Source organism: Pyrgilauda ruficollis, unplaced genomic scaffold (genome assembly GCF_017590135.1).
Source record: "Pyrgilauda ruficollis isolate IOZ18807 unplaced genomic scaffold, ASM1759013v1 scaffold3, whole genome shotgun sequence".
NCBI lineage: Eukaryota > Metazoa > Chordata > Aves > Passeriformes > Passeridae > Pyrgilauda > Pyrgilauda ruficollis.
Genome location: NW_024524377.1, coordinates 86,319 through 374,676, shown reverse-complemented (window position 1 = coordinate 374,676; position 288,358 = coordinate 86,319). Strand labels below are relative to the sequence as shown.

Genomic DNA, 288,358 nt, shown 5'->3' with positions numbered 1-288,358 from the left:
CAGCTGGGAACAGGCACTGACATCCAGCAAAGGACCAAGGGACCCTGCCACTGTGCCCAGGCTTGTGAGGCACCTCTGGCTGCTGTGTCCAGCTCTGGCTCCTCGGCACAGCAGGGACAGGAGCTCCGTGAGCTGAGCAAGGGCCTGGAGCAGCTCCGTGCCCAGGAAAGGCTGAGGGAGCTGGGGCTGCTCCGCCTGGAGAGGAGCCCCAGTGAGAGGGGCTCAGCCCTGGGTGTCCCTGAGTGTCCCCGGGTATCCCTGGATGTCCCTGGGTGCAGGAGGGGCAGAGCAGGGCCAGGCTCTGCTCCAGGCCCAGCAATGGCACCAGAGGAACAGGCAGGGACTGAGCCCAGCAATTTCCCTGCACAGGAGGCACAACTTCTGCCCTGGACAGGGACTGAGCTGGAACAGAGACCAGGGAGGCTGTGGGGTCTCCCTCCCTGGGGATGTCCCAGAGCTGTCTGGACACAATCCCAAGCCACTGTGGTCCCTTCCAGCCTGGCCAATCCCGGGATTCTGTGACCCAGAAGCTCAGAGGGCAGCCCCAAAGATGGTCAGAGTGAAGCTGCTCCATGAGTGAAATATCCTGGGGAAAGGGCTGGAGAGGAGCTGGATTCCCAGGGAGGTGTCCGGGTGAGGAGCACAGGATGTCCAGGAGAGGCTAGGCTGGGAGCAGAGCCCCTCCAGCAGCACCTGGAGTTCCCAAAAGCAGGAGGGGTGTGCAGTGCCCAGAGCCAACAACCCCTCTGGGATTATGGGATAATGGGACAGGGAATTGCTTCCCAGGTCAGGGATGGTTACAGGGGCAGGGAGCACTGACAGCAAACTCTTCTCTAGTTCAGGAATGACCATCAGCCCTTGGTTCTGAGCAAACTGAACCCAGCCTTTCTCTGCCTATGAAACACTGGAGGGTTTTTTCCCCCATCTGTTTTAATTAATCTCATTAGATATGAATTAACAGAATATTGCTGAAGGAATTTTTTATTCTTAATTCCAATAAAACCTTTCCATGGATGAAATGTTAAATATTTCCAAGCCAAATATTTGGTGGGGGAAGACACCTAACCCCCCCCCTCCCATTCCAATTGTCAATACAAACACTCCTTTTTCCTAGAGTTAATGGAATTAATGTCACTTGCTCAGTCAAGGGGCATTGCAAGGCCTGGGTCTTATCTGTGACGTGCACAGATAAACAGATTTACAAGGCAGGAGCTCCCATGGCACCTTGTCTTTCAAGGTCACAAGTTAAACTGCAGAGAGCCCATTCCAAGACACCCTCACAAATGTACCTAAATCAAAGCTAACAGAACAGATTGATCTATATATTCACAAAACCTATGGACATGCCCAAAATATCAGCTGGGATAATTTTATTTTAAATTGCATTTAAATCCTGCCTGTTTTACCACACCTCTGTCTACCAGAAAGCACATCAAACAATCAAACAATTCCTTGGTCTAAAGTTATCATCACTTCTTTTTCTAGAATTCAAATGAAAATCCAAGCAGAACAAAATTAAACCTAATACTCATTCTGCTGGTTAAATTAGACTGCATCTAAAGCATGAAACCAATTGTTCATATATCTGACTTGTTCCTGCAGTGAAAAAAAAAGAATGATTTCTTTCAGGGAGCAAAAAGATCCTATAAGAAATACAAGTGTGCAACAGCAGAAGCACTGTCAGGCTCTGCTCTGCCTCAGAAACCCTTGTCCTTCCCTCAGTGAGCTGCTTACTAGACACAAAAAAATGAGATTAACAAATAACTGAGAGATAATGCCAGGAAGGCATCCTGGAAGACTTTTCCATCATTTGTATGATAATGAACACCTGCCTGTGGAGCTGTATTTCTCCTGGACATTTGCAGCAACTTCAACCAACAGAAAGAAAAAGAAACCAATTTTGTGGCCATCTATGTAGAGTGCCTTAGACTGAGGAGCTACAACTCAATTTTCTAAACCAGTTTAAAAACCCTATTACGACAAATTTCCTTGTTAAAAATAAATAAATAACCCAGCATATATAAGCTGAAGGCCTTTTACAAGCTCTTAAAAACTGTGCTATGGGCTAGATCTTAGATTAATGTTTGTGATGCACACTGAAAACCTGTAAAGCATTTATGTAATTGCTGAGCATTATTATTTTTATTACTGCAACAGATGGAACCAATCCATCTTCGTAGATAATATCTCATAAATGATTCATTATTATTCCTTTAACCTAAAGTCTTTTATATTTTGCAGATCCATGAGAAATAACTGTTAGGAGGCTCCATGCATAAAATAGTACATAAACTACCTAATGTCTTGCAAATGTAGTGGCCTTGCTGATATTCAGGCCTTTTAATGTTCACATGGCTGCTGTTCCTCTCCCAATCTGCTGCCCCCCCTCATTTTCCAGCACTGCTTCCCAGGTGATGGACAATATCACAGCAAACCAGGGCTAAATGGCAAATGTGGGCCAGAAAAATACAAATGTGTCCCAAAAAAAAAAGCACAGAAGAAGTTTATAATGTGGCACTCTGGGCTTTGATTGCTGAAGGACCAGAGTTCTGTGATCACACTGCCCATTCTCCCTTGGCCCAGTAACTTTTGGGCCAATTTTAATCCAATCAGAAAGCCAGGTAGAGATCTCCCAGATATCATCTCCCATCAGCCTAATGAAGACTGATGGCTGGCAAAGGGCACAAATTGGTGCTGTCACTGGGAAAAAGGCTCAAATGGGAGCCCATCAGTCTCCCCCAGGCCACGCAGACACTCTCAGACAGAGCAGATGCCACCTCCTGCCCACCCCAGAGCTGACAGACAGGCCACTGGTGATGCTCTGGATGGGGAAAAGCTTGTCTAGAAATGTATTAAAGCTTGGCACAAGCAAAATAATCGGAATGAAACCAGTGAGTGATGAGCCCAACATTTTAAATATGAAAAAAGCTGATTTATGCATCAAAAAGCATGTCTTGGATTGTTAAAAAAAACACAGAGAGGGAAGTCAAATCCATCACATCTAAGTCATTGTTTTGATACTGACCTTGGAAGAATCAACTGCCTAAACAATTCCCAGACCCCAGTGTGAAGCACTGGGCCAAATAATCCATGGGATGGTTTGGGTTACTCACTCTGCTCCTTACACACAGAACAATTATCCAGTGTACTGGGAAAAGCTCATTGCAAGTGATGAGCCCTGGTGTGATATCTGAAATATTTATGGGCTTTATCAATGAAAAAAAAAATTAATGTTTTTCATGTCTGTGTAATACAGACATTTTGGATGGGAACTAAAAGTTATTCTGCTTACTTTTACCCCATGAAAGAAAGATCCTGGAGACCTTTTCCAACCCAAACAATTCCATGATTCTACAGCCCAGCTCTTCCCAACTCCTTGACTCATTCCACGATGAAGAGCCACAGCACCAGGAGCTTTCACCTGCTCCTCTATCTGTTAATTCTTCCCACCATCACTAAGAGAAGGGAAATAATTTTCAGTTCCATTAAACTGACAACCTTTACAGCCTCCTGCTCAACCCACTTCTTACAGAGGAGTTTTATGCATCATTAACACATATTTACTTTTGCTGGAGAGATGAGTTTGGAGGCTGAAACAGTGGAACTTTGCCACCAGGCACTTTGACATTTGCTGTCTTGTAAAAATGTTGTAAGGAGTTACTATTTCCCTTGGAAACCACATGAAAGCATCTCTTGAACAAGTGGAGCTATCTTTGACTTGAAAAGTCCCATGTGATCCCAGCCATTCCACTGCCAACCAGTTTCCAACCCATTCTGACGCCAAAAAAAATAGTGAGCTGCCTTGAAAGCTCGCCTCTAAAAATCTAAATTCATCTCCAATTTTCATGAAAATTCATGCAAAAACACAGCTTTCAATCCCCCCAAAAAGGAAAGTCAAATGTAGAATAATGTGTTTTCTAATCTAAGCAACTTCAAATTCCAGGTTGGAATGAGGGAGTGTGGAGCCAGATCCTCCTTTGGTCAAAGTCTTGGGATGACAGTGTCCTCCTAAAAATCCTTCCCTAAGAGGAATCCTACAAAGTGCAGGGTTGAGGCAACCCAGTAAAAATCAAATCCTCAAATCCTTCATCTCTAATTGAGCTGTTCAATATTCCACCAGAAGACTGGCTTTTATCAACTGACCTCTTCAAAATAATTCCTTTCTCATTCCTCTTTTCACATAAAAGATGCATTCCGTACAAACCCAGCTCCAGATTTGCTCTTTTTGTGAATACCTCAGTTAAACACCACGAGCTCCATTTCACTCCAGACCCTTAAATTAAATGACTTTGCTGTAAGCAGAACAAAATTTCCTCTAATTCCAGACAATCCCTCTCATGAAGGGAAATTTAAAAAATCTCTTACAACTGGCACCAGGTGACTTTCAACAACGTGGGTTTGATGAGTTATTAAACCAAACCTGCCTAGGAGGAAAATATGCCAGCAGAACTCCACTTTTCCCAGTGTTTTCCATGTTTTCCGTATTTTCCATGTTTTCCTTGTGCCCAGCTATCCCTGCAAAGACTTAAGTGGCTCTGTTACCACTCTGGTCTGAGTGTGTGCATTTTAATTTTTTTACTTAGATAATTCTTTTCTTTTAAAGTGAGGGGTTTTAAACACAACTCCCAGCTGCTTGACATAACGAGGTTTCATTTACAAACTTCTAACGAGCATGAGGGCAGAGAGAAAAGAAAAATCTCAGCTTTAAAACACACATTATTTTACAGCAAGGGAGAGAACAGCAAGCACTCATCTGAGGTGATTGGTTAGGATGACAGCTCTGCAGTGAAATATATTTTCATTTCAGGAGCCCCACAGCTATTTTGAATTTAATTGCATGGAAGACCACCAGGATTTCTTTCTCAAACACAAACCCAAAGCCTATCAGGAAAGAAACAATTCTTACGTGCAGGAAACCAATCTTTCTGAAGCCTACTACCAAAGAAACAATTATTACGTGCAGGAAACCAATCTGAGATGTTGAAATGGGTTAAAAGGAACCAAAAAGGCAAAATAATGAAGGGAAGTGTGACTTTCAAGCGTGCACCAAACTGGGGTAAAAGGAGAAGTTTTAAATTAATTTATTAGCAGGGAGACAGTTGTACAGGAATAATGTTCCCACATGGTCAGGGAGAGGTGGAACGATGGGAAAGGAGGGGTCTTCCCTGCTTTTTGTATCCATGAGGAGCAGAAATAAGATTTAAAACACCTCTGAAGGTGCCCAGCGTTGTCTTACCTTGCTGGAGGTGGGCTCAGGGACGTGGAGGGCGCCAGGTTCAGAGAAACTTGCAGCTGCCAAGAGAGAGAAAATGGGAATTACATTTTCCAGGTAAATTGGGGCACGTTTCAAAGCAGAATAATGTAAAAAATATATAAGATTGTAAATTAATTCTGCAATGTCTAATGCAGAAGATGTTCCCCCTGATGGGTCACCTTACAGGACACTGAATATTTGATAATTTGGGAGCAGGGAATGGCTGGAGAAATGGGAAAGAGTGGGATAAAGGTAGGTAATGAAGGGTGGGTCTGCAGATTACCCACTCCAGAGAAAACGTGTGAAATTAGAATTGCTGAACTAGGGGGAAGGAAACACAAGTTACTAAATTGTGCTACTCTGACACTTCCCATTCTCAGAGAGCACATGAATCACGGAGAAGGCTGAATATTTGTCACAGCTGTGATTTCAGCATCAAAAAGAAATAATTTTAGCTCCGATTTTAGGGGAGTTTCCAGAAAATTTGTCAGTTCAGCCAACCGGATCCTGAACTTCTCCACGATCTTCTGCAAGGGCAGCTTTCTTTGGGGTTGGACCCGCAAAGGGAACTCTTGAAACCACTGAGGCGACCTCCCATGGTCAAAGGCCTTGGTGGCTTCATGGACCACCCTGAGGTGTCACAAGCTGCATTTTGATGGCTTTGGGTGCTTTTAAATGGATGTGTGAGCTGAACATTTTCAATTTCAAAGACGAAGAACCGCCAGCAATACAAAATTATCAAAATGCTGAACCACGGCTTTTTGGTTTGGATGATAAAAATGATGCCCTTAAGTTTTCTGCTCTCCAAAGCAGTGGGGTTTTATTCTTGGCAGTGACAAAACTCCAGTTCCACCCGCAGTCCTGACTCACTGGGAGTGTTTGGGAGGGGAAGTGGCCTAGCTCCACGAGCCTGCACTAAGAGCTATAGCTGGCAGCAAAAAGGAATGGTTTATATTCCAAAAAAAAAAAAAAAATAGGATTCTGGAGTAAACAAACTATTTGCAAGTTCAGATTGGATTTTATAGCAGAAGAGATATGAAACTTGGAAAGTATTTAAAAGCTCAAAGCAAAATATTTTATGTGAAACAAAATGTTGCATTCAATTCAAAGTTAATAGTTTCTGCTAGGAAAAAAAATGCCAACAATTCTGATTTTATTTTGCAAAGATAATTTCTCTGTATTGTTCTTACAAACTCTGCCAAAAACAGGCACACACATGAGTATATCCAAATTTTAACCCCCATGAGTCCAGGCTGACTTCCCACACTTATTGAACCATGAGCTGATGTGAACACTTGTATTTTCCAAGATTCCTGCTACCGCCCAAAACTGAAAAATGGTTTTAAGTCACTCTAAAATGTCAAGAAGGAGATTTTGATGGGGGTTAAATCAACCCAAGGTGAGCTGCAGTGGAAGGGAGGTGTCCTGCTGGCTCCCTCCTTTGCTGGGCTGCCCACACTCCGCTTCTCCTCTCCTACCTTTGGCTCACTTTGTGAATCTGTCTCACTTTGTGGTGAATCAGTGCAGCAAACGAGGCAGCAAAGAACCAACTCTCCCAAAAAAAGCGAGTTGTTTGCTGCCAGTTGAGCTCCCTGAATCAGCTCCTCACAGGGCAAACGAGCTCTGGGATCACATGGCTTGGGCAGCAGGAGGAAAAGAGATGATTCTGTGATATCTATGTAATGTTTTTACATCAGCTGAGTTTGGAGTTGTCTCTAATCTAAGACCTTCCAGCACCCCTCTGTTTCAGATATGTCCTTTCAGGTACAAATCATCTGTTTTTATGCCCATTGAGAGAAGGAAAAAATCCCCAAACCTATCCACAATTCGAAAATTTCTCAAAAGCAATTACAAGGCAATTCATGCAGTTGTTTCTGAAATACAAAGGAGGCTAAGACTATTCTCAAATGTCTTTTTTGCAACAGCTCGTACGTTTTCCTTTTTTCTCTGTGAACCTTTATTATTGGAGCTCTCCTTCTCAGGCCCTGTGCACTCAGTGTTTTATGGATAAAGCCTCAGATTTTTGCTGCAGGCTCATGTTCTAGCCCCACTGGAGGCTCAGCTGGCAATGCAAGACATCCTCAGCTCTCATTCCCACATCAAACTGCTCAGGGAACGGGATTAAAACTCCTAATATCCCCCAGGATGACTCTCAGGCACATCCCTGGGGACTGATCCGTCAGCTGCTTCACAGCTTGTGTTTAGCAAATACATTTTTTCCTGTGGAAATCCTGCCTAACAGGTTAAAAGGGGATTTTCCTTCTTTTTTTTTCACTCTATAACCCACAGCAAAAACTGAAGTGTGATGGTAGAAATAGCTAAAGCTGACCTGAGACCCCCCCAGTCCTCCTTTTCATCCCCAGCACCTTCCCTGCAGCACAGAGAACTCGGGATCAGACCAAGAGCTCCGCTTTGGAAAGCTCAGCCTGAAGGGAGGCGAGAAAATCCCTGCTCAGCCTCATCCCTGAGCTGATCCACTGGATCCCCATCCCAGGGGAGGTGTGGGAGCGTGGGAGGAGGTGGGAGGACAGGTCTGGCCCCTTCCACACTTTCAGGAGCTGCAGGGAAGAGCTGGTCCGAGACAAGAACGTTCACAGGAAACCTTCCGCCTAAAATAGGCGTTGTTCTTCTACACCTCCCACTGAACAGTGGGTACAAGCCAGGAATACAGACTTTGGAAGCGGATTCCGAAGAGCTCTGAGGAATGCATCAAAAAGTCCATATGGTTTTGCCAAATCAAGTGTGCAGAGAAACTGGGTAAATTTAGCCGAGCGCTGAGGAGCTAAAATTTGTCTCGTTTGACCCGAGTGGAAGGAACAGAGTCATGAGGCTCTTAGACACAAATCCATCTGACTGAATCAGCTCGGGGAGGGCAAAAATTGATGAGTAACACGTTGTTTCATGTGTGGAAACAAAAGGACACCTCGTCTCCCAGAGGAGCGCCGAGGAACAGGAAAGCAATTCCCAGACAGGTCTAAATAATGTGACTTTCTCCAACATATTTAGGTGGTGAAATTCCGAGTGACAAGCGCTTGGCGCTCCGACAGCTGGGCCCACGGCTCCCAAGTTTTCCTCCTGTAGTTCCAAAGAGTGAAAGCTTTGTTTGAAATGAAGGTGGAAATTCTTACAATGAGACAGGAGGTGAAAGCTCTGAGGAGAGTGACGCGTTGCTTGTTGTAAAAATCGCCGGTGCTCTGAAAAGTGAGGTGCCAAGAAAAGAAGGAAAGGCTTCCCAAGCCTCCCAACACCATCCTGTTTCCATCTGCACTGGGATAGCTCAGCCTGGCACTGTTCATGCCCCTGGAGCGCCCTTCAGATTTCCCAGTCACATCCCAAGAACACCTCTCTGGAGCCTTTGGAAGCTGTGCTCGAGGTCAGGCTCAACTCCACAAAGTTCCAGTGGCCAAACCTTCCCATGCACAAACTTACAGGAGTAAATCCTGACCAGGAGCTTCTCCCTCACCTCAAATCCTCGGCTCGGCTTTAGGCCTCTTATGACAAGAAGGACATTGAGGGGCTGGAGCGTGTCCAGGGAAGGGAACGGAGCTGGGAAGGGGCTGGAGCCCCGGGAGCAGCTGAGGGAGCTGGGAAGGGCTCAGGGTGGAAAAAAGCAGGATCATGAAGGGAAAACTCTGCATCAAAGCCTTCCTCAGACCCCCACACACACTTTTTTTTCCCCTCACATTTTCTCCCACTTTTTGATTTTCCCCTCATGGCAGGAGAGACCCTGAAGGGAACAGAGCTGGGAAGGGGCTGGAGAATCCCTGAGGGAGCTGGGAAGGGACTGGAGAATCCCTGAGGGAGCTGGGAAGGGGCTGGAGAATCCCTGAGGGAGCTGGGAAGGGGCTCAGCCTGGAGAAAAGGAGGATCCAGAAGGGAAAAGCTCTGCAGCAGAGCCCTCCCCAAACTTCCTGCACTTTTTTTTCCCTTCACGTTTTCTCCCACTTTTTGATATTCCACTCACAGCACGGGAGACCCTGAGGGGCTAGACCAGGGACCGGGAAGGGAACGGAGCTGGGAAGGGGCTGGAGAATCCCTGAGGGAGCTGGGAAGGGGCTGGAGAATCCCTGAGGGAGCTGGGAAGGGGCTGGAGAATCCCTGAGGGAGCTGGGAAGGGGCTGGAGAATCCCTGAGGGAGCTGGGAAGGGGCTGGAGAATCCCTGAGGGAGCTGGGAAGGGGCTGGAGAATCCCTGAGGGAGCTGGGAAGGGGCTGGAGAATCCCTGAGGGAGCTGGGAAGGGGCTCAGCCTGGAGCACAGGAGGATCCCCAGGGATCTTTTCCCTCTCTGGAATTCCCTGCCAGGAGGGCACAGCCGGGGGGGTCGGGCTCTGCTCCAGGGAACAGGGACAGGAGCAGAGGGAACGGCCTCAGGCTGGCCCAGGGCAGCTCAGGGGGGATTTTGGGGAAATTCCTTCATGGAAAAGGTGCTCAGGTGGAGTGCCCATCCTGGCAGGGATTTCACAGCCCTGTGGATGTGGCACTTGGGGACAGGGACAGTGCTGGCCTTGGCAGTGCTGGGGAATGGTTGGACTTGATGTTTGAGGGTTTGTCCAATATTTATGCTTCTTTTATTCTCTGATTTCTGAACACTTCCTCCCTCCTTCCTCATCTGCCCTCTGTGACCAGAAGCTTCAGCAATATTTCCCTGAAGTCCCCCTGGGAAACAGGCAGATTAGGATCCTACCAAAACCTCTATTTCTGACATTGTTGCCAGGTCAAAAGAGTGGAGAATAATCAACCACCACACACAACAAAGTCCCCCAAATTCACACAACGAGAAAAAGTGTAACTAGAAAAGGAAGGGCAATGATAATTTCAATATAAGGCAATTATTTATAAAGCTGAATACAAAACTGTGAAGGGCAATGTTTTTGTAATGGGAAATACAGGTGTGAACACATCTACAAGAAACACATAAAAGTCCTTTGGTGATTGAACTTGTAGAGTTATCTAGAAAAAAATTAAATATTTAAAGCTCATTTATTTTAAAGCCAACCCTTTCCATACACAAAGAAATGTAGGAACCTGGTGATGGAACCCCCAGGATGCTGTTCTGAAAACAGTGAAATCCAAGAATCCAGGAGCTGCAGGTGAATCTTGGCACTGAACAAGTTTTCCCATCCAGACTTGCACTTTTACAAATCCTCATATATTAAAAAACATTATTATGTTCTTGAAAAACATCAGCCCATGGTTCTACAACTTCCACTATCCTCTCTTCCCCCTCAAACCTTTAATTAAGTTTCCACTCTGCTTCCAAGCAGCAGCAGCAGCAGACTAATGGCTTCAGAATATTTCCTTACAAACTTCAAAACACCCAGACTTGCTGTGAGTTGCTGGCTTTGAACACGAGCTGCTTAAATAATCCCTTTTATTTTTATTTATTCTTGAAAATATCAGATTCTAATCCTCTCTAACCACTGCAAAAAAAAAAAAAATGTATAGCTCTTTGGAATATTTTCCTTTTTTGCCACTTTAGTGATGAATCTGTGTGTAACTATGCAGGATTTCTTACTTGAAAATTGTTCACAGCTGCAAAAAAAAGAAGTATAAAAATGGTTTTCATCAGCAGATCTTAAGGAACTTTTACAAAGCACTGTTTCTAACAGATGGGGAACCTGAGACTTAGGCAGGAACTTCCCTAAGTCACCAACAAGGTATTGCAAGCTGAGTTTCTGCTGCGTGAGCACTTTGCTCTCATGGCTCTTTGGGATACCCAGAATAAACTGTGTGAGACCTTCAGGAATGGTTTGAAAATAAAACCAGGTTTTATGGCATCAGATTGGGAGTTTTCTTTGATGGGAGGGAAACACACCCTCAAAAATGGCACCTTGGGAAGACGAGGGGAGGAGAGAGCCTGAGGTAGCGTGAAAGTAAATCTGCCACTATGAGTTTTGAACTGTGTGTTTTGCACAATAAAACATTGAATTCCACACTGGTTTGGGGTGGAAGGACCTTAAAACTCATCCCATCCCACCCCTGTCATGGACAGGGACACCTTCCACTATCCCAGGCTGCTCCAACATGGCCTTGGACATTCCGGGGATATGGTGGCCATGGACAGACAACTGAATACAAAACAGGAATTTCTACAGCTGTAGGAATTGTCCTGTATTTTACTGCTAAACAAAAATGCAGATCAAGTGAGCTTGGTCTTTCACAGCACCACAAGCAAACATCACCTTCCAGTCTGAGGTAAACTGAAGGTTAATACATAAATCTGTATCTTCATTTACTGTTGTAGAACATTCATGGCAGTTTTCTAAAAACCTTCACTTATCCTGCCTGTAGTGCTGTGCTCCCCTCAGATTCCTCTGATGGATTAATAGAGCAGAGCTGCTGTGAATGCAAGACACATTTCCTCACAGATTTGTTTGAAATATAAACTCAGGGCTTAGTTTGCTAAACATTTGTTTTCTTCCCATTTTGATATTTGGAAAGAAAATAGATAGCTCATAATTAGTCAAACATTCACTGGAGAATGAAATAACCACCAGTCCCTTTAATCTGTTGTTCAGAATTCTGCAGGATCTGGAGCTCTATAAATAAATCCTTGCTTGCTCTTTTTTATATTTTTACCAGTGGAAAGAAATCCTTGACTCTGACTCGCTAACAAAGACTTTAGCACTGCATTCTGAGGTGTGAACCAAGAAGGAAAGTTATTATTTTTTATGACTTGCCCGTTTAAACAAAAGGAGGCAAAGTCTAAGACATTCAGATTTGTGACATCAAAGGCAGCGCTGCTCCTTGGCAGATATTTAACAAGGGATCCCAAGGCATTGACCAGCATTTCTTGGTGGTCTGAGGTCACAGTTTCATATTTCAAAGGCTGGGATTGAGGAGATTTCCATCTGCACGTGTCCCCTGGCCTGAAAGGGATCTTTAACAGCTCTGCAAGTGGCAACTCCAACGTCCTGCCCACGGGAGAACCGGAACATTTGCAATGGGATTTCAGATGGGAATAACCCAACACTTCCAGGCTGAGCACACAACCACTCAGCTGCACCATTCTTTTTATACATCTTGGTGGGATTTGTCCAGCTGGAAGTGTGCAGGAATTACAAGGCAGCTCCCAGCAGTTGCTAACTTGCAGCAGTGAAAATGGAAGGTTTGAAATAATTGCCCACTTTCCTTTGACACAAACCAATTCAGATGTTTTCAAAGTCCCAGTGACAGGCTGGAGTGCAACACTTCAAAATTGGTTCAAAATCGGTCTTCCAGCAAGTGGGAAGCTGTTTTAATAAAATTTAGGGAACAATTGTGAGTTCAACAGAATAATCTTCTACTCTAGACCTCCTTGAACACCTGAGAGGGAGAATAAATATTGAACCAACAGATCTGGGAACTGACTTGCTGGTACTTCATGTTCTGGGGGATGGGAAAGCTTGATGTTGTTCAGCTTTTTCTGTCCTCGATTCAAACACACTGAAGCAAAATTGTTAAACTCTAATGAAGTTGATTATTTTTCAGCCCCTCTCAAGTTTGTAACTTCAGGGTGCCAAGAGGGTAAGCTGTGGTGATTAAATTCCTGTGTTACACAAATACTGCAGGGCAGGAGAGAGGGGTGGGAGATTAGGCTGAGCTAAATCATCTATCACACAATCCCAGAATGGTTTAGGTTGGAAGAAAACTCCAAGACCATCCCAATCCACCCCTGCCATGGCAGGGACACCTTCCACTGTCCCAGGCTGCTCCAAGCACTATCCAACCTGACCTTGGACATTTCCAGGGATCCAGCAGCCACAGCTGCTCTGGGCACCCTGTGCCAGGGCCTCACCTCCCTTCCAGGGAAGAATTTCTCACCAATATCTAAATAAAATATCTTTTTTTGCTTAAAACCATTCCTCCTTGTCCCATGCACATGATGAGGAGCTGGAACCATGAGAGGGCAACACATGGGAACAAAAACCACAGTGTGGACAGCAGGGAGCAGGAGTAAACATCCATACCCATCTCTGCGTGATCAGGATCTCCACTTGTACCCAAGGTATCTTTACAGGGCACCCTGAGAGCTGATTTCATCTCCAATCAGTTTAAAACAGAGACAAACTGGAAAACATAGACACTGTGACACCTCCATCTCTTTTTGCATCCTGGTCTCACCTGCTGAGACACCCTGAGCCAGGCTGGCTCTGTGGCTCAGGACAGAACCCCCTGCCAGGACTAAAGCATCCTGAAATTATTATTTCCCTGAGCTGAACCAACATTTATCAACCTTAAAGATGTTTCCCTGACAGAGCACTGGATCTACCTGGTCATGAAGCTGGGATACAGTGGGAATATCAAATGTAGCAGCACGAGAATATTTCACAGTTGGATTTGGAATGGATTTGGGGTGTTCATCTGCAACACCAGGCAAGGAAGTGACAGCAAACACCCCAAAAAGCAGAACACAAAGCACAGGGCAAGGGGTTATGCCCACCTGCAGCTTTAGGCCATACTTTAGGTTCTACAGAAACTCCCAGGGGAAAAGCTACAGCCATCTAATTCCTACAGCACTTCCACTCGGTTTTCAAGAGAAAACTGAAGTGGGAGTAGCAGTAGTTTCACACATACAAAAAGAACCCTATTTTTAAGAGAAAAAAAAAAAAAAAGGAAAAAAAAAAGAAAAGGCTAAAGAAGCAGGAAGCGGAGGAGTAAATGACAGTGGTAGGGAGAAGAGATGTCTCCTTCCATTTAGACAAGCAGACATACTCTTGCAATTTAATGGATTAGAAGGACTCAGAGATATTTACTGTCTAGCCACGTAAGTACATTCCAGCTCTTGATTTGCTTTTAGCATCAAAACCAGTCATATATTACATCAGTGGGATTCTTGTTTGTTGAAATAAGTGAATAATTTGGGGAGTATATTCAATTCACTCTTTTTACATTCCCTTGTTTCATCTGGTCTCAATTTCCACAAGATGCTGTTTGGGAAACTGCAGCTGGGAGCACGTGGCCAGCGAGACAGGTTGGTCAAGGGCTGACATCTCCACTCATTTGCTGGGCTGCATGTTAAATTAATAATGTTAATGTTAAATTAATAACATGCAGGCTGAGCTGTAATGAGCTTGACATGCATCACTTTGGGGGGTTTGGTGTGTAGAGTTCAGGGACACAACTCAGCTGAGCCAATTTCATGGCTCATCTTTCATCCCCTCTTTCTCAGCCTCCCCCATGTCCCAATTCCCCTCCTTCAAGATGAGCCAGTTGGGGGGACTAAAATGGCACAAAAAACCTATTTTTTTTTTCTTTGGCAGTGTGGATTTTCTGCTGGTTTAGGGCTCTCAACTGGCTCCCAGAAAGGTCAAGAAGTCAGCACAGAAAATAAAACCCAAACCAGGAAAAGAGAAAGGAACAGATTGCTGTACCATCAACCCCACCATCAAAGTACCTGGCAACAGCTTCACACTTGTTCTTCTCATGGAAAAAAAAAAAAAAAAGTAACAGTTCTGAAATAGGTAGGATCTTGTTTCTATTGCTAAAGCCTGCGTCTTCTGAAGTGACAACCTTCTGATGTTCTGTGGAGCAACCACCACGGCAACTTCCCCTAAAAAAATCTTAACCCATCGTTCTTTTTTTCTGTTGGAGGGCTGAAAATTCAGCCAGTCAGAGATAGCCAGTAAAAACAGAAACATCAGCCATCTAAATTCCCATAATATTGACTTGAAACAAAATACACCAGTGTTTACTCTATTGCTTTGGCGTGGGTTGGTTTGTTTGCAGTCAAACCGTAATTTATACTGGCTCCTCACATATTGATATGTTGAGGAAATAAACAGTAAATACTATTTCCAATCCATCTGTTTAACTTGTTAGAAAAACAACAGTCAGAGGCTTTTGAGAATTGTAGTTTTTCTGTACAAACCCAAATTGGGAACTGGAGTTTTGTTTCGCTCCGAGTGCTCTGTGTGGGTTTGGATGAAGTGTGGCTCCAGCCTGAATTCCCAGCTCTCGCTCCAGGTCCTGGCAGAGCTGTGGGGAGTTTGCAGGGATTGTCTGGAGGGGACCCACCACATCTGTGAGCCTGGCTGGAGCCATCCCACTCCTCCCTGCTTCTCTTTGTCTGACACATGGCTGGGACTTTTAGGGAAAACCTCACCCACCAACAGGGAGCTTTCCATGAACTTGGCTCCTTCCTTGTTCTCCTGCTGGCTCTGGAGTGGAGACTCATCTGGGGCATGAAAAATGGTTTTAATCTTCAGTTCTTCACAGAAAGATGAAGGTATTGGTGTGACGTTTGTTCTTGAAACTCACCAAGCATTGAGCAGCTTTTGTGGGCTGCTCTGTCCTAGGGGCAGCACTGCTCCGAGGGCTTCAGCTGGACAGGGACACAGGGACACTGCTGGACAAGGGAGTTTGGGAATTCATCCCACTCCAGCCTCGTGGTGTTTAGAGAAGCCAGGGTGGACAGGGCTGGTCTAGTGGAAAGTGTCAGGTTGGAAATAGAGGGGGTTTAAGGCTCCTTCCCACCCAAACCCACCTGGGATTCTGGGTTTCTCTGAAAAGTGGAGCAAAGCAGCCCCACAGTGCCCTGCCTTGGAATTTAAGTGTTAAATGCTTTAGCAAGCTGTCCAGCAGGGCACAGACACAAAACACAGGACTTTGTTGTCCTGTCAAGCTAATCTTTTTCACAGCATAGAATAGAAGACAGCTCTCTCTTTCCACCTATTCTTAAAAAGGAAATAACACAAATATCAATAACAAAAGCAATAATAACTATAGTAATAACAATAATTAAGTAATAATAACAACAAAAAAGGGAAGGAAGGAAGGAAGGAAGGAAGGAAGGAAGGAAGGAAGGAAGGAAGGAAGGAAGGAAGGAAGGAAGGAAGGAAGGAAGGAAGGAAGGAAGGAAGGAAGGAAGGAAGGAAGGAAGGAAGGAAGGAAGGAAGGAAGGAAAAAGAAAGAAAGAACGGAAAATAAAGGAGAAAAGAAAAGAAAAGAAAAGAAAAGAAAAGAAAAGAAAAGAAAAGAAAAGAAAAGAAAAGAAAAGAAAAGAAAAGAAAAGAAAAGAAAAGAAAAGAAAAGAAAAGAAAAGAAAAGAAAAGAAAAGAAAAGAAAAGAAAAGAAGGAGGAAAACAAGAACAAGGAGAATAAGGAGAATGAGGAGAAGAAAAAAAGGGAAAAAGAAGGCAATCACCAGAGCTAGTTGGAAGTAGCAGCTGGTTACCAGTAAGTGAAGGTGGGATGGCTTTGTGGTGGGATGGATAAGAAAGGGTGGGAATTAAGGAAGAAGTTTTCCACAGTGAGAGTGGGAAAACACTGGCACAGGATCCCAGAGCAGCTGTGGCTGCCCCTGGATCCCTGGCAGTGCCCAAGGCCAGGCTGGATGGGGCTTGGAGCAGCCTGGGACAGTGGAAGATGTCCCTGCCCATGCAGGGGTGGCACAGGATGAGCTTTCAGGTCCCTTCCAACCCAAAGCAGGCTGGGATCCCCGCTCTGGCTTCAGCCACCAAGCAAACAAGGCAGTGGAGTCCAGCTGCTTCCATCAGGATTCATGTTCTGCTGAAAGGTGGGGAACAAAACTCCTTCCCTTCAGCCTCTCGTAGCCTGAGTGTGAGTAAAGCCCTGCCAGGGAACAGGAGAGAGAAAAGTGTTTGTTGACTCATGTACAACAAGAGAGAACTATCAGCTTTTAAAGGCTCAATTAAGCTGCTTTCAAGATCTAGGCCAGCAAGTTAGTACTGTGCTTTAAATATTAAAGCTGTGGAGATGGATCTGAGCCTCACACTCCAACCTCGAGGTAGGTAATTTAAACCATCTGCACTGCAGAGCTGCTGCTGGAGCCAATAAAAATATTTCATAATTACTTCTTGCTTCCTTTTTTCACCAGAATCAAATATCATCATTGTTAAAGGTCAGAAACATTCCACTTTTCAACACTTGGAGAAAAAATTCTTCTCTAGGTAGCCAGGAAAGGGTTTTCATAGCAGGAATATCCTCAGCTGTAGGTTATGAGCTTTGGAGGAGCAGGTTCCAGACACTCATCAGATTTCTGATACCAGGAGATACCCAAATCATTTCATTTTCTTTCTGTGATTTCGAGTGCTTTCCCCACAACACCCACTCAGAAGAAACTTTCAATGTATTTTAGGTTCATTCCATGTAAGCCAAAAACTCTTGATAAATTTTGCATTTCTTTTTGTAGCCTGCCATGGTCAACTGCAGATCTTTTCTAAGAAAACAGCATTTAAATGCCCTTAGCTTTTTGTGTAGTCTCCAGCTCTCTAACAATGGATTAAAATGCATAAACAGGCTACAGCTGTTCAGCCTTCCAAATTCTGACACCTCCTCCTTCCATTTGGGACTCCAGTCTCAATTTCTTTTTGTCTTTGACTTTTTGTGGACGGAAATCCAATCCTTTTGTCTGCATCTGCTGCTAAAAGCCCAGCCCCAGCCCCGTCCCCTTGTGTCTCATCAAGCACATTTACATTTGGCTCAGAAAATCCCAACCAGAGCATTTCATGCCCAGCCACAGAGCACTGATGAGAGGAGCTCTCTGCTCGGGCCTTCTGGAATGACACGTGGTGCTACCCCTTTATTTGGGGGGAATCAAACAGAATCTTCTTTAAAAATAAGGGAACTGCCCTTTTGAAGACTTTAAAAATATATATTAGTGGTTTTCTAAAGTAGGCAAAAGTTAAACTGCATTAGAATGCATATCAAAAGTGAAATTTTGCATTTATCCAGTGGGTTGGACATCTCTGGGAAGCTGCTAAAGCCCAGCAGGAAGGATTATCTCCTCAGGAAGATTTTACCAAGGAGTGGCAGCCATTTGGTGCCATCAGCCTTCCCAAGGTGCCACGATCCTACTGGGAGCAGCAGGAATTCTGGCTCACCACCATGTGATGCAATGCCATCCATCAGCTCTGGAGCAATCCCTTCCAGAAGTGCCCAGGGAACCTGCTCAGGTGGCAGGAGTGCCAGGAGCAGCAGTGGAAGCCATTCCAGACTGGCTCCTACAAGTTCTGCTACCTCCAGTTCAAGGTCCCTGTTGATCATTCCTGTGGCAGCACGGGATAAACACAAAAAAAACAAACCAAGAGGGAAGGGAGCTCTCAGGAGCCCAGCCCTGAGGATTTCACCGGGACAAATGGGATCTTGGGATGCCAAACCAACAGGAGGAACGAGCTGTAGGGCACAGGTGCAGGATGCTCATCCCAAGGAGCAGTTTCCATCACCTGAACTGAGTATCCAGCTATATTCCAGCAGCTTCCATCACCTGAACTGTGTATCCCAGCTATATTCCAGCAGCTTCCATCACCTGAACTGTGTATCCCAGCTATATTCCAGCAGCTCCCACATGAGGCTCCAGGAAAAATGAGCAGCATCAGACTAATGTGGAGCTAATGAAGGAAGTCAGAGCTGTCCCCAGAGTGAATTGTCACTTTTACCTTCGCAGGAGCAGATGGGAGAAGCAGGCTCCTGGAAGCTTCCGTGGGATTTTCCAGCCAACAGCTCAAGGACTTGGAGACCTTGAGCTTTCAAAACGTGGCAAAGAAAGGACAGCTCTGGGTGTCTCCAGCTGACAGCACTGAACAGGCTCTGATTCCTGCACAGAACCTGCCAGCAGTGTCACTTTGAGCTGCAGCAGGCCCCGGGGCATTGTCACCACAGCCAGACACAGCGTCAGCCACACCAGGGGTCACAAAGGCACCACGGAGGGCTCTCCCCTGGAACAGGGGTGGGGTGAGGATGGGCTCCAAGGCTTGGGAATATCCCTAATCCAGCAGCATTGGTGCTGATCCAGCTCCTGAGGCAGAATAAAATCAACGAATGATTCACAGAATCACAGACTGGATAGGAAAGGACCTCAAAAGTCATCTAGAGAAACTTCTCTGCCATGGCCAGGGACAGTTCCCACTACCTCTGGGTGCCCCATCCAGCCTGACCTTGGACACTTCCAGGGATTCTGGGACAGCCCCAGCTTCTCTGGACACCTGTGCCAGGACCTCACTGTCCTCATGGTAAAAAACTCCTTACTGATATCTAATCTGAACTTGCCTAAATCCTTCAGTTTAAGTCCATTAACCCTTGTCCTGTGGCCTTTAACAGGTCCTGATAAAATTCCTGCCACCTGAGCAGGTTCCCTGGGCACTTCTGGAAGGGATTGCTCCAGAGCTGATGAATGGCATTGCATCACATGGTGGTGAGCCAGAATTCCTGCTGCTCCCAGTAGGATCGTGGCACCTTGGGAAGGCTGATGGCACCAAATGGCTGCCACTCCTTGGTAAAATCTTCCTGAGGAGACAATCCTTCCTGCTGGGCTTTAGCAGCTTCCCAGAGATGTCCAACCCACTGGATAAATGCAAAATTTCACTTTTGATATGCATTCTAATGCAGTTTAACTTTTGCCTACTTTAGAAAACCACTAATATATATTTTTAAAGTCTTCAAAAGGGCAGTTCCCTTATTTTTAAAGAAGATTCTGTTTGATTCCCCCCAAATAAAGGGGTAGCACCACGTGTCACTCCAGAAGGCCCAAGCAGAGAGCTCCTCTCACCAGTGCTCTGTGGCTGGGCATGAAATGCTCTGGTTGGGATTTTCTGAGCCAAATGTAAATGTGCTTGATGAGACACAAGGGGATGGTCTCTTCCTTGCAGGCCTTCTTGAAGAACTGAGAGGCTTCAGTGAGCCCCTCCCAGAGCCTCCTCCTCTCCTAATAACATTCATGCTGCTTACACTGAACCAACCCTCCAACAAACATGATCCGATGTAAAAAACATCATTAAAAACCAGAGACTTTAAATGAACGTGGTCTCAAGCACATGTGGCTCAGGAACATCTGCCAGCCCCACCAAGGTCCTTCCAAGCCAGCAGGCACCAGCACAGCGTGGCACAGCCTCCTCCCTGCCCAGCTCCGCAGCTGGAGGAAGGCTCAGCTCAGCCCTTGGAGACATTCTTCTCCACCCACGGGAGCTGCACATTTCATCCCAGGCATTGTTCCTGTGGCACAGGCAGCAAATTCCTCAGCTGGGAACAAAGGAGCAGAGCTGGCATGCAGCAGGGGTGGGAGAGGAGCTCCCTGCCCCCAGCCAGCCAGGAGCTCCTGTTGGTGCTGCCATCAGCAGCCACCAACACACAGCCCTGGCTCTCTGCTGGGGCCAACCCTTCCTCTGGCCAGAAGGAAAACCAGGCATTCTTTTCCTTCGTTTTCCCCTTTCCCACCTTTACACAGAAGATAAGAACTCAGAAATAATAAATATTCAGAGAAGGCCAAATGCAAGATCCCCCAACTCCTGTTTCTTTTAAACCCTTATTCCAATTTCCTTTGTTTCCACTGTCCCCCTTTGCCATCACCAATGCAGAGTCCCTAATCTGAAGACATTGTCTGTCACAGAAATCACCTGATAATCAATCTTATCCACCTTTATTTCCTGTGGCAGACAAAAGTTGGAAGCACCAGCGCCTTTTTCTGGAGATCTTTGGAATCTCCTCTTCTAAAAAACAACCTGTAACCTTCATCACAAGCATTCATACAACTCTCAGGTAAAAGAAATTAATCTGTCCACACTATTTAAATCAATGAAAACACTGCAATACAGTATTTCCAGAAGGAGAAGGAAAACTCTTCCTTCCCCTCTTTGTCCCAGACAGGCCTGGAACTAAAACAGGTATTTGAGTCTGAGTTCCACTTCCTGAGCAGATCCTCCAGCTGGGCCTGACTGATGTGAGTAAGAGTGTCTGGGAGAGGGTTTGAGTCCTTTTTCCTTCAAATGGCTTCATCTCTGAACTGAAAAATTGAGAGAAGCAAAGTGCTCTTAGGTCTGGCTTACTGCAGAGAACTGAGCAGCACCAACCTCAGAGCCCAGCTCTGCTCAAATCCCTTCTCCACATTTGTTTCTTCTGCTGGCACATACAAAAGTAAAAGGCTCCAAAAGACTCCAAAATCAGTAAAAGGCAGAAGACTCCAAAATCTTCTAAGTTTGAAGTTGTGTTTGACCCTGCCTGGTGCAAATGTGGCCCAGGAGTTCTGATGTGGCACAGAGAGATCAAAATTCAGAGTAAATTCTCTGCCTGTAAAGTTCTCTTGGATAACCAAAAATATCACAAAGAATTTATAAACTTCCTCAGTTATTCCAGATTTTTCAATGTTCACAAAGGTGTTGAATATTCAGCTCCCCTGGTGGGGGCTTCATAGAAATGGAGGTAATTTATTTCAATTTCATACCCAATTATCCTCTAACATCTATAGGTGCTTGAGAAACAGAACTCTTTCAGAAAGTTCAGAGGAGAAAAACTAAAGCTCCATGTCTAAAGCAGGACTAAATATTGCAATCACCTTTCATGCATTTTTTAAATGTTAATTTTGTTTGAAGTCCTTATACCATCTCCCCACACCTATGAATAAATAATCCCATGCCTGGGCATATTTTATTTGTGTGCACATGAAAAAATACAGCAATGAATCCTAATTCTTCCCTTCATCCTCCAGCAGGCTGCAAACACCCAGCAGACAGGAGCTAAAGGATGTGGAGTGGAATAAAGTTTACTCCTGAGAAAGAGGATTTTGGAAAATCCAGGTGAGAGCTCACTGATGGCACCATTTTTAGAGGCTGCTCCCAAGTGGAATTTTTTCTCTCCTGGGGGAGCTGATTAAACTTGTGAGAAAGTTACTGAAATCTTCCTTTCAGAGACTTTCAGAAGAAGAAGAAGAAGCAAAAAGCTTCTCAAGGCAAGCAAAATGAACCTGGTAAAAGTCTCAGCAAGAAAAATAGGAACCCTGTGGTCTCAATATTATATAAAAATGAGGAAAAGGAACAGGGAACACTTTTCCTACTGGCTCTGGTGATCAAAGAGGATTAGAAGCTATTTAAGATCCATTGAGTGCTCTCTGTAATGGTGCTCCTTTTGCCCAAAGCCAAACACTGAAAATTAAAGTCCAAGGCCTTGAAGGAGAAAAGACTGAGGAAGAAATTGGTAGACCAAATAAAAATCCAAGTGCCATTCTGTGCAAGCTGGGCCAGGGGAAGTGTCCCTGCCCATGGCAGGGTGGGATGAGGTGAGCTTTAGTCCCTCCCAGCCCAAACCAGCCTGGGATTCTCAGATTCCATGATTCCATGATTTCTCCTAAATGCCAGGTTTCAGAAACAGAACAAACATTTAATCTCCCAGCTTTGTAAACACATCCTGAAACTCCTGCTCTCCCCAGAAATGGAGACTGAGCAATTCCCAGTGATGAGGCTCTGCTGCAGCCACTGGGGACTCTCCTCCCGGCTTTAATGGGTGCCAAGTGTCACCTCCTGTCCCATCACTTCAGCCCTGCCTCATGCCAGCCCAGCACAGGTAAGAACCAGAGTGCATTAAAACAGAGCAGGGGGAAAAAATAGATTCTGAGCTGTCTGGGGGACAGATTAAATTTAGTACATGAGGCAAGCAAGGGAGAGAAACTGTTCCAGTTGGACTGCTGATGTCTCTGCTCAGTCTCTCTCATGCTGACCATTTCTGCCTTATTCTTCCTGCAGGCATTGTTGGGAAAAGAACGAGTGACAATATTTATAAAAGGCTGAGGGGGAGGATGAGGGAAGCACCAAATGTTGATTTACTGGGGGTGGAAGAGGCAGTCCTCACACCAGCACTGATTTCAGACTGGGAGAGAGCAGTTTTAGATTGGATATTGGGAAGAAAATCCTCCTTGTGAGGATGGGGAGGCCCTTGCACAGGGTGCCCAGGGAAGCTGGGGCTGTCCCTGGATCCCTGGAATGTCCAAGGCCAGGTTGGATGGGGCTTGGAGCACCCTGGGGTAGTGGGAGGTGTCCCTGCCCATGGCAGCATTGGGACAAAATGAGCTGTAATGTCCTTTCTAACACAAACCATTCTGAAATTCTATTTTATTATCATCTCCCAGTGCTTCACCTGTCACAGGACACAGTCCCAGGCCCCACCACCACTCAGAAAGCAGCACCTATTAAAAAATGTCCTGAATATGCAGCAGAGACTGGCTTGAAATGAACAAGTCAGACTGACATCAAGGACATGTTGCTACTGTTTCCAGTCCAGGAAGCCAGGTCATTTTGGGTTCCCATAAATAGAAAGTGGCAAGCCAGGAAAAAAAAAAAAAAAAAAGAAAAAAAAGAAAAGACACTCAAGATTCTTATTGCAAAATTATTCTCCTCCTGTTCTTGACTTAATGCCAATGTAACCAAAGATTGACCTACAAGAGCTCAGATTTCCTTCCTGTTCCTTCCCTCCCATGCCCAAGTTTCAAACTCCTAGCTGTGCTATCTGCAAACCCTACTGGAGTTCCCTGCAACAGAGCTGAACATTCTGGGGGTGAATTCTGGTAATTTCAGCACTTCCAGTCTGAGCCAGCCCCATCCCAACACCAGCAGAGGTTCCATCAGCACAGCCTTGGCTTTCCTGCCAGCTCTCCAAAGGAAATAAGGTTTGTGGGGACTCAAACCCTTGGCCACTTTCAACCATATTTAAGGAAAGGACAGAAATCTCTATGTCCTTAGGGAGGGTGGAAGGCAAAGCAGAGATTCCCAAAGCTCCAGCTCTGGGCATCAGATTCAGGATTGGGGTGCTGAGATTCTTACATCTCATCTGGAATCAGTTTTGACTCCATTTGTTTCAGAGCAAGTCACAAGTTTGACCTTATCCTGGAAAGGATCAAAATGACTCAACAAGTGCTTGCTTGGTTTATCTCTGAAATGGAGTGGATTTAGGGTGGATGTTAGGAAGGAATTTCTGGATTGGATATATTAGGATATTGGATATTTCTGGTTGGATACTATGGAGGAAACCTCTGGCTGGAAGGGTGGGGAGCTCCAGAGCAGCTGTGGCTGCCCCTGGATCCCTGGAAGTGTCCAAGGCCAGGCTGGACAGGGCTTGGAGCAGCCTGGGACAGTGGAAGGAGTCCCTGCCCATGGCAGGGGTGGCACTGGATGGGCTTTAAGGTCCCTTCCAACCCAAACCATTCCAGGATTCTGTGATTCTGGGATTCACTCAAGCTCCACAGCTCCTCGTACAGAGCATTAACAGGACTCCAGTCCTCGAGCAAAGACTCCAGGGTGACCCTGCTGTGACATGTCCTGGAGGAAGAGCTTCACCTGGAAATCCACACTGAGGTTCCTGACCAAGCCTGAGCTCCCAAATCAAGACCCCAAATCCTGATGCTCAGAGAGCTCCTTTACCCTGACACCCCAAAGCCTCCTCCTGATTTAATTGTGGACAAAACAGAATCCTTGAGTGTTTCCTCGTCAGAACCATGTCTGTGATCACACCCTTCGCAGGGGCAGAGCCCACCCTGGCAGCCCAGAGCCGTGATAATTCTGCTTTCTGACTCCTTCCCAAAGGCTGGAGAGAGATTTGATTTTATCATTAACTACTAATGGCCAGCCCACCCTGCAAATCCTTTATTATTCCTATTAGAGCCAGCACAACAAGCTGAGGCGACAGACAAGGACTGGAAAAAATAGCTAAAAGGTATCAAAAAACATACATATGCTCCAAGTTGCTGAAAAACACGTTATGGGCAGGCAGATATTTTTAGGCTGCCATAAACCGACAGGTGCCTACATTATGCTACAAGTCTTTAATCTATAAAATTGGATTTACAGCCAGTGCTTGCAGAAGAATGAATGTGCCTAACAGCCACAAAGACCCACATTCTCTGAGCACAAATTTAGGGCTCCCTCAGAACTGTAAAGAAGCGTGCACGTGCTCTCTTTACATTTTCTCCAGGTTTTAATGGGCTCAGAGCATTAGCTGGGGGGGGTGTTGGATTTTTTTATTATTGTTTTGGGTTCAGCTTTCACTTCATCAAAGCTATAACAGCAGGTAACTTTTTCCTTGGAAAGCTGGCCTGGAATCAGGCTCTTTAAATAGCAAACAGTTTACTATTAACAGAATTTCCCACTAATGACTCCAGCACGGGTTAAAGCCAGCCATTCCCAAAGGCTGCCCCAGCCAGTGCATCTGTTTTGACTGCAAAAACAAAAACTCACCAGCTGTACAGAAAGGATTTTTGCTCCAGTCTGCAAACAGAGCAGCTTATTTCACCACAAATGCTGTCAAGTCTTTGTCTGGCGGGCAGAAATCCGTCCCTGGTCGGATCTCTTCACCACTAACGAAGACACTGGGGAGGTTTGATTTATTACAGATAATATTTTGCTGTATTAAATGACTTTAAATAATTATTGAGTTCGTACAACCCTGAACACTCGATTAGTGCTTCAGGATGAGCCTCAAAACCAAGTCTGGAGTGGAGCTCAGGGTTTCATACCCAGTTTCCTCTGTATTCCAGACTAGCCAGCATCCTTTATTGTATGGATTTCTTTTTCCACACGTGTATAAACATCCACATACAGCCTCCTTCAGACCCCAAACACACTCTTTCAACAGAGTCCTGAGCTTGGTTACTGCCTGGTTGTGTATCTGTAAATATTTCAAAGCCCAAAAGAGCAGATCCCTTGTACTGACTGCAAAACAAGAGTTACTACAAGGGCTGGGTATTCTGCACACCTCTGATCAACCTCAGCAATCCTCATGGGACAAAACACTTTAATCCACGTGGCTGCACCGATTCAATTCCTTGATTTATTTCACACTCCCAAAGAGCTTCTCCCAGTTAAAATTAACTCGTGGCCTTTCAACTCCAGCTGATGCTTCCACACATGGAATGTGCTGCAGGAAAACCTCGTTCCCTTCCCTGTCTCTGCAGGCACTGGCATGGCAGAGGGTCACACCTCCAGCTGCCCACGGTGATCTCTGAGGATCTTGTGCTCCTCAGAGATCCTGGATGAACTATTTTGCCATTTTTCCTTGGATCAGCACATTCCATCATTCTTATTTTCTATAAGCACCACTTTGTCCTTTATCAATTTGATTTTGGTTGTAATCAAGGCCATTTTTACGGCCTCACAAGTTACTGGAAGTGAGAAAATCGTTATATTTAAAGCAGGATATGAAGCATTTCTTTTATACCTTCAGCAGTGTAACTTGATTTCCCATTAATAACATCTAGATTTAATGTCTTACTGGTAAGTCTGCTTCAAAATAGGGAAGCTGAGTCACTCCAAAGTTGAATAGCTTGCCTGGATAAATTCATCAAATTAGATTCCCAGCCCAGATTCCAACCACTACAATGTCCTGTCCTCCAAATGTTTCTCCAGGAAGATTCTCTCACTGCTATTGATTAATTAACTCTGCAGGTCCTGCTCCTCAAATGCCAATGGGGAACAAAAGAAGAAATTACAAGTTCTATGATAAACTTGACAAACTTCTCCATGGAATCTGTGTCTCCTGTCTGACCTTACTGTTCCTGAACTTGAAGAACAGCAGGATTTAGTAATTTAAAAAATAAATATTTATGCTTTAAAGTTAATCCTGCAAAGGCATTCATCTTTTCTGTCCTTTTAGGGACTGGTTACTTATCCTCCCTGAGGAACTGAGCAATAAATATCAATTGTGCAGTTCTAAGCAGTGAAAAGGAAATGTTGGTTTGGTTTTAGTGGGAGGCAGGAATAACTCTAAGAGCAAATCATTAAGAAAAATCAGCTTCTTATTCCATATCTGTGGAATGAAAGGGATGCATCCTTCAGCAGATTCATCTGAACACTGAAAAGAGGGAAAATAAAAACCCACAGAGCCAAGGAGGTCTCAAATCTCAGCGACAGAAAAAGATTCCAGTGAGAGCAGTGAGAACCAATATCCCAATAAAGGCCGTTCAGATCCTTTAAAATCCTACTCCTTTATTTTGAAATCCTACAGGACAACAAATGGCAAAGAGAGAAAGTAATTCCTGAAATCCAAGAGGTTTCTGGCAGCGTGGCTCCTCCCAGGAGCCCAAGGCAGCATTCCCAAACACCAGGACACGGCTCCCAGTGTGGAGTCAGAGGTCAGCCCCAAGGAGGAGCAGGAATTCCCTGCAGGAACAGTGATGTCAGCCCCAAACAGGAGATGGAAAGGATCCAGGAAACTTGTGAGCACTGCAGGCACTCAGGAACAAACATTCCATGTGGGCACTGGCAAGGGGAGCAGCGTGGGACGGGCAGGGCATCTCTGTGCAGGGGCAGAAGGATGGCATCAGGAACTCAGGGAGCAGGTCCTGCCCTGCTCGTTCCTCCCGCTGTTCCACCCCGCCCACAGCATTTGCATCCATCACAAATCTGGATTTGGCATCCCCTTTGGAGGCTGGAGGCATCCACACTCCCTCACCCAGTGGCTGAGATGCCTGGAGCACAGAGAACTGGTGGGTGAAACAAGGACTTCCATGGAATTCCTGCTCCCTGGAACACAGAACTCACCTGGTTCTGAGCCTGCCATGGTCTGGTGCTCCCTTTGCTGCAGTGCCAGGCGGAAAGAACCGGTTTTGGATGTCCACTGATTTCCACCTGCTGCTTTTGGAATTTTTAATGCCCACAAGAGCAGGGCTGAAGGGCTCTCCTGTGAGCAGGGAACAGCTGATCCTCAGTTCATGAAACCACAGCTCCAGCTTCCTTCACACTACGAAAATCCCAGCTCCCTCAGTCTCATTTCTCTCCTGTGCAATAATTTCACAGCTGCCTTAGCAATTGTTCTTTTCTGGAATTTCTGCATCAACAACTATAAATCCCTTTTTTTATTAAAATACCTGGATATTTACAAAATATTTCTTCCTTCCCTGAAGTTCAAAGTAAAAAATCTGACATTTTAGAGCCTGCAGGCCCTTGTCCATGGCTGGCCCAAGGTACAGGAGCCATCCCAGCTGGTTTGGAGAGAATGAGCTAAAGTAAATCACAGAATCATGGAATCACAGGAGGGACTGGGTTGGAAGGGACCTTAAAACTCATCCAGTTCCATGAGCAGGGACAATTCCCACTATCCCAGCGTGCTCCAAGCCCTGTCCAAACTGGCCTTGGGCTCTTCCAGGGATCCAGGGGCAGGCACAGCTTCTCTGGGCATTCTGTGTGTAGGCCTCTCCACCTGTACAGCCAAGAATTTTTCCATAAGAAATGTCCTCCTATGCAATAGAATTCAGATGGAGAACAGGATTTGAGCCCTGATTTACAGAGCTGAAAATCAGAACAGGAAGGCACCACGCTGGTCTGGGAAGTCCAGAGCTGCTGCTGCTGCCACCACAGCCAGAAAAGCTGGGAACTCACAGGATGCCACCAACTTTCCCTACAACATTCTCACCTGCTATTCCCTGCCAGTCACTTCCTCTTCCCTCTCCTTGATTCTGTGCTTTGCTGTTTGTTCTGCTGCCAATTATTTCCATATTTTCCTTCTGTGGGTTACTTCTCCCCCAGATATCTTGATGTCTGTGGAGCCACAAGGTTTTGCTATCCCAGATGAACCTTTCAGATAATTCCAGGTTTCCAGTAGCATTCCCCACTCCCAAATGTGTTCAGTGTGCATCAGGTTAGCTCTGGGAGATTATTCCTACTGATGTGGTGTTTATGTCCATGTGCAAGCACAGGGGTGCGTGTGCACACCTATCCCAAATAAATCCTGGAGCTGTGTCCTGTGGGTGCAGCCAGATTCCAGGGACTGGAATACAGGGATATCCAGAAGAAAGTGCTCTGGTTTTCAGGGATAATGAAGTTTTCTTCCTTACTCTTCAGAATTCAATGAGTCTGTGTGGCAACACAAGCTCTTTGTGTTAAGAAAAACCATTTCTATATTTTTAGAAGACTGGCCTTCAATAGAGTGCATTATCTCCATTGCAACGATTTTCTAACCAGAAAACCTTTCCTGAGTCATAATAAAGCACATTTATGCAGCACTCAGAGCAAATTGGCCCAAAACTCCCTGAACAATGAGCACCAATCTTGTATTTAAGGAGGGAAGAGGACCTGGTAACAAGTTCCATCCTGCTCAAGAGCAAACTGAATATAAAACTCATGTCTTTGCAATTTCAGGGGAAGTGTTGCCCTTCTGCAGGGCTGAGAGCTTCACACTGTGCTGAGAATAAACTTGCAGACAGCAATGACAGCTGTGGGAAGGATGCCATGGAGGAAAATGTTCCAACCTTCCTCACAGCTGACAACAGGAGCAGTCACCCCCCAGAGCATCGCCCTGCTCAGGTACAGGGCCTCAGGCAAGGCTGGGCTTAGAAGCAAAACAAAGCCAAGGTTTTTAAAGAGAAGCCAAAGGAAGGGTGCTCAAAAATCAGACTGAACTGAGAAATTGTCAAATTCTACATTGAGGTAATTTGGTGAATCCACAGCAGGCTTGTATCTCACCAGGGAGAATGGGGAGATTCAAAGTGATCTCTGGGAATGATGGAAAAAATCAAGAGGAGGGGAATAAATGTATTTCAGGCATCTCCTGTCCCCATCATTGATAAATGGCAAATATCTGCACTGAGTCATGGTGTTGGAACTAAAAAAATAAAAATTAGCATCTAGGATCCATAATTGTTGGTGCCTCTTGCCTGGAAGTGTTCCAGGCCAGGCTGGATGGGGTTTGGATCAGCCTCATTTAGTGCCCATGGGAAGGGGTGGAATGGGATGGGCTTTAAGCTCCAAGTTCCATCCCAAACCATTCCAGAATTCTGTGATAAACTTTTTACTAATTTCCTTAAAATCATGTAATAGATACTGCCCTGTGACAGCCCCTGGGACTCCTTCTCACCACCCAGTATGGAAATTTCTGGGTTTTAATAAGATCAGAGACAGAAAGGGGAGAAACCTCAGTTTGGAATTCCTGGTTTGTGTATCATTATTTGGATGGAAGTGCTTGGAGTCTCAGCCAGGCACAGAGGCAGAAAACACCCCAGAAGGTGTGGCAGGAAGTTGTGGCCTGCTGCAGGAGAAAGTTCCTTGTCAAACCCTGAGTCTTTGGAGATTCCCAGATAAAAGCACTGGAACCCAAGCCCCATCCATGAGAACAGGAGTTCTCTGTCATGGAAGTGCAGACATTTTGGAGTGAAGCCACACAACCTGGGGAGAACCTTCCCCTCTCTCCTGGCTCTGGGATCTCCTGGACAGCTGCAAGCCTCCTGCAGGATCCCACCTCTCTCCATGGAAGCAATCCAAGCAGGAAAGCTGTTGTTCTACCCCAAATCACACCGCAGCCCCCTCTGCCTACACCTCATCCAAGAGCAGAGCAGGGTTTGCATACAGAGCAAGGAATTCCTTCTCCCATCCTGGATCCAGCCCCTGCAGCCCTTCTGGGCCTGGAGGCTGCTCCAGAGGTGTTGGATTAAGCCTTTTGCTGACCCAGAGATGGGACAGCTGAGAGGTGTTTTAAAAACATTTATTCTATTTTCAGTCTCACGTGAAGGGTGACACCATATAGATGTTTTAATTCACACCATCACAATCAGAAGCTGACTATGTAAACCTTTATCAGACTTTAAGAATTCTCTACAAATCCATTTCCCACACAGAGGCTCCTTTAGGATCTGGGGATAAACATCCTAGGCTTTGCAGAACCACACCAGTGCAGGTGTAATGGTGCCCTGGGTGCCTTTGTTTACTTTCCATGGGGTGATGTCAACTTCCCTGGCACTTTCCCTTCCCCTGGCTCCCCTCAGCTCCCAGGAGGAGCATGGTGGGTGAAGGAATGGCTGGAATGTGTTTGGTGGAGCAGAGTTTTCTGCTCTGCAACCACTTGCTGCTTCCTGTCAGACTGCAGAGAGGGAAACAAAAAACCCAAAAAAAACCCAAACCCAAGCTTCTTTTAATATCCCTCGCTCAAAATCTAACTCAGGCTCCATTTTCTTGGGATAAAAGGATGTTTTCTTAATGGGAATTATGCAAATAGAAATACTCCTAATTCATTTTTCCCCTTCATTTGCTCCCTTCTGCACTCCAGCGTGTAGGTCTCCATATCTCCTCCATTATCTATTCCTGTGTGCCTGCTTTGCAGAACAAAGACATGGAAATTGTGGAGCCAGTTCTCCAAGCCCAGCGCTGCCACAGCCACATGAAGAGGCACCACCAGAGCCAGCAGAACGGGATCCACCAGGAGCAACCCCAGGATGAGGGAGTTCCCTCACCGAGCTGTCACTGAGCCAAAGGAGCAGCTCTGCAAAGCTTCTCCCTTGGAACCAGGGCAAGAGGAGCTTGAAGATATTCCTGCTCTTTCCAGAGGCAGGAATCAACCCTTCTGGCTCCCACAGCTGTGCACCCTCTGCCTGAAACAGATCCAAAATCCAACGGAATCATGGAATGGTTTGGCTTGGAAAGGACCTTCTGAGACCTTCAGTTGGACCTTCAGAGGTCCAACTACAATTTCCAGGTTGGAGGCATCTCTTCTCCTCACTGGATAAGCAAAACAAGCCCAGCCTGGACTCTGTTGGTGCCACCAAAAGCCTCACAAAAAATCAGAATGTTTCATTCAAAGTTGGGATTGTTGTTCCTCAAAAAGAAGAAGCATATTTTGTAGGGTAAAAAAGCCTTCTGTCTCCTTTCCCCTCCTTTTCCCCTCTCTCTGTCAACAAAATCTGTTTTCTGTTGTGTTTGCTGATCCCTAATTACAATTAATACAAGATATTTTCATTGTGGTAGCAGCTAAATCTTTGTATCTGGTGCAATCCAAGAGCAGCTGCCCTCAGCTGTTTAACCCTTCTGGCTCCCACAGCTCTGCACCCTCTGCCTGAAAGAGATCCAAAATCCAACAGAATCATGGAATGGTTTGGCTTGGGAAGGACCTTCAGATGTCCAGCTCCAATTTCCAGGTTGGAGGCATCTCTTCTCCTCACTGGATAAACAGAACAAACCCAGTTTGGGCTCTGTTGGTGCCACACAAAAAAATCAGAGTATTTCAAAGTTGGGATTGCTGTTCCTCAAAAAGAAGGAGCATATTTTGTAGGGTAAAAAAGCCTTCTGTCCTGCTAGAATTAATAGAGGGTTTTTTCACTGTGGTAGCAGCTAAATCTTTGTATCTGGTGCAATCCAAGAGCAGCTGCCCTCAGCTGTTTAACTTTAAACCCCAGTTTCTCATTGCAAGCTTTCCAGTTGCTCCATATCCAGCATTTTCCTCCCTTAGCTGACATCTGAAATTCGTCCCTGGTTTACAAGGCTCCAGCAGGAATTTTTAGATGTATTCCTTAAATGTCATTTACAGAGGTTACTGCCTTGGAATATCTAAAAGCAACTGCAGCTGTATCTCCCTAAAAAAAGAAAACGAGTTCCATTTATATTGTATTCACGACACCAGAACCAAAAGCATCCATGGATTCCAAATTATTGAAGGATGTGCCTATTTTTGCTCCCACTATAATTGTGAGGAAAATAACCAACCCCCCCCCCCCAATAAAAAAGAGGGGGGGGGAAAGTAGTGACATATTTCATAACAAGCAGTAGGGTTTTAAACCCCCATCCTGTTTCTTCTTGATATTTCAGCAGGATTTTTCAAAACACAAAGATACTGGAGAATCATGGAATGATTGAGGTAGGAAAAGACCTCCAAGATCATCCAGTCCAAGTTGTGCCCAATCCCCACCTTGTCCCCCGCCCAGAGCACTGAATGCCACATCCAGGAATTCCTTGGACACCTCCAGGGATCCCTCAGAGTTTTTACATCCACTCACTGTCTCTTTATAAATTTGGATTATTTTGGAAATTAATCTCAATGATAAAACTCCAATTTAAATCTCAACCTGTTGGGCACTCAGTTTCCCTCAAATTCAGTGTAAAGAGAAAATAATTCTTATTCTACAGCCACCACTTGGGATTTAGATCAACATTTATCTCTTCTATCCTTGATGGAACCTCATCTATTTCAAACCAAGTTGGTCCAAAAGATTGGATTTTTTTATTTTTTTTCTACATTCCACAACGATCTGCAGCGATTTTACTGTTTGGATTCTAAGGCTGACTTCAGCAATGTTTAATCTGTTTTATTCATTTTTGCCACTATTATATTTCAAGAAAAGGACCATTTATAGACAGAAAACCAATTTTTCCCAAGATCATGTGTGATTTCCACGTCCAAGGATTTTTCTCATGCCAGTATTTGTCCAGTCAAGTGTTGAAATATAATTTTAAACCCAGTACCATACCCAGCTCCCATGGTGGTAACAACCACAGTGCTTGGCCCAGGAAAGCAGGAAAAATGGGAAACTTCCAAACTGAAAATGAGAGAAAGTCCTGGGAGAGGAGTGGAACAAAAGCATTTCCAGTGAGTCACCAAGGCTCTGGAAGCACCCAGCAAAGGCACACAGAGGTACAGAGAAAAGGAATGTTAAATAATGGGAATATCAAAGCTTTGCTGGGCTGAGGGAGAGGATTCCAGGATGTTTGGGACGGTCCTAAGGGCAGAACCTGGCCTTGACATGGGACGTGGCTTTGGGATGCCTGCTGGATATTCCTGTTACACATCCTGGAGGAAATCTGTGGGATTTTCACTGACCTCCTGGTTAATGCTGAATTGTTGATTAGATTTTTTTTTCTGACTTAGAGGTGGGGTAACACAGGTGTTTTAAAAACGTTCATTCCATTTTCAGTCTCCTGAGAAGTGTGAGACAACACAGATGTTAGAATTCACGCCATCACAATCAGAAGCCAAATATTTCCTAATTACAATGCATTATAAGTGTTTCTTGGCCTATCAGCTTTTGCCACACCATGCTATAGATGCCTTAAAGCCAATAATCTAAAATTATCCCCTGTGGGTCCCACTACGATGCATCTTTCATAATTCTGTTTCTCTAAAGTATGTAGTCCTATTCACATTTGTAGAATTTGAGGAATTTGTAGAATTTGTACGATTTGTAGAATCTGTAGAATTCTCTACAAATCCATTTCCCACTTTGAATGAATAAGCTCTAATTGGAGCTAATTCTGGGATGATGCAGGAGGTGAAGTCTGATCTCGCTGAGAATTTTGCTGCAGACAGGGATGGGAAATAAGGAAAGGAGCGGAGGGACCGCAGAATTAGGGATTAACAAACTACCCAACGTTGCACCTACAACACACAGGAGGCCCTGGCATCTCCTCAGCACCAGGATCAGGGGAAAACCCAAGCTGGGAGGAGAATTCCAGTCCAACCTTCCTCTCCAAAATCCACCCCAACTTCTTCAGAGTTAAAACCTGAAAACCTCCAAGGCACCACCCCAACATTTCTGAGCAACTCTTCCCCAGCTTGGCTGTCTAAGGAGGCAAGAGGATATTTTTAAATGCCCATGACACCATTAGCCAAGTTTAGCTTGGCTTTGGGTAAATAAACAGAACAAGCAAATCATTTGCGATGAGTTAATAGACAGATCCCCGAGCGCACGGGAACACCACCTACGGATCCATACAGCATATGGAACTTGTTGGGAGAGGAGATTGCATCTCCATCCTCCACAACAACAGTCAATACCAGCTATAAATACCCCAGGGTTTGTCACATATTTGGGTTTTTTGTCGTTTGCAAGGTGGGAGAGCCCAAACAAGTGTGGCTGCAGTGGGGAAGTCGCTGCTCGCCGAGCGCGCCGCGATTTCCAGGCACGGTTATGCAGATTTGTTCACACAGCCTGCACACATTTCTCACTGCTGCCCCTGACCCCAGCTCGGATAATCTATATTTTAGTGCTGCAAACCAGACTGGGAGGCTTTTTCTTGCTGACTGTGCTGAAAATCCAGCTCCAGGCTGCTCACAAACAGCTTTTAATTGCTGTGAAGTCCCCCCCAGTCTTCCATAAAGACAACAACCAACAAACTCCCTGGTCTGGGAGAAGCAGAAGACACAGATTTCTCCACTGGACACTGAAACAGTAGAATAAGGGTGGCAATAATCTGTCAGCAACTACAAGCCAGATAAATAAAGAGGCTTTAATTTTCCTCTTGCAGCTCCAGCTCCCAGCCCAAGCAGGTGGCAGCTCCTACTCGCAGCTCTTTGCACACATGAGCAGCTGCTCAAAGGTTCGGCTCCCCGTGGAATTCTCTTTACTCCGGCCTTTAATGTCCTTTCTGTACCTGCACTCACCCCCACCGCACACTTGACAACCTCATTCCTTCTTTTGATATTTATTTTTCAATATATTTCCTCCCACAGTTCTACAGAGCAGGCCCCAGGCTCTGTTCATCAGAAGCTTGGTTTACAAACAACAATTTTTGCTACAAATAATGAGAAAAAAGGGGAAAGCCAGGTAGATTTGGTGGGAATATTTTTGGCAATGCTTCTGCAGTGATCACATTCCACAACACAGCACTTACACGAACCTAGCCAGAAAGTCCTGCAGGGTATTTTCCTCCATAAATCCAATTAGTATTAATTGGAGCCACATCCACGTTTTGAAAGAGAAACACACGCTAAGAAGTGCCTGATCAGAGTGGGATTAGTTACCTACCTCAGCCACCAAAATGTGATAAACACCAGGCAGAATTCCACACTGAGATTATTCCCTGCTCAATTCCCTGTGCTCCAGGATGAGAGCCATCAGAAGTTGCTCTTGCCCTTGAAATGATCTCTTTACAGAAAAACTTTCTTCAGTCATCATCAGATTTTCTTGTCATTTCTCTAATCAGCACATGCTGCTGGAAAACTAATTTGGGGGAAAATACATATATATATCCACAGACATTAAAATCCACCTGCTGACTATATATAGATATACTTAACATTTCAAAGTAAATGATACAGCCACACAGAAGAATCTCTTCATGGCTTTCAGACCCTTTTTGCTAATAAATCACTAATTCCCAAACTTTATTCATGAAAAACAGAAGGGGAGAGAAAATGAGTCTGGTTTATTTTAGGAAATGCAAAGGGAAGGATGTAACAATGGCTCTGGGATGTCTCCCTGTATTTCCAGAAGGATTTAATTCAGGATTTGTTGGAAAACATTCCAGTACAGTTTGAAACTGGGCTTTGTGGCAGTGCCTGGTGTGAACTAATATTAATTTTGGACTTTTTAAAGTTGATTGTTGTTAGAAAACTCTTCATAAGGCAGGTAAACCAAGCATCCAAAACACTGGATGTTTATTTTTAAACACTGAAAGGACAAAACAATATGAAAAAAAAAATTACCTACATTGATGTCCTTCTTAAAAAAGACATGCAGAAATTAGTCCAGAGACCTTAAGTGAAGTTAGAATTTAAGGAAAGTAACAGAAACTGGGAGTGGGACATAACATCAGTTAATTGTGATTGTATTTTATACCTATATATATAAAATATAGGATAAAGATATGATAAAGATGGAGAACAGAAAATTTTTCACAAACCATAAAACAAGAACAGAAAATCTATGAAAAAAACAAAACCCTGGAAAAAATCAATTCCAACTACAACCTACTGATGGGGAATTCCTGAGCAGCAGAAAGCTCAAGATGGCAAATACTGAATTTTAAGGAATTTCTTGCTCAGCCTTCACAGAGAAAACCCAAAAAGGCCCTAAATGTAAGTGCTGAATGCAGAGTCACCCTGACATTGTCAGGGTCTGCAATAAATAGATTTTCACACCTGTTTTAACTCCCACATCCAAAGGTTCTGTGACAATAACAAAACCCTGGAAAATGCCCCCTCCTTCCAAGTGATGCCACAAACAAAAGGGAGACAAAGAATTCTGGGAAGAAACATAACAGCATTTTTATTTCTCATGGGAAAGATGAAAGCTGACTCTAAACTCATTTTAACTGAGTTTTTCAAGGCACAGGACTCTTCCCTAAACTTTCTGTCCAGCTAGAATCAGTAATTCCTCCTAGCAAAGAAATACTCGACCAAAAATCCTTTCTCAAGGAATATTTAAGGGGGATGTGAACAGAGACAAATTTATTTTTTAAACTAAAACATGCTCCTAAACACAGAGAGTGCTTCAGACACAGATTTTATAGCAGAGTTAAACTGAAAATTCTGGAAGTTTTTAATGGAAATGCTGACAGACCCTAAAATGCAGTGATACCAGTGTGTGTCACTATAATAAAGTGGCATTTAGGACTTTTTTCTTTTTTCTTTCTAGACTTTGATTCCTGCAAAGGTCACATTTGAATAAAACTATCAGTAAACCTCATTAAAAGTATCAGCTCTGCCAGAAAGGCCTTCTTTTTTTTTTTTTTTTTTTTTTTTTTTAACCTAACTCTCAGAGTTTTAAAGAATAAATTGTTTTTTCTCCAATTTTTTCTCCTGCATCACTCTGGATGGAGACCCACAAAGGGCAGAGGAGGATGCAGGATTTCCCTGGAGCTGAATTCCCAGAGGATGGAGCGTGGGGATGGGACACAGAGCCAGGCAAACCCTCTTGGCTCTGGCCCAAGCTTCTTTTCTCCCTGATTATATCCCCATGGGGTGCTTAGGGAGCTTAAACTCTACATGGGATTTTCCAGCAGAAGAAAGGAGTGCCAGAGGTCCCACAGCCAAAATTCACCATCAGCTTTGCACTAAAAGGAAGCAGATTTCAGGGCACACCTGCCTTTCTTTGCTTTGCTGCCTTCCCACCAGAATCTGGTCATTTCTCATGGAAAAATCAAGAGTTTGTTTTAACCATTGGAAGGACTGCCTAAAATTCAGTTTGTTGAGCTCTCTCAGCTGGAAAATTCAGCAGAATTTATGATTTAGAATTTAAAATTCAGAATTTAGGATTTGAAATTTAGGATTCAGAATTGCAAATGCAGGCATTAGGGCACCAGCAGGGCTGCTTTTCCCAACAGGCTTTCAATACTTGGAGATTTAACACAGAGAGATTTAAACGTGGTAATGTGGGGCTGCTGAAATGAACACCTGGTTTAGGATGTTCAGGGATAAATCCACAGCCCTCAGCTCCCTCACCAGCTAAAGGAGGACACAAATAGCAGGGAATCATTCCCAGGAGCTGGATGGAATATCCCAGGGCTTCAGAGGAGTTAAAAATCAAACCAAACAAAAAAAAATCACACATATAAAACTACTACTACAAATTCTGGTGATTGTTTGGCTTCTTCTTCTAAGATTTAATATCTATACCGGTTTAAAATATCCTATTTTCATACTGGGAATTATGGAAACTGAAGTGAGGAAAAGCACAAAATGCATCTCCTTTGACCACTGCTCCATGTGCCACTTCCACAGTGCATTCTCCAAGTGGGAATGCTGGAATTCACAAATGCAAAAGGAGAGGATTTATGGGTCAGGGGTGGAAAAAAATTTACCTATGTATGCTGAACTCAAATTTGCTGTGCACAACATTTTTAGAAAGTGGAGTAATTTTTAACTTTGTATAAATTACCTGAATCCAAAAGGAAAAGTCTGTCCTTATCTGGCTCATCCCAGGGCAGTTTTCAGCAATTCCCACCCCTGGCAGTGCCCAAGGCCAGGCTGGACAGGGCTTGGAGCAGCCTGGGACAGGGAAAGGTGTCCCTGCCATGGCAGGGGTGGGATTGGGTGATCTTTAAGGTCCCTTCCAACCCAAACCATTCCAGGATTGTGGGATTCCATTTTCCCATGATTCTGCCCCTTCCTGAAGTGTCATAAAAGATCATTTTAGACTTTGCACATGGCAGCTCAGGCTGAGCCCCACTGGCTGTGCAAATCCTTGGCTCTGTGGGGTGTGAAGGGCTCAGGAAAGCCTCCCAAAAAGAGAAACGAGAAATCACAAGTCTCCAAGACAAACCCAAAGTCATGGGACGATCCATTTGATTAATGAAGGAACACATGGAAGCTCTGCCTCCCACATTAGTGGCTGCTGCTGGTTTTGCAGATTTTGCAGGGTCCGAGTGATTTTTAATGTTGTATAAATTACCTGAATCCAAAAGGAAATGTCTGTCCTTATCTGGCTCATCCCAGGGCAGTTTTCAGCAATTCCCACCCCTGGCAGTGCCCAAGGCCAGGCTGGACAGGGCTTGGAGCAGCCTGGGACAGGGAAAGGTGTCCCTGCCATGGCAGGGGTGGGATTGGGTGATCTTTAAGGTCCCTTCCAACCCAAACCATTCCAGGATTGTGGGATTCCATTTTCCCACGATTTCCCCCTTCCTGAAGTGTCATAAAAGATCATTTTAGACTTTGCACATGGCAGCTCAGACTGAGCACCACTCGCTGTGCAGATCCTTGGCTCTGTGGGGTGTGAAGGGCTCAGGAAAGCCTCCCAAGAAGAGAAACAAGAAATCACAAGTCTCCAAGACAAACCCAAAGTCATGGGACGATCCATTTGATTAATGAAGGAACACATGGAACCTCTGCCTCCCACATTAGTGGCTGCTGCTGGTTTTGCAGATTTTGCAGGGTCCTTTTGTCCTTCTCTGCTGTCCCCAGGCAGGGATTGCTCTGTGCTGGACCCACCCAGCAGCACTGGGCTCTCACCCACATCCTCTGCCACGGGGAGCTGCTTTCTCCATGCTCCCCAAGGGAATCCTGCTGACCAAATCAAAGGGACAACTTCCTCCTCCTGCCTCTCTCAGCCCTCTGCCATCGCCACACGGGGTGAGAGGTGGAGGCACTGCAGGCTAAGGACCAGTGGTTCTTGATGGTATCAAACAGCCCCAGACAGCTCCGTGGTCAGAGCCAGGAGACTCCTGTAACTGGGAAATCAGGAGGAGACGCCTGTGGTGACTGGGAAGTCAGGATCTCACTGGTGATACTCAGACTCTGTTAAAATGAGAGTCACAAATCACCAACTGTCCACAAGCCCCATATGGACAATTCTCCTCCACTGTGGTTCAGCTGGGAAAAGAGGAGGATGCTGCATCCCTGGCAGTGGCCAAGGCCGGGCTGGGGCTTGCAGCAGCCTGGGACAGTGGAAGGTGTCCCTGCCCATGGCAGGGGTGGAATGGGATGGGCTTTAAGGTCCCTTCCTAAAGCCTCAGGTTTAGCTTGTCTATGTTTCAGACTCTGTGCTGCTTCAGTGTGCAGTTCTGAGCTTCACATTAAGGGTTGCTGAGCTCTCTGCACAGAGCAGGGACACAAAACAATTCCTGCTCCAGCTGGGCACCAAGGACAAATGATCCAAATCTCAGCCCAGGAGCACAAAGCCCGTGGGCTGCAGAGAGAAAAACAAGCAGGATGGGAGTGCAGGGGCTGAGCTGGAATTGGACACTGAACTGCAATGTGCACATGGAGCAGAGCTGATCCCAGGGAGAGACCCCGGGAGCGCTCGTGCATTTTGGGACCATTTGGGTTCATCCTGGGTGCAGCCCTGGCTGGGCTCTTGTGCTGCCCAAGGTGCATCCATGGAGGAGATCCTTGAATCAATCCCTGCTTTATTCTGGAACTCTGCTGTAGGATAGCCTTCTCAAGGCATCATTCCAACCCAAAGCAGTCTGGGATTTTGAGATCTTATCTCATTCCCTTCAGTAGCTACAGTCAACCTAGTAATGGTGGGGTTTTTTAACCCCCCACATTTATGTTTAAGTTCAGCATTATTTCTAAATTACATCTGCAGGATCTGTAAGTCATTTCAAGATAAAGGTGATTAACAGTTCTCCCAGAACATGTATCCTTTGCTTCACATAAACTTTCTGCACATATTTTTTCCCCTAATATCTCTCTTAAAAGTTCTCTTTCACATCTACATTGCATCTACATTTCCACCTACATTAGGCTATTTTTTCTTTAATATTTTAAATTAATAAACACTTGTCCACAAGCTGAATGTCCTCATTTTATTATTTCTTGCTTTTCTTTTAATCTGTACAACTTCCTGCTCACTTTCTGCCTCTCCCATGCTAATTACTGAGAGCTGGTAATCATCAACTTTGGGATTGGTTCTGGTCAAGACAGAGGGAGCAGAGTCAGCATTCCAGACCAGGAGCCATCAGTAAATCTGGGAGAGGAGGCAGCTGATACCAGCTCGGGGCTTCCAGATAAGTTGTCCCACATTGCACTGGGATGAGATGCAGAAATCCCACAGTGACACATCCCAGAAAGAGCCACCAGGATTCCTCTGTGGAGTTCCACACGTGCCATGCCAGGACAGAGTGCTCCTCACTGGGACACTCCTGGAGAACCAGGGAATTTTGGAATGGTTTAGTTTGGAAAGTGCCTTAAAGATTTTGTTGTTCCACCTCTCCCATGGGCAGGGACACCTTCCCCTATCCCAGGGTGCTCCAAGCCTTGTCCAACTGGCCTTGGGCACTTCCAGGGATCCAGAGGCAACCCCAGCTGCTCTGGGCATTCCATCTCAGCCAGGAATTCCTTCCCAATATCCCACCTAAACCTCCTCTCTCAGTTTGCCTCTCTTCCCCATGTCCTGGCACTCCACATCCCACATTTCCAGCACACGTGCTTTGGGTTTCCCTGCTTTTCCAAGTGCAGATAATCACTGACATCCCATAATCCCTCCCACTCCCCCAAGTGGAACTCAGTTATTCCATTAAAAGTGCACATCCTTGTAAATGTTTCCGGATTGCTGCTGCAAGGGAGCTTTTAATAAATCCACTCCCAATAGCTGTGAATGCTAATAGAAATAATCAATTCAGCACTTAACACTTCAATCACAAGACATATTTTTAGCCTATTACTGATAGCCATGTTATAAAAACAGAAGTCTGTTCTGTTCCGTGCTTTTCTGGTGGAAACAGTGCCAGAAACAAGCAAAGAATATTTAAGCTTTTTCCTCTTATTTACTTGCTGTATCTCAGACTAAAATAATAACACAGAAGCTCCACTTTGGCTCCACTGTTGTCTTGGTGAGTGTTTAGAATGTCAGGCTGGCAACAAGGTAAATATTTAGTGAGTATTTGGATTCTCTTCAGCAGTGATATCCTCTGAATTTAATTCTTTGGGTGATATTTGAAACCATTGCAAATTCAGATTGAAGTTTTATTCCATCACGTCTAACTATTTTTTTGTTTGTTTTGCTTTCCTTCTTGGAAACTGTTATGAAAAAGCCACAAGCTTTTGTTTTCTGGAGGTTCCTTGACTTATTTTTTTCGCACATAAATACATATGTGAATATGTCATTTTAATTAGGAGAGCTTAACATTCAGGGCAGCTCAATTGCCTTGCTCAAGGAAATGACTCTTGCAGCAATCATTGATTCTCTCTGCAGCCCCATCTACATCTTGATTCCAGCCATTAATTAATGACAAACATGTGCCTGGTTGCACTGGAGTCAGGGAGATCTGGACAACCCACAGCTTGTCCAAGCAGAGCTCAAGGCAATCTGGGGTGTTCAAGTTTCATGTAAGGATTTTAAATATATTTGGCAGTGCCTGGAATGAGTTCCCACTGATTTGAGATGTCTTTATGCCAAACTAATGGTCCAGGCACAGTCCAGCTGAGCAAGGCACACCCAGCCCCCAGAGCAGAGTGGAAACTCAGAAGCTCAGGGAGGAAAACCTCTTCAGGAAGAAGCAAATCCTACAGTCAGAACTGCAGTTCCAATGAAGCCCAGCTGTCCAAGCAAGAAGCCTTTGGATGAAAAGCAATTCAAACTTTTTGGTTCGAAATTTGTCACCAGAAAAATGCAAACAATCACGTTTATTCAAATTTGGATTTTCTTGAAGGGGACTTAAAAAGAGATGGAGAAGGACTTTTTACATGGGCAGATAGAGACAGGACAAGGGGGAATGGATTCAAATTGAGGGGAAGTTTAGCTTGGATATTGGGAAGGAATTTTTGGCTGCGAGGGTGCTGAGCAGCTGGGATGGAATTCCCAGAGCAGCTGTGGCTGCCCTGGATCCCTGGCAGTGCCCAAGGCCAGGCTGGGATGTGGAAGGTGTCCCTGCCATGGCAGGGGTGGGATGGGATGGGATTTAAGGTCCCTGCAGACCCAGCCTTGTCTGTGGCTCCATGAATGGATCGGAAGTTCCATGGCATCACTTTTGTCACGTTCCCTTTGCACAGGGAGCCCAGCCCCTAAAGCAGGGACACACTCCACGTGCACCAGGATGGAGGCCAAAACCCAGGGCCTTTGGAGAAAGATCCAAGATTAATTATTCCAGGGATGCTGCCTTCCTCATCTCTGATGCATTTTTATTGATTACTGTAAGTGAACATCTACAAACAACCGATAGCAAGATTTTAACCACCAACAAATACAACTGCAGGGGGAAATAAATTTAAACAACCTCCAGCTAGAAAAGCCCTTTTTTTTTTTTTTTTTTTAAATTTGTGCTGAAGCAATAACTCTGAGTGCACCAGAAGGCCCAGAGCTTGTGAGTCTGAATTACACCCAAGGCATAAATGCATTGCCACTCTCCCTGTGCCTGGTGGCGTCAGGAGTCTGACTCAGAGCCCTTAAGTGCAGCAAGGTCAATGCCAGCCCTCACCAGAACGTTCAGCCACTCTCCCAGACATTTTAATGTATCTATTAAATTTCTGCTTTATTAACCTTAGCTAAAACCTACAGTAATAACCCCACATCAATTAAAGCGGTTCCACAATTCCTAGACAAAGCTGAGAAGGAGGAAAGAAGGGGAGGGGGGAAAAAAATTTAAAAAAAAATAAAAAGGAATGCATTTGCTTCTTTTCTGGTCTGAGCAAAGAATGAGGAGAGTGGGATTGACATCTCTTCCATGGGATTTCCAGGATTTGGGAATGCAGGGATTCAGGCTGCAGGGTGATGTTTGCCCTGTCCCACACCCAGCAAACATCACCTGAGGAAACACCTCAGAAAATATCCTTTATTTCTGTCCCAGCCAGCCCCACTCCAGCAGGGCAATAAACCCAAACACCACAGTTCCTGAGCAAGTCATGGAGTGAGGGACAAGGAAGGGACAAGGAAGGGACAAGGAAGGGACAAGGAAGGGACAAGGAAGGGACAAGGAAGGGACAAGGAAGGGACATTTCCTGTGGTTAAACCCTGGAAAACTCTGCCTGGCCCTGATTTGTCCCTTTGGCTCACAGGAGGGGTTGCACCATTGCCCTTTTCCCAACCTGGAGATGATTTTAGAAGGAGGAAACAGAAAAGGGAATTTTTGTTTGGAGGCCTTCAAGGGCAGTGATGGAAAAAATGTCCACGAAAGCCCCCGAAGGCGTCCAAACAAAAATCCTCTTTTTTATTTCCCCCTTACTAAAATCATCTCCAGTTTCATCTCCAGGTTGGGAAAAAGGCAACAGCCCAAGCCAGGTATTGATCAGCAGCACTGATCTGGTATTGATCAGCAGTATTGATCAGCAGCACTGATCTGGTATTGGTCTGGTATTGATCAGCAGCACTGATCTGGGCACTGATCAGGTATTGATCAGCAGTATTGATCAGCAGCATTGATCTGGGCACTGATCAGGTATTGACCAGCAGCACTGATCTGGGCACTGATCAGGTATTGATCAGCAGCACTGATTGGGCACTGGGTCTCTGCTCATTGGAGTTTTCCCCTCTCCTGTTCCCACACCACGAGCAGCTCCAGCCTAACTCTGGGAGATTTTTACCCATGAAACCCTAATTCCCCACTTTTCCATGCCCTAATTCCACACTTTTGCTGCTGGTTGGAGCTAAGGCTCAGCCCAGGGCAGAAGCTCTGCCCCATGGCTAAAGGGCTGAGCTGGGCACAGGCACATTCCCAGCTTTTCCCAGGAAAACAGAGCTGCTGGAGGATCTCAGCCTGCTTAACCCCTTTACCTGCACTAGGGAAAAACTTTCACAAAGGGCAAAATGTCAGGAAAATGAACATTTTCTTCTCGTCTTAGGCTGATCAAAATGCCATCCCAAATTTAAAATTATCAGGTATGGGGAATTGATGAGGGTCAAACTCCCATTTGACACAAAAGTCTGGGGATGTTTCTTCTCCTCTCCACCTTTTTCCATGGAAATATCACCTTTTGCAATTGCTGCTCTGGCTAAAATAGAATTTGGACTTTATCAAAGGATTATAAAGAATTTGTCCTGTCATATTATTATAATAATCCTTTGAGCATGAGATTTACTCAACAGAATGTTGAAAAAAAAATCACTCTGCTCCTGAGTATTTTCTTCCCAGAATCACAGAACCAGAGAATTCTTGACTAATTTGGGTTGGAAGGGATCTTAAAGCTCAGCCTATTCCAACCCCTGCCATGGAGCACACGAAGGGAAAAAGGGATTAAAGGACAAGGGTTTGATATGGACAATATTCCATCCATAAACTTGCAGAGAGGCCCTGAGATGTTGAAATGTTGCCCTTTCCAATGGAATTGCAGTTTAATATCTGGACCATCTGGAATTATTTATTTAGGCATCGTATTTGTTGCTGTTGCTATTTAAAGAACCTCTCTGTAAATTCAGGAAATGCTGTGCATATGCAAAGGTCCCCTAAAAATATAAGGAAATCACTTTCCAGGTTTCTGGGAAGCTTTCCTGCAGATTTTCCAGTCCCAGAGGAGCACTGGATTTCTGTTTCACCCAATTCCTTTGCCAACAGTCAATATTCCATTCTCTGTAACTTGTCCAATAATTCCAGTGTGGTTTCATAAGTGATTTACAAACTGCAAGAGGCAGTGCAAGGAAGATTTGGGTTTACTTGGAATTATTGCATAACCAAGTCTGAAAAATCAAGAGCTTTTCATTAATTTCATGTAAAGGAGCTATTTCCAAGAATAAACATGAAAAATCAGAAATGTGGTAGGTGGTGGTAACTCTGGGGGCCTCTTTCAGCTCTGAGAAGGACTTTATGGGTCATTTAAATGCATCTGTTTGCTGGGCAAGCACTCAAAGAAAGAGTAAAAAATACTAAAAAATAGAAAATTCCTGAAGTAAATGCAAAAATAAATTATGCCTTGCGTGACACAAAAACTTGGCTAAAACATTTCTTAATATTCCTCTGGTCAAACTCCTTCTCCCTCTCACACACTGAATTTAATTGTGAGTTTAAAAAAAAGATATGGAGATTCTCAAGCTACAATTTTATTTTTTTTTTTTTTTTTGAACATTGAGACAAAGAACTCTGATTTAAGAGGCAACAGAGTTCTTGTGTTCCACTTCATGGTCAGCAGGAACTCGGGCTCTGTGCAGTAGAAAACAATTCCTGACCTTAGAGAGATGCATTAAAACCACAAACTCCTCCAGAGAATGCTCAGCCAAAGACAAAACCCTAATTTGAGGAGCTATTAAAAACTAAATAAAAAAAATCCTAGTGCTATCACTACATACCTGAGCCAAAAGTACAGATGACAAAAAAACCCCACCAGTTTTTTTTTTTCTTAAATTAACAAGTGAATCAGAAACAGTCAGACTCAGCACTCTAATTTCCTCATTTCCTATAATTAACTGAGCTTTCAACACCTCTTCTAATTTACTGATGATTATCTTTTTATTCACCAATCTAGATTAGAACATAACTGACATTCTTTGCTACCCACTGGCTCAGATGTTCTCATCTTTCTGCCTCAAAAGATAACAAGGGGTTGTTCCTTGGTGCATTTATTTTCCTTCCCTTCTCCCATTCCAGATGTCCACACATGTCCTGGAAACCAGAAATCCTCCAAAACCCCCAGAGTTGCTTTTCTCTGATCACTACACTTTAATTTTTCCCAGAATCAGCTCTTTCCTCATCTCCATCTAAATCAGATTTAATTTTGCAGAGGGGTTTGATCAACCTGTTGATCTCCTGCACTGGAGAGAGCTTTGACTAATGGAGCTTTGACACAGCAATTTATAAATCTACTAAAAAATCTAAAAAAAAAATGAGTCATGGCACCAGGACTGGAGTTATCCAGGTAATTCCCACAGCTCTTATGAATGGGAAGAATGGGAAAAAGAATAACAACACTGTGGGAATCAGAAAAATAGAAATCTTCACAAACACAAAAAAGTTTAATTTACAGCTTTAGAAGAAACCTAGATTAATATAAAAACAAAATACACAAACTAAACAAAAAAATAATAAACTTACATTTTGATAATTATAAGTAAAAATATACCTTAAGAAACTGTATTAGATAAAAAGGTAAAGAATTTTATAGCATAATAATATAGTAATGCAATTGTATGGAATAAACTAAGAGTTTAAATGTTATAATAAAAGTATATGTGTGATTGTCCAGGGACAACACATTAGACAAAAATATCTACATTACAGAAAAAAATAAATAGAATAAGTAAAAAAAAAAACAAAATAAACTCTGTAACATCAACCTATTAAGTCAGAAAGTTATATATTACTTATATTATATATTACAATTACACAATACAAGAAAATCATACTAAATCTGGAAAACAAAACACTTCTTAGAATTAGTCAGATGTTTTGCTGTGTTTTTCAAGCATAACAGATATTATCTGATTTTTTTTATCTCTGTTTGAAAACCCCCACAGGACTTTCTTTATCCCCATTTTCCAGTGACACTACCCAGAACCCCCCAGACTGGGAATGGTTTTTTTTCCTGCCTGCCCAGCAGCATTTCTGACCTGCAGCATCAGCTCCCTCAGCTGCTGCTAATCTCCCAGGACAATCAATTGCAAACCTGAAAGAAGAAAATCTGGTCTCACAAGGTCCTGCCCAGCCCACTCCAAAAGGAGAATTCCCACCTCTGCTTTTCCCCCTGCTATTTTTACACTGCTGGTCCTGCAGGATGGCTTGCAAGCATCGTTCCCCAAAATGTTTTTTAGGCAGCAGAAACCACCTGAGAATACTGGATGAGATCCCCAGTTTTGTGTAATCCCGGATTTAATTCTGAGGATTTACAAGCAGCTTTAATCAGGAATTTCTGGGAGTAAAAGCAGGAAGTTTTCCAAGATTTAGGGACAATCTTCCAAGCACTTTGCCAAAACTGAAGGGTGAATAGATGAGCAGTATTGTATTGGCAGGGTGCCCTGGTGAAGGGAGGAATGATGGATCTGACTCCATCTTCTCAGAAGGCTAATTTATTATTTTGTGACACTATATTATATTAAAGGATACTAAACTAAAGAACACAGAAAGGATACTTACAGGAGGCTAAAAAGATACTAATGAGAACTGGTCACTCTCTCCAGAACCTCAACACAGCTTGGCCCTGATTGGCCAATGAGTCAAAATAATTCACATAAACCAATGAAACAATCTCCAACCACATTCCAAAGCAGCAAAACACAGGAGAAGCAATGAGATAAATTTTTCTCTCAGGTTTCTCAGCTTCCCAGAAGACAAATCCTGGGTGAGGAGATTTTTCAGAGAATGTGAATGTCACATGAGCAGGTGTGACATTCCTGGAGAACAGACCTGCAGGGCTTTTGGCAAGGCTCAGATTTCTCCTGTCCATCCCCACAGCAGGGACCACGAGGACTCTGGAGCATATGGAACCTGCCCAAGTCCCTGCTCCACCCAGGGAATATCTAAACCTGATCTCAGTCCTATCTCCAGCCCCATCTGCAGGCACTCACCTGACTCCTTATGAATCAGACCATTTCCTGGGGTTTCTCACCTGATTTCACCCATTCTGCTCTCCAGGCTGTAATTACTGCTTTATTACCACACACACATTCCCTGAACAATCCACGTGCTTTGCAGGAATTCCTGACAACCCGGGGAAGAGCTCTGGAGACCCCTCTGCCCTCTCTCCACAGCGCTGGACTGGCTGATGTGTCCACACACCATTGTGGTGTGTTATTGGTGTATTAATGACTCACAGATTGATTTATTTCCCAGCTCACCAATCCCAGAATTCAGCCTCTCTTCCCCCAGATCTCCTTGGGAACAGAGAGAAGCAAATTCCAGGTGCTTTACGTGAGGGATGAACGCTCCACAGGCTCTGCACTCTCTGCCACAGCCAGTATCAAAGCTTCTAATGGATGGCATCATTAATATTAATCACTTTTAAAGCCTTCACACCCAGTCTGTGTTGAGGAGCTCTTTTTGCATAAAACCCCTGCAGCTGTGGATCCCTGGGGCTTTGCTCAGCTCCTTCCCATGGCCATCCTCACCCATCACCTCCACTGCCACGCATTCCTCCTAAATGGAAACAAATTTTTCTCAGAGTAACCCAGCATCTCCCTCTGCCCCCAAACCTCCCTCTTGCTGTCTCCAAGACTGATTTCCACCTCAGCACAGCCCATGAGCCACACTCTATCTGCCTTTCCATTGTTCAAATACGTATTTTATATTTCCTCTGCTGCTGCTCCTCACACGTGGAAATTATTTCCTGCACAAAGTACCCAGGTGCCTTTTTTCAAACCCTACTTGGAGATTTTCCTTTGAGTGTTGCCTGTTTCAAAAATGATGTTTTGCTGAAGCCCCTGCCTGCCAGGTGGATCCATTTCACCCCAGTGCTGCCAGGGGCTTCCCTTTCTTAGTGGCTTTGTACTTAAATCATCTCTTAAAACTGAATTGCCATATCTAGGGGACAGTTTTAATTCAAAATCTGAACAAAACATTGCAGAGCAGCCCATGTTCTGTAACTTCAATTCCCAAGCACTGCAATTATAGAAACAGTAACAGTGAACAGTAAAAAATGTGTTTGGGGTGGGGAGGGGGGTGTTGGCAGTTTTCTAAGCAGAAATACAAATTTAACAAATTCAAATTATTTTCAGTACCAGAAACAGATTAAAACTAAAGCAGTGCAATGTGCCAGAGAGTTCAATTTGTAATTCTTGATATTCATGGAATGGTTTGGGTTAGAAGGGACACTACAGCTCATCCTGTGCCACCCCTGCCATGGCAGGAACACCTCCCCCTGTCCCAGTGGGTTCCAGCCTGGCCTTGGGCACTGCCAGGGATCCAGGGGCAGCCACAGCTGCTCTGGGAATTCCAGCCCAGCCAGGAATTCCCAATTCCCAATCTCCCATCCATCCCTGCCCTCTGGCAGTGGGAGCCATTCCCTGGGTCCTGTCCCTCCATGCCTTGTCCCCAGTCCCTCTCCAGCTCTCCTGGAGCCCCTTCAGGCCCTGCCAGGGGCTCTGAGCTCTGCCTGGAGCCTTCCCTTCTCCAGGGGAACATTCCCAGCTCTCCCAGCCTGGCTCCAGAGGGGCTCCAGCCCTGCAGCAGCTCCATGACCTCTTCTGGGTTCTCTCCAGCAGCTCCAGGGTTTCCTTACATTGATGTGCTTGTGTTTCCCCAGCTTTTAACAGATTTATTCCTAGCACAGCTACAGCATCTCCTTCCTGACACCTGACTTAGAGTGATCTGGCTTGGATGCTCCTTCCCCACCAACTCTGGAGTGAATCTCTCCAGTCTGTAAATCACAACAATAAAAGCAAAATTGGGAATATCCAATATTCCATTGTCCTTCCATGCAAATCCCAGAGTGAATAATGGCCTTGGTGTGGAACCCAGAGCCCCAGCCCAGAGCTGGGTTTGCCAGTGCCCTCCTGTGGGGGTATTTTCATATTTGGGGAGCTGTGGTGCAGGTCCAGCTCTGCTTTGGGTGATTTGCAATCCCAGCCCCTGGGGTGTGTGCAAACTCCAGGAACAATAACCAAACAATGTCTCTCCGTTTATGACTAAAGGAAATTCTTGGCACTGGCAGCTCTCTGCTGTATTTACTGATTTTACAGTGTAAACACATATGTTGCAAGACAGATGGACCTTTCCCCCCAGCTTTCAGCAATGGGTGTCTCATCAGGGAAGGGATTAAGAAGATCTTAAAATCTTTAAACAAGGTTTCACAGCCCTGGCCACGGGCAGCCCTGCACAAAGGCCAGGATTATGGGACACAAAGGGCTGTGCTCCCAGGGAGCAGCCAGGCCACACTAAACAGATCATTCAGCAGTGTTTTAATTATATTACAGAAAAGGGGTTAACAATAGATTTGACCATCAACTGCAGCCAGGTGGCTTTGCAAGACAAAATTTTGGCTTTTCGGTCCAGGTCCATGCTCTGAACAATGTTGGGTTCTGATTTTACAGACAACAGCTCTCATCTGAAACTTCCTGTGCAACACAGCCACGCTATCAAATTGTCTTAGACACATTTTCTAGGAAAATACAGTGGATTTTGTAAAAACACAGTCTGTGGGTTTGGGGGTGAAACAAAATCCACATCAAGGCACTTAGAAATTTGACAGAAAATAAAGTTTTTAGCCTCAGTCTTTGTTTGATCAAAGGTCTATTGTGATATTTGTCAAAATCCACCTTATAAAAATCAACTTTCTTTTTTAACTGAAGAGATCTCTGATGGGGCAGAACAAACTCACTCTCTGAACAAGAGGCTGATAAACCTCTGAACCTTGTCTGGGATCAGTTTTTCCTCCAAAGATTTGCAGGAATCGTCATAGTTCTTATTTCTTCTTGAAGTTTTTTAACCTGCAAGAACATACTTTTCTGTGTTTAGCTAAAAAAGGCTCCACAGAACCTCACCATCACCAGATCCCTCTCATGATTGCTGGCTCTGGGAGAGAATTACACTCAGAATTTTTATTCCTGTTTTGTGTTTTATTTTGAGGGGTGTTTTTGTTACTTTCAGAGGCAGAGGCTTTAAAATTACATATGGCAGAACTAAAAAAGCCTCTGTTTTAATGAAGTTACAAAGATTTGCCTCAAGTAGCTACAATCTTTCCAAAGCAAAAAAAAAAAACACCAGCAGCAAAGTAAAGCTGTGTAATGACTGAAGAGGGGAAGGGCTTAAGACTTTTGACTCATATTTGAGAAGTAATTAATTAATTTTTTTTCTGCAAGGCTGGGTTAGGGAAGGAGTAAGAATGGGTGTGGAAATAGGGGGGAGCGAAAGGAAGCGAGGAGGCAAAGAGGAAGAGAGAAGCATGAAAGGCAATACAAAAAAAATCTCTTTTTCTAGCAAAAAAGCTAGCTGCCAATATGAAGGAATGGGTGATTTCCTGCAGGAAAACCAGCTGTTCTGCTCAGTTTGGGAGGAGGGATCAGCTCAAGCTCTGCTAGCAGGGATGCTGCACATCGCTCCCGTGACCTTGCACGACAATTGCAGCGTCTGCAGTCACTCCCAGCTCCCATCCCAACCCCAAACCTGTCTGGAAATCCCTGTGGAGAGGCTGGGCTGCCACAGAAGCAGGCAGCTCTGCCCCATCCCATCTCCTTTTCCTCCCTGATTCACCCCACTGCCAGCACTCCTCTCCTCCAAGCCACAACAACCTTTGCCAGCAGAGCCCTCCAGGAATCAAATCTCATTTTTCAGCACAGGAACCTGCAAAGCAGCAAGCCTTGTGGAGCAGGGGGTGCTCAGAACTGACTGGAATTCTCATATGTTATGGATGAGCACACTCCCTAATGCTACTTAAAAGATTTAACGTCTGATATTCTCCTAATGAGATTAAGGGGACAAAGAATTGAAAACAAGGGATGTTTACAATTACTGGCACCTGAGGAGCAGTGATGTCACATGGAAAAATAAAGTTTCCACCAGAGGTGCATTTCCTGGGCAACCTGAGCGTGTTCAGCTCTTGTTTGTCTGCTTGTTTCAATGCTGGAGTGGAGAACAGAAATTAATTCAACAGCAGGGTCAATCATCAGCAATTAGAAGATAAGCATATTTAAATGACAGCAGAAATCCAAGTGTAGCTGGGAAGCAAAAGAAGGAAATTATCATCAGGAACATCCCATGCTCACCCTTCTCACCCCTGAAGCACATCACAGCTCACAGAATGACATTTTCTGTGCCTCTGGACTGCACTGCTGCTCCCTGACACACCAAAACCTCCTGTCCCCACTGGAGCCAGCAAATCTGCCAGTTCAGAGTCCCCATTTCCCACCTACCTCCTTCAAACCCCCTCTTTTCTTTTACTGTGTTATTTTCAAAACACAAACTTTGAAAAGGGATGACATTTCAAGTTTCCTAAGTGACAGGAAAAGAGCAATAAAGTTAAAAAAAATATAGCCACTTGCCTGAGTAAGCATTATAAAACTCAAGAGAAAAGCTGGACAAATATTTTTATGTTATTTCTGTTCACTCAGTCATGTTCTACAAATGTGTCTCTGAGTTTTACTCAGAGGTGAAGCCAGCTTTTTGAGAGCATGAAAATGGGCCCTGCATCTGAAAGCTGTAAATTAATTTAATTTTTTTAACATTTCAAGAGCTGGATGTGGGTAACACCACAAGTGGAGCTTGGATCCCCAATCTGAGCATTCCAGCTCCGAGGCTGAGAAACCAAATCATGGAATCATGGAACAGTTTGGGTTGGAAGGGACTTGAAAGCTCTTCTTGTCCCACCCCCTTCCATGGGCAGGGACATCTTCCACTATCCCAGGCTGCTCCAAGACTCCTTGTGCCCATCCTTTGGGATCAGCTTCCCGGCTCTGCCTGGGTTTCAGCAGCTCAGCACATCCCGGCCTCACAGCTCCGTCCAGGGGTTGTGTTTGAGGTCCTGCAGATCTTTCAGGAGGGATGAGCATCCCAAGAAATCCCTTCAGGGGAGTGCTCTGTTAGGCTCTCACCAAAAAAAAATCCAGTTTTTCCACTGTTTCAAGAAGAGGAATCCATGGCCTCCAGTTGAGTCTGCTGGTGATCCCAAGTGATGGAGCCTGAGATAGGCACCAACTTCCAGAGGAGCATTTCCCTTCTCTGTCTCCAGGGATTTCCCCAAAGCTCCCAGGTGAGTCCTGGCAGCAGCAGATCCTCCCCAGGTGAGCCCAAACCCCCAGATGGAACCCTGGAGTCCCTCCCCAAAGCTGCACACCTGCATTCACACCCTGCTGTGCCCACCCCTACCCCAGCAGCCCTCACATCCCAGGGATTTTCGGGATCTCTGTCATTCCAGCACAGGGATTTGTTTCTGCTCTGGCCATTGAAAGCTCAGACCTCAAATTACAGAGTTAGGAAAGAACCCCATCAAACAAATCCCTTATTTATTTGTGGAGCTTTGATCCATACAGTGCTTATTCTTGAAAACCTCTTATCAGCTTCGAGGAGGTAAAATACTATGATAAGATATGCAGATCTCATTAAACTAATTTTTATCTAATGCCATCTATGCTTTTAATAGGGAATGCAGTAAAAATACTGAAGGAGAGGCATCTCCTTTCCTTTCTTGTAGACTTTTTTTAAGTCAGGGAGCTTTGAGGTCATATTTGGAGGCTTCTCTGGAGTTCTGTTTGCACAGCAAACAGCAGTGTTTTATTCTTCAGAGTTTAAGACAGGCTGCCAAAGTAAAATTTACTTCTGAACCTGGTTTTTCATAAAAATATTGCACTAGAGATACAGAGCTTGGCAAGTGTGACAAACAGAAACAAACACACAAGAAAATTACAACTTTCCCAAAGGGCCAAACTAGAACAGAATCTCCTGAAAATACAGAAATTGCTCTCAAAAGCAGTTTTCCAGCTGCTCCCTAAACCAGCCTTTCAGTGTCTTAATACACATTTTACCTGCCATGTTTAAATATCTGCTCCACTGATTATATGGAAATGAAAGAGATCAAGCCTTTAAATGAGTCATACCAAGCTTCCACCTGTTAGGGATGTGTCACAGCACAATTCCCTCAAACTGAAATCATGGGGTGGTTTGGGTTGGGAGGGACCTGAAAGATCTACCCCTTTGCCATGGGAGGGATACTTCCCCCTGTCCCAGGGGATTCCAGCCTGGCCTTCTCCAGCAGCTCCAGGTGCTGCTGCTGGTGAACCCCAGGGCTGGGGCAGCTCTGCAGGTGGGCTCTCACCTGCAGGGGCAGAGGGGCACCATCCCAATCCCTTTCCTGCTGCCCAAGCCGTGGGACCAGCCCAGGGCACTGGAGGACACAGGGAACACAGCTGGGACAGGTCCAGCTCCTCCTCATCCAGCATCCCCAGAAGTGCTCTCCATCCCCTCTCCACCCAGCCTGGCTTTGTGCTGGGATCCCTGGCCAGGTGCAGGAGCAGCCCTTGGCCCTGTAGGACCTCACAAGGATCCCTGGTCCCACCTCTCAGCCCGCCCAGGTCCCTCTGGATGCCCCATCCCCTCCCTCTGGCCTCACACAGCGGGGGTTTTGGCTCTCTGGGTCTGGGCTGTGGCCACCAAGTCCCCCTCATTCTCACAGTGGTTTTGTGCAGCACCTGGGCACTCCTTCACTGCAAGGGCTGGGCACAAAAACGTCCTTCCAAAAGGCACAGAGCTCCCAGCTGCAAACATAAAATGGGAGATGCTGTTCAAAGTTCAGAGCTGCCATCCCACCACTTGCCCTTTCCCTGCTCCAGTGCAGTCAGGACCTCTCACTGCGTTAATGTTTTCTCTCCAGAATCATTATAATGAACAACCTTTATAAATAATGCATTTCCTCTACTCCCTTTTGTTCTGTGGGGACAATTCCTCCTCATAAAACATCACAGATGACAGAAGAGAATCAGGATTTGAAAAGATTTAGAAGCGTTCAAGCATCAGATAGAAGTTTTTTCATCTAATAATGTTTTGGGTTTTTTTGTATTTAGTTTAAATACTTAGTATAATGCTATTTTGTTATAAAACACCCGTGCTGTACATATTAAAAAATTATTGGTCTCGAGCTCATCTCTTATGTTCTTTCTGTCAACAACCAGACACATTCTGCCTCTTCTTTCACAAAGCCATTTCAAGAAATGTCATTATTCTCCAGTCATAGCCCACAACTTCATTATCATTGTCAGCCTTGAATATTTATCTCTGGAATTTTCTTTCACTTCAGTGGTACAGAGGGACTTGGAGGGGTGAAGATGAAATACAGACCTTTCTGTCACCTTTTTTTTATATTGTGAGGGGTTCATTTATAGATACCCCAAGTGCACAGAGACACAAATAGTCCTTTAAAGATTTAAAATTATCCAAGTCCATATTTACTGAAGTTTATGAATCATTATTTCTGCCCCAGTTACTTGAAAAGACACCGTGCCTGTTTACAGCTTGTTTGAAACACACTGATCTATGTCCAAGATTTTTTCCTCAAAACAAAACCCCATAAATTCCAGCAGCAGGAATGGAGCTGTATTTATTGGGAATAAACACACAGACAGGGGGCTGTGCTCCTTGCAAGGGGGAGAGGATGTCACTGTCACCATCACAAATAAGGACAGTGCCAGAAACTGAGACAAGAAGCCTTTCCACGTGGAAATTCCAGTAGGGAAAATATCTTAAAAATTGAGATTCCTGGTCAAGAGAACAAAGTGCAACAAGTTACTGGTGAATATTTAAGTTACAGAACACCAAACATGCACTTTCAGCCATTCATGGTCTTGTCTGATATCTCTAAACCACGTCTGTATTCCCACTTGGATTTTGACAGAATTAAGAGAAATAAAAGTGAAAAAATCGCTACAAATGGAACTGATGACTAGGGAAGCTGTGGCTGCCCCTGGATCCCTGGAAGGGTCCAAGACCAAGTTGGATGGAGCTTGGAGCAGCCTGGGATAGTGAAAGGTGTCCCATGGCAGGGCTGGAATGGGATGAGATCTAAGGTCCCTTCCATCCCAAACATTCTGGGATTCTCTGCTCCCATGAACTGCAATAAATACAGATATTCCCATTCCAGCTTCACCCCACTCAGGTTAACAACTGCAAACCAGGCTGCAGCAGAGTGATTTAATAATATATTTAGTAATTGGTGACAAATAAAACTTATTCCTAAATAGAGTTATGTGTACGTTTTCTAGAGCCATCTGCCATATATAAAGAGCTGGGTGTGTTTGGAGCATTTTCCCAGAGCAATCTCATCTGTCTTGTTGTCTGCAGCCTTAAAGACTTGGATGACTAAAACTGAAATCTATAAATAAAGATTTTGTACAGTTTTTAAATTTATACTCTGGAGCTTTTCATATAATACAGCTTTTCTGCATTCTGCAGCTTCCTACATTCTGCTCTCATACTCCACACGAATCCTATCACACAGCTTCTCTGGAATCTGAATCCCTTTCGGGCAGAAATGAGAATAAGAGGAGAATCATGGAAACACAGAGTCCCAGGATTGGTTGGAAGGGAGCTGAAAGCTCATCAATTCCACCGTGCCATGGGCAGGGACACCTTCCCCATCCCAGTGCATGGAAATCCCGCTGTGAAAAGCCAGTGTCCAAAAAGGACACAGAAGAGTCCTGTGACTTTATGAATAAAAGGAGAGTCCAGAGGGCACAGCCCAGGGGGTTCTCTCTCTCTAGGTTCCTTTAATCCCAATTCCCAGCCACTCACTGCCCTCTTCCCTCCCCATTGCTGAGACACCAGGAAGGTGCAGCCTTCCCGAACCTCCCACCCCACATCCCCCCTCGAACCTGGCCTTTTACCCCCAAGTCCAGAAGCTCAGCCTTGTGCAGACCCAACACGTCTGTTTCAGGAGCCAAACTGTCTGGGCTCTGCCACCCCAGAGACATCGAGACCCATCCCAGAGTCGGTAACACCCATCCCTTCACCCATCCAATTGTGTCCTACACAGGGGATCCTGACACCCTAACAATCCCTTCCTAACATGCTCTTCTTTTACAAAAGGCACATTCCTTCCTCCCAGTCGCTGTCCTGGCCCCACAGCCCCAGCTCGGTCACGCATTCTGCGCCCAGCCTCAGCATCCTCACCACAGAGAAACCCCAAAATCCTGCACACAAACCCAAATCCTCCACCCTGGCTCCCTAATGGCCCGGGTGGGGGTGTAGGAACAATACTTCCCTGGTTTCCCTCTTCTGGAAGCAGGGAATACAAAAGATTTGCAGCCAGCGCTGAATTAGACTGCAGATTTTGAAGATAAGGCAGAGAACTTCCCAGTCCTCCCTGTTTCTCTTTTCTTTCCTTGTTCCTATTTGCTTTAACCGTATTCCTCCACAACCCCTTCCCAAACCACACCATATTGCCCAAATCCCTTCCCAAACCACACCATATAGCCCACTCTGGGCCTGCATTGCCGAGACCCTTTCTGGGTGCCTCTTATTGCCCCTTCCAGGTGTCCAGGTCCTGAATTACCTCTAGGAGAATGTACAAACCATCCCACACTCCCCTTCAGCCATCCTTCCCCCTTATTGTCCCCTCTGGCCACCCATGTCCTTAACTACCCCTGGGAGAACGTGCAAACCATCTCAGCGCTCTCCCAAAGGATCCTTCAAAGGGATTTTGGGATCGCCATCCCTGTAGTTGTGGCCCTTTTCCGAATTTCCTTTGCTGCCCACACTGGGCGTGCTGCCACGTTTTACTCCCTGGAGTAGGATCAGTTTTATTCCCCAGAGCTGTACTCACCAGAGATTTGATGGGATCCTTCTCCACTTTCCCTTCCTGCCCTCTCCGGCTGTCCATGTCCAGTGGTCCTTTCCTTCCCTCTGTGTCCTGGGCAGTTTCGGGTGCCCAATCAGTCCCCTGGTGCCACAGGAGAGGGTCACCCAAAAACCGGCTGTGGCACCTCCAGCTGCTCCTGCAGTGTGCAGGACCCCAATGGTGGGAGGATCCCGGGCAGTCTCCATTCACACGGAAAATCCCAATGTGTCCAAAAAGGAGCAGCCCTGGAACTTTATGCCAATAAAGGAACAGAGTCCACCAGGACACAGCCTGCGGGGTTTTCTCACTCTCTCCAAATTTCGGGTGGCACAGCCTCCTTTAATCCCGAGCTCCCGGCCGCTTGTTGCCCTCTCCCCTTCCCCACTGGCTGAGGCTCGGGGAAGGTGCAGCATCCCAAAGTGCCGGTCACACATCTCCCCAAGGTTTTACCCCAAAGTTCAGCAGTTCAGGCTGCTGCAGACCAAACATATCTGTTTCAGGAGCCGAGGGGCCTGGGCTGTGTGACAAACCTGCAGCCCAAAGCTGGTGCAGACATCGAACCCCATTCCAAAGCCGTTAACAGCCATCTCCTCATCCATGGAATTCTTTGTAAGGACATCAGCGCATCCTCCCTCTCACCAGGCTGCTCCAAGCCCTGTCCAGCCCGGCCTGGGACACTTCCAGGGATCCAGGGGCAGCCACAGCTGCTCTGGGAATTCCATTCCACGGCCTCACACCTTCCCAGGCAGGAATTCCCGATTCCCAATGTCCCATCCATTCCTGGCAGTGGGAGCCGTTCCCGGTGTCCTCATGGAGCATCAGGGGCTGCAGCTTCTCTGGGATTCTCCTCTCAAACGCTGCCCTGGCCGCAGTTCCTGATGGATTCCTCTGCTCACACCATTCCAAGGAGCCTGGGATTGGTTTTCTAAACCAATATAAAAGAATATATTATTATATATGAATATATAATATATAAATGAGGCTTTTTTCCAAGAACACTAAAGAAAGGCTTTTATTCAGATGCCAGCATTAGGGATGATCGCAGAAAAACTAACCAAAATTATTCATCAACAATCAATTTGATTGATTGATCAAATCAATATTGATATTATTCATTACAGACAATGGATTGCACAGAATCTGTGTGTGGAATCACACCAGAAAAACACAGAAGTATCATCCACAACAAACCTGGAGTGGCTGCAGTTTTCTCTGTTTATTTATTTATTCCTTCTCTGAATAGCGGGTATTTTGGGAACACCTCTGGAGTTAATGCATCCTGGAATGAAATGAAGTTTTCCTCTCAGATTTCATACACAGGCTCAACCTACTTCCATAATAACTCCAGGAGTCTGTCTGCTCACTTTCTGCTAGATCAAAGCAGAAAGGCAGGATTCAAAGGCAGGATTTTGTTTCGTTTTTTCCAAGAGCTCCATTAAAATTGCCAAAGAAACAACACCCAATAACAAATAACAAAATGCCAAAGAAATAACACAGATAACATCCCTTTTTTCCCCCTCAAATCCTGAAATTAGTCCATAATTAAAGAAATATGTGAGAATAAGCACTCAATACTTTTATTTTATAATTACAGTGTGTTTGCTTTCTGTCCCTTTGGCTACAACTGAAGCTCATGTAAAGCTCTATTTTTGGAATGGTGGGAAAACTTATCATTGTTTTAGTGATAAAACACTAATATATCAATATAATATTATTGTTAAGTTCCTATAACTTCCTCTGCATACAGCCTGTTGGCACAGAGTAATTGAAACATAATATTTGATTTTTAAAAGGCAACTCCCAGGAAAACAAACAAGACCAACCTTGTACTGTTTAGAAAGGTCATGGATGAGAGCACTAAAATTGCCAGGAGTAATTCTGGGGCTTGGGAGGAGGAAAATTATCATCCTTCCTTTGCATATGAATAATAATGGTTCATTTTTTACATAAAACATAAGAGTAAAGGCATCACAACAATCACTTGAAGCTGCTCTGGAATTCCACAGCAGCACCGCTTCTCACCACTCTGCAGCGACTTTCCTGAGCTTAAAAGTAATCTCTAATTTTGTGTATTGCAGTGTAACACAAAACTCTCTATCTCACCTATGTGAGGCTGAGTAAAAAAAACCTCAGTCACATCTGGTAGGTATTTTTTGATACAGCAAAATTCTACAAATCCTGACACCACCCCCACCAGCACATCCCATTTTCCATCCTTGTTTTGTAAAACCTTTCCAAGACACAGCAACAAAAATTTTGTGCATAATTCCTCAATTGTAAAAAAATGAATTTTTTATGAAATTTCTATTTCATAGAAATAGAAAATTGAAATAGAAATGTAAAAAAACAGGAATTGTCACTGATTATTTTCCAAAAAATCTGTGGTGCTTTGAAAACTTTATTGTGGATTGTAGTCCTTAATGATTCCTTCCCTTGGCAGTGAAACTCTGCTAGAGAAATATTAAAAGTTTTTCCTACTAAAAGGGGCATGAACAGAAGAAAGCAACAAATTTTAGTGTGAACAAATTTTCTTTGTTTCGTATGAAAAAATATAACTAAAATCTGTCTCTGGACCTGCTGTCCAGGAAAATTATCCACCCTGTGAATTGAATCTGATTTAAACCCCCTATCCAGCATCAGTAAAATATTCAGAATTACCATTATTTAACAAACAAAAATCCTTAATTTCCAACTGCAAACCAAATATCACAATTCCACACCAGCTTTCTGAACAGATTTATTCCAAAATAAACCTTAAAAGCATGACTGAAAATTTTTAGTCAGTAACTTGTATTAGGGATGGGAATTCATAACTTAAAAAAATAGTGGCAAAAAATAGGAAGTTCAGTAATCTGAGTTTAGCCAAATTAAGAATATATTCCAGATGTTGATGAGATACTCATTAAGAACTTCCCAAATACAGCTTTAAATAACTTTATTATTTATTATGTATTTAATAATAAATAATGATTTTATTGTTTATTAATATATATAATAATTTTACTATATTAGTTTATTATTATTGCCATTATTAATATTATTATCAATATATTAATTCTATCCAAAACCATCCAAAATTTCTTGCTGGAAAATCCTTCATATGTTCAATTCTGGCTGCTCAATAAATAATTCTTGGGAAAACTGATGCTCCTTGGGCTCCGAGCAGCCCTAAATTTGCTGCTGCTTCTGTGACTACTCAGCTATGATAAATATGCTGCAATTAAAGCCAAGAACGTCCTGAGACCTTCTCTGATATTTTTAATTGTAGGCACCAGAAAAAGGCAGTTTTAGTGCATGATTCTCATTAACAGGACATAGTGAGCTCTCAAATGTCACTGACAGCTTGTGCTGTTTTTATTTGGGCTCCCTGGGGATGGCCAGGGATATATTTATTATTATTATTATTATTGTAAAATATCTATATTAAAACCTACTATCCTGGGGATGCCCAGGGATATATTTATTATTATTTATTATTATTATTATTATTATTATTAATATTAATATTATTATTATTATTATTATTATTGTAAAATATCTATATTAAAACCTACTAAACAAACAAGGGTTTGGGGTTTTTTCCCTTTTTTTATCAGGCCATGAAATGGAGAGTAACTTGTGGCTAGGGGTGGACTTTATTGTCCAAGTTAGGAGTTCAGGTGAAACAAGTAAAGAATAAATTTGCACAGCTGCTGGAATTTCGTTTGACCAAGAAAATGAACTCGGCCATGGTGCCCAAAATGAAAGGGGTTCAGAGAATCAAGAGGGAAAAATGTGGGAAACAAACTTCATCCATCCCTCAGGTCACTCCAGAACTGATTTATTTTTGAAACTCAGGCTGAAACACTTCTCAGTTTGAAAGCAAAACCATTAACAACGACTTTATTCGATATTTCCAAGGTTTAAAAGTGTTTATTTCACCAAAACCATTTGTTCTAATTTCATAAGTGAAGTTTCAAGCAGTGCCAATGAGCCCAATTCTTCTCTTTAAAGTTTCAGTACAAACACACACCCAGGTTTGTATCTTTTTAATGAATTTACAGGATTTTATGAGGAGTCTTTGAGCCTCCTTAGTTCAGGGACAAAACTTCAGCTGAGTGCAGTGAAAGCAAATCATGGGCAGGAAAACTCCCACCTCTCCTAAGGACCTGCTTTTCCTGGGATTACTGGGAGAAACAGAAACAAGACTGAGAAAAATTATTCCTCCCTCTGTCAAGAACTCAGTGCTTCGTTTACAACTATTCAAAACTACTTTTTCCATGTGGATTTTCCTGCTTTCTCACCTTGCTTTGGAGGCTCCCAGCCCTGGCTCCCAGTGGCCCCAGCTGTGGCAAGCTGGGCTTGCTGTTTAATCCCAGTTGGTCAAGCTTTAGCCTAAACCCCCCTGGAAAACCGCTGTGCCCGACTTAGAGCCCAGACAAACTGTTTGAACGGGGTCTAAGAGGATTCTGCTCTAATGCCCAAGGCTCTTTAATGCACAAAAAGCCTCCTAATGGGCTCTGGGGGTCACTCCTCAGTCCCCAGCAGCACCCAGAGCTACCTGGGCACGTTCTCACCCCTCCAGCCTGCACCTGCTGCCCTCTCAGTGCTCATTAACCACCTCAATTATTCTCTCTTAGTCAGTAAAGTGCCAGACAGAAACATCCAAATTGGAAATGTTCCTTTCCAGCTTCCCAGTTTCCCCCAGAAGTGTTGGCTCCTGAAATTTGGATTTCAAGGCTGTTTGATGGCTCGGAGGCTCCTGTGCTACAGGTTCCCAAAATCACACATTTTATTTAATGCCTGACTATTTGGTAATTGCTCCTATTCAGTCTCACACCAGCTTGAATGATTTCAGCTTTTAATGTGCCTCATCTCATTCTGAGGCACATCAATCCAGGAGGAGATCGCAGCACCTTGAAATACTAATGCTTGTCACACTCTTTAATCTCCTCTAAAAGGTCTTGTTCCTCCTGTGCTTAAATCTCTTAATAGCTTTTCCCTCTCCTTAGGTTTTTACTTTTGTGCAACCCATTCTAGTTAGGCTGGAGTTTGTTTAAGTTTCATTTCAGTGAAGAGCAGGAGCAATAATCTAAAAGCCTGGATTATTGCTGTATCAGTAAAAAAGGCAAAATTGCTTTTTCTAAAAAAAAAAAATTACTTTTTTTACCTCCCCAAGCATGAAACTCTCTTAAAAATGCATCTGTAGGAATAAAATAAACTTTTTAAAATGTAAAAAACCTGCAAGAACTTACACTTGGTTATATCTGAGGATCACTTGGAGCACAGTTGGATCTCACAGCTAAATTTCCAACATTATGGAACAGTGGGAATGATTGACACTGTGCTGCTAAACACATCTTACAATAATGAGATTATTCTTTTATTCCAGACTCCTTTTTATTCTATTGCCCATTTAGAAATGCTTACCTGGTGCTGTTTTATCTCCTTGCACCAGTCCAGCTCTGGCCAGGCTGCTGAGGTTTCTACAATGCACTCACAGTGGGAGGGGATCCTTACCAATTAAACTACAGCAGAACTGATTTTTGCCATTTCCCTTCCAACATTCCAGAAAAAAATCTAATTCAAAAGGATTGCTCCATGGAATAAACCTGCAGGACTTCCCAAACCCCCTTGGAGACCAGCCACACTCCTTGGGACAGAATTTTAAGGCTAAATTAACACCACCTGCACAAGAGCAACAGTTGTTAAAATTCTGTTTCTCTGGAAAGTTAAAATCATGTTTCTCTGGAAAGCTGCTGCTGTCACACACAGACTTTTAAAATCTCCTTGCTCAATCCACTGATGTGTTTCAGATCCATCAGTGTTCACTCAGACCTTCAAGAATCTCCAGGATACACAGAAACACCTGTGCCACTCAGTATTAGGCACCTGCTCTGTGATACATAAAAAGACTCAAAAATTTAATTAAAAATACATAAAATACACTAAAATATATAAAATACATTGTATCCCCAATGTGAAAATCTTACACAATCTTTGAAGTTTGGGGCTTTTTTTCCTCTCATTGTTATCCAAAATGCTTAATGATAATTGCCCCCAATTTTTGAGACAACTACACTTCAGGCTTTATTTGAAGGGAGTGATGCTTGGTGCCTTGAAGAGCTCTCACAGAATTTTAGCAGCAGACAGGGACAGGGCAGGGTTAAAATATTGTCTTGTTTTAGCCTGTCAAAATACTCCTGGAAAGGGACATGTCTGACCTATGACAATATTGCTGTGAGGTGTCTGCTGAGCACTCAGGCACAGAACTGATCAGACTCTGCCCAGGGGTGAATGGAGCCGTTCAGTTCAAGAGCAGGGATCCAGGAGCATTCCTGCTGGGTTTGGGTTCTGCCAAAGAGATGTTATGCCCTAAAACCTGCATCTTGCTCTATATACATTACTGTATTCTAAACCCTTAAACTCTGAGTTTCCCAGCCTGTGATATCACACACTTCTATCCAAACTCCACACCCACAATCCCAGTTCCCTCATTCCATTTTGGAAGCTTCTCCAGGGCCTCAGGTCAGTGCAGTGTTCTCCTGGGGGTCAGTGCCTGGCAGCACAGAAAGTCTGAAATTCCCAGCAGCCAGAACTCCAACACATTCCCACTTTGCAGTCCAGGAAAACGTGCTCCTTGTCCCTCCAAAACACAGCACAGGGCTGGCCCTGCACTTCTGAACAGTTCTTCCTATTTTCTTTCAAAGCTCTGAGGCAAAGGAGATTAAAATCAATACCTGGGGTGTTTATGAAATGTCACCTGGGCAGTGCAGGAATCCCACTCCGTTCATCAAAGGTGAGACTCAATTTCTCTGTCAAAATATTTACCCAAAAAGATCCTCTGCCAAGGTGTTGGTGTCCCATTTTGTGAGAATTTCCAAGCAGTTTTTCAGTTGGGACAGAGGGGTTTTTCCAAAGAATTCCAGACTGCTTTGGATTGGAAGGGACCTTAAATCCCATCCTGGAAGGCAGGGACACCTTGCACTGTCCCAGGCTGCTCCAAGCTCTGTCCAGCCTGGCCTTGGATATTCCAGGGATCCAGAGGCAGCCACAGCTTCTCTGTCCACCTGTGCCATGACCTGCCCACCCTCCCAGCCAGGAATTCCTTCCCAATATCCCATCCATCCCTGCCCTCTGGCAGTGGAAGCCATTCCCTGTGTCCTGTCACTGCCTGCCTGTGTAAAAAATCACTCTCCCACTTTTCTACAAGCCCCCTTTAAGTCCTGAAAGACAAAGACAAGGTCTCCCAGAGCCTTCTCCGCCTGTTTGACCTCTGCACACAACTCCTGTAATTAAGACCTCACCAAACAATCGAGTGCAGCTCAACAACCACCTCGATGCTGAGGCTGAGCTCAGGTAACACCTGAACTCCCACATACTTCTTCCCAAAAAAAAGAAACTCAGTTCTGGAGCAAAACTTCTGTTTTCTGTCGAAATTTCCCAGATTTTGTGGGAAGGAAGGGAAGTTCTGAGTGTCTATTCCACCACTCTGACTAACCCAGGGTCTCTTTTCTCCTCTCACTGTTCCAGCAGGAGCAGGGGCAATTCCAGAGCCTCGGAAAGAAGCTGTCAGTGCCCACCCCTGGCAGGGGATAGGACTGTTTATTCCCCCCTGAGTGTGTGGGATTTCAGCAGAGCCACACTCAGGGGACCAGAGCAGTGTCACGTGCGTCCCCATGCAGGGCTGGCTGCCAGGACCTGAACCTGTGGTTCCAGAGAGTCTACATGTCCGTCTGGGAAACCCAACCTGCTGCCTGGAGCATGAAACCATGCCCAGTTTAAAACTCCCAGCCTTATTCCTCTGGAATGTCCCTCTGGATGAGTGGAATAGCCAACCCTGCTGGATGAGCACATGAACTGGATGCTTTGCCTAAAATGATCAGAAGTAAAATAACTCTGCTGGCATTTAAATCACCAGAATTCCCTGCAAAGGCAGCACTGGAGATGAGCAGGAGCATTGGTTATTCCATGTGCTCCCACACCCAATCCCATTGCAGAGGTCACCTCTGGCAGTTCAGTGAAAAATCTGTCACATGGATGTTGTCACATGGCCATGATAAACATGGATGGGATTCCACATGTCCTGTAACAATTAATTGGGAATGTTGCACCCACGGAGCTGCCTGAGCAGAAAAGGAACAATCCCAAACAGTTTTTAACAACTACCAAGTGTTGATTTTTATGAAGACCATTGAAGACTGCTATGATCAATTGTCATTGACAATATTTTATTCATTTTCCCAACTACCAACTGCTGGTTCCTTTGTTGGTTTTTGGTTTTTTGGGTTTTTTTGTTTGTTTGTTCGGGGTTTTGTTTTGTTGTTGTTTTTTTTTTTTTTTTTGGTTTTTTTTTTTTTTTTTTTGCTTGGGTCAGGGTTGGGATTGAAAGTGTTCAAGATGGTATTTCATGTTCAGATTTAGATGTTTATTATTTCTTATCTATGCCACAGTCTTACGAGCTGTGAGTTCTACAGCATTTCATTAACAAGCTACAAAATGGCCCTGTCTTTACCTCTACAAGGTCTTTTGAGGAAAAACTATTTCATTAAGAAATGACACCTAAATTATTTTTACTTCTAATCTAATAACTAATTATGTGTGTCTTGTAATATGGACTTTTCTGTTTAATTACAAAATACTGCCTAAACTCATGAAGAAGGACTAGCTACACTTCTAAAACCTCAATCTTAGTTTTATATATATTACTACATTTTAAAACCTTAAACTCTTAAGTTTTCTATTATGTGATATTACACACTTTTATTTAAACTACACACTTATAATCTCAGTTCTATTATTTAATTTTGGAAGCCTTCTCTGTGGCTTCAGGTCAAATGTAGTGTTTTCTTGAAGATCTGTGCCTTTCAGCATAGAAAGTTCAAAACTCTTTGTATTTAGAGTTCTAACTGCCTTTAAATATCTTTCAATCACTGGTGATTAACAGCTGCAATAACTATAATTGGGTCACTGCAGCTTTAATTCCCACTTTCACACCTAAACCTAAACAACTGAAAAATCAAATCAGAAACAAAGCAGCAAAACACACCTTTAATTTCTGCAGCAGTAGCACTGCTCTAACCCTCCAGAGGTAATTATCATCCTTAATAACTCCAGATATGATTGAGGCTTTTAACAAAAGGAATGCTGCCTTGGAAGCCTCTGCCACGACTCAGAATGTGACTGCTGTGAAAAGTTGTCAGCTGAGGAAGAAATGTGCTTTACTAATGATGGGTACGTGAGAGGATGTGCAAACTCTGCCCAGATAGAGCTGGGAAAGGTGACATTTTTTGGCTTTCACAGAGAGGAAGTTGCACAAGAGGCCCCAGGCAAGGCTGAAGGGAAGGACTTGGAACCATGACCTCAAAATCAACAGGTTTGGCAGAGGAGGGTTTGGGTCGGGCTTATTTGTGGGTAGGAATGGATTTCCTAAATATCGAGCAGCAATGTTTCTAAATATTATTGTTTAAACAACAGCTCTTTCCACATCCAGTGTTGTTGGATGCTGCAACCAACAATCAAATTATTAACCCACAGTTTTGAGATTGAAACGAGTCAAATCAGGCCCAGGTTATCAGATAAGGCAATTTCATTTTTTGGACACTATAAATTCTCACATTTTCGATTGAATAACTCATGAAACCATTTTTATTTCAGCCCTGGGAAGGGCACTGGTGGTGTTGAGTTTGAAGAAATCAGGGATGTTAATAAATGCCAAAATAAAGGAGCTGTTCTTTGTGAGTTTTTCCCAAAGGATTTAGTGTAACTCAGCACCAGGCTGCTCTTTTGTGTTTAAGACATGGAGCAATCCAAAATCACCCACTCAGAAATGAAACAGTATTGCAAAAATTTACACCAAATTTTGTTATCTCCAGACAGTAGCACAGAACACCTGTAAGGATGTGATCAAAAATTAGGAACATCCACATATCCAAGTAACAGTCCCAAAAAGAAAATTCACCTGATCCTGAGAGATGCTCTGCAGATTGCTTTGTATTTGGAATTTCTAAAGCAAATACCAAAGCAGTGATTATGATCTGCTAATGACTTTTCCACCTACTCCTTGAAACTGTTTAACAACCTCGAGGTAAAAGTTTGAACAGAAACCATTCCTTTAGCTGGGATACTGTCTCTGGAATTTTTTAAGACTTTTTTTTTTTCCTTTTTAGGAGGAAGATTATAACGAATAATAAAAACTCTGAAAATTAACCTTGCAAAACGTTCCTGCTGGAAACTCCTCCCGTTAGGATGAGGCTGTGCCAAGCCCAGCAGTGGGGATTGCTCCCAGGGGAGCCATCAGCTGCAGGGCTGGAGCTCTACAAGCTGCCCTTGCCCTGGAATGGTGTTCACATGTGTGCAACATGCAGGGAGAACACTGATGGATTTATGGAGGATGAAGGAACACTGTGCTGTGCAATTATTTATGATGCTACAATGTTTTTCACTTTTTTGTAATATTCATTCCAGTGTGCTCACTGGAATGAGAGCTGAGCCGTGGCTTCTACCCACCCTTGCCTTCCTGACATTTACATATTTGCAATAATTGTTCCTAAATACTACAACAGGTACTATAGAAAACCCTTTCTATTTCTCTCTCTTGTATAGTGAAAGCCATAAAACCTTTTTTTTTTTTTAGTGATAAATGAAGCCTGGGACAAACTGGGAAAGGAAGAGGTATTTCCTGAATCTGTCAAGCACTGATGGCTTCCAGAAATGATCCCAAATTCACCTTTTCCATAAGAAGAAAGGAAAGCTGTTTGACACAAAAAATACGGGATCACAGAATCCTGGAATGATTTGGATTGGAAAGGACCTTAAAGCCCATCCTGCTGTGTGCAGGGACACCTTCCATTGTGCCAGGGTGCTGTCCTAGCCTGGCCTGGAACACTGCCAGGGATGGGAAAAATCTCAGAAATATCAGATGGATCAATATCAGAAGTCACCATCCACCAGAAAAAGGGATTGTAAGAATGTGAGGACAGAAGAAAATTAGAGAAGGTGGGGCAGAACATGCAGAAACGGCAGCAAAGTTGTGCAAGAAGTGAAAACAAAGGACCTCAATGCAGCATTGACTGAGGTGAGAATTCCTCTGGGAATGATCATCACATTATTAAGGAAAGGAAATTCTGACAGAGCTGACTGAATCCATATCCCAGACAATTTGTATTGTACATACACCAGGTGTAGCAGCACAACTCACAATTATGCTCTTCACCAACAGAATGGGGTAAAACTCCATGAAACAAAATCTAATTTTTATATTTAAAATCCACAAACCTCAGTGATTGTTGTGCCTTGAACAAGTGGTCAGTGTGAATTCTCAGTAATTCTCCCAGTCTCACTCTTCCAGCACTCTCTGCTCCACCACAAATTGTGTGATTGTAAAAAGTGAGCTCAGAAGTTTTCTATCGAGGGGGTTTTTCTTCCAGCAGGGAAACACCAGCAATCACCAAGCTTTTCCACAAAGAATTCATCTCAAATCAAGACAGATCTCAACTTTGACACTAAAAAAGTGCAGAGAAACAGATTAGCTGGCAGCTTTTTAAGCAGCTGGCAGGGAATAACTATAAATTCACTTCTCCCACTGGCTCCCAAGGAAATTTGCTTTCCTGATTACTGGAAAGAGACTCATGGGGGAGGCTGGTGCAATCAGAACATTCTGTGGTGCAGCAGCACTTCAGAGCTTCAGAAATCCTTGCACTGAGGTTTAAACCATGTGGACACAACTTTATTGTCTAATTGTCCCTTTGAAACTTCGGATGGAGTTGTTTCAAAAGAAATAAACTTAGGTCTCCACGTTTATTTGGTCCCACATTTGTGGTTTTTAGTAAAATCTTTTTCCCCATTCTCTGTAGCAGCCACATACGTGGAGGTTTGCAGTTCCTGGCTGCAAGACACGACAACAAATTGTTTCATTTTAACTGACGGCTCATCATTTTAAATTTTGTTTCATTTTCATTTCACATCCCAGCTATTTCCAAAGAAATAAACAAGGCAGGGAGACGCTGCCACTCCTAATCCCCCTGCTGGTACCAAGGTCACGGAGGGAAGGCCGGGTCAGTGCATTAAGTCCTGAGTGCCAGTAATAGCTGCTCTTGCTTGGAGATGTCACTTTGCATTTGTCTGGAGAAGTCAGCAGAGGAGTTCAAGCTGCCCTGATGGAGGTGATGAGCAGAGTGTGCCGTTTTTAATCAGTAAATTGGTTTACAGGAGCAAACTTTCTGTTCAGTTGGCTCGCAGCATTAGAGCAATGTGCAAGGAATTTCATTTGACATCAGAATTATTCTGTTCACAAAGAATTTGCCACATGCAGGTTCTTTTTTGTATATTCCTAATTCAAATCCAGGTTCTGGGCTTTATCTCAGATGTGAGGTGATAAGAAAGCACCCCAATTAAACAGGGGAGGTAAGAGCCAGGCTAATCTGTCCCTTCTCCAGATTTCCAAGAAGGGCAGTGCTTATACCTCCTTTTCCTATGAATATCCAATATAATTCAGATATTCAAATGTCTTGGGCTCCTTTAAATCACAGCATTATTAGAAGGCTTCAAAATATGTCTTAATAAAGTAAAATTTTTGTCTGTTTGGGTTTGTTGGGGATTTTTTTAATCATCCTTATTGTGCAATGTGGCGAATCATCTGAATTCCCAGCATTTCTTCTGGAGTATTTTCTTCCTGGGAAGGAACATAGGAGGTGAAAAAATGGGAGCTGTAGGATCTCTGCTCACTGTGTGCTCTGAAGGCCTCAGGAGTGCACATGTTGACTATAACCAGATGGCTGCAGGCTGCTAAAATATTCCCATCTCCAGCACTGCCAATATTGCAGTGACTCCTGCTTTTCTCAGCAGTGTCACTGACTGCTCCATGCCCCTGCTTTTGTCAAGTGTCCCATACAAAGCTGCACAGTGACTTCCAACCTTTCCAAACCTTTCTGTCCTTCACACCTCACCCCCACATGCCCAGCTCTGCACCAATTCCAGCTTTTCCCACACTTGGTTATAAACCTTTTCATGGACACAGTTTTGCTGGTAGGAAAGGGTTTAATTAAGTCATCCTCTTAATGAGCAAATGCAGCACAACAATGTCAGGGCTCAAAAATGTTCTGCACAGCTTTAAACACAGAATCTTTTATAACTCAGAGCACAGCCAGGGATGTTAGGAGAGTTCTAACAGATTCAATGTATTTAATAATTTCACTAACATATGGATTTAATGAATAACTGTTTCAGTTGAAAGGTGTAGCTGGGTGTGTATCCTATCACCATCTGTCAGAGGTGGGGCAATTCTCCCCTGTTCATTGGGCAGCTTTCTTTATCTCTCCCACACCAATCCTCCCTCCAGGAGATCTCTGCTGTCCATGGGCCATTAATTATTAATTATCTTCTGTCCATGGCCAGTGAGTGTCCCTGCAGGGCTGATCAAATTCCACCATCCCATGGGGAGATGCTCTGCCCAGGGGAGGAGCCAAGCATTCCTACCTGGATACAATCTGAGCCTGGAACAGCACAGCAGCCTTTGCCCACTGCATTCCCAGAGGAGCAGCTTTCTCCTGCCCTGCATTCCCAGAGGAAGAGCAGGCCCATCTCCTGTAGGAAATGAAAGGGTTGTGATGTCCAACGTGCAAGGTCAGACCTACAAAGAAACCCCGTTGTCTCAGTGCCCCATCCCCCTCCATTGCACCCAAATTCCTGCTTCCCACCCCTCCTGCACCCCCAGCCCCACTCCTGTTCACCTGAGCACCTCTGGATCCACCTCCGCAGCTCTGGTTCTCAGATCCTTCTCCCACTTCCCCTCCTCATTTCCCATCTATTTCAAATTCTTTCCATGCTCCCAGGACTCCACTGGGCAGAAGTTTCCTGGGAGTTTGGTCAATTTTGGAGTACAATCATTCTGATAAATAGAAGTTTGCAAGATCACATCAGTTTATCACATCCTGGCTGATTGAATTATTCATTGCAGAGGACAAATTCTGTGTGAGATCCTCGATTATCCAACACCAGTTCCATGGGGCAAACCATGACAGGACTCAGCCTCCTCTGGAAGGTGGAAATCATCCCATTCCAGCCAGCTGAAAGGGAGTGAATAATTTCTCTGGTTCCCCACATCTCCCACAGAAAATAGTGGGCAGAAAAGATGATTAGCATTCCAGTTAACAGAGCCCAAAGCTATTAGTAATAAATCCATTAGAACTTTTAATTAAAACCCCGAAACTCGTCAGGCAAAATCCACCCCATACAATAAAATAAATTTATAATATCAGTAATAATTAGCAATGCATCCTGTAGGATTAAAAATCATTAAAATAATTACATTTTGAAGTATTTTTAAATAGGTAATAGACTGCTTCAAAGACAGTAATAAAATTATACTCAGAATCTGTAGGCTACTGTCCAGGCAGGATATACTCTGAGCGTAGTCTAAAATAATGAACTTTCAAGTAATTAACAAGTAGCAGGCACTGGATAATTATTTTTAATGATTTTGCCTTCCTTCTTGAAGATAACAAAGATTTTGGGCCCCTTTGAGCAAAATTTGGAGACAGTTACACTTTGTGTGTACAGCATCCGAAAAGAAACAAGCTCTAGGTATTCCAAGATTACAGGGGCACACAAATAGTATGGAGCCCAAAATTCCTATTGAGGAAAATCAAAAGTCAATTCAAATATCAGCTGTCCAGGGTGATAAGAACTGGTTTTACCTACAATTGCCAAAAATTCAAGTTGTATTATAAAAAGGCTCAATGGACTTGATCAATATTAATCTAAAACCACAGGGAAAATGAGTCTGCAGGATGAATTCCTAGGCTGGTTGGAAGTTTAGGGGATTTTCCTTGTTTTCTGCTTCCAGAATTTTTGCAGAAAATATCCAAAAGCCTGAAGGACGGGAAGAGAATGATACAGCTTCCATGAAATGAAAGGTTAGGGGACAGAGCTCCACATTTCCAAAGCAGTTCCACTCTACTCTGGCTCCTTCCCAGCCCTGAGCTGAGCAGGATTTCTGGAAACTCCCGGGATCTCAAGTGCTCCACCCAGCCCCAATCTGCCAAACTGGTTCATAAACAACCCCAGGCAAAGATGGATGGAGCTGCAGGACAGCTCCAGCCTGAAAACCTTCCAGTAGGAAACAACTTCCTGGGAAAATGATCAGGTGCAGAGGAGTGGAAGTAGCTTATCAAAATTAAAGCTTAATTAAAATATGAGGAACAGACCAACATTAAATGGACAAGCTGGACCTTTAGTACAAGCTTAGATTAATGATACCACTTTAAAAAGCTCTTTGTACAGCACAAAATCTCCAAAATTCAAAGCCCAGAAGTATTACTTTGCTCAAAATAAAGATTTGTCGCAAGATTCAATTTGGGGTTGAAAGGGAGCTACTAATTTTTAAATTTCCATTAAGAATTTCAGAATAATGCAACACTACTGCCAAAGCAGCATGGTCAAGCATTCTCAGGTGTTTATCAACATCCCCTTATCATTTAGATTATCTGCAAGCCGAACACCAGGTGAGATTAGCAGATGTTTGGGGCTGAGGTGCTGACAACAGCTCAAAAATGCACAGCCAGAATTGTCCTTAACAAGGAGAATTTGGATAATAAAGCACCTGAAAGGCATCAGCAGGTGGCTCCTCCTTCCCTGTTTAATGTGATCAATGGGAATTGGCCTGTTCCTGAAGACATTTGTCTGATTTAAACATTTTTTGTCATTCCAGAATCATGGAATGGTTGGGACTCCTTCCACTGTCCCAGGCTGCTCTAAGCCCCATCCAACCTGGCCTTGGACATTTCCAGGGATCCAGGAGTAGCCCCAGCTTCTCTGGGAACCTGTGCATCACCACCCTTCCAGCCAGGAATTCCTTCCCAAGAGCTAAACTATATTCCAATCAACAACTGGGCCAAAAATTAAATTTTTTCCACACCATCCACTGGTGTTTCCACTGGTGTTTCCATCCAGTACCAAGGCTGCACATCCACACAGAGAGTGAAAATCAACAGTGCTAATAAGCAGAATGTAAAACAGTCATTAAAGGCAAATGTAATGAACTGTTAAGTCTAGACTATTCCACAAAGACTGGCAATAGGCTGGATTTTGAGCTCTTTTATGATGTGTTCTGGAAGAAAAAGTAACCAACATGAAAATGAAGTCTAAGAAAAAAAAAAAATCCCTCAGAAGATGTTGCAGTTTTAAGGAAGAATGATAAAAAGTCTTATAAAGAGGAATAAGAGAGAAAGCAAACTGACAGAACAGGATGAAAAAAAAAATCTAAAAAGAAATTTATCTGAAATGTTTCTTCATGAGAAAAGTAAAATAAATAAAACCCAGTCATCAAGGTAGTGGTGAAGAGCAGCTCTGTGAGTGAGAACTGAGCTTGGCAGGAAAATAAAACTGAAGTGATACAAACTTGCATATGCAGAGACTCCAACTGAGAATTGTCATTACCACAAAGATTCAAATTAATGACAGGAAATTCTTGGAAGAATAATAAAAAATTTAAGTAAGCAGGGACGAATGAGAAATCATTAAAACTTTGAAAAAAAACTCAGATGTAGACAGCATAGCTTAACAGAACTCTGAAAAATTGAGGAATTTTGAGGGAAAATGAGTCCTGCCTATTCATTTTCAATGGGATAAATATTAGTGCTGCAATTGTATTTCACTCCCTGGAGTTCTGTCATTGGCTTTATGGGGCAATGACTTGACTTAGAAGCAGGAAGGCAGAAATTTAAGTTACAATCAGAAAGCAGCTTCAAGTTTGACTTGTTAAATCAGTTGGCAGTGGGGTATTTTGACCTGAAAAGGCCATGTAAAGGAAATTGTGGAGTTCAGCATGTGATGCTTGCAACAGCCTGGAAAACAGCCTGGCAAAGCCATGGCAGGTGCAGTCCTGCCCTGTTAGCTGGGCTCAGTGCTCTCAGCAAACCCCTGGAGCTGGGAAATTCTCCAGTTCTCTGCAATAAAGTTCAATGGATTGAACTTGAATAGATTGAATAGATTCAATTTTTTCTGCAAAGTTCAATAGATTGTCCAGAGCCAAAGCTGGTACCCACCAGCACTAATTCTAAAAATGATCCCAGCCCATCACAGCCTCTGTGCCCGTGTCCTTCCCTGCTCTGTACTCCTCTGGCTCTCAGCCACCACCAGGTTCAGTTTCCATCTCCTCCTGCTTTGCATGGATGGGATTGAGCTGGAATGAGACAGCAACACTCTTATTCAAAATACACACTTGTAATCTCAGTGCTGTTTATCAATTTTGGAAGCTTTCTCTACAGCCTCAGGTCAAATATAGTATTCTCTTTTGGGACCGTGCCTTTCAGAAGAGAAAGTGGAAAATTCTCAGCATCCAGGGTTCCAACACCTGGGAGAAACTGATGGAAACTTGTGGGTCCTGCACAGAGCTCTGTAAGATCCCAGCCTTTTGTTGGGACATCACAGCAGAGAATCACAGAATCATTGGAAAAGAATTCCAAAATCATTGAGTCAAACCTGTGACAATCCCCACCTTGTCACCCAGCCCAGAGTACTGGCTGCCAAATCCAGTCATTCCTTTAGAACTCATGGTGCACAGGCTTGCAAGGGAATAATGATCCAATTCCTGTCCCTAATTACTCCTTTTCAACAGAGAAGCTCATTTAGAAAGTGAGATATCTGTGATGGTGTTGGGTATGAATGTGCTGTCACCCCAAAATGAGCAGCACAGCCCTCCTCAAACAGCAATCCCTGATAATGGAAAGCCTCCCCCGGCTCTCAGAGGATGTGAGCAGAGGGAAAGCAGCACTGCAGAGGCAAACTGGGCACAAGTGGGAGCTTTGGAGGAGCCTCAAGAACTTGCCAGGAGTCAGGCCCAAAGCTGGAAGGGTTCCCCTGACAAACACACCCAGAGCTCAGCCCTGCAGTGCTGTCACTGTGTGCAGAGCTCCAGGATGTTTTCTGAAGCACAATAATTCCTGTGTCCAGCCACTCCTGTCATTGGATCAAGTCTGGCCACTTGAGGGACTGGAGAAAAACAGGCAGTAATCGAGCTCAGGGTGGGATTTTTGCACTTAAAGCAGAATTATATGGACTTACATCACCTCTCCACCTGAAGCAGGCTCATATTTACCAGGGTGGTGTGAAAGACCCCTGGCCATCTGGGATTTTTATTGAAAGAAAAGACCAAGCCTAAGAAGCAGCTAATACTCACTGCAGCAGCTGTGCACTGTCTCCAAGGAGAATTATGGGACAGGCATTGCATGCGTGGCATTGCTCTGGGAGGATCTGATTAGACACACTTTGGTGAGGAGAAAAATGTTCTCCATCAAATAAACACTTGGAGAAGGGAATTCTGGATGCATCCTCACACGTTTTCCTCTGTTGGAAATACAGGGTGATTCCAGAAACTCCTTTGTTGGTTTTTGTACAAATAATTAATTCTGGCTATAGAATAGGCAGCGGAGCTAATTACAGATGGAAAGTATCTATAAAATGAATTAAAATTCACAAGCAAACATTGCTGAAGGAGCTGACCATTTATTTTTAATGCTTTTAGGAGCTTCTACACTTGCAATGAGGAGCATAACAGCATCCAGCAAAAATTTCTCTTTTGAAGAATATAATTTTTAAAAAGTGAAATACTCAGTGTGAGTGCATTTAAGATGTTATCTTACATGTTCTCAAGCTACTCCTGACACATATGGTACAAATTCTGTTGTCTTTGAAGTCATAAGCTGACTGTGACACTGGAAATATACTGAAGATTTAGTTAAATTCTACCTCTACCTACATAAAGTTGTAGAAAATACCAATTACTTCTGAATTTTGTTAATTATTTATATCTATCTAAGCTGTCTGAACTGAAAATAAATACATTCTGTTGCTGGAATACAATTCTCAATTTCTGCAGGCACCACAAATATTGCAGCTGTAAAATTTTGTTACACCCCTTGTGATACAGCTGAAAACCCCAATTATTTAATGTCTGCCACAGTCCCCACATTCGGAATTTCTCTAGTGCACAAAACCTTTTTCTGATGTAATATTTTAAACACCTGTAAAACTTAATGAACGGACCCCATATATTGTATAAATGTATTGCATAAATGCACATTCCGTTCTGTTAACAGAAGGAAAAGAATTTTCTGTGGGATTGATTCTCCAAGTTTTTGAGAACTGCTCTAACAGACAGATCCCAGCGTGGAAGAATTAAGGATGCCACAGTTTGCCGTTTTAATCCCAACAAAAATGAGAAAAATAATAGCAATTCTCATTTCTATAATTCTTTTGTACATGAGGGTGCCTGATGCTTACAGATTATCTTGGATGGTTGTTTTTGTTCACGTGGCACTTTTCTAAAATTGAAGAATGAGCAAATGGGAACAAACAACCTGCAATAAACAACTGGTCGTTCTTTTCTTCCAAAGATTTTATACATCAGTGGCTTGAAATAATATGGATGCTATTTCCAGCCTCTTAAAAATAACTCCTAGTGCAGTATTTTCTTGTTACTATTGAGGGTGGGAGCAAGAATAGCTTTCCAAAAGAATATTTGGCATAGGAGCAGTGTGCTGGTTTTTTTTTTTTTTAATAAAAGGTCTCATGACACAAAGGCATCTGCGACTCAAGGACATGGAAATTCAGCTGGAGTCCTCACATGAAAAATGCACCTTATATCCCCCAAAATTCTTTATTGGTAAAGAACCATTATAAATAATGATGTGGGATTGGAAATATTATATGGACTGCAGCAAGTTGATTTATGGTAGCAAATACAAACATACTCACAGGCTATTAACACACTACTCAGTGGAGTGTTTACTACACGAGTGTAAATAAATTTCTTCCAGTAGATCTTTATTGGGACCTGCCAGTCTATTTCCACTTGAGACTCAGCTGGTTAGATCCTGACCTGGTGCAAAATAAAGTAATTGACAGGATTTCTTTATAGTGAACTTAGAGAATTAAAAATAAAACAAACTACACTGGCATTAATTCCCTTGTTGATGATTAATTAAGAAGTGCTTTCTGCCACTCTTCATTCTTAGGCAGCACTGGATTCTTCCCAAGAATGTCAGCAAGTCCCTGCTGAGCCCTCTGATCCCCCAGAAAGCTAAAAGTGTTGTGCAGGGTTACCAGGATGCCTGCAGGGACCCTGGGCACACAGCACCCGGCAGTGACTCCGTAAGGACAGCCCGGCTTAAAAAAGAGCCCGAAAGAAATAGGAAACTGCAGCAAACCCCAAAAGGCTGCAATGACCTCACCCTGCATTTCAGGAGTCTCTGGAGCAGCAGGAAAGAGAATATTGGGACTATTTTGGCCCCAGCTATGCATGGGGGATTGGTTTGCTGTCTGCAGGGAAATCTGGGCTGTGGGAATGGCTTTGGAGTGACCCAGTGCCACGAGGAGCAGCTAGAGCTCCCAGTGGGCTCAGGGAGCTGAGACAGGAGCAGGAGCACCTCCCAAAATCTCACCTGGAGATCACTGCAATGGTGCAGAGATCTCACGGGAGCACCTCCCAAAATCTCACCTGGAGATCACTGCAATGGTGCAGAGATCTCACGGGAGCACCTCCCAAAATCTCACCTGGAGATCACTGCAATGGTTCAGAGATCTCACGGGAGCACCTCCCAAAATCTGACCTGGAGATCACTGCAATGGTTCAGAGATCTCACGGGAGCACCTCCCAAAATCTCACCTGGAGATCACTGCAATGGTGCAGAGATCTCACGGGAGCACCTCCCAAAATCTCACCTGGAGATCACTGCAATGGTTCAGAGATCCCACAGGAGCACCTCCCAAAATCTCACCTGGAGATCACTGCAATGGTGCAGAGATCCCACAGGAGCACCTCCCAAAATCTGACCTGGAGATCACTGCATGAAACCACTGAAAGGTTTAAAAAGTGCAACAAAGCAGCTCTGGCAGCAGTTCAGTCTGGCTGCAGTTCCCCACTCTGTCCCATACACACCCCTTTGTCATTTCAGTACATCACCAGGTACCATTTCTCACTGAATTCCTGCATTCTCCAGCTACATTTCAGTACAAAAACTGTGCAATGTTTAATTTGTACCTGTGCTAGGAACCAGTTAAGTGGGACTGGTGGAGCTGAGCAGGATGGAGACAGGAAAGAAACACTTCCATTACTCTGTCAAGGTGAATCCCACTGGAACTCTGACTCAGGGGGGTCTAAGGTGGAATCATGGAATTTTTAAGGTTATGTAACACCTTACGAGTGAGATCAACTCCAACCATCACCAGTGTCCACCACAATCCATATCCTCAAGTGCCACATCCACACATTTTCTGAACGCTTCCAGGGATGAGGACTCCACCACTTCCCTGAGCTGTTCCAATGTTTTACAACCCTTTCCTTGAAGGAATTTTTCCTAATATCCAATTTAAACCTTCCCTGGCACAACTTAAAGCCATTTCTTCAATTGTTCCCTTTGGAAAAATTTACTTTGGAAAAAACCTGCTTTGGAAACACAAAACTGATGCTGGGGACTTTGATTTTCTTGTATCAAAAGACAGCTCTTGGCTTCATATTCCATTCTTAACCCTCATTTAATAATCCAGAATATTTATATTATTAAACAGTAATTCATAACAATCATCCTGACTCTCAATAATTCAAAGATATTTTCCTATTTAACCATTTGCATTCTGTATCTAATAATATCAATTTTAGTGATCCTAAATACCTCATTAAAAAACAACTGGACAGAAATTGCACGGAAGAGAACATTAATTACATCAGCTGATAGAATTCAGACAGAAGAGCCAGATTTTAGGGCCCTTCCTCAGGAGCAAAAGTGCCACAGAACTTTTTGTATTGCTACAAGTGTGTTTTTCTGATTTATGGTATTTAAGATGAGATTTTGAAATGCAAATGTTGATATTTCACTTGTCAGGTATGACAATATCTGCTATAAAGATATAAAAGGGGAGGGCAAACCTGGGATCTCACTGTGATTAGTAAAGTAGCAACCCCCAAGGAGTGCACACTGCCAGCAGATGGAAAAGTTCCTGTGCTAAGATGTTTGGAAGTAACAAAAAACGTGGACAGGCAGGAGAATTGAAATTCAGATCTCCCAGCTCTGAATTCAAAATTGTATCAATGGACCTGGATTGATTATTCAGACACAGCAGCCAAAAATCACTTAGCAGGGAACAGATTCTACTGCAAGATTCCTGCAGCAGCCTTTGGAATCTTTTCTCCATGGACCAAAAAAACTTCCCATTTCAAGAGCTCGTGAGAAAGACAGTAGGCCTCCATTCTATTTTCTTAAGTTTTAGAATAATGAGACTTAATTTCTTGTCTAGAAGCAAAGAAAGGGCATTTTTATGGCAAATCATTTTATGAATTCTGTGTGAAAAAACAGGTTTTTCATTGAATTCAGATTGCCAGCAAAAGCCCAGGGATATATCAAAACCTCTCCTCAAAAGCAGGGATTTTAATCCTGATTTATAGGATTTCTGGAGGCACAAAGCCTTGATGATTTCTTTTAATATCACAAAAAACAGAGAATTCTTGTGAAATACATGTGATAGAGTGTATGGACACAGCAAACACCAGTTCAGCCACCACCCTTAACCTACAAGACTCAGCCACAAGAAAGAAATTAAGACATGAAGCAAATGTTTCTGTCAATCCATGCCCAGGATGGATCCTGAAGGATGTTGATGTCAGCAACAGAAGTGCATAAAGCAACAGAAGAATACGGAATTTACCACAAATTTTAAACAAAACTTGAATTTTTGTGCAATTATTAATAATCAGGGGGTGTAGAGAGTTATGGATTACTAAACTCTCACCAGCCAAGCATTGGCAGATTTCAGCATTAATGGATGGAGAGAATGGATTCCCCAGTAATTTCAAGGGCAGCAGAACCTCAGCTTGAACTGTTACCCAACCTCTGCTCTCAGTGCCAAAGGTGGTGAACTTCAGCATCCCCAGAGTGAGTCAGAGTTTGCACAATCAGGAAAACTCTTGGGATGAAAAGGACTGGACAAGTCATTCCCAGCACCACGAGTGCTCCAGGGCTGGAACTGCATGGAAAAATTCCCTCTTACTGAAAAAACAAAGGATGCCTGTGGAACATTTGGCTCCACATCCCAGCTCTCCCTCCACCTGTTATCTGTTATTTTTGGCAGCAGTGATGGGGGAGTCCAGTTGAAGTGTGGATTTCACTGCTCAACCTGTTGGCAAATTCCATCAAGGGGGGTTTCTCTGTGCCTGGTGTCATGGGCAGGGAAGTGCAATCCATAAGAAAACAGGAAAATCAGAGGTGTGAGCCTCTGTGGTGGTGTTCCCTCCCGGGATAATGTGGAACTGGGAGAAGGAAGCCACAGGATGAATTCTGCAGTGCTGTTTGTGTCTCTGGTCTCTTGCCGTTTGCTGCTGCTGCTTTGGGGTCATTTCCCCTGAGCTGAAGACCAAGGCAGATTTTTTGCACTATGGACTGATATCAACAAAATTCCATTTCTAAATGGTTCTAGTGATGCCAGCAAAGGGAAACCATGAAGAGAATATGGCCCTGACAAAATCCCTAATTGGGGCTGAATAATGTTCATCACCTCATTCTCCTGGCTGGGGATGTCACCAAGGCCTGTAACACCTCCAGCTCCTGCAATCAGCCCTTTAGGATCTTCCTGAACAGGAGTCTGTACCCTGAGCAGTGGTTTTGTGTGTGTTTTTAGGGTTTTTGTTTCACTTCAATAGCCACTGATGGTGATTTAAAAATCTATTCATGCTTTTGGCCTCCGCAATCTCCTGCGACAGCGCATTCCAAAATTTAATTCCATGCTATTTAAGAACACTCCACGTTTGCATACTGCCTGTTTCTTGTATATGAAAAAGGATGAAAAATGATGTTCTGTGCACCTTTCCCACACTATTCATGAATTCAGAGGCTCCCCCATAACTCTGCATTTCGTGTTCTCATTGCAGAGTGGAAAAATCCTAAAGAATTCAATCTCTCCTCACAGAGCAGTTGCTCCATAATTTTGATCACTGTGTGTGCTCACTGTGACATCTCAAGTTACTGTCTAAGCTTTGCAAGACCACGGGGCTGGTTTAAATAAACCACAGCTTTGCTGAAAATTAGAGGTACAGTTAAAAAGCAAATTATAATCACGTAAAAACACAGTTAAAAGTTGTCCCTTTTATAAATACAGGGGAAAAGCAACACCCATGAGTGACTAACAGTGCTGTCATGTGAGCTGTTGGTCCAAAGGTCTTTCATAGAAAATCTGAGTTATAAAAAGACATTTTATGATATAGAAAGTTATAAAAAGATTCTCTCTCACACATGAGAAGGATGCTGCCCTTACCTGCAACTAGGGAAAAGCAGCAACTCCACACAGGTAAACTCCAGGCAGTGGGAGGGTACAAATTCTCAGTGGAGAAATACCCAAGGGAGCACATGGGGCAGTAAATCAGCCCCTGGGCCCAAGGAGATCTCAGACAGGCAAAAAGCAGCAAGCTGGAACAGCTGTGCCCCAGGAAATGCAGAACAAATGGATTTGCCATCTCCTGACTCCAGGGATCCCAATACCTCTGCAGAGAACAGCAGGGCCAAGCAGGGAAATTGGGAATTGTAATTGGATGTGCTAAACAAGTTAGAAACATCCAAAATGCTTCGTTTTAGTACTAAATGTGTTTTGCTCAGAGAGTGGAGATGACTGAAATTAACAGAAATTAACAGAACTCTGAACTAGGCTGCGTTTCACACAGGTGTCCCAGACCTGGCACTGACCATTGCCAGCAAAACCCACAGGATCTGCCTTTCCATACATTTATTTACCCCAAACCACAGAGTGCAGCTCAGAGCGACAGCCCAGACTCTGATGGGGTCCTGGTTTTGTGTGACACAGAGAGCAGGGCAGGTCCTTAACGCTGTGCAGCTGCTCAGAGGAACCCAAGCAGCCCCAGAGAAACACCAGGACCCCGGTGCAGCCACAGAAATGTGCCCAGGCACTGGGAGGGACTGGGAAGTGGGGAATCACCATCTCTGGATGAGCAAGGAATGATGAGCAGGTGGCACTCGCTGAAAATGGGGTTGATGCCAGGCTGGACTCGATGCTCTGGGAGGTCTTTTCCAAGCTGGATGTTCTGGGATGCTGCTGCCAGGGCTGGAGTGTGGGTCTGGGCAGCTCAGAGTGGCACTGCAGTGCCTGCCACCAGACATCCTCTGTTCCCAGGGGTCTCTGGGAATAAAATAGGTAGGATGGGTCTTTAAAAAAAAATAAAATAGGGTCTTTAGCATGGAGTTGGAAGGGGAGAGGTGCTGAGCAGAACAATTCCTACAGGGATGATGAGCTGACCATGGCCAGTGCACATCCTGCAGCACCCAGGACAAATTCCACTGGAACTGTGCTGGGAGCAGAACAGGGTGAGAATTCAGATTGCCCAAATTACAGCCCATAATAAGGCATATTTTGGGTTCAGCTGACTGAGTGGATTAAAATATCACTGCCTGGCTGGAGGTGTCTGCATTGCCACCTTTATTGTCCCTAAAACCTGTCACAACCTGTCACACAACTTCCTAGGTAAATGCTCTCTGATCCATCCCTAGCACAAAGATTCAAGTTCCCATATCAATGGGAATGATATCAATTGTATTTCTGGGAATTATATCAATGATATAATCAATCAATACACTTCCAATATGTCAGTAATTCACTTTAACCTCAGCCATTTGAGAGAACTGAATTAAGAAACTCTATGTGAAGCTTTATTATGAGTTTTTCAGTTATTAATGTCTCCTGTATAACTCAAGGCCAAAACTGGCAAAATTTTTTGTTAAATTAGAACTTATTTTCATTCCAAAGAAGATTTTTCTCGAAAAATTACTTGAAAATGAAAAGCTTTCTTAGATTTTGAAAAAAAAAATAAATTGTGTTATTAAATCATGACATGAAAAACTTAAAAATTCCTGAAGAGTTCAAATTCATAAACTGAAGTAAACTTTGAAAACGCACAGAGGGGTTTGTTCCAGATTGGCACAAATGTTAGAGGAAATTAAGATTTATTTATGATAATGAAATTAGTAAAAAAAATAAGCAAGAAAAAAGAGAAGGAAATCAGTAATAAATTTACTGACATTTGACTAAGATCTTTTTCAAAGTGTTCTCACAGAAATATCCAGTTTCAATCAATTTTACTGCAACTGCTTTCATGAATGATGTTTGATGAGTGTAAGTACATTTAGACACCAAAATTATTTATTTTCATGATTATCAAAACCAATATTCAGAATTTAACAAGTGTCCAAAATAGTAGAGTCAGTTAAGTAATAAAATTGATCATAAAAGTTTATTAATTTGCAGTTGTGATCAGGAAATGTGATTTAAATGAACCAGCTTAAATTAATTTCAAAATCTTCTCTTGCCCAACCATTAAATAAATTTTTAATATGTCTAAAAGACTGTAAGTATTAAGATATGGCAAAAAAAACCCCCATGCTGAGCATTTCTGTCTACCAGCAGTACATATTTTAGAACTGAAATCCTCCTTTCCTCTTCTATTCACCCATTTTAAGCAGAAATCACAGCTGAAAACAGCTGAGTCAAATATATTTTATTTGGTCTGTAATGAGCATTTTTAAATGCTTCCCTGACTGTTCCCAATAAATTACTTTGTAATTAGACCACTGAATTTGGAGTTGATTTGCCAATATCTGTGCGGATCACGGGACATTGTGTTTTTTATCAAAATTGCCTGAGATAAGGAGCACAGCAGGTTTCTGTTGCTGTGTCTTCTGAATTCAGGTGAGGTGGAATCCTTAAACGTTATCAAAGCACTCACAGTTTGCTTTGAAATCCAAGCAACCTAAAAATAGGCTGAGTTTCTGGAAGAATGGAAGTGTGGAGTAAACTTATTTCAAAACAGAGTTTTCCCAGCAGAACAAATAATCTCTAAGGCAGGAGATGAGTGATGTGAAAAAGGATGATGTGCCATTAAAAAATCTTTATTTTATACTAAACAAGGTGTCTTGTAAAAATATCCTTTTTCTCTTATAAAAGACACAGGGATTAAAAATAATCAGTTCTGCCAATGCTAACCTATTCTTAAATTCTATTTACTTGCTATTGTTGTGTATGCTATCATTGTTTACTTTAAGTGGCTTATAAAGCTGCCTAACAAAAAATAGCATTATAATATTAAATTAGTAATTGACCAGCAGATTCAGTAATTGAGAAGCAGATTTTCTTCTCCTCAGATTACCACTGACTTCGGACCAGATGAAGTTGTGCTGGATTTATTACAGGAAAGACTGTGAGAACTCTGAGGTTCCAGAAAACTCCCAATATGGGGAGTTCTGTGTCCCATGTCCCAGAACCTGCTGGGTGCATCAGTTTTGTGCTTCCAAAGGATCCATTCTCCTCCACGTCAGTTCAGTGGGATACTGAGATGACCCCATCACCTTAATTCCACTTGCTCTTCCTCACTTTTGGGGTGAGGATGATAGCTGTGCTTCCCAGGCAGTGCTAATAGTCCCTTCCTAAATTATCCCACGGAGGCAGACGAGGAGAAGAGAAGCAGCATTAATCAGAGGGAGCTGAAATGAGTAGAATTAGCACAAAATAGTCCAAAATAGAAAAGCTCTAGACCACAAGATGAGACTTGTTTCATTAGCTATAAGTAGCACCATGTGTAGGAGCATATAAAGTGTGGCTACATTTCAAATATAAAAATATTACCATGAGGCTTCTCCCTCCCACTCTATTATACTCTCCAAGAGAAAAGAGAGTAGGTAGACAATGAAATTCTTAGTTCACTGCCAAGAATTCCAGTGCAAACAAATTATCAAGAGAATCAGGTAAGAATAATGATGTGATATTGATAGAGAAAGCAGGAGCTCCGTATAAATTAAAGTTTAAAATAAACTGTAGGAGTGACAGAAGGAAAAGGCAAAAAGGCAGGCAGAGAGAAAGCTCAGTATTCTGACAGAGGAAAGGGATGGACACAGCAGGAATACACAGTGCAGGCTCTCTCCTCCTTGGATAACAGGAGCAGCAGCAACACAAGCCTCTCCTCATGGAAATAAGCAGGAATTTTAGCAGAAAGCAGCTCCTGATTGCCAAAATTAGCCTTTTGGAAAAAAGACTCTACTATTATCTTCACTAAGCAGTGGAGAGCAGAGGTGACTGTGCTGTTTCCAAGGAAGTTTGGGAATTGAGCAGCTCAGTCCATTTCCCGTGGCTCCTGGGAATATTCCTGTTGGCTCCTGAGCTGAACACACCAGCAGAGGTATTTTTACCCTGCCTGGCTTACTTTCCTTCCCAAGGTTATCCAGTGTGAAGTGATCAGGGCTGAAATCCCAATTCTGCTCCTTGAGCAGTCTCAGGAATCGTTGGCATTGACCTACTTTTCCTCCTCCTGGATGCTCCTGTGCCTTCCTCGGCTGGATGGGATCTAAATCCCCAGGGAATTGCCAGGAAATGCAGCTCCTCTCACATACCAAAATTTCCTTCTTCTGCTGGAAACCTACCTAGGAAGAAGCTTGATCCTTCCCACAGAGACAACGGCAAAATCTGCCAAATTATAAATTATGGGATGATTTTGTTCGGTCACAAATTCAAATTTCATCAGTTCCCTGAATTTGTAAAAGTGTTGGACAGAATCTCATAAAATCCATTTAATGCCAACTGGATAAGGAGACCCAAGGAATTCCAAAGAATCACTGTTGAAAGTGAAAATAATTACAAGAAAATTAAGAAATTAAGGAAGAATATGTTTACCAAGACACTGAATGTGCTCCCACTTAAAGATGCTCCAAGAAGAAAAGTCAAGCACTTGAATAAAAAATTTCACCCAAACTCTTGAAGATGTGAACAGAACTGATGCAAATCTTTTACGTTATTTTCTCACACAAAAGAAAAGTCTGCCTGTAGAAATGTTCTGCTTTCCAGCTCTACAGATGGCTTTTCATACAGAGAAAAGTAAAATTGTAAAATAAAAGTAAAATTTTAAAAAGTGAAAGTTTAGCACTGGCCTTCATTCTTATCAAGAGGAATGACTGGAGGTGAAGTTGAGCCATTAACGTGGATAATTCTTAAAGGAAAAAAAAAAGAAAAATTTAAGAAAAATACTTTGTGTATTTGTAATGTATGGGTCTATATGCACATGAAATTAATTACATGTAAATTAAAGGAAAAAAAACACACTTTATAACCAGAGGAAAAAAAGTTCTAAAATTCTGATGACTTCCACATTTTACACACCTTAACATGACTACATAGAAATTGGTAGCTCACAAAACCAAAATTTCTGTTATTCAAAGAAGACCTGAACTAGATTTCATAAAATCAGGAGGGTTTTTGTTAAGATTTCTCCCCTCTGTTTTATTTTGCATATGTTATTTTATTGTATACTGAGGCAGCATAACTGCTTCTCAAATAAAACAAAAGTAAAGATTAAAATGCCTTAATCTCCTGCGTCAGCAGTCAAAAACATCAATAATTTTGATAGAAATGTCTTTGAACTCATAGAAATTAATGACATAAAGAGTATAAACAAACAAATAAATAAATATAAAGAGTATATACATCTATATAAGAATGTGAAGCAGAGGCTGCACAATAATAAAGTTACATAGATTTGTCTAAATGGATTCCTGAGCATTTAGCATGTAATTACCCTTTTCCAAATAAAAATGTCCCATATTATTAATGGTTTACACCTCTCTCCTCCCATGCAATTAGAGAGCACTGCAAGGCTGCACAAGGTTTATTGAACAGCCCCAGAAATGGTTTTTGGGAGTGTCCTCCTGCCAGGGAGGGATGTCCAGGTGAAGTTTCCTCCCGTGCCCAGGGTTTGTTTTGGAGGAGTTACACTTCTGTGATTCTTTAAGCTCTTTACAACTCCCTCATCTCATTTGCACTGCTGGAGATCTTTAAACCCACTCTCTTCATAGTTAAAAACAACATAACAAGATTAGGCTGGGAGCCAAGGAAATCAACCCTGTGCCAACCAGGCCTGGAATTCTAATTAGAGCATCGTTTGTATTAACCTCCATTTCCCACCAGAAGGACAATATGATCACTGCTGGGACTGCAGCAGGGCAGGAATTACTGATTCCAGCAAGGCATTGCAAGAGAGGAACCTGAAAATGTCATCTGAACAGTCCAGCTTAGGATTAATAGGGAGGTCATTCAGACAAAAAAAAAAAATTAATTATATATATTCATTAATAAGGGGGTTATTATTCATAAAAATATATATTAATTTATTATTATTCAGAAAAAGAAATATATATTAATTAATAGGGAGGTTATTCAGACAAAAATATATTAATTAATTTTAAATATCAATTAATAAGGAGTTTATTATTTAGACAAAAATATATATAAATTAATTAAATACATATATTAATTAGTAGGGAGGTTATTCAGACAAAAATGTATATTAATCTAAAAATGCTTCATAGAAACCATAAAATGTAATCCTAACAGCACAATTTGGGGGAGGTTTTTAGAGAAAAATATTAATTAATTAATTAAAATATATATTAATTAATAGGGAGGCTATTCAGACAAAAATATTAGTTAACTAAAATATATTTTAATTAGTAGGGAGGTTATTCACACAAATGTATACATATTAATCTAAAAATGCTACACAGAAACCATAAAATGTGATCCTAACAGCACAGCTTGGAGGAGGTTATTCAGACAAAAATATGTAGTAATTAATTAATTTAAAAGATATATTCATTAGTATGGAGGTTCTTCGGACAAAATATATATTAATTAATTAATTAATTGGCAGGTTATTCAGATAAAAATATATATTATTCTAAAAATGCTTCATAGAAACCATAAAATGTAATCCTAACAGAACAGCTTGGAGGAGGTTATTCAGACAAAAATATATATTAATTAATTTTTTAAATATATTAATTAATAGGGAGGTTATTCAGACAAAAATACATATTAATCTAAAAATGCTTCATAGAAACCATAAAATGTAATCCTAACAGCACAGCTTGGGGAAAGTTATTCAGACAAAAATATTAATTAATTAATTAATTTTAAATATTTATTAATTATTCAGCCTAAAATATATATTAATCTAAAAATGCTTCATAGAAAAGGAAAAGGGAGAGTGCCGTTTAGCAAGAAGGATTTGATAAACAGGACTGTGCACAAAGGTATTTATGTTTCTAATCTGGTAAAAAGTCTTTCGATGGGTTTGGAATTTGGCATTTGGTGAAATTTTCAGGTTTAAATTTCACACCTTTATGTGAGCCACAACTGTGAGACATTAAGTAAAGGAATTTTTAGGAAAAGGGAATTTTGTAGAAGGATGTTATTTGGTGAGTGATCTCTCCAAAGTCCTACAAGATACCAGCCAGAATATTTAATTATATAAAAGAATACATTTTAAAGCCAAATTTTTATGAGAATTTGAATACTCTCATGAACTTACAAGACAATTCTGTGACTTAAATCACAGGAACTGTATCACTGCCTTGCACTGGAGAGTCTGAAAAACATGCACTGAAATAAATATTAAAAATACACTTACAGCACTAATTCAAGCAGCTACAACCAGTGAAATTAAAATAACATTCATATTTCAAACAGAAAATTGCCTAAATATCAGTATTATCAATGCCTGGGTATCCTCACTGAAACCTTTGTCATTCTTTGCAAAATAAACTTAATACAAACCCAACAAAAACTGGGGATGTGTGGAATGAATGTGTTTATCCCAAGCTATTTACCACAGCAGAATCATATATGAACATGAATCTCCAAGTGTGAAAACACTTATGGTGCATGTTCTAGCAGTTGTTTTGCAATGGAGATGCTATTTTTGTTTCCATATAGAGACAAACACAAAAAATGAAATTATAAAAACTCTTTGAATTTCACTATCCTAGAAAAAAATCAGCTAAGCTTCAAAACTTTCATGAGATTATTAACTGTGCTTTGAGTGATGGGTGTGGAGTTCAAATCATATTTATATGCGACAAAAACTGCCTGAAAAACCAATTCAGTTTGTCATAGGATATCTTGAAATTATTTCTCATCTGTGAGAATTTAAGAATACTTATTCTCTGTGACAGAGCAGGTTAAAAAAGTTTATGCAAGGAAGAAGGTTCCTATAAAAACAGCCATGAAAATATTGTTGAATATTTTAAGAACTTATTTGTGTCCCAGGCCAGGCTGGATGGGGTTTGGAGCAGCCTGGAAAGCGTCCTTACCCCTGGCAGGAAATGGGGATGGGAATAAGATGGGGATGGAATGGGAATGGGGATGGAAAAGGGAATGGGGATGGGAAAAGAGATGGGGATGGAATGGAATGGAATGGAATGGAATGGAATGGAATGGAATGGAATGGAATGGAATGAGCTGGAATGGAATGGAATGGAATGATGGAATGGAATGGAATGGAATGGAATGGAATGGAATGGAATGGAATGGAATGGAATGGAATGGAATGGAATGGAATGGAATGGAATGGAATGGAATGAGCTTTAAGGTCTCTCTTTTTTCAGGTTCCTGTGCAGAACTTCCCAAGTTCTGGCAGCCAAGTGGGAAATGCAGATGGGAACTTGTTGCTTTAGGCTTAAATCAAGCTCAGCTGTAACAAAACCTTTTTCAAATATTTTTCAAGCCTTTCAGAATTTATAAAGCTTTGGTTGGTGTTTTACAAGTGACTGGGCTCAGTTTCATTTAAGAAGTTAATTTCTATTTTGGAATAATCTGGAAGAAAACCATCTGAGAGGAACTTGATTCTCCCCAGAAGTTTCTTGCCTCTGCAGCTCTTGTGAACATGAGCAGAGCAATCTTACATTTTAATGCCTTCAGAACTAGGAAAGTTCCTTCCCCAGGAAAATATGATTGATTGTTACAATGACAGTAATTGCATTTTAGTAAAAGTAACCATTATGGTAATTTTCCTCCAGAAAGAGACATTTAACTAACTTAAGTAACTTGTTACTTTTCAACACATTAACTTTGACAAATTTAACATTACAAACGTACAGAGTTCACAGCCACAACAACGTGCATCACTTAGGGAGTGTGCACACTTTTTATTTCTATATATCAAGCAGTGTTTCCAAATAGGAGATGCTAAAAAAACTGTGCATACATAACACAGCATTAATTAAACTGTTAAGAGCAGCTCTAGCACATCCAGTGCCAAGTCTCCTGTTGAAAAATCCCGCTTTCCAAGCAGCAAATTTCTATCAGAATTTCATTCCAGGGATGCTTCCCGAGCACCTCTTGAATCCCAACCTCACCCCCTGAACTCTCTGCACCATCAGAGAGCTCCTGCATTTTCTCCAGCCTGTTATTTATAAACATTTCATGCCGCTCAGGTTGTGGTAACTTATTAAAAGTGCAGTTCTATAATTTAAACACCCAGAGTTTTCTTCATACAACTTCACATGAGTTAAAATAAAAATGCTCTGCCTTTGCTTTAAAGATATTAATCATTCCTTCTGCTTTAAAGGGATTCTAAACTGGAGCTCAGTAAATTTCCATACTACTGAACATTTTTACACTAGAAAAGAACTGAAATTAATCTGGATTCAAACTTTGTTTTTAAGAAATTTCCTTTAAATGGAAACAGCAGAAATTTGAATTTCAATCCAACAGATTTAAAATTTTCACTTTTCTAACTTCTTTGAAGGAACAGATTAAGTATTTAGCTGGAACAGTCAATGGGTTTACCTTCCTCTTATTTAAAAATCCCAGTCACATTTTTAAGGAAAATAACATAGGTGCTATAAAATGGAAGAGAGACCAGAGAAAATTACAGATGGGTAAGAAATAAAAAGAATATTAATCTGTATTGTCTCAATGTCTGCTGAATTGCTTTTTCAGCAGCAGCCTTCCACATAATTAAAAAAAAAAAAAACCTTAGTTTTTCTTTTTTATTATTTTTTAACTTTATTTTTAACTTTTAAGAACTTAGATGTGTAAATTGGTCAATTATTTTCTCGGCTCTTATAACCAAAAGCAACTCTTAGTTGCAAACTCTTACTGAAAAAACAGGCAGAACAGCTGAATAGTGAGAATGGATTGGAAATTCACACAGTTGAAGGAACATTTAATTCCAATGTTTTCAGAATGTGCTGGAGTCACATCCCTGGAAGGAGTCAAGAGCTGTGTGGTTGTGACACTTGGGGACATGGGGCAGTGCTGGCCCTGGCAGGGATGGACTCCATGACCTTGGAGGTTATTCCAGCTTAAACAATTCCGTGATTTTCTAAGATTAAAACCTTTCCACTCCTGCTCATCATCTACTCCGTGACAGAATATTTGAGAAAACCCCAAAATTCCTTTGGTTGTTCAAATCTGAAGTGAAATCAGGGATAACTCAGTGGAACAGCCAGAACCCAGGACACACATTAGGAGCTATCATCCCACCATGGAATTTTGTGAGATTATTTTTGTAACACAGTGTCCTAGTTACGGTTGAGAAGAGGAGGAAACTTCCAGTTTAGACAGAATTGGCAGGTGACCTCTATAATTAGTCCTTTATCTTTCCCATGTCTCCTAAATGACACGAGGCAAACTCCACACCTGAATTTTGCTTGGCAGGGTGCAGAGTTAATTCTGCAATATTAGCTAGGAAATGGAGGTTTGGTGGTGTCCTTGCAGGTGCAGAGGTGATGTTTTACTCAGTACAACTCCAAATAATGGCTCCATCTTTGACCTAAGATTTAAAAAACCCCACAAACAAACCCATCAGCCAGGGGTGCAGTGTCACTGTTCCTGCCCATGCCCACAAACTGCCTGTTCCCTGTAAAGTTCTGTGCTTCTGTGTCTAACAACAAAATAAATGTAATTTGGGGTGAACAAACCTCTGTAAATCCTCATAATCCAAGGATAAACCACTTGTGAAACTCGCAGATTAATTTAGCAGAGTTTTGGAGCAAATGAGCTGCTCCAAGTGTCAGATTTTAACACTGATAAGACACACAAGCCCTGTATTTTCCTTCCATTGTTTTGTTGCATACATACTGACTGAAACTACCTAATACAGAAAGTATCTGTTGTCAGAGGATAGAAAAATATTTCAGAGGGTGTGGGAATGTGTTTTGCTTAGAGACAATTTGGATCACAGAAGATACAACTTGATGTTTTTAAGAGAAAATTAGTTAAAGGCAGGCAGGTGATGGAGACAAAATGAGTCCAGGGTCACACCCTGGGTTCTCTCCAAGGTGTGCCTTGGGAGTCAGTGCATAAAAACAAGACCATTAATCCTCTTGTAGAATATCTGGCTGTTTAACAAGGAGCCATAGTTTAAACTGCAATTCCTCAAACCCTTTAAAAACCAGCTCTTGCAACAAAACAGCAGCTCCTGGTTTTCTGCACACACTTGTTGTGGTCTCAGCCTTGGGAAGGTGCAGACCTTCAAGCCAGCATAAATATTGGAGAGGCTGGGGAGGAGCTGAGTTCAGAAAGGAGTTTAAGGCTGATGTTTTTGGCTTCTTGGCTGGGCTGGTTTTAACCCAAATCAGTTCCCCAATCAATTAAATGTGCAGCTGCAAGAACATTTGTGCAGGGCAGGGCAGCATCTCTGGCTTATGCTGGCTTAAAGTGTTTGTGGAAGTGCAGCAGGAGTGTAACTGAAGAGCTGCTATAGTCTAACATTGCCAATAATCCACAAATGCCATTCCACAACACAGGAATAGTTAAAGCACATAAATGGCCCGGCCATGTGCTTGGCAGTGGGGCCTGACAGAGGAGAGCTTGGAAATGGCTGTAACAGCTTGAGAAATATCTGAGTTTGGAGGTAACTGCTTGTTCCAAGAGCAAGGACAAAACTCTGCTTCCCAGAGTGCATCACAGGGTGCTGGATGAGAAATGTGCTCAGCAGAAGGCACAGAGCAGCTCCTGGGAGGCAGCTGGGACCCACCTGGGCCACTGTCCCCACCTCTCTCAGCCCAGCCTGCGCTGCCATCACAGGATCCTCTCACAGCCCGGCTCTGCCACTTGCCTTCTCTTCATCAGCCACTTTGAAACCTTTCTGCTTAAAATTCCCAGTCATGATCCAAAAGGAGCAGAGAATCCTGCTGAGGGAACAGCAGAAGCACCAGGAGAATCCATCTGGAAATGACACTCCCATTTTTCCATTGCTACTTTATTATAATATCAACACAAGCCATGGACACTCTGGTTGCTGTTTTTGTGTAATTTCACAAAAAGCTGGGCTGGACAAATGTAGATCCATATTTGTTTTCTTAACCTGGCCTTGGTATATCCTACATTTTCTACTCCATCTGAACACTATCATCATTTCTATATTAAAATCCTACCATAAGTATTATTCCAAATATTTGAAGCTATTTATAATGGAAAATAATGCAATTACATTCCAGTTAAATTAAAAAAAAAAAAAAAAGCTTCAGTAGAAAAGCACATCTTTATCTGGTACAAATATCAAGTAGAATTTAACTAAACCAATAATGGAGAAGAAATATCACCTGTTAACATATGACAGACATATGTTATATATTGAGCTCATCCCACTGAGTTTTTCTCAGATAATAGCTTTTATAGATAACAGCATGCTGGGATTTTAAAATAATAGTTTTTTTAAAATGGTATTTCAGTATTTTGAAGCTTGTTTGTTAATCATTTGGCAATAAATTTGCAATGCAGACAGGATTCTTCCAGATAATGCCAGGTAATATGGATGGAACATCCAGCCACATCTTAGTCCTCCCCTCCAGCAGCACAAAACACACATGGCTCAGGGAATTCCTCATATTTTAGTGATAATAAAACTTGGAAACCAATCTAGATTGGGATTAGTGGCTGTAAGAGGTCATTAAAATAGAAATATTAACTAAAAAGGAAAAACCTGCCTGTTCCCTTTCACTTGCCTTGGCCTGAGAACTCCCACGGCAGTGTCCATTAAACCTGGCAAGGATCTTGTCTGAGCTTTCCCAAATCTGAAAACTCAGCAGGGCCTGAGCAGTCAAACTTGGAGCATCCTTAACAAAAACAACAACAAAAGTCAAACTAAGTAGTGCCATGCACAATTCCAGAAGAAAACCTGATCTTTCAACCCAAATTGCAGCCAAGCAACTGTTCCAGAGGAATAAGCCTCCAAACCCATGGGAATGTCTCTCCTGGGAGCTGTTTAAGCTTCCTTAATGCTCTTAATCCACCTTGATATTGAGCTGCCAGACACTCTGGCACCCACCTTCCCACTTCCAAATAGCTGCTCAAGTGCTGGAGCATTTCTTTGCCCTCAGTGGAGATCCTGACACCTCTAGGACACAAATTAACCAAGTTTTCCCCCACTGTGTTTGTGGCCTTCCACCTCAGTGGAGTGAAAACCTCTGGTGAGCTTTGAGAAAAAACAAAGCATGTTTTAGGGCAGGTTAAAAACTCCAGGATCCATGCGTGTGTCCTTCAGCTTCCCTAACTCTCCACATGAAACAAAAATACTTTTCCCCTTGCAGTTTCATGAAAGTTAATTAGTTGATATTACTAAAACTGGGTGCATGCACTATGTATCACTACAAAATTAGAAGTACGTTTTCGTTGCCTAAAGAATTTCAAGGCAAAAAAAAAGAGCTTTTATATCAGAAAGGTCGATGCTGTGTACAAAATTTTCTAAGTAAATGGAAAAAATGGTTACATTTTGTTCATTTAAAAGAGCCTGAACTGAAAAAATTTCTCACTTTAGGAGGTAAACAGAATTTTACCATCTCACATATTAACATTATCTGTTCAATGTCTGAATTGGAATTATTATAAAATTACTTGCAGTTGAATTAACTCCAAAACTATTCAGCAGTAGAAGCTGGAGGAGGATTTAGCTCCCCAGTGGCCTGAACAATGGGTAAGAGCACCAGGCTGGGATGTTCTGCTGGTTGCAGAAGAAAGATTCTGGGTTTGAATTTACAGGATTTCAAATCCCTGGAATGGCTCAGCCCATCCATCTTGTCAGAGCACAATCACCAGAGAGAAATGTTCCAGCTGGATTGTGCTCATGAAAAAAGAAGTGGGCAGCTCTTAGGGGTTCCCTGAGAGACTTCCAAGCCTAGAAACTTGTCCTTCTTAAAATCTGAAATAAGTAAAATTTGGGAATCTTCCACTCTTTTTCCTATGAAACCTGTAACATGCCAGATTTTCAAGAATTACAGCACTTGGAGAGAGGAATTATTTCTGTCACAGTGAACAGGAACAAAGGGGTGCCTGAGCTGCTGTTGGCAGGATTATTTTAATGCTATTTAAATTCTGTGCAGAAATTATGAAATCCCTAAATCAGGGATTATGGGCTGCAACCAAAACACATTGACTTAGAGCAATTCACAGCCATTGTCCGAGAGTCACACCTGTGATTTCATCAGGATTCCTGCTCCATTCCCAGATAACTCCTCTAACAAAGGGTTCAGATAACAGCAGCAGCTGCATTTCTCTTACGGGAATGGGCCTCAAACATAGTTCAGTCATTTTCCTTTGCAGAAAGGCTTTATTAGCCTAAACCTGCTGCCTCTGGAAGCAGGATAACTGCTTGTGCCATGTCATGTGTTTGTAAGGGTTAATTCTGCACTCCCCAGTTATCAGCAATAAAAACTATAAAAACATTAGCAGTTTATCCATTACCACGGATCTTTACTTTCCTCTTGTAAAATTCCAAAAGGCAATTTGTCAACTGCAACACCCATGGATGATTTGATAAACACTCCAACCCCTGTTCCCATTCCTTTCTGAAGCCAATTACTCACAATCTGAATCCTCAACTTAGTTTTTAGCAAAATCAGTAACTAATATTTGAGTCCCAGTATCTTCCAACCCATCTGAACCTTCCAGAATTCCACTTCCCATTACCATTCTACATCAACACTGCAGGAAATTTTATTATTTTCTGTTGGAGCAAAAACTGTCATTCATTTGTCTTCCCCAGCACTCATCTTCTCTGACATCGATCTGAACCAAAAAAATATTTCCAGGAACGTTCTCCTTACTGAGGTTTTAAATTACCAAAGTATCAGCCAGCTCTCCTGATCCCACCCTCCAGAAAGCTTCTAGGATATTTTGAATGACACCATAAGTAATTACAGCTATTCATGTATTTGTATTCCAAAACAACCAGAAGTCATATTGACACAATAATTCTGAAGAGCACACAATTGAATACTCTGAAGATCTGACAATCTCTCCACACTTGGCCACTTCACACTCCTACTTCTTATGACTATTTAATTACAAATTGTTGGCCTAAAATATTTAAATCTTTATCAACAAATATATGTATCAAGCCTTTCAAAGGCAGTGCAAAAGATCTTTAAAATCTGCTATCACTGTCAGGACGCTGTAGCAAAAAAACAACAAACACTTGTCACATATTTTAAGAATCTTTCAAAAATAACGTTGAAAACATGACAATGTTGCAGAACTTTTGCATTCTGTGATGAACACAGAGTCAGTTTATAACTGAATATATAAATTATGGTGTATTTTGAGAAGGGAGATCTCTACATAGACCTGGAGAACCTCCTTTTCATAGCACAGACTGGGATTTCAGGAATTCAGCTTGGACTCTTCATGGCACTCACAAAAAAAGGATTCTACAGTGCAAATGAGGACTAGAGAAAAATACCCAGAAAATGCAACTTTGCTGTGAAATATGGATGAAATCATAGCTGATAAATGCCACAGTGATAAAACCCTGTGACACAACAAAGTGCCCCTAAGAGACAAGGGAGTGTCTGAAAGCAGCCAGAAGCTCCAGTGGGATGATCTCTTCTGACAAGACTCTGGAAATCCTAGAAAGAAACATCCCTACCTCCTCCAGGAAAACAGATTAGGTAGTTTGGAATCCTTGCTTTAAGGAAACAAAAGTCTGGGAAACAGGTTATAATGGAAAAATAATCCTTGATTAAGATGTAGCTTTTGTGGAAACAACTTGATGAAGCTTGTATCAAAGTTAATTTCTGTAATATTTTGTATCTTTCTTTTTAAACCTGAGGCAGGGAAAAATCCCTGGTGGTGTGGGGTCTACAGGCTCCAGGTGTTTAACTGAAAAGGGAATTTGTTACCCACACAAAGTCACTACAAAAACAGCTTTACAGAACATGATCCAGGCCAAGTCCTGTCACTGCTCACACGGATAAAATGATCCCACTTCAGCCCTACACCAAAGCAGGGCTGTGATTTCAGCCTGTATTTGAATCTGTGGATACTCACCTGGATTCCACAACTGCTCTTAAAATTTATAAGTTTGATTTAAAACATTAAAGGAGAACATTTTGACGGTCACCTATACTGCCCCAAACCAAAAGCATTGCAGAGGCAAGCTTTGGATTTTATTTCAGTTCAGCAGCAGCATTTAAAAGGTTGATTAATTCCACATTCTCTCATGTTTTCAAGTTGTGCTACTCATATAACTGTAAAGTATCTCAATAGTTTTGGAACAGAGTAAAAAGTGCAAAATAATTAATAATTTGTAGGAATTTTATTATCTGTCCACAGCAACAGAAGTGAACATTTGTATTGAAACTCTTTTAGAATATGATGAGTTTCACATAAATCACACATATGAAAGTAAAAATATTTTAAGGTAGTTATTTACCTTTTCTAAAATAAAATAATTTAGGCTGCCATCCAGCACTGTTTCCCAAAGGAAAGTGAAGCTGGCTGGTAAAGAGGGCAACCCTGGGAGAGATTAATTTCTTGCCATTTTGGTCTTTTTTTTTTTTTTTGTTTGGTTATATAAGGACAGTGCCTGAATGGGGTCTTCTCTTCTTCCAGAGTTTCAAAGGGGGAATGACTTAGACCACAAGGAAAGATGAAAGAGATAATGACAAGGAATCTCTCTGTTGGTGTCACTCCTGATGTTATAAACCCCATGGTTCCCATTTTGCATTCAGAAATGCTACTCTAGGTGTTGTGAATGAGTTCTGCACAAAAACTCCCTTCCTACCACGTTGGGTTTTGTGTTGATTCACTGCTAAGAGAGGGAATAGCAAAGGCACAGCTGAAATCCTCAATTCCTAGCAGTGCTCCAGAGAGAAAAATGAGACATTGCTGGGTTTTAACTCTCCTCATTATTCCCTAGAAGGAAAAGTTATATTTGTGCTGCCTCTAGGCAAAGTCCCATCCCACATGAACAAAAGACTGAAGCTAAGTTCACATCCATTTCATCTCCTCCTGCTCTCCACAGTTGCTTAAGTCCCTGACACTGTGTCTTCAGTGCTCATATGTCACAGTAAATGATTCATTAAAAATGCAGAGACAGATTGATCTTGGAAGGGGGGAAAAAAGGACCTGGAGTTTAAGGCGAAAGGAAAATAGAAATGAGGAGCCAAAAGGTGAAAAAGGGAAACACCCCCAAAATTCACATGAGAAAGACATTTAAAAATAAAGAGGAGACAGCAACTGTGCTGACATTTCATGTGTCTGCTTGGGATAAAACTCATCCTTTTACTAGCAATAAAACAACAGCCTAGCCCAAAGCCCTTGAAGCATTTTGCATCAAGTACCTCATAAAAATGGTTGGCAATTTCTCCTAAGGTCTGTACAATATCTACACCAAACTATTCTTTTTTTAGTGTAATTAAATGGGAGCAAATCCCCAGTGCGGGCAGGGAGAGCTCTCTGATCCCAGCCACCAACACTCATCCTCATTCCCAGACCCCTGGCCATGCCCAAAAGTGGGAAGGAAAAGGCAGGAATGAGCCCTGCTTGTGATTGCTGTGGTGCTGATACCCAGGTGATTGTCAAGAGCAACCCCACAGAATGATTGTGTTTGTAATATTTCCTGGATGGTCAGAAGGATTTGCTCTGCCAGAGGAATCCTGCAAGCAAAAAGCAACCCCTGCCTAAGGACAATAAGCTCCTTGAGTAAGAGACACCTCCTTGCCATGACATCCGTGCAAATTCTCTTATATAGGTGACACATTTCTTCTATTTTTATCAAAAACAACTTGTAAAATAGAAATATGCACCATAATTTACATTCTTTCAGCAAAAAAACAAAACAAAAAAAACAAAAATAACCCAACTTCTGACAACTAAGCTAAATCCCTGCAATGGGAAGTACATATATAAATATATATTCACACACACACCAGCAATATTTTTAGCTATGATTTCCTACTCATGTGGCAACATGACCAGTGTTCTGAAGAAGCTGAGCCAAGTGAAAACACAACCTGCAGAACAGGTCACGTTTAAATATTCTGCTATTGAAGAATATTAAAAACTACAGATTAAGTAGGAGTGTTGTAACACTTAACATTAATTAAGGCTTGTAAATCATTCTGAAATACTTGGATAAAAGATGGCATAAAAGGTGTTGCCATATGTCTTGATGCTTCTAGATGTGCACAAGCCCTGACATCTTATTTTGCGTTTGGGATGTTTCAAATCATAAAAAAAATTATGGTCACTGGATGATTTTAATGTCGGGAAGTGTTGGGACACGACAGAGACACACCAAGGGTGCCTGATTAAGAACTCAAGCAGACATCTCAGTGTAAAAAAACTGAAATAGATCCATTTTTTGGATCCTGGTGGGTCACTAGGTCTAGTTACTGATCTGTGAGTTAGAGCTTGGCAGTGTTGCTAAGCCTTGATTTGGCTGCATATTCATATATGTGAAATACAGATAATTTTCCTTCCAGTCTAGTACCACCAACTATTCACATGCCAAAAATAATCCCCTTAGCCCATGCCACCAAACAGTTTGAAAAGGAACCTGGAAGCATTTAATACCTATCTGGGCTTGGTGAACAGCATAACCAGTTCTCAGAGAACTTGGCACTTGTTGCTTGTGCAACTACAGGTCTTTATAGAATACAGAGATTAAGGCTCTTGTGCTTTCCCACATGGATCTCCAGATCTAAGAGCCACGTCTTCCTTTTTATCCAGAGACAAGAGATGTATTTTATGGCATCCATTAAAAAAAAAAAAAAGAAAAATAAAAAAAAGGGGCAAGGAGTGACACCAAACTCATGAAGGAGCAGAGCCAATTAATTACCTGGACAGGACAGGCTGTAAATGGCACATCTCACCTGGAGCTGAGGCCACAAACACACTCCAGGTGCCTTCCAGCACCTCCGGGGAGCCCACCACAAACACAGAGAGAACAGCTTAGAGTCACAGGGCCACTGGAATGGATTCCAACTTAAAAAAGGGCAGCTTTCAATTAGATGGGATACTGGGAAGGGATTGTTTCCTGTGAGGGTGGGGAGGCCCTGGCAGAGAAGCTGGGGCTGTCCATGGATCCCTGGAAGTGTCCAAGGCCAGGCTGGATGGGGCTTGGAGCAGCCTGTGATGGTGAAAGGTGTCCCTGCCCAGGGCAGGGGATTGGAAATGAATGACTTTTAAAGGTCCTTTTAAACTCAAACTCTTCTGTGACTCTGATTCCATGCTGTAGCAGCAGCGATGCTCCGGAGCAATGTGCCCACAGCAAGGACCACCACAGCCATAGCTCTCACCTGGACTACCCGTAGGACATTTTCAGGGACGTTTTCAGGCTGGGCTGGGGATGAGGCGGAAGACCAGGCCAACATGTGACCCCAATGGCAGCGCCCCCAGCCCCACACCGTCGTGTACACGTTACACCCTTATGACCCCTCCCAGCCAGGTCCCACCGCGTGGCTGCCGGCAGCGTTTTGCCTCCATCACCCGAGCCAGGGAGCACGGCACAGCCCCCCAACACCCCGAAGGAGCCCCGCGAAGGTGAATTACCGACACCGGGGGGTCGGGGCGGAGCGGGGCGAGGGCGCCTGAGGGGCCGCGCCCTGAGGGGCGGGAAGGGCGGGCAGGAGCGCGCCCGTGAGGCGGCGCGCGCGGGTCGCGAGGGGCGGGGCTAGCGTGGGGGAGCGCGCTCCGCCCCGCCGCCGATAGGAGGGGCGAGCAGAGGTAGGCGGGGCTAAACGGCCAATCCCCGGTTGTGATTGGGTGGTGTGGCTGTCAATCCGAGGCGGCCGCCTCGGCCGTGGGGAAGGAGGGGGAGGTGGAGAGGAAACAAAAACAATCGCCCGGGCGCCGCCATCTTGGGCCGGTTCTCCACACGCCACACGGGTGAATGGGTAGATATGAGATTACCACGGGGGAGCAGCGGCAGCAGGGCACCGAGGGCTGTTCCGCGCTGCCAGCGACACTCGGCGGGCTCTAGGCACGGCCGCCGCCGCCCGGAGAGAATCCCCCGGCTCGGCCTTTTCGCCTCGCCAGCCCCTAAGCTGCACTGCTGGAGGGACAAAGTTGGGCTGAGCCGCGCTGCCTCCGCCGCCCGGGAGACCGGAGAGTTGAGCCGGGGTCAGAGTTAGGGGAGAGGGTGACGAGGGGATCGCTCCCCGCTCCGCCGTGTGGGAGGCGCGGGGAGAAGGCTCTGCCTCCCCGCCCCTGCCGTCTCCTGCTGCTCGCTCCTAGGAGGAAAAGAAAAAAGAGGAGAAAAAAAAAAAAAAAAAAAGGCAAGAACTGGATTGAGCTCGGAGGAGTGGATTTTGTGGAGTCTCCGTGTGAGGAGCGGCGGCGGGGCGGCGAGGAGGAGATGTGTCCGTGAGGAGGGAGAGGAGCGTGGATCCATCCAGGACCCGTGAGGAGCCAGAGGAGCCTGGATCCATCCAGCCCCAGCCCGCCGTGAGGCACAGCCGCCTCCCTTCCAAAGAAGCCCATTTCTCCTGGAAGCACGGCACCCGGCAAGGATTTGCCACAAAGAATATACCACCCTCCTTCCCAGCGCCTGGATACTGCATTTTAATTTTTAATTTTTTTTTTTTAAATTTTTTTTTTTTTGGTACCCCCTCCCCAGCCACTCTTGTGTGTTTAAATACCAAATATAGCCTCTCGCGGGGGGAGGGGATTGGAAATCTCCTAGAAGAATTGGAAATCTTGCTGGGATTCGGGAGTGCTGGTGCTGGAGAAGGGCGGCGAAGACGGGGGGATGCACTGCTCTCGCTGCCTGGCCAAGGACTAGAGATTTGCCACTTCCCGGGGAGCCCGAAGGTTTGTTTGTTCCCAGACTGTTGTTTCCCCCCTTTCCCTCTCCTGGGCTACGCTAAATCCCTCAGCATTTATTAAAGAAAACCCACGTGTAGCTAGCTGGTGGCTCGTTTTTAAGGTAGTTTTTCATCGACAAACTGACAGAAAACTTCCTCTCTTCGCCCCGAGGTTTGGAACTGGAATGGAGCTGCTTTTCTCCCAAACACTACACGGGGTGTGAAGGGGGAGCCAGGACGAAAACACCGCCTTGGACTGATCCCGATCCGACCCCCCGACACTCGCACCCACAAGGGATGATCCTTCACGGCGCCTGATGTGGAAAACACTTGGAGACTCAGAGACTTCGTCGTGCTCAGCAGCTTAATCGTTGACTTATTTTGTTTTGGTTTTTTTTTTTTTTTTTTAAGTGGATTCATAGCATTACTTTTATGAATTGAATTTTGCCACCGTTTGTATAGAAGCCAAATGACACGTGTGTTTTGAAACACGGTTCCAAATATATTTATCCCTCCCTCAACCTGGATTCTCTGTAGAAAGAGCCGCGGGGAGGTCGTCAGTGTCTAAACAAACCTGATTTTTAGTGTTTTATGAACACTACCTGCTGCAGAAATGTTGCTGTAAATTGCTTTATAACGGTTCAGCAAGAAAAGAGATTCTTCCAGCTTGCAGGACCCAGAAAACTGGATACTTAGTCACTTAAATGTTTTAACAGCATTGGAAAATGGGAGCTGCTACTAAGTTGGCGTTCGCTGTTTTTCTTATCTCTTGTTCATCAGGTAAGTGAATGTTCCTGGGTTTGTCACTTTAAACTGAGGGCTTTGGGGTCAGCACTTGGGAAACTTGGGCTGGCACTGTATGAATGGGAAGAAATATTTTCTTTTTTTCAGGTGGATGTTTGTGGATGGCAGCGACTGTAAAGGCAGAAGCTGTTTCGTGTTTAGTCTTAAAATATATATATATTAAGTGAGCAATTTAAACGCTCCCAACTCTTGGATTTCAGATCAATTGTGTGGAATAAATGTGGAGACATAACCACCTAGTGTCACATAAGTAACCTGGCAGCGCAGTTATCGGTGTTGGATGCTGCTTTTAAATAAGAATTACTCGGCTGAAATGCTCTTTCCTCCAGTTTCATCTCTCTTACCCCGGACTAGTCACTGGTGAATAGCGACCTTCGTTAATGCTTCATTAATTTAGAATAGGGGCCGTTCTGAAAGGCTGAGCTCGTCCTTTGGTGATAGCGAGGGGTGTGTGCGTGTAGATATGTACCAACAGAGTTGGGGTGAAAAGCCAGGCTTTCAGTGTCTAAAGAATCATTTGTAACCCTTTGTGTTTTGTTATTCGTTATGTCACTGCCTTTTAGTGCAGAAAGAAAACCCAAAAAACCTACTGATTTTCACTTTAAAACAGCAGAATTTGAGGTTCAAACCAGCTCTGAGTCCTGGGAAGCGAGTGGGGTGTGAGGACTTCCCCACGCTTCTCCAGGAGGAAAATTGTTATGGCAGCAACCAGTGGTTGGGCAACTGTTGGTCCATTTGTGCTTGGAGCTACATCAGTCTCACAAAAAGCCCTTTTGCGAGCTGGGCGAGGATCTCATGCGAGTTTACAAGCCAGCCTGGCGCTCTGTGCCCGCATTTGGAACGTGTATTTAGTGCTCTGCGTAGGTTTTTAGCATCCTTGCAGGGTGTGCAAAGCTACACTTGTTTATCAGGCTAAAAGCTCCCAGACAAGTGCTCAGCCTCCCCGTGTGACCGGGAGAAGGGAGTAATGAGATCCCTGTAAGGATGCCTTTTACATTTCCAGCCTTAGGAGCCGGAGGATTTTGCTGAAGAGGCCGTTTTGCTGTGGTTAGTAAATGGATAAGTCTCGTCTTGTGTCTGTAGTGCTATCGATCCGCGCTGTGTGCGCTAAATGTGCTGTGAAATGGCGAGCGCTGCCAGGAGAAACCCAAAAACCCTGCCTGTGCTACCCAGGGAAACGGGTTAAGGACAGCCAGAAGGTTGTTCGGGATGTTTAATTTTTATTCTTCTTTTGAAACCAGACATGATTTCTGACAGCTTTTGCCTTGCAGTAAAGGCGAGTGTGTAGTCTTTTCCTAACGCCTGATTTTTCAGCTCAGCAGCGTTCCTCTTAATTCAGCAATATGTTTTGTAGGGAAACTTTTTTTCCCCCCCTCTCTCTTAACAGTTTCTGAAAGACTTGCTGCCATCTGCTCTCCGTGTCTGTCTCTCTTCCACGTCCACCTCTAAGATCCTTTTGCCTAGAGCACAGAATAGTGGTTTTTGTTGACATTACCTATCAGACTTAATAAAAAAGAACACCTAAGCAATAAAGAACGTCTTTTCTTTAACGTTTCTCGCTCGGGTTGTCCTTGGTAAGGTGAAAAGAATGTTCCTCTTGCCTGTGAAGAATTAATCTTGGCTAAATGAGCAGGAAACTGCCTGCAATCCGGGCTGCTTCTCATGTTAATGACATTGTTTTGGTGGTTATTCCAGTATTACACATTAAGTGTTCCGGTACTTAACAATTATACTATTTTCTACTCACACCAGGACTGCAGACACTGTACAATTTTAGGCAAGTCTAAAAATAAATAAATTCAACAGTAAACTGTGGGGTTTATGATCAGAACTACAAGATTATGTAAGATTTTAAGCTTGAAGTGCAGGCGTTTTTATGAGTAGTGTTACTGAAGTGACTTATTTCAGTTTAAAACCCTACCTGATGGATTGGTTCTAACATCATTATCACCAGAATTTTTTTTCAATCTTTAGTGTGAAAATCAGTCTACCCAGGTCCTGTATTTTGAAATATTGGCAATGGTTGAGAAAATCCTGGAGTTCAGGTGTGGAGGTGGCTCTCTCTGGTGTGCAGCTCCAGCTCCTCTCAGGCTCTTTCAGCAATTGGGGGTTTGGTTTGCTGTATTTGTTCATTTATTTTTAAATACAGCTATTTTCTGCAGATGTTTACACGGCCAATTAATACCGGGGTTCTTTTAATAGGTGAAAATGTTGTGGTTTTTTTCTGCGTGGTGGGTGTGGAAATGCTATTTAGGTTCAAAGCGATTTATTTTATTATCTGTAAACTGCACTATGAAATCCTGTAAATGTACTGCAAATGGACAGGAATTTCCAGTGAGTTTAATCATCTTCGTTAAGAGAGTGAAAATATTTCCCTGTTCTGACTAAGATATTTGAGAAAGAGCATCTGTGTTGTTATTAGGCTTTAAAATATTTGTAGATGCCTGGATAAAAGTGGGTGTAGCTTTGCACCCATCTGTAGGAACTCCAGAGGCTGAGATGAATGCACATTAACTAAACAAGAAAACAAAGTGCCCGGGTCAAGGTTCTCCATGTGCCCTCTAATATACTTCTTAGATAAACCTGTGGGCATGTTTGATTTCAGAAGGAGCAGAAGATCCTGAAGTAATAATAAAATACTTCAGAACAAGCTTCCTGTGCCTCTGCTGTAGGTGAGGCGAGATTGGAGGGGAGCTTCACAGGAAACTTGTGACTGAAACAGCTTGTTCATCAAAGAAGGCTCTCTGCAGATATTATCTGGGTGCTCCCCTCCCCAGGGAAGTGTGGTTGTGTTCTGGTGGTTTTGTGATTGCTGAGCTGCACTTCAGAGCATTTCAGGAACAGAGAATGGGCACTTCCATAATTTTCTGAGATTTTTGAAACATGCACCCCGTGCAGCTGAAAGTGTGGGAGATGCTGAAGGAGTGGATTTTCCTCACCCATAATCTTAGTTTAAAATCTCATAGTTCCTTTTGTTACTTATAAACTCCTCATTTCCCAACCCATCATCTCTTCTGAGATAGCTGCCCTGCCTTTGGTACCTGGGTGGTCCCAAATCAGAGTAGCTCTGCAGTCTCCTACAGGCAACAAGACCTGGATTTTTTAGAGCAAGCTAAAAATCCCCTAAGCAGAAAGAACCATTTCAGAAAAGTGTTGGTCCTCTCTATTTCTCCTAGTGCCAAATCATTCCCAAGCCACTCAGAAGGTCTTGAGTAATTTAGCTGGCATGTCAAAGACACCATTGTAGTTAAAGTAGTATTTTTACTTCATGGAGGATGTTTTATTCTCTGATTTTTAATCTGTTGTTCTCCTGTCTCACAGTGATTATTATCGGAGAAATTATTTTTTAAATTGTACCTCCCCCCCCACCAAAAAAAAAAAAAAAAAAAAAACCAAAAAAACTATTGAGAGCTGTAAAGCCTGCTTTCCATGATATGACTTTACAAGCTGAATGGTTGGGTGTCCTGAAGGAATTGAGGGGGAACATAAGACTTTTTCTTTGATTTTACTTGTGTAATGTCTCTTTTTTTACTATCCTTTTATTATTAACTTGAAATAACCCTTGAAAATCCTGCCACAGGTTTGGGAACGTTTGTGGAATTGTTTCTGCTGGTGTGTTCCCTGTGAGCTGTCCATGATTGTGGTTGGACTCTAATCACTTTATTCACTTTATTGTGGGGTAATAAACTACTTCAGAATTAGTGCTGCTTTTAAAGTGAAGATTCCTTTATTTTATGTGTACAAGTTCTTATATTAAATGTATTACCACTGGGCACTCCTAACGTTGCTGTTAAGAGCAGGATTTGTTTCATTAAATAAAACCATTTAATACTGTTTTCCAGCATGGACTGAGTTATGGAGAGCTTGATGTTATAAATGACTCCAGCTCAAAAATCTGTTAACTATTTCTAAGTGATCTGTTAATACTTAACAGTTATAAACCCTAAATCTTCTGGGCTCTGAAAAGAGCTGTAATTGTGCTAATGCAACATCAGAACATGTGAGCATCGTTCTGGTGGAACTCTGCTTTCCAAACATTTCCGGAGAGATGCTGCTGTCATGAAGTTTATTTGCATCTCCACCCTTCACACACACGAGGCTTTGCTGAAGAAAAAGCTCCAATAAGTTTGTTTGCATGTGCTGGGTGTAAGTTGAGGGGCAGGTGTTCTCTGTGAGGGAAAAGCTCTTTTCTGCAAGAAGAGAATCACTGTTAGCATGAATAATAGTTTTCAGCTGGGTTTCATGGAGAGTATTTGAATGGTTTTCTTATTTTTCCCATTCCCACCTTTCTGGAATTTGAGGGTAAAATCCCTTAAGTGATGAGTTTGGCTCATGAGCAAATGAGGACAGACAAATATTTTTTTCTTCTCTGTTTAACCATAGACAATAATTTTTGTCATATCATTAGTTCTAGGGAAGGAGAAAAATAACAGCACCTCCAATATTTTCATTCCTGTTCATTCCACCTTTTCTTCTGACCTTCTCCACTTGTACTTTTTCCAGGCTGTAAAAAGAGAGAGGTTGACAAAGAATCTGGTTGTGGAAGAGGTTTCTTGGTGTAGGAGAGATGCATTTCCACCACTTAATTACTGAAAGCAGCTTAATGCAAATGCTTGCTTGAGCTGGTTGGTAGCATCCATGAGCTGTTAGCTCTCTGATGTTCCTGAAAATGAAAACTCCCTAAAAAGATCAAGAAAATTACGGATTTTACAGCCAAGTTCTTGTGTGATGAAATCTTAATGTGTTTTTGTTGCCTTGGTGCTTAAAATTCGGCACATCTTATTTCCTGTTATTTCCATATGGAATTGAAGTGATATTGGATGCCAGTGACTTTGTGTGGCATCTCTTGTCTTCTCTCCCTGCACTGTCTGTGTGGTGGTGGAGGGGTTTTTTCTTAGAAACAGTTTGTGACTACGGTGCCAAACAGCAGAGCATATTTAGGCTTAATCCCACAGAAAATGAATATTTACTGCCATGTTGTTTACGTTGCATATCTCTGTGGCCAGGAATCCCAAATGTAGATTAGATACATCAAATCCTTCAGTTGTTGGTGCAAAGAGAGCAGGGAAGGGTTTTTCCATTGCATAATTATCATCATGGTTTCACAATAATTTAATTCTTTATGAGGAAAGACAACATTTATGTTTTCTTTTTAAATTCCCTAGTTAAAGCTGTAACTGGAAACAAGAAAAATAGACAATTCATGCACTAACTGGAGCCATAAATCTTTGGTTATGTGGTTAGAGGTGTTAAGAAAAACCCTTGGAAAGGAGGGAAGCTTTTGTGGGAGCACTGCTTGTTCCTGCAGCCAGGAGCAGCTGGAGGCAGCGCTGGTGGTGTTGGCTGGGATCAGCTCAGCCTGGGAGGTGTGAGGTCCTGCTGGTGACAGCACCTCAGCACAGCTGGCTGCAGCAGACTGGGCTCTTTCTGCAGGAGTTCAGTGCTAATGTGCCTCTCTTTCCCAGCTCCTGTTCCCCAACTCTCCCAGATGAATGAATCCCCTTTGCAGGCACGCAGTCAAAGGAGGATGAGCAGGATGGAGCCTTCACCTCTGCGCTGGTGGGACTTTTTGTGAGGCTCTCCTCCTGAGCTGTGCTGCGATTCCTTCATGGAGCAGCTTCTTTAGGGTCAGAGTGAGCAAGGGAAACGCTGGTGTTGTCTTGGTGCCAGCAAAGGTCTGAGGGGTGGCTGTGTCACCCCAGATCCTGGGGACTTCACAGCGAGGCCCTGCAGCAACAGCAGCTCTTGTGGGGTTGGCAGCTCCGTGTTTTGTTTGGTTTGGACGGGAAATTAAGTGTTTCCAAGTTCTAAAATCACCTTGTGAAAGGCTTGGTCATTTTGTGTTCTGCTGGTGTTTCTGGTTAAAGTGGTGCAGGATAATCTGTTTCACTCAGGATGTAAAATTGTAATTAATTTCCATGTTATTGTTGAGTTACCGCGGTGGTTGGTTGGGAACTGTTAAACTTCACTTGGCCTTGATGGCATGTTGGGGACTGTTAGTTGGCAAGAGGGCTACAAGTTCTTCATTAATTTAAATGGCTACATATCACCTTTGGAGATTCTTTACTTTGTTAAAGCATAACTTCTTTTTTTAAGGATTTCTATGGATCTGTAATTAGGTGGTAATTTGATACAAAATGCTGAAATGACAATGTAATTAAAAGCAAACCCCTATGTACTCTTAACTGTGATGGGCATGTAAGAAATGCCAAGATGCATTTCTCTGCTTTTATAACTCTCTAATTACATGAGGGAAACATTGTCTATAGCTAGTGAATAGATAATGAAGATGAATGCTATATCTTGGCTAAAAAGAGTATTTCTCAAATTCTTTTCCTTTCTGAACTTTGAGATATTGATCTGCCTCATTAAAACTAAGAATTAAGATTGTATTTTGCATTTGCAGCAAAACTGTATATTGTAATTACAATACAATTTAGGCATTGCTGGCTGGTCTGATTTTGGTTTTTGCCTAAACGAGGCTGTTGTCGCACTTGGGAAGATTTCCACTTTGTTTAATGATGGCAGGAAACAAGTTAAGTTTTGCTGGTTTAATTCTGAAAATTAACACTGTTAAAACTGATACCTGAGAAGTTACTGAAGGCATTTAATCTGAAGATTCTGTTAGAAAGTATCTGTGTAATTATTTTGAAATGCTAAGAATCTGTATAGCTCAGAATTGTGTTACTGTTTTAATAGCTTTGCCTCTTTGTGTGTCTTTTACACCTAACTGGGATACAATGGGATAAGAAAACAAATTCATTTTTCTAACAAATTGCAGAGGCTCTTGTGGCAGATTGACTTTTAAAGTTGGATGCTACATCCATCCTTTTTAGAAATGCAGGAGGGAGACAGTGCTCGAAACCATTTAGCATATGACTTGTGTATTTTCTGAAAGATACCAAAGTTTTTATCAGGGGAAAACATCAGTTTTCATTTTGTTTCTGCTTGTTTAGTTTGGGATTTTCTTGTTTGTTTGCTTTTTCTGGGGGAAAAAAAAAAAAAAAAAAGAAATGGGTAAAGTAACTCAGTGATTGCTGTTTAATTTTTTTTTCGTATGATTGACTGTAGATACGAAGAATGTTTTAGAGAGATCCGTGGCTGGTCTCTTTTGCCTGTTTCTGGAATTCCCAGTGAAATGAGGCTGCGGGGGGAGCACAAGCCCTGCTCAGCTCCCAGCGCAGCCCTGATAGTGTTGTAGCTGGTGCCAAGTGGTGTCTAATGAGATGACACAAAGCACGGTCTGAGGGCAGTGCCAGGAGGCAGCACAGGCAGGGCTGAACCAGAATTCCTGCAGCTTCAGCACTTCAGAGTTCCCTCATGAGCGTGGAGTGTGTGCCATTAGTGTGCTGTGAAAACATTGGCATCATTTACTGCCTCCCAGCTCAGCCCTGTGTTCAACTGGGAGCTGTCCCACTTAGAGAGCAGCCAGCCCACAGCAGCAGCACCTGCTCTGGGACAGGGCAGCATTCCATGGAGCCCTGGGCAGGGAGCTGTGCTCCAGGGGATGGTGGTCTGAGGGGAGACAACAGTCCTTGGGCCAGCTGGGATCTGAGCTGTACATGGATAAATGGCTTTTCTTCAATTATTTATTCATTTTTTTTCTTCAAGTTGTCTATTTCATATTTAAAGGTGATTCCTGTTTGAGGTGAGCATTGGCCCTTTGGATGCAGGCCACGTGCAGTTGATTTCTGTAATCTGCTGCCTGCCTGGTTTTAATGTCACTTCATCCTAACAGCTCTGAGTAGCAATGGTCATTTCCTCTTTGAAGTTGCTTTTTAGTGTGGTGCCCACCAAACCTCAAGGTTGTTTTCAGCAGAGCTGGCACCCATCCTGGCAGTCCCCACTTGTACTGGTGCAGTGTCCCAGGGCCCAGGACTCCACATTTGTCCTTGCGCAATTCCATGAAATTCCCGTGTGCCCACCCCAGAGTCTGCCTGGAGTGCTATCCCTGCCCCTGGCAGTGCCTGCAGACCCCCTGAGCTGTTCCCCCACCTCCAGAAAGGTCTGAACCAGGGTGGGTCCCAGGGAAGCCTTGAGGGTCCCTGTGGTGCTCCTCATCCTCCTCCAGGCCGTTCCCCGCAGGAGCAGCTCTGGCCCATCCCAGGCTGGCCCTATCTCCAGATCTCTGCTGCTCACAGAGCTGGTTTCAGCTGGGTTTCAGCAGCTTCCTGCCTTTTGGTGCCTCACCAACTTGTGATTTAGAGGTGGCTTTTATTTGTAACTGAAGCCCGACCTTATTTTTTCAGGTTGAGAGCTCTTATCTCACCTAGATAACACTAATCTCCATTCCTTAAATGCTGCCTAAAGATTGGAGTGGTCTTCATTCTTTCAGCTGGATTTTGAATTCTTAGATTTCAATATCAGCACATAAGTTGAAATTTGATCTGTTTTTGAAAGCTATTTTTAAATATGACCAATCATTTTATCAAGCCTTCTAGCATGAAAAACTGTTTCCTTCTAGGAATTTCCACATAAACAGGGAAGTGGTTTAATTTTGTTGTTGAGTTACAGTGTTGAGTGTACAAGACAAAATTAAACTTTGCAGTAACTGTTAATTTTAGAAATTTTTGCTGGTGTTTGTCAGTAGAGGGTACAGATAGTTCTCTTTAGCTCACAGCAATTACATGATGGAAGAGTTTTCTTTAAATATTTCCGTGTTTCAGGGTTGAAAAACATTTAGGCTGTGAAAGTTGCAAAATGGCACACAATTGTTTGAATTACTGTACTTTTTGTAAAGAATTAGGTGATTTATTTGTCATCATTTGTTTATAAAGCTGCTTTAAAAGTAGCATAGAAAACACCACTGGTTAAATATTTTCATTTTAACTCTTTATCTTAAATCTTGGAAAGGGTCTGTTTTGCAAGTCGTCCCTGGGGATAATTGGGTTTTATTAAATTTAACACAAAACCCGTTAAAAAGAAAAATTGTACCAGCTTGGTTACATTTTATTTAATTTCATCTTGTGTCACTGGGACAGACCCCAACACATGACGGCTCATGTGACCTCGCCCATTTGGGGTGATAGAGATCAGCAGAGCTCTTGATGGGTTTTATGTGCCGTGCTTGTACTAAAACCCAGCTGTTGAACCCTGATTAATTTGTGAGAAGAAGGTGATTTCAAACCACAAGATACTTTTGCTTCCATTCCTCCCCCAAACTCAGCACTTAGCACATCTCTGGGAAAGCACCCATGAAAACAGAGCTTTCAGGTGAAAGTTTTCTTTTCCCGTTCAGCTGACAAAGTTCTGACTCACATCCCTTTGGGTCAGAGGCTTCCAGGAAAGCCAGGAGAGCAGAGATCGCACTTCCCACTCCAATGGAAATGGAGTGGATCCCTTCTGAAAAATCCTGATGCTCCAGAGTGCAGCTGGACTTTTCCTGTGGCTTAAAAGTATTCAGATGGATGACAAATCAGGCAAAATTAATTTCCTAGAATCCTGTTTGCAAAAATACTGCTCTGAAATGTAATAATCCCAGGATTTTTCCTCTCGAAGTTACAAATACTTCGGTGTTGGAAGCTCTTTCATTCAAAGTGAAGATGGGAGAGAGGAGGTAAATGATGAGTTCCCATTTATCTCATGTGTAAGAGTAAAAAATTGTTGGAATTTGTTTTTTATGAAGCTGGGATATTTACATGCTGACAAAATGTGTTCTGGGGGAGCTTCTGTTGCCCATCTGAACTCTTCTCCCCATTGTCTTCCTTCTTTCTGAACCAGAGGTTCAGTAATGCAAAAATTTGAGAAGAAAGCCACAACATCCACGATTTTTAGTTGTTCAGCCAGCTTCAAAAACCTGTTAATCACCTTCTACTTGTCCAAAAAGGTTGGTTTAGTAGGATATTTAAGAAAAACTGCTGGGAGAACAGTGAGACAGAGTTCCTCTTCTTTGTATCTGATTCCTCCCCCACATCCCTGTTTTGTGCTGCATTCACTGCTCACTCCGGGTCAGCCCTGGTGGCTGCTGGGTTTGGGCTGGGCTGATCCAATCTGCCACAGCAGCAGAAATGACTGGAAAAACAGCACAAAGCTCCTACACTCAGGATCTGTTGGATTAGGGTTTTTTTTTTTTTTTTTGACTTGGAGATGGGGTAACAGAGGTGTTTGAACCACTTTTATTCTATTTTCAGTCTCATGAGAAGGGTGGGACCGATGTTAGAATTCACACCATCACAATCAGAAGCCAACTATCTCCTAATTGCATTATAAGTGTTTCTTGGCCTATCAGCTTTTGCCACACCATGCTGTGAATGCCTTAAAGCCAATCCTCTAAAATTATCCCTCATGGGTCCCATTACAATGCATCTTTCATAATTCTATTCCTCAAAGTATCCAGTCTTTTTTACAAGACCATCCTTTAAAACTTATTTCTAGTTCCATTTCTTCCTCAACAATGTCTGCCCTATTCCATGGCATTTCTAAGTCAGCATTTCTTATCTCAAAGTTTGCATACAGATGCACACTGGGTGAGCCTTCTGTCAAGCTTCAAGAATTTTCTACAAATCCACTTCCCACAAGGATCAAAGGCACGACCTGGGTGAAAGATGATGGAGCAAGGAGAGGGATGGATGGAATAAGGGCTGCCAGGGAGGCTGCCTGCATTGTCCTAGGAAGGGAATTGTCAAGGGAAAGCACCTCAGTGTTGGTAAATGTTCTGTGCATGTATTGGGTGAGAAAGGGAAAACAGCACAATTCAGTATCATTTTTAATAGCCTCCATCTTCAGAAAGAATTTGCTTCTCTTTTTCAACATTCTTCTGAGGATCTCAGTGCAGGCCTGTTGTCACAGGGTTTTTTTCCTCTTCCCTTGCTTTTTAAATATCTCCATATCACATTTTTCTCTAGTGGTCCTAGACTCAAGATTTCCAGGCAGAACAGCAGAGGGGTCTGGCACAGGCTCCCAGAGAAGCTGTGGCTGCCCCTGGATCCCTGCAAGTGTCCAAGGCCAGGTTTGAGCAGCCTGGGATAGTGGAAGGTGTCCCTGCCTGTGGCAGGGGCATGGAATGAGATGAGCTTTAAAGTCCCTTCCAACTCAAACTGTTCTGTGATTCCATCATTCCAAGGAATAGGTGATAAAATTCACTCTTATCTTGCAAGTTCTCTGGTAACAATGAGGTGGGAAGTAAGTAAAAGGTTCAGACTGACACAATCACAGAAGGGCTGATACAGTGGTCAGTAAAATCCAGTTACAACCCAGCTTTAAGGAAACTGTCTGGAAAGACTCTTTTCAATATAAACTTAGCAGTATCTAATTTGTGTTACTCGGATTTTGGCTGCAGATGTCCTCAGAATTTTATTCTGAGCAGGTGGGCATAAAACTTTGTGCTAAAATCGGGTCCAGGAAGAGAAGAGACAGCACTAACAGGTCTGGAAATGATGAGGGGAGAATGTAGGGGATGTCCTTTAAATGTAGACCCCTAACTGATGCTGCCTGAATGTACTGAATCAAAACAACACAGCATCAGGAATCCCATTTACAAACAGGGGCTGGTGAATTTTGCAGCTCAGCTGAACAGCCATGAGACCTGAGGTCTTAGTCCCAGGAGCATCTTCAGTGGCCAGGGGAGTGTGTAAGAACCAGGGGCTGTCAGGAGTTTGTCACTCATGAATTGACAAAAACCATATAGCAGGAGTGTCTTCCAGTCAGCAGGGCACACTTGTGGAAAGAAAAGCTCTGGATGAGCTTGTGGTGCTGAGAGTTCAGCTGTGAACCAAGTCTTTGGGACAGCACCTGAACTCGTCCCCTTTGTTACACTGCAGGGTGAAGTCAGCCTCGGGCTCTTGTTGGGCTGTCTGCAGACATGGTGTTACTGTTAATCTTCCCTGAAATTCTACATGAGGACAACTTCTATGCTGAGATCCAAGCATGGGCACTGAAATGGAGATAAATTGGTCTCTAGTAGCTGTGGTTTGAAATGCTGCATAAAGCGTGACTGGAAGTCAAATCAGTTTAAAAACACAGGGGAATCTTACCTGAGGTATTATCCCAACCGTGGTCTCTTCCAGCTCAGCCTCCCTTGTAGGGAAGAGAGAAGCCAGTGTTCCATGGCCCATGCTGCTATTTCCATCATCCTCTTCCTTTTCCAGTTAGCTGTGATATTCAAGTTGCTTTTTACTTAAAGCAGAATTTTTAAACTTTTCTTTGAGATGTTAGCTTCTGTGAAGGTACAGTGCCACCACTGGGGAGCAGAGGCCTAAATGTACATTTGTTTCTTTTGTGCCCACTTTCCCTCCAGCAAGGCTGATCATTCTTGGCATCCATGTCCTGGGAGTATAGTGTTAAAGTTTTTCTATGGAATTTCCAGTTGGTGCCTTTTCCTGGAGAGCACATATATGGATTCCTTAAAAACGTTACTGATGATCTGAGGAGATGGTCTCAGTCCTGGGAGGGGGTTGTTGTAGATAAGTAATGTAGTAGTTGGCTCTCACAATTAAGAGATATTATACAGATGTATAGTAATGTTACTCTAATATGTCATTCCATAGTCCCCTTTCCTTCCCCCTTGTAACAGCCTTAGTAGCCAAGACTTTAGAGGAGGCTGGCTTACCAGGAGGCACAGCAGAGCAACACCTGGCCTCCACTCAAGATGTCAAAGTGATCTTCACAAATGGATGGCAGAGAAAGAGTTGTCTGGCAAAACTTTCAGAGGGGCTAGGAATGTAAAAGGCAGAGCATCCATTTTGTAGATGAGCCACCTGGCTGGTAGTCACAGGGGACTCCCAGCACTGTAATTTTTCTTTATTTAGTCCTTTGTTGTAGTTTTGTTAAAGTTTAATAAAATTAAACTTTAACAGTTTAGCTTAAACTGTTAAACTTAAACTTTAGCAGTCATTTCTCACAGGGTGGCTGGATGGAGGCATGGGGTCCAGAGGTGTAATGGCTGTGGGCTGTTGATGTGTGTGCTTTGTTCCGAGGTGCCCAGGGCAGCTGCACATTCTGTGGTCAGGAGTGCTGGATTCCTTCTGTGACTGTACAGGGAAGTGGGATGCCAGAGTTCAGGGCATTACCTGCCTTGGTATCTCTGCATAAGTAATGCTGTGCTTAAATAAACATCCGAAGAGGAGCAGCTAGGGCAGCTGGAATGTGACATCCACCTGAGCTGTGGGACACACTGCTGACTGGATCCAGGGTGGAGGGAGGTGGCAGGCTCTGCCTCAGCTGGGTTTTCAAGGAAGGGAGCTCAGGAAAGCCTGACATTCCTGGTGTGGGCTCCATAACACAGCCTTGTTCCTGATAGGACAGAACAAACCACTCCTGAGGCTGCTGCACCGAAAGTTGAGTCATTGTTGCTGTTTGGCCAGTGATTTATTAAATATCTGTTCCTGTGCTGGCTGTCTGGAGGTAATCATTGTCCTGGGGGAAAAAACCAAACAACAAAAGGCAGCCAACCGAACAACAAAAAAATCCAAATGAAAATACAGACAATTTTTCTTCTCTTTTGCAAAGGGAAATTCTCCTTATTGATCTTAGTGATAGAACTGTTTGTGTTCATGTTCAAACACTCATCGACTACCACAGGATAAACACCTGGAGCAGGCAACACATAAGAATTCTCCCATAAATTTTTTTGTTGCGTTTCTGAAGCCTTGGTGTTCTTCTGGCCTGCCAGGAGGATTTATTCTTGAGTGAATTCCTCAGCTGTGACAAGAGGAACACCTGTTTCTGTGTGAGCACAAGCACTTCTCCATCAAACACAACATCTGGCAGTAGAAGCCCTTAAATTTACGTTTATGACTACTTTGGGTAAGAGACTCCAAATACAACTTGGGAATTTCTCTGGGGATAGTCAGCAATCCCCGTGACACCAATGCTTCCTATCTTAAGGAAAATAAAGCTGTAAAAATATATCATTATTCTGTCCCTTAATACCTGAAAAGTTTTCATTTTGCTACTAATGAAATGCATTCTTTTGGAGGTAGATATTTCTTTATCCCCAATAGCTAAGAATAAAGGTTCCATATGAGCACATATATAACTTAACTAAATATAAACAACTTGAAATCTGCTTAGTTATTTTCTGTTCTAAAAATTCTCAGCATCTAACTTGAAGGATTTCCTTTTAAGCATCATTCTGGTTTAAATCAGGTTGGAAATTGGAAGTGAATAACCCAGATACTACTAAATACCTGTAATTTCTCCATCCCAATCCATGCCAACATCCTACCTTTGTGTGATAACCATGGAAATGTATTTCAGGATGCTTTTGGGGCTGAGTACCTTGCTAACTTGTCTTTTCTTCCTGCTCAGCCTGCTGGCCAGCTGCTTCACATCAAATTCACCCAAATGATTGATGAAGGTACTTTAAACAGAAAAAGTACATCTACTAATGATGGGTAATTAAACTGTAGAACTCAGTGTTTCAGAACATGTGGAAATAAAAAATGATCTCACAGATGGACAAATTCAGGGAGGAATAGTTTGTTCAGAGGTGATTAAACTTGGGTCTGGATGGAACTTCCAGATCAAATAATTTCTGAACGCTGCTGCCAAAAGCCTTTAGTTCACCCTACAGTTCATATTGTCGGAGGCTTTCAAAATTCTCCTCAAAAGGAAAATTCAGATGAAAATTAGGCCAACCTTCTGTTTGTGCTTCACAACACTTCATGTGTTTGGACACATTTGTTTCCTCATCTCTTCCAAGCAGTTGTAGCCTCAGAATTTGAGCTGAGGAGCTTTCCAGAGCCAGCATTGAACCAGTGTCCCTTGCCCTGGAGATTCCCTGCTCCCTGTCCCTGGATTTCTCTGGAAGGGAGTGGTCCTTCCCCTCCCCAGGCCGGCTTTTCCTCGGGCTGGACCCGGTGTGGCAGGAGGCAGGGAGGGGGTGGATCAGCCCTGGTGTGCAAAGTTCACTCGGCTCGGTCACCGTCTGTTTTTGTAGCGTTCGGTTGTAGCTGTGCTCGTGGTTCCCTGCTGCTTCCCGTGGCGTAGTCCTGGGGAGGATCCTGCAGGGCACGCAGGGTGAGCAGTGCAGTCTGTGTGGGGTTAGGGAGTCAGTCTGTCCCTGGCAGTTTGTGTGATCCACGCCAGGCTGGGCTCATGGCTGAATTCTCCTCACACTCAGCGAGCCCCAAACGTCCCTGTCAGCAGATTCAGTGCTGCTGGCTCCTCTGGGTGACTTTAGGCACAGTGAGACATTGCAGTGATATGGGCTAATCCAAAGTGAGTGTCCTGGGCTCTGCTCACTCGCTTTCATCCCTTGAGTCCTCTGCTTCTGCTTCTTTATCAGCAGTGCTGCTTGGCAAAGCAACATCAAAATTAGTTTATGTGATTTGTACTCCTGGACTCAAGTACAGATTTTTTTTATTTCCCCTGGTATTAAGACTCGTGCATTGATAACTTTGAAGTTAAAATTCTGAATTTCTAGTTCCCACATCCTGGCCTGAAAAGCTTCTTCATCTTTTTCCTTATTCAAGAACTCCTTGAATAGCTGCTTTCTCAAGCCTTGCTTAACACAGGCTATTCCAGGCTGGTCTGATCTTCCAAAATGCTGTGAAATCCAAAATTCATCATATTTAGTGAGTGTTAGCCCATGGGAGATTCCATGAAGAGATCTTCTTTGCCTCTTACTCACCTGCCTCCACGTGCAGTGGGTGGAATGCTATTTCTAGGGAATCCTGCATATTGCAAGCAGCCACTTCACTTCTGGGGAATTCATACTTCTCAGAGAATGGCATTAATAGACAGAATTGTAGCTTAAATGTCTTTTTTGTAATCTTTCATGCAGCATAGCTTAAAAATTGTCATTTTCCTCTCTCACTGATGTTCTGGTAATTTCCTAGGAGTGTTTTTGGAGATGTGTTAGCAGCTCACCTGCCTGGCAAGTCCCTTCCAAATAAACTAGTGCAATATATCCACCGTCATCTTTGTCCTCTTATCTTTGAGAGGCAGGAGGCATTCACCCATTGCCTCTGGGCACGGGGAGTACCTGTGGAAAACGTGTTTAGGAAACCTCTTGAGCCTTTTATTGCCGTGGAACTTGGAGTTTTAATCATCAGATTTAAGGCTGTTACTTTGTCAGTGTCAAGAGGCTTTTAAATAGAGTAACAGCATTCATATTCTGGCTTCAAATGTGTTCTTGAATAAGAACTAGAAGGTCAAAACCATATCCTAAAGTGCCTTCCAGATTTCAGGTCACTAGATAACATTTTCTTAATTGTTATCTAAATTTAGAAGACAAATTATCTTGTAGTAGCAAGTGCAGTGCTTTTGCCCTAAAGCTTTTGTTTGTGGTGTTGTTTTCTTGGGTCACGTAACCAAGATTCCCTGATTCATCCTTGGACTTTGGAATTCTGGTTTCCTCTGAGAGTTCAGTGAGAACTGTCAGAACCTGCCTTGTCTTTAAATAGCCACAGTGTTATTTCTCCTAGGCCACGTGGTTCATTCCATGAGATGAGATAATAAAAACTGAAGTTCATGTAGCTGGAGTTAGGATTGAAACTAATTTTTATTTGCTATTTTAAAAGCAGCTGTCTAGTTCTAGTTATTCTATCAAATTTACCTCATTAAAATTTTGCAGCCCAAACCAATCCCAGGGTTTTGAAGACAAATAGCCAAGCTCTGAGAAAGCCTCTGCATTATCCTACAGCACTTTAAAATTTCCAGCTCTACCTAAATACTTGTAATTTGTTTTAATGTAAAGAATTGTGGTGGAATTGATCAGATAAGCAAATTGAAAATAGACTGCCTTGCTGTGGTTCTATGAGATGCCCAGTTAAATAAGAAAATAACACCAAGAAATGAACTTAAATCATAGTGTATGAGGGTATTTCTCCAAGCATTCCAATTTCCACAGGTGTAGGAGTCTCAGAAGGTGTGCAGAGTCTCCCTTTGTTCAACTGCTTTTTGTGGGAGGTTAAAGTTACATTAAAAAATAAAAAAAGTGTTGTCAGTAGGCCTAAAGATAGGAAATTCTTTAAATAGCTCAGGCAGATGAACTCCAGCACTCCAGGAACGCTGCAGAGCTTCAGGAGGATGCTGCAGCCTGAGCAGAGAGAATAAACCAGGTGCTTTTCCACAGAAATCCAATGAAATCTCCACTCTTCAGCGTGGGATGAGTGACTGGGGCTTTGCTGCTGCAAAACCTCTGTTCTGCAGCTGAGAGCTGCAACAGCACAGTGGACAGATTTGGGAGGATTTTGAGAAAAAGGCATTCAGGAATTATCTTTTTGTCTGTACATTTGTGGAGAGACTCAGAAATCTCACTCAGGAGCAGCAGGATGGCCAGCAGTGCCTGCAAAGAGATCTCCAGAAGGGATCTGCAAAGGGATCTCCAAATGAAAGGTATCAGTAGAAATCCTAAAAACCCCTATTTTCAGTGAATTCTGCTGCAGGGGAGGCTGCACACTCTGTCTGTTCTGAACTGAGGAATTTAACACCCAGATTTTTGAGTAAGACTCATAAATTTTGGATTTGCTGCTGCATTTCACCAGCTCTCCTGTGGGATGTGGGGCTGCTGGAGAAGCTGAGTTTAGTGCAGAAATTCCCAGTTTTGTTCTTTGCCTCTGTGGGTTTATAATGTTGTAAATTGTCGCAGCTGTTGCCTCAGGGTTGTAAGATGATGGATTTTTTTTGAGGATTTGTCTCTGCCAGGCTCTTGTTGAAGGGTAGATTGTATGAAAACCTTGGCAGAAGGGAAAACTTTAATGCAAGACACTTTTAATAAAATAAATGAAATGATTGCTAGTGAGTAGGCAAAATCATAAGGGAGAATGGACCAGAATATAAGCAAAATAAACCAAGGTAAACAAGGAATAAATTGCTTTTTTATAGAAAGATGTGTATTACCACATAAATACTCTATATGTAGACATGCACCATCTCTCAATTTTTAACTCCCCTCTAAAATGCAGGAGCGAGATAAATTTTTTTATAGAAAGAAAATTGAAAGAAAGCTGATTATTTATATTCTCAAGTTATTTTCCAAAGCTAAAGAAAACTGTACAGAAAATCTTTCACTTTATTGCTGCCTGCTGAGTTATGGTCTGAAATGCAGAGGAGCAAATCAGAATTTAATTCAATATTTTGAGAATTCCCACTCTGTACCTGGGATGTAAAATAATTGTTACTGTTCACCAGGCTTTCTTACCAGTACTTCATTCCATTCTTTGTCCAGGCAGCTCTGCAAGTGTATTTCAAATTACATCTGCTTATTTCAAAGTGAACAGAACAGCTTTGTAATCAGTGATAAATATCTAATTTAAAGATAATTAAAAATGCTTGTCACATAGAAGCATATGACTTTTAAGTAAAAGTTGTTTCTGCTTGCTTGGGAGGTGATAAGATTGTGGACTAAATGTGATTAATGTTCTTTGCAGATGTTGCTTTATATGCTTAGGCTTTCAAAGTAAAGCAGTCTAGACTGTCTGTCTGCATTCTCCTGCAGCTTTGATCTTGATTAAAACTGGTTGTATTACATTTATCATCTTCCTTTCTTCAATGCCAGAAACTCTCTTAACTGGTTTTTTGTATCTGTATTTGTTTGTAGAGAAAGGCACTCAGTATCATCTCTAACTGCTAGAAAAATGACACATTTGGACACATTCAGCAAGTGGCAAAAATGGGTATTTTGTATCTAGAAAGACTTTAACGAGTCCTTTGGGTTATTTCAGATGCAGCAAATGGGATTCTGAACATTAAACTGGCAGGGAGTGAGCCAGGTGAGCCCTGAGTGGGTTTTTCCCTGCTGCTGGATGCAGATCTGAGGGAAGCTGGAGGAAGCTTTGATCTGGATCTGTGGCACTCTGATACTGGTGATCTGGTGATAGCCGCGGCTTGCTGCTCCTGCCAGATTTTTCTGCCCGAATTTCCACCCTCCCAGCTTTGGGGGTGTGGAGCTGGATTGCTTCAGGCTCTTGGAAAGGGTTAAATGCAGCAAAGTACTCAAATCAAGCACATTTTATTGGGTTACAATTTCAATTTTGTGTGGCAGCAGAAGAACTGAAGGAGGAAAGTTCCTCAAATCTCTGTTCAGGGGTTAAATCTGTGCCTGCTTAGGGACATGAGCTGCTCCTCATTTGTGTGCACCAAGGACAACTGAAGTCATTTCTCCAAGATCTGAAATATTCACATTTGGTGTTTATTCTCTTCTTTATTCCTTTAGGTTGTTTAGGGCCAATTTGAGAACTTGATGTGTTTTATGGGGAAGTTTGAAATGAAGGTAAACCTTTAATACTCAAACAATTTGCTGGTCAGTCAATAAAACATTTTGGGTAGTTCTGTTAAATAAATATTCAAATTGGATGGGGTTTGTTTTCTATTCCAATTTTTGTTGGTGCCTCTACTGAGTGCTTTATTCCAGTCTGTTGGTTAGATTTTAAAAAATATTTGCAGCTTCTAGACCACAGTGGTGTCTTAAATGGGAGTTTGGGAACATGAGCTCATCCAATACACAAAACGATGGAGAAGTAACCAGACAATAAGTTCAATAATATTTAGCTGTCAAAAACCACTTGGAAATCCATTATAGGAGGCAGTGAGTTGTGCATTGCTCCGTATTTGGTCATTACTTAATTTTTTTCCCTGCTCTTTATGAATTCTAAAACTGTTCTGGCTTTGTTGTGACTTAGCTGTGATGTGTGGGGTTTTTTTTTAATTTATTTTTCTTTAGTTCTATAGCAAAACCCAATATTTTTATGTTACAACAGGGTTATCATTCTGGAGATCTGTAATCTTGCCTGAGTGTTGATGCAGCATGGGGGGGAAATGAATTAAAAGGAAATATTTTAATGCAAGTCTCAGCCAGCAGATCTGGATTGCCCCTGATTTAAAAGCAGCACCCAGTGCAGAACTGATGGACTGGTTGAACAGGAGCTGCTGTTCTAAATATAGATCCTGGTGTGTGGGATCTGTGCAGGGACTCCTGAGAGTTCCTAACAAAATTCCTGTAAATTATCTTAATATTCCAAATCAGCACACTGGGGAGTTAACACTGCAGGTTTGGTACAAGGTTTTTGTAACAAATGGGTTTTTAAGGCTTTCTTGCCAAGTGAAACGAAGCAAAACTGGCTCAGCTGAACACTTGAAAGCAGTTTTTTCATTGAAACTGAAATAGTTTGGGATTATTGTGCTGTGTCAGGTGTGGCTGTAGGATCAGGGGTGTTTTACCAAAATTCAAATATCCAGTAGCACTTTTTAGTTTTTGGTTTTGGATATTTTTCCTAACAGTGATGCTCCTGTTGACTTGCATTCCCCATAGCTTGTGTGAATGGTTCCTAAATGAGATTTAATTAAATTAATTATTTTTTAAATGTTTAGATGCTTTAAAACATTTTAATTTTTTTCATACTTAGAGATAATTTCAGCAATAACCTTGAGTTTCTAAAAGGTATTTTTGTGCTGTTAAATGAGATGGTGGAGATTGACATCAAATTTTTTGTTATTCATCCAGAACCAGAAATAATAATATTTTGGTCTTTTTTTTTTCTTAGTTGAATTTTTTCCTGAATTATTTGGTGTTGGTAGGTTATATATATATCCTCCAAATTTTTATTTTAAGGAATAGGGAGATCCTATCCTTCACAATGCTAGAATTGAACTGCAATTCTTTCTGATAAGGTGTTTTCTTAAGAAGAACACCCAACGTGGAAATTTAAGCAATTTTTAAGTGCTTTAGGCAGGTAAGAGAAACAAAGCCCACTATCCTGGATTACTTTTGTATTGATTTGATTCTCATGTTCGATCAGAGCTGATTTGTCTAAAGCAGCTGTTGCAGAAGTGGCTGAATTTAATGTTTTAATGACAATAAATGTGCTGGGTGGCCAATATGTACCATATTTTAAAGTTCTTACTACAGAGTTATGCTCTGAAAAGAGTTTTAAAATGGTAATTTTAAATTGTTCCCTTTTCCAGTCAGTTGTTCTAAAAGTTCTGATGAAAAATACAAAAAGAATTAAGTTTTAATATGTATTATGCTGACTTTAATAACCTCCTTTTGATCTTGAAATACTTCTTATTTGGATTTGTTCTTTTGGGTGATAATCTTGGTTTTCTGGATACAATTAGTATTAGTAGTAACATTAGTATTTGTAGTAACATTTTTAAGAAGAGGACGAGTGGATAGCAAAATCAGCTTCATTAGAATCCATAAGGACTAGAAAAATTGAACAGAAAAATAGTTTTTAATTAAGGTGCATGGGGAAGTTGCTTTGCTGTTCCATTGCTGTTTTCTTCTTCTTAAATAAATGATATTTTTTTATAGTGTACTGGTAACTTAGATCCAAATTTGTTCACTTTAAAACCAGTCCTAATAGTGACTTTTGTCAGTTCCCTCAGTTCTTATTCCTGAGGAAAAGCTCACTTGGAGTGGTTTTGGAGCATGGTAAGCTGATGATGGGGCTTAAAAATGCTGAATATTTAAATTATGAGTGAAAACATTTACTTAATGAGGACTCCATAAGGTAGTTGCACTGGATTTCCCTTAACCCATTGAAAACAAGTCCAGAATAAGAAACTTGAGACAAAAAAAAGTCTTAGTCCTCTTTTCTTCCCTCCCTCAGAGGTGCCAGGATCTGCTCCCTGGGGCTGAGCTGCAGCTGAGCCCTGGAATTGTCGTTGGAGCTGGGGCCTGGCAGAGCTGGCTCTGGAGAGGATGTGCTGGCCATGGCAGCAGTGCTGCTGGCTGTAAACACGGTTGTTTCCAGCTCTAGAAATGGGATTTTTCACTTAATCTTCAGATTACAGTCTGGCACAGGGAGCAAAATGAGGCAGCCTGAGAGGGGACAAAGAAAATCCATTTCAAGTGACAGCCACTTTAGCTGGAGGTAAAGAGGCAGTTGTGCTGGATTCTTAAATATAATCAACACTGATTTCAGAGCATGAGGACACAAATTTTAAAACTCTTCCAGTGCAGACAGGGTTTAGAATTTGATCTCAACAGGAGAGGACAGTAGAAATGGAATGAAACAGACCCAGCAAAGTTTGAGGTTATGTAGATGCTTTGCTTTAGGAAGAGTTCAGCAGTCACAAACTTATTAGCATTTTTATGCTGATAGGTATTTACTCAGATGTGTAGTGCTGCAGCCTGACATTTATTTAAGTTTAGTGGCTGAAGGAAGGAATTGCTTCCACTCGTTTGTGCCACTTCAGCTGTTTGAGGCTGCACAGCTCAGTCGGATTTGGATTGTGCTACAGCTCCAAAATGCTTTTCAAACTGGGCTCCTGCATCAGAGCAGATGCCACGAGCTGCCAGTGTCATCCTTTGGTGATGCAGCTGACCCCAAAATGCTTCTGTGGGAGTATTTCCTAGCAAACAAACCCAATATCCATCCTGGAATCCTTGGGAATGGCTGAAGTCCTGGCTGGAGTTCTGACCAAGTGTGTGAGCAGGATGAACTTGGGAAGTCCTGGTGGGATGAGGTGGGGAAATGAAAATGGAAACACAGAACCTCAGGATCATGGGCTGTGTGGAATCAAGACTGAAGCTCAGTGGGACAATTCTCCATAAATCAGTTGGAGAGTTGGAAGAGGGAGGGGTAAGGAAGGTCCCAGCTCAGTGGGGTAGGAACATTGAAAGGGTTGAATTTCCCAGCGCTGGGTTCTGCCTTTTCCCCTCCACTTATCCTGTTTGCCTGCAGCTCCCAGGTAATCCCTGTGTGTGTTTACACAAATGTGGGACCTGTCTCTCCTCCTTTGAGCTGCCATCTGGACAAGGGCAGCTGGAGCTTGTCTGGGTGTGCACTGACCGTCCAGCTCCTGGCCATGAGCTCAGCACTTGGGAATTTTGCTGGACCAGCTAGAAGGAAAAAGATACAGCTGATGCTTTAAAAATTAAAGAAAAACCCCAAACCCAAAAACAAACAACAAAAGTGGTTGTAAGTATGTTTAGGCTGGGGTTTTGGTTGTAACCACAGAAAAAAAAAGAGAAGTATAGCGATGGCTAAAGAATTAGAATGTAAATAAGAAGCTTGATCAGCACATGTAGGAGAACTGGGTGGTGTTTTTGCTTGCAATAGCACCGAGTGGGACACAACACCCACAGAGAGATTTGTTGGAGAGCTGAGTTGAAGGCAGAATCACAGTGGTCCTGTTGTCTTTTAAATAGTTACATAAGGTCCTGTAAGACAGAAAAAGAAGTGGGGGTTGGATATATCATGTGGAGGAAACATCAAATGTGGAGTTGGATGCTTGCCTCTTAGATGTCTTGACTGTGTTTTTGTTTGACTTGGTGTGTGGTTCTGTTTGCTTTGCAGTCAAACTGTTACATTTGCATTGTGCTTGACTGATTTGGGAGGCAAAAGGAAGAATATTTTCTTGTAATTAGCCTGAATTAACTCTCCTGGGTGTGTTTTTGAGGGGTCAGGAGGGAGTCTGTGAAAAGGAGACTCCTTCTTTGTCTTTATAAATGCAGGTGAAATATTGACACTGATCCTATTGAACACCCTGGAAGGTGTGTGAAACAAACAGTACAGGAGGAGGACTGGAGAAAATGTCATTTCCTGATCCCTTCTTACAGCCTAACCAGAGAAGGAAATTTGAAGACAGCTAAAATTGACAGCTAAAATGAAGCTTTCCCAATGCTATTTAATGAAGTGATTGATATGTTCCAATTTCCCATCTCCAAGAGGCTGCAGGAATTTCAACTCTCCATTGGAGAAAATTCTAAATGTTTCATGGCTCACTACTGGGAAGTTCTCAGGAAGTTTTGTAGCTCAGAGAAGAGCCTCCACAAACACCAACCCCCAAAAGGATCATTTTGATCCAAAATCCTTTGGGATTCACAGCTGGGTGTCACTGGGAGGAGCTCCTGTATCTGATGAGCTGCAGGATTGTGCTGGTTTGGGATTCTCAGATCAGAGAACAGCTCTGACAGGTATCTGAGATCATTCCTGGGAAACTCCCTGGCAGGGACCAAAATAGAAATGCTGCTGGTTGCCACCACCAGCATGAGACTCACCCCTGAGAAGGATTCATCATTCCTGATCCAGTCTGTGTGTCCTTAGGTGGTTTATTTAGGTGCTTAATTGGTGCCTTTAATGCTGAAGGGCCTCTTTTTGAGTTTAATAACAGCATTCCAAGACTCTGGGTGGGAATGGTGTCACTCCTGTGTGCACTGGGAGAGAATCCTTGGCTCCTTCCTGGGCAGCTGCTTCCCTGAGCTTCAACCAGAGGCAGGAGGAGGTGATTCCTCCTGGATAATCAGGGTGCAAGTTTTAATGTCAAATTAATTAAGGTTTCTCCTTATCATTATTCTTTGTGTTTGGGGTTTTGCACTGGGGAGAGAAGGGTAATCCAAACTGGGAACTGAGTATTTCTACCCAGTGCCTGTTGTTGGATTATTCTTAGTTTTTTAGAGATGGGGCAACTGAGAGGCGTTTTAAAAGATTTTATTCTATTATCAGATGAAGAGTGAGACATAAGAGATGTAAAACTCAACACCATTCTATCAGAAGCCAACTTATTTATTGGTTTCTGTTTGGCCCTGTTCTGTTTTTTCCAACATCTGAATCATGTAGAATTTAAACTTTTCAGTTTTGAGCCCTGTGTTACTACATTGGAATATTTTAACCATCTGGTAATCGTGCCAGGAAGGGGACATTGGACCAGCAATGACTAAAAGCCACCAGCACCTGAGATGAGTGCAGCCCCAAGGCTGTGCCTCAAACCAAACCATTTCTAGGATCTTTGGAGCTTTTTTCCCCTACAAAAATCACCAGGCAGTGGCTGGGAGGTGTTTGTGCTGTGTGCTGCTCACACCTCGCAGTGACAGCAGTGGCATGTTTGAACTTGAAAACATCAGCCTGTGTTTTACTGTGTTCCCTTGAAGTCAGGCAGTGTGAAAAATAACACTTAACTCCAAGTCTCTGGAGATTCCCAAAGGATGACAATCTTTATCTCAGGGCTAACAGCTCTTTGTGGCACTTTAATTTCTACCTAAAGAACAGAGATGGCCACTGAGCCTTTTTCTCCTTTTGCTGCCACGTGCTTTGCTCTGAAAGCATTCTGGAAAACTTGGCCACCAGAGATCTGGGGGTTTTCCCACTTCCTGAAATCTAGGATTAAATAAGTATTTGGAAGTAGAAGGCAAAAAATGGAAGTTCTCTACAAAATCCCATTATAGCATTATTAATTTCTTCTATCAATGGCACAAACTGCTGGGAGGGACTGAGGGAACACATTGGAAAAATAATCCCAGCTTTTTTTTTCCTTCAGCAAAAGCACCATGCAAATAAACCCAAGATATATCTATATATGTAAAATAACATCATCAAGTGGTTAGAGCAGCTGATTTATTTCCATACTGTAAGTCCAGAAGACTCAGAGTAAAAAAAAGGGTGGTTTTTTTTTTGGTGTTTTTTTTTTTTTTTTTTTAAAAAAAAAAGGTTGTTTTTTTTCTTTTTTGTTACTGTCCACCAAGCAAACCAGGGGCTGCAAGGGGTTTTTTAACAATACAGATATTATTCCTCTCACCTTCCCCCTCTTCACTCTCAGCTCTATTCCCTGTTTTAGGTGACATCATCCTCCATAGTTTCCATTCTACTGTAGAGCCTTTGGCTTGATCATCCTTCAGTTTTCCAGCACTGGATTCTTCTCTCCTTCTTTTTCAGAAGTGTTATCTCAGCTACAGAATTTCATACTTCCATGGCAGGCTCATCCCTACAAATTTTCCATTTTGAAAAGGTGTGAACTGCAAAAAAATTGAAATATTTTCCAAGTATATGATGAGATATCTTAGCAAATACAGATTTCCTGTTGCTCCCCCCACTCCAATCCTAGAGAAAAATGCAGCTCTTGCTATACAAAACTACACTAAAGCTTACCAAGTTTACCCCTGTTCAAGTTGCAAACTCATTTATTTTTAAAGACTATTTTAGAAAAATAAAGCAGCTTTCTGGACCATCATGTTAATCTTTAAATTTTGAATATTCGCAGGGCAGGATGGCAGCAGTGCAGGTGATTTGTTACTTCACTGCCTTGTTTATCTTTTTTGCAGTTCTTGCCTTGCCTGAGTTAATTGCTGCTGTGTTTGGATTTAATGAATGTACTTTGGCTCAGCTCATCTGAAGTACAGTCCTTGTTTGACCTGGGAGCATTGAGAACAGTGATAATAGCACTAATATTAGTCTAAAAATCAACAAAATAAGTTTGGGGACATCGTGGCATGTAAAAGGAGGACAGAATCCTTTCTCTTGGAACTCAGTTTGCTTTATTAGGTTGGAAATAACTTCTTTCTTCTTCCTTTGAGAAACATTCCCCTGGGTGTTATCAGAAAAAATAGAGAATGATAAAACCCTGCTTCCTGCTCGCAGGAACATCAAAGCTAGGCTTTTTTAGTCTATATTTGTAGTCTGTTCTTAGATATATTTGTAGGGCTAGGAAGTGTTGGAGATCACTGTGGAAACAAATAGAATAACACACATGGGCAAGTACTTGAAAAAGGTACCTGTGCAGCAACTGAAGGTTTTTTGTCTAAGGTGTTAATTCTATTTATGCTGCATTTTCTGTTCTTTTCTGCTCCTCTAGAACAGTGTGTTACAATTCTGGTATTTTGGTGAATGGGCCATTCTATCTATAAATTACTCAGTCCCTGTGGTGCTTCTCTGCTCTGCTGGTTTATTCTAATAAACTGCTCCATTCCTTATATTTTAGTACTTAAAGAGTTCAAATTCATCTCAAATATAACACTATTTAAGTAACCTTTCTGTTACAGGCAGAGGTATCTGCCAGACTGAACCTCACCCTTCAGTTCTTTTCTATATTGTAAGTTTTCTAGGGAATAGCAAAAAAACCTGTCCTTGGCACCATTAAACTAATCTTTGCAGGCTTTTCATCAATTTTCATGACTTCAGCTAGAAAATGTTGTTACATTTCGTAAAGCAGTGAGAGATCACAGATTCAGTTCCCTTTGCCCTTTGTGTCTTTCCATGGTGTCACCAACTAATCACGCAGCAAGAGCAGGGTTTGGAATGAGGGTAGGACGTGGGAAGTGTTGAAGTCTTCCCTGGAAGGGGAGGGACGTGATCATTATCACATCTCAGATAAAGTATCAGGAAACCATTCCTGCAGTACAGACCCATGGGCTTGTATTGCTCTGTGTTAGGTTTGGTGCAAGAAGTTGGATGATGAACTCCCAGGAGTCTGTCCTGGTTTTTTTTTAGTGATACCTGTAAGAGACAATTCCTATTCCATCCAGCACCTTTTCCCAGTGATCCATCCTGAACTAAGGCCATGTTAGTCCTTAGGAGCTGTACACTGTTTGCCCCTTTTTAATTAAAAAACTGGTAGATTTTTTCAGTCATTCAGTCTCACTGTTTGAGAAATGGCAGGCAGTGCTTCCAGCTCCTCCTGAGGTGAGGTTTTCCAGGCTGCACTTGAACTGTCTGATGGAATTGCTCCCAGTTCTGCTGTTTCCTGCATTAAGAGTGGTTCAGAAGTTCAAATGTTGGTTTTGTTCCCCCAGTGCAGCTGTGGTGGAGGGACAGGAGTGTGAGGGATAGAGCAGCGCTGAGATGGGAATACACAGGTATCCAATGGGATCTGGCTTAATGTGCCCAAACTAAACTCAGTTCTGTACTTAATGCCCTTTGCTTTCCCAACGTGTTTTCCCCCCAAGTTTTCAGACCTCATGTTCCATCCACAGGACACTGCTGGAGTTGGTTCGTGGCTTCTTTCAGCAGCACCATTTTGCTTTTTGAGATTCAGGAATTTGTTTCTGAGGACCTGACAATTCCCTGTGCACTCAGAATGGGTACAGCAGTTCCATTAGAGACCTGCTCTGCCTAATAAATTCACTTTATTGTAAATGCCAGCTGCCCTTGTCCCCTGGGAGCTCCATCCCTGTGGAGGGGGTGGCAGAGCTGCTTGGAAGCAGATGGGCTCAGGGCTATCTTCTTTGTGTGGTTCCCCTTCTCCTCTTGCCTTGCTTCCACCACGTTCCTGCTTTTCTGTTTTGAAGGATTAATCCAGGATTGTGCTGCTCTGCCCAAGCCTGGGTTAGTCTGGCCAGACCCATTGCAGGTGCCCGCTCAGGTGAGAAGCCCCAGCCAGATCCAAGGTCATTGAACCAAACTGCTGCCAGTCACTGATTGGAGCATTAATGGATTCAAAAATAGATGGATAAGAAAACCCGACTAAAAAGAAGACAGGAACAAGGAGAATATTTATTCAAAGTTAGTTTTACTGCAGTCGCTGAATTTTATAAATTTCAGCTTGTCTGTGGTCCTTCAAAGCCGGGCTTGGCAGCAGGAGAAAAGCAATGGCACGTGTGAGAAAAATCCAGGACTTCTGCTTTATTGCACTGACAGAACCAAATTGTTCAATCTGTTGCCTCATCTGTTTCTTGCCATAGCTGAGAGCTGTAAAGGTCAGGCCGTGGCAGCACAAGGAATTTAATGGTTCCCAGGCTGCCCCTCACAGCGTTCCCAGCTGGCTCCTGCCCCTCTCCCATTGATCCTCCAGCTCCTGCCTATTTTGGGAACACAGGCAGAACTTTGGGCAGAGCAAGGTGGGATGCTCAGGATGGGCAGTGCTGGGCTCTTCTCTGTCTTCCTGTGCTGCTCTCCCAAGGCTCAGGTGGGAATAATCCTCATTCTCCTCAGGAATGGCTGCTGGGTCACATTTGTTGTGGATAAAGGAGGTAGTGAGTGATGCAAATAAATACGTCAAAAACTGCCGTGGGAAACCTTTTCTCTTCCAGTCTGGTCTTCAGCGTGCTGGGCAATGTAATGTCTTAAAAATTCTGAATGTATAGATAAATACAGGCAAAGTGCTTTGGCATCCTCCTGAGCCTTCCTCAGTGGATCCTCTGGTTCTCCAGCTCCTCCATCTCCATTCTCCCATGGTTTTAATATATGTTAAAGGTTGGAGCTCCCATGGAGATTAATGGCACGCTCTGGGCAGTGTCTGACAAGAGCAAAAACAGAAATAAAAGGCAGTTCTTGCTCCCTCCCTGTCTTCTGTTAACAGTCTTGCTTCCCAACAGCCCTTCACCTTTGCAGGAGCCAGGCTGGTGCTTTACATCCCATTAACTCTGAAGGGATCTCCACCAGAATCCCAGAAAGGTTTCCTAGATGGTCCCTAAATGGTCTTTAAGGTCCTTTCCAACCCACACCATTCTGGGACTCTCTAACACTTGCCCCATAGCACTTCTTGGCTTTTGGGGGGTTTCTGAGATGAACTCCCTGCTCTTTTGGCTCCTGTAACAAGATAAGAAGCACAAATGCCTTTTGGTGAATTTTCCTGGCTAAAGCTCCTGGTTTGGCGAATATTTTAATTAAATCTTCCCTGCTCAGCATTCTAAATTTTCTCTGCTATTGCTATTCATGGAGAAGTATTGCCATGACTTGTTCTTCATTTCTGCAAATCTTGCTAAGTTATGCAAGTCACTGTTTGACTTCACAGAAGATCTTTGTTTTATGTTTCAACACTTGGAATGCTGCTGAACTTTCCGTGTTTTCTCTCTTTATTAAAAAGAGGGGAGAGAGGGCACATTGGTACGTGCAGTAAATGATATTTTGTACAACCTGCATTTATTCATATGCCTGATCCTGCAGAATTCCATTGAATTGTGCTTCCCATCCCTCCCAGGTGCCATCCTGGGCAGATCAGAAACACAGGAGTGCATCTACTACAACGCTAACTGGGAGAAGGATAAAACCAACCGCAGTGGGATCGAGCCCTGCTATGGTGATAAAGATAAAAGGAGACACTGCTTTGCTACATGGAAGAATATTTCTGGATCAATTGAAATTGTGAAGCAAGGCTGCTGGCTGGATGACATCAATTGTTATGACAGGTGAGTTTTCCTAGGAATTTTTGAAATTGATTGGTCACTGTAGACTCTTTTGCCTCTCCATAATTTCTACATCATCAACTCCACAACCAGTGAGTCTGTGAGTAATTATCTTATTTTCAGATGCTCTCTTGCATTTAGGGACCAGATTCCATGTGAGTACATTGTCTTGTTTGCAGAATAACATGTTTTAAATGAACCCAGGTATTTAATTTATTCTTTTTTAGTCCATTAATAATAGATTCTGTAGTGCCTTGTTATTGCCAAAAAGTGCAAATATAATTCTTGCAACCAGGATGTAAAATTCTCTCGTTGATTTTTCCGAAGTCTTTAGAGTTGGAAAGTCAGCACTTTGTGTCTGCAATTTACCAGATCATGGAAGTATTTTGGCAGTTTATTAATAAGCTCAATGGCAGCTCTAAGAATATTCTAAATTTCCAGTTATTTTGTTGATAACAGATGGTCCAGAAAGAACCCACAAGCAGTAACAGCAGGACTTGGGGTTTGTTAGATGCTGACTGAATAAAGGTCATGACTCTCTTAAGCAATGGTGTTGCAGCTTTTTAAATACTGTACTGGGTTTTATTGGCCCAAAACATTTATTATTTGGGAAGGCAGAGAATTAAGAAATAGATCCACAGTGGATCATCATTAAAAAGTATTGAGGAATTACTTCAGTAATTTTTACAGAAGTCTTCCTTTGTATTTCTTTAAAGTTGAATTTTTAGAAGAAAGCCTTGCATTTCTTTCTCCCAAATCAAGTTGTCTCCCAGCCCAGACTGTTTTCTGCTTTAATGGCAGTTTAAAGCTCAGTCCCACAATTTAAAAAAAATCCTGAAATCATGAGATTAAATTCTTCCTTGAGCAAAGAAAAGAAATTGGAAGAAGAAATGAAATGCAAGAAGGACAGTAAGGAAGGAGTAGGAAACTAAGTAACTGTAAGTCCTCATTAAGTGACTTGTGCTAATCACAGCCAGTGCTGTGTTTGTCCAAAATCTTATCTCTGGAGCGTGGGGTGCTTCTGCTGCTCTGGGAGCTGCGGGGGTGACTCCAAACACAGCAGATTCAGGACATCAAAGAGAAAATGTCCCCTGGAAGTCACAGGACAGGGTGACAGCCAGAGCTGGCTCTAGGGAATAACCCCAAGTTTTGAAGTTGAGCCCAAAACCTCCTTGACAATCTTCAGCTGTGTTTAAAATCTTGCAATTTTTCTTCAGCCTTTTCCAGTTCTGCTGTCAGGTTGGCTCCTGATTGCTGCTTTTTCTTTCCTGATGGAATAGTTTCAGCTTATTTGTTAGCAGAATATTAATAAAAAATCCATTCCTGCAGTTAATTCAGGGAATGAAATAAGCCCTGTCCCTGAGCATAATGTAGGCAGAGGAGATTGTAGAAATTTTGTCATTTCTTTCTACAAGTACAATAAAATTTAAAAATTCTCCTTCTCACTTATCTCCAGCTTTGTTTGATCACTTGCTTGTCCTGTTTAAATCTAGCTTGTGAACTGTTCCTCATTCTGGTGGTGGTTTTCTTTAACTTTGTCTTAAAAATGACAAAAATGTGTTTCTGTTGTAATAACTCTCCATTGCAATATAAAATACCAAAATTTATTTTATTTCATTAAGTTTAGCTGTTATTTTGGTCACGGTCAATTTAACAAAGTTCACCTTGGAAATCTGAAAGCTGGGCACATATTTTTTCCTGAACAAAGACAACCCAGCTCAAGATGAATGAACTTTTTCCCCTTCTCTCTTGCAGGAACGATTGCATAGAGAAGAAGGACAGCCCTGAGGTGTTTTTCTGTTGCTGTGAGGGCAACATGTGCAACGAGCGCTTCTTCTACTTCCCGGAGATGGAGGTCACGCAGCGTAAGTTCCTCCTGACAGCAGTGTTCCACATCCTGCTTTTTCAGCAGGTCACACTTGCCCAAAAGTCCTGCCTTTCCTGCCACAGGGTTCTGGTAGAGCTCTGTGCAGTGCTAGTTCATTTATTCCACTTGGAAAAGTGCTTTCCTGTAAAATTAATAAAAGGTACTTCAGCTCTTTCCAAGGGTGGGAAGGAAGGGTAACCTGAAATAATTGCCTGGTTTAAGATACAGAAGTTACTGTCAAATCTTACCTTCATTACATGGTTAAGCTCCTCTAAGGATGTAAATTTTTGGGCCAAAAGCTTTCTCATCCCTCTATCCCTGTGCCAGCCTGGGGATGTTCCTTTTCTTCAAAAAAGCAGAAAAGAAACAGAAAAGGTTCCTTTTCTTTCTTCTCTTTATCCCACCTGGACCTTTAGAATTTCTCTGTAAATGCACACAGTAACATCCTCTAAAAAGGGGAAAAGAATTTACTCCCAGATCACAAGGTCCTTGTGGGTTCTTCCAGTACGCATATTCTGTGTTTCTGAAAGACAATTAAATTAGCCAGAATTAACAAATAATTATTTAAAAAAAAACTAGCTGAAAGGTGATTTGATTTTCCTTGCCTATCTTCTTCCAGTCAGGAATCTGCTGGAAAACCAAGTGATGTTAATAACTGAGCTGAAACCAGCAAATGTCTCATGTAGCAAGTAGCCAGAGGAAGTTGTTCGTGAAATGAAAGAACATTTTCTGCAAGATTAAAATAGCTTTTGTTGACCCAGGAGATATTGTTGTCATTTTTGTCAGTGATGCTGCTAAGGCAATAATTGACATTCTTCCCTCTCCTGAGCCCTCTCTTGCCCCAGGGGGCTGCCTTGCAAGCAGCTCCTGCTTCTGCAGAGCCTTTTCTGAGGTCATGTGGAAATGTCCTCACCTGGAGAACTCCTCCTTCCAGCCAGGCACAGAAGTGCTGGCAGGTTGTTGCCAAATCTCTGTATTGATTGGTTTTAGTTCATTAGGTGATGAATTCTTGCAATCCCCTGGGAGTACAAACACCCCCTGTAGGCTGCTGGGGGTTGGAGGCCCAGAATTCCACCATGCTGAGCGTGGCTCTGGGATCTGAGTTATTGCCCTGCTTTCCAAAGTGCTGCCTTTTACCCAGGTGTTAGTTTGTGCTGGCTAATCAGGTACTGGGAGCCTGCTGTGATGATGGCAGCAGCTGTTAGAAAATCAGACTGCTGCACATTTCAAACACTGCCTGGTTTTGTTGCTTAAAAGCTGTGTCTTTTTTCTTTTCCCTTCAGCAACTTCCAATCCTGTTACACCGAAGCCACCTCTGTTCAACACCTTGCTCTACTCCTTGGTGCCTATCATGGGAATTGCAGTCATCGTGCTCTTCTCCTTCTGGATGTACAGACATCACAAGCTGGCCTATCCTCCCGTGCTTGTTCCCACCCAGGTGAGCCCCTGCTGCAGGATTTGGGGTTTTTTAAGGGCCAAACCATTCCTGAAGGGGATCTGTCTCATGGCTGGTCTCTCTGTTCCCCTCCTGATTTCGAGGTCCTAACGCTTGCTGTCCCCTAAAGCAGAGAATTAAGCTTTACTTAAACAGCCTTATTAATTATTCTTTGATGAATAGATGAACAACTACTTCATGTTTTTATGCATCTCTTTGTTTGGGAGGAAAAAAACTGAACACAGAGGGCAAGGACACAGCGAAGGCATGCTGAAGGCTGAGCTGTAATGCTTAGCTGGAAACAAAAAAAGAGTTGCCACTTCAACTTGGCCATTTGAGGGGTTCAGAAAATAGCAGCTAAGAGAGGATGAGCTGTTTATAAGGAAGCCTGAAACTGGGATACAGGTGTAGGGAATGTTAAAATCTTCATAGCTCAGCTCATGCCTTGTGATTCTTGTCATCTTTTTCCTCTTGTTTACGTATTTTCTGTTTTGTCGTGAAACATTTCAGTTTTAGGGGTGTTTGTGTCTTATGTCAAAAGGATGAGGTTGTGGGCTCCACACCTGAATGTAACCTGGCCATTGTGCACCCAGAAAAACCTTCTGGGGCTCTTGTGTGTGGAATTCCTGCTGTTGGGAGGCTCCAGCTGATCCAGGAGCTGTAATTGGTGCTAACACAGAATTCCTCTTCCTTCAGTTACGTCTGGAGATCCAACTGAGATTAGGAGGCTTTTATGGAAAGGGTTTAAGCAGGAAATTCTAGAGACCAAAGCAGTAAAAGATGAAGAAAATGTGGTTGTGGAAACAAAGAGAGAAATGATTTGGATTTTTACAGTAGGAATTAACTTGGGCTTCTCACCCAGTGCAGTGACCAGAATACATGACCTGTCCTGCAGTGATGTTATTTATGATTAAAATGAAAACTCTAGTTATTTTGGGTAGGATTGCCAAGGATTGATCTCTGTGTGCTCCAGCTCCTGGGATATTTCCAGTGCTGCTGCTTGACAGGAGGGTGCTGCAGGAAGCAGCATTGCCTGGGGTTGATAGCTCAAGTGTTTTGGTTTCAGTTTCTCAGTAATAGATAAGAGGAATTTGGGGAGAGGCAGTGGCCATATGTTGTTGCCAAATGAAAAGAACATAATTTAGAGGAAAAAAGTCTGTTTGCTGTCCTTGCAGAGAGGATTGCAGCTCCTCAGACTCCCTGCAATCTGTCAGCATAATTAGTTCATCCAGCTCCCATTTTATGGATTTGGGACTTTACATCAACCCAGTGGTCTTTGCTGGGAGATCAAATTCATAACTGCTAATTGTGGGGATAATTCCAGCCTGGGTTTGACTTCCTGAAGAAATTAACTCTTGGATAAAGCCATGGATAATCAAGTGACTGTTAAATACGCGTGAGGTATCAAGAACTTGAATTCTGATTCTCCCTCCTTTTGCTGCAGTTTTGTCCTTGGATTGTGTTTGGGACAGGATTGACACCTAAATTTTTAATAAATAGGATAATCAGCTGTTGTGTTTATGCTGAGATTGTATCTTTGGGATAAATGCACCTTGGTGCTTGTGGGGCAACAACATTTTCCTATCTTGTGGTGAACAGGCATTAAGGCTCATGTGGAAAGTCAGGAAAAGCCACTTGTGCCTGAAAAACTACCCAGAATTATTATGTAAATCCAATGTATAAACACTCTCCCTTATGCAGCAGAGCAGTGGTTCCCACTTGAAATTTAATTACAGCTGGTTGGAACAGGAGACAGGGGAAGCAGGAAGGGAGGGAAAGCATTGGGAACTTTATAACCACGAATAAACTCTGAAATATTTGTGCAATTAATCTGTTAATAGTATATTTAATAACTGGGGCATGAGTGGAGTTTGTAGGCAAGTGGATTTGGTTTATTTCTTTGTGTAGCAGTGGTAGAATGAACGGGTTGGATGTACAGCAGGAAAAACAGAGATTCTCCATGTGAGAGCCAGATAAAAGTTATCCCTTTTTCCTTGGTTTATTCCCAGAAACAGTGAGAATACTGAGCTGGTACCAAAGTTCCAGGAAAAAATGAAAGGATGGATGAGGAATAAGCAAAAGATAAAAATGAAGAAAAATAAGCAAAAGATAAAAATGAAGAGTGAGAAATGGTGAAAGAATTTGGTGATAAGTAAAAGATTAGAAAGCAAAGGGAAAGAAATAGTTTGGAATATTTAAAAAGAAAAAAAAGCAGGACATACACTGTAAGAAATGCTTGAACCTGTAAAGAGACATAAAGGACAATTAGTCTTGGCTTGTTTGTGCTGCTCGCTGTGCCTCACTGCTGTGTGGGGAAGTATCCAGTGAAAGCTGTCAAATTCCATCAGATCTGTCACTTTCTGTGCTCTGCAGTGAGTTATTAACAAATCCATGTTTGCTGAATACATCTGTGTGTATGGAAAACACTTAGGAGCTGTTCTGTCTCCTTATTTCTGTTTGCTTTAGCAAACATAAATCCATCATCTGATAAAATTCACCCAAAGAATCAGATTGATATTTTTAATATTTGAATGCGTGCAGTTTTCTGCAGAAGGAGGTGCTGGCACCTGGTTCCTTTTCACTGGGGGACACTGGGTCTGGAGTTAGGTGTGACCCAGGTTTCTCCCCAAACATTCCCAGTAAATCTGCAGTGAGGATGGCAGGGAGCTGCTCTCTTGTTCTCCCTTGCTCCTGACAAGCCTTGAGCTGGGGCCAGAGCTGTCAGTGCACGTTCCAAGGGGCTGTCCTCACCCTGGCAGCTGATGGGTGCCACTGTTACCCTCCCACAGAGCTGCCACCAGCCCCACTCGGCTTTGGCAGCTCCCCCCATGTCCCAGCCCCCTGAGCAGGGAATCCTTCACCCCTTGCACTTCCCTGGGTGCCCAGCTTGGCAGGATTTCACTGCACCACAGCTGCTTTTTTGGCTTTGGGTTGGTTTGGAAGTAATGATTGTGTTGAGAGGCTTGAGAAAAGGCTTTGCAGATTCACTCCATGTCTTTGTGACCTGCTTTGGGGATTTCTTCTGAAGTGGTTGAACTCTCTGGGGTCAAAGATGCATCAGGGTTTGAATTTCTGACCACAGGAATTCCTAAATCTACCTGACGCACTTGAAATTTCTGGGATGATCTTTCCACCTTCGGAAAACCCCAATTTCCTGCTGAAGAATGAACTAAATCAGCTGTTCAGGTTTTTCCCATTTTGGTCTTCCAAAAACCACTTTTTTTTTTTTTTCTTGTTGTTAGAGATAATTTAATAGAAACATTTCAACACTAGAAAAATGCAAGGCAGAGGTGATTTTTTTTCAAGGATTGAATCCAAACCTGGGAAGATTAATGGCTACTTGAAAAACACACACAGGGAGAAGCCAGGTGCTTATAGGAAATGGGAAAAGGAATTGGAAAGTTACTGCAAATCAGGATCCCTGAATGTGCAGTGGCTGAGGAACTTGGAACTGGCTTTTTTTTTTTTCTTTTTTTTCTTAATAGAATGCATGGGCTGGTGCAAGTTAAAATCTGTAACAGAGGGAAGAATCTGTGTGAAAACACCCAAAAGCCAAGAGCAGCTTTTACAGATCAGAAAATGGTTGTGGGTAACCCAAATTTTGGGAAAAACCCACACTGCTTAGGGTTTTATTGGTTTAATTGGTTCCAAATATTGTAACAGACCCATTAGAGTTGGTTTTCAGGCAGCATAAACAGCAGTGAGTGTGTTTATGTACATTTGTGTGGGTGACAGGGGTTCTGAGGGGGGTTAACTGCTCCCAGTTTTTGTTTATCAGAGGTAATTCCTGACATAAATCTCAGATTTGCATTTCTTTTGTAGCCTGATACCCTTTAACTCTTGGTGCCTCTTGGATTTCTGCTGGGAGCCTGAGGTGATGCTCTGTGGGCTGAAGGGGAGGACACTGGTTTATAATCCAGAGGTGTTAATGAGCATAAATACATCCTTGTAAAGTTTCCATGTGTGTGGAATTTATCAGAGTTTGGGGGAAGCTGATCCCTCGAGGGAGGAGTGAGAGGTTTGGGACAGGGCTCATTTCTCAGAGCTTCATGTTTGCAGTTTCTCATTATGGTCAGAGCACAAAGGTTGAATTCATACATATTTCTGCTTATTGCTGAGGAATTTCCATAATTCTCCAGAGCTGGAGAACTTTAATAATGAATAGGCCTGGAAAAAAAAATACTTTCAGGCCCTTGGGGTGGGTTTTGCTCTGCTCTGGAGCTGCCCTGAACAGTGGTGGAGGAGAATTCTGCCGGATCCCAGTGCTCTGAGTTCTCTTACAGGTTTATGGAATAAATCCTCCTGGATTAATTCTTGCTATTAATCTGGTATGAATTATTTGGAGAAAGGGGAGTGTGTGCTCAGCACTCTCCAGGCACAGGGAAAGGCTCCTGTTGGCCCCATGCTCCAGGGGTGTGAAGGCAGAGGGGGAGAGGAGAATGGCAGCTGGAGACAGGGGCTTGGATTCCCTCTCTTCCAACATCCATCCCATTATAAAGGACAAAGGAGATGGATCAGGTGAAAGAGTCACAGAATTCTGGAATAGTTTGGGTTGGATGGAAACTCAAAACTCATCCCATCCCACCCCTGTCCTGGGCAGAGAGACCTTCCAGTGCCCCGGGGACACCTTCCACTATTCCAAGGAACCTTCCACTATTCCAGGGACACCTTCCACCACCCCAGGGACACCTTCCACCATTCCAGGCTTGTCCAGCCTGGCCTGGGACACTCCCAAGGATGCAGGGGCAGCCCCAGCTTCTCTGGGAATGCTGTGCCGGGGCCTCCAGTCCAAAGTGGAGGAGGAGGAATGGAGCCATCTCCGCTGAGGTTGTTCAGGGAGAGGGATGAAAGCAGCACAGACAAGGGGGTCACTGCAATCCTGGGACGTGGCTTTGTCCTGGATTTTGTTCCACACTGTGAACTACTCCTGGGATTGTTTGGAGGAATCTTCAATACTGGGATTTATCAGTATCTGCTGGGTGCAGAGGGTTGGAGTTCCCCGCTCTTTGTGGATGTATTGATCAGGTTCAGTGCTGGAGCCCAGGTCCAAGGTGCCATTCACTGATCGGGTTCGGTGCCGTCCATCGATCAGGCTCGGTGCCGCTCATTGATCGGGCTCGGTGCCGCTCATTGATCGGGCTTGGTGCCGCTCATTGATCGGGCTTGGTGCCGCTCATCGATCAGGCTTGGTGCCGCTCACTGATCGGGCTCGGTGCCGTTCACTGATCAGGCTCGGTGCTGCTCATTGATCAGGCTCGGTGCCATCGATTGATCAGGTTCGGTGCCGTTCACTGATTGGGTTCGGTGCCGTCCCTCGATCAGGCTCGGTGCCGTCCATCGATCAGGCTCGGTGCTGCCCATCGATCAGGCTCGGTGCCATTCACTGATCAGGTTCGGTGCCGCCCATCGATCAGGCTCGGTGCCGCTCACTGATCAGGCTCGGTGCCGTTCATTGATCAGGCTCGGTGCCGCCCATCGATCAGGCTCGGTGCCATTCACTGATCAGGCTCGGTGCCGCCCATCGATCAGGCTCGGTTCCAGGCGGGCCCTTGGCGGTTCCATTCCCGGGCTCGGGATTTCCCTGGTGCGGCGCCGCCCCCTGGCGGGCAGCGGGGGCGCTGCAGGGAAGGGTCTCATCCCGGGGCTCTGGAATTTCACCTTCGGAAGTTCCACGTTCCTCGTGTCTCTGTGCTGGTTGCAGTAGCACGGCTCTATACACCTGCAATGGACGCTTCTCGCTGTAATTAGAAAACAATTCCGTTAATTTTCTATAGAATAATCCTGTTTTCCTCATTTTCCTGTACTAACAACGCTGGATTTCTTTGCTGCTTTAAATTATGTGTTTCTGCTGTGGGAAAGTTTTGCTGTCCCCGTGAATATTCCTGTCATTAACTCACAAATAATTGACTTTGTCTCCTGTAAGCTGTTTTTGCATCCCATTCCTGGTGTAAATAGTAATTTCTCTTGCCTGTGTTTTTTCCCTCTCTGCAAGCACGCCTTTCATATAATGATTGAGGTAAGAGGATGTTTGTTCCTGGCTCTGGGGCTTTCTGGGCATGTGGGAGACGTTGTTTGCTCTAAATTGTGATTTCTCAGTATTTTGAGCAAGCCATCTTGTCAGCATGTGTGGTTTAAAAATGCAGTTTTAGCCTGTGGTTTGTGGATCTCCTAAAATTCCCTGGAGTTCCTGAGGGGTGGGGTCAGATGTGCAGTCTGGGATGGATCCTGGAACACAGGGCCAGGGAATCCCTCAGCCCAGCACTGGGGTTCCCTGGAAGCAAAGGGGACATCCCACCCACTGTGCCCTGTCCTTGGCTCTCCCTTCCCACCTCCCCCTGTGACAAATCCACTGCAGCTCCGGGGTCTCCACGTGCTCATCTGGGGTTTCGTGTGGTGCAGGAACTCCCAAAAATGGATCATCTGGAGAAAAATAAAAGTATTCCTTCACCACTCAGTCTCTTCATTCTCCCCACTTTTCTCAGGAGATATTTATATTTATATTTATATTTATATTTATATTTATATTTATATTTATATTTAAACTCCAAGTCACTGGGACCCCTTAATTCACAAATTGGGTCATTCCTGCTCAGCTTTTCAATGGAATATTGAAAACATCGAGATTTGAGGCGTAATAAAAATGCTCAATTTCTGACATCATTACAGTTCTCTAATTAATACCTGAAATACCTTGGAAATGCAGTTTAGAAGAAAACCTAATGGTTTCAGTGTATTAAAAATTTAAATATTTGAATATTTTCCTGACTATACCTCTGTAAAGAGTTCCCAGAGTTCCTTGGATCCCTGTCCATGTTTGGCCTCCTTGTCCCAGTCAGGGACCCAGGGAGCTGCTGGATTTGGATTTGGGTTCCACAACTGCTGAGCTGCTCTCTGATCTCCAGACCCATTTTTGAGGGCACTTAAGGAACTCCATTCCTGGAAGTCACCCTTGCTTAAGGAATATTTCCCCCCTGTGACTCAGTCCAAGGGAAGGGGCAGGAAAAGGGAGTTGGGCCCTGGATTTTTGGACAGCTGGGAAATCTGGGAGCCCAGTGTATCCCCCTGCCATCCCTGCTGGCCCTGTGACCTTGGCACCACAGAGATCAGCCCCAAAGCCACACAGGAATAATGGGGAACATTTCTGGAACGTCAAACAATTTTTCTTGGAGTGCAGCGAGTTGGAAATATTGTCAGGGAATGTTTCTGTGTAAAAACAGTCCCTGGAGCTGCAGAGTTTGAAGTTAGATTTTAACCAAGATGCTTAGAAAAAATCAGAGTGGGGGGGAAAGGAAAGCTTTTCTTTCCAGTTGTGTTAACAGCAGGAATTCTGCTTCCTACATGGAAAGGCTTTGGCAGGTGCTGGGAATGTGGTGAGGAGAGCCAGGGATTTCCAGGAAATGGAGAATTTGGTGTAAGGGAAGTGTTGTGGTCTAATGGGGAATTAGGAAAGCACCAGGTTTCCCTGCCACTTTCACTTCCAGCTCTTGGCAGAGATGCTGGAACTGGAATCAGCAAATCTTGGAGGTGTTTGGTTTTCCTGGTGGTTGGGGAAGAATTCAGGCACCAAGTGCTTCCAAATCCCAGCAGTTTATTGGGAGGAGGGTGTGGGAAGGAAGGGGAATCCAAGCCACCAGAGCAAAGGGGGATTTGGGATTATTTTCCACAAATTTCTCTGCTTCAGACAGAGGCAGGAGGTTCTGAACTTGAACAGTTCATTAAATCAGGGCTGCCTTTGGGGGATAAATTTGAGCATCTTGTTCCCACTTCCTCTTCTAACAACAACAAACTGGATTTACAAATATTTATTTAGTACAGTTTGTATTTTACAAATTGAGGGCACTGCTTTCTTTCCCTGGTGCCTGGAATATTCCAAGAGGGCTCTGGCATGGAATGAAAGGCACCAGGGGAGGGAAGTCTTCACTCTCAAACTTGGTTTTCTGTGCTGCAAACGTTGATGTCACACTGACAAAAGGATTTCCTCCTTTTTGGGAACAGTGTTGCAGTTTGTCTCTATTTTGAACCTCAAATGCTGTTTATTCTTTGTCTACTTATTAATTTGTGCAGTGAGGTTACTCAGCTCTGAATCTTTCTCTGGAACTTGCTCTTTTTAATTTATTTGTTGTATAAGAAAGCAGAGAGTGGATGCTGATTCCTGCACTGAAACTACTCATGATTTGTATTCTCAGCACTTGTCTCCATTCTCCCCATAGTAAAGGGTCCTTAACCCCACAGTTGGTCACAAAATGTGTCTTTAACCTGCACAGGATTTTATGGTTTTGATGGAAGTGCTCAAGCATTTAACTCTTTATTGAGCACTCTCCTCTCTCTTGTAGAAGCAACTCCTCTGGTGGTTTTCATTCTCTTGAAAACTACTTTTCTCTTTGGGGAAAATAGAGGAAAAAGGGGGTGTTTTGGAGGTTTTTTGCAAACTTTGGGGTTGGCTGTTGGGGTTTTTATAGAGGAACAGCTACTCCCACCTGGAGGGAAAGGGCCAGCCCAGAAGGAAGCAGAGCTTTGGCAATAAAATTGAGAATCTGCTTGTTCTGTTCAGATGATGTGATACAGCCAAGCAGAGAATCCAGGCTGTGCAATAAACTGCCCCCTCCCTTTTCCCAGGAAGGGAATGGTGCCAGGCTGTAGTGTGGGATATGGGGATGGGGTTATGGATATGGGGCTGTGGGTCCATGGATTGCCCTGTGGGAGCTCTGTCTCACCTCCAGCTGTACAAATCCTGCAGGACAGGACCAGCTCACCTCTGCAGTGTCATCCCAGCTCATTTCTGGGTGCTGGGATTTCAGGAACCACTGGCAAAGCTGGGAGCAGGGAAGTGGGCCAGGAGGGGCTGACCCCAGGTGTGGATCTGCAGGGCTCAAAGGTCCCACAGATAAACACAGAAACCTTCAGTGCATCCAAGGGGCTCATTGCAATTCCAGCTCTTAAAAATCTAACAAGTAAAGCTTGATTATCTTTGTCCCTCAATTTCTGCTGTGCTTCCCCACCTGGTTACAACAGCCCTTAATTTTTGCTGAGCTTTCTTCCCACCTGATTAGACTAATCCTTAATTTCTGCTGTGCTTTCCCACCTGATTCCATTATTCCCTAATTTCTGCCTTGCTTTCCCACCTGATTTTATTATTCCTTAATTTCTGCTGTGCTTTCCCACCTGATTCCATTATTCCCTAATTTCTGCTATGCTTTCCCACCTCATCATATTATTCCTTAATTTCTGCTGTGCTTTCCCACCTGATTCCATTATTCCCTAATTTCTGCCTTGCTTTCCCACCTGATTTTATTATTCCTTAATTTCTGCTGTGCTTTCCCACCTGATTCCATTATTCCCTAATTTCTGCCTTGCTTTCCCACCTGATTTTATTATTCCTTAATTTCTGCTGTGCTTTCCCACCTGATTCCATTATTCCTTAATTTCTGCTATGCTTTCCCACCTCATCATATTATTCCTTAATTTCTGCTGTGCTTTCCCACCTGATTCCATTATTCCTTAATTTCTGCCTTGCTTTCCCACCTGATTTTATTATTCCTTAATTTCTGCTGTGCTTTCCCACCTGATTCCATTATTCCCTAATTTCTGCCTTGCTTTCCCACCTGACTCCATTATTCCTTAATTTCTGCTGTGCTTTCCCACCTGATTCCATTATTCCCTAATTTCTGCTGTCCTTCCCTGCTGCTCAGGCCATTCCCAGCTCCTGCTGTGCTGTCCCACCTGTTGTGCAGGTGTATCCCTCCCTGTGGCACATCCCTGCTGGCCAAGTCTCACAATCCCATTTCCCATCCCGTGCAGCAGGGCTGGGCTTTGTCCCTGGGTCTTTGGGATTTGCTGCGGTGGGGTTTGGCTGGGTGATCCCCCATCTACAATCCTCTATCTGTAGTGCTCTCAGGGATGATGTGAATGAATGTCATTAATTAAAGCAGCATTAATTAATGGTCTCTCCTGATTGCAGGATCCTGGGCCTCCCCCACCATCTCCCCTGATGGGTCTGAAGCCGCTGCAGCTCCTGGAGATCAAAGCCAGGGGGAGATTTGGGTGTGTGTGGAAAGCTCAGCTGCTCAACGAATACGTTGCAGTCAAAATATTCCCCATCCAGGTGAGCAGAACCCTGGGGCTCCTGGTTTTTCCTCACATTGAAGCAGCTTTTCTTGGCCCAATAATTCTGTAAATCCAAGTGGAGATGGCATTGAGGTGTAAAAGATACAGGAAGAGTTCAGTGATTTCAAATAAGTGTTTTACTGCAGTAAATGCATTACTGAAGCATAAACCCTGTGAAATGTGGGTTTCTAATCATAGAAATACTCAGCATCCGTAGTTTTAAGCAGCTCTAACCCACCTCTTGACCAGTTAATAATCAAATTAAATTGTACTTAGAAGGAATGTCCTGAAATGCAAACCCTGGAGTGATTGTTCCAATTAACCATGCCTCAATTAAGTGCCATAACACTCATTGCCCAGCAAGTGCCCTCACGAAGCCGTGGCTTGCATTAAGTGGATTGAAGAATTTGGAGAGCACGGAGTGGTGCAGGATGGTGATACTGGGATGGGTTTTACATTGATTAAAGCACCCCCTGCTGCTCGAGGTGCAGGAATTTGTTCCCTCACAGTGATCCAGGGGCTGCCTTGCAGAATAAACGCTGCAGGCTCTCATTACTTCACAACAAACTCCACGTATTTTTTGACAGAGCATTCCCAAACTCTGTTAGCAAGCTCCCCTCAGGGCCAGCCCCTGATATCCCATTTTTTGCTGGCTAACTGGTCCTGTGCTGCTGTGCTTGCAGGACAAGCAGTCGTGGCAGAACGAGTACGAGATCTACAGCCTGCCCGGGATGAAGCACGACAACATCCTGCAGTTCATCGGCGCCGAGAAGCGCGGCTCCAGCATCGACGTGGACCTGTGGCTCATCACCGCCTTCCACGAGAAGGTGGGGCTGGCCTGGCTGGGGCAGGGACAGCAGCCCACACAGGGTCACACACGGGCAGCTGGGGCACTGAAGGAAGGAAATGGGAAGCAGCTCCCGCTTTGCTGCTCGGTTTTTACTGGATGTGAATTCACTGCAGTTCGTTTTCAGGCAGCTGAGAAAGTTGTCATCAGGTTTTGCTGACAGAGGAGTTGTTTTAGGAGACAAACAAAAATTGATTCTGCCTTTTTTTGGATTTTTGGAATATGTCTATTTTAATATCCCAAATCTAAACCCGCCTAAAATACATAACCTCCCATGTTGCAGAGATTTTTGGGGGGTTATTTTTGGTTCACTTGTTGGCTCATAAGAATAAAAATGTAGTGATACAGATCGATTCTATTGTGACAGCAAAAGGAAGAAACACAAATACAATTAATTAAGAATACATTCAGTTTTATGTTGAATAATTTTGTGTGTGTTTCACTCTGAAAATCTTTTCAGATCTGTTCAGAGTGTGTTTCACTCTGAAACTGTGGTGCTGAATGATTTCATCTCTGTTTATTCAGAGTATTTCCCTCTGAAACTGCTGTTGGGCCACAAGGAAGGACAATCAAAGGTCCTACACATGCGAATTGCAGGAATTGCAGGTTTTCCCTGGAGCAGTGAGGCTGAGCTGGGTGTGTGACTGTTTTTCTGCAGGGCTCCCTGACAGATTTCCTGAAGGCCAACGTGGTGTCGTGGAACGAGCTGTGCCACATCGCCCAGACCATGGCGCGGGGCCTGGCCTACCTGCACGAGGACATCCCGGGGCTCAAGGACGGCCACAAGCCAGCCATCTCCCACAGGTACTGCCCTGGGAGTGCAGGGACACGTGGCCATCCTGCAGGCAGCCCATCACCACCTCTTGGTCCTGCAGGAATTCCTGGATCTCCCCTCCAAGGCACTTTTTTCCAAGCATTTTGTTTCTTGCTATTTAAAAAAAGTTGCAGTCACTGCACGCTTGGATTGCAAAATTTTCATTCCATCTCTGTATCTCCATGTATCCCACATGCATCATCCATCTATCCATCTCCATTTATCCCTACAGCCATCATTCATCTGTATTTATTTTAACAACAAGCACAAAATCACAGTTCCAATTACTGTCTCATTTATTCCCATTAAGGTCTGCAAGGGCACCCCCCCAAGGTTTTATTATTATTGTTTTGTTGTTTAACTTATCTATTTTCTTTATCATTTTCTTGCCTTTCATACCATAATGTTCCTTGTTTTCTGCTGTTCCATTTTCCTTAGAGTTTTTACTGTATTTTGTGTTCTATCTCTAATTTGTGGGGTTTTTTTTTCTTGAACTTGAAAGGGACATCAAAAGCAAGAATGTGCTGCTGAAAAACAACCTCACGGCTTGTATTGCTGATTTCGGTCTAGCTTTAAAGTTTGAGGCTGGAAAGTCTGCAGGAGACACCCATGGACAGGTAAATCCTGAGTTATTTCCAGGAATGATCCAGCTGTTACCTGGATGTGAATGGGAATCTCCCCTCAGGCTCTTTGCATGGCCTATCCCCCCTTTTATCCCGACTGGGCAATTTGGACAAGAACTTTTATAATATTTTATCAATTATTTAATTTCTATTTAGAAACTGGGTGATGAAACTTCCAAGATTTATTCCTAATGCAGGAACAACCACGGCCGTGTTTAATGCGGGACAAAGCAGGGGTTTGATGTGGCAGCAGGCGGGGTGGTGCCCGTGCTGGGGGTGATTCTGGGCACAAACGTGGGTGTTTTGGTGCCCTTGCAGGTGGGCACCCGCAGGTACATGGCTCCCGAGGTGCTCGAAGGTGCTATCAACTTCCAGAGGGACGCGTTCCTGCGGATAGACATGTACGCCATGGGCCTGGTGCTCTGGGAACTGGCCTCGCGCTGCACGGCCGCCGACGGTGAGCGACCTTCCCGTGCCCCTGCCCCGGGCAGCTGCAGCTCCTGCCCTTCTGGGAGGGCCCAGCTCGGGCAGGGTGGGACTGCAGGGGCTGGAATCCCTTCCTACCAAACCTCTCTGGGTTCTGATTGTGGCCGACGTTGCCAGCATGGCAGTCTTCCCTTTCCCGTTTAACCGGTGTTTCCCTCTGCAGGCCCCGTGGATGAGTACATGCTGCCTTTCGAGGAGGAGATTGGCCAGCACCCCTCCCTGGAGGACATGCAGGAAGTTGTGGTGCACAAAAAGAAGAGGCCTGTCCTAAGGGAGTGTTGGCAGAAACATTCTGTAAGTGTGACCCATCCGACTGTGAATCCCTCGTTCTGTCCGTGCCGTGTTGTGTGCATCACGCTGGGGTTTGGGAGGGGTTCCAAATTCCACTAGGAGTTAAATGGGCTGTAAAGGTTCCTCATCTCAGACTGCTCTTTCTTCAGTAGTAGAAAGTGAGGGGTTTTTTCTGGTTTTTGGTGGAAGAAGAGATCCTGGCGTTACTTTACAGTTCGGTCCCAATTGGTGCCTGAGGGATTCACCTTTTAAAACACTGGGAGGCTCCAGCACTGCAGGGAAGGATTTGCCCCCTGCTGCTGTTGTTGAACAGTTTTTGTTCAATAGTGCAGAGCTGAGGCCCCACGGGACACTCCAGGTTCACACCAACCCCAGCCCCACATCCTGTGGGACACCAAGGCTCCCGTTTGCCACGTGTCCCTCGAAGTGCCCTTGTTGATGTGTGCTGTTTCCCTGGCTGCTTTCCCGCAGGGAATGGCGATGCTGTGCGAGACCATCGAGGAGTGCTGGGATCACGACGCCGAGGCGCGGCTGTCGGCGGGCTGCGTGGAGGAGAGGATCATCCAGATGCAAAAACTCACTAACATTATAACAACAGAGGACATCGTGACTGTGGTCACAATGGTGACAAACGTTGACTTTCCTCCCAAAGAATCCAGTCTATGATAGTTGCACTGGTCATGAAGTGACCACAGGACTCTTCACTGGAGCTGCTACAGCGCACGGACTGCTGGCGTCACTGCTGTTCCGGGTGGCAAGAACGGATGGTAAGTCTCTCTGGAACATCACCAAGAGGTGTTTATCCTTTGTTTTCCCCTCCTCCTCCTCCCCAACGTGGATCCATGAGACTTTCTGCATTCCCTGCTTACACCTGAAGGACGTGACTGAGAACCCCTCACGTGCTGATAAGGAACTTACAATGAAGAATCCGGACCTGAACGGGCTAATGAGAATTTTAAACACTGACATCCGATTTCTTAATCCCTGTCAGAAGAGACTAATTCCTTTAAATGAACTACTGTTATTTTTTTTAAATCAAAAACATTTCATTTCAGATTTAAAAACAACAAAAAAAAAAAAGGGTAACTCGTTTTTATTGCATTCGTTGTTGTTTATAAAATGACTATTGTAATGCGACTACGACACAGCTTGTGAATGTTCCGTGTGCTGCTGTTCCGTGTACAGAAACAAGAGTAATCAATGGGATAGAGCAAAGAGGCTTCCAAGTATTACTTAACCTCCCTCAACCAGGTATACCTCAGTTCCACCTCGCTAAATTATGATTGACAACACTAATTGGAATAATAAACCGCTCCGTGTTTTGTAAATGATGTATTCCCAATGCCCTGTGTTATTTAAGAAGGGGAAAGCTCCATGCCCCCAGGAAGTGGCCATTCCTAGAGCCGTGTTTTTAGCCTTTTCTTGTACTCGCTTGTTGTGTATAAAAAAGAAAAAGTGCTGTTTATTGAAAGAAAATTTTCCTTCCTCTTTTAGTTGAAAGCTTTTCCCTCCATTTCCCAGAGTATCTCATCCATTTATTTAACTGAATACTATTTAGGTTTGCTGTGTCTGAGGAATATTTGAAACCTTAAGCATGACTTTTTTTTTTTTTTAATTTTCTCTGAGCTGTGACACTGGAAAGCTCTGAATTCTTGTTGTTTTTTTTTTTGAAAAAGAGTCTTTTTCCTATTTATGTTTGTGCCGAGGTCGCCGCGTGTTCCCTGTCCCGCCAGGCAGTGGGGGCTGTGTCACTGTTTCAGGATCACCTCAGGAAGCTCAGTTCCCCCAATTCCTCACCCTCTGCTTGGAGATTTGCAGCTTCCCTCCACTCAAAGCTCGGTGCCATGGGAGGGGAGTGCAGCTCACTGCCTGTGAGCCACAGGTTGAGCCTGGAGTCACACACAAAGTTCTAGCCACAGATTGCAGATCCTAAATGTTACAAATTTCAGGGATAACCTAGTTCTGCTCACAATATGCAATGACCATTCCGAGGTAACGAAAGGAATTTCAATGGCCAGAGCACAGACTCACAGAAAACGAGGGAAAACATGGAAATTCACAACTCCAGCACTGGAGTTCAGGGTGTCAAGCCTTGTGCTGGAATTACAGTGGCTGGTAGCTGGGTGCCAAAGTGCTTCTCCCAATTCCTGTCCCACTGCATTGATTGGATCCTTCACACCAAATTCCAAGGACAATAAATGCTGTAAGCCCCTGGAGAGCAGAGCCGGCAGCGGCCCGTGGTGTGCTGTGTCCTTGTCTGCGTGTGTCCATCCCAGTGTCCCTGGAAAGCAGCAGGTGGCAGCTCCTGAAGGCTGGCTGGAACCTGGATCTGGGAATTCATCCCTGGGAGCAGTGGGATGTGATGGATGAAGCAGAGCCAGCTCTGGGCAGGGAGGGAGGAAGGAAGGGCTGATGTTCAGCCAGGGCTGTGGCACTGCTGTGCCCGATGATCCTGCTCCAAGGGGCCATTGGAAAAGGGAAGGAAATCCAGTTTGTGGAGTCCTCTTGGCTGGACACTTCCCTTTGGCTTCCATTGTGCTCCACTTTTAATTAAACTTCACACAGAGCAGGACAGGAGCGGAGTTCTGAACGAATTCCACCACGGACTCCTCGGGGCTTCTGCCCCTTCCCTGGCAGAACTGGAGCCACGGGCTGGTTTCATTCTGTGCCGTTGGAAATTGATGCAGAAATTGAAGCTGTATCCAAGTCCCTCCTTGTGCGTGACCCTTCCCAAGGAGCTGCTGCAGGCTCGGGGCTGGCTCCTACCTTTGGGATATCCCTGCTGTTCCTGTTCCACTCCCAGCTTCCTGGGATTACCAGCATCATGTAGCGTCCCTGAGGAAAGGCTGCTCCTCCCCGAAGCTTTTAATGGCTCAGAATGATCTCCCCACTCTGCTCTGCTCCAGCTGTGCCCCAGGGCTTGGGAGTGAATTCCAGTTTCACTTCAGAGCATTCAGTGAGTGAGCTGGGAGCAGCGAGGGCAGGATCCGGGAACGGGGTGCTAGGGAGGATTCTGGCATTGCTGGGGCAGTGCCCTTGGCCCCTTCCTGCCTGGCCTCACCAGCTGTGACTGTTGAGGGTGACAAGTTCCTGTCCCAAGTCCCCAGAGCTGCCCTTCCTGGGGTATTCCCAAACTCCCCTTGAGCATGGAATGACCCAGGATCGGCAGTGGTGCAGTTCTCAAACCTCACCTGTAACCAGTGCTGAGACTTGTCCTGCTCCCATCAGCATCCACAATCAGTCATCACCTCCTCTCCTCTTTTCCAGCTTTTTTTACCTTTTTAAAGACATTTCTGTTGATCAGGAACACTTGGTACAAAACACAGGAAGCTGCAATACACGTCCCTGGGCAAAAGGACTCCAGTAGCATCCTTGATGGAACATCTGTTACCTCAGATACTCAACCAGCAGGACTGCTTTGCTTTCTCCCTCCAGTTTGTTTTTTTCAGTCCATCTCCTCTTCGTTACCTCTCGAGTTTGGTGAGCGATTACTTTAACTTTCCTCTTTGTATTTGTCAGTGTTTTGGGCACAGGTTGTTGTACTACTGTTAAAAGGCACTTGCTGCTTTTCTGCAGGTGCCAAAAAACCAACCAACCCCCCTCGCCCTCAATAAAGTGATTGTTAAATATTGTACAAATACAAATGTATACTCTGCCCTCTTCCCCAGCGGGAAAATAAAAAATGTGACTACTCTGACTTGCAAATGCTTCTTCGAAAACTTTATTTTAAAATAAACACATGGGGCTGGTCCTACAGCAGCTCTGGAACCAAACTCTTTGAGTTTTGCTCCAAAAAATTTGGTATGGAATGATGTTACCTTGTACTTGGCATGGAGCAGGCTGTTGGATTAAACATTTAATGAAGTAAATTCAGTTGTGATTAAAGATTTAATTGGATACATTTTCCATGTCAGGTCAGATTTGAGATGGAAAAGTGCAGTGTGAGCTGTGACCTGATGGGGCTGTAGAAGGGAGCCAGGAGGGCAGCAGGGCCTGAGCCAGGATCCAGAGCCCTCAGCCACAGGGAGAAACCCAGAGCTTGGATTTCTCCAAGTGGGAACTGAGAGCAGGAGTTGGCACTGAGCTGAGCTAAAGCACCTGGCAGTGAGTGAGGCACAGTTCTGGCTGCTGGAAGGGAACAGCAGCACCGTTCTCCCTAGAAAATCCCAAATGAATCAGCAAAGAAAACTGCTTCCAAAAATTCAGTGATCCAAACACCGTCCTGCAGGTAAACATTCCCTGTGACGGGGCTCCCAGCATCCCAGCGGGGCTGGTGGAGCTCAGAGCCAGCTGAGGGAGGAGGCTGCCCACTGCTTGACGTCGGTGGGGCAGTTGGGGTACACCTGCAGGGCGTCCATGATCTGGCTGCTGTCCAGCAGCAGCTTCATCAGCAGGTACTCGCGCTGCGCCCGCGCCGACGGCCGCTCCAGCGGCTTCACCAGCTCCAGCTGCAGCAGGTGCTCAAAGGCCTTGGGAAGGAAAAGGGGCACTGCAAGGGAACACCATTCCTGCCCCAGAACACCCCACTCCCTTCTAGGGCTGTGTCTGACCACGCCAATCTGTGCCCTGGAACTAAAACTGGAATATTTTACAACTCAAAAGAAAATGCGCTTCAGTCTCACCTTCATGACAACTGGCTTCTCAAAGTTGTACATAGAATGTGCCTTCCTCTGGATGAACTTCTGGAATTCTGCAGCAGCAGGAGAAGAAAGGGGCAGTTAGAAGTGAGTGGGGTAGGGTTTGTGAAGCTCAGGCATTGCTCTCACCATTGTAAACCATCTGGAAGTTGAAGGGTTCTCCATCATAGACCTCGTTCAGGTGTTTCATGGCTATGATGAGGCAGATTTCCAGCACAGACAAACCTGCAGGGAAAGACAAGAATTCCAAGTATTTCCCTTGAGCACAGCCAGTTCACCCACTCCGTTCATTCCTCTATTTTTATATGCTCTGGGCCTCACCCACTGGTGTTCTGTACCTTTATTATGTAAAGGAATTCCAGAATTCAAAATCTTACAGAATTCACAGAATGCCCAGGTTGGAAGAGACCTTCAGGATCATGGAGTCCAACCCAGCCCCAGCACCTCAACTGAACCCTGGCATTGAGTGCCACATCCAGGCTTTGTTAAACACACCAGGGATGGGGACTGCACCACCTCCCCGGGCAGCCATTCCAGAACTTTGTCACCCTTTCTGTAAAGAACTTTTCCTAATATCCAACCTAAACTTCCCTTGGTGCAGCTTGAGACTGGAGAGGATTGATAAGAGAACATTTGTTTGCTGTGTATTTGAAGGAGAAATGTTCAGGATTGGGCTGTTCCCACAAAAAGGAGAGAACTGGAAGTGTCCAAGTTGGCATTGTTGGACCCACAGGCAGGTGTGACTCAAAGCAGCTCACACCCACAGGGAACACTGCCTACACAGCATCTCCTCCACCTGGAGAATTCCAGGGAGGAACTCGACACCTCCCCTGCTTCCAGACCAGTTCTGGGGACAAGCTGGGCTTTACCATGGACAATGTTGGCCTTGGAGTCGGTGCTGTGCTGCCTGCTGGCCTCCTGCAGGTCTGCAGCCGTGAGCAGGGGGTGGTGCACGGTCACTGCGCTGCCAGCCAGCATCTGCAACACACACACGGCTCACTGCACTGCTGGGAACGGACACGACTGCCTGGAGGAACCCTGGAACAGGAATGGATACACCCCACACGCAGAGCAGCTTCACGCTGAAAACCCTGCAAACAGGGTTTGCAGTTCATTTTTTTTGATGAAAACCTCAATTTCATCTTGCCAGGAAGGTTTTCCAGGCTTAAAACCTTAAAGCCTCCTGATTCCAGGAGATAAATCCTCATGAACCTGTTTATATCCATGGCAATGGATCAGGCCTCACAGGCTGCTGCAGGAATGACTTACAGCTGTTCTGAACCTGCTTTTGTGCCCAGGGACACTTCCACTGTCCCAGCCTGGCCTTGGACATTCCCAGGGATCCAGGGGCAGCCACAGCTGCTCTGGGCACCCTGTGCCCATGCTCCCAGCCAGGAATTCTCAATTCCCAGTCTCCCATCCATCCCTGCCCTCTGGCAGTGGGAGCCATTCCCTGGCTCCTGTCCCTCCATGCCTTGTCCCCAGTCTCCCTCCAGCCCTCCTGGAGCCCTTTTAGGCACTGGAAGGGCTCTGAGGTCTCCCCAGAACCTTCTCTTCCCATAGTTTGTCCAGGAACTCCTCACTCATCCCATCCCTCCAGAATCTGTATTACGTGCTTTTATTGGATTCAGAACAAAAGGTCTCTTTCCAAAGGAAAAGCTCAGCACATGCTGCAGACATGGGGAAAGCTGAGCCTCAGCTCTTCCCTGCTCTCAGGGAGGCTCTTGGTTGCCATCAGCTCCTTTCCTGGCCTCCACTGCAGCCACAGGCACAGAATTTTGCCCTGCACTAGGAATAATCTGCAATCTTGTCACCAACTCCAGTGCCCTGAGCACCACCACGAGGGCTCTGCTCTGGTTCTCAGGGTGGCTCTGAGCACTGCAGGAGGAGCTGGGAGTGCTGGAGCCAGCCCAGAGCAGGAGGGCACACATCTGGGCTGGCACAACAGCCCAGGGGCAGTCAGGGGGCTTTTCACACTGACACAAGCACAGGGAGAGTTTAGGGTGGTTAAATATGTGTTATTTATCCTCTATAAATGTCAGCACATTTATATGAGCTGTGTTCAAAAGCAGAATTAGGGAGGCAGCTTAAATTTAAAAAAGACCCTCCAAGAGAGCTGCAGCTCCTCTGTGGTGATGGAAGCTCAAGTAGAAAAAACAGGCTTCAATATGAGCAGATGTCAGGATCCACCAGGAACCAAAAACAATCTCAGAAAGAAAAAAACAATTTCAAAAGGTTTCACCTACAGTTTTGTTTTATAAATGGGAAGGCTTGGAGAAAGTTAAGCAGCAAAAGCTCAGCCCCATCTGAATGGAACAGTCCATCCTCACAGGGTAACTGCTGCACAACTGGAGTTACCCCACTCACTGACACAGCACAGGCTGACAGAGCCTGCAAGGAGCCAGCGCTGGCTCAAGTGCAATAAAATGCTGTTTCAGGCAAAGCTCAGTCAAATGGCCTGAAAAGCTCGAGAGCTGCTCAGGAATTACTGCAAGGAGGTGTTTCATGAATACCCAAATACACACCAGGAGCAAATGCAGCGAGCGCAGGTCTTTGGTGTGCTGGAAGAGCTTCTGCAGCACGTCCTGCACGGTTTTATCCTCTGAGAGATGCTGCAAGAAACAATAAAGCCATGTTTTAACCACCTCATACTCACTTTTCATCATTTCACACTCACCTGGAAAAATAACAGGTAAATATATTTTTAAAAGAGCTCAGCTTACACTTCACAATAGTTTTCATATCCAACCTCAACTTTTTGGTCTTTCCTGTGACAACTTTACCTCCAGACTTCAATAAGCAAAGATGCTCTATAATAATTTAATTTATTCCATAGCACACTCAGCCAGTCTTAGGTAAAAGCTTTACACTTTTACTGGTAAAGAATATGTGTATGAAGTAAACCAGCTTTACACTGCTCTCACTCTAGAATTTTTCCTAAAATCAAGGATAAAATGCTTAAAGTACCTGAACATTATTATTCCATTTTTGTGCAAAAGACTCATCGGGAAACTCAGCAGGAAGAGAAAGCTGTTTCTTAAATATCTTAATGTATTGTTTAAAATCAAAGGAATTCATCAAATATATCTGTCTGTGGGAGAACCTTGACTTTACTCTCTTCTCCAGGAGCTCCAGGATATCCTTGATGGGGAAGAAAAAAAAAAAAAAAAAGGAAAAACAGTCATTAAAAAGCAGATGAATTTGGTGCTTCTTTGCTACAGCACAGACAAATGAAGTAAAGTGTGCTGAAAAAAGAAAGAATTATTGAATTCTCAGGCTTCAAATGTTGTAACATAAGTTCAATGTTCTAACAAGCCCTTTGCTGATGATTTTAATTGATGTGCCTTGCAATGCCACCAAGCACCCCGGCCCACGTGATGCTGCACATCACACAGGATCATTTGTTGCTAGGAAACCCAGCAAAATGTCTCCATAGATTATGGAAATATTTCAGCTACTTAAGGCTGAATCAAGCCTTGCAGCCTATCAGGGCTCTGGACAAGTTGTTGTGTGCTCACACCGGGGTGCCAGCTGACAGGCCACATGCTTTTGTCAGCCTGAGAGAATACAGCTTAAAAATCCCAAAAAATACTTAAGAGCCGAAAAAATCTCCTCGGAAACAGCAGCTGTCACTCTGGAGACACTTCCTTAATTACACCCCAAACAGGGAATAAAAGGTTCTAGACAATGGGTGAGGAGCACACCAGACTCAGGACAGTGATGATGCAAAAGGAAAGATTGTAATTTATTAAATCAACAATTAACCTCTCTATTAACTTCCAGAAATTTGCCCAGCTGGGTATCACCTGATCCCAGTCAAACCCAGAATCAGGCTTTGATAAGAGATTTTAATTATTCTTCCTGCCACAACCCAACTATCTCCAGCTAATGTCATTGTAAAATAGCAAACTGAACAGGGATCCTGAACTCATTTTCTAGCAAAAGTGAACTTTTGCTAGAAAAAGGGATCCTGAACTCATTTTCTTTTTTTTTTTTTTTTTAAGAAAGGAGATTACTGAAGTGGTTTCTTTAAAAAAAAAAAAAAAGGAGATTTAAACACAGTTACTGCAACTCTGTCCTTGCCAACTGCCAACCAAGAAATTCAGGAGCCCCTCCAAAGAGTGAACCATGGTCTAATACTGAATGTGTGTCCTTAGAAATGTTGGTTTGCTCCTTTAGCAGTGAAACTGAAGGCTTTGGGCATCTTCAATTGGTCTCAGCACAAATTATTTTTTTTTTTTACATCCCTCTTCCCAATGAAAAAGTTAGAAAAATGGATAATTGAGCGAAGTCTCTTAGGAAATGAAGGTTCCAGGGAAAGAGAAGTCATTCCTACCAAGACAAAAGTCCCTTTAAAACAGGTAAAAACCTGGAATGAGGAAATGCCATTTCTCACCTGCCTGCAGGTGAGCCCAATAACTGTCACTGGGGTCTGTGCAGACTGGGAGATGTCGAAGAGGTTGTAGAGCAGGGTCTGATTCTTGTGGTGGACAAACAAATCAAACTCATCCAGGACAAACAAAATTGGGCAGCTGCTGCTTCGGTCTCCTGAGAGAAATTTGGAGAGTTAGCAGGGCAACTCCAGCACTAGACTTCCATTGCTACAGCTTTCTTTAATAATGGGGTTAAACAAAAATGCACACATCTTCTTTCAGCTTTTCACTAAGCCCTCCTTTCCTACACATCCAACAGAAAAAAGGAAAATACATGGAAAAACTGGGAAGGTTTTGTAGTGTTGTGCCAAACAGCATTTTGGCTACAAGCAACACAGACTTGGCCAATTTTATTTTAAAAACAACATAACAATTTTTAATAGCATCAATCTGGATAAAAGAATCTGTCCTTCACAGCTAACATCACATGCAAGCCTTAGAAGTTACAGCAGGTGTATATACTGTGTTCAGTGTAGTAATCAGTATTAACTATTTTTTACTATTACTATTTTTTAATATTATTTTGTAACTATGACACATTCCTGGGCTAAGTTTCTTCATTCCACCTGTAAAGTAGAATTAAAAAACTCCACTTTCCAGTCAAGTGACCCAGAGTTTCACAACAGGGATTTTTAGTGTTTACCTTTCCTCAGAGCTTCAAGGAGGAAGGCAAGGTTCTCAGCAAAACTGCCCTAGACAGAAAAGAAAGGAGTTTCAGAATAGATTTGTAGTGTCATTCTCAGAATTGTCTAATTCCAGCAAATTCAGACATGCAATGGAGGCCATTCCCTTCCAACAGTCTGCTTTCAAAAATGTCCAGTGGTACTTCATGCTGTACAATGATAAACTCCTCAGGACAAGAACAATGAGGGATAACTCTACATTCATCCACCTTTTCCCAGTCTGAAATCCCCAAACTGCCTCAGACAGGCAAAACTCAGTGATCAGGAGAATGCCTGCAATCAGCTCAATTCAGAGGCAGCTCCATCCTTCCTGAAATAGCTGTTGCATCCTCATTTTCCAGCCACACACATGGAAAAAGTGCCACCTAACGTGTTCCACTGAGAGGGAGCAGGGTGCAGGGTTTAACTGGCAACTTTATTGAACAGATGGAAGCATCAAACACTTCTGAAAAAAAAACACTGAATGGCTGTGCCCACCCTGGTCCAGTCACACAAATCCTCCCACCCTGCAGCACTCCAGGTGTGAGATGAGAAATAATGAACTGGAGACCACAAGCCCAATCAAAAGGGGGCAGAAAACCCAATTTAACCTCTGGATGTGAGTTACAGATAATGAGGGAAATTCATTTTCAAGCACTTTGGTCACTCTCTTTAGAACTGTCTTCAGTACTCATGTAAATCGGTTTATCTGTGGGAAAAGGGAAATAGCAGCAAATATTTCAATAGAAATTCCATGGAAAATGAGAACTCTAGGAAGCCTGGATAGACTTCCTTTTTGGACAGACCAAAAAGGGTTGATAATATATTAAAGGTCCTGCTTTTTGGTTGAATTCTTTGTTTTGAAATGTTAAAAACAACATTTCCAAATTCCCCACGCCTCTGAATAAAGTTTCTTTGGAATACTTAAGTTTGGAACACTTAAGGAATACTATTAATAATAAATACTTAAGGAACACTATAAATACTCAATCCTTTGGAATAACTTTGGAATACTTAAGTTTGTTTTTGTGGGGCTTGTTAAGGCAGAGTTCCCTTCCTCCCTCCTGTAAGGCACAAGTTGGTGGGTTTTTAAAAAACAGTAAGGATGCATCAGCACTGCTCAATCAGCAAAGGGAACCCCAGCTCCTGAGTCACAGCCCAGGCAGGTCCTGCAAGCTCCATCCCACACAGCCCCAGTGTCCCAGGAGAGGGTTTTGGAGGCGGGAATGAAGTCACTCACAAAAACTTTGTCCCCAACCACATTTTCCAGCTGCAGCTGCCTGGTGATCTCCTTCAGGGCCACTTTATCATTTGTCTGCAGAAGCCCTGAAAGAAAAGGATTCCTCATGAAGAGCTGGCAGCTCCTTCACTCCCACTAGAAACTTAACAGCAGCTTCTCCCCCTTTCCAGCCTTGCAGAGCTTTTTGCCTTTTTAAAAATCAGACTGGACAGGAGTTTTCTGTACCTGACAAGTGACTTAATTCTGTCACTGAGAGCACAGAAGTTCTCTCCATATAGAGAAATTCTACAGAGAGGCACTTCGGAGCTCACAGACAAACATGTCCATAATTTAGGCTGGACTAAATTGCTGAAAGCAAGAATTCACTCAGTACATACAAAATACAGAGCTGAATATAACAGAACCCTGGATCAATGATGTTTTACTTGCCATTCAGATGGACTTCCAAGAGGTTCTCTCTCACTTGTTCCATTTCCCTGAGGTCTTTTAAGACATGATTTAATAACTAGGAAAGAAAAAATACAGAATTTCTGTGAGAAAATTTTTTAACAGCAAGGATAGTGTAATTACAGATATTATAGGACAGGAAACAGTGTGTAAGGTTTCATTAGGGAACATGTTTGAGTAATTGCCAGACTAAAACACTAAAATGACAACTTCGCCTTCACCAGCCATGATTGTTAAAATTACATTTGCTCATTCTGCTGAACTGGGAGGGAAAGGAAAATAACTCTGGTATTTCAGTCATTTTTGGGCTAGTATCTGGGGCTTCTGCCTTAATCAAAAAGCTTTATGAATTTGAGATGTGAGAGAATTTGACTCTTGAGTTGGTGCCATATTCAGCTTCATGGCTTCTTTGGATGCTGTAGGAATCTCTGCTTTAAATCTTAAAAGAAACTCTGCTTATTCTTTTCTTCTGGAAGACAAAATTAAAACTGCATGATTGCACCAACTGCTGCTTATAAAACTCCCAAATTTGCTGTCCATCAAGATCTTGTTACTAGTAAAAACTTGTATTAAAATATCTGTAAGTAGTGGAAATGTTAAATTTAAAAATTAAAAGGTACTATTTGCTTTGGCTTCTTCAGAGGAGGATTTGTAGCTCCCACCTCTGTGCAAGTATAAATATATAAATATACACACACATTATTTTCTTTACTCCAGCATCTTTCACTTGCTATATAAAAAGGAAGTAATTGATTCTGCATAGGTGATTTTGCTAACTTATATTCTGTCTGAAAGGACCATAAATTCTCATCACATCATTTAATGTAAACATTAAAGACTTGAGTGTTTGAATACTGTTGAAGTATTAAACACTTAAGTTAGAGGTCATCCCTGCATGTGCCTCAGCTAAGGGAAATTCCCTTAAAATACAAAACCTACACTTATAAACCATAACCACTAAGGAATATTCTGCTCCATGGCAGGTAATATTCCTGACCATTCCCTGTATACACAGAGCTATGGAGAAACCCTCCCCTCAGACCACTCCTTTTAGAGCTTTCGGATGCCTTTTCATAATTTTTACAGTGAGGGCCCAAAACCAGGTTAATTAGAGAGTAATCAGAACACGGCTTTAATTGCAAAGACAAGTGTTAGGAACAGATTTCTCCATGCTGCTCCTGAACAGAATTTCCACAGCAAGTCCTGGAACGTGTTTCATTTCTAGGCAAACCATTAGCAATTCTCTCTGTAAAACCAGGCAGAGCTGCAAAGGCTCCCAGGATGTCAGTGAGGCTCTGCTGGACCCACACAAAGCTCCAAGAGCTGCTCCTACCGCCGTTTTCCCGGATCCCCGGGGGCCGATGATGAGGGCGGAATTACTCTCCCCGTGCACCGTGGTTCTTTTCAGCAGTTCCAGCAAATGTCTGTGTTGAAAACAGAAATAGGCTGAATCCTCAAAGCTGACAGCATCCCCCAAACCCAGGGAAAATTCAAAGAGTAAAACTCGATCCGCTTCGGCTTGCTCTGAGAGCCAACACTCAGGGCATGCAAAATGTAATACAATAAAGTACAAAGGGCTCAGTGATCAGAGCTCTTAAAATACTTTAAAATATTAAAACATGCAGAAGTTGAGAGTATCACTAATTCATAAAGTTCTGCAATTCTCGGCCTTGAAAGGACAGACTTCAATAATTATTTCTTTCTTTAAGAAATAGATAGCTTTCTGTGCTACCACTATTCCTCAGCAGCTCGAAATTACCTGCAGACAGACTCATCACCTCAAACCACGTTTAAAGTGCTTACAGCAACCTCTGACACCTGCAATTCCCAAATGCTTACACATCAATCATGTGTTTTTGGAATATGGGATACTGACACCCTGCTATTGCTTCTGAAGGGGTGACAAGTCAGCCAACACGTGTGGCTTTGGTCCCTGCTTGAGAGCCAAGAGCCCTGACACATCCTGGGAAGGGAAAATCAGAGCTGGGGAGTGCATTGTGCTTTCCCTGCAGGATAATTCACTACCAGTGAGGACACAGCCTGTAAATTGCTGTTCAGAATTCCAGTATAAATGGGGGAGGCTTGTTTTGTAAAACTGACATAACAGAAGCACATTTCCTCACAACAGCAATAAAATGCCAATGTGAGCTCTGCAGGTACAGTACACTGTTTTCATAAATGGTGTTGTCCCTCTTGTAATGAAAACTTGTGCTCACATCGGGTGATTCCACTTACTTTAAGTCAGCCTTGGAAAAATTAATTGTTTAAAACAAGTTCTTTAAATGAGCGTTGGTTATCTGCAGAATTTGACCTGTATCTGTAAAATGATCAGTACTGGGACAGTTTTATTGTCCCACTAAATCCCTTCTTCCTAACCCTAAAGTCCCCATCTGGATGGCCCCATAGGAAGGTTTAAATATGGGTTTCTGCTTCAACAAACATCATGTTGGAACAGAAATTTTAACATTTACTTCTAACACAGTTCACCAACAAACAAAAGCAAAAATAAAGTATCACAGCAAGAGAATTTAACTCCTTGCTTTGCCAGGCCATTACACAAAGTCTTAGGACATGCACTGAAAGTATCAAAAAGAAAAGTGCTTCATGAATGAGAGATGTGAAACAAGGACAAGAAATCCAAAACTCAGATCCTGACAAAACCAGAAGGGAACAGTTGTATAAAAACTGTCAAAACCCGAGGCAAATAATTTTTAGAAGCACTGGGCTAGAAGTCACTTTAGCCTGGATCATTTAGTAAATCAGAGAGGCAGAAAATTGTGACTTCACCAGACTATTTCACTGCTGCAGTTAAATTAGAAATCCCTGACTGCTAGAGCCTGCTCACTCACCTGTACTGCTGCTCCAGCCCAAACAGTTTTCCAGCAGCACAGTGGTGACAGAATCTTTCACGTAAGATTTTTTGTACCTAGGGATGTAACACAGCACAGGAAAAATATTTGGGGCTCCAAACACCAGAATTTACCAATAATGTAACTACAGCAATAAAATAACAGTAAATTAGGCACTTTTGTGGTGTTACAAATATTCTATAACACATAAATCTTTACTGCCATCAAGGATACAAGGGTCTTGAAAGTAAGAATAAAGTTGCAGGAGGCAGAGTATTGTATAAATATTATATAAAGGAGAAAAAGCAATTAGAAGATATTAAAATATATAAGAAATCACTGATCCAGGGGTAATTCCTTGCAAGATGCATTGCAGTTTTTAACCAGCAACTTTGGGAAAAGAGGAGAATAAAGGTTTTAAAAAACCAAACAAACTAAAAACTGATTTGGCAGCTGCTGTCCTGCTGCCAATATGTCACCTGGGTTCTGATTCACCCTACAAACTGGAAGATAAAAAGTGGATAAAAATAAATTTCTGCAAATCTGTGGCCACAAACAGTTACAAAAGCACAAGACCATCCTTTAAGTTTTTTACTACGTTATTACTGTAACACCTGAAGCACCCAACAGGTGGGAAGCTGAAAGAATTACAGATACAAAAGCCATTTAGTGCCCTAACAATTGTATCCAGTATCTGTACGAGTCATTCTAACCAGGAAAAAAAAATACAAATTACATGAATGGCAGAGGGTGGAAAAATTCCATAACTTGAAAAGAAAATAATGAATGAAGATGTAACTGACCTGGGAAATGCACTCAGCACTTTCTGCACTGCTCTCCTTCAACTTTCGCTTGCCCATTGCAGAAGGTTTCATCTTGGGAGAAAATTAACATTTTATTAAATAGCATTGCTTTCCAAACAATCCCAGTCAGAAACTGTACTTAGGTGTTGGTCATTTTTAAGGACTGTAATGAACATCACTTCTTAACTAATAAAGATGCAGCAGTCCATCTTCCTAGTGAAAAAGAGCCAAAATGCTGAAAGAATTTTAAATTTATTTCTGGTAACATTAAACCCATGTTTACACACATCTAAAGTGCACTGGCTTTAGGATGCTTTAGAGAGTTTAAAATAATGTCCTTCTGTTTCTGCAGCTGGAACAAGTTACAAGCACACACTAAAAGACACAACAATTACGTTTTTACAGGAATAACTGGCCATCCTTGTTTATAATGTGCAGTTAATAACAATAAGCACAGCATCTCTCTGGACAAGCTGGCTCTGAAGGGGACTTGAAGGGGTCCTAAGGGGACTGGGGTTCCCTAAAGAGATTTGGGTAGATCTAGAGGGGGTTTGAGGGGAAACCTTTAGGGATTGGGGGATCACAACGGGATTGAGAAGTTTGAGTGGGTTCTGAGGGGGATTCAAGAGGGCCTGAGGGAGGCTCTAAGGGGGATTTGGGTGGAATTACAGGTCTTGAGGGGAATTAGGAGTGATCCTGGGAAGGGTTTGGAAGTGGCCCTGAGGGATTTGGGGTGAGGAATTTATGGGGGCTATGAGGGTCTGGGAATGCTCTAAAAATGAATGGAGGGGGCGGGGGGCAGCGTGTCCATCTGGGCAGGGATCTGGGGAAGGGCTGCGGCAATGGGGAAGGTGGGCGCTCTGAGTGCGGTGACTTTTCGGGGCTGGGGGCGTCTGTGACGACCCTCATGAGGGAATGGAGAGGCCTCAAAGAGCTTGGGAGGGTCCGTGAGAGGCTGTGGGGACGCTGAGAGCGGGCTTCGGGAGGACCTTGAGAGAGCCCAGGAAATGAGGGAAGCCCTACAGGGCTTGGAGTGTCCCGGGATACCGTCCGGCCCCCGCCTCCCCTCACGACGTTTCCTGCCTCCCCTCCGTCACCTGAGGGCGGCCACCCCCGCCCTGAGCCCTCACCTCACCCCGGCACGGCAGCCAAGACCCCCCCGGGCAGCCATCCCTCCCCTCAGAAACCGATCCCGCAGCCCCCGTTACCCTCCTCACAGGCTGCATCCGCGGCTCCCTCAGAGACGCCGGAGCCCGAGCAGACGAAGGGCGGGCGGGAGGGCGCATCCTCCGCTGCTCGGCACGTCCCGCCCGGCGGGGCCAGCAGGCTGAGACAGATCGCCGGCTCTTTCTCCGTTCCCCCGCCTCCCTCACCTGCCGGCGCTGCCCTCACGGCGCTTTCCCGCCCTCTCCTCCCTCACCGGAGGGCGGGACCCGCCGCGCGCGCTCCCACCGGCCCCCGCGCGCGCCGCCCCCTCACGTCACCGCGCGCTCCCCGTTCCCCTCCCTTCCCCTTCCCTCCCCCTCCCGTCACTTCCTCCCCGTCCATTTCACCCCCCTCTTCCTCCCTCCTCATCCACTTCCTTCCTCCCTGTCCCGGATCCGTTTCCGGGAGCGGCGCGCGCGGCGCTGTGGGAAGTCGTCGTCTCCTCCTCCTCCTCCTTCCCGACAGCGGCGGCGGCGATGAGGAGGAGCGCGGGGGGGGGCGGCGGCGGGACGGCCGGTTGTTCGCGCCGCTGAAGGGACACGAAGCAGCGCCGCGCCGAGGCGGGGGCGGGGGGCCCCGAGTCGCTGCCCCCCCGCAGCCCCGCCGGGGAGTTTCTTCCACATCCACCCCCAAACACACCGAGACCCCCCCCCGTCCCTCGGGGGCGGCCCCGCGGAGCGCCGCTCCCTCCTCCTCCTCCCCCTTTATTACCCTTTGTGTGCGTCTCCGCCTTCCTCCCTGCGCCCGGGGGCCCTGAGGTGAGTGCGGGGGGAGCGGCGGGGCGGGGGGGGCTGTTTGTTTACCCCGTGTTTACCCCCTGTTTACCCCGGGGGGGCACCGCCTGTCACTTCGGGCCCCTTCCCGGCGCCCCCCGCCCCAGCTTTGTTGTCGGGGGATGCTCCGGGGATGCTCCTTTGGGCCCCTCCGGAGCGGGAGGGGAGGGGGGCGATGGTGGCGGGGGCGCCGGGCAAAGTTCGGGGTGGTGCGGTGGGTGCTGAGCCCCGGCCGAGTCCCGAAAGTGTTGTTTTCCCGGGATAACAGCGAGCCCCCGGCGTTGCCCCCCAGGTTCCAGGCCGTTGTTTGACTTATTGTTTGAGTTATTAAACCCCTGCGGTGGTGAAGGTACAAAGACCACTTGTACAAAGACCCTTTGCCGAGCTGAACTTCCAGGGATAGACAGTCCAGGAGCTGGACTTGGTGTTTGCGGGGTTGGGATGTGGTTTGGTGGCAGCCCCTGGTTATCGGTGGTGCCCGGCTATATTTGGGCAATGGTTTGTTCAAATATATATGTCGGGATGTGTTTTTCCATGGCTTTCTGCTGGGAAGGCCAAGTGTCTCCATCCCCGCTCGCCGTGTTGGTCAGGTGCTGCTGGTGGACTGACCTGACCATGTTTTCTGCTGGTTCGAGGGAAACTTGCGTGTTCAAACGTCTGAAATAGGTTAAAATGTAATGGCTTTAAATGTCAAACTAAATTCTGGACTCGAGGAGATGTTGGGAGAAGCCTTCTAGATGTTTGCAAGGATCCAGAAGTAAGAGTTGGAGCATTAACACCGAGTTGAAATGAGACAGTCCCCTACACAAGTAGGATGTTTATATTGAAATTGCTGTTGTCTGCTTATTTCTGGAGCTTAATTATGTCCTCTGTAATTTCCAAAAGACGGTTGGAGTGCTTTGGTTTATTTTGGGCTTATTATTTTTGGTTTATTAAGTGCTGAGCGCAGAACCATGGAGTAGGCCATGGGTGTGTGTTCCAGAGGGGCATCCCAGTTAAATGGTGGTCAGCAGAGAGTGTGCGTGTCACTGTGCCTCATGCTGAAGGATGCCCACAAGAAAGAGTTCTCCTGACATGCTGGGCTGTCTCCCATTTCTAATTTGTACCCACGTGTCTGGTGGGAAGCAGCAGTTTTGGGGTCGGGCTGGGAAGAGTTTGCGAGAGCCGTAATTTGGTGAGGTGGAAGGAGCAGGAGAAGACCAGAGCTGGATTGATACTGGACAATGTTGTGATGGAGAATTGGAATCAGCAGCCATAACTGTAGTTCTTTCTAATAGTTTGCTGTTAGTTTTCTTTTTTGCTTGTAATAACTTTGGGTTTAAACATGTGGAGAAAAAAACCTCGACGGCGTCAATACCCAAAATCAGCAGATCTGTGTATAAACACCCATGATTTAAACATGTGGCTCTCCTTTTAGTTTACTACAGGTAGGAGTTGGACAGCAAAAGCCTGTCCAAGAGTAAAGGACATCATTTCATTATTTTATTTCATGACACTGCTGCTTTTCTTAGCCTGAGATCCCATTGATCTGCTTTCCTCTGTACATGGAAGTCTATAGTGCCTGCAGGATTACATTCCCCGTGTATGTAGAGCTGCAGCTCTGCCCCCAACTTCCACATCCTACAGTGGTGTGATACAGTAATTATTACAGGGATTTAACCATCTCCTTGTGTTTTGGGCTTTAAAGTACCTGTGGTTTGGTTTAATATGGTTACACAGTGAAATTGAACAGGATTCTGAAGCTGGGCAGAATAATTCAGGGGTTTTTCTTGCTTTAAATCCTAGAGATAAAATTACTGATAAGCCTTCATTTCCATAGGCCTCCAGTCCTGCAGCCAAGTCTGTGCTGGAGGGAGAGCTGTGGGATTGGGGTGGGAAGGGCCCTCTGAAGGAAGCACTGCTGGGACTGGGATTCTGGGTGGCAATTCCTGCACAAAGGGGTCTCAGGCTAATTTGGGCCTTCTGGCTGCTGTAACAACTTTCCAAAAGCTGAAGGAATTGGATCTTTCAACCTGTGCTAGGAAAGGTTGTGAATTATCAACAGCTGTAACTAAAAGGCAACAGTTTCCTTTTATTTGGATTCTTAAGCTCTTTTTGATGCTATTATTGGGATATTTACAGGTGCTGATTGCTTTTGGCAAAACTTGGTTCGGATTTTCCAGTTCTTTATCTTTGGGGACAGAATTAACAATTATTTTGCTGTATTCTGGGTCAGTGTCTTCCTGGGCTCTGAGGGCAGATAGTTTGGAGTTAGCAAGGCCCTGCTGTGGCTGTGCTGAGCATAAAGATGGTGTTTAGGCCTGACTTTAATGTTTCTGTGGAGTTTGCTGCCATACCTTCCTTCCTTTGTGGACAGATGAGTTGGTCTCTATTTGGATTAGGGAGGCGGATGTTTGAGGAGAATCTTTATGATGCAATACCTTCAATAATTGAACTTTTCTTGCAGTCCTTTCATTCTTGGGCTGTGGAGGGATCAGTGTTTCTCCTTGTTCAAAAGCACTGGAGATCCTGGCATCAGTCACAGTCCTCTCCAGGATGGAATGCCTTGGGATTCAGCTGGGTTATTTAATTCGCTTTGTCAGTGGATTTTTTTTTTTTTTCCCCTACTGTTCCTCACCATTTTTCCTCCTCTGTGGAAGATCAGTGGCTGGAATACAGTCTGTAAGTCCACCATGAGTTTGTGGCCCAGCAGCCAGTGCTCCCTGTGGATGTTCCCTGTGGAAAGAGCAGGCCAGGTGGGAGGCCCCTCGTGCCCATCTGGAGCCCCACTAATGTCCCAGTGTCTCTCTGTGGGCTTAAGAGGCCACGTGCAGTTCAGTCTCAAAGCAGTTCAGTCTCATCTGTTCATGGCCAGGGACACAAATTTTGAAAGTGGCTGAGCTTCTTTTGCAAAAATCCTGTCAAAACTTCGGGAAAGTGGGGGATTCTGTTTGTTCTTTCAGGCTTGTTGGGTTGTCTGAGGGTTTTGTTTTGTTTGGTTGTCCCTGTGTTGGTTCTTGTTCTGTCCCAGTGGAAATCAGAATTACCATTGCTTTCAAAAATAAAAAGATACAGGATACATTTATTTCCTTTTTAATGCTCTTGTGTCATTAAGGACCTGCTTATTCTTTTAAAGAGTTACTTGAACGTTGGAAACCACAGGCTCTCATTGGCTTTTCTTTGTATTTATTTTTGGAACTATTAGATGGAATAATACTGCTCAATCAGTTTCAAATGGGCCTGCACAGGAACCAAAGCTGGTATTAGGGATGAAATTTTGGAAGAGCAGTGGAAATAGCTTTCAGGATGCTTTAATTTTTCTCTGTGTATCTGGACCTAAATGAAGAGGGAATAAAACAAAAAGCAGCAGTTAAGAAATTGAGAAGTGCTGACTCCTTCCCTCTTTTGAATTCCAAGTTCTTTATTATAGCAATTTCTATTTCCTTGATGAATCGTCTAGAAAGGAGTTCAGACTTGGTACCATTTTTAAACCAAGGTAAAATTTGTCAAAATCACTTGGACTACAATGTTAAAAAGTGTATGAGTACACATGCAAATGAGTTTAGCTGCATACACAAATAGATAAATATATAAACGAGTATCTACAAGCAGCTAATTTGAACTTTCCAGTGGTGCTTTAGGGTCCTCCTGCATTGTGAGCCTTCAGCTCCAGGCTGGCAGCAGCAGTCAGTGAGAGCCCTGCCATGGCTATTCATAGAGCTTTGTGAAATGAGTTGGTCATCTGGCTTTATCTGCAGCCTGACAGGTGCTCCCAGCCCCAAAATCTCCATTGCCTCCCATCCTTCCCCTGGGAATGACCCAGGAACAAATCCTGCAGTGGCTTCAATTGTTGGCTCTTTAGGCGGGAGCTGGAGATGCCCAAGATGCATTTCTTGTTTGTTTGAGGAGGTTTTTTCTGAAATATTCTGTTTCAGGAGCTTTAATGTGCTTAAAAATGAAGTGGTAAAATGCTTGAAAATTCTTTTTTATGTTTCTAAGCAAACCTTTATACTTTCATTTATTACTCTGGTTAAATTCAATGTGCTGTTTATTTTATATATTTTTATTTTCCAGAAAATGTTTTAAAGTGAGCAATATTTTAAAAATTCTTATCCTGCCACAATATCTGATAACCAGAACTCATAGAAGCAATATATTAATTCATTACTTGGCTATGAGGTAAAATTGAAGCTTGGGTTAAAAAAAATATATATTGTCATAATTTTTGCTTAGTCCACATTTTCAGTGGCATTAAATGCAGAATTATTTTGGTGTCTGAGTAATCTGAAATGTAAATAGCATCTGAAATATGAGGGCCCTTGGTTTGCAGCATCAGTAGCGTGGCCTCGCTCAGGAAAATTCCCAAGTGAGGGAAGCAGAACAGTTGTCAATTGTTTGCACAACAAATCCTGCTGGATCAAATGGTGATATTCCCAACGTTTAGATCAAGGAAGGCACGAGATAATGTTGCCTTGTACCCCACTGCCAAAGGAAACAAACACAGCCTAAGTTAGGAGAAAATTTGGCCAGCCAGAACCTGGGCCTACATATCAGAAATACAGATAGTCAGAATTTTCCATTCATGCTGCCTAATGGTTGAAAAACATGGAAATTCAATTTCACTTGGCCAATTTTATACTTGGTTTTTAAGCTCTGGTAGATCATTGCCAACATGTTATTTAGGATTATCTGTTGTGACAAATTAAAGGCTTGATCAAAATCCGTGAAATGTTTGGGTTTATCTTCATCCTTGAAGCTTTTACCTGTCTACTTCATATATATTTATATATTTATATAGGTGACTAGGCCCACCAGAATGAGTACAAATGTCATGTGTTTTGGTAAGAATGATTCTGCAGCTTCAGTCTAACCAAGACACATGAAATAATGAAAATAATAAACATAGCCTTATATTTTTGGTTGTGTTTGTCCCTAATCTATTTAATTTAATTTAATTTTTTTTTACTTTTAAGACTGATGCAATGAAGCTTTATGCATCTATTTAATTTTTTTTTTATAAGCACACTGTCAATTCAAGGAGATAAATTTTATTTATTTTAACTGTGTGTAGCAGAGAAGCACAAAAAAAAATTGCGCTGGATCCTCTCATCCAAACTGTAGATAAGAAGAGTTTTTTTAGTATCTGCTATTTTTGGAAGAAAACACTGCAAAAGTGAACAAATGAGATCATTGATTCAAGAAACAAAGTAGTCAGGAATCTGTAGTGAGCTGTTTTTTTCAGAACAGAACTTCCTTTTGTCTTTTAGGGGTTGGGGGCAGGAGAGGGATACGTTGTTCCCTCGTAATCTTTATGGGGAAGAGGCTTGGATCAGATTTCAGAGGTGGATGTGTTGGTGATGCAATGTGGTGTTGTCTTGTTGTTCCTGAACGTGCCTGCCTGCAATGGCAAATGTTGTAAAGATTTCTGGCTTTTTAGTTGTTTCTGGAAGGCTCATCCCATGTTTGTCAAGGAGTAGTTCCCTTTGCAAACAGTGATTTTGCTCAAAAAATATGAATTCTCCCCATTTATGCTATGCTAGGAAAGGTTTGGTTTTTGGAGATGCTGTTTAAAACGACTTTTCCTCCCACATTTTGTCCCGGGGGAATTGCTGGGTTTGGGAGCTGGAGCCCAGTGGAAGGTTTGTTTGTGCTGATGGCATCAGAGCCCCTGGCCATGGCAGGCAAACCCCAGTGAGAGCTGAACCTTCCCTGGCCTCACATCAGCCTGCCCAGGGAGCTGCAGAGAGGATCACAGCCAAGCACTGGCCTGAGATTCCCTCCAGAAATTCTTTCCACTGCTTCCTTTCAGGTTCACAACTGGAAAGACTGGGATCTGTGTTTGGGATTGTGGCTCTTTAAGGTTTCCAGTGGAAGTTTTGTCCTAAATAAGGGCTAAATATCAGAGCAGGTATCAAAAGCCTTCTACCACAACCCTTGAGTTGTCCAAACTCAAAGCACTGTTGGCTTTTTCCTGTTAAGATAATTTAAACACTGAGGGCTGGGAAATCCCACCTGCTCAGGGTAGCCAGAATGGACAAGAAAATGAACCAAAAACTAAACCCAAAAATTCCATGTAATACTCGAAACATGTGAATGATGTTTGAGTTTAAGGACCATGTCCTTAAAAATCTGTGGGTTGTTGGAGCCTTTTAAAACCCACGTGGCTCCCCTTGAAGTTGCCTGGGTGTTATTAAGCAATAAAACAGGGCTGTGTCTGTGGGCCAGCTGAAGCAAACCATATCTGGGCTGGAGGCTATTGGTTCCTCACCTCTGTTTTAAAATTAGTCCAATCATTTGCAGCGTGATTCATTTCTAAAAATGACTTGTCCATCTGTGCAGGGTGCCCTGGCTGGAGCGTTGCAGTGCTGCTGGGGCTTTGCTGGAAGTTGTGTTACTCTCGGGACATCTTGGAGCTGTTGTATCCCACTTTTCTTTGATAAAAATGTTAATTCAGGCATTAAGCTGGGTATAAAAACTGTGGTGTGGGTGATTTTGGTTTTTGGAAATAGCTATCCAGTGTTTCTACTCTTGAGACTCCACTAGTAAATACGTAGATATGAAATCTTCAAGGAAAAAAAAGAAATATAGTAATAATGTCTATTCTGTTTTCACTGCTAAAATATTTATCAATTTCTTAGGTGTTGGGTCAAGCCCTAAATCTGAATTTTTATGAGTTGTAACTTCACAAAGGTCTTGGGGAACAAAACTTTTAACAAAGTAATGTTCCCCCCAAAGTTGGGCAGCTCCTTCATCAGCTGCCCTGTGGGTTCCTGGGGGGTCACCTTCCACCTGGAGCTTTCTTCCCAGAACTCTGGGGATTCCTGGGCTTTTCCCTATGCTGCTTTCCCTGAAAGCTTCACAGTTATGAGTCAGTTCTTAATCATCATCTGTAACTCAGGTCCTTTGATGGAAGAGTCCTGCTAAGGATCTGCAGACATTTAGAATCTGCAGAATTTAGGAGCATGTCCCTGGAACTTAAAAATAAACAGAAAATCAAGACAATATTTTGAATTTTCATTTTTATGTTAAAGGAACTTAGATGCCAGTAAAAGTATTCCCATGGGTAAGAGTAGCATAATTTTTCTCTAAGTAGTAATTATCAGACTAATAACTGTTGCTTTGTCAGAGAAGGAATATATAAACTTTGGAGAGCCTGTTGTTATATTTTCTTAAATTTCAAAGAAAAAAAATCAAAAAGAACTGATCAATACTTTCTCCAAGTATTGATCTATGCTAAATAAAACTAAGTTTAACTTTATTCAGGTTTTTTTTTTTGATATTACAGATATGATACAAGAGCCTGAGAGAGACTTATCCCGTAGATGAACAGTTGGAAGTAGATTATTTTCATTTTTAATGTTACTGCCTTCAAAAAAACCAGTAAAAAACTGTTAATATTCAGCTTTTGCTAATTATTCCAAATCACTACAATACTTTGTGTGGAATTTATTGATGGTATATGTGAGTATGGAATGTTTCTGGTCAATTATAGAAAAAATGAAAAGCTTTTTAGTTTGTGTTCTGGTAGATAGTAGTCAAAGGCATTTGTAATATAGGAAATGTTCAGTACAATGGTGGTGAATGTAAACTGAATTGTTGCTGATGGTGAACCTTAAATTGAGGAGATTTTAAGGCATCTCCAGTTGTTGTCTTGAAAGAAAGGTCTTTATAGAGGTTTTTATTGAATGTTCCAATGTTGGGAGTTGGTTGTCCTGGGCTCCAGAGGTCTTCACAGGCAGGTAGGATTTTGGGATTAGGTTCTGTGAACCTGCATGTTCATCAAAAATTCCCAAATAATTGTTGGGGTTTTTTTTAATCTCTGCATTAATCCTGTCCAGTGTAATCCGTAATTATTCTGTCCTCAATTTGCACGGACTCTCCTGTTGTTTACTCCTGCTTTACTCACCTACTTTATTGTGCCCCAATAGACATTCCTGACAAGTTACTAACTCTGAGTTGCCTTGGGAATTGTCTCTGCGTTTTTGGGTCAGCGAGTTCATCACCCCACAAAAAAACCATCAAACTTCAGGGAATGCATCCACTAGGCTGAAATATTTTGATTTTTTGTGCGCAGGGTGATGGAGCTGCTTCAGGGGAGGGGGATTTCCGTGGAGCTGCAAGGTGCAGCCTGTGGATAACCCCTCGTGCTGCTCTCTGTGGCTTTGGGGTTGGGGAACGGGGGGTTTGGCTCCCCAGAAAGGAGCAGGGAGGGCAGGGCTGTAACTGAAAGCTGCTGCGGGGGCCTCGGGGCCGCAGGAGGAAGGAAGAGAGCGGGGAAACGTTCGGAAGAGGCAGAGGCTGGTGGGCAGGAGCAGTGAAGGAGGATGGGGATGGCAGCAGGGAGGGAAGGGGATGAGGCAAAGCTGGAGTTTGGGGCAGAGTTAGTCAGGGCTGTAATGAAAATGAGGGGAATTTGGGGAGCAGGGGCCTGTGGGAGTGTGTAAATTGTTTACCTTGACAGAGGGGAGCAGATCAGAGAACCATGGAATGGTTTGGGATGGAAGGGAGCTTAAATAAAGCTCATCCCATTCTACGCCATTCCATGGTTGGGTCATCCAGCCTGGTCTTGGACACTCCCAGGGATCCAGGAGCAGCCACAGCTTCTCTGGGCACCTGTGCCAGGGCCTCACCATCCTCCCAGGGAACAATCCCTTCCCAATCTCCCATCCATCCCTGGCAGTGGAAGCCATTCCCTTGTCCCCAGTCCCTCTCCAGCTCTCCTGGAGCCCCTTCAGGCCCTGCAAGGGGCTCTGAGCTCTCCCTGGAGCCTTCTCCAGGTGAGCACCCCCAGCTCTCCCATGCTAAACTTGAGGCATCATCAGGACTGTATCAGTGCCCCAGAAATGCTTTCAGATCTTGGAGGGCTTTGGCCTGGGTGTTTGGGTTTCCAGGAGGGAAGTCTCCAGGAGCTCAGTCCATGACTGGAGCTGGGTTCTCCTTTGTCCCACCGCGGTTCTGCTCTGCTCCCAGCTCTCCTGGGCAGCCCATCCATGGCTGAGTTTTCCTAGGAAAGCATCCCACTGTGGAGAGGATGGCTGGAATGCTGTGCATGCCTTGCCTGTGTTGTGTTTACTTTGACTTTATTCTCCTTGCTCGTCCCCTGAGTAAACAATCCTAATCCAGTGCTGCACATCCAAGGCAGCTCTGCTGGATCTCAGAGAAGCTCCCTGCCTTTCTGTGCCTCCTTTTGCCATCAAACACAGTATTCCTGGGCTGGGAAAACCACTGATTTATATGGATTATTCTAATCCAACATCATGCAAGCAAAATCAAAAAATAGTTTGACTACCTAATGATTCAGAAATGCAGACGTGTTGCCAAAAATTTTAGCATTTGTTAGCTGTACACTTGAGCAAATGCATTCTGGTAGAGAATTGAACTTTTTTATTTTAACTCTTATCTGCAGAGTTTTAAGGCTTAGGAATTTATTCCACCAAAAAAACCCGAAAAACCAAACAACATAATTTATAATTCTGACAAATATGGAAATTAAATTTAAAGTCTTTAAATTTCTTGTATTTTCCTCTTTTTTTGGAATAAATATTTCTGAATTTATAAATACAGGGACAAATATTTTTCCCTTTAAATATAGCCAGAAAAGTTTCTTGTTTTGTTAAACAGGAGCTCTAATATGATTTAGCATTTTCTACTTTGAGATAATGAGTTGAAGCAGGGCTTTAATGAAATAAATTCAGTGTAGCTTAGTGAGGAAAGGGAGTTTCTCTTGAATAAGTCCGTTTCTTTCCAGTGCTTAAGTATTTCAATACAAACAGGAACTACATTTTTGGAGGAACCTCAGCAGAAGAAGGAGCCAGATGTGTTCATTTTATAAGCATTAAACAATCTGCATTCTAAAAATTATTCTCTGATCCCTTTGAACTCAAGGAGTGACTAAATGATTTTCTGTCTCTCTATTGGACAGTGTTTTTCTGTGCATTTGTCAGTCATAACCAGAGCCTTGATATTGCTGTAATGTAAAAAATATCAGGAACAATGTGGGATTTTAATTCATTGTCACTGTCTTCTGTAAAAATTATTTTGGACCTAATACAGGGGAATAATTTTACATAGTTCCATAAAGAATAAAAAAAGAGAAGTGGTAATTTAGGATGAGCAGACCTCTTATCAGTGCAGAAACTTGATTTCTGAATTTAATTTCTGTTGGATAATGTAAATTCAAAGTACTGATACTATTCTTTGTTAGCTTCTGGTTAGCTGGAGCTTACTAAAAATGAACTTAATTTTAATTTTTTTTCCTGTTCTACCTGAAAAAAAATCCAAAACTCAAACCTGTCCCAAAATACTGTGTTTTTGTCTAAATTACCACAGCTGTACATTTCAAATAAATATTCTCCTGTAGTTCTGTCACAAGCAAGAAAAAGGGATTTGTTCAATCAGCTGAAATGAAATTATCTGCAAACCAGCAATGAGTTCCTTATGCATTTCCCCCATGATTCACTGTCTGATGAAAAATATGTTAATATTTGTTATAATTTATAAACCAGATTTGAGAGGATTTGGGGTTTTATTTAGGTTTTATATAGTAACACACAAGTCCATTGGGTCTTTGACATCAGACAGATGGGAGGGACTTGAACCAAGTGAAATTACCTGTTCTGCATGAATCTCTCAGAATCTTGCTCCTTAACAAGTTCTTCTCACTACTCTAAAATACAAAATTTTAAAATCAAATGGAAATGTTTTGGATAAAAGTGAGGAAAATAAAAAATTCCTGAAAACATTCCAGTATAAAGTATTACATGGGAAATACATGGAGTTATTCAGTGTTTAAAAGTGCTGGTTTTGTTTTCATTCGTAGCCAGGGAGCTTTGTATTACTTTTACATGACTTTTACTTTATTTTGCTTTTTTATGTAGAAAAGTGATACATTCTCTCATTTTCTAATATGTTTTAGTGTTATTTCCTGTGATTTGGTGCTGCCATAAATAATAATAAATATTAATAAAAGGTTTGGGTACAAAAAGTTGTAATTAATGTCTGGGCAGAGCACTGTGTGTTTCTGGAGAGAAATCTATTCGGGTTTAGGGGGACAATTACTTTTTCTGTGTGTTTTGTGGGGGTTTGGGGGTTGTTATCCCACTTCCCTCTGGACTGGATGGGCTGGTGCCTCTCCCAGAGGTCAGCTGATGTTTCATAGTGGAGTGCAGCATATTTTTCTCTGTGCAATGAAAAAAGAAGTTTTATGACCTGAGCAAAACACTTTCCCCATTTTTGTAGAGACTTTTAGTGTCCAAAAGCTTTTCATAAATACAGCTATAGAATACCTAAGGCTATTCAATTCATCTTCTCAAGGGCAAAGGATTTTTTTTTCCTTTTTTGATTAAATTTTTTGGAGAAAGGAAGCTGTCAGAACAGACTTTATAGTTTTGCCTTTGTTGAATTGACACTCTATAAAATTTTATTTTAGCAGATTCGATACGAGAGGGAAGCAAACGATAGACTCCAAGTAGGGCAGAGAAGAAAGTTGTAGGTTATTAAATCTTTTCAAGGAGAAAAGGAAGTAGTTCAGTGTGCTCACACAGGTTCCTGTGTCAGCAATTGGGAAGCCTGGCAGAGATTATCTCCAGGCAGCAGCAGGTTAAGGAGGACGGAGTGGGAAGGGGATGCTGAACTTCCAGCAAGAAGGAAATTGAGATATTTAACCTGATTCAGACCTGAGTTTGCTTTGGATCTCGTTTTACTCTGCAGTCCTTGAGCTGCGGTGTGAGAGAGTTTGGAGCACGCAGGTTAAAGAGTGAATTTCGGTGTTGAAACAGACTTCTTAATAGAATTGTTCTTTTTTTTAGAATGAATGTATCATTAAGGAAAAATGATAGCAACACAGAGATAAATTGGAATAATTTAACATTTAACACATGGCTTGGGTTTTGGGGCAGGGAAGGGTTTCCACCCCACCCTGCTCTCCATGGACATCCATCCACAGGGAAGGGTTTCCACCGCACCCTGCTCTCCATGGACATCCATCCACAGGGAAGGGTTTCCACCCCACACTGCTCTCCATGGACATCCATCCACAGGGAAGGGTTTCCATCCCCAGCCTGCTCTCCATGGACATCCATGAAAGTTTTGCTGGGAGCTGCCCCTGTCCTAAGGATTAATGGGATTGATTAATGGGATTATTTTGGGGTCCTTTGGCCCCAGGGTCCGTGCCATGCTCTGTCAGCTCCGTTCTTTGTGCCAGGTGTGTTGGGTGTTTGGGGGTGAGCTCAGTGAGCCCCTCAGCTGGGTGTGTGCCCAAAGCTGAGCAGCATTCCCAGCAGGATCCACGGGCTGTGCTCCCATCCCTGGGGCTGGCAGTGCCTCTGGAAGGCTCTGGAGCCAGCAGGGTGTGGGTGGGAGGTGGAGCCAGGTGAGCCATGGAGGCTCTCGGAGCAGTCGTGTCCCTGCCAGTTGGGACTTGTGGGAGCCTGGCAGGGATCAGGAGCACAGCCCTTCACTGCAGTGTCATTCTCACAGAAAATTGCTTCTTGTTTTAGGGGATTGGCCTGCCTGGTGCTTGATACCGACTGTGCTGGGGAGGGGAAATCAGAGAGATAAAATCCTAGAGAAATGTTTGTATTGTCCTGCATGGGACTTGACTGGGAGAATTCCACTTGTCCTGTGCCTAGGCAGGGCAATGAGAAGTGTTCCAGCAGCCTGACAGCAGGTGAATGTTCTCCAGACTGCAGCAGTTTGGGAATCAGACCTTCTGTTTTGGGAAGTTGTCATTTCTGCAGTCATGGAGACGCTCATTAGACATCTCACATTCAATATGCAGCTTATTGAGCAGTTGGCTGAGAAATGATGAGCAGAACAATTGCATCTTGAGGGAAAGCTGCCTTTGGAGAGGATGGGCTTCCCTGGATTAATCATGGACACGTAATTGTTTAAATTTCTGAAATTAATCTGAAGATGCTGCTGGACATGGCTGCTTTTCTGATGGTATGGGATAGGTCCAGGTGGTTTAGGGTCATACTTTTGCTTTGTGTGAAGATCTAGAAGGAGCAAATCCAGTGTGGTGGCAAGGATGTAACCTGTGAGTAAGTTTATTTTTTATATGCTGGTGTTAGAAACCCTGAGACCCTTCAGTAATGAGGTGAGATGGGTGCAGTTCCCTGATTCTTCTTCCAAAACTTAAAATGACATTGCATTAAAAAATAAATGAATAACAAAGCATGAAACAAACCAGAAGTACATGGAATAACATTCTGGTTTCTTGTCCACTGAGAAGTTCATAGTTAAAATGATGAAAAGAAAAATTGATGCAAAATTGTACCCTTGGACACATTCTACTAAGGGTCCAGAATAGTCACGTTTTATGCACTGAGACTTCCACTAAATTCATATATTCTACAGCTTTCCTAGCACAAATAAAAGGCCCTGGATCAATGATATAATTTACCAATTTAGACCTTAGTTTCTATTTTTAAGTAAGTGATATCTAATATTTGGTAGGGGGTTGGGAGCATCTTGTGAAGAAACATTTATCTCTAACCATTTTGGATTCTAAGGCCAGAATGAATATGGGAGAGCAGACCAAATTTACAAAATATCAGTCTGAACACAACAAAAGGACTGGGGCTTCTTTTCTTTGAGGTGGTTTTTTTGTTTGTTTTTTTTTTTTTTTTTTTTTTTTTTTGTTTTGTTTTTTTTTTTTTTTTTTTTGTTCTTTTTATCTCCTAACTGAAAAATGCTCCAGTTCTTCCCCACCCCCAAGTGAAAGAAGAATTGGAGTGCCCTAAGACAGGGAGAGAAGCAGAAAAGGTGAAAAGCCCCGAGCAGCAGGGCAGAGCAGAGGAGGCCATAAAGGGTTTGTTGTGTGGTACACAGGTTGTTAATGCTGTTAATGATTGAGCTGTTTATGGGGGATTACAAAGGGATAGGAAACGACTCTGCCCAGGAATTCCACTGAACCCCAGAGACACGAACAAAAGTTTAGCAGGATGCTGGACTGGGACTGGGCTTTGCCAGCAGAAGCTCCCCAGAGCTGGTGAGGAGCACAAACACAAGTGGCTGCAGGGTCATCCTGCTTTAAAGGGCCACCGGACGTGTCCCCTGGGCCAGAGGCTCCTGGGACACCAAGAGTCCCTGGCACTATTGAGTTACGGCGTGGTAGGGTTACAGGAGCTGGGAGTTCACAGAAATATGCTGTCATACTTGCTAGACCTGTACATCGAGTTTGGGGGTTGGGCATTTTGGGGGTTTGGTTTCTAGGGGGTTTTAATAAATGCAAACTTCCTAAACCCCACTGATAGGTAGATATTTGTTATTTGCTCTGTTGGGAGTCCATTTTAGTTGTTAAAGATCAGGAACATAGGTTTACTACTGGTTTATGAATACTTTGGACATCCAGCTTGTTTCCTCAGAAGTGTAATGTTATGGTTTATAAACTGGAAGTCCCTTCTCCTAGTTTCCCACATCATAACCAAGTTTACAGTAGCTCTGGCTGCTTCTCTTCTGGTTGTGTTTCAGGCTCAATGACTCGGGTTCTTGGGCTGTGTCCCCATGGGTGGTGACCTTAGGGAGGGCTCTGAGGAGTGCTGGGACTTGCCCTGTGTTGTGCTGTTGCAGTCTGAAATCATCTTGTCCTGCTCACAAACCCATCATGCAGAGTCTGATCACCAGGGCTATATTTAGAAATCGAGGAGGAACCTTTCCAACTGCTCGTAGTAGAGATGGGAAGAGGAGGAGTAGCCACTTGTCATTTCCCTGCAAAAGAGGCTCCACAGTCTCTAGAAACATTTCTGGTGGTGTTGAGTGGTTTGATCAGCCTCTAGCTGTGTTTTCAGTAAAAAATGCATCTTTTTGATGTTTCTTCCAAAGCCATGGACTTGTCTTTACCCTTATTAGTTCTTGGGCCCATTAGGATGATGGTTATAGATGGTGCAAAGTGGTGAAAATGTTCCTTTGAGCAGTGCCAGCTTTGAGCATTAGAAGGTTCAGGGAATACTGGGCAGAGAGAAAAGCTGGAACATCCTGGCCATTGTCGTAGTCTAACGTATCAAATGACACACACAACACCCCCATTTGTGCAAAAATCATTAATCCAAACCACCTGTTTGTTGTACATTGTTTTATTTCACCTATTGATGATACCAGGTCTGGGGTGAGACATCTGTGGGAGTGAAACTCCTGGCCTATTCCAAATGGGAATCCAGCTGTGAGCCATGGATCAGGTTAGCACCATTTACATGAATTAGCAAAATCCATCAGCTGCCAACCAAACTGCTGCAAGCTCCACTTCTGGCTGGAAGCTCATGCTTCCTGGGGCTAAGCTGGGTGTAGGAACTCCAGTGCAGTGGCTGCTGCAGCAATTTGAGCTGGCTCTGGCTGGGAAAGGGAGCACTGGCTCACAAGGAAGCTCCCAATCCTTGGAAGGTGTTCCTGCAGCAAACTGTGACAGTGTTTGGTGTGCAGGCTCCCTGCTCCTGGCATCCTGTCTGCTGGCTCTTCATAACCTATGAAATACAGAGTGGATGAATCCATTGGTTTGGGATAAATGTCACTGTTTGGGGGGTTTGCTCAGAAGTTGTTCAAAACTGGATGTAAAATGTTGCATTAAACCTTGGCAGGCAGCAGTGTGTCACTTTGCTATTTAAGTTTGGGTTCATCTGTGAAGGGGATTTTTGAGAAATAATACTCATCTTTTCCCTTCCTGCAGAGAAAACAGAAATGTGCTGCTAAAAACTGGTGATTTTTTTACAGCTGTTTTGGACACTGGGGAGAAGGGGCAGTGGATGTGTCTGAATTCTCTCTGGAGCATTTCAGAGTATCATTTAGGAATATTTCACCGTACAGTTGTGTTCTGCCAAAGTCACAGGATCCATACTCATAAATAATTTGTGCTTTTTGTGAAGTGCCCTCCTTTAGAGCCTGCTGTGTTCAGCAGCAAGTGCAGAATGAAGGCTCACGTGATGCACGTGGGTTTAGCAGTTGATGAGCAGCTAATTAAAGGCTGCTCTGGACCTGGAAGGAGGTGCTGTGGAAGTGTGTGTCCAGGAAATCAGACCTTAGGCCACCCAAAACATCTCCTGGACTTCTGGGATGGAGCTGGAAAGAATTTCCCACTTGTCCCAGTGAAGGAATGAGTGATAGTATCACGTTTTCTATTTCATGTGTGGATTATTTACAGACGAATTATTCATCTCTGCCTTTTTCTCCCCAGTACAGGAAGTTTTGCTGGCATTTAAGTAGCTTGTCTCAATTTGGATTTTTTTTTTTTTTCCTTCAAAAACCGAAAGCTTTTCACTGCAAAAGAAACCTAAGGGAAAAGTTCTCTGAAACCAGGATGTGTGTGCAGAATGATGGCTGGGTGTCCACCCACAGATTAAAACATTCCTGCCAAGGGTAGCTCTGTTCAGATACAGCAAAATAGTTGTGTGGGGATTGTAAGTGGTAAAAAGTTGTTGTTGCCTGTTCTAAGAAAGTACAGAAGAGAACAAAAACCTGACTTTAGTTTAGAACTTGAATTAAAAGCCACAGAGAAGCAGGATGGAAATCCTCCAGCCTGCAGTGGCATTTATTGCCCAGGATACAGATTTGTGTTATTCCCTTTAAGAAGCTGTGCAGGACTGTTTGTGTCTGAAGTTCTGTACCTGTTACAAGTTTTTGATGTTGCAGCTAGAGGATGAAGTGTTCTCTTGTAAGTTCCTTCAGGATGGGCTTTAATGACCCTTCTAACCCAGAGCCCAACTTCCAACCCAGTTCCAGGACTTTTTACTCCCTGGGTGCTGCCCAGGATCCTGCCCTTCCCTGTGCAGGTGTCACAGGGCTGGCATGCAGCCACCTCCTCCCTCCCAGCTTGTGCCAGCAAAGCCCAGGTGCAAAAATGACAGAGTTTTTTTGAGGTTGGTGCAGAACCTCCTCTGTGAGCACCTCCAGTCACTAATCAAGAATTCCTGGCAAAATCCATTTGGATCCTACCAAGACTTTTCCATCACCAGTTGTGTGTTCTGTGCTCTGTAACACAGAAATATGAATTTCTCACAACCCTCCAACAATTTGGGAAGGAAACAGACACTGCAGGTGTGTCTGGAAGCTGAGTTTGTAAACCCAGAGAAGCTTTGTGCCAGAACCTTTTTTGAAACTCAAGGTGTGGTGGCTGCTTTTTAATACCTGGTGTGTCTGATTTGAAACCATCACCGTACTATTAATTAAAGAACTAAAAAGGGGGTGGTTGGTATTGTGTTGTAGTCCCTTTGGAAGCTGGAAAAGTGCCACTGGATACAGGCTTGAGTCAGTGCAGCTGAGGTGGAGACGCAGAATCCCTGAGCAGGATGCTCTTGGCTCTGCAGTGATGTCTCTGATGGGCACAGGGGCTCATTTTGGGGTTTTCCACATCAGCATTAAGATGACAGAACAAATAAACTGAGAGAACTTTGTCCCAGTGATGTCTTCAGGAACAGTGAAATTTGCATTTTCAGTTTTCCCATATAAACTTCCCAAACTTTAAAGGGAGAAGAGTGTTTCATCCTTCCTTATCTTTCCTTCTCATTGCCTTTTCTGGCCCAGGCACTTTAATATTTTAAGAAAGGGCTTCAGCATTTTGGCATTTTTAAGGACACAATCCTTCAGTGGGAAAATAGCACTTAGGTGTGGGATCATTGCTGGGGATGGGAGAGAAGAAGAAAATGAAAAAGCTGCCAGTCACTTTGTGCTTTTTAATGGAGAGCAGAGCCAGGTCTCCAAAGGAAATGGGAAGAGAGGAGCTCTGCCATGAGCCTTTAGGAGACAGATCTCTTCATCTCCATGCTCAAGTGGTTCTGCAAGGAGTGCTGGCCTGGAAATGGCCAGAAATTCACCTCTGCTGGCTTCCAGCAGTCACTGGGATTCCTTCAGTGTGCCTGGAGCAGGCTGAGCTGCAAAAAGCCCCAAAGCTGCAGAGGGACAGGCTGGGACACGCTGGGGCCCCTCGCTCTGCGCTGCCTCTGCCGGGCTGGGGACAGGGAATCTGGGTCATGTCTGTCTGTCCATCCCTCAGAACTGCAGCCTTGGCTCAGCCAGCCACACCTGAACAGAGGATTTCCTCCCCTGTCCCTCTTTTTTTTGTTCCCCAGAGCAAGGACAGTACAGGGGGATGCAGTGTTTGACCAGAGGAAAAGGCTTTTGCTGTTTTGGTAACACGAGGGATTTATTGCTGTGACTGCTCCTGAGAGGCAGCACTTCCCTGGGTTTAGGAACTGGAAAATGAGCGTGGATGCCTGTGTTCATCAAATATTTAATTACAGCATGTCGATGGTGCCATTACCTGAGCATAGGTGAGTGTCTGAAAGCCTGAGCTGGGCTCTTTTATATGGCCAGGATCCTCACATCCCTGCCTGGCCTCCTCCCCAGTGCAATTCCCAAGCAATTTCTCATGCCCACGTGTCTAATCCACAGTAATTCCAGGCTATGGTCATTATGTCCTAAAAAGAGAAAACATTTCCAGTCCAAAATAACCACGGTTTACTGAAGTCATTCATATTCACACTGGCAAATATCCAAACATCTTTCTTTTTGTCTACTTCCTTTCCCATCCTCCAGCCTGCATGGGTTCTTTTCCTTAAAGAAAATAAACTTTCATTTCTAGATTTCAATGCATTTTATTGCTGTAAATCTCAAAATAGGAAGGGAAAAGGCCTTCAGGTAAAAATCAGAATTTAAAAGCTAATTCTGTCCTGTCTGGGACATTCATTCCTTATTCGTATCTTCAGTTTTAAATATGCAAATTTATTTATTTTTATCCTGCTGAGGCTGCTTCACAGAGGCAGTGTCAGAGTGGTGGATTATACCTGAAGAGGGGTTTTTGTGTGTGGATTTCCTGGAGCTGTGAGATATGTTGTAATCAGATAGGAATTTGGGAAATGTATAGGTCTTTCAGGAATGCATAGCTCATGTTGTCATCATTTTTCAGCTCTCCACCATCCAAACTTTGCTTTAGGTAATGCAAGCCAGATGGGTTATTGCTATTTTATACACTAATATTTGTATTTAGGGTTTTTTAATGGTCTCTGCTAATACTGCTGAGGCAGTAGGAATTGTATAATCGTGATTAAGGAAATATTTTTTTTTACTTCAGTTGTTTTGTTTGTTTCTCGCTGCTGGTTATGGATCAGGTATTGCAGAGATTTGATTATTTTATGTTTTACTAGGGAAAAAAAAGGTTGCTTAAAGATGGATTTCTGCTCTGCTTTGAGAGAAAGAAACAGAGTGGTTTATACAAATGCAATAAATAAATAAATAACTCTGGGAAAAAAAAAAACCCTGCATGTGAGTACAATACTGCAGGAAACATGAGACAGCAGAAAACCAGCCTTCCTTGCAGAAATACTTGATCAAGCATTCTTCTCCCCTGAAGTGAAATTCAGATTAATAATGGTGACAGTTGTCAACTTCAAACCACCATCACTATTATAAGCTCAATTACAATCTATTTTCTTTGTAGATAATAATTCCAGATAAATATTGCTAAAAGCAAGCCCGAGCTGAGGACACAAAGCAATTAAATCCCACATTAATTTGTTTACCAGTGTCACACGGAATAAATCGACTGTAAGTTTTCCTAAATGATCTGGTGGTGCTGGGGAGAGCTTTTCTGTGGAATACTGGAGAGGGGGAATGTGGATTCTTTGCTGGAGTCACGTGCTTAATTAGACATTATGTAAATGATACTTTACATGACAAAAATAATCTTGGCTGAGTTCTGTGGTGATGCCAGGGCTGCCTTGGCCATGGGAAGGTAAAAAATGGGAGGAGGGAAGGAGACGCAAGTGGGCAGAGCTCTGTGAACTGAATTTCAACACCAGCACTTGCTCATTCTCTCTTTTTAAACTGTGCAACATCCATGCAGGAGTACATTTTAGCTTGAAAAGATCAGTTTTGAACTCTTTTGGTTTTAAAGATAACCTTTCAAATGTGTGCCAGAGCAGCCTGGAGTTCCAGGAATACAAACAGAATCAGTGCTTCTGCCTCAAACCTCCCTGAATGGCAAAGCAGCAGCAGGAAAAAAAATTGTAAGGTTGTTTTTTCGGGTTTGATTTTTCTTTTTTTTTCCTTCAGGCAATGTGAACATTAAGACAAACATCTCGATTTTTATACTGTTTGGAAAAATCTGTGAGTAGTGAGGGAAGCTTCACTTCTGAATATCCTTAGGTTGTTATTCTTTGCTGTAATTATTTTATGATACTTTCAGAGCACCTGATTTGGTTTTTATCTTTTGTGGTACTTTGGGTTTTTTGGCTTTTGGGAGTTTTTTTAAACGATTTCAAGGCTGTATCTATTGCTGTATCCTCATTGTACTTAAGAGGCAAAGAAAAATATGTCATTTGCCAAGTGGCAGCTGAGAGAGAGATTAAATAACTTGCTCAAGTCAGCGTCAGAGTTGGGATTAGAAATCTGTTCCTGCTGTGGTCTCTGAAAATAAGATTATGTTACTTCTGCCCTGAATTATAGTCAAATAAAAGAGATTTTAGAGCCTTCTGTGGTAGGCGTGTCCTGTTGCCGTTTGTCATGTCTGGGTAATAAATGTGAATTTGTAGATTAATTTAGTGGGAATTTTGCAGTGGATTCAGGAGGTAGCAAGATTATACCCATGCTGCTTTGTAGTTTATATTTTCAGTTAATGGATGAAATGTTAAATTCACTGTGTGAAATTACCTGGGCAGAGCTAAAAGTACAAACAGGGATTGGTCTGATAAAGGTCAGGGGGAATTAAGATTTTAGGCAATAATTAAGAACCATCATTATGCACATCACTGTACTCATGAGAAGAATTAACAGCAAAAAATAATAAGGGAAACTTCTGCTGCTCTTTGGCATTTTTGTGCTACAGATAGAATAAGGAAGGACAATTCAGGAGAATTTTTAATGACTGGGATCTAAATCTAAGGAAAATACTTTCAAAGCAGAATGTTTTTCATGGTTGTCAGTATGCTGTCTAAATAATACCAGATATCAACAGAATATGAAAAAAATTAGTCTCAAATAAGGTTATTCAGCATCTCTAGAAATTAATGTTTTAGTAAAAACTTGTTTGGTGCTCAGGATACTGAATTAGACTGAATTTTTATTTTAACATCTTTTAAATTTTGGTCTTTCTGTAAAAGTAAATTGTACATAAACATGTATAACTCAGTTAAAAATATGAAAATGTGGAGTCAACAGTCTCAAAATCCAGATTTATCAAAAAAAGTGGCCCAAATATCCCTTTACTTTTCCAATGGACAGATAATTGGTAATTTTTTAGTGGACTTTGAGTTTGTCAGAAGAGTGAATGGTGCTCAGGTGAGGAACTTGATTCCGCCCAGGTTTGAGAGCTGTGCTAACTGTTACCTTACAGGAGATAATAAAACACAGCTGGGCTTTAAAAAGAAAAAAAAAATCCCCATATTTTTCTGCCCCTTCTTCAAATCTTCAAAGTCAGCTCATCCTTTATAAATATCCCTTATTTGAGTTTCCTCTCTGGACAGGCAACTATCATGCATTCTTATCTTAGTGTGAGAACAGCTTTTCTTAAAAAAAAATAAAATTAAAAAAGAAATCAAAATCTGTCATCAGAATCTGCAGTGTCTGCGCCTCACCAGGAGGGCTCTGGATCCCTGACACATCTCCAGGACTTTTTGGGAGCTGGGAAACCTTTGAAGAAACATGGAAGTTCTTTCTCTTTGTTTTTTATTATTTGCAAACAGCTTTTCCTTTCTTTTTGGTGCTTCCTGAAGTCCCTGTGGGCAGGAGGAGCAAACGTTGCGGTCTCAGAGGAATGACTGGGAGAGATAACCCTGCAAATCCCTTCCCAGCATTGGGAAGAAGAGGAACATGGTAGAAGAGCAAATTCAGGATCATTTAGGTTGGAAAAGCCCTCTGAGACCATCGAGTCTGATATTCCCAGCACTACCAAAGCCACCAAGTGCCACATCCCCATGGCTTTTAAATCCCTCCAGGGATGGGGACTCCAGCAGTGCCCTGGGCAGCTGTGCCAGGACTGGACTTCCTTTCAGAGGAGTTATTTTTCCTAATTGCCAGTCTAAACCTCTCAGCATGGCTGCATCCCACGTGTTGGAGTGGATCTGGCAGAAGTGGGAGCTGTTTTTGAGCCCGCAGCCCTTTCCCTCGGCGCGTCATTAACAGGCACCGGGGGTCTGCGAGAGCTCTGCCATGTTTGCGTGGCTAATTGAAAAAAGGAGGTGTGTTTGGAGCAGTCTGGCTACACAAAATGAGTGTGGGAAAAGGTTGTCTGGTTGTTAAGGACGTGTTGGGATGCCAGGGGAGCATATGGTCCGTGGTGAAAGGTCCGGGGCGCGCGCGGCTCAGCCGGATTCCCAGCGCTCTCACTTCCTTCCCCTGTGCTCCCGTCCTGATCCCACCCTCCCGCATCTGTGCCTGGAAAAGTGACTGATGGCAGCCCTGCGTCACTCCGAATAGAATGTGAAATTTATTCCTGTTGGGAGAGGGCTCGGGATTACAGGAGCTGAGCACACGCAGAGGCTGCGAGCGAGCCTTCCTGACAAGGGTTTGTGGTGGTGTAATTTCCAAGTCGCTCGCTGAAATTTCAGCCATGTAAATTATGTCTGACTCACGCTCGCAAGGATTCAAAGTCAGCTTTTAAAAGACACTTTTTGAAGTTTTCAGTGTTGCAGACACACGGCTGAGGCAAAGAGCAGAACATGCGAGCAATAAACAGAAGATCAGCAGGCTCAGAGCTTTCTTGGCAGTTGTATAACACCAATATAAATTTGCATTCCTTTATTTTGTTTTGCTTTTAAGTGGCCTTTGCGTGATATCTTTACTTTTCCCATTTATAATGAGGAAAAAATTGACTGCTATCAGAGCTGAGACGTGCCAAAAAGGGTGGGAGCTTATCACTTGTGAACTTGCAGAATGATTTTCTGTCATGCTCCGTGTGTATCTCAGGAGTTCATCATTGCAAGTATTGAAAATGTCACAGGAGAAATTTCATGTTTGATTTTGTAATTAGAGAAGTTCCAACATGATTTGTTTGGGGTTTGTTGGGGCGGATTTTTTTTTTTTTAGATGAAAGGAAGACAAGGCTCAGCGCAACGTGCAGTGCCTTTTTTTGACATGAACAGTTCAGATTTGTCTTCCAGCTCTGCATAACTTTGTAAGGAATAAAGTGTCTAAGTCATGGAATTATTGTAGAATCATGGAATGGATTGGGTTGGAAGGGATCTTAGATATCATCTTGTTCTAGCCCCCTCCAGGGATACCTTCCACTATCCCAGGTTGTTCCAAGCCCTGTCCAGCCTGGCCTTAGACACTGCCAGGGATCCAGGGGCAGCCATGGAGGAACCTGTGCCAGGGCTTCCCTACCCTCCAAGCCAGGAATTCCCAATTCCCTCTCCTTGGGAGCATCCCCATGACCCCAACCTGGAGCAGAACCCTGTGTCCCTTAACCTGGGAATACCTTTGAGCACAGCAGGAATATTGCTGTGCCCAGCACCCCCCCCTGCATGCCCAGACCCCGTGTGCCCCTGGCCATGCCAGGTGGCCCCTGGCCGTGGTGACAGAGCCGTGCCCAGCGTGTGCCTGGGAGCCCCGGGGGCCTTTGGTGCCGCAGCAGCAGATGTGAGCAGAAAGGGCCTCGCTCGGGGCCATATGGTTTATGGGGACGTGGGGGTGCTGCTGGGCTGGCAGCTGGTGGCAGCTCAGGGATTAAATGCAGAACAGAGCTTTCGCTGAATTCTCTGAGAAGCAACATGAAGAAAAACATGGTTGAGCCTTAAAAGTGACTGACCTGCCCAGACAGCCCTGTTAGAGCATAAAGAGAGAAATGCTCATTTAAACTTCCTTTCGTGCCATCTTGTAGAATTTTAGTGCTAAATTTAGGGATTTTAATGTTATATTTAAGGGTTTTAATGTTATATTTAAGGATTTTAATGCCACATTTAAGGATTTTAATGCCATATTCAAGATTTTTCCAGCCCCCGAACTTCTTCTCTAACTTAGCATTCAGGATTTTGGCTAAGATGGCTCGTTCTTGTTGTGTATTATATTTTTAGACAATAGTGGTGGATTTAAAACAGGAAAAAGTGAGAATATCCTGAACTTCTATGTGTTTATAGTCAGCAAGTTGAATTAGGAAAAAAACCCCTTTTTTTCTGATTTAACAAACCAAACTATTGCAGGTAAAAATATGTAGTAGAAAATGTTACACAATTAAGTGTGTAGCCCAAACAGTTATTTTTGTAGTTCTGTTTATCACTGATGATAAAGCATCATTAAAAATGGGGTTTTCTTCCCTTCCATTTTGAGGCCACTCATCTTTCTATGCAGCTTTAATTGGGCAGCTCTAAAAGGGATGTGGGAATTTAGTATGAGAAATTGAAATGGGATCCTGTTTAGATTGAGTAGAATTGGAACAGCCCTCAGAATTTAGAAAGCTTTTTTTCCTCTGATTAAGGGATAGATGTATAAGTCAACATTCCCTAAAAAAAACCCCATCAGCTCTTCATGGAGGCAGCAACTGTGGGACCAATACCAATTTAAGGTATCTGCTGCAGGTGTCTGAGATGGACCTCAAGTCTGGAACCAGATTTTTTCTGTTATTTAAATTCTTGACCAATATGATGGAGTAAAACAAAAATTAAAGGGAGAGAGGAACAAAATGCAACTCAGGGGCATTGAGATTGTTTTTACTGTAATTTTTGCCCATGGTAAATGTAGAGACCCCATCCATTTCTGAGATGTGGTCCATAGTTGTGGAGCAAAAGTTGAGTGATGGGTGTTGGGTTTTTACCTCCTCATTGTCCAGCGCGGAGTCCAGGATCGTTGTTGGGAAGGTGCTGTTGTAACCCAAAATCAACAGCAGCAAAAATAATGTGCAAAAAATGATGTGCAGTCACTGGCCCTTCTTATCTTGAATTTTTCTTCCAGCTTCTCCCCAACAAGCTTGGGCAAATTAAAATGGGGCATTTTCCAGGAGTCCTTGATGATTTAATCCAACCTGTTGGGATACACCTTCACAGAATGAGGATCCATCCCAGCTCAGGGCAGACAGCCCAGTCAGCACTCAGCAGGCCAAGAAAGATTGAGCCTACAGATATCACCTGAGTTCTACTGCTCAACTGTCTGCTAAAAGTAATTAAAACACTCAGTGATAGAAGAAAAATCTGTGATTAAAATCCTAGGGCTTCATCCAGCCATCTCCAAGGCAGAACCACTCATGTCTTCCCATTGCCTCCTATAAAATCATGTTAATTTGGGGGCAGGGGGTTCTGGACAGTGGTTGAGTTTTGGCCCATAGCGTTGTGATGAGAGAATTTTAGCTTCATCCTTTCCTAGATAAAAAATAAACTTTGAGATTTTGATGAAGGTTGCTCTGGTTCATAGAGTTTAGTGATTTTAATTATGGTTTAATATCAAAATAAGTGGTACATGATGCATCTGCATAAACATTTCCGTTTTCATAGATCTGAATCAGTGTTTGGCGTCAAAAATCAATGTGCCCTTAATTCCTCACATAGGATGACATTTGAAAAGTGGCAATGTTACAGAATGTGGGAGCAATCTCATAAAAGGTGGATGTTGGCCTTTCCTTCCAAGGAACAAGAGGCAATGGCCTTGAGTTGGTCCAGGGGGAAGTTTAGGTGGATATGGAGGAAAATTCCTTCATGGAAGGGGTTGTCCAGCCCCATCCCCATCCCTAGATTTAAAAAGCATGTGGATGTGGCACCTGAGGACATGGGGCAGTGGTGGCAATGGTTGGACTGGATGATGTGAAAGCTCTTTTCCAACGCAAATAATTCTGGGATTTTATGAAGATGTGTTGGGTATCTAAATATCTTCTGGTGGCTTTGTCCATACTTAAAAAAATTATCTAAGCTCACAAAGCAAACAAACAAACCCAAGCCTTTCACTGCCAACTTTGGTATTCCAGATACTCGTATTTGGAAGTTAAACTGAGTATTGTGTTCATGGAATTGAAGGTGTGGTGGTCCAGGGCAGCATCTGAAAACTGGCACCGTTTCTCAGTAACTTTTGAAAAGAATTCCTGCAGAATGGAAATAAGGTTTTGCCAATCACAAATAGATTGCCAAATTTCAATTATTTACTTAGAAGAAGTCTAAGTTAATTTCATTAAATTTTTCATTGGCTAAAGTCAGGAATTCTTGGTCAACTAAAGCATTTTTAGATTAATTTTTGAATTCTGTAATTTAATAATCTTTGGACACAAAGTAATTCCCTATATTACATTATCTTTGCTGTTGGGTTACAATGTGCTGATATAAATGAGTATATTCTGATGTTTGCAGGTGAGAGGTTGCACTTAAATGAAGTACAATTTAAATCAAGTCCATCTGCACTGGCTGTAGATTGATCTTCTCTCTCCCTTTATTTTTCCCTCCACGAGTAAATGATGCCATGTGAGATTCCTGATAGATCCTTCATAAACTCACCAGCAAATAAGGAATATTTCCTGAATATTGCTATTATTAATCCTGATTATTTTTTTGATTAAAATCTTCATATTTTTGTAAACAACTGCAGACTCTCGAGCTGGCTGGTTCAGGAATTCTCAGATAGTTTTGTGCTGGAAAAGGCTGAACTGTGATGCTGGACACTGGGAACGGTCGAGGAGTGAGATTCTCCAGTGTCCTTGCTGGAGGTGCCGTTCCCAGATGGGTTTTCCCTTTGTGCAGAGTTGGATGAGCTGTTGTGGAGCTCAGCCTCGTTGGAGCTGTAATTTATTAACTCCTCTGAAAGCCCTGCCCTGCTCCCCTTGATGTCTCCATGTGATCCCAACCACAGAATCCGTAGCTCCGGTGGGATCGCGGCCGCCCGGATGCGTTTGTGTCATCAGAGGGTCCCCAGTGGAAGGATCTCCACAACATCAAATTCCTCCTGTCCCATGAGCCATTCCGCTGCATCTTTTTGGGTGTCTCCTGCTGGAATTTCCATGGAGTGTGACTCCAAGGATGGAACTCTCTGGAATGGCGGTGGGAGGGCAGCGGAAGTTGCGCCTTGTCGTCTCTTGATGTTCTCCATAAAGAAACTCCCGCTCGTTCATGTGTGGTTGTTTTCCATGGGGGTTTCTCCCTGGAGCTCATGGTTTGGAATTTCCTTAGTTCTTCTGCAGAAATTCTGAGTTTTCAGCAGCTTTTTAGCAGCTGATGAATTACATGAATGACTGCTCCGTGCTCTGGGTTTAGGGAATGTTTGTCTTTCTCCTGGCGTTTCCTGCCACGCATGTTCTTGCAGCATTTTATGGAACTGCTTTGGCCACTTTGCTACAGTTCCTCCTTATTAAAAGCCCATTTTTAAGATACCTGATGCCTACAGTGAATCTCTCTTTAGTCTATGGACCTTTTGTAAATATTCGAAATAGTTACTTTGTCTAGACTTGTAACTGATTTGTGTTTCTACTCTCAACTCAATATTCCTGCTAGATAATCTTCTTTGTTGCCTCTTTGTAACTTTTTTCCTCCTTTATTCAGTGTTCTGCTCTCACTTTGTGCCCAAAGCCTTGACGTTGAACACGCTTTGCAATTTTTTCACCACTTCAGTTATTTTTTACCTATTTTTTGCTATACCAGATAATAGCAATAAATATCTATTGTCTTTATTTTCATTTATTTGCTTTCTTATTTTCAAGCACAAATTTACAATCTACATATTCACATATTTTAAACATCTTTAAGGTATATCATCACTCAAAATAGTAAATAATGCGATTATCAGTCCCCATAATTGCCCCAAAAGTTGTAGCAAATAATTTCTTTGTCATCTTTAGACTATGTGAACTTTAATTTATGTGTTTACCAGATCTTACCTTAGTGTTTACTACTCATGTTGATTTTAAATGCTCATGGAAAGGGAGTTTCTTTTCCCAAATGCAGCAGCAGTTCGTGACTTTTTCAGCAAAGAAAACCCCACAAAGAGGGATCTTGGAAATACTAAGTTTAAAATAGTCCCTGTGGGATCTAAACTTCATGTTGACTTTTCTCTGCTGTGTTTTGGGAATTTTTTTGTCTCACTTAAAGGCTATTGGAGTTTAACTGAGGACACAGTCCAGAATTTAAAATTTAGTGGTTCAAATACACAGAGGTTAAAGATTGTGACTCCATCTCAAATCATGCTTTGAGTGAAGCTTTGCATAAGAATGATTTTGCCACGCAAATATTTTACTGGAGTTGAATATTTTTTACCCTTTACACTTACACAATTGTAAAATTTAGATTGAAAATCATGTCCTGTTGTTGCTCAGTTTTAGGGAGAGTCCAGTGCCTGTTTGATCCAAGCTTGCCCACAATTCCATGGAAGGAAATAAATGCTGCCTGTGCAGAAGTAGGGATTTCAGCTTTTCCACCTGTGGCACAGCTGGATCAGTGAGAGAAGATGAAAGCCAGAAGATCCAATCAGTTTGGACAGGACAGCTGGAAGTGCAGGAGGTCAGGAGGTTCCTCATGTGAGGAATTGTTACCAGGCTAAAATGAGGGAGTTGTAGTTTTAGTCTATAAGATTCTTATTGACATAAATAAGAAAATAAGGGATGAGGAGAACTCACATCAATGGAGGGAATACAGAGGGGAAGATTAATGTGATTTAATTTGGAGGATGAAGAAATTTCAGGAGCCAAACTCTGGTCAGAGGGAAGAGATGGATTTGGGGCTGCAGGGCAAAGCTGCAGAGGTGAGGGAGGTGAAAATGTAAAAAAACACAGGTATTTCCTGAAATTTCCTGAAAGAGGGAGGTGAGGGGGAGAAAAGTCATAAAAATAAATTAATAAGACTTCGAATTTTTAAGATAAAAATCTGTCTCATGTTGTTGGGCTTTGTGTCTGGCACCTTCCACTATCCCAGGCTGCTCCAAGCCCTGTCCAGCCTGGCTTTGGATTCTTCCAGGGATGGGGAATCCACAGCCACTCTGGGCAAGTCACTCTCCTTGAGATACTGAGGAAATACCTGATGGAAAAGGTTGGGAAAGGAGCCTGGGGGAGGATTCAGAGAGCCTGGAGTGGGTTCAGTGTATGCTGGGGATGTGGAAGGAGGCAGGTGAGAGCAGCCAGGGAGACAGAGGAGAGATTTCCATCTTGGAGCTATTTTAGACTCCCTTGTTTTCCACGGGGAATTCCCATTCAGCAAGGAACAGTGCCATTCTTGTGGAGTAATTCAGTGAATCTTTGTGATAGAATCTTACATTAGAAACTTGTTGAACTGTAAAAAATACTCCAAGAATTATCCATCTCATCAAAGCTTTTAAAAATAAATGAGTGTTGCAGAAAAGGGAAATGTCCAGGTAGCACAAAGTTAACTCAGGAAACAACTTTACCTTTTAACCACATTAAACCCAAAGATTATGATGATTAAACTACAGCATTATTTATACTAAGTGATAGAATTCCTAAGAAATCCATGGAATCTATGCCTTTTCCTAGCAGAAAGCAGTGACTCAACAACAAACTGACACTGTGACCTCAGCTGCCTGAAAGGACTCAACTTGCTTTGAAAAATATTTCCTTATGTTTCAAAAGAAAGAAGGAAAATCTTGCTGAGGTATTAAGATTTGTTGGCAGTATCTCTTGCTCCTACAGTAGGCAGAATTCAGAATATCTCAGGCCTTGACAACCAAGAAATGAAAAGTTATGGGACAAGAAAATCCAGATTTAAATCTTCCCCTGCTGAGCTGGCAGTTTGACTGAAAATTGTTTGCATGCTAAGGTGGAGTTGCTGTGAGTAGGGGAAGGAGCAGTTGAAATGTCTAAATGGAGCTGTTGATTGGATTTAAGGAGATTTATTAAACTTCCCTTGTTCACCTCGTGGACAGTCTTTCTGCATGTTTATGTTTCATTTCCATGGTAAATGGGGCCCGTTTTCTATCAGAAAGATGAATGTGAAGGAGAGGTGTGGGTTTGGTGACACTCAGAGTACAGAGCTGGTTGTCATCCAGGGAGGGGCAATCACAAAAGTGCTTTTCTTCCTGGAGGGTGTGGAAAAGGCAGAGACAGACGCGTCCTGGAAGTGCTCAGGGAGAGGCATGGGACACAGCTTGGGAAAAAGGAGATTCCAGTTGGCTACAAGGAAAATAAAAACTCTGGAGAAGTTGTAAAATCTGTCTTTGTAGGAATGTGAGACTGGATTGATAATGGCCTGAACATCCTGATCAAGGTGGACTTCCCTGCAGCAAGAGGTTGGGCTGGAGCCCTCCAGAGCTCCTTTCCAGCTGGTGCATTCTGTGATCCCAACCCACAGGAAATGCAGATTTTCTATGGAATAAAGGAGTCACGTGGTTTGGGGCAGGAGTCCTGCCCTAGGTCAGCACAGGGGGGGTCACTCTGACCTGGGACCACTCCAGGGTTTACAGGGCCCCACCTCTGTCCTGCCTTTTGGCCTCAGTGTATTAGCAAAAGTTAATTCAGATTATTATTAGTACAGCAAGAAATCAGGTGTAAGGCTCAGCTCCTGGTGGTGTGAGTGCAGGGGAGGGGTGAGGAGCAGGGCAGGAACAGGAGTGAATGTGAAAATGCACAAATCTGGGATCAGTTCCTGATCGATCATAAAGTTACATTTACTGTGTGCTAAATATTTTTTTCTTCATCTAACCATTGGATTTCTTGCCATCACACTGGTTTTGGATGGCAGGATTATCTGCAAACACATAAACATTTATCTAGGTTGATTTCCTATGAAACCATATCATTCTATATTAACTTTGCACAGCAAAAAACATTTTAGAGTTTCTGTGAAGAAGATTTTGATAGGAGACTTTTGTCCTGCTGATATCCAATGTATATTTTCATATCTGATTATTTAGTGGATATTCCTGCTTTCATTATTTGCTGTTCACAGGTTACCAAAATCAGAGATTTCAGGAAATACCTGTGTTTTTTTACATTTTCAGTACCAGTGGCTCATAGATCACAGGATGAGTGCTGGACACACAAATATCCCATTTTAGGAGCTCGGTGCAATGCCCTGAAAGGGATGTAACTGGTGTATGACTTATGGCCATGTCTGCCTGGACACTCACTCCAAGGGATTCCAGCCACATGATTTAGGATTCCTGCTTCAGGGCTAAAATGCTGCTTTGCCTTATTTATCAAAGACACCTGAATGTGCTTTGTCTGGTCTCTTAAGGAATAATGGCATGGAAAGAGGAAGAGAGGGGAATTGCAGGACAAGGTTTAACAGCCCCCGTGGATCTGACATTGTAAACAAGGGGAGATAACAGGGAAATGCTCAGGCTGGAGAGCTGGAAATAAAGAGTGAAATGGAGAAAGAGAAGATCAAGACTAAATGTCATGGAAGAGCATTCAGCAGCACTCATGGCTTTGAGATGATTCTTCCAAGGAAAGCAAGGGAAAAACTGGTTTGGGACAAAGGCCCTTCTTGTTTTCTTTTTTTTTTTTTCTTTTTTTTTTTTTTTTTTTTTTTTTTTTTTTTTTTTTTTTTTTTTTTTTTTGTTTTGTTTTGTTTGCTTTTTCATGTTTTCCTCTTTCGTTCTCAGCTAAACCACTCAGTGTAAAAGAATCTCATCTGGGTATACAAAAGAATGCATTACATTTTTGAGGCATGGCTGTGGAGCTCAGCATCCCTGGGATTGCTGTGGTGATGCACAGAGCTCCAGCAAGCTGGATGGGGGACTGGTGCAAGTCACAAACAGGGCAGGGCTGCTGAGGAACACATCTCAAGCTGTTTTATTTTTTAGTATCAGTCTCATTACATGGTTATGACAATGGGAAGATGCCAGCAGCTCACATCCTTGGCAGCAAACAAACAACTTAATGTTACAACTTGCTTTAAAAGTTTTTTGACCGGTCACAAAAAGCAAAAGCATATTAACAGTAGTTCTGTTTAACTTGTAGTTCTGTTTTTGCTTGTATTGAGTATTGTTACATTACAACACAGCAATTTTAATGTTGTGAAAGTTTAGTGAGTTTGAAGGGCATAAGTTATGTTTGATAGCAATTACAAGTTATTGTTCGAAAAAGTCTCACAGGTTTTAATTCAAAATTTCAAAACAATTGAATTGTGGGAGAATGAGGAATATAAAAGATGTGATGAATTTGTAAACCTTAAAAGATTTGTAAGTCTTAAAATGCAATACACAAACCTCCATTATTAAGCTTAGAACTTCTTAATATTTTGCAAATATACTTTCCTGTAACTTAAATAGTTATTCTAAACAAACATTAATACACAGACCAGTTTTCTATTTGTCTTTACTTTTCTACTTCTTATATAATTTTTCTGTTAATAAATCTTATGTGTACTACTTAGCTCTAATCATAGTTCTACTGTCTCTAAAGCCTACTTTTTACAGCTTTCCCAAAACTCTCTGATTTTAAATATTCCCACACAAAGGGTCCTGGGAGGGATCTTAAAGTCCCAGGTGCTCCAAGCCCTGTCCAGCCTGGCCTTGGGCACTCCCAGGGATGGCTCAGCCCAGGCTCTGGGCACCCTGTGCCAGGGTTTGCCCACCCTCCCAGGGAAGGATTGATTTTCCAGAGTAAAGAATTCTGCTGTTTAATTCCCCGTGGTAAAGAATTCTATTTATAGTGAAGAAATCTTTTTTCTAGTAAAGAATTTCCTTCACTGAGTTCAGAGGGACTTTGTAGGAACAGAGAGATTGGGGTAGTTCAGGATTTAGTTTTAGATAAGTTGGAAAACATAAGAGCAAAAACTAAGCTGAAGTGGGTTGAGATGAAGAGAGGAAGATGGGAAGAAATTAAGCTTTTATAGGAGTGTTCTGCTTTTTTAGTTTGTTTTTAATGCCTGTAAATGCTGATGCTTTATTTACCATGAGAAGGACCTGGATGACAATTCCAGCAGTGGGATTAATTAATTTGAGATTAGAATCATTCTGTAGGAGCAAAAAGAGGGTTTGTATTTATGGGTGGCAAAGAAGCCACCCAAATTTATACTTTTAAATAGCTGAAAGTTTTGAACAATATCATTATTTTGATATGGATACTCCTTGGCTAAGCTTTTGATGCCTTTCCTTGAAAACCTTTAGTATTATCTCTGGTGGCATAAAATTCTTGCAGATCCACATTGCTTTGGTGGTTTAAACTGAGGAGTTAAACTGGCAACACCTCCCTGAAAAGGATAATTTGCCTTTTTCTCCAGCAGCCAAACTGTTGGACAGAGTTCTGCCCACTTCCTCTTGCCCATTTATTCCCTCTCCACACCTCCTCTTTTTGTGGTGGTGTCTCTGTGGGCTAAAGAAATGGAGCAGATAAAAGAGATTTTTGTGTGGTTTTATTGGGAGGGATGATTTAGATGGATTCTACAAAATCTCTACCACTAGGTTCAGGTTTTGGGGGGAGTTGTTTGTTTTACTTGGCCCTTTGCATTTTTCTTTTTCCCACATGTATATTTCCAGTCTTCTACCTGTCCCAAATAACCAACAGAAGCTAAAAGATTTTAAAACATGAAGAACTTTGAAGAAACTTTTAAATTTAAACCACAATTTTATCTTTGAGCTCAAACTCCTCCTTGCTGTCCCAAGAGGTTTTATGGCAATGCAGACACTCCAAATTTCTTTTTCTTGGAGAGCAGCCTGTGTTATCCATTAATTCCATAACCCAGCACTTTTCCAAGCAGCTTTTCCACAGTTAGGCTGGGAAGAGGCAAAAATCAGACAAATCCCCTGATCCATGGGGATCCTGAGGGAGTGAAGCCAGCACAGCCCTGGTGGTTCCTCCTGGTGACACAAACAGGGATGTGACAATTGTGGCTCTCCAGGGGAATGGCTGGAAAAATTAACAAGGTTGTTTTCTCCCCCCAGCAAAAAATTCCAAGCCTCATTTCGGGCAGGCAGGAAGGAATTCTGCTGTTATCTGCTGCTGGTTTAATTGTCCATGTGGCTGTTGTGGAGATGTCTCAGTGATAGTGGTGCCTCTCTGAGCCCCCAGAGGAGCAGGCAGCTCCCCTGGAAGGTTTTCTTTTTAGTAAAGATAAGATGGAAAGAGTAATGATGGAGACAAAACTGATAAGGGCAGGAATATCAGAAGGAATGGCAGAGTAAAGGCAGAGCTTTGACTGAATGTGCCTTAAACAGGGATTTGTGCCAGTGGGAATCCTTGTGGCTTCCTGAGCTTTGGAAAGCACAGATTGCTGAGAAAAAAAACCCAAAACTATGAAGTCCACCCAGAATCATGTTTTTCCTTATTTTAATAAAAAATAAAGAGGGGCAAAAACCTATTAAGGCTTTTTCTTTAATGTGCCTAAACCCTCTGCTTTTCCAGCAGGCAGCACAGTGTGCTGTGAGGAAATAGGATTTTATCTTTATTTCACAAGGAAGGAATACGGGCATGGCTTCAAATAAATTTGCTATTAAGAAAAAGTCCATGATTACATTTAAGGAGTGTTGTGAAGTTTCCAGGAGTGATTTGCAGGGGCTGATCTGTATGAGCTGCACAGGCAGCTGAAAAGGGAGATAAATTCCTTTCTGTTAGTAACACAATCATCTCTCAAGGTATTTTTTATTAAATTAGATTGGTGTAACTAAAGTGCTCCTGATGTCATTTGTGGATGCTCCTAAATCATCAGCTAAAGAGCAGCTGATCTAAGTTTGGCCAAAGGAAGGAATGAACTTTTGGAAGATTATATTCCTTGTTCCTGATTCCAATCAATCAATTTGATATTTGTGTACGGGCTTGTTTTAAAAGCATTGTAATTATGGCAGTGCAATAAATCTGATGTTAATGGAGAAGGAAAAAATATTAAATGTGACCCATACTTCAAACTTAAATATTCAGTGGGTGTTCCTTAGGAAATGAGGATAAAGGGGAAGCAGATGGAGTAATAGGTCTGTGTGAATGTAGGCCTGGAAAAGTGGGATACATGGATTAAAAACATTTTAATTTTGCATTAAGTCTTTTCCTAGATTTCAGTTTGATGCTGAACATGCCCTGATATATAAAGAAGTATTCCTCTGTTAAATCTTGGGGGATTTGGAGGCACTTATGAATTAATTTGTTTCCAGGAGTTCCATCAAAAGAGAAATCCTTTGTAAAACTGCAGGTGTTAAAATACAGACCAAAAAACATTTCTTGCTCTGGGAAATTAGACACAGTTCTTAGCTGAATATTGAAATTAAAATGCAGAAAAGGCCCCTGAAACCTGTTAATTATTACTCTCAGATTTCAGAGAAACACTTTTCTAGATTTACTTTCAGGTTTATTTCCTTAAAAATAAACAAGATATTTATGATTTCGTGGAAACCCAATGACACCAAAATGTATTGTTTAAACATTGATAGCTGTTAAATGAATTAAAATATCCAGGAGAGGAGGGAGCAGTGCAGCCCCAGGGCAGCCCCAGCCATGGCAGTGCCCAGAACCAGGCAGAAACTGCTTGAAACGTGGTATAAAACTCTGCATTTCATGCTGAATTATTATGATTCAGTGAAAAGAACAGGAAAATACTGTTGAATGGAAATTGTCATAAGATCAGCCAATTAACACAATTTTTCTGTTGCATTTGATTGCCTTTTCTGTCCTTGGAAGAAGCCAGAAAATAAACCAAGAGATGTATCTGAAGAGATGCATTTTTTTTCTTTTGGCTGCGTAACCACAGATTGATACATTCATAAATTTACAACATTTTGGGCTTCTGAATGTTTCTAATTTCATTTTGGAGGAGAAGAATATTTCTTCAAACAACTGAGGCTCAACACTGCCATTTTTTTCCTGTTTAAAAGGAAGTCTCTGAAGAGATGTCAGTGTTTTATCTGCAGTGAAGTGTCCTCTTTTCAGGTTTTGATTCCATGTCATCATTCCTGGTACCCAGTGTTTGAAAGCACAGGAGCATTAATTATTTTATAATAATAAATGTCAGTGTGCAGTTGTCTCAAAACCCACCAAAAATAGAACTTTTAGCCCAACTTACACCATCGTTGCAGGTTTTAAACACGAGCACTGCTAGGAAATAACCATCCAGAAATGAAAGCTTTCCCTCCACAGTTGTTTAATTCATCCCCTTCAGTTTTTAGCTCTGAGTTTAGCAAAATGGGAGTGTGGCATCAGTTGCCTGTGCAGATTTGTTACAGACACAGCCTGCCCTGGAGGCAGCAAACGCTGTCAGGGTGACAGCCACTGCCACAAACCAGAGGGGAATATTTTTGGAACCATCCAAACAGCAGAGGAAGAACATCCTGTTATAAACACACTGATACTAGCATGGCTGCAAAAATATTATTCTCTTTTCTTCCACAAACACACAAAAAAATAAACAACAAGGGAGTGTTCTCACCCTTCCATTCATTTTTCTGGGTTTCACATTTTTGGGAGAAGCCTGGCTCTTCGCAGGGTTGCTGACAGGAGTTTTGTGTTTCCCTTCCAAGTGTGTCACCAGCATAGCAGGGATTTGAGGAGGTCACTAAAACTCTCTGTGCCACCAGGGTTTTGTGGGAGTGGAGTAAGGCTCTGTCACCTCCACGTGACATGGGAAGAGAATTACTCATGGGAGGGTATTTTTGGATACAGGAGATGTTTGGGTGAACAGCACTGGAGATGAAAAGGGGTTTTTTTTATACCTAGAAATCATACAAAGCCAAAATCCTTTTTTTTTTTTGGGATTGTTGAGCTTGCTGCTGCGTCACTGGAGAGGTGAGGGACGTGTGAGTGGTCACTTGGTGGTTGTTTTAATGAGTCTGAGTGCAGAGAGCACTTGGGTGAAATATGAGTAAATCTCATTACCCTGACGGTGGTTGCCTGACTACAAAGAAAGTTTATATTTAGTAAACTACTCACTCCTGTGACCTAGTTTGCCAGGGATGATCATTTTCTTAGCGTGGCACTGAGCTTACTTTTCCCTGTTCAATTTCCATGAATGAGGGATCCTTCCCATCTCTGCATTTCTCAGAGCAAGGAAGACTCTTGGAAGTGAACTCAGTCCAGGAATTCCTTCCCGAAATCCCACCCAAATCTCCTCTTTCCCAGTGGGAGCCATTCCCTGGGTCCTGTCCCCCCATCCCTTGTCCCCAGTCCCTCTCCAGCTCTCCTGGAGCCCCTTTAGGTCCTGGAAAGGTTCTGAGCTCTCCTGGATCCTTCCCTTCTCCCTTCTTCACCCCCATGCTCCTTACCCTGCTCAGCTTTAAACAGAGAGTAGCTGCTCCAAAAGCATTTAGAAGTAATGCAGAAAGGAAGAAAATGGAAATATTCGTATTTGGAAGATAAATGGGATTTCTTTCTAATGGAGTTTGTGTCTTGTGGAAGGCTGGGGGATTTATTTCTTCCAGAAATATTTTGGTTCTCAGAAATTTTGGTAGCGCTGGGATTTTGCCTGTAGTAAAAAAAAATAAAGTATCTGTTGTCTATATACACAGAGAAAACACTTTTTTTTATTCTATATACTTATGCAGATATGATACTTACATATAATATGTGAGTTAGACTTAAATATTAAATTTCTCTATTAAATTTTGGTAGCACTGGGATTTTGCCTGTAGTAAAAAATGAAGTATCTGTTGTCTACTTACATGGAGAAAACACTTTTTAAAAATTCTATATACTTATTACATGTCATACTTAAATATAACATGTGAGTTAGACTAAAATATGAAATACAGAGACAAGTATCTGGTGCAGAATACAGCACAACATCCCCAAAACTGCCCTTCACCAGAATACCATGAAATTTGTAAAATTGAGGCTCTCCTACTTTCAGTTAAAATATCTTCTTGTTTTCTAAAGATAATTAGAAAATTCTGTTTTACTGGTGTCAGTAAAATGGTAAATACCAGTTAAAAGCAGGATGGAATTCTTCCTTAGGACAGTCCTGGAGTAGGCTCATCTGTCATGTGATCTCATTAGTCCTTGCTCGCTCATCTCTGACAAAAACAATCTGACCTGCTTTATTTATTTCTCACTTCAAACTATTAATTTAATTTTAAAGAAAGACTGAGGCAGCCTTTTCAGCGTGATTGTGGAATAAAAAAAAGGAAAACACTCGTGTTTTCCTGCTCGTTCTTGTGCAGAGGTGGCTTTTGGCACTGAGCTGGGTTCTGGGCTCGGAGCAGGATCCAGCCCTGCTCATTCCTGCATGCTCCTGCTCCTGTCCTGCTCCTGCTCTGCACCCTCAGGTGTGAAAATACAGAGATCCCTGCCGTGTTTTCCAATCTGCTGCTTCTTTACATTTGCCACTTAAAAAAAAAAAAAAGAAAAAAAGAAAGGAAATCTTTTCCTAACTCTGTGTGCAGATATTGTGGTATGCATCAAAAATTCTACTGTTTCCTGCATGCATTTATCTTGCTGTGGAATAATTTTCATGTGACTGGAAGGATTTTTTTTCTCACAAACAAGAAAAACACCTCCCAGAGGCAACAACTGATGGAAATTGCAGAGGCTGTGGAGTGTTTCTGTGGTGGTGCATCCCAAATATTCCCTTATCTAACAGAAAATTATGTGAGATTTTGCACCTGTCTGAGCTGATGGGTTTCTTTTCATTCCTAAACATCTCTAGGAAGCTCAGACACGTTTGTCACCCATGAGATTGAAGAATTATCATGGAATCCTGGAATGAGTTGGGTTGGAAAGTGCTTTAAATCCCATCCAACATCACTCCTGCCATGGGCAGGGACACCTTCCACTGTCCCAGGCTGCTCCAACCTGGCCTTGGGCACTTCCAGGGGCAGCCACAGCTGCTCTGGGAAATCTATTCCAGGGCCTCCCCTCTCTCCCAACCAGGAATTTCTAAATTAATTTCAATTTAGTAATGAATTTTTGAACATTTAATAATTTGTGTCATGTATTCAGACAATTCAGCTTCTTCAAAGTTGTTGCATGGGAATAAATGAACAAAAATTTATAGGAAATTCCGTATCTCAGAAGATACTAAATGTTGAGTTGTATCTAAAGAAATGTTTTGTCCCCAGTCCAGGAAGACATTTCAAAAAAAAAAAAAAAAAGAGAAATCAAAACAGTTTCTTCCATTTGAGCAGAGACATATGTTTGGTGGGTTGGCACCAGACTAGGATGCAGAATCCTGTAGAACCAACTCTTCATACTCTGGGATATTTAGAGGAACAACATTCAAAATAAAGTGCTGGAGAACAGCAGAAAAAGAGAAAAATTTTAAAAAGAAGAACGGGGAGCACCTGAAGGGCAGCACAGAGAAATTCCAGGCACTCCTGGGCTGTGGTGACCAGGAAAGGGTGTCCAGGATCCACAGGGGTCTGTTGGATGGAGCTTGAGGACCCTGGGATGATGGAAGGTGTCCCTGCCCATGGCAGGGGTGGCACTGGATGGGCTTTGAGGTCCCTTCCAACCCAAACCAAGCTGGGATTCTCTGTCTTCATTTGTGTATCAAATGAAGGAGATCAACACTGTAAATCACAGAAGACATTTAATTCCATCAATAAATTCACATTAATTGGAGGTGAAGTCATAGTCACTCCTCCTGGTCTTAGGGTGATGATCATAAAATCATATTTAGGAAAAATGAAGCTCTCGGGTGCCATTCAGCAAAATGAACAGGTCCCAAGAAATTCAGCAGATTTCCCTTGAAAGATGTGGTTAAACACAGAAGAAATTTCTTCCCAATGCTGTGATGCTCCAAGCCCTTGGAGAAGGCTTAGAGGTTTTGAGAACAAAATTAATGATACCCTTACAATTATTGCAGTTGTTCTGTTTGAGAGTGATGATTAAATCTGATCAGAAATAACATCTGCAGTGGGAGCAGAGTTTAAATATCTGGATTGTGGCTGTGCAGTTCACAAAGAAAATAGAAAATATCATCTATTAACACAAAGGCAACGTGAGAATGATTTACTTGTCAGTGGAAAAAAATAAAATACAGATCTTTTCATGGCACTAAAAAAAAATCTGGGGAGATTAAGAACTGAATGGGAAGTTTGAAGCACGGTTGATAGAAAACCTCAGCACCAAATTACGTGAACAGAGTCACTTTAAGGGAGGACTCAGAACCACTTTGGAGACTCCAAACAAAATCTCTTTAAAGTGGCACAATGAAATATTTCATCATCATCCCAAAGCTGCTCCATATTACGTGTTCTCCCCTTTAAAAATGCCATTTCCCACTCCAATTCTCAATCCATTTCCCAGTTTTTTGCAGGTGGGTTTTCCTCTTTGGAGCCACTGATCCAAACTGTGCTGAACTCATTAAAGGAATCAGTGGTTGGATACTGCCAGGGCTTCTGCACCAGTTATTTATTCCTTGGACTTTGTTGGGTTAGGCTTAGGGTTTGGGTTAGGGTTGGGTTAGAGGTCAAATAAAGGACACCAAAGCCAACAGAGCTGTCAGAAAGTGGTGCTGGTTGAACGTGGTGGTCTCAGAGGCTTTTTCCAGCCTTAACTACCACTGATTCTGAGGGGTTGTGGGTTGTGGATGCACAATGTGTGGATTTGAAGGTGATTGGTTTGGGTTTAGCGGTTTTGGGGTTGGAAAAGCCCTCCAAGGTCATGGAGTCCAAGCTGTGGCCATCCTCACCTTGTCACCAGAGCCCTGAGTGCCACCTCCAGGCGTTCTTGGACCTCAGTGCACCAACATTTGGTGTCCTGGGTTGGGTTGTTCAGTGACGCTGAGCTCATCACCAGATCTTTTTCACCTCCTGTTTCACAGAAACTTTCTGACTTCCAGGTCTTCCTTGAGCCTTCTATTGTGAAAAAACCTTTTTCCCTTCCTCTCCTGCCCCTCAGCTCCACCTTGAACCATATCTGGAAGTTCCTCAGTGATCTGTGGGTCACTTCCAGGGCGTGCCCAGCAGCTTTTTAGGACTTTCCTGGCTCATTTTGAGTCTGGTCTTCCCCAGGCTGATCCCTCCATTCCCAGCTGGGCAGGGCTGGAGGTGCAGGGACAGCCAATTCCTCTCTCAGGTCTCCATGTGAAAGAGAGGGAACAGAATCATGGGCAGTTTAATTCCAGAGACTGATGGGAGGTATTTCCTCTGTGAGGATTATTGGAAGATCTAGAAGGAGCAGAGTGTCCATGCAGGGATTCCATAACTTGCTGGTTTGTGGCAGAAGTTGGTTTGAAAGGTGATTTTTCTCAGGAGAGTTTTCCTTTGCTTCAACTTGGGTTCCTCCATGCTCTTAGAAAGTCTAAACCAAGTGGAACTGACTGAGTAAAAAAGAAAAATTGTTTACAAGACAAAAACTTCTGGGCCTGATGAGTTTTCTAGTGATTGAATTTTTTATATTTATCTTTCCATAGCTTCAGTGCTGAATTATGAAAGCAGCACTAACAAATTTTGTTCTGGGGTTATGTTGTTGAGTAATTTTATGTTTTTAAAATCATAACTGGCATTTATAGTGACCTTGTCTTAAAGTTACCTTTCATTTCAGCCTAGGGAGGTGGTTTAACTTTTCATAATCTATTCGTGCTTATAATATGTCACATTTCAATACTAATTTGTAATTTTATTTAATTGAAATTTTAACTCATGGGACCCTTGCTGTTGTTATTTTGGTCTAACAATGAATTCCCCAAGTTAGGTGTATTTTTAAATATACTAATGCACAGTAATTATCGTATTCCTCAAGCAGACCAACCCCTTCCCACGTAGTGACTTTATTTTTAGCAGCAGCTCCTAAATTCACGTGTTGCATGAAATTGTGTCTTTTGAAGAAATAAATCAAGCAGTATTTGGTTCTCCTGGCTGATTTTCTGCTCTGGTGTTGTTGTGCAGATCCTTGCTGACGATGGTGGTCGCTGGAGGCAGCACTGTTGAAGATTATATCATTTACAGACAAGATCTCTGAAATCTGTTTCCTTCAGACAGCATAGGTAACTCAAATAATCCACATTATGCATTTATCTCAAAGTAATAAGTTTGGTTTTGATCTCCAAAATTGAACAGCAGCTCAAGTTTGGGAGTCTGGCCACTCTGCCAAGTTTTAAGCCCTTTTTTTAATAATAATTTTAATTTATTCTGAAGTTAAAAATAATAAATATCCATGGAAAGAGCTCAATTTCTTCTTCTCCCTTTAGTTACAGGAATATCCATCCTTCCTTAGCTTCTCTTTTTTTCCTGCACTTAATGTTTTCCTTTATTCTTCTTTTCTCATGAGTGTTTTGAGCTGCAGATCAGTTACAATATTTTTGTGGTACTGATAAGAACCAGCACTACCTTAAAATCTAAAGAGCAATTGAGGATGGGGCTTATGCTCAAAAAGACAACAATTAGGTGTAAAAAGGGTAAAACGGTGGTAAATTTCTTGAAAATTTCTATAGAATTTTAGACGTATGGCTTCTTTAAATTAAATATTGAAAGCACAAATGTGATGCATCCTGTCCCATTTATTTCTCTGCTTGTATTACTTATTATCAATAAATGATCCAAATAAATGTTAGGACATTCAGGAGAGTTTTGTTTATGGATCATTTTTTCCTATTTTGAAACTAACTCTCTATAAACACCATAGGTAATATGGGACTTTTTTTTTCTATTATGGAAATAGAGCTAATTTTCCCACTCATTATCTGCTGTTAATTTAATGTGTGGCAATATCTGAAATTTAGTGCTGATTATGGCAGTAGATTTTTGGTTAGCAGTACAGCTCATCTATGAGCAAACCAATTAAGACATCATTTCAGAATATAATTGAGCTCCTAATGGGGCACTTGAATTCACTGGGAATTTACATATTTGCTTTTCTTTGCTTTAGCAGAGAGGTCCAAAATGAGGCTCCAGCTTCAGTTTTGAACTTCTGGAGGCACCAACTCGAGCTGAGGCTTTTCAAAGTGAAGCCTGTAAAAAGCTCTTGAGTAAGGGCAGGGATAAATTCATGGATAATCTCCTTAGTTCTCAAATCTGAACTTTGGGTGGCTCTTAGGAGGTGGGAATTTGAGGAACACAACCTCCACTGTTCTTAGGATGCTGAGGCCCAGGTGATGCTCTGGTGCAGCACAGTTAAAAAACTGATTTTGTTCAGTGTTTGTAATTAATTTTCTTCTTTTAGTCAAATCAGGATCTGCTGGGAAAGGGCTCATTCTGCAAAGCTGTATAATACAGATCTTTCTATACATATATAATATATACACATATATAATCTCTATTTTGAAGCAGTGTCAATAGAGAATTCTTGGAAATGCTGTGTTAGCCCACACAAATTAAGAGTGTCATTTATGGAGTCTTTGAAAATGAAGGAAAAGAATTAAGGCAGTTCTCTTCCCATTTCATTTTCCCTTAGTTTGGGGATTTTTTTGACTCCCAGAAGGAGGATTTTTCCATTTAAAAGACAAGAGAGGTTATTTATGCCTCTGCCTTATTGAGGGGTTGGTTTGTTTGTTGTGTTGTCACTCTTCCCTTCCAGGATAGACCTTTGCATGTTTTCATTTGTTCTGAAATGGAAAACCAAATGTTTTGGGGGAATAATTATCGAAGTCTGTGTTTGGGTTCTGAAAAACCCTTTATTTCTATGTGAAAAACTAGGGCAGGGAAAGTACTTTTCTCTGTAAGGTTCATGTTGTACTGGTTATTTCCTGAAAGTTTTAATATGTACATGTGGATAAACCTCAGGATGCTCCAGTGAACTCCAAGAAAACATTTAGTTCTCATTTTCAGCATCTTAACTTGTATTTTGTACTCTTTTTTTCCCCCCACTAAAGTGCTCACAGCTGTGCAGGTATTGCAGCCACTGCTGCTGTTCCATTTGATCTATTTTTAAAAGCAGGGGCTCTCTGGATGGAATCCACATTCCTGTGTAGTCCAATACTCCCAAACCTTCCTGACCCTGCCTCACCCACTCAGACCTCGTGCATTATCTTTAATTATATGATAACATTGCAATTTTCCTCTATAGAACCCTTCCATTAAATAAATGTCATTTAACCAGCAATCCACTGCCTTTTATTAGTCAATCCTGCCTTCCTCAGAAATGGAAGGAAGGATGTTCCTTTCCCTGCAGATGGGATTCACAATTTGTGCTTTCTTGCACTTTTTAGCAACAGGTTTTGGAGAGTCCCACACTGTTTTGGGTTGGAAGGGTCACTAAAATTCATCCAGTTCCATGGCAGGGACACCTTCCACTATCCCAGGTTGTTCCAGCCTGGCCTTGGGCACTGCCAGGGATCCAGGGGCAGCCACAGCTGCTCTGGGAATTCCAGCCCAGCCAGGAATTCCCAATCTCCCATCCATCCCTGTCTCTGGCAGTGGGAGCCATTCCCTGGGTCCTGCCCCTCCATCCTTGTCCCCAGTCCCTCTCCAGCTCTCCTGGAGCCCCTTCAGGCCCTGCCAGGGGCTCTGAGCTCTGCCTGGAGCCTTCCCTTCTCCAGGGGAACATTCCCAGCTCTCCCAGCCTGGCTCCAGCCCTGGAGCAGCTCCATGGCTCCTCTGGGCTCTTCAGCAGCTCCAGGTTTTCCTTGTGTTGGGGGCAAATCCAGCATTAATAACAGGGAAACCGGGGACTGCACATCTGGAAAGTTGAGTGGGGTTTGCATCTGTCCATCTTTTTCAACCTGGCAAATTCCAGGTGGAACTGGGAGGAATTTGGTGCTCTGCCCTAAGTGACAGACACATCCAGTGCCCTGTGCCATCCCCAGCTCCAAGGCTCATTGTCTCTGGGCCATTCCTGAGCAAGCTATTCCAGAATGCAGAATTCCACCCGTGCAGCTGTGGCACACAGAGCCTTGGCTCTGCTCCCACCCTGTCCTTCCCAAGCTTTGGGCTTGGCTTATCCTGAGACAGCCTTGGCTCCCAGCACTTTTCTCCTCAGCCTATTTTTCCTGAATTGTCATTAAAAGCAGGAGCCCACTTCCCTTTTCTGAAGCCCTGATGTTTTTCTGGGAACAATCAATTTTCTGTCTCGCTCTCTCTTCTTTCCATATGAAAGGCTTGGAGGTTTGTGAAATCCCAAGGTGCTCTCTCTAAAGCGAGGTATAAACGAATTCTACCTTCTTAAATTTAATAAAAGGAAACCTACTTCATTTGAATTTTTTTTCCTACAGAAATTATTTTAAGGATTTGGGTTTAAAAAAAGACATTTTTCTAATGTTGCTCTTTAATATCACAACTTTTAGGAGCATTTTAGAGCCAAATTTTCGAAGTACATTTGAAATGTAATAGATTTGATAAGTTGTTCTCTGCCTGAGCAGAAATTTTTGTACCACTTCTGCCAAGTTTTTGCAAGAAGTTTGTTTTCTATGATCCCCGTTTCTCTTCCAGCTGCTCCTTCTGAAACTGAATTATGGGCTGGCGTTTTGGATTTTTCCTTGCACATATATTGTAAATAAAACCAACTACAAAGGCTTTTCATTTTGAAAAATTGGAGCAGCAGGCACCCTGAACAAAAGGAAATGTTCCCAACACTTCTTTTATTGTAACCAAATTAATCAAGCTCAGAGATTTGGTTGTAATTTCAAAGTTAAATGTTTAAGTAATGCAAAACTTTTTAGTCCTGCAGTGCCTCTCTCTTTAGAATTCATAACAAAATAGCAAAATTGTTACAGTTAATTTTTTTTAATAGTCAATTTTTCTTAGCAAAGCTAAAGATTGGCTTCCTACAACCCCAGGAACCTGGATACCTGCAGAAAGTTTTGAGGTTCTTGGGATATCTCCAGAAAATGTTGAGGCTTTGGATTATTTCAGTCTGTGGTATTAGAAAATGTTGCATCTCTCCATCCTTCGGTTTTCCTGAAATATCACCAGAAATTTCTGTGAAGTAAAAGCCACATCTTTTTGCTGAAAGGGCTACTGATTTAAAATAATAGATAAGAGCTCCTGTCATTATTTATTAATTATAAATTATATTTAAAAGAAGAATGTATAGTGTAGTACTTAAGGTAAACCAAATTATTCTTTTCTGTTGAACCAACAAACCAAACTCAGATCATTGATTTTTGTTTTAATAATTCCTTCTGAAAAAAAGAAAAAAAAAAAAAAAGGAAGCTCAAGTGCAGCAAATTTAAATTATAGCTGTTAATGAAAACCTAAAAAAGTTGATCTTTTTACATTAAGGTGGCCTGAAAGATTGTGAAGGGATTCTTTTTTTCATTTGGTGTTTCAATTTTGTTTTCTTTTCCCCTCCCTATCAATTCACATCCATGGAGGACCACAATCATGGTGAAAAATGTATTGAAATGCTTTAGGAAGGCATCATCATTTTTGAGATTCTCAACTGGCCTTTTCCTAGAAGGATCCCAGCCCAGGGAAATGCTTGCAAATTAAAACCAGGGATGCTTTTAAAATCAAACACAGCCAGTTTCTGAAGAAAAGAGTCTCTCTTCTCTCCAAACCTGTGGTGATCCTCCTGAGCTGCGCACAAAAAGGGTTATTTTTATTTTTTACCACATTGCTGAAAAATATTCCTGAGAGGGGAAGATTCTCACCAAGGTGGGGCAGGAATTGCCACAGCTGGCTTTGGCTCAGCCTCCCAAACTAAGTTTGGATCACTTCAAAGGATTCATCCCATTTCTTGGAGGTTTCATCTCAGAATCAGGGAAGCATTTGGGTTGGAAAAGACCTTTAAGGTCCCAGAGTCCAACCATTAACCCAACCCAATTCCACCCTCACTTTATTGGTGCCATTCTGGGAGTAGGGGCAAAACAGCTGAATTTAGGGAAAGGGAAGATGAAGTCAAGTTTCTGTTGAAAAATTCATCAAAAGTTAAAATATCTCCTCTTTTTTGATCAGTCCTTAATCCAGGAACTAAAGCTGTTCAGGACACAGATCCCAGGGAATTTTCAATGGCAGCAGGAATCTGTTTGAGGTGCTTCTTGTTTAGGTGTTAGAAAACAAAATGCTTTTGTTTCTGTACCACATAAATGGGAGTCCACTGGTGAATCTCTGTGTGATTTGATAATAAATAATTCACCAGGAAGCAGCTCCAGGAGTGAATTGTTGGTTCATTCCTGTCCCAACGAGGGAACAGCAAAACCTGGCTACAGGTGCCCCTTCAATAAAAGGCAACAGAGGAAAATCATAAATATTATAGGTATTATAATGTATATTTAACCTGCCCAAGATAATTCCAACACCATTTATTTATGCTGCTAATTCTTATTTAGAAGTTTTATACCTTTGCCAGTGCAGACATTTATGTTGGTTCAGGCCTTTATATATATATATATATAAAATCTTTTTCCTTAAGTTTTCTTTTTATCTGCAGCACAATTTCAGCATTTGAGTGGCAGCAAGTGACATTTGCAGAGGACAGATCCTGCAGGCAAATGAGCAGGTGACAGGAGGCACAATGGCACTCAGGAATAGTCTGACACGTGGGTGTTCCGACTGGAGGATCCTCTTTGTGTTCCATGAAGTTCTCATGGAGCAGCTTTCAGTTGATATTGTATTCTCAGAGTATAGAATTCAATGTATCCCCATCACACACAGCCTTCAGCTGGGGTTCTTTACACCATTCTGCCTTATAATACCACTGGAAGTGCAGAAAGCTGAGTAAACTGCCTCTGAGTGTTGTATGAGAATGATATCCACATGCCTTGATCAGGTTAAGATTTATTACTCAGTTGATTGTGATCCTTGGAAAACAGTTCTTGGGAACTGGTGATGGGAGAGAAAGAGCTTTGTTCCTGTGAAGGGCACTTCAAAACTCACTGGAAACTACTAAACTTTTATCTTCCAATGAAGCAAGTTAGCAAATCCCTGATTCAGGTGGTTAAAAACTACTGATCAGGCTACTTAAAACCAGTAAAGCCATATTATCAATATTTGGCTGATTTTTCCATGTCAGGAAATCATGTGGGTGGCCCTGTTCTGCAGCCCTGCAATCCTGTAAAACCAGCTCTTTTACAAAGTCTTCTCTTGGAAAGGATTGGGAGGGTTTAAAGGTGAGCCAGGCACCCTCCTGAGCACAAGGGTATAACATCTGGGGGTTCCCACTGAATGTTTTTCCATAATTCAGTTGGTTTTTCTCTTTCTTAGTACTTAAAAGACTTTTTTCTAATGCCTTTTCAGTGGAAATTATAATTATGAACTAATCCATACATAAAACTTTTTTTTTTTTTTCTGATTCGTCTTAAATTGCATTTCCTTGATGATCTAAAATCTAAAATACATTTCAAGGTTTTAAAAATAGACCACAGAAGGGGACAAGTCCCTGCTTTGACACAGATGTTTCTGCAGGAGGGCCAGTGCCCTCAGATTATCATGATGGTCCCATCTAAACGTATTTAAAATACAAAATTACACATTCTCCATGAATAGTTTTGATTTGGGCTGCAGGAATGTGGAGCTAAAATTCCACTTAAAGATGGTTTATAATTAGGAAGGACCAGCCTGGCTGCAGCTGCAGGGACAGGGATAAGGACAGGCTGATGAGACCAGAGCAGGAGATGGGAATCACAAACCTGATCCCTGCAAAAACACACTCTGGGAGCCCAGGTTTAATGCCCAAAGTTATAGTGATGCCTTGAGGCTGCCCTGGAGCAGAGGCTGACCCAGAGTTCCAGAATAAAGCAGGGATTGATTCAAGGATCTCCTCCATGGATGTTCGAGAATTTTGTGAAGAGGGGAGTGTGGATCATCCATTAAAAAATCCTTCAAACCAGGAATACTTCTTGGGAAACCTGTCCTGAGTGAAGATGGGAGTGGGGCACTCACTGGGTATGGCTTGTGTGGTTGTGTCTGACATATCTGGATCTGCTTCCTGCAGGATTGGATTTCCTGCCCCAGACAGGTCCTTTTGCTTTTCTAGGCATCAAGGGAGAATAAGGAAGAGCTCTAGGGTGACTTTCTAGTTCCTAAAAGGGCTCCAGGAGAGCTGGAGAGGGACTGGCGACAAGGGATGGAGGGACAGGAGCCAGGGAATGGCTCCCACTGCCAGAGGGCAGGGATGGATGGGAGATTGGGAATTAGGAATTCCTGGGTGGGCTGGAATTCCCAGAGCGGCTGTGGCTGCCCCTGGATCCCTGGCAGTGCCCAAGGCCAGGCTGGAGTAGCCTGGGACAGGGGGATGTGTCCCTGCCATGGCAGGGGTGGCACTGGATGAGCTTCCAAGCCCATCCCCTGTGGGACTGTGTGAATTTCAGGAGCCAGAAGCCAGCCCAGTGACTGTTCCCAGCCCTCCTGCAGCTCCCAGGCTATCACCTTTCACAGACCCTGCTCACAGCTCCCTGATCTTGTTTCAGAGCCTGGGACTGACAGTGAGCTCAGCACAGCACCCAGAAAACTGGTTCCATATTAATTACCCATAATAGCAACAAAATGCTTTTATATAAAATTCCTCCTCTTCTGCCTCTCATCTGGATGATCTTAGACTTCTTTTCCAACTTTAACCATTCTGTGATCTGGACTGAGGTTTTTTCTGTGTTTTATACATATTAAACCCTGCCTAACAGTATTTTAGCTTCTTGTTGTTGCAGTTCATTATTCCTTGTGCCCCTCCCTCAGCTGTGTTTGTGCTTCAGCCTTCTCTTGCACTTCTTGCAGAAAGGAAAAACCATGCCAGTTGGGAAAAGTTTGTGCAAGGCATTTGTGTGGAAATGGTCTCCCAACCAGGGAGCTGAGGAGCCCAGCCCAGTGTCCTGCTCTGGCTCTGTGGCATAAATTTGATTTATAACGTGCAACATTTGTGGCTGCACTCCTGATGTGCCTTGGTTTTTATCCCCTAAATTACTGATACACACACCATGTGGTAGGTTTTAAACAGAGATTTTTTCAGAGGCTGAAACATTTCTTAAGGTAAGGCTTGTGCTGTCCCAAATAAATAGTTGCACACCAAATTGTGAGGGAGATCAGATGGCACTGCTGTGTGTTCAGAGCCTGCACTCCAGGTGTGGAGCGACACAATTCCAGCATGGTCCATCCTCTCCCACTCTGGAGAAATTCTGGAGGAATTTCTAAATTCTAAGCTAAAACCATAAGTGATTTTTGGGTTCAGGTCAGGGGGATTACATTGCTGGCTGGAAGGAAAGAAGGGTCTGGCTTCCTCCTCTGTGATCAATCCCTAAATCCACAAGGATGTAAGAAGCTGAAAGCAGTTTAGCCCCTCAGCCTGGGAAGTGAACTTGAAAAGTGGGATGAAGGGAAGGGGAGCAAGAGCTTGGAAGGATTACACTCTTCCTTCTTGTTGGAATAGCAGGGCTGTGCTCCTTGGAGTAAATTCTAGCTTAGATTCAAGTTCATGGAATATTTACAATAATGGGAAATATTCTTGCTGTAGTTCCAAAAAGCTTCATGGATTAAGTTTTTCAGAGTGTTACTCTTCAAAAGTGGGAAATTTTAAAAACAATTTTCTAAAGGGAGGAAGAAAAGCCCAAACCACAACATACAAAAGATCTGCTGGACTGACACAGTGGTAAATTATTTGTTTAGGTGGAAATAGGAATTTATAAAATATGAATCTAGGATTGAACTGTGTGTTCTAGCAGTGAACTAAATGTGATTTAGTGATGATAAAAATGTGATTTTAAGATCAGATTGAGGATTGTCCAGCTGAAATTGCTGAATCCTGGAGTCCTGACTCTTGATGGCAGAGCTGAAAAAGAATTTCACTTACATGCCCAAATGACAGAATCACAAACACAGCTCTGTCATGACTGAGCTCCATTCCTGAATTTCACTGTTCCATTCCTGAATTTCAGTGCTCCATTCCTGAATTTCAGTGCTCCATTCCTGAATTTCACTGCTCCATTCCTGAATTTCACTGCTCCATTCCTGAATTTCAGTGCTCCATTCCTGAATTTCACTGCTCCATTCCTGAATTTCAGTGCTCCATTCCTGAATTTCAGTGCTTTTCAGACATTTAGGTAATTCTGCATCAGGTTTTGCAGGATGAGCTCTAGGACAGAGATTCCAAACCAGTTAAATTTCTTCTTGCCTGTCCTTGAACTCATCTAGAAACACTGTCAGTGCTGAAGCCATCCCAGTTCTTCATTTCCTTGATTCTGTAACTCAAAAAAAAAGGTAAAAAATAAAGATTTTGGAGAAGTATTGAAGGTATTTCTGATGAGGTTTTCTAGTGAAGGTCTATAGAAAATAAGCATGAATTCTTCTATCAGTGGATCTTGATGTAATATCTGCAACTTGATGATTTAAGTTTAATAAATTACTAAATTCAGGGTTTGGCCAACAAAAGTGAGTGGTGGGACAACCTGTGGCACATCTGGATTTGTCCAAATGGATCTGGAGTTTGTCCTTGTCCACAGCAGCTCAAGGCCTGACAGTAGAAGAAAACAGACTATTTCTAAAAGCTCGGAATGCTGAGCTGATGCTTTCAAGACTAGAAAGTAAATAATACAATAAACCAAAACTCTGATCTGTGCTTCTAAAGAAAATGCACTAAAATAACTGAAAACCTGTGACACCTTCAAGGCGCCCTTTGAACATTAGAAAAACTTGGATTTTTATCTCCTTTTCACTCAAAGGCCTGGTCCTGGTGTGGTTTCAGATGCAAAGGTTGGTCATCTCCAGGGCCTGGATGATTTTTCCTTTTGACCTTTCCTAAACGCCTAATGAAGAGTGGGAGGGCCTGCTGGCTGCTTAATTAGGGTGATTTAATTTTGTAGCAGCTTTCAGTAGGTGTCACATACGGTACCTCTGGGTGGATGCTGACAGGGGCACAGGGCTGAAGGCCTTTGGCTTTGCAGGAGACAAATTGTCTCTTCAGCTCCTGTTGTTTCAGTGGTTCACCAGAACCTGTCCCAAAACAGCTTCAGGGGTTTGGGAGGTGGGAGCAGAGCTTTCCTCCTGTCCCTTCACTCCCTTGGGGTCACCCTGAGCTGTGCTGGTGCCTGGTGGCTCCCCAGGAGGTTTCCCTTCAGTGGGAAGTTCTGTGTGGATATTTGGGAGCAGGACACCAACGTGTTCGTTCACCATGGCCTCTGGCAAGGTGAATTCCCAAAGCTTCACATCCCAGATTGTCACGGGATCGTGGAATGGGTTGGGTTGAAAAGGACATTAAATCATCCCAATCCACGGGCAGGGATACCTCCCACTATCCCAGGCTGCTCCAAGCCCATCCAACCTGGCCTTGGGCACCTCCAGAGATCCAAGGGCAGCCGCAGCTGCTCTGGGAATTCCAGCCCAGCCCCTCCCCACCCTCCCAGGGAAGGTGCCAAGGCTCCCAACAGGTGATTTTCCAGGAGGAGTCATCCCTGAGGGAATCACTGTGGAAACTCATTAGGTGGTTAAAACCACCAAGATTTACAGTGTTCCAGAAAACACTTCCAGAAAGAAGTTTAGTAGCTGATAACTTCACAACTAACATTCCAGAAAGCTCTCTGGCATCTCCTGGAATGCACCTGAGCAGCAATATGACTTTTTGCCTAAAAAATAGAAGAATATGTTAAATTGTGTTGAGGTTACACCAAAAGCTACCAAAAATAAATGGGATGCTTGTTCCTTTTTGTCCCTTCCAAAGAACAAAAGCTAAGCCTAGAGTTAAGTCCTGACACTTTATTAAATTTAAAGAGAGGAAAGAAGACACATTTGCCTTGTTAGACTTTTCACTGGTTTGAGAAAAAAAAGTCACTTTTTAATGGAAAGAGAAAATGAGCCTTGCTTTGAGTGCTGGAAGCCCAACAGTTAAAAATACAAGAAATCTTTACTGTTGCAAATGCTGCTCTCTTAAAGGGAATGTGGCAATTCTAAATCCTCTGTCCCAGGAAATCAGCGCTGGTTTGAAATGTGTGCAAACTGAAAACAGTCTATGCCAGAACTCCTTGTGCTAGTGCCAGCTAAAAGCAAGAAAGAAAGGGGGAAAAAAAACCCAAATTGATGGGTTTCAAAGCTGATAATTGTGCTTGAGTGCTGTGGCTGTAAATCACTGAGTGGCTTTTCCTTGGATACAACAGTCACTGCATGTAAATGTACACATGTTGCTTCTGCAACAGTACAAAATACCTGAAATCCTCGATTGCAGTTAATAAAATACAACCTGATGCAACATTTCACCATTTGCCTTAACCTGAGATGATTCCATGAATGACAAATACCATAATGCTGAGGGAAATCAAAATTCATGCACAAGATGATGGCAGAATGTGTGACCTTAACTTCAGAGCAACACAACGTGTTAAATTAACTTGCAGTAGTTCCAAAAAGCTTCATGGATTAAGATTTTTTTTGAGTGTTACTCTTGAAGAGTGGGAAATTTTAAAAACAATTTTCAATTCTGTGTGAAGAGACTTTTCAGTTTGGCTCAGCTTCTCCAAAATCATCTCTCAAGTCCCTGCCTGTGTGTGCAATCATTTTGGGCAGAGAAAATCATTACTCTGCAGGTGTGTTGGATCTGTTCCTCAGGATGACTCCACACCCCTGGTTACATCCATGGCCCTTCCCAAATCATCTCCTGTTGCTGATCTCGCAAAAATTTGAAGGCAAATGTTAAAACAAGATTCTGCTCCTCTTCATTGGTTTAATGTCTTCTGTATTCAGAAAACAGCTGGAAAATGAGCTACAAAAATGGATTTTTATCAAACTTACTGGCAGAATTTATCCAGAGGTGCAGAAATTGTACAGAATTGTATAGAAATTCATGGAATCCCGGGATGGTTTGGGTTGGGAGAACTTTAAAGCTCATCCTAATCCATCCCAATTCTGGCAGGGACAGAATTTCACTGTCCCAGGTTGCTCCAAGCCCCTTCCAGCCTGGACTTGGGCACTTCCAGGCATCTAGGGAACCCTCACATCACTAATGTTGTTTCTTTTGTTTCTTTTTTGTTAAGGTTGGGATTAAATTGTGAGATGATATTTTTTGTTTGGACTCAGATGTTTATTAATTCTTATTTGTATTATAGTCTCACAGAGTGTGAGTTCTACAGTGCTTCACTCTAACAAGGTAAAAATGGAGCTGTGTCTCTCTCTCTAGAAGGACTTTTAAGGATAAACTGTTTAGTTAAGAAATGACACCTCAATTATTTTTACTTTTAACTTTGTAACTAACTACTCATGTCTTGTAATGTAGACTTTTTATCCAATTACACAATACTACCTAAGTTTAGAAGGAAGAAGGTGAAGAAGGACTAGCTTCTGTCCTAAAACCCCCCATCATCTTGCTCTATATACATCACTATATTCTAAACCTTAAACTCTGAGTTTCCCAGCCTGTGATATCACACACTTCTATCCAAACTCCACACCCACAATCCCAGTTCTGTCATTCCATTTTGGAAGCTTCTCCAGGGCCTCAGGTCAGTGCAGTGTTCTCCTGGGGTCAGTGCCTGGCAGCACAGAAACTCTGAAATTCCCAGCAGGAACCAGGGTCCAGCTCAAGGGCAGCCACAGCTGCTCTGTGCCAGGCTTTGAGACTTTTTTTACAAAGCCCAAGCTGCCATTCATGGTGTGGTTGCAACAAATTTAGAGCTTGTTATGGGTTTGGGGTTTGGACCAAGACAATTAATTCAATTAATAAAGCAGGAGGAATGTTTGTGCTGTCACATTAATTGTGCCACAAAATGATGTGGTTACATCGAGTGGGGAGAGCCACTGATGTAAAATATTTTGCTAAATAGGTACAATAATAGCCCTTGATGATAATTTGGAGAATGTGAGAGTACAGTGTTATTGCAGGTGAATTCATATTTTCTGTATTTAATGTTTCTTTGGACAAGCAAAACAAAAGTCTGTTTGGGAAAAACCTTGGTTTAAGCTGCTAATTTTTCTCTGCTGCCTAAAATACTTGAAGGTGCTGAGGAACAAATTTTTTTAACCTCCTTTGTTCACCATCATGTGCTCAATTGGGCTGACCTGCAGCCCTAAAAGCCAAATTATTTGGTGTGTCCATCCAAGACATTTTCATGTGTGTTTTAGGGTAAATTCTTACCTTGAGTAAGTTTACACCACTTTGTAGTGAAGCCCTAGTATGCAAAATGAGCATCTGCCTGCACCAGCAGATTCTCAATTCTGGTGGTTTAGCAGAGGACATGTTTATAGTTCAGAAAATAAATAATTCAGGAGCCTGTATCTGCCTTGTGTTGACTCTTTGTAACCTTACTTGAGATTTACCAATTCAGTCCTTCTACTTAGTACCAGTTAACTGTTACCTGCAAGGACCTGAGTTGTGGAAAGACCTGGGCACTGTTATTTGAAGCTGTTAAGGGAAAATAGAAAGAAAAAAAATTGTAGTAGTATAAGTAATAATAATAATAATAATATCATAGTGATAATCATTATTTATCTATAATATAGTCTCTATTATATTTTATATTATATATTTTTATGTTATATATTATGTATTATATATTATGAGGTTGCTAAAAGCTTTGGATGGTGCCACAGAGCAAGAAACTCAACTGATGTAAAACCTGATCACTAATGATGTTAAAAAAGCCCCAACCCGTGCACAGATCTCACTTCATGGAAAATTAAAGATGCTCTTACTGGTTTTCAGGCTATCTTGATATTAGGGAGAAATACTAAATTATCAAGGAATAATTTTTGACCAAACAAAATGTTTCCATCTGTTCTCTGCAACTGAGCAGGAGCTAAAGTAGGCATTTTCTGTGCACTGGTGCCATTTACAGAATGGCTTAATTTTGTCTTTAGGCTGAAAACCATGTTTTGCTGGCATTCTCTGAGACTTTGGTTGCTCAAATGAAGGTCCTGTTCCTCACACTTGCTGATCATGTTCATCCAAAGAGGGGGCAAAAGTAGAATTCCAGTTTGAGGTTATTTTAGGTCCTAGTTTTGTTTAGGTTTGGTTGCCACTTTTGCACATTCACACATTCCAGCAAAGCAGATTGAAGTTTTCTCCCCTGGCACAGCGCTGCCATCCCTTGAAAGGTGCTTTTAAAATCCCACCAGGTTCTTTGTGTATGGAATTATTTCAGCCCTGAACTTTTTGAACGTGATGGGACCATTCAGATCCTTTAAATTTGGCTCAGTTTGGATCTGCTCAAAAAATAGAGCCCAAAGATACTGAAATACAGGAGAGGCTGGTTGGAGGAACAGCAGCTCACAGGGGTCATAAGGTAGGGAAAAAGTTTCTGGGTGAAGCCATGTCCAGATGTTGTATTTCTGTTTCCTGGTGTGGAAGACAGATCCCAATACTTGGGTGACATTCCCAGTGCCATACCTGGCATTCCTGCTCCTCAAGGTCCTGGCAGATCACATCCAACCTGTCCAGCTTGTTACACATCACACCAAGGCTGCTGCCCAGAATTTGGGAAGAGTTCCCTCAGAGGTGCCAGGCTGAACTCAGCTTTGCAGTGATGCCTTAAGTTCAGCTTTTCTGTTTTTCAGACTGTGCTGCTTCAGTGTCCAAGTCTAGGCTTCACATTAGGGGATGGTAAGGTCTCTGCCTGTTGCCACAGGATCTCACTGTCCATCAGCTCCAACCTGATGTAATTCTGTGTTGGAACCCTGGTCTCTGAGTGTTTCAGACTTTGTGTGTTAACAGATACTAACCCCCAAGAAAACACGACATTAAAACTAAAGCCATAGAAAGATCTTCCAAAATAAAGTAGTAAAACTAAAATTGTCAGTATGTCGTTTAAATAGAAATATGTAATATCACATAGTAGAAAACTTAAAATTTAAAGTTGGAAAATTTAAAATTTCAAAATGTAGTAATATATATATATAATATATAGTAATATATATATTGTAATATATATAAAATAAAAGTTCTAAAAAGCTAATCCTTCTTTTTCACCTTCTTCATAAGTTAAAGTAGTATTATATAATTAAATAATAAAGTCCACATTACAAACCACAAATAATTATTAAGTTAAAAATAAAAATAATTTAAGTATCATTTCTTAATTGAACAATTTATCCTTAAAAAACCTTATAAAATATACAACTCCATATTTTAATTTATTAACATAAAATACTATAGAACTCAGAGTTTATAAAACTATAATATATAAAAAAAATAAACATCTAAATCCACACAAAAAATACAATCTCACACATATAATCCCAACCCTAATAAAAAGGAAAAAACCCCTAAACATCAATTCTGGAAGAATTTCAAGTTTTTCTCCCTGTCTCAGACTCTCCTTGGGAGATGGAGTCTCTCATCTGGAAGCTCCCCTTAACTCCTTCCTGCCAGGCCTTTGAATTAGGGAAGTTTGCAGGTGCAGGAGAGGAAACAAAAGCTTCAGGGGTCAGAAACTTCATTTTTTATTAAGCCTGAAGCCAGAAAGTGTAAAAAACAGGCTGAGAATGAAGGAACTGGGACACTTTAATTGTGGTTTCTGTGAAGGAGGAAAAATTCAGTCATTAAATTGACATTTTGCAGTTCACTGTTCTTAGAGCCATACAAAATGGTAAGGCTGTAATGTTATTGCACTTATATTTAATTATTAAATTATTGTTATTTGGATTATTAAATTAATATTATTTTAATTATTTGACTTATTAATATTATTTAATTCTTAAGCTAACTTAAGCAAAACAATTAAAATTGTTCAACTTCTTGTATATTACAAGTTCCTTTCGCTTGAAAGGGGAATTTTATGGTCATAGAGAAAACTTCATATAAAATCATGAAATAAAAAAGCAAATTTAGCTTTAACCAAGTTGTCTGTTTACTGCTACTGAAAGTCTTGTTCTCGGATCCTTTTCCTCTGTGTGCTCTGCTGATGTGAAAGTCCTTCAATTTAACTTTAAAAATCTGGAATTTAGTTATTCCTGTTGTTGATTTCCTGTTGAGCACCTTGACGCCTTTAAATCTTTGTTTTTACTGTGCTTTTTCCCCAGTGACATTTGGTACATTTGTCATTAATAATATTCAATATTTCTCTTTGGCCTTAGTGCTGTTGTGATACATGTTTCTAAAAATCAGAGGAATATTTGATTATTTAGTTCCATACCTTAAAACCAGACTTTATAAAATCTCTCAAAGCTTTCTGAAAACTCTTTCAATCCTGGGCTAAATTTTTATAGAATTTTGAGCTTCATTTCTGAATAAATAAGACAGGTATTTTTAAAATGATCAAACAGATTGAAATAGTAGGGCATTTTCATATAAATATAGACTCAGGGGTGATCCAGTGTGAATTATATTAAACTCACTGGGGAACCATCCATTAACCTGAGCCAGAATAGAATCAGAATTCCAGACACTGAATCCTGCTTTAGGAGCCCTGGGCCTGGGGATTATTCAGATACCTTCCTGATACTTTTATCAATGCATGGGACAATTAGTTGTGCTAATTAGCAGCATCACTTTGGAAGAACTGCGTGGAGGGAGTGGAGTGACAACGACAGAGCAGGCAGGGGTGGAACTGGGATGGAATTCCTTCTCTCTGGAAATTCATTGTGCATTTTCTCAGCCTTTCCAGCTTCAGGATAATTTCAGTTGGAGCCTGAATCCAGAGCAGAGTCTCCTCTCTGCTCCATGGCAGCATCTGCCCTGCGAGAGAGTTTAAAATAATCAAGATTTGCCAGTTAGGGAGATTTGTGCCAAGAATTCTGAAGTAAAAAGTAACAGAGTTTAGAGAAGTTTATGTTATTTTCTTTGGGGAGGATTTCATTTTAAACAATGGCACAATGTCATGTCTAAAAGAAGACACTTTATTATGTGATGATAAAGTGTCATGAGGCAAAAATATAAACTGTTGGTGTGCTTGTTGCATGAAATTTCTTCTCTCCTAATGAGTTTGGGGCTTTGGGAGAAGAGATTCCTCTGGAAGTCCAGGTATCCTTTTCTTCTCATGCTGTGGGTGTGTTTCTCCAGGTCTTGCTGGAGTTGTGTAACTTGTGGAGAAATGGAAAAACAAATCAAATTCTGATTTTGGGGTCAACACAAATGTTTTTATATTAAATAATCTGAGTCAGGAGATGGAAATGAAGATATTCTGGTGGATTGAGTTAAATTTTGCCTGTAGGTGCATCCATGGAGGAGATCCTTGAATCAATCCCTGCTTTATTCTGGAACTCTGTCCAGCCTCTGCTCCAGGGCAGCCTCTCAAGGTGTCAGCACAGGAGCAGCAGCAGGGGCAGGAGGAAAGAGTGGACACTGGGCTGGGGGGCAAATGTGACAATTGTTTCTCCTGTTTGGGTTGTTTTACCAAATGTCTTCACTTTTGGGGGCATATTTATATTTCCTATGAGAAGGCTGAGGTAGAGACAGTTGAATAGAGAACCTGAGCACCCTGGCCCATGGAAGGTGGCCCTGGGGAAGGGGACAGAGCTGGATGGGATTTTAGGTCCCTTCCAACCCAGACATTCTGGGATTCTGGGGTTAAAAAAATCAATTATTTGTAACTATGAGTAGTAACAACTGATTTTTTATTAACTCATTCTTTTGTACTTTTAGCAACATAGGAGAAATAGGAGGAAAGACAAATTGGCATTACACAGATCTCAAATTCTTTGTTTATCTTCTCAGCTCTCATCAGTTTCTCAGTTATCTCTATATTAAATTAAAGATCAGTGAAGGAGAAAAGTTGATTACATTTCCATTGTGAGCCAGAAAACAGCAGTGCTTGTACACCAGGTATGCAAAGGGACTGAGGGAAACAAGTTTTCAAAGTGCTGTGTTACAGATGAATGAAAATAATTTGTAAATTATTCATCAAATTTAATTCTAAGTTGTTTTGAGAAAACCAAACTAAATTGGGACATGTGATTGTTGGAGAGACCTTTATTCTCCAGCCTTTACAGGTGTAAATCTTGAGTATGAACTTCATCAAGATGTGGAGAATGTCCAAACTGCAGGGAGAGGTATCATCTAGTCAAGATTTATAGGATTGAAATATTGACTAAACTGATATCTGATTTTTTCCTCTTGCAAATTAAAACTCCTTTTTTTTTTTTTTGTTTTCCCATATCTGGAGACACAAAAAGACAGATAATATCCCTTCTCACATCTTGTGTGCTCAAAGCAACATCCACTCAAATGACAGCATTGCCAAACCTTTCAAAAACATTCCTCACATCTCTATATCACATCTGGCAAGTAAACATGTCAGCAGGTGAGCCTTATGTATCTCTCACATACATAAAGGAAATAGAGCAGTACTGTATATTTATAACAATGTATCACGTAATTTAAAGAAATGTGATAGTTTGTTGGCCTTCCAGCTGATTTCTGAATTAACTTCTCAGGAAGACCTGCCTGGTTTTTGGTGTTTCTTTGAGCTCTCGTGTTGTTCACGTGGTCCATGGTGTTGTTAGGCAGTTACAGTTCATTTTTGAAGTTCTCTTCATCTGGCCAACTTGTTGTGGTACACAAGCTCAGGAAAGGCCATATGTTCCTGCAAAGGTAGCCTTGGAAGGTGGGATAGCTGCTTCTTCTTTTTCTTCTGCCATCTGTTCTGCTTTAATTTCATTTTCTCCAGACGCCGTGTCGAGCAAATACTCAGATAATAGATGGGAATTCTAATCAGTGTGGAAACAAGATTATTGTTGCCAACAGTAGTCAGGTATTCAGATTTTTTACACATTTCCCTTGCTCTTTGGCATTGCAACAGTTAAAATTTAGAATTAGGAAGCTATAAATAAATAAACATTATTTTTATTTAAACCACAAAAGCACTGAGATGTTCCCATGAACACAAAAGGGATTTTCAGAAATAAAAAGAGCAAACATCCTGGATTTCTCCAAGTGCCTGCTGCTCTTTCCACTTGGAGTTTCTCCTTGCTGTCCATGTGCCACTCCTTGCTGCTCCAGCCCAAGCATTCCTGCAGCCACAGGGATTAGGGAAGGATCTGGGTTAAGACTAATCCAGCAGAAATACACAAATCCTGGGCTGATCCAGGAGGGACTCAGGGAGCAGGAACACAGGGATGAGTTGTGCCCTCTGACAGAGTGAGGGACTCCACCTCAGGAATTCCCTCCTCAGGAATTCCCTAAAACTCCAGGAAAATGGAGAAAAAATCAGAGTTTCCAGGCTTTGTGCTGAGCAGACAGCAGAGCCCTGATTTAGGCCAGACCTTCTGGCTTGAGTCTGAATTAGGGAAACCTGAAAATCCTGTGAGCCCTGTGGTTACTCCAAGCATAATCGTGTATATAATGTGTATTTTCACCCACTTTTTATGCTGCTTACAGGAATAAAATTAAATATAAGGTCGAGCTTAGACCAAGGTTGTGATTTGCCATCACTTGTTCAAGTCACAGAATTCTGCTTGGTGCAGGGGGAAAATCTACAAGGTATTTGAGGGAAAAAAAAAAGGCTACAAGTCTGTAACCTACTTTCAATGGTTCTAAACTACTTTGGGGGTTTTTATATTAATTTATAGAAATGTCCATGTGTGTGAGCGTATATAAAAAGAGATGTGTGTATAAATAAACAAAACTGGGCGTCTTTTTGCTATTTTAGTTCTCTGAAATTTTGTGGTGGATCCTCTCAAGAATATCTCATTTTGAAGTCCTTTTTCTCCATTCTCCAGCTGTGTGGGCTGTGTTTTTAGAGCCCTAAATTCTCTACAAGTGTAAAGCAGGGAAGGTACAGCCTGAGCTGGACTTTGGGGAGCTCTCCTGGTTCTGTGTGCATGGGCAGTGAAGTCAGGGATCCTTCCAGAGGGAATTTCAGAACAATTTCCCTTTCTGCAAGTCTCCCTTTAGCACAACATGTATTTTATTGCAGGAAGAAGAGGCTTCACCACAACAAAACGGGCAAAAACCACAAAGACTTGAAGAAACAGCACTTCTCTAATTCTTCCCAAAATTCCCAGAACCACCAAATCCTAAAGGATTACACCCACCAGTCTTCCTGATTTCAGGTGGGTGAGTTCTCTCTGTGCCTCTCTGTCTGCCAGCCTGGGGAAGTTGGGGATTCCCATTCCCTGGAATGTCCAAGGCTGGGTTGGGCAGGGCTTGGAGCAGCCTGGGACAGTGGAAGGTGTCCCCATGGCAGGGGTGGGGATGGATGGGATTTATGTCCCTTCCTATTATTGTTGTAGTCATAGAGGTTTGAGATTTTAGAGTAGTTGGTTGTAATTTAAAGTACTTATAAGTTTTGGGGTTTTTTTTGTTGCAAGGTAATATGTAACTTTCTAGTTCAATAAACAGTTGCTACAAGGTGTATTTTGGTTTTTTAACTTATTACTTTTACTTATTTTTACTGCATTGTGGATATTTTTATTCAATGGATTTTTGTTACTTTTGTACACGTATACTTCTGTTATAATTTCTAAACTCTTAGATTACTTAATCATAATTACAATTGCTGTAATTGTCTATACAGCTACACCCCTACATTATAAACCCTTCACCATCTTATCAATCAGTTTCTCACTTAAGGTATATTTTTTTCTTACAACTATAGAAACATAAGTTTATGATTTTTCTGCTTAATGTCTGTGTATTGTATTTTTACATCAATCTAAGGTTGTAGATCAAACTCCTCAGTGTCTCTGGAATTTCTGTTTTTCTGATTCTGACACCTTCCCATCCAAACCAGTCTGGGGTTCTCTGGTTTCTTTGAAATGAAAGACAATGAAATTAATAAATATAATTTGGTGTGACTTTTTCCCTTAACAAAATAACAAATACTGTAAAGAAAATCAGACAGAACTGGATGCTCCCAAACAAAAGCTGCTGCTGTTATTTTCCAGCATGGAGCTCATGGCTCTAATTTGGAATTAACTGGTTTGGAGGAGAGGTTTTTAGTTATGCCACAGAGTAAATAAGAAAAATAACCAAAGAAACAGCCAATAATCAAGTTGATTTAGAAGAAATGCATTTGAAACCCAGCTAAAATAAAAAGAGAACTGGCTGACTGCCACCCTCTTTTCTACTCATTTGTGACAGCACACAATTAAAAAGTTCAGTTTGTTGCTCTTACAGGAATAACAGATTTTGGTATTTTTTATGTTTACTCATAAAAAGTATATTTAATTTTAGATCCTCCAAATACTGTAGTTGTAAGAATATTGTTTGTATCTGGAGAGATTAGATGGGGACAGGATTTTTTTAATCTGTTAGCACAGATTTGTTATGTAAATAGGAAGCTCACAAAGGAAGGAGACAGCAAAAGGCTCTGAAAAAACAGATGTGTCTCCCCCAGAAATAAAGTCACCACTGCATTCCTGAAACTTTTTGGGAAGTTCACTGTTAGGAATGTGCATGGAATAAAAAAAAAACCCAAATTCTAATTCCGCTGTGTAAGTCCATTTCCATACACTCAGTACAGATAATTTTATCCTTAATTTATTATTGCTATGTAATTTTGATAAGTTCAAAATCAGATTATTCATTTAAATGAATTCCTGTGATGCTTTGCTGTGGATTTCTCGGGGCTCCTTTCCCTGCTGCTCCTCCAGCCCTTAGCACTGGCCATGTGACCCAGATTTTTTAAGCCCTGCTATGACTTCAGGTTTTATTCTTGGGCTCTTTCATCCATCTCTTGGAATTGTTTCCAGTAAATTAGAGTTTTACAGTGGTTGCTGTGATTAGCATTCTATGCTCATGGGGAATTCTTCATAAAAATGTCTCTGATCAATACCTTTCAATGTGTTTAAACATTAATATATAATTTTATATGAAGAATGTTACATCCATAGTGGAATTATGATCTAAAATACATTTTTATGCAAATTCTTTAATGGTAGGTTATACCATCTCGCTATCTGTTTTTGTTACTGTGAAGATAAATTATAATTATATGAATAACCTGCATTAAATGGTTGTGTTTTGAAATACTTCCACTCAGTAATATCTGTATATTCAATAATATCTATGGACTGAATGTTCCTTGTTAATACAGGGTGTTAAAAACAGGTAAACCCTCTACAGAGCCTAAACACTGACATTTTCTAGTGCCCCAGTGCTTAAGAAAATCTAAATATGTATTCATCATTTATAGGGTGTCATTTCTAAAGTCATATTGGTTGGGGAAGGACTTCACAGAGTTAATCATTTTTATTTTAAGTACTTTGCATGTGAAAAAAGCCCATTCTGAAAGGCTCTGCCAGGTTGGCAAATGCAGTTTGAGGCAACCAAGAGTCATTAATGCCCATTTTTACAAAATGCTGGGCCCTAGTTTTGCACTGAAATTGGGAAGATCAATCGAAAACTCAGTTAAATTGAGGATAGTGATGAAATCCATGAAGCCAAACTGCAGGTTTTGCTTCTCAACTTCATTAAGATATTTAAATAATCGTGGGAAATGCTGTATTTGGTTTCACAGCCAGTGCACGTTGTGACTTTTGCTGTCACAGGGTGGTGTTGCACCCTATTTGTTTGGCTGATCTGAAATTTTTCATTCCCATTTTCTGTCAGGGTTTTCTGTGACAGGAGAAGGTTTTAACAAGAAGCCAGACCTTCAGTGTGATGATAAATGGCTTTCAAAGAGATTCCAAAGAGGTGATTTGGAAATCAGAGCTAATTCTTCCCATTTGCTGAAGGATTCAAAAATCACTGATGTTGCATTTGGTTTTAATGAAGATTTATTTGGGGAAAAATGTGAAATACCCAATTCTTGTGAATTTGATGCCCAACTGTGCCTGTGCTGAGTCCTCTGGCTCTGGGATCCGAGGATTTAAAGGCCCCATTAACTCTCTGGGATGTGCCTTTGACCTGATGAGCTCCAATCCATTTCACCTCTGGAAAAATCCAATTAATTGCCTCCAGTGCTGGGCAGGCTTCTCTGGGAGTCAGAGGGATTCCAGTAGGGAATCAGTGCTGGAGGCATCGAGCCTCTGGAGCAGCTCAGGGAGGATGGAAAGGGCTCAGGAGCAGGCAAGTGTTAGGGAATCATGAGCCATTCCCTATATTCCTGTGGGGAAAAATGAGCCATTCCCTGTATTCCTATAGGGAAAAATGAGTCATTCCCTTTATTCCTATAGGGAAAAATGAGCCATTCCCTTTATTCCTACAGGGAAAAATGAGCCATTCCCTATATTCCTATAGGGAATAAGGAGCCAAGGCCAGGCTGGATGGGGCTTGGAGCAACCTGGACTAGGGGAAGGTGTCCCTGCCCATGGCAGGAGCTGGGATCAGCTGGTCTTGAAGGTCCCTTCCGTCCCAAACTGTTGGAATGTGAGCCTCTCTGAGTTCCTCAGAGAGAGGGATGAATGCAGGGGTTCAATTAAAGCCTTTAGAGAAATTAAGATTCTATTAAGCCACATAGAGATGAAGTAGAAGTGTAGGTTTAAGTTTTAAGTAAGTGCAAGTTGTAGTTTTAAATAAGTAGAAATATATTTTAAGTGCCTTAAGAAACTGTGTTAGCTAGTAAAGGCCCTAAAGCTTAGTTTAAAGTTCAGTAACTTAGTTCCAGACTTAACAAAAACAGCAGAACTTTGCTTGGGTCTCTAGAATAGATAGAAACATGAACATAAACCAAACCATTCTGGGATTCCGTGATCCAACAGCTTCTGTTTCAGCTGGGGATTCACCAGTGTCCTGTACCTGAGCCAAGACTCATTTATAGCTCATCATTTATAGCTCAACATTTATAGTTCATCATTTATAGCTCAACAGTGGATTCCTGCAACTTTTGGGGAAGTTGATTGTTAGGAGTATGCGTGGAATCAAAAAAAAAAACAACAAATTCTGTAGTCACTGTGTAAGTCCATTTCCATACGCTCAGTACAGATAATTTTATCATTAGTTTATTGTTGCTATTTAATTTTGATAAATTCAAAATCAGATTATTCATTTAAATGAATTCCTGTGATGCTTTGCTGTGGATTTCTCGAGGCCTTTAGAGGAAGCTTCTTTCACTCTGGTGGTGGAACTTCCAGGCTCAGATTGTATCCAGGTAGGAATGCTTGGCTCCTCCCCTGAGCAGAGCATCTCCCCATGGGATGATGGAATTTGATCAGCCCTGCAGGGACACTCACTGGCCATGGACAGAAGATAATTAATAATTAATGGCCCACAGACAGCAGAGATCTCCTGGAGGGAGGATTGGCTGTGGAAAAGATAAAGAAAGCTGCCCAATGAACAAAAGAGAACTGCCCTATCTCTAAGAAAAACACAATACACACCTCCAGCCTAAGAAAACCTTCTACCTCACTCACCAAGGCCTTTTGCAGCATCACAGATCCAAAACTCAGCTTTTTGTCTTCAGCTGGAGGTTTTTGTGTGGATCAGTTCAACTCAAAAGGCATCTCCAGTTCCTGTCAAAGCCATTCCTTAGAAACAAATCTGACTTTGTTTATACTTCAAAGCAATTGTGTAGGGGCTTACAAAGCAATCAACAAAAGTGAAATTAAAACCTTTGGCTCATTGTTTTAATTGAAACCCTGTGATTATCTCAGCAGATGTAAGTGGGGTGCAGGAGTTCCTCACATGAGGGGTGGAGGGAGGCAAGGAGCCAGCCCCAATGGACATAGCCCATCATCGAGAGCACCACAGGAGGCTGTCTAGAGCAAAGCTCAAAGTGCAGCAGCAATTCTAAAAAACCTAAAAGATCCCCAAGATAACTTGAAGCAAGACCATGAGAAGCAATGTAGGTGAGTATTCTAAGGAAACTTTGGGATTTTGGGGTTTTTGGTAGTTCTACGCTCCAGCGGCGAAGTTTTAAGACAAAATATTTGATGCAATATTAAAAAAAAAAAAAAAACCAAACAGAAGATCAGGCATCTTCAACATTTTATGGTGTTGAAGTAGAAAAATAAACAGTTCAGCAGTTCCTGCCTTGGTGGAAGGTAGGCAGTTCACCCAAACATGGACTTTTTGATAAGAGAACAAAGAAAAAAACTTTCCTGACCTCAGTTTAAGAGATTGTATCCAGCCAGCATGTGAAGCACAGCATTTTAATGGGGAAAAAACCACCATTTTGTGCTGCTGTGATTCAGCTGGAGCATTAGTCATAATTGGGAGTAATATATTTTGACATAATCAAACAATAGAACTCCAGTTCTCTGCTGGAAAATCTGCCGCACCATTCCTGCCCTGGATGGTGTTGGAGGAGCTGCCTGAGGTGGAGCCAGACCTCTCCAGCACAATATCAAATCAAATGCTCTTATCCTTCTAGATTTTCCTGATCAAAATACAAGGTTACACCATGTCAACAACCAGCAGATGGGGAAAAGGAACGTCCTAGGAAGCTCAGAGAACACGCTTGGAAACGGAGCTATAAATACCAGGCTAATTCCATAGCTTTAAGATTTCTCCAAAGCTTTTTTAAATCCCTCCAGAAAAGGCTGAAGAGATCCCTAATCTGAAGTGGCCCAGTTGAAGGAATGTGTGTGGTTTTATTTTTAAATAAAGTTACATCTACAATAGTGTTGGGCATCTTAGTGAGTCACTGTACAATATTTGTTGGCTCAAAATAAGGATTTTAAACACATTCTCATTCTTAGCAGGACTTTTTTCTTCAGAGGAAATGTGGAATTCTGTCTGATCCCCTCTGAACTGATGTGTGCAGCATTCCCATGGAATCATTGATGGTCACAGCTCATTTGGAATTTTTGAGAGCTGTCCCTGATCAGGGAGAGCTGACACAAGAGCTCCCAAAATTCCTTGGTGGAATTTTATGTAAATCTCTTCTTCCCTGTGAGTGTAGGGAGGCCCTGGCACAGAATTCCCAAAGAAGGAATTCCTGTGGATTCCTCATCCCTGGAAGTGTCCATGGCCAGGATGAAGGAACCTGGGATAGTGGAAGGTGACCCTGCCCATGGGACACCTGGATGAGCTTTAAGGTCCCTCCAACCATTCTGGGATTCTCCTTCCACTGGAATCTCTTCATTCCTTAAAAATATCCCAGATTTTCTTGGTGTGTCTTTGCTTTTGGTAAGATCAAAGGCAGGAGGTGTTTTGCAATATTGGACCTTATAATTAAATGATTAAAAAAAAATATATTATAAAAAGAATATTTAAAAAATAAAATATTTATTCTTTATTTATTTTAAAATAAATATTATTTATTAAATTTTAATAAATGAATGTCATTTAAATTGGTATTAGCCAGAGGAATGCAAAGCAGAGCAAGCAGCCTGTGCCAGATGTAGGAATCAGGGCTCTTAAAGAACAGCTGAAAGGGCTGGGTTTGTTTATTGTAGGAAAAAAGGGAACACTGTAGGATGGGCAGAAAAAAGAGATAAGAGGGTTTTATCAAAGCAGTGGTGGGGGTTGCTCTGTAGATTAAAAAAAACCCCAAAAACTAAAAAGCAAGTTCAGGTTGCACCAGGTGTAATTTAGGAGAGATGGAAAGAGAAAACAGGCCGAGGGTTTTTTTGTTTTACTTCATATCTGACTGCAAATATGGGTGGAAAACTGGGATATTTTACCTATCACTGCCAGGAAACTTAAAAAAACACACAAAGAAGGAGCTCCCAGAGAAAATTTCAGTAATTTTGACCTTCCCCACTGGCCATGGGCTGAGCATTTTGCTCTCCCTCTTTGTTCACATCCTCAGTTCAGCTGTCACCTTAATTTTGGGATTAAATTTGTCTCATTTCCCTGCCAACCTTTTCCATCCATGGCAGCACCTTTCAGTTGAAGGTGTGCAGTAAAAATGAGCCAAAGGACCTTTGTTTTCTTAAATAAAATGCTTTGCAAAGCTCTTATTTCAAACAGAGGGGAAAGTTGGGTTCAGCAGCCTTTGGAAGTTGGAGTCGAGGAGCTGCTGCAGAGGAACATGAGAAATAAATAACCAAAGTTAAATATGTTGTGATGAAGAGCTGCCTGAGTGCTTCTTTGCCCACATTTCCCCCAATAATTCACTTTTTGGAGCAGAACATCCTCAGTATCTGCGTGAGGCAATTCCAGAGCTGGAACTGGGGCGCTTTCAGAGCATAAAGAACTGTTTGAGTTGTGACTTGGGATATATATTGTCCTTCAGCTGGGATGAAGCAGTGCATTTTCCAGGCTCTTATCTATTTTGGAGCTTTGTTCTCAACTCTTGGATGTGCTGCATCCTTAAAGGCCACATGGTTTTAATTTCTGGGTGCTTTACTCTCATTTTTCTTTTCCCTGCTTTGATGAGCTGGTGGAATTCTCTTATTCCTGACTGTGATTCACCCTTTTGTTTAGCTCCTTCTGAAGAGAACCAAACTTCTTCTGTCTGCTTTGGGGCCATTCCTCACGCAGGAAATTCAGATTTTTCAGAGCAAAGCCAGGGATACCTGGCAGGGCAGAGCTGGGCATCACCAGCAGGTACCACCTTGCTGAGCATTAAAAATAAATTTATCATGTTTGGGTGGCAAATCCCCTCCAAGGAATGTTTCACCAGCCCTGCTCTGAATCAGGGAATGTTTTATCCTAAAACCACCAGGTTCATTTCCCAGGAGCCAGGCTCCACTCCTCACTTCATTGGCCATGGAAATTTATCCTTATTAAGGTGATGGTGTGAACACATCTGATCATTGTTATGTAAGAATTCATCCCCAAAATACACAGACACCAACTTTGAGACACTTTACTCCTTTCAGTGGGCTAAAAATATCTTGGCTTGCTGAAAAGTAAATCTGAGTGAAGGGGCTGGGCCACCAGACACTCCTGAAACACAGAATTTTATTTAAAAGTAGTGGGGGGTGTGTACAGGCAAGAATTTTGATCATTTGTGTTGCCAGAATTCAGATTAAATGGAGTAAGGCTGATTTTGTAAAAAGAAATCATGCACTGGCAGTTTCTTAAATATTAGATTCTTTTTTCCATGCTGTGATGTTTGATGGAAATGAAACGTGTACAAAACAAGAAGTGGAAATAGTTATTCCATCATTTATCCTAAGAAACCTTTCTAAGTGTTTATAACTATGAAGAAATAATTAAGAGTCATTTAATATTGGAATCTTAATGTCCTTAGTGGGGTGTGTTGCTCACTGTTGCTTATTTTTTGTTTTAACTGATTGTTTTCCAGCTTGGAGTGAACAAGATGACCAGAGCCACCTTCAATCTAATCCTTAATGAGGAAAAAGGTGAGGATTTTTTAATTTTCATCTCAATCCCCTGTCCTGCTCTTAATTAATACATTAAAAATTACTTTCTGTGGCCGTACTGGTTTCAAAGGTTTTAAATACCAAAACAAAGGTGGTGTTTTGATGGCAGGGTGAGCAAGAATATTTTTAAATCAAATGGGGATTTCAGGAAAAAGCTGACTCAGAGCAGTGAGTAGAAAAAGGGGCTGGAGAGGGAAAGGTCATGTATACAAATCTTCATCAAGATTGATTTAAAAATGATTAAACTCACAACTAATAAATCTCTGCTACAGCAAGAAGGAAATATTTGGCATTTAAAAGAATGAAAACCACTGGTTTTTTTTTAATATCCTTGAAAATCTTTATTTTCCCAAATTTCCATTTCCCTGGTAACCTCTGAAGTCAATAATGTACAGCAGAGCTGAACACTTACAAATAGTTATTTCCTCCTCAATTTCTGCATCAGTTTATTAGATATTTTCTGAACATTCTCTATGAAGGATTCCTGAAATTCATATAATCTTCATTATAAAAGCATTGCAGAACTATGCTGAATAATATCAGCTTTTTGGAAGGCTGAAACTTGAGAATTGAAAGAAAATCCCTCATTTCTTTATCCAAAGTCCCCTAAAATAAAGTGGATGTGAAGTTTCTCCATTCTCATTAACATATTCCTGATAATATTCCATTTAATAATATTCCCTAGGAAAGGTTGGGATAACAGTGACATCATTCTTAGCTGATTTCTGGTGTACACCAAATATTAACCCTAATTTTGACAAAATCTGAGTGCTGCCATTGTGCTGACACAGAGGAGGTCTGGGTCACATGCACAGACCTGTTCCCCTTGGAAAGAAAAAAATCCATGTGGTGGAAAGCCTGGAACAGCATCCTGGGTGTCCTTCCACAGGGTAGACTTAATAAATATATTATTAAATTATAAATAAATATTAATAAATCCATAGTGAACAGCCAGGGGTGAGCGTTAAAAACAAAATACTTTTATTTCCTGCCCTTTTTTTTTTTTGGCTTTTTTTGTGCAAAGCCTTTCAGAGGTGTCTGTATCTTGGGAGGATGGACTTTATCCATTCTTTCATTGGAAGTGGCAGCCTCAGTTGCTCCCAGCTTTGGGAATTGCACAGAAAGATGGGTTAAAAGAAGATTGCAGGGAGAAGATTTTAGGGATTGGTGGTGTCCACAAGGAATCCTGCTCCTTCCCAGCTCAGCCCTGTTGTCCATTGCCTTGGATGAATTTACTGGCACAATTAAATCCCCAAAATTGAGGATACTCTGATTTTTCCCTGGTGGGAACGTATCAGATTTCTGTCTGATCACTCAGTTCAGATTTCTGTCTGATCACTCAGCAGCACCCTGATCCAAAATGCTCCAAGGAAAGGGATTTGTGTGAAATGCTCCTAAAGATCAGCTGGATTCCATGCACATAAATCAGATTTTCTCCATGAAAATAATTTTCATGTTGTTTTATAAGTGTGGGGCTGAAGTGGCTGCTTTGGGAAAATCAATTTCCCATCCATGTGCTGGGAGAAGAGGCTGGGAGCTGGGGAACATCCAGGGAGCTCCTGGGTGTGCAGAACAGGGCCAGGGGCCTGGAATCCTGGTGGATTTTTTTGTTATTTATGGAGTTTGTTATTTATGAAATAACAAATGGCTGCCAGGGAATCATGCAGGTTGGAAAAGGCCTCCAGAACTGAGTCCAGCCTGCAGTCCCCACCTTGTCACCACCCAGATCCTTGTGCACCTCCAGGGAATTATTTTATAGAGGGCTTAAATTCCAATCCTAAAAAACTCCACAGCATCAAGAGTGGTATAAAATAAGAGAATATCAACCTTGTTACAGATCTAAAACTGCTTTAAAAGTTAGAAATAATTCAATGTCAGGGCTGGTTGGACTGGTGTGAAGTGAGCTGGCGCTGGGGCAGTTTAAAACGCTCATTTTCATGAAGTCATTCAGTGCAGAGCAACTCCCTGGTTGTGCTGAAACATTCTTAATACTCTGTATTTACAAGTTTTCGAGATGTATCACGAGTATATCATGTTTATCATGAGTAAACCATGAGTAAATGGTGTGTAGAGCTGTGTCATGGCCCTGGACACCACCCCAAGGAAAAGAATCCTCAAGGATTCAAGGTTTCCTTCCTACTTCAGGCACTTTTGTTTGTTGAATCACTGGCCTAAAAATAGGCCCTCATAAAGTATTCACCACTGATCTAATTAGTCAGGAGAATGCTGCTTTTCAAACTGGGAAAGCATTCCCAAAAAATGATGCAACATTTGTATCTAATTAGACGATACAGGAAAATCCTGGCTAATTGCTTTGATAGACTTAAACAGATTAATAATGTGCAAGTGGTAACTAAATAAAAACTGCTTTTCACTGAGTGCTTTGAAAGTGATGCTTTTTAAGAAGCTAAAATTCCTTATTAGTTCTGAAACCCCAGGACTGTGATTAGAGAGCATTTCTCATTTTGGAGGTTTTTCAGTGCTAGAAAGGAAAAATCTCATTTTTGAGATTGTAATTTGTGTCTCCGAGAAGTGTTTGGTGTTTTTTCTAAATGTCTGCAAAGTTTTATATCCAAAATGTGGCCATTCCATAGGTGGGAATTGGGATTTGTGCCAAATTTGAGAGCCAGACATGGATTGTGGAGCCCCTTTGTGATCCATGCAATTGTTGGGCACTTCAAGTTCATGTAAGAAAAAAGTAATGGAGCACCAAAAGTATTTGGAGGACAAGGGAGAGATTTAGATTATATTTGAATAGGAAAAAAAATGTTACTCAGAGGGTTGGAGCAGCCTGGGACAGTGGAGCTGTCCCTGGGGTTGGCACAAAATGGGCTTTAAGGTCTTTCCAACCCAAATCATTCCATGATTTGCAATATCAACCTGTCAAAATTTGTCTTAATTGGCTCAACATCCACTTACTAATAAAATAAATATTTTTCATATCATATGTAACAGATTGGAATCCAGACAATTAATATCTAATTTAAATTTTTTTTTACATCTTATAGAGTTTTCTGGTTTTCCCACTTGACTCAAAAATTGTTAAAGTAAATATTAGCAGCTGAGTGTGCAAAGAGGCTGCCTGAAATCCAACATTTCAAAAAAAGGGAGAGAGTCCCATTAAAAATTGAAACCACACTTGCAGCAGATGAAAATGAAGGAGAAATTTTCCGTGTGGGGAAGGGGATGAGGGGGCTAAAGGGGGAAGGAATCCTGTGTAGTTTTGCATAGTTCTGCAGTGAAATCTTTTGAAGGATATCCTAATGAAACTGGACTGCAAAACAAATCTAAACATGATGTGCTGGCACAGGGCAGAAGGCAGTCACTGGTTTGGATGTGGGAAGCTGTGGTGAGATAACAGCCTTGTCTGGAGCTGCCAGGAGATTACTGAGGAGAGGGATTTATTCCATGGCTGATGGAAATCAGCCCTTTGGATTCCTTCCAGTGTCCAGGATCCTTTGGGTTTGGTCCAGAATCCAACTCCTTTGCATCCCAGTCCAAAATACTTCAGAGAGTGCTGGGATGGGGAAGGGGCAAATGGTGCATCAGGAGGTGGGGGAGTCACAGAATCCCAGGATCCCTGGGGTTGGAAAAGCTCTCCAGGACCATGGAGTCCCAGCTGTGCCCTTCCCCACCCTGTCCCCAGCCCAGATCCCTGAGTGTCACCTCCAGGAATTCTTGGACGCCTCCAGGATAAACTCCAAACCTCCCTGAGCACCCTTACCAGGAAGAATTTTTCCACCAATATACAAGAAAGGGACTTCAAGGACTTCCAGGGCTCCTTTTCTGTTGTTGGTGTGAAGAGTTTGGGGCTGTGGGGAACACAAAACGTTCCCTGCCAGAAGGGGCTGGGGCAGGGACACCTCTGCTGCTGGGCTTGGATTGATGGATAGGACACCTCCAGGGATGGGCACTCCAACCCCTGGGCAGTTCCAATCCCTGAGCCCCCTTTCCATGGGGAAATTCCTGCTGTGTCCACCCTGAGCTGCCCTGGGCCAGCCTGAGGCCGTTCCCTCTGCTCCAGTAGAGCTTTGAGTTGTGTGGTGTTATTAAATTAATTAAATAACACCCAGGAACTTCCCATGTGTGGCTTATGATGGAATTTCAGCATGGAAATACAGATGGAGGCACCTCTTACCTGTGCCATTTGTGCCTAGGGCAACATGCAGGGCTTTACTTCGTGGAAATCCACATGGAACTGTGCTGGAATTTAGGGAAAAACATCTCACTTCCAAGAGCATGTCCTATAAAACATGGATTATGTATGTGGGAAAATGTGTTCCATGTAGAAATCCACATGGAACTGTGCTGGAATTTAGGGAAAAACATCTCACTTCCAAGAGCATTTCCTATAAAACATGGATGATGTGTGAGTTGGAAGCTCCCAGGCAGCCTCAGCCCAGTTTCCTGGATCTCACCACAGCCAGGCACCTCGGGGTGTCCTCCCAGCACAGAAAATTGCACAGAAAGGTCAAATTTGGGAGCTGGGAATAGCTCTGGTCACTGCTCCTGCTTAGGGGAGCGTGGGGGTTGAAGTGTTTTTGTACCTGGAGGAGAATGGAATTTAGAACCATGGAATTCCAGCGTGGTTTGGGGTGGAAGGGACCTTAAAGATCCTCTCACCTTCCACCATCCCAGATTGCTCCAAAGCTCCATCCAACCTGGTCTGGGACTGGGAATTCCAGGGATTCAGGGACAGCACAGCTGCTCTGGGCACCTCTGCCAGGGCCTGCCCACCCCAAGGAACAATTCCTGCCCAATAACCCTCCTAACCCTGCTCTTTTCCCTAAAAATATTTAAATACTTTCTACTGATTAAATAGTTCAGTTATTTTTTTAGCTGTTTTCAGTCCTACTTCTCCCCAGGTGCAGTCCAAAGTTTATCTGCTTAGATGGTGACAATCCTGTGGTGGAGGTGGAATGGGAGCTGAGGCAGGACCCTGCAGAACCTGTAGAAATAAAAAGTTACTTCGAGGTGTCTCTTGCAAAAATAAGCAATTACTGGGTATTATTTACTCATAATGACCCTAATTAGCAACATGAGCCACAGCAAGGCTGGGCTGAGACATGAGCAACTTCCCCTGCCCCGGGTGCTCCCAGTATTTGATAAATGTTCTGATTTTATTGCATTACAGGAGGTTAATTCTCAATCCAGAATAACAGGGAAATTTTTTTACCTGTTTTAGCCTTCCATGGGACCTACAGTAAAAATGCCACTGCAGCTCTCAGCAGTGAGGTAAATTCTGGCCTGCTTTTGATGAAACCTCGTCTGCTCCCTCATTAATCAGGATAAAACCACTCAAACCCCCAAATTTCTGAACTGAAAACCTGAGCGAGCCCTGAACTGTTGCCAAGAGCTCTCCAAATCCTATTTCTGTGTTGCAGCCTGAGAGATTAAAGGGTGGATTGTTTTGCTAGGAGACATGACAAGGTGTCCATGGGACATCCTGGGTGACCTTGGGCAGGTGCTCACCAGGCCCTTGTCCCTTGCCCACCCTGGGCTGGCCAAGGATTGCATCCCTTGGGATGCATGGGAACATGGATCAGATCCCTGCAGAGCAGTACCAGCCCATTCCAGCAGCCCCCATCCTGCAGAAAAGCTGAAATCACACAGTCATTGAGGTTGGGAAAAGCCTCCAAGCATGGGAATAAATCCCACAGACCCCCTTTCCTTCCTGGTGGAAAAACCCATTCTTTACTCACACAACTCCTTTTTATACAGTTTTACTGACCTCTTGTGTGGCTCCAGTTGGTCAGGAGCTTTATTGGTAATTCTTTTATTGGTAATTAACAAGTTGTTATTCTGTATTGATTGGTCACTCAAACTCCTGATGCAGGAGAAGTTGTTTGTGAGAGATAGTTTTCATTTTTCTATCTGAGGTGTAAAACCAGTTCCTACAGGTGTAAGTTGTTTCTCACCCAGCAATAAGCAAAACCAGTTTATACAGGTGTAAGTTGATTTTCACCCAGGAATAAGCCCAGGATTTTCACCCAGCAATAAATTGTTATGTAAAGGACCTGCTCACACCAGGATTGCTTTTACCTGGGAACCTGCAAAGGGCCAGCTTGCCTTAGAAGAAAGGACAGGCCAGCTCCTGATATAACAGAGCAGGTTTGGTTTTATAGAACCCTTCTTTATGGTTTTTCTACCTTACTGCAACATCCAAGATTCCAACTTCAGGCCAATTCCCTGTTTTTTAAATTCCAACCCCTCAGTGGAGGGGTCTGTCCAACCAGCTCCTTTTATCCACAGCCTGCTTGGAAATACCCTGGTGAGGTTTTTTTTTATTTTTGGAGCATTTGGAACTTTACATTTCTAAGCAGCACTTCTAAAGGGAATGTTCTGCATGAGGGTACTTAAGGGAATATTTTCCAGGACTATATTTATGCCTCTGTAGTCTTCCTTTAGTGGTCTTGAAGGAAGGAGCTGTTATTACTGTTAAATATAGATGTAATGTGGTGTTATTGCAGAAATGTCTTTATGTTCCATTTCTTGCTTAAAAAAAAAACCCTTTTCTTATTAAAATCAGTCAGGTCTGTAACATCTATTATGTTTTAACATGTTGGCATAATGTTAGTGTTGGGAATAAGGCAGGATTGACACCTGATTCCAAATAAAACCTCCTAATGATGTTGCTACAGCAGTCACCTGTGCCTTCCTGTATTTGAATTTAGAATTATTGTTTTTTTCTGGTGTATTTACTATTTAAATCCCATATTCCATGTTTGTCTCACCTTAATAAAACGTCCAGTTTCAAGTGTTAAGTCTCACCTGGTCAGCTTGAAAAGACTATTTTGGGGGGAATGACTCAACTTCTGTGGTGAGAGAAAATCTCTGAGGGGAATTATTCCTGAGGATATTCAGGTTGTTTCAAAGGTATTCAGAGATCAGTCACTGCTGCTGGCTTTTCCCTTTTTATTACCCAATTTTTTGGTGGGATGATTATTTTAATTCAATCGATATGCAGGAGGTTTGCATTTTTATGGCTATTACCAAAGCCTTGAAGCAGCTTCCTTCACATGAAATTCATTCAGTTTTCTAAACAATTTTTAAAGGGCATTAATTTAGTCATCTGCTGATGGTTCTGAACAGAAGCATATGTGAAAATATTCAGTGAAAAGATGCATCCCTTAATTCACCCAAACTCCACATCAACTATTTAACAGCACTTGCACTCTTGTAGCTTTTAAGACGTAGCTCAATTACATCCACATATAAATAGAAAATGCTGGCAGGATTCTGTTTGCTCTGAGCCTTGTTTTGATGGTTCCATTGACATTTAAAACTTTGATTTGAAGCTCTGGAAATGGCTGCAGCTGTAAACATCTCCCTGAGTTACTGCACTGGGCTGAAAGGCTGGAGAGGCTGGCTCACGTGTTTCCCACATCTGTATCTTTCAGGCTGTTTGATTGGAGCCAAGGAGTCAGCAAAGAACCTCAAGAAGACAACTTGGATCATGACCAGAAGATAAAAAGAAAACAAAAAGAATGTGGCATATAAAGGGTGTAATACCTGGAGGTATTGGATCTGACTCATATTTATAAAAATGAGACGAGCTTTCACAAAACACAAGTTATCTTAGACAGTCATCAAGCTTGGAGCCATCATGCTGTTGAACTAGAAATTCTCCTTTTCCCCATTCTCCTTTCTGACAGGTAACAAAGGATTGGTGAATTATGATTTTCCCAAGTTGGAAGCACTAATTTTTATCTATATAGTTCATCCTTATGAATATATAAGGAGTTAAACATTGCATATTTAATGTGGATTATAATGGGAAAGTGACTCATTAACCAAAATGGCCACTTTTAAGGACTTGGTTTCAAACTGAGCTGGAGCCTCCCGATGCACTTTGTAGGATTTGGGGGAAGCTGTGCTGCAGGGCCTGCTTTGGGAGGCCAGGATGACATGTAGTAAAAGGATATCACCTTACTGTTGATATCTCTGAAGACTCATAACCAGAAACAGGAAAATGAATGGTGGGAAGGAGTGTGACGGAGGGGACACGGATGGAGGGCCACCAGCAGTGCAAGTTCCCGTTGGTTGGCAGCGGAGGGTGGACCAAAGTGGAGTTCTCTACATCAGGTAAGGTCACCTCAGGGGCTGGGCTGGCGTGTGGTGCAGTTTGGCCAGAATGTGTCAGGAAATTCCTGACTCGGCTCCTTCCTCCTGCTCCAAAACTTCAAGGAGTTGTTCCTCAAGTGCAAGATCGTTTTGGAAGCTGAAGGAGGGGAGATTTAGGTGGGATTTTGGGAAGGAATTCCTGGCTGGGAAAGTGGGGAGGGGCTGGGCTGGAATTCCCAGAGAAGCTGTGGCTGCCCCTGGATCCCTGGAAGTGTCCATGACCAGGTTGGACATTGGGGCTTGGAGCAGCCTGGGACACTGGGACATGTCCCTGGGCAGGGGCTGGAACTGGATGAGCTTTAGATCCCTTCCAATCCAAACCATTCCATGATTTTGTGATCCTTTTCCAAGTAAATCTAAGTCATGTGACCACTCAGTAGCTCCAAACCCAATTTTTAATGCCTGTGAAGGTTCTGTGTTCACTATCACTGATGTTCTCCAAAAGTCATGTGACCACTCAATAGCTCCAAACCCATTCTTTGTGCCTTTATGTTCCATTTCTGGAATGTGTTCACTATCACTGATGTTCTCCAGCTTTTATGCATCCCTCACATTTCTCATGTGGGAAAAAAAAACAAGAACATAAACCCAAATCCAAAGTTTTAGGTACTTTATTTATTTTCTTAGCTTATTGGAATTTTTTTTTTTTTTTTTATTTCTTTTAGTATTTTTTTTTTTTTTTTTTTTTTTTTTTTTTTTTTTTTTTTTTTTTGCTTCACCCTGGAATGGCCACAAAGAAATGCATTCAAATTGCTATGAAATAAATGTGTTCAGACAAAGAGAGCCTAAATTAAATGTTATTGGAAAAAAGATCAAAGTTAGCTTTATAAAATGTGGGGACATTGGGTTTGCATCACACAAATTTGTGATTATCACTCAGTTATTTGCTTAAATTTCTTCCACTGTTCTGTGATTAAATAACCACTTCTCCCAACATTTTGTGTATTACCAATACAAAAGTCTTTAACGAGGCAGAGCACACTCCAATTTTACCCTGAGCTACCATGAAGGATCAGATGCACTGCAGGATTTCTTGTTTGTGTTCTCCATGAGCAGAATCAGCCCGTGGCAGTGACACCCATGGCAGAGAAACCACCCTGCCCTTGTGTTTCTCATTACAGCTCTAATTCCCTGGGCCTCTGCCTCACTTACAGATCAATGGGAAAGGAAAAGTTGTGGATTAGGGGTTTTTTCCCCAATAATCTCTATATCCAGACATCAGGAAAATAATGCTTTGATATTTTTGTGTACCTGATGATCCCACCAGCTTTTAAACTTCATTTCCCCCAGCCCTAACAAGTTTTACACAGGAAGCTCATGTTATTCCTGCCCTCTTCCCAAGTTTTCCAATGTATTTTTTTATTCTTTGAAATCCATGATTTTGTGGCAGTTTCTTACAATTTTCTGAATAGTGAATTTTCTGGTAGTTTATGTACCTGATGATCTCACTCAGCTTTTGAACTTCATTTCCACAACCCTAAAAAGTTTTACACAATAGCTTTGGGAAGGCCCACATCATTCCTGCCCTCTTCCCAAGTTTTCCAATGTATTTTTTTTATTCCTTGGTGAATTTTCTGGTACTTTTATGTACCTGATGATCCCACTCAGCTTTTGAACTTCATTTCCCCCAGCTGTTTTACACAACAGCTTTGGGAAAGCCCACATCATTCCTGCCCTCTTCCCAAGTTTTCCAATGTATTTTTTTATTCCTTGGTGAATTTTTGGTCACCTCTGAGTGGTTCTGATGAATGAAGGTATTTTACTCTCCTGTGTGGTGCAAGGCCCAGAGCAGGACGTGTTGGTTGGAAAGGTGGAAGTGCAATAATCCAATCTCCTGCCTGCCATGGAGCATCCACAGGGCTCTGAGGGCAGCTGAATCCTCCAGGATTGAGTTTCCACAGCCTCCTCTCTGCCCTGCCAGCATGCACAGCGTTCCTGGAGGCAAGGAAAGGTCAAACAATATTGACTCCACAGCTATCCCAGGGAAAAATTAGTGGCTGTATTAAGATCTGACATGATTCAAGTGGAATAGATGATCCCAGCTGAATAAAGACTCTCTGTTTGTGCCTCCTTGGAAAGCACAGATGCTTTCCTGTCAGCTGTCAGCAGTTGCTTTGGATTAAATCAAGATTAAATCCATTCATTAACTGGTTTTCATTACCTGGTAGAAGCACTGAGTTGACTCTCAGGGCTTTTCTTAGCAAAACAGAGCTGCTAAGTGGGGCCTAAATCATCCTTGGAAGTGTCCAAGGCCAGGCTGGATGCGGCTTGGAGCAGCCTGGGATGGTGGAAGGTGATTCCAGGGCTGGAATCAGCTGAACTTCAGGTGCTCCCCAACCCAAAGCAGTCTGGAATTCCATGATTTTGTGGCACTTTCTTACAAAGCAAGCTGTGGGTTATCCTTTGTGTTACAGAAGTGTCAAGAACTTCGTGCACACAAAAGAGACTTTGCAGTTACAGCTGTGCCCGGGATCAAGGCAGAAATGGGGGGAAAATGGCCCTTTTTTAAATTTAGTTGGGTTTTGTGGAGAAATAGCCCTGCTTGTGTGTGCAGTAGGAATGCTGGGTCCCACATCCCACAGATTCAGTGGATTGACCTTCCTTCTCACTCCCTGATTGTCAGCACACTCCTTTTTACTCCAGCATCTCCTGGAGCCTGCACTGGCTGTGTGTGCCCAGGCAAACAGCACACCAAGGTTATTTAAAATCACTTTTTTCTAAAAATATCCCAGGAAAAGTAACCTTTTTTAGCCAATGCAAATAAAACAGCATCCTCACTGCAGAGCATATTCCCAGAAATGCCTTTTAATAAGAGATTTTAAGGATCACAGGAAGTGTCTGGGGAGATTTTGGGTGTAGATGGGATGGTCCAGAGCAAATGTCAGTGTGGGATTCTCCCTTGGGAAGCTGTTACATCCTCCGGTGTGGAGTTAGGGCTGGGCACGATCAGGACAGGTGGGAACATCCAAAGGGATCAGCCAGGATCCTGCTTTAATGAAAATAAATAAAAGCAAAGAGCAGTTTCCCCCTGCTCCCCAAGGATTTCAGACAGGGAAGGTTTGACTCCTGGCCAGTCACCAGACCTGGACCTTTATTTTTAGATTGCTCTTTCATCTTCCTCACCCTCCAAACTGTCACTGCTACACAGATTCAACCTGAGCACTTCTCCCAAAAATAACTATTTCAGGGCATGCCTGGCAAAGAAATGACTTATTTAAACTGTCAGCAGAACTTTAAATGTCACTTGCAGATGTTGCTTTAGATGTGACTCGTGCAGGATGAGGTGTTTATGTGTTGGATTCTAAGCACCAAAGTTCGTCACAGCTTGGAATTTTGAGTCAGGAGTGTTTTCGTGATCCAAACTATTCCACTTGAGCTGTTTTTGTTTGAATTAGGGCTATTTACAGCTGCCATTAATAACCAGTGTTTTATTCAGGATAAACAGTTCAGCTGGCCCAGCAATAAAGAGCAATCTGCAAGTTACAGGCTGGGGACACGAGAAGGTTTTTTTTTTTTCATATTATGAATTAGTGATTTTGCCATAACAGAGTTCCCAGTGCCCTATTTTGGGAAGTGGAGATAATGATTTTCTGGTGGGAGTTGGAGAAATCCAAGTGCAGTTTATCAGGAGCTGGCTGGCCTGGCTCCTTGCTGTAATATTTCTTACTTTCAGTGAGAAGGTCAAAATTTTAGCTGAATGAAACCCAACATTGTGCAACAAAGAGACCCAGCTGCAACAGTTTCCTTTAAAATATGTTTGGGTTTTCGTTGGTTTTTTGGGGTTTTTTTTTTTTTTTTGTTTGTTTGTTTTTTTGTAAGTATTATCTCAATTCTTGAATAAAAGCAAGAAGTACTATGAGAAAAAAATATGAAATGTGATTTTACCCACTGTCCTTGTGAGCAAATACAAGTCCTGACCTATCCAAGAGCTTGTATTCATCATTTCTGTTCCTTTGCAGTCCCAGTGGGTCTTTATTATCCTGCTTGGAGCAGGTGAAGACTTACTTGCTGACTGATGGAACGTGCAAGTGTGGCCTAGAATGTCCTCTTGTTCTTCCCAAGGTAAAGCACAGCATCATTTTGGATCTAGGTGCAATAATATTTATGAGCTATCCATGCTGGTGACTCAAACTTTGTTCAGATCATCTCTAAAATAAGTGGTGTCCACCTAAAGTTAAACCTTAAAATATAAAATTCAGCTCCCCTCTGCCTTAGCCCCTCTTGCAGAGAATCTGACTCAGTTATTATAAATATATTCATTTTTTATTTGTTGTTTCCAGACATCCTGTCAAGGAACCCCTTGGGCAGTATAGGAGCAGTCAGGAACAGAGGAAAATTCCTCTATACTCCATATAAAATTCCTGATTTGTTGAACTTGGTGACTTTGCTGTCTGTAGTCATTCTTTTAAATGCTGGAATTTTCACTGCCAGGTCTTTAATTTTGATCCTGGAGCTGCTGTGAAGCAGAGAACTGCTGAAGATGTTAAAGCGGACGAAGATGTCACCAAACTATGCATTCACAAAAGGAAAATTATTGCTGTGGCTACACTTCATAAAAGCATGGAAGCACCACATCCTTCACTGGTTCTAACTAGTCCTGGTGGTGGAACAAGTGAGTAAAATGAAATCATGCAGAATCATATAATAATCTGATTTTTATACACATAATTACTGTGCAAAACCACCCCGAAAGTCTGGCTACGAGTGCAAAAATAAGCAGATTGAAGGAATAAATAAAGGGAGTAGGCAGAGATGGAGGTAGATAGAAAATGAGTCTAAAAGCAGGTCAGCCCAGACTAAGAGCATGATTTTCTTGGAAAAGATATCAGATTGTTCTAGACAAAGAAAATACATTAGCTCTCATCTTTTGGAACTGTAGTAATATGTCTGATATTCTGTCACATGGGAAATTAGAGGAGCAGAATAAAGTGATTATGAAGGGATTAGGATATGGCTAAGGACTTGGCTAAATGGGAAATTGTATTGTAAAGGAGAATAGACAGCAAGAGGAGATCTCCACTGTCATTTCTCAAGGATTATTTTTGGCCACCAACCTGGATTAGCATTTTAATTATCCCCATCAATAAAAAAGTGAGGAAATTTGTTGGTGGCTGAAGTTGACAGGTACTCTCCAAACAAAGGTTATAAAACCAGGGGGGCTCCCTGAGGCCTGGAGTGAAAGCAAAGTTAGCACTGAAACAGCTCCAAACCCAGAAATTCACCCAAAATTAGGGACTTGGTAAGGATCACAAGAATGGTTCTGAAGAGAATTACAAATCCCAGTTGGCAGGACACAGGAGGGAAGGGGCTGAGTTTATATTTCTCCATTCTCTGGGGTTGCAGCTCCTGGGAAAAAGCCTGAGCTCTCTGCACCCCTCACTGCTGTGAGAGCACCTGGCCAACTGCTCTTCCTGAAAAAATACAAGAAAACCAAGAAATAATAAATGTCAGAGAAGTGCCAATGCTAAGAGACCCATGCTGTTCATAGTACTGATGTGCCCCTGCCTTTTCACATTGAAATTTAGGATTTAAATCCTTTCTTGAAAACTTTTTCAGTGTAATTTTGTTTTTAAGTAACAGTGGAATTTCCCAAGTTTCCGTGCATTTCCCCGCTTCATTTTTTCAATGAGTTGTACTTAAATTACATTACTGTTTTTTAAAAAATTAGCAAAATGAAGGAGGTAATTTATATATTTTTGTGCTCTTACCTTCTCTGTCAGTCAGAATTTTGTGCACAAGCAAAGAAGAAAATTCCCCAATAAATCCCCCTGTAAGCAAAACTTTTGCACATTTGTATGTGACCATTTGCTTATTTCCAGCACTCAAGGTGAGGCCTCTCATAATTATTTTATTTTGCAGTTCAGCCTTTAGTTTTATCCCCTAAATGAGACTTTGGTTGTATTTTGGGACGGGGGAAATGTTTGTTTCTCTCACGTTGGAGCAAATAGGATGAAGGCAAGATTGTCAGTACTGTCTGACCAGGCTGAAGGAAAGATGAGTAGAGGAATTTCAAGGCACCTCTAAGTTCATTTGAACACAGAATTTTTAGCTCCCAATTCCAGTTGAATTTTGCACATCCAGAGGCTGCATGCCAAGCACTGCAAGCTGAATTGCAAATTCCCAGAGCTGCAAAACTGGCAGAAAGTCCCCCAGACTTGGAGCTGCTTGTGCTTCTAGTCTGGAAGTAAAACATTGGGAAAAAATCTCTTTAAATAAAGATAGAAAGTAGTCTTGTGTTTGTTGGAAGGTGTAGCCTCAAAAGTGGGATTTACAGGGAATTTCTCCATCACGTGCAAATATCCCCAAGGCTTTTATCCTGAGAACAAACAGAAAGCATTCAGGATGCCTCATCAGGGACAGCATTTGGGACAGGACCTTTTCTGTGGGAATTGAGTCTCAATCCTGGACAGTCTTTGTTCCTCCTGTCCTCAATAGATGGTGCCAGAGGCTCCTTTTCCCTGCCACAGCCATCCCTCTCCTCCTGCCAGAGGGGGGATGCTGGAGATGCAGGAGGCTGGAGGGGGTGCTTGGAAAAGGCAAAAGGCAAGGAACAGGGTTTCAAATGGTCCATATTTCTATGGAATAGAAATATGGAATTCCATACCTATGGGATATGGAATTACAGCTGTGTAGCTGGGGACAGGCACAGTTCCAGCTCAGTGACTGAGGGTTTATTTCTGAGGAAGCAAAAGTTTAGCCAAAGGCTCCCTGAGCTTTTTGGGAATGTTTTCACCCTCAGCAGCTTTGCCCTGAAACGTGGGACACTGGATTTGCAACCAGTAGTAACTGTTGTGTGTTTCCCATGCCAGGTGCAACGCCAGTAGTTCCCACTCGAGCAGCAACTCCAAGGTCGATGAGGAATAAATCACATGAAGGAATTACAAATTCTGTGATGCCGGAATGTAAGACTCCTTTCAAGTTGATGATGGGGGCATCTAATGCCATGGGTAGGCTTTATGTGCAAGAAATGGCTGGAAGCCAGCAAGCAGAGCTCCATCCTGCCTATCCCAGGCAGAGATTGGGGAGCAATGAACTGGGGCAGAAGTCTCCGTACCGCGGCAGTCACGGGGGGATGCCCAGCCCGGCGTCCTCGGGCTCGCAGATCTACGGGGACGGCTCCATCTCCCCCAGGACTGACCCGCTCGGGAGCCCCGACGTCTTCACGAGGAACAATCCCAGTTTTCATGGAGCGCCCAACTCCAGTCCTATCCACATGACCAGGACGCCTCTGTCCCCGCCGTCAGTCATGCTCCACGGCTCTCCCATACAGTCATCCTGTGCAATGGCTGGAAGGACTAATATACCTCTTTCCCCCACCCTGACCACCAAGAGCCCGGTCATGAAAAAACCCCTGTGTAACTTTTCGGCTGGTATGGAAATACCACGAGCAATGTTCCACCATAAACCCCCCCAAGGCCCACCCCCACCTCCTCCACCACCTTCTTGTGCTCTTCAGAAAAAGCCATTAACATCCGAGAAGGACCCGCTTGGCATACTGGACCCGATTCCCAGCAAACCGGTGAACCAGAACCCCGTGATCATGAACCCCACCACCTTCCACTCGAGTGTCCACTCTCAGGTACCCGTGATGAATGTAAGCATGCCCCCCGCCGTGGTGCCCCTGCCCAGCAACCTGCCCCTGCCCACCGTCAAACCCGCCCACATCAACCATGGCACTCACGTCCAAAGGGTTCAGCACTCGGCTTCGACGTCGCTGTCCCCGTCGCCGGTGACGTCCCCCGTTCACGTGATGGCGCCCGGCATCGGGAGGATCGAGGCTTCTCCCCAAAGATCGCGTTCTTCTTCCACCTCGTCCGATCACGGAAACTTCCTGCTGCCTCCAGTCGGGCCACAGTCGTCTTGTAGCGGTATCAAAGTCCCTCCCAGGTCCCCGAGGTCAACCATAGGGTCACCGAGGCCATCCATGCCATCCAGCCCTTCCACCAAGCACGATGGACTTAGTCAATACAAGGACATCCCTAACCCATTAATTGCTGGAATGAGTAATGTATTAAATCCTCCCAACAATGCAGTTTTTCCCGCTGCATCGGCTGGAAGCGGTTCCTTGAAGAGTCAGCCTGGTTTGCTGGGAATGCCTTTAAATCAGATCTTGAACCAGCACAACGCTGCCTCTTTTCCAGCAAGCAGTTTACTCTCAGCAGCAGCCAAAGCACAGCTAGCAAATCAAAATAAACTTGCTGGTAACAACAATAACAGCAGTAGCAATTCTGGACCTGTTGCCAGCGGCGGCAGCACCGAAGGACACAGCACTTTAAATCCCATGTTCCCTCCTGCTGCCAACGTGCTCCTCCCCACCACGGAAGGGCAGAGCGGCCGGGCAGCACTGAGAGATAAATTGATGTCTCAGCAAAAGGATCCTCTGAGGAAAAGGAAGCAGCCCACCACCACGGTGCTGAGCTTGCTGAGACAGTCTCAGCTGGACAGCTCTGGGCTTCCCAAAGCTGGGTCGGATTTGATAAGAAAGCCAAGTCAAAGCTCCTTCCCCATCAGCTCCATGTCGCAGCTCCTGCAGTCCATGAGTTGTCAGAGCTCCCACGGGAGCAGCAATAGTTCCTCGGGCTGCGGGAGCTCCAGCAGCGCCCTGCCCTGCCCCGGCGCCCAGCTGCACCTGGCGGAGCCCGCGCTGGGCCCGGCCGGCGTCGTGGCCCCGCTGGCCCCGGGGCTGCCCCTGCGTGGGGAGGGGCTGCCCTGCCCCAACCCCAACCCCACCTTCGGGCCCGGAGCCGCTGCACCCCCCTCCAACCACCTGGCGGGGCTCCTCAACCAGATGCAGGCCAGCGGGAGCTGCGGGATGCTCCCCCAGGCTGGAATGGCCTTGGGGAACTCCTTACATCCCAACCCAGCTCAGGCCAGGCTCCAGGCACCCTCCACGCCAGGGATCCCCAACAGCATCGGGAGCAGCTGTAATCAGAGCAGTCCTGAAGCAGGTACGTGGTCTCGCCAGGGGATTGTCCCAGGATTCCGTCCTGGGGAATCCGTGATGGCTGGTTTTCCATGTTTGTCTGGGTTTGGAAGGACAGGTGTCTGCTAAGGAAGGCAGGAGCCTCCCCTGAAATGGGAAATGTAAACCCCCTCCCTCTGAATTATTACAATTTTTGAGATTAAGGGGGGTCCTCAGGCTCTGCCCAATGAACAAAAGAGAACTGCCCCTCCTCTGACAGGTGGAAATAGAATACACACATCTCTTACAATCCAGGACATTATTCCCTGTTAAACTTGGGTTTATCCTGGTGAAAAGTGCACCTGGTTCATGCTGAAAGCCACATACTCAAAAATAGAAAGGAAAAAAAACCAACAGTGGTAAGCTAAAACATATCTCCCTTTTTCTGGACAAAATGATCCTGGCCTGCTTCCTGTGACAGCTCTTGCTTCTGCTGACTTCCACACATTCTCCATGAATAAAATCCATTCACTTCTGGACATTCCCACAACTCTTTTGTCACTTCTCCAAATAAATTGGAGTTTTTTTGCAGCCTGCCCTGCTCCAAGCCCAGAAGGTTGTGGCTCATCTGGCAGTGCATGTCCAGGTGATCCATGAGTTCTTTCCTGCTGGAATTGGAGAGGTGGTGTCAGACATTAGAGCAGATCCTGGGAGCACCAAAATATACAAAATCACCTTTTTCAGGGCCAGCAGGAGGGAATGCCAAGGCTGTGTTTGCTTTTATTGAGCTAATTTTACTAAGGTGGTAATTAAATGGTTGAATAAACAGTTGGAGGAGTGTAGGGAGAGATTTCCTGGTTTGTTCATCAGGGAAGATTTGGAGAGGAAATGGGTTTGCTGCTATCACCTCTGGGGGGTTTAAAGTAACATACTACTAAAACTTACAGATAGTTATTCTAGCCATTATTATATAATTACATGTTATATATAATTATATATATTATATATTGATATTATGTAATTATTATTATATAATATTATTCTAGCCCATCACTAAGAACACACATAACTTATTTCAAACAATACTTATATACTTTCTATTAACAATACACAGTACTCCATTATTAAAATCTTCTACTGTCTTACTAAACATATTTTTCTACAGTCTTAAAATCTATATTACCCAAACCCTAAAACTATTTTCTAGCCCATCACTAAGAACACACATAACTTATTTCAAACAATACTTATATACTTTCTATTAACAATACACAGTACTCCATTATTAAAATCTTCTACTGTCTTACTAAACATATTTTTCTACAGGTCTTAAAAATCTATATTAACCAACCCTAAAACTATTATTTAATGTCCTTACTGTACTACTGTAACTTTTCTATTTGAAACTTTATAACTACAACTAACTAGAAATTCTTTACTCTTTCTAAAACCTACTTCCACAACTTTCTAAAAATCTTTTTACCTTTACTGTTTTTCCCCCCAAATATCTATGAAAAAGCCTGGAGAATGTTTTCTCCTTTAAGGAGGTTGTGTTATTTTTGTGTTATTCCCTAAAACTCTGCAGAAACCTTCCCTGAGCCTCTTGCTGAGCCCCCCCAGCAGCACAGGGCTCAGGGGAGAGCTTTAATCCAGAGAGGGGAATTCTGTTGGATTTCCAGGAGAATGGGAATGTTCTTTCCATGAGACTCGGGTGAAATGTTGAGTGGTTTGTGATATAATAATAATTTTTTAAAATAAAAGTGAGTTGCCAGCCTGCATCCAGCCCTGTAACAAAACTGGGAAGAGGAATATTGGGATTTCTGCTCTGTCACTTTTGGGGCTGGAGCTGGTGAAAGCCCTTGTACACTGAATTTCCAAGAGCAGTTCAGCAGGGGAAGATGTCTAAAGGAACCTCTCATGTTCATATTTCAGTTTGTGGCTTGTTTTTCCCCTTTGTTTTGAAGTATTTTAATTGCTAAATCTCTTTTCTGTGTCTGTGCCAGCAATTCAGAGCAGCTCCTCCTCAGAAATAGCTCCTGAGAGAAAAAACCCTGTGAATCCCCACAATTAGCTGCTTATTGCCCAGGCTTTTAATTATATTTTAACCACACGGACCAAGTTCTGGTATTCCAGCTCTTGTTTTCTTCTTCCACAGATAATATCTTTAGTTCCCAGGTAATTTTCAGGGTGTGTGTGGTGGAATTTGTTATTTTTGTAGGATGGAACTGGATCACTGGGTGATGGATTTGATTGTAGGATTTTATTTATTTACCTTTTTCTTTCTGTTAACGTGTTGTTCACGGGGTAGAAAATCCATGTTTGAGTGTTGAACATGCAACATCCAAATCCTGCTAAGAAAGCAACTATAAATATCCATAAATATCCATATCCATAAATAATGGGATGGATGGAAATGAGTGAAAAGATTTGGGAATAAAAGCTCTGCACTGCTGAGAAGGGAAATTAAGGTAACCACAGCAATTAAAGATATCAGTGGTGTCAAATACTAACATTATAATATAGGAGAAACTCTGGGTCTAGAAGTTAAGAAGTGACAAAAAATTGGAAGATTTGGCAAAAAGAAGGCTGAACTTCCTTCCCTGAAATGGGAAGTTTTCCTGGCGAAATGCACAGAATAGAAATAGTAAAATATAATTAAACAGGGAGGAGCACAACACCAATCACTGAGGGGGAGGAGAGGAATTTGTTTTAGTCAAGCCAAGAAAATTGGGAATGGATGGATCATGATGCTGGAAAACAAAACCCCCAAAAGAAGGGGTTGAGGGGCTTTGATTTAATCACCTCAGTGCAAGCTGTTGAAAACACAAATCAAACCAAACAAGTCTGGATTTGCTTCCCAAAATCACTTTATATAACCCAGAATTACCAAATCAGAAGAACTTTTGGACTGCAGGGTCAGAAGAATATCTGACAACTTTTTGGGACTTGTGTCTGAGAAACAATTTCTTATTAAACTGGAATCACCCCTAGACTGGATGGCAGGAACCTTCTCTGCTAATTATAAACCAAATTTAAGTATCCCATTGATTTGGGATTCACAGAAACACCCAGAGGGACTTTTCCCTGCTTGGGAGAGATTGTAAGGAATCACTGCTACTTCAATTTCCAGCTTATTTTTCCCATTCTTACTTCTAAATAATAATTTATTTTCCCTTGTTATTATTTTGGGTAAAGGAAAGGGATTTTTTTTCTCTTCAGGTAAGAACTGTGAAGAATAAGGAAAATATTCAGTGATTGCTTGGACACATCTTGGGGTTTTCTGGTGTTGTTTTTGCTCTTAAAATTTGAATTTGCCAACAGTTAGTGGTCAGTCTTTCAGTTACCTGGTTGGTGTTTTAACTGCCATGCAGCTTTCTAGGATTTTGTATTGATAAAAGTCAGGGAGTTTGTAAAAAATAATAACAAATTAATGTAGAAAGATGAGTCTTATTAAAAATATTATTACAGAGAAAACCTGAATTAATTCTGTGGGGTTTCCCACACATATTTAGCTGAAGATGGAACCAGTGGGCAGCTCCAGCTTTTGCTGGAGGGAGGAGTGGGGATTATTGGAGGAAATAATGCTTTTTATTGAATTTTTAACTTCCCAAATTCACAGTGGAGTGCTTTCCTTCATTTGCAATGCATCTCTCACAGCTGTGAGTGGGAAAATCCTGAATTCCTGCTCCTGCACTCATGTGCTCTTGTCTTGACTCTTTTCTACTCAAGCACTGCTCTGCTGACAGCAGAACAAGTTTCCTCCAAGCCATTTCCATCCAGCAGTGCTGGGGAAATGCAGAAATCACAGGAGATGGGCAGGGAGAAGAGCCAAGACTGAAATTGGGACAGGTATTAAATTCTAAAAATTAAATTTAAAAAAAAACCCTAATTTTATTAAATTTTTTAACCCTAATTTTATTAAATTTTTAAAAACCATAATTGCATTAAATTTTTTAAAAGCCTAATTTTATGGACTTCTGTTGTCCTATAAATAGTTCTGGCCTTTTTGCCCTTTCCTCAGAATTTTAGGGGCCAAGATTTCAGCTTTGTTGTACATGCAAACCCCTGTGATCATGGAGCATGGTGCACAGGAATTGTGGGCAGGCAGGTGAATATTTCCCAGCAGAGCACATTCCATGGCCATGGAATGCTGCATAGGAGGGCAGTTGAGGATTTGAACGGGTTCTGATGGGGATATTTCATTTTTTGGGCCATTTTTGGGCTGTCTCAGGGCACTGCAGGATCTTCAGAAGAATGAGTGCCAGCAGTTTGTTCTTAACTGCTGAATGATGGTTTCTTTGGAACTGGAGGCAGTGTCATAAAGGAGGTATCAGATAAGGATCTTCAATGTTTTCCATTCCAGAAGGAAAAGGGGAAATGGAATTGTCAAAATGTGTAACTGCTGGTTCCAGGTGTGCAGGTGGGGAGTTAGAGCAGGAACTCCTGCTCTGGGATCCTGCAGGACTCTGAGGCTGTTTTCCAGCAGCACTTTCACTGGGAAGGGAAGGCTCTGGAAATCCCTAATTGAGCAGTGTCCCCACTAATGCAGGCTCTGAGATTTTATCTGTAATTTGTGATTAATGCCAGTCTCACCCCGGGAGACCTCAGGCGTGGCTGGGTGACCCCATGAGGTGTCACAAGCCCTTTGAGGTGGTGGCAATTAAAATATCTGAGTGATCTTCTGTGCTCTCACACCCTCCTGCTCTCAGGTCAGCTCTCTCCACTCCCACTGGGGTTTCTGAGAGGATCCTGCAGATTTCTGCTGCCTGGGCTGGGGAGTTGCACCAGGAGGGGATGGAGATGCTGGGAGAGGAGTTAGGAGTTCCTGAATGACCAAGGGGAGGAAAGGGACATTCCAACAAGGGTTTCCAGAGCTTGAAAGGTTCAAAATTAGAAAAGCAGCCAAGAAAATATCCAATCTAAGCAAAGCTGGCTGTGCTTTTAATGGATGGGCAGAGAGAGATTATTTACTAGGGCCTGGAGGGACTGGACACGGGGAGTGGATTCCCATGGGATGGGAATTTTGGGAGGGAGTTCCTGCCTGGGAGGATGGGGAGGAGCTGGGATGGAATTCCCAGAGGAGCTGTGACTGCCTCTGGATCCCTGGAAGTGTCCAAGGCCAGGCTGGATGGGCTTGGAGCAGCCTGGGACAGTGGGAGGTGTCCCTGCCATGGCAGGGGTGGCACTGGATGGATTTAAGGTTCCTCCCAACCCAAACCTGTCAGGGATTCTCTAAAAAGCAAGAAAGTGGAATTTAGATAAAAAAGATATTATTTATTTGTGCTCAGTTCTAAAAATGTTTCAGGTGGTAATGGCTGATGAGTAAGTTCTGCACTTCCACTTCTCTCAGTGCTTCACACACCTGTTTTAGTGAGTATTTTTTCTCCACAATTCCAGCACTGTGTTTTTGAGATTATTTAAATACTGGGATGTGTAATGGAGAGTTTCTCCCAGGGAAAAGCATTGTAAAATAGCACTTGAAATATTCTTCTCTAATTAATACACTCTAAGTGCAATCCTTTTTGGAAAATACATCTATGGGAAGAACAATTCTGAGATATTAATGATGACTACCTTCCACTCTGATTTCTTTATTTTAAGTGAATCTTCTCAAACACAAATTGATCCCATAATACCATTTATTTTATTGTCCTTGCTTAAGAACACCTGTCAAGAAGTACTTTAAGAAAAGGAACACAGCTAAAATCCACACAGGAAAATGAACCTGCTCTGAAAAGAAAGTAAACTTTAAAATACTCATAACTAAAATCAGGAATAATTTTTAAAATTTATATGCTGTTGATGTGCTCCCAAAACATTTCCCTGATCCTGTAAGAAAACAGCAGCTCTGCTTTTTCTGCATTCTGGATATTTCTTCTTTCCACTGTGTTGCAAAGTTCATTTTTCCCAACAAGTGGCAGAAGAACCTTTGGCAGAGTCTGTGGCTGCAGGATTGGGTTTGCCCTGGGCTTTTCTGGCTTTTCCTCTGGCTCCTTCATCTTTTTCACTCTGGTTATTAAGGACTGTTCTTTGCTGAGCTCACACATGCTTGGGTTCCCTGCATCCCAAATACCACATTTTTCTGGAACTGGGAATTCCAGTTGGGATTTCCTTTTTGGTGTTCAACTCCTGTTTGTATTTCTCATCCAAAACCTCCCAAGCATCATCGTAGAGCCTGGGGGTGGCACAGAAAACCCTGGGGTGGTGGAGGTTTGGGGGTTTTAGGGATTTTGGAGTTTTAGGGGGTTTGGGATTTTGGATTTTTGGAGTTTTAGGGGTTTTGGATTTTGGAGTTTTGGAGTTTTAGGGGTTTGGGAGTTTTGGGAGTTTGGAGCTTTGGGGGTTTTGGGGGTGTTGTCATCATTCTGTCCTTTGGTCTGGGACCAGCCACTGGGAAGCTCTCACAGCTCCATATTCCAGTGAAAATGACTTTGCATGGATGTCCTCATAATTGGATATTGACTTGTTGGGATGGTTTTTTGATCTCTGGTGCCACAGAGACATTTGTCCCCAGCTGCAGCTGTAAATCCTGTAAATACACCCAGTCCAGGACTTCTCCAGCCCAATTCCTGCTGTGCCAGGTTGGGCAGAAGCTGGGGGAGAATATTTATTGGTATTTTATTTTCTGGCTGCTCAGCCCCTCTCTGACTCCCAACTTCTCCAGTCTGGATTGAAATAAGGACACATTTTCTGCCTCCTACTCAGTATCCATCAAGACTTTTTTTTTTTCCCCCTCAGGAGCAATTAATTAATTACTTAATTAATCTGGAGAAAGGTGTTGGATGCACTTTGGACCTCTCAGAAGATGGGGGCGAGGAAACAGAGCCATTTCTCCCCAAAACCTGGCAGCAGTTTTCCAGCTTTGAGATTTGCTGCACAGCAGATCCTCTTGCATGGGGTCATTTACCTGAGCAGAATGGGAAACAAAATTTAAATTACAAAGATAAGGAAAATACACAAACTAGATTTGATATTCAGGAGAGCTCTTCTAGAATCATTTCCTCATGCCCAAATTAAAAATCTCTCCATGTGCTCCTTATCACATCCAAGGGGGAGTGGTGCAGATGATTCTTCCATTGGGAATTTCTTAAATCTGCAGGTTGGTCTTTGGGACTTCTCAGGATTTTTAAATCCTTTGGGCATTAGTTCAAAATACTGATTTTATTTCTAAAAATAAATGAATAAAATTTGCTTCTTGTGAAGATGAAGGTTTTTTGACCCACTCACCCAGAGTGGATTTGCTCTGCTCTGCAATTGCACTTTGCTCCCACCTCACCTCACCTTTTGTTACTTTATTATTTAATTTCTGCTCTGAAACGTGATAATGGCACTGGGAGAGAGGGGTGAGATTTGTTCTCTTGGGTTCAGGGCAGTGCAAAGTGTTCTGTGTTCATTTTGTACCTTTTGGAGTTGTCACAACATTACAGCACTTCAAAAATGGTAATTTTAGTTTTTAAAATGATGTGAAGGTTTGGCTCAGTTCTTATCAGTTGAGTGTGGTGGCAAATCCCTTTTTAAAGAGTATTTGTTCAGGAAAATGGGAATTGATATTTTGTGATCATTGATGCCTTTCAGTCTGTCATCCTAAGAGCCATATGAGTGACCACTGTCAATTCAAAACTGCCTTAAGTAAAAAAATGATAATAATTTCTATTTCAGCTTTGCTAAAGGGGTATAAAGATACCCAAATAAACATTTTTACTCTTTCTTTGTAGCTTTCTCGTGGTAAATTTTGCCCTTTATTTTTATCCCAAGTGATGGATTTTACACCACTGCAATTTACATATCTCCTTTACAAATTTTGAATTCCCACTGACCTGGAACAGTCTCATCATACCACTTTTTTTTTTTTTTTTTTAATTCAGGACTCCAAAACAATGCCTTAAACAATAATCTAAAATCCAAAACCCATTTAATCCAAATGAATTAAATCTGGAAGTGGACCATGGATTCAGAGTTTCACCCAACATCATTCCCGTGATCCTCCTTCCTGGTGGTTAATCCAGCCTGGTCCATGACTAACTCTGTTAAGTCATGGCTGGTTTGGGGTTTATGTGTTGAAAATCTGTGATTATATGTGAATTAATGCTGTTGAAACCCCTCTCCAAGAACTTTGAGGGAAGTACAAGTGCACAATGCCATAATCTCCGGTGGGGCGTGGCACAGAGTGGCTGGAGCATCTCATGGCAGATCCGTTCCTATTTTTCAAGCACTCCAGTTTGGATTCCCCAGCCCCTTTTCCCGTGGCTGGTTGGGCTGAGCTTGCTGCTCTGTGCCCTGGAGGTGTCTCCCAGCAGGCAGCACCCCGTTAACATTCCTGCTTTTCCCATTCCAGGGGCTCTGGGCCCGTCGTCATCGATAGCCATCGCTGGCACCAGCCAAGCTGCCATCACCAAGACCACGTCTGTGCTCCAGGATGGTGTCATTGTCACCACTGCAGCTGGGACCCCTCTGCAGCAGGGCCAGCTGCCCATGGGGGGCGAGTTCCCCTTCGCTGGCCACGAACACTCGCTCCACTTCCCGCAGAACAGCGCTTCAAACAACAATCTGCCACATCCTCTGAATCAAAACCTCCTCAATTCCCTGCCTCTCTCTCTGCCGGTGAATCAGCAACATCTCCTAAACCAGAACCTCTTAAACATCCTCCAGCCTTCAGCAGGAGAAGGCAAGTCTGAGGTCAACCTCAACCCTTTGGGTTTCCTGAACCCGAATGTCAATGCTGCTTTAGCGTTCCTCTCCGGCGACGTGGACGGGCAGGTTCTGCAGCCCGTGCACTTCCAGCTGCTGGCAGCCCTGCTCCAGAACCAGGCCCAGGCAGCTGCCATGCTCCCCGTGCCATCCTTCAACGTGACCATCTCCGACCTGCTGCAGCAGCAGAACGCCCCCGCGGCCCCCGAGCCCCTGCCCGAGGGCAGCAGGGTGGAGAACCTGCTGCCAGCCTCCATCCCCGGCTTCCCGGGCGCTGACCCCGCTCCCAACCCCCTGCTCCTGCCCGCCGCCTCCGGGGCCTCGGCGCTCATGGCCCTGAACCCGCAGCTGGTGGGGGGTGTCCTGAGCTCGGGCAGCCACCCCGAGGTGGCCATAGCCACGTCCTCGCAGGCCACCACCACCACCACCACCACCACGTCGTCGGCCGTGGCCGCGCTGTCGGTGTCGGCGCTGGGCGGGGGCACAGCCGTGGTGTCCATGGCAGAAACGCTCCTGAACATCTCCAGCGGCACGCCGGGGCCCGCCAAGATCAACAACAGCTCCGTGGTGCCGCAGCTCCTGAACCCTCTCCTGGGCACGGGCCTGCTGGGTGAGTGCAGCTTGGTGGGGAAAGTGAAACCTGAGCGGGTTTGGGGAGGGAGGGTTCACAGGATTCACAGAATGACCAGCTTGGAAGAGACCTTCAGGATCATGGAGTCCAACCCAGCCCCAGCACCTCAAATGAACCCTGGCACCCAGTGCCACATCCAGGCTTTGTTAAACACACCAGGGATGGGGACTGCACCACCTCCCCGGGCAGAACATTCCAGAACTTTATCACCATTTCCATGAAAACTTTTTCCTGATATCCAGCCTGTATTTCCCTTGGCACAGCTTGAGGCTGTGTCCTCTGTCTGGAGACAGAGCCCAGCCCCAGCTGAGCACAGGCACCTTTCAGGAGCTGTGCAGGGTGATGAGGGCACCCCTGAGTCTCCTTTTCTACAGGGGAGCACCCCCAGCTCCCTCAGGGCTTCCTCTCAGGGTTTGTGTTCCCAGCCCCTCTCCAGCCTCACTGTCCCCTCTGGATGCGCTCAAGCATCCCAAGGTCTTTCCCAAACCAAGGGGCCAGACCTGGACACAGTATTTTCAGATTCAGTTTCAGATTCTGGTTTTATCTTCCTTTCTTTTCTTGGTGGTGTTGGAGGTTGTTCATTGAGAAAGCATAATCATTCTTGTAAGAAATTTAAATCACGTTCCACTTTCATTCCTTAATGCTTAACACTTATCTTGGAAATTATTAATTCTGCCACCTAAACCTACTAAATGCACCTGAAAATCGTGTTAGCAACTGGATTTATTTTATTGTTCAAGGAGTGGCAGCTCAGGAGCATCCCTGGGTGAGCTGGGAGTGCCTGTGGCAGTGCAGGGTTAGCAGGAATAGCCTTGCTGGAGATGGCAAACAACCAACATCCCAAAGCAAGTGATGAAAAACCCCTTAAATGCCTAGTTTTTCCCTCCTGGGTGATGATTTTTCAGTTATTTTTACCAAAAACATATAACAGAGTAGGTACTCCTCTGTTTGTTATCTACTCCTGGTAGGAATTAAATAATAATTAAATAATGCCTCACCCCGACCTAAATGGATACAATGAACTCAACCTACTTGGCATTTTCCATACCAAATACATCTAACAGTGACTTTTGAAATGGAAATCTTAAGGAAAACACAAGATATTAATTTTAGAAAAGAAAGAAACTAGAAAATTTATGTATTTTAAGCTTTATTATTTCATAAATTTAGGTTCGACATTGCATTTGATTTTTTTAGAGCTAAAACGCTCAAGTAAAGTGAAAATTATTGTGTAATAAAAAAATGTTAATTCAACTTTTACTCTAGAATGTGAAAAAATAGTTGTTTGGAGTGTTGTGTGACATGGTTGTGTGACATGCTGAGCCAAACAGCCTTTTCTCCTTCACAGCTGGTGAAACACTCATTTTCTTTGGGGTTTAAATGTTTGTCTCTTTCTCTCCCTCTCCCCTCCTCATCCCCCTCACCACCCCAGCACTGTTTCAGTGGGATTCCAAAGCTTGGAATTCCACAGAAGCTCCTCCTGCCATCCCTGCTGTCCCAGGAGTCAGGAGAGGTGACACAAAAGACCCAACACTGGGCAATTTCAGAGCAGGAGAGCCCCATTCCCAGAGGATGGGGGAGCAGCGTTGTTTTCCAGAGGTTTTTTGGCACTCAGGGAGATTGGGGTGCAGGGAATTGCTGAGTGGTGTTTGCCTGTGCTTGCCTTGCAGGGGAAATGTCATCTCTGAACACTACTCTGAACAACCATCAGCTCAGCCATCTCCAGTCACTCCTCAACAACAATCAGATGTTTCCTTCAAATCAGCAGCAGCAGCAGCAGCAGCAGCACCTTCTCCAGGGCTACCAGAACGTGCAGGGCTTTCAAGGCCAGCCCCAAATTCCTGGCCCAGCCAACAACCCAAACCCCATGGCGTGTCTGTTCCAGAATTTCCAGGTAGAAAACAAAATTAAATCAATATTCAAGCAAGTGTGCAGCTCTCAGGAGGTAAAATTCCTTCCTCCAGAGTTGGGGGTTTCTTTGGTGATTAAGACAATATCATTTATATAATTACATGAACAGAAGTGCATTTATTACATACAATATATTCTTTCAGTAGCTGGTGGATTTTGCAAATCAGGAGCATTCTTATTGAAATTTTATCCCTTTCTCCTTAGGAATTGGGTTTAGTTGCTCTGGAAAGACTTATGCTGCATGTATTGAAAAAAGTTCCTCTATATGCTGACAATCACTGTAGAATTTTAACAGGTCTCTTTTCCATCCCATAAAAATGATCCTAAATTCCTGTTTAGCCCATTCTGATAATTCAACAGCAAGAAATAAATACTGCTAGCACTTTGCAGTAATTAGATTAGTAATTAATAAGTTGTTCTAAGCGGGTGTGTGCACCAGTTCTCTCGTGTTCCCACTGAAATGGGATGGAAGAGCTGTGATGGGGATTGTGCAGCCTGGAAAAACAGGGATGGGGGTGAATAAACAATGACAAACTGGGCAAAAACGACACTTGCCTGCTCTCCACATAACACAATTATTCCTAATTCAGGTTGAGCATCAACAGAGCAAAAACAGGTGACAGACCCAGGGTGCAGGTAGGGATTTGTTGTTCCCCAGTTGTGCTCACAAGTGCAGGTGTGAGGAGGGGAATGCAGAGGGGCCAGGCAGTGCTTTCACCCTTCCAGAAAAAAGGAGCTGGGGAGAAGTTTGCCTGGAAAAAAATCAGTTCTCTGCCTGTTCCCTCTCTTGTAGGAATTCTGGTCACTTTAGCCCAGTAATTTTTTGTGTCACATTTGCAGTTATATAAATAGTCACTGTAAGTAGTTAAAGGGCTTTTGGAATATTTTCCCTGTAGTTTTTACAGTTTTTGTTGGAGTGCTCTTGTTGATATCATGTTCCCTGCCTGTGGATGTGACAAGGAGTAGGAAAAGCTCAGGTGGTTGAGTCTGCAGGTGCCAGTTTGCTGTGGCTTAGTCTTGGTTTTTTTTAGTTTTATCTTTTAAAATATTTTAGAAGATTTTATTCTATTATTACTCTCAGTAAATAATAAAACACAAAAAATATAAAACTCAACACTATTCTATTAAAACCCAATATTTCTTAGTTACAATACTTTATAAATATTTTTTAACTTACTATGTTTTACTGCACAATATTACTATTATTTCTAACACTAATCATGTTTTTTTCCCACCTAATCTTACTACATCTTTCACAATTCTGATTCTCTAGAATATCGAATCTTTTTACAAAACCATATTTTAAAACCTATTAAAACTTATTTCTAATTCAGTCTTTCTCCCAACAATAGCATCTCTATTCCATGGATAATTATCTTCTTAAATCAATACACCTTATCTCAGTATTTACATACAAATATACAAAACTATATAAACTTTCTATCAAATTTTAAAAATTCTTTATTGTTGTAAGTCCATTTCTCACAGCTTAGAGCACGGGCATGTGGGATATTGGGGACTGGGAATCCAATGGGAGAGGGACACAGCAAAGGGGAAAATAGGACTGTGGACCAATTCCAAAAGCACAGTGGTGGCATTCAGGAATTCCTTGAGGAGCACACAAGGACAGAAGCAATGCTGGGGTCTGGGAAGGGAAGAAAAGGAATTGAGAGCAGAGCTCAGAGGTTGTGGAGGTGAGGTCTCTCCTCTGGAGATGCACAGACCTCACCTGGCTGTGATCCTGTGCTCCAGCTGGATTCGATCAGCTCAGCTGGAGGAGAGGAGGCTCCCGGGAGGCCTCAGAGCATCCTCCAATGGCTGTGGGGAGGCTGGAGAGGGACTGGAGGAACAGGACAAGGAGGGGTGGGTTCAGACTGCCAGAGGAGAGATTTAGGTGGAATATTGGGAAGGAATTCCTGGCTGGTGGTGGGAGGAGGCACTGGCACAGGGTGCCCAGAGAAGCTGGGGCTGCCCCCGGATCCCTGGAAGTGCCCAAGGCCAGGTTGGACAGGACTTGGAGCACCTGGGACAGTGGAAGGTGTCCCTGGGCATGGAAGGAGGTGGGACTGGATGGGCTTTGAGGTCCCCTCCCATCCCAAACCATTTTGTGTCTGTGTCAGAAATACTGACCTTGGTGAAGTTGTTTAGGACTTGAGAGAAAACAGGAGCCTGCTGACACAAAGCTTGAGGCAGTGGCTTTGTTTTCCTCTAAATCAGGCTATCAATTGTCTCTCTACCTTGTTCAATTTGTACCTGGTGTATAACAAAAAGAAATGTGCTGTAGTGAATAACCACAGAGTTTGTCTGCTGAAATCCAGCTGGAGCTCAAGCAGCAATTCCCATCTTGTCTCTCCTCTCCCCAGGTGAGGATGCAGGAAGACGCCGCCGTCCTCAACAAAAGAATGATCACCCAGATGGGAATGGCGCCGGTTCCCGAGAGCTCCAACACTCTCCTTCCTCCCTTCCAGGAGCCCCCCTGCGACCTGCAGCAGAGACCTGACCCATCCCTGGGCCAGCAGGCCAAGGACAACCCCAACGCCGCCGCGGCCGCGGGCGACGCCTCGGTGGACGCCATCTACAAGGCGGTGGTGGACGCGGCCAGCAAGGGCGTGCCGGTGGTGATCACCACGGCCGGCTCCAGCTCCACGCAGCCGAGCCCCATCCCCGCCCTGAGTGCCATGAGTGCCTTCACAGCCTCCATCGGGGACCCCCTGAACCTGTCCAGCGCCGTCAGCGCCGTCGTCCACGGCCGCGGCGCCGAGCACGAGGGGCGCGGCCGCGGCGGCCGCGGCGCGCGGGGCCCGAAGAACTCGGAGCACGGCAAGAATTCCAGCGAGGGGGACGGCTACGAGTACTACAAACCTGCCACTTGTAACACGCCCAAAAAGCAGTGGGAAGGGGAGCAGAGCCCCGTGGGGGAGATCAACAGGTGGAAGTGTGAGGAGTTCCTGGAGCACTCGGCCCACGTCCACGGCAGCCCGTGCCACGAGAGGCCCAACAACGTCTCGGCGCTGCCGCTGCTGCAGGGGGAGCAGCACCAGGCCCTGCTGGCACAGCGGAACTGTCAGAGCGAGAAAATGCTGGAGGAGAATTTCAGGTATAACAATTACAAAAGAACTATGATGAGTTTCAAGGAAAGACTGGAGAACACTGTGGAACGATGTGCACACATCAACGGGAACCGCCCGCAGCCCAACAGGGCCTTCGGGGAGTTGCTCAACACTTCCAAACAAGACCTGATCCTGGAAGAGCAATCTCCCAGTTCCTCCAATAGCTTGGAGAGTTCCTTAGTGAAAGACTACATCCATTACAATGGAGATTTTAATGCCAAAAGCATTAACGGGTGCGTGCCCAGCCCCTCGGATGCTAAGAGCATCAGCAGCGAGGAGGAGCTGCGGAACCCCGAGTCGCCCTCGTCCCACGAGCTCATCCACTACAGGCCGAGGACGTTTAACGTGGGCGACTTGGTCTGGGGCCAGATCAAAGGACTGACTTCCTGGCCTGGCAAACTTGGCAGAGAAGAAGAGGTTCACAATTCATGCCAACAGAACGCTGAGGAGGGGAAGGTATATTTATGTCTCTATGCGCATCTCTCTATCCACCCCCACCGGCACACAAATGAAAATCTTGTGTTCTTTATTTTGTCTCTTCCTTTAGCAGCACAAATGGCTTTTTTTCCTAGCTGTAGCTTGTAGAGCTGAATTTCCCCTTCATTTCCTGCCAGGGCCACGAGACAGGTTAGGTTTGGGCTTTGCTAAATGAGTCTTTGGTGTTAACAAAAAATGGTTCTCGCTTACGTGGTGTGTTCAAATTCCTGGCTGTGTCCAAAGCATCTGATACGGAAATACCTGAAAGTGCTGAAACTGCAGAAAGGAGAAGTGGCCTCATCAGATTGAGGAATCTTTAATGAGTGAAATCTTGCTGATTGACACACACTTCTCACAGGAAATGCACACACATTTCCAACTCTAAAGGAGGTTTTGATCATCATTTAGTAATAAGGAAAGTGTTCCAATTTGCTCTTTCATACTAAAATCCTTCTTTTGTGTCAACAAATCATGTGCTGGTTGGGGAATATACAGGAAATGCAGTTATCAAGGAGTTATTGGTAATTTTGTTATGAAAAATATTCCCAAAAATATTCCTTGTCTCCACTGCTTGTGTAACATTTTATCTTTGTAGTTCTTACAAAATGCTGCACATCTTCCACCTATAAATATTAAAAAATTTTACAATTCATAAGCAGAAAGTGGAGATTTAAGGAAATAGGGGTTTGTCAGTGACACAAAGAAATCAAATCACTTAAAACTGAGGAGAGTGGGTTACAGCAAAGTGTTCTTTCCCCAAAATTCAGCCAGGAGCAGATACCCAGAGGAGAGAAGGAACAAGAAATTCATCCCATCCCACCCCTGCCATGGGCAGGGACACCTCCCACTGTCCCAGGCTGCTCCAGGCCCCATCCAGCCTGGCCTTGGACATTCCAGAAATCCAGGGGCAGCCACAGCTGCTCTGGGAATTCCAGCCCAGTCCCTCCCCACTGGAGCTGTAAATCCTGGATGCTCCTCCACTGTGGTTTCATCCCCAGAGCAGGAGAACTTCAGTCTCCCTTGGCAGGTGAGAGTGCTGAATATTCCAGAGCTTTTCATGGATGAATCCATCCCAGCCCAAAGCAGGACAGTGTTTATGGATGAATCCATCCCAGCCCAAACCAGGACAGTGTTTCAGAGCTCATCCCTCAGGAAGCTCAGAGCCCTGAGTTACAAGTCAGGTTAGGAAGTGGAGGCACAGGAGAAGATCACAAACTTCTAGGGATGAAACAAAACTGGAAGAATTCCCTGTTCAATATCCCTGTCTTAGTCAGGAGCACAGCAACAACATTCCCATTCCCAGTGTGCTTTTATGGATTAACAGAATCTGTGTGTCCAAATCTCTGTGAATGTTTAATAGAAATGAAGGGTTTGTTTTTTAGAATTTGTGTAAAGAGGGGAATTTTCTTACCTGCATTCCTGACCAATTTCATGTTTCCTCCCTAATGTGTGGCTGCCAGAATGTGCTGTTGGTTCTGTGCCAGCCTCCTTTGCTGTGCTGGGGTTCCTGTGCATTGTGTGGGAATTGTGGGGTGTCAAATCCAGTGGCACCCATTTGATTGGATACTGAACACAAAACAGGGAAAGCAGCTCCTTGGAATGCTCACAGCAAGGTGGAGACCAGTCCAAGTTCTCCATGAGGAATTCCCACATCATGGATCACCTCTGGCATCAGATCACCTTGAATTAATCATTTTAAATTTAAATATGGAAGAAATGTCTTTAATTCCTTCATCAAGGAGCGTGGGGTGAACCATTCCAAAGGGCAGGAGCTGAGGGTGGAAGGTGGGATACAGGGAAAAATTCACACCAAACCAGAAGGAATCACCTGGAAAACCACAAAGAAACACCCTTGAAAACCAAATGTTCTCCAGGAGTTCTGCACCAGCCCATGGTGGGAGTGACCTGCAGCACTTGGGAAAATTCCTTTTTCTCTGGAGCTTCCTGAAAACATCTTTAAAGTCTTTGTGTAACCAAATGTGACCCTCCTGTGTTACATTAATTTGCTGTTGGGATTTGTACATTCTCTGCTCTTTAGATTGTTTATTACCTGATTTTTGTTTCCATTTCAAAGACTTTGGGGCATTCAGGTATTTCATGGGATAATGGATCTGTCTGGGGGATCCAGATGGAAAAGGAGGAATTTTGCACTTCCTTTCCTTGGTTTTTGGCTACTGGAAATTAGAGGAGCCCAAGGAAGTGCAGCAGAAGTTTCTGGGAAGAAAAGGGGCAAGCCTGAGCCTAATCCCAAACCAGAGGAGTTGTATCTCATTAAGCAATTAATTTGGTTATTACCCACCTTGGTTATTGTTCATCACCTAAACAGGACCGGAGCAATCAAAGGTTTTGTGGGAGCTTTTCATGGTGAATTTTACCAGGGCAAATCCTGCTCTCAGTGTGGCTTGCCAGGGGTTAAACTGGGCTGGTTAAACTGGGCTGGTTAGACTGGGCTGGTTAGACTGGGCTGGTTAGACTGGGCTGGTTAAACTGGGCTGGTTAGACTGGGCTGGTTAAACTGGGCTGGTTAAACTGGGCTGGTTAGACTGGGCTGGTTAGACTGGGCTGGTTAAACTGGGCTGGTTAGACTGGGCTGGTTGAACTGGGCTGGTTAGACTGGGCTGGTTAAACTGGGCTGGTTAGACTGGGCTGGTTAAACTGGGCTTGTCTGGTGCTGCAGGTAAAACAGGGAGGATTCCTCCCATCTGTGTGTGATCTGGTATTGATATTGATGATTATTAATTGTTATTTCTGTTGGAGTTGCTTTCCATACCCTGTTTTGTAGCAATTTGATCCTTCTTCTCCAAAAACCCCAAGTGTTTTTTGATGTATGACCATCACAATATGCCGATAATGAAGATTTTGTGGTACTTGAAGAGGTCCTTTGTTTCCCAAACATGATATTAATTCTTGATAACATTATTTGCATTGAATTTTGCAATTTCTCTCCTGGCAGCCCTTGGCAGTTTGGTCCTGATGTGTTTGTTCCACATTTCTGTCATGGATAGGGATAATTCCTTTTCTCTCGTGTTTGTCCTTAGAAAAGCTCCCCAGGTTCTCAATTTCTTCTGAATTTGTATTCTTCCAAAATCCAGTGAGGGGAGGGGTTATTGGAAATATTTGCATTAAAAGTGAGCAGGTTTTAAGGGAAAAAAAAAAAAAAACCACTACAATTAGTGGCATAATTGAATTTATTTCATGAAAATTGAAATCTCAGCTCCCCAAGTGCAGATTTCTCCATTAATGACTCCTGGAAGTGCCTGGATCAGCACATTCCCAATTTCTTTAGCACAGGTGTGACTTCAAGACATTGAAATCTGGTCTGAATGTGTAATTTTGGGCCTTATTTCAAGAGATTTTGGCAAGTTCTCACTCATTACCTCCACCTTGTCATGTCCACACGTCAGATCTGTCGTGAATATAAATTATTTAGGAATTGGAAGGCTGAATTTGGAGGGAATTTGCATTCCCACTTTACTTCCAGGTTGTGTGTAGGCACACACTCAATACATTTGTATTTATGTAAAATGTCAAGTAAGATGTAGCAAAGAAAAAGGAACTTTTTATTTTCTTTAGGTTGATGTGCTCTAAATATCTGATTTTGTTGTTTTTACCAGCAGGAATGACTGAGCCAGACCAAAATAATAGAGTGGTGTGGCTTCATGTTTTGAGATGCAAATGATGAAATTTTAGAGATGTTATGATTAATTTTCTCTTGTGTTGTTTACACTGGGACTTACTGGTGCCCACACCGTGGTTGAAATTGCTTCAATTTAAAATATTCAAGATTTAAATTCCCAGCTCTCTTGAGCACGTGCCCAAATTCATCCCTGATCGCTAAAGAAAAATACAAAATAATTAAAATAACTGATTTTAAGACGAACAAGTAAAGCTCTGGTGAAGATTCCTGGATTGAGAAGGCAAAGAAGGATTTCCTTCTGGAATGGGAATGGATTTGGCCATGCCATGAGTTGGGCAGAGACCTGGAATTTCTCACCCAGGAGCTGGCGGTGATGGGAACACTTTGGTGTCAAAATGGGATCATCAGTCCCAGGCACTCAGAATTCCAGCTGTAAAATCCATGTGGGAAAGCGAGTGCAGAGTGAGACACTCCACCAGCACTGCCAGGAAAGGTCTTTAAAAGATTCTTTAAAAGATTCTTCTCCTCAGTTTTGTGCCATGAATGTCCCGAATTTGGGCTTCTGTTGCCGCAGCTGAGAAATTCCAATCACGGATGAATGTGGGAGGGGTGGGGAGCTCCAGGTGTTGTTCCTGCCCTGCTGGAGGGGGATCCCCGGGCTGGCAGGGCAGGAAAGGGGGGATTTGCTGCTCTGGGTAACGAGGTTTGGTGTCCATCCCTTCCCCAGGTGGAGCCGGAGAAGCTGAAGACACTAACGGAGGGGCTGGAGGCGTTCAGCCGCGCCAGGAAGAGGAACAGGAAGTGAGTCCATCCTGCCTCCCCGCCAAATTCCAGTCATTCCCTTCCTCTGCTGCCCTCCTGGGGCAGCTCAGCCCCACTGAGGGGCTCATCCCTTGGGATTCCTCATGTTGCTTCTGGAATCTGAGGCGTTTCAAGAGCATCAAGTATCCCCCGTGTGGGAGCTTCTGGTGGCATTCTTGAGCTCCAGCAAAAAATCATCCCAGCAAAACTCTCCTGCCCAAACCACGCTTTTTAACCAGACCTGACCTTCCTTCTCCCCATGGCAGCTGAGCCCAGGGTTATTCTGAGGAATCCCCTTGATTCCATGGCTGAGAAGGGCTGCAGGGTTTGTGGCTGAGCTCTGGCTCACACCTGTGTCAGCTGCTGGGGTTTATCCACCTTCCACCTTTCAGGGACAAATACCAGCACAGAAAAACTCTGAAGCAGCAAATATTGGGACATGAAGCATCAGGATGGGCAAAAAGAGGAAAATTACTGAATTTTGTAGGGAAAAAAAACTTCTTTAAAAGGATGACAGAGTAGGAACTGTGCTGTGATTGGGTTTGTTCTGTGATGGTGCTTGTTTACTGTCATAGGGAAAATACATTTCAAACCTGTGAGAATTTAAACTCAGCTCTGAAGAACCACGGGCTGAGAGAGATTAAATAATTCTCTCTCTTCCCCCCCTTTTAAGGGGTGAGCTTTGCTTTTATTTCTGTGTCCCACGGGGCCAAAGAGCAGGAATTTTTATACCAGTGAGACAGTGGTGGTGGCTGTTTTTTCCAACATCATCCCCAGAGCACCTTCCTGGATTTTAAAGAAACACAGAAGGGCTTTTGGCAACTTCCCAGTTATTTATTCATGTCCCTGAAGTGAAATCAGTGACTCAAGGACAGCAGGAGCAGATTTAAAGTGGTTAAAGCTGACATAAACTGCTGCTTTACAGCCCTTACAGAGGTTTTTCTCCACATTTCAACTCACTTCCTACTTTGAATCCTTTGGTGGACATTTCCTGGTTTCCCCATGTCCTGCTGTAGGTTTATCTGGCAAAGTTCATGGGTTTCTTTCTGGTTTGTGATGTACTATTGGATTTTTATCCAGTTTTTTTAAACATTTAGTGCCAAATACAATTGCTGCACGTGGAGTGCTCAGCACACAGGGTTGGTCTCCAAGCCCTTGAAATGATGTTCACATTCCACAGCTCCCTGAATTCTTTGTGTCTCAGTTCCATCTCAGCCCTTCCATTCCTGCTGGAGCCATGTCCCTGCTTTGCTCCCCAGGCCATTATTACCCCTGAACTGGGAATAATGAGCTTTGACTCTATGATTTAGAAGGTTGAATTGTTGTATTAAGCTATGCTGTATTACACTATACACTGTACTATACTAAAGAAAAACTCCTGACCCTTTGTAGACAGTCACGACACAGCTTTGATTTAATTGGTCAATCCCTCCAAACAACCATCACCAGAGTCCAATTAACAAATCCCTTTTGGTAAACAATCTCTCTAACACATTCTACATGTGCCAAACAACAGGAGCAGCAGGTAGAGATAAGAATTGTTTTCTCTTCTCTCTCTGAGCTTTCTCACTGCTTTCTTTCCCCAGGAAAAATCCTGGGAGAGAGAATTGTGTCTGTGTTAAAGGAGTATGTGAACACCACAGGCCATGGCACAGCTCCCTCAGCTCTCCAGCTGGGCTCTGCTGGGTCCTTCCCTCCCAGCCCTCAGCTGCTCCAGCTCTGCCTTCCCAGGCTCTGGGGTGATCCTGCTCGGATGAGCGCGAGCGTTCCCGGTCCCGCTGCACGCTGGGCATCCCCAGGGGCCATCCCCCAGGCCCAGCTCCTTCTCCTGGGCTCTGCTGCTCCTCTGGCTGTTCCCCAGCTTTCTCTCCAGTCAGGAATGTGCCACTTCCCATCCCCTCCTGTCCTGCTGGGTTGTGCCAGTCCCATCTCCGGTGTCCCTGCTGCTGGACACATGCCATGGGCAGGTGGGACTGAGGTGCAGGAAGGGGAGAGCTGGTGAAGCTTCCAGTGCCTTCCCAACTTCCAGGGTTGATTTAAATTGGATATTGGGCAGGAATCCTTCCCTGGGAGGGTGGGCAGGCCCTGGCACAGGGTGCCCAGAGCGGCTGTGGCTGCCCCTGGATCCCTGGAAGTGCCCAAGGCCAGGCTGGAGCAGCCTGGGACAGTGGAAGGTGTCCTTGCCATGGCAGGGGGTGGATGGGATGGGCTTTAAGGTCCCTTCCAACCCAACCCATTCCAGGATTCTGTGATTAAAAGGCAAGGTTTTTGTAGGAAGTGCCTCCATGAGGGACAGGCCTGGTGTCCCAGCAGGTGACAAAGTGCTTCCTTACCTGTCTGTGCCATCACCTTCCCTCATGACAGACATGGTTCTCCTCATCCTCCATCTCCTCCTCCCATTTCCTCATCTCCAAAGCAGGACCTGTCACCATGTCCAAGTGGGAAAAGTCCTTCAGGAGCAAAGGGACTCTATAGAATGGTCCCTGTGAAATGAAATGTGCTTGGAGCTGCCCCGTGACCTGGGGCAATTTGGGGTTGGAAGAAGGAAACCTTCACCCCACCTCTCCCTCAGCCTGTGGGGTGCTGCCATTCCAGGGTAAAACTGGGGATGTTTGAGATAATTAATGCAGTTTATTGAAAGCTGGAAGGATATTTAACTTTTCTTCTGTAATCCCAACACAAACCTTTCCATAAATTTGTTAGAGGTCTGACCTTCCTCCTTGTCTCCCAGCCTGGGAGGCTCCGGGGTCAGAACACCCCCAGTGAATTCATGTGTTTGTTATTCACTTTTCTCAGGTTTTCTTTCTGTCCTTAAGAATTACTGATGGCTTTCATCTTTTCTCCCCAGAAGTGGAAAGCTAAATAACCATTTAGAAGCTGCTATACACGAGGCCATGAGTGAACTAGACAAAATGTCTGGGAATGTAAGTTCCTTTTCCTTGGGAATATTCTCCTTTTCCATCTTTCTGCATGTGTGTCCATTGGAGGGAGGCTTGCTTTGGGTGGCTTTCTAACAAATCCTGATTTTATTTTCTGGAATAATGAGGAATTTTCAATATTTCCCCTGCATTAAAGACTACTTGCAAAGTCTGATGGTTCTGAAAAATGGGAAAAGTTGTAGGATTTTAGGTGCATTGCAAATTTTATTGTATTTTGACAAAAGAGATTTACACATCCAGCCTGATAATACTTGGATGAGTTCCAGTCCTGCTCCTGTTCCAGGGGGTTCCTCTGGCTGCTGACACAAAATCAGGCTCATTTCTGTCTCAGCTGGAGTAGCAGGGTGGTGAAACCACATTTGAAAGCATCTTTCTTTGAGTGCAAAACTCTTGGAATTCAGTTTTCCCCATTAGAAATGAAAGATATTGTCATGAAAGGTAAGTTTAAAAAAAAAAAGAATATTTCTAATATCACACCCAAGAGTGGTTTTTCCACACTAATTACAGTTATTGTGTAACTCCAGCATCTTTCCAATAACAAGTTTGGTTTATCAAATATCCTCATTTTTGTTTCTAAAGCCTGGCTGTCATTTCATTGCAACCCACCTAAAAATAAAAAGTAAATATATCACAGCACGTGTAACTTCCCACATCTTCTATTTGGTCATTAATTATTCAAATTATTAATTATAAAATGTTTGAACACAAGGGAAAAAATGTTTTTTGCTGATATTCAGTGCTCAGGACTGAAGATGTGCAGGCTTGGAATTTACAATAACACTTTTGGAGTATAAAAGGGGAAATATATTTATATTTACCTATATATTTGAAGAGCTGAAGACTTAGAAGTGATTTCAGACCCAACAAGAAATATTTAAAAATTATTGAGTAGCTTTTAAGTAATAACCCAATCAAATCTTTTGTTAAAACTGAATTTAACAAACTGAGATTTGAGCTTTGATTTAAAACAACGTTGTTGTGTTTCCCTCCTTTGGAAGGACAAGGACAGCAAGAGGTGATTGCTGGTCTACAACAAATAAATTTGGGATGGGTGTTTGGGCTGGCCCATCCTGCTGCCAGCTTTTCCCACCCATAAATCCAGGAATATCTAAAGCTGCCTGCTTGGGGCATTGGGAGCAGCAGAAAGTGCTCAGGGGAAGTTCTTGGTTGGATTTGCTGCTCTGGTTCTGGACCTGCCCGGCCTTGATTGATCCTTGCATTATGTGGGCACAGAATTTGGGATCAGGCCTGGTTTCCATAAGGATTACCATTCCTAGAAGCACTCCCAGGGAATCAGCAGCTCTTTTTAGTGACTTGCAGCTTTTGCAGCTCCTGCTGCTCAGCCCCAGCCAGTGTGAAAGGGGAACCGTGTGCAGCAGGATCTTCAGCTCCAGCAGGGAATTCTGGCAGGAGCAGGGGGGGCAGGAATGTCAGAGGCTGGAGAGCTCTGAGGCAGCCCAGGGAGTGCTGAGGGTTGGTTCCTGTGCTGGGAGCTGCAGCTGCTGCCGACAGATGGTGGTGGAATTCCACACCAGCTCAGCCTTCCTCCTCCTCCTCTCTCCTGCTTCTCCCTGAGCAGCCAGCGATGCCAAACTTTGGCTCTCAAATCCATCCAGCATTAGCTGGGAATTGAATGTTTCCTTTTAAACACAAAGAGTTTCCTGGACATCTCTCATTCCTTAATAACAGCCCTGAGCTGGACTTCTCAATTTCCCATTACCAGCATTTTCTAACCATCTTCATTCCAAATTTTATCACTGTGGTCACTGAATGTGTGAATTTGTCACTCAATTTGCCATTATTGCAGTCGGGATCAGTCTCTGATTTTGGGGGTTTCAGTCCCTGATTTTGGGGGTTTCAGTCCCACATTAGGAGGTTTCAGTCCCTGATTTTGGGGTTTCAGTCCCTGGTGATGTGGTTGTTTCCCAGCCACTGCAGCTGCTGCCTCTCTCCAGGGTTTGGGATGCACAGGTTATGGAATCAACCTTTTCCTCCCAGTTTCTCAAAGTTGTTGCAGTCCCTTTATTCTGTGTAGCTGTGAAATGCTCAGAGCTGGTTCCTGACAGCCCCTCGAGCCCTCCTGCAGCTCCTGGATGCCTCTGACCAATTCCTTTGCTAACTTGTGAATATACTTATTTTTAGGTCCACCAAATCCCGCAGGGAGACAGACAAGTGAAGCCTCCAAAACTCAAGAGGAGGAAGATCTCTAGATAACATTGAATGTCTTTGTTACTGGTCCAGTCCTTATCACAGTGAACGTGCACATGAGTCTATCTGTAGGTATTGATCCAGACGTGGCTCTGTCAGTATTTCTGTGGAGACAGCTCGCTGCCATCGCAGGGCACCACGAGGAGCAGTGGTACCAGATTTTGGATGATTAGGAGGGATAGAGGTTGCTGGATAAGCCAATCAGAAATCATGAAAGGTTGCAGTAACAATGTCAGATGATTACTGAAATTTTTTTTCTATAATACTAAAAATTGTGATTATAAGAAATAGTCCAAATGTTTCTGAGAAATTTTCATTGTGTATATAGATAATACAGAATTTCATGGTGATATCTGAACTGTAAATATTGTACAATATTGTCATGTACAAGCGTACCTAATGCACACTTTATCTTTTATTGTACAAAAAATAGTGTACAAAATTCTTTGGTTTCTATTGAGTACACATACAAGAGACTACCAGTGTAAAGTGATAAATAAAAATACAGCCTAAATGCTTTTATATGATAATGTAAAAGATGCTGTTTTTGTATTTAACAGCAGAGAGAAGGCATGATTATGTAATACCTTAATTATGACATCCACTTCACGCCACTGAGTGTTCATTGCTCTGTCTGTTTGGAATGAACCTTGCCTGGAAGTGCTGTACTCCAGTTCAGGCCTTTAGGAGAGCGCAGCCTCGCAGATTCCCAACGGGATGTGGGATCACAGCTCTAATTAACAATTCAAAGGCTGCAACCCCTCGGTTGCGTTTTTATTTACTTGGCTTCGAACGTAGAACGCTGTAGATTTGATTAAAAAGGACAAAAAAAAAAAAAAAAGAGTAGAGGGACTATTTTAGTCAACCATTTCTGTAGGAGAAGTTTCATAGCCACCTGAGGAACTAAAGAGTCAATCCCCCATGATGTTGAACCCCTCCAAGCACCCCCTAGATTAATTAGCTTCGATTATCTAACGTCATTAACACGGTGTTTCCTCGGAAGGGGGCAGAGGCCCTGCTTTCAGGAGTGATCAGGATTGATTGCTGTTGATTACCTTTGGTTTGGCAGTAGGATGAAAGGGCAACGCTCCGCAGCGTCCGGGAAAAGCAATCCCAGGATCCATCTCGCAGTATTAAAACAGAAAAAAAAGTTAAGGGTGGCTTACAAAACTATTAGCAACAGTAATTTTTATCAGTATTATGTAACATATCAGATTTATTTTATTTAAAAAGAATTATTTATACCATTAACAGATTCTTATATATATTAATGTGGCTGAAATGCGCAGGTTAAATCTATTAACCAAATTATTTATGTTATATTAAGTGAGAAATGTGAAACATATGTAGAAAAAAAAATTAATACACTACAGATTTAAAAGTCTAAAGCTATGAGCCATTATAAAATTAACGAACGGAAGTGTAGCACAACATTCTTTCCATTTGATTTCATTTTTCTTTTTCACACGGCCGGTGGCGATGGTGACGGAAGCCGCGGCATCCTCTGCCCGAGGCTTCCCCAGAGAACTCCCAGCCGCCATTCCCAGCCCCAGCTGGAGCTTTTCCTCCCACGCTGGGGCCGGGACCACCGCTTACCTCAGATTTCCTTCTCCCCGAGTCCCGCCTGTGGCTCTCTGGCTAAGGACTGGCAGTGATCAGCACCCCGGGCAGCGCAGGATCCCAGGATCCCGAGGATCGTGGCTCCTTCTCCTCTTGCCCGCGTCCCGCTCGCGGGTGCCCAGGGCAGCGCTGGCCGGCGGGGCTCGGTGCCCGGGCACGCAGCTACCTCGGGGCTCCCGGGCTGGCTCCCGTCCCGGCTGGGTCCCTTCCACGGGCAGGTTCATTTGTTCTCCTCCTCCACGCGCAGCCGTTGCGGGGCCGCCAGCTCGCGTTTTCCCGTGGCGCGTGGCCGTGTCCCGGTGGCCCTTGGCTCTTCCCATCCCGGTCCGTGCGCGTGGGGCGAGCGCTGGAGCCCCTCTCCCTCGGGATTTCCTTTGCCTCCTCCCTGTGCTTCGTGTCCCAGAGCTGAGTTTGTGTCTCCTTTGGCCCTTAGGTCTGTGCTCCCTCCCCGCTGTTTTACTTTACATCCCTAAGATTATGTAAAGTATTCTCGTGCACTTGATTTCCTCGGTTAATAATGGCATTGATGTGGGTGCTAGGAGTAGTTTGTTTCAGTCCATACCAATTTTTTTTTCTCTCTCTTTTAGAGTTTTTATGGTTTCATGTAAGCAGTTAATGTAAATATTGTGAGCATTACAGGTCATGCAGTGTTGTAACATTTTAAGAAATGTTGCACCGACTTTACGATTAAAAAACTGGTCACTCATACTTGAATTTTGCCCATAGAGCCATTTCTTTCTCTTTGCATTAAAGCATAATCTACTTTTTTGATGGAGGCCCAACCCTTCTTTCTACCTTATTATTTTTTGTTTAATAAATCTCTATTTTTTCTAATAGAAGACTTAAAAATGAAAATTTAAAAAAAAAAAATACTTTTTGCCTACTTTCTAATTTAAGAGAGAATTCCTATATTTAAAAGGTGGAGAAAAAAAAAAGACAAAAAAACACACAAAAAAAAAAAAATTACTCCATTGTGGAAAGTGGAACACCACTGGATTTGTCATTAACATGGCACAATCACCCGAAAGTGGCTGAGTACAGCGAGCCCACGACGCCGATCAGGACCTCGGTAGATTTAGGGAACGCCGTGATTCCTTGAGGATGTAAAGTGTTGCATATTCTTGTCTATTTATTTATTTATTTATTATGCTTTCTTTTGCTTAAGTGGGTGACAATGTGGTTGAGTCATTCAGATGACGTTCAAATTAAAGGAAATATTCCTCTTTTTATTATGGTGTGTTGTGTGAACACCATAAACGAAACAAAACAAAAATATTTTCATTTCCTTCGATGGATTTTCTTCATATTTTCAACTTCCTGGCTGGTATCAGCTGCAAAAAAAAAGAAAAAAAAATCCACATAGTTTAAAAATAATTTTTAAAAAAAGGAAAAAAAAAAAACAAACAAACCCACCCCACCTCTGATGTCCCAGGTCTGTTATCCTCACAGTCTAAGGTTTTAGGGGTTAAGAGAAACTTCAAATTCCAAGGTCTTTCCAAAATCATCTTTGCAGAAGGTTTATAAGTCATGTGAAATCCTTTTGGAGTCCCTGAGTTTGATGGTCTAGAGATATTAGAGGGCTCGTGGTGGACTGAATTACCTTAGGACTGAATTACCTTTCTTAGCTACAGTTTGTATTTTGCTATGTAGGGTTGTAATGTGAGAATTCCAGAAGAGCCGTAGCATAAAAGTGCTTTTCTATTTTTTAAAAAAACCCATTCTAGTCTTACTAAGAATTAGAGAATTTTTTTAATATCAGTTTTGTAATTTTTGATAAAGTTGTCAATATTATGATTAAATCACCAGAAAAAACAGTTCCTGTGCTGTTCTCTTCGGGGCAGGGACTTTGTCTTCCGACGGATTATTCGATGCCACGATGGGATGCCCACTCTTAAACGGGGCCACGGGCACCGCTGTGGAATTAAAATAGCAACCCACAGCTGTGAGGTTGAGTTAAATCCATGAGAGCCAAGGCAATTCCCAGTTCAGCCTGCAGGTCCCTCTGCCTGTCCATGGTCCGTGTGCTCCGGGGAGGCCTCGGCGTCGGCGCCGCGTCCCACGGGTAAGTTCAGGGAGCCGGCGGCTCTGGAGGCTCCTGCTCACCACACCAGCCAGGATCTCATCCCAGGCATTGCCATCCACCCCATCCCACCCCTCTGAGCGAGCAGCTGCACCTCCAGGGGCCAGGATTGCCCCCAAAACACCCAGTGCTCCAGGCAGGAGATTCCAGGAATCCCAAACACCAAACAGATCCTTCAGCTCGATAATCACCGTTCACACCGGGGTCCGGTCAGTGATGGAAAAACACTTGGAGGCTAAAAACCAAAAAAATCTTACAAAAAATAAATTGTTCTACCCCCAGGTCGCAAGCCTGGGAGCTGCAGGGACTTCCAAGCCCACAGACACCCCACCAAGCCTTCCTGCCCTGCTCCTGGTGTCTGGTTATCCTCGTGCTCCCAAGGGTAAAGAGCAGCTCCATGCTCTTGTGTGATGTCCTTAAATATTGCTCAGCCTCAGGCTGGGCTGGTGGTGATGCCATGAATGCTGCCTGAGTGCACAGCTCCCAAAAATTCCCACCAGCCTGGTGTGATCCTGCATTACAACCTCTCCTTCAGCCTGGAATGCTGATACTTTGTCTTGTATAAGGCTCAGAGCCCTCATTTCCCTCTGCCAGGTCTTGACTGTGAACACTTTAAAGCAATTTTTTGTTGTTCTGTTAAAAAAAAAAAAAAAAAAAAATTAAAAATCCAAGATTCGATTTGGAATCTCCCCTGTGAAAGAAGATCCTGGAGAGATTCCATCTCCCACGTTTTTACCTGCTGTGAGATAAGGGTTGGTTTGTAATTGAGTGTCATCCCAAAGGGAGATAAGGGGTAGGATTTAGAATTGGGAAAAAAAAAATATTTAGAGCAGTACTGTCTGGACATTCCTGCTTTGGGAAAGATCTGGGAAGTGGGAAGGGTTTTGTCTGACACTGGATGAAGCGGGGCAGGGAAGGAAGAGCAGGAGCATCCTCAGGAATTCCTGGGTGAAATCCCAGGGAGGCACTGGCACAGGCTGGCACAGGGTGAAGAGTTCCAAAATTCCAGGCAGGAATTGATCCCAGTGAGTGATGCTGGGCTGAGCTATGGGGTGGTGAGCCAGGTACAAATGGGATGGGCAAACAAAGGCTTTTCCAGCCACACCCACATCCATGGTGCAGGTAAGTGGAAAGTCCTTCACTGACAATTCCCTAAATATCTGAGGAATCAATGCTTTGGGTCGCAAGACCACAGAACTTCTGCCCAGCTGGTTTCTGCTTCACTTGGACCCACAACAGGTGATCAGGGGGGCTGCAGGGTCTGTGCTGGGAGGCACCAACTTTCCAGGCACCAAGCAGGACTCTAGGACAGACATTCTCTTCATCCCACTTCAGAAGTTTCTGTCTCATCAAACCACAATCATTTGAGGCCTTTTTGAAGGAGAAGCAGTTCTGAACTCCCAGCAGAAACACAGCTCATTTTCACTTTCGGGAAAATAAGTTCTTGCTTCTCTCAATGATTTTTCTCTAGAGAGAGAAAAAGTCATAAAAATAACAACGTTTTGGGGGTTGTCATTATCTGTTCTCAGTCATGGGATTGAGCTCTCTGCTTCCAAGGAAAAAGGGAAGATTTACATTGATTAAAACTCTTTCCCTTCCCTTCCCTTCCCTTCCCTTACCTTCCCTTTCCCTCATTTGTTTAATTGGGATCAAAAGGAGAATCTGTAGTTCCCAAACTTGGCCTTCAGAGTTTCATGAACCAAAATAAGAAACAGGAGATAAAAAATGGAGTGTTGGGAAGGAATAAACCCTTGTCATTTACAACTTTGTTATGACAACAATAAAAAATAGATAGCGAAGTGTTAGACAACAATAAATACAATATAATTTGTAAAAATATATTTTAAAATTTTGGAGAAGTACAAATGTGGTTTTTGCCACCCTAAAACCAGCAAAGGGACAATGGCTTTTATAGAACTGCCCATAAAGTCCTGTTTTAGCAGCCACCTTGCCAAGTTTCTGTCCAGATGTTGGGTCCAGGTGTGGCTCCCAACACCTTTTATCCTCGGATCAGGAGTGTCCTCAGCTGCATCCACCCAAAGGGCGAGGTGGAAGGAGTTTGTCCTAACGTGAGCCATGGAAACACATGTCCAAGGCACATGTGATCCTTGTTAAAATACTTGGAATGTTTGTGGGGGAATTAGGCTGAAGCCCGGTAATGGTGCAAATCAAATCTGTGACAGGCGAGGAGTCCTCAGCAGGGCAGATTCAAGCCAGGTTTAGCTAAAAAGGGAGTCAAGCTTTGGGAGTAACAACAAAATATCTGCATCTGCTGGAACTGATTGGCTTTGCTGAGAGCAGAGCTGATATCACTGAGGAATAAAAGAAAGGCAACAAAGCCCAGCAAGCGGCAAATGATGAATTATTCAATGCAAATGTCAACTTTTAGTAGTGACTGTGGCTGTAAATCTTTTTTTGCAAGGCTGAGCGTTGCCATTAAGCAACTCCATATGACACTACATCTGTCAGATTTCTTTTGTATCATTTTATTTTTATGGATGCCAGGGAAAAGTATTGGGAATTTCCACGTTCAAATTTTATTAACATCATTTCCCCAACTTCTGTCTTCCGCTGATTTAATGTTAGGTTGATTTTTCTGGCAAGGGTTAAATCCATGCCCACTTCAGTAACATCCCAAGCCATGAGTCTTCAAATGAAAATTGGCTTTTGCTGAAAAATTTTCATTTTCCTGTGTCCTGAACCCAAGCTGAATTCCTTGGGAAGATGGGGAATGGTGAGGGAAGAGCGAGGAGGTGCCATTACTGTGCGAGTGCCGGGGGATTCCTATCACATCCATAACATCAATCTGTCCAAGGATTTCTATAGCTCCCATTATCCCCCGTGCCTCCAGGATAAGGAGCTGGGAACAATTGCCCATTGTCAGTTTATGAAGGAACTTTTTCATCTTCCTTCCCCAAAGACTCAATTCTTAATTAAGTAAATTAAAATTAATTACGGAATGTGTACAACAAGATGTTATCGCGGCCGTGGCCCGAAGTGAGCTGTGTGTGCTGTGCCTGCACTGCATCCTGCGTTCACACCAACAGGGGATGGCTTCAAACTGAGGGATGGCGGGGAAGGATGGGATATTGGGAAGGAATTCCTGCCTGGGAGGGTGCCCAGAGAAGCTGTGGCTGCCCCCGGATCCCTGGAAGTGCCCAAGGCCAGGCTGGACAGGGCTTGGAGCAGCCTGGGACAGTGGGAGGTGTCCCTGCCCTGTCCCTGTCCCATGTTCCCATCACCTGGTCAGGGCCTCAGCCTTGTGAAAACCTCTGTGCATTTACGGCCTGTGGAACACTGGGAGATTAAAAACACCTTCCAGCCCTGAGGCTGAAAGAGTTTCATTTGTAAACAGATAATTTAATATTAAGCAATTCCTAAATATCCAAAGGACAAAGGACGTTTCCCAACAAACCCCAAAGCACCTCTGCATGTTTTGTAATTATTTCCTTTTCTTTGTTAGCCAGAGCTTTGAACTGAGCCACATTCCAAAGGATGGGAATGCTGCACTTCCATTAATTAGTTTCCAGAGGAAGATGTCGACATTAGCTATTGACAGGGATCCTCTTGTTAACTGCCTGATAAGGATGACCTAAGTGTCTCATAAAATCATGGATTAAACAGCAAGAGTGAGTGAAGTGTATCCCAAGGATCATTGGACCTGCAGCAAAATGAGCACAATTATTTACTGAATGAAAGGAAAGTGGAATAGGTTATTGATTTGGATCCTAAAACTTTTAGGAGATGATCATCTCAGAGATGTCAAGGGTTTTCAGACGAGCAAACGTCCCTGTTCCAGGAGCTGCTCAGAGCCAGGAGACCCCTCAGTGTGAGCAGGGACCATTCCCACCCTGGGAAAGGGAGAAAAGAAAAGATGGGGTTTGTGCTCCCTTCCTTCAGCCCCAGCTGTTCCCATTGACAGGAAAGCTGGGTTGTCCCTTCCTCCCAGACATCAGGGGAGGCTCCCTGAGTGCAGCTTTTGGGGCACCATTCAGCTGATCTGAATGAACAAATTCAGTGTCTAATGTGGTTAATGAGGTGTTACGGAGATGTAACTAATTAGATGCCTTTAGTTATCAGGTCCAGGGAGTGGTTCATGGTCTTTCTTAATGATCCTTAAAAGATGGAATGAGACTTCTTTAAAATTTCCCTCAGTTAGAGACCTCCTAATTTCTAACTCTTAATCCTCAAAGAAGTTTATTTCTACTTCTTTCTTCAATAAAGCCAAGCCCTGGTAAGGCACATCTGATCAGAAGTTCATGTTCCCTTCTACTTCTTTCTGGAACCAAAGAAAGAGTAAAATGGCTCAAAGTTTCTGCTTCTGAGAAAAAGGAAAGTTAAAAAGCAAGGTTATTTTCAATCAGCTGCTGGCGGTGCTGCAGAAGGGCATCAAGACCCATCACATCAGGTAAATAACCAGGAACTGAAAGCTTTCTTGTCTCAGAAATTGCTGCTTTTAACTCCAGTTGCACATCTCTTTTTTGTTTGAAATCTGAGAGCACTCTTCCTTCAGCCCTGCAGACAATTGCACCTATTCAACTTCTGGGAGAGTTCAGAAACACGGGGGTGTTTGGGAGCTTTTCTAGAGCATCTCCTCAGCAGAGTGTGAGAAGCACAGTCTGATCTCCAAACAAACCCAGCTAAATTTACCCTGCTCCCACCCACCCTGGCGAGGACTCTTGCCACAGTTCCCTGCTCACACGTCTGGGTCAGGGCTTAAATGCTCCGTGAAAATTGGATTGCCATTCCACAAAGCCTTCCAAAGACATTTGGAAATTTATTTCTCCCTTCAATCTCACTGCTCTGCTTTTCCCAGTTGCTCCACAGCTCTGGCTCCCAGTGCCAGGAGGAGACCTTGCTTGTTTTCTGCATCACTGAGGGTAAAATGTTTTGCTTAAACCCAAAAATTCCAGCCCCAAAATAGTGCTGCAAAGGCTCTGCCTGTGGGGAAGCCTCAGCAGAGCACGGAATAATCCTTTTTAAAGTTTTTAAGCTCCATCAGAGCATATTTGACCTTTTCCTCCTGTTGTTCTGATTGGGATATCACCCCACAGCAGCAATTGTCTCCTGATTTCCAACCTCAGCGTTGGTTTTCATCTGCTCTGAGAGTTGTTCCTCTCCCTCTGGATGTGTGATCAGTGCTCCCTTTCAGCCATCAACCTTCCCTCTCCAGCCTTCCTTCCATGGGAGCAGGCCCTCCTCTCCTCTCCTCTCCTCTCCCTATCCCTCTCCCTCTCCCTCTCCCTCTCCCTCTCTCCCTGCAATTGGTCATTTGGGCTGCCACACTGGGGGATTTGTTAGTCCTGGTGCTCGAGGAGCAGGAGTTGCACTTCTCAGTGGTCTCAGCAGGACGTGCCTGTTTCTCTCCTGAATACCTTTACATCATCTGAGCCATACTTGGAGCTTGTGCTCCTGCTGGAATCCACTGAAGTGTGTGGATGTTTGTTGGTTGCTCCCAGTCGATCAGATTTGATTTTATTTTCACAACACTTATATTAAGAACAAAAATTAGTATGTGGCACTGGATTTCAGAATAAAAAATATTGATCTAAAAGGAAGGAAGTAAAATTGATGTTGCTGTACAAGAAGACACGTAAGGTCTTGTGCCACGTGGTTTGTGCCCTGATGGAGGAATGGCTGGATGGGGATTGACTTCCCTGAGCCATTCGTATATCCAGGTGAGAACCCTGCCAGCTCCTGCAGGAATGTGCCCTCGCTGAGGGTGGGACTTTGCCATGGAAGTCAGAGAAATGGATTTGCAGGCAGAACTCCAAACAGCAGCTGCAGCTGCTTCCTGAACAGCCTGCAGGGGATGGAATAACATGGCACATCTATTTCCTCACATTTCCCATCTTTTGAGGGCTTTGAGTCTCTTTTTGCTCTGAAAGCATCTTTTCCACACCACCCTGATCCATGACTTAGAGGAGCTGTGCCTGCCCTGGATCCCTGGAAGTGTTCCAGGCCAGGTTGGACAGGGCTTGGAGCCACCTGGGAAAGTGGAAGGTGTCCCCATGGCAGGGGTGGGATTTAAGGTCCCATTCTGCCATCCAGCACTTTCCCAATAGGAGCTTTCCTGCACTGCTTCCCCTAAAGTAGGAATTTCTCCTAATTGTGTTTGAACATCTCATAAACACCCATTCTGGTCCATTTGGCACTGAAGAACTCCCAGCAAAGATTACACTACACTCCACTTGTGCAAGGAAGAATCGCAGAATCCCAGGATCACTGAGGTTGGAGAACATCTCCAAGACTGAGTCCAACCTGTGACTGATCCCCACGCTGCCAGCTAATGAGATGACCCAGTGTCATTTTCCATTTCTCCTCTTTGTTTGCTTGTTAATTCACAGCTAAATCCTCTTCATAGTGGGAGATCCTAATAATCTTCAGGGATAGGGGCTTATAAACTATTGAAGAGTAGGATGTCCTAAGGTGATGGGATTTACAAACCCACAGAAGATTTTCTCATCAATAAAAGAAATAAAAGTTCAGAACTATCTGTTTTTTTCATCTTCTGGCATGCAAATGTTGCAGTTCTGAATATCACATTAAAATATTGCCTAAATCCCTCTTTTAATTTCCAGAGGACCTCACATCTGGCAGCAACTTGCAAAACATTGCAGAACATTCTGGGAAAAAATGAAAGTCTGTCAAAGCTTCATCTTCTGCTAGGATGGGACTTAGCAGAACTCTTCTGTAACAGACTGAGTTATGTTTCCTTCGAGCAAGTAATTGCCTTCATGTCTCTCAATATGAACCACTGCAAATGA

The 288,358-nt window shown here is 43.1% G+C and overlaps 3 protein-coding genes across 11 annotated transcripts; 2 read left to right on the top strand and 1 right to left on the bottom strand.

The window, feature by feature from the left end:
* Positions 1-101,863: 101,863 nt before the first annotated feature.
* On the top strand, positions 101,864-153,558 carry ACVR2A (activin A receptor type 2A). 3 transcript variants are annotated; one of them, XM_041472858.1, is made up of 13 exons: positions 101,864-102,872; positions 103,038-103,645; positions 133,190-133,397; positions 135,150-135,259; positions 136,545-136,699; positions 142,689-142,712; positions 146,655-146,798; positions 147,484-147,627; positions 148,306-148,451; positions 148,964-149,078; positions 149,403-149,541; positions 149,734-149,864; positions 150,333-153,558. In XM_041472858.1, the coding sequence occupies exons 2-13, from the start codon at positions 103,591-103,593 to the stop codon at positions 150,525-150,527; spliced, it is 1,566 nt and encodes a 521-aa protein (XP_041328792.1). In that variant the 5' UTR covers positions 101,864-102,872; positions 103,038-103,590; the 3' UTR covers positions 150,528-153,558. The 3 variants fall into 3 exon arrangements, with proteins under 3 accessions (XP_041328792.1, XP_041328791.1, XP_041328793.1); XM_041472857.1 differs by having other exon boundaries at positions 101,864-103,645; XM_041472859.1 differs by lacking the exon at positions 142,689-142,712 and having other exon boundaries at positions 101,864-103,645.
* Positions 152,362-166,421, bottom strand: ORC4 (origin recognition complex subunit 4). Of its 2 annotated transcripts, none has more exons than XM_041472860.1 (14): positions 166,141-166,421; positions 164,933-165,004; positions 164,130-164,206; positions 162,614-162,704; positions 161,263-161,338; positions 160,834-160,919; positions 159,575-159,623; positions 158,895-159,046; positions 157,466-157,639; positions 157,024-157,110; positions 155,368-155,476; positions 154,628-154,723; positions 154,484-154,551; positions 152,362-154,330 (listed from the first exon to the last, which is right to left on the bottom strand). In XM_041472860.1, exons 1-14 carry the CDS (start codon positions 166,216-166,218, stop codon positions 154,142-154,144), a joined length of 1,404 nt encoding a protein of 467 aa, XP_041328794.1. In that variant the 5' UTR covers positions 166,219-166,421; the 3' UTR covers positions 152,362-154,141. The 2 variants fall into 2 exon arrangements, with proteins under 2 accessions (XP_041328794.1, XP_041328796.1); XM_041472862.1 differs by having other exon boundaries at positions 166,150-166,421.
* A 161-nt stretch (positions 166,422-166,582) lies between these two features.
* MBD5 (methyl-CpG binding domain protein 5) lies at positions 166,583-278,413 on the top strand. 6 transcript variants are annotated; one of them, XM_041472822.1, is made up of 16 exons: positions 166,583-166,896; positions 208,474-208,571; positions 228,222-228,357; positions 232,843-233,034; positions 236,385-236,442; positions 243,864-243,981; positions 244,414-244,548; positions 248,547-248,649; positions 249,019-249,199; positions 251,397-253,535; positions 261,825-262,787; positions 264,479-264,702; positions 267,083-268,285; positions 272,671-272,744; positions 275,593-275,668; positions 277,826-278,413. In XM_041472822.1, the coding sequence occupies exons 7-16, from the start codon at positions 244,436-244,438 to the stop codon at positions 277,895-277,897; spliced, it is 5,148 nt and encodes a 1,715-aa protein (XP_041328756.1). In that variant the 5' UTR covers positions 166,583-166,896; positions 208,474-208,571; positions 228,222-228,357; positions 232,843-233,034; positions 236,385-236,442; positions 243,864-243,981; positions 244,414-244,435; the 3' UTR covers positions 277,898-278,413. The 6 variants fall into 6 exon arrangements, with proteins under 6 accessions (XP_041328756.1, XP_041328755.1, XP_041328754.1 ...); XM_041472821.1 differs by having other exon boundaries at positions 243,864-244,118; XM_041472820.1 differs by having other exon boundaries at positions 243,864-244,118; positions 244,322-244,548.
* Positions 278,414-288,358: the final 9,945 nt, after the last annotated feature.

Bases quoted from the DNA above. Each gene is read 5' to 3' on its own strand.
- ORC4 (XM_041472860.1), bottom strand. From the start codon at position 166,218: ATGCGCCCTCCCGCCCGCCCTTCGTCTGCTCGGGCTCCGGCGTCTCTG. The intron at 162,705-164,129 runs GTGAGTGAGCAG...TTTTCAACACAG, and splicing joins GGGCTGGAGCAGCAGTACAG to ACATTTGCTGGAACTGCTGA. The intron at 159,047-159,574 runs GTAAACACTAAA...AATTTCTCTCAG, and splicing joins CCTTGAAGCTCTGAGGAAAG to GAGACCGAAGCAGCAGCTGC.
- ACVR2A (XM_041472858.1), top strand. From the start codon at position 103,591: ATGGGAGCTGCTACTAAGTTGGCGTTCGCTGTTTTTCTTATCTCTTGT. The intron at 147,628-148,305 runs GTGGGGCTGGCC...GTTTTTCTGCAG, and splicing joins TCACCGCCTTCCACGAGAAG to GGCTCCCTGACAGATTTCCT. The intron at 148,452-148,963 runs GTACTGCCCTGG...TGAACTTGAAAG, and splicing joins AAGCCAGCCATCTCCCACAG to GGACATCAAAAGCAAGAATG.
- MBD5 (XM_041472823.1), top strand. From the start codon at position 244,436: ATGAATGGTGGGAAGGAGTGTGACGGAGGGGACACGGATGGAGGGCCA. The intron at 248,650-249,018 runs GTAAAGCACAGC...TTTCACTGCCAG, and splicing joins GTCCTCTTGTTCTTCCCAAG to GTCTTTAATTTTGATCCTGG. The intron at 268,286-272,670 runs GTATATTTATGT...TCCCTTCCCCAG, and splicing joins AGAACGCTGAGGAGGGGAAG to GTGGAGCCGGAGAAGCTGAA.